The sequence below is a fragment of the Anser brachyrhynchus genome, assembly GCF_964034855.1.
Source record: "Anser brachyrhynchus genome assembly, chromosome: 23".
Classification (NCBI taxonomy): Eukaryota; Metazoa; Chordata; class Aves; order Anseriformes; family Anatidae; genus Anser; species Anser brachyrhynchus.
In genome coordinates, this window is record NC_137716.1 from 6,140,327 (window position 1) to 6,412,582 (window position 272,256).

At 52.6% G+C, this 272,256-nt stretch overlaps 21 protein-coding genes and 2 long non-coding RNA genes across 32 annotated transcripts in view; 11 read left to right on the top strand and 12 right to left on the bottom strand.

Annotated features, from left to right (window-relative positions):
- The first annotated feature begins 209 nt into the window (after window positions 1–209).
- On the top strand, window positions 210–53,496 carry RANBP3 (RAN binding protein 3). Of its 2 annotated transcripts, XM_080566234.1 has the most exons (18): window positions 229–355; window positions 10,982–11,014; window positions 12,054–12,109; window positions 31,707–31,743; window positions 31,832–31,918; window positions 35,913–35,984; window positions 37,217–37,282; window positions 38,681–38,773; window positions 39,926–40,029; window positions 42,055–42,174; window positions 43,228–43,331; window positions 44,583–44,661; window positions 45,572–45,674; window positions 46,592–46,716; window positions 48,023–48,143; window positions 48,825–48,967; window positions 50,905–51,085; window positions 52,088–53,496. In XM_080566234.1, the coding sequence occupies exons 1-18, from the start codon at window positions 334–336 to the stop codon at window positions 52,129–52,131; spliced, it is 1,590 nt and encodes a 529-aa protein (XP_080422360.1). In that variant the 5' UTR covers window positions 229–333; the 3' UTR covers window positions 52,132–53,496. The 2 variants fall into 2 exon arrangements, with proteins under 2 accessions (XP_080422361.1, XP_080422360.1); XM_080566235.1 differs by lacking the exon at window positions 10,982–11,014 and having other exon boundaries at window positions 210–355.
- On the bottom strand, window positions 49,449–60,496 carry LOC308182170. Its single transcript, XR_013941707.1, has 2 exons — window positions 60,359–60,496; window positions 49,449–51,189 (listed from the first exon to the last, which is right to left on the bottom strand). It is a non-coding gene; the product is annotated as an uncharacterized lncRNA (long non-coding RNA).
- On the top strand, window positions 60,012–64,130 carry NDUFA11 (NADH:ubiquinone oxidoreductase subunit A11). Its single transcript, XM_080566289.1, has 4 exons — window positions 60,012–60,172; window positions 60,427–60,519; window positions 62,918–63,040; window positions 63,925–64,130. Exons 1-4 carry the CDS (start codon window positions 60,091–60,093, stop codon window positions 64,035–64,037), a joined length of 411 nt encoding a protein of 136 aa, XP_080422415.1. The 5' UTR covers window positions 60,012–60,090; the 3' UTR covers window positions 64,038–64,130.
- A 1,614-nt stretch (window positions 64,131–65,744) lies between these two features.
- Window positions 65,745–70,188, top strand: KLHL33 (kelch like family member 33). Its single transcript, XM_080566201.1, has 5 exons — window positions 65,745–65,775; window positions 66,492–67,019; window positions 67,340–68,273; window positions 68,657–68,827; window positions 69,372–70,188. Exons 2-5 carry the CDS (start codon window positions 66,497–66,499, stop codon window positions 69,946–69,948), a joined length of 2,205 nt encoding a protein of 734 aa, XP_080422327.1. The 5' UTR covers window positions 65,745–65,775; window positions 66,492–66,496; the 3' UTR covers window positions 69,949–70,188.
- Window positions 70,189–75,361: 5,173 nt separating this feature from the next.
- On the bottom strand, window positions 75,362–80,606 carry GP1BA (glycoprotein Ib platelet subunit alpha). The gene is made up of 2 exons (XM_080566202.1): window positions 79,995–80,606; window positions 75,362–77,921 (listed from the first exon to the last, which is right to left on the bottom strand). Exons 1-2 carry the CDS (start codon window positions 80,046–80,048, stop codon window positions 75,774–75,776), a joined length of 2,202 nt encoding a protein of 733 aa, XP_080422328.1. The 5' UTR covers window positions 80,049–80,606; the 3' UTR covers window positions 75,362–75,773.
- Window positions 80,607–82,126: 1,520 nt separating this feature from the next.
- Window positions 82,127–101,931, bottom strand: LOC308181899 (uncharacterized protein). Its single transcript, XM_080565694.1, has 17 exons — window positions 101,537–101,931; window positions 99,399–99,494; window positions 98,957–99,184; window positions 98,766–98,788; window positions 98,090–98,205; window positions 97,070–97,129; window positions 96,321–96,828; window positions 89,455–89,594; window positions 87,700–88,047; window positions 86,809–87,090; window positions 86,167–86,271; window positions 85,788–85,808; window positions 85,121–85,141; window positions 84,479–84,499; window positions 84,014–84,034; window positions 83,495–83,527; window positions 82,127–83,043 (listed from the first exon to the last, which is right to left on the bottom strand). The coding sequence occupies exons 1-17, from the start codon at window positions 101,804–101,806 to the stop codon at window positions 82,526–82,528; spliced, it is 2,811 nt and encodes a 936-aa protein (XP_080421820.1). The 5' UTR covers window positions 101,807–101,931; the 3' UTR covers window positions 82,127–82,525.
- Window positions 89,610–93,772, top strand: LOC308182151 (E3 ubiquitin-protein ligase TRIM7-like). The gene is made up of 4 exons (XM_080566287.1): window positions 89,610–89,754; window positions 90,601–90,889; window positions 91,022–91,096; window positions 91,756–93,772. The coding sequence occupies exons 3-4, from the start codon at window positions 91,024–91,026 to the stop codon at window positions 92,274–92,276; spliced, it is 594 nt and encodes a 197-aa protein (XP_080422413.1). The 5' UTR covers window positions 89,610–89,754; window positions 90,601–90,889; window positions 91,022–91,023; the 3' UTR covers window positions 92,277–93,772.
- On the top strand, window positions 99,502–108,963 carry LOC308182134 (butyrophilin subfamily 1 member A1-like). Of its 2 annotated transcripts, XM_080566243.1 has the most exons (9): window positions 99,502–101,071; window positions 102,335–102,397; window positions 102,492–102,581; window positions 103,423–103,770; window positions 103,978–104,256; window positions 104,685–104,783; window positions 105,833–105,865; window positions 107,216–107,697; window positions 108,214–108,963. In XM_080566243.1, the coding sequence occupies exons 3-9, from the start codon at window positions 102,509–102,511 to the stop codon at window positions 108,268–108,270; spliced, it is 1,371 nt and encodes a 456-aa protein (XP_080422369.1). In that variant the 5' UTR covers window positions 99,502–101,071; window positions 102,335–102,397; window positions 102,492–102,508; the 3' UTR covers window positions 108,271–108,963. The 2 variants fall into 2 exon arrangements, with proteins under 2 accessions (XP_080422369.1, XP_080422370.1); XM_080566244.1 differs by lacking the exon at window positions 99,502–101,071 and having other exon boundaries at window positions 102,012–102,397; window positions 103,435–103,770.
- Window positions 108,964–110,130: 1,167 nt separating this feature from the next.
- On the bottom strand, window positions 110,131–147,106 carry MARCHF2 (membrane associated ring-CH-type finger 2). The gene is made up of 5 exons (XM_080566285.1): window positions 147,009–147,106; window positions 134,463–134,668; window positions 129,924–130,119; window positions 115,982–116,191; window positions 110,131–113,318 (listed from the first exon to the last, which is right to left on the bottom strand). The coding sequence occupies exons 2-5, from the start codon at window positions 134,636–134,638 to the stop codon at window positions 113,160–113,162; spliced, it is 741 nt and encodes a 246-aa protein (XP_080422411.1). The 5' UTR covers window positions 134,639–134,668; window positions 147,009–147,106; the 3' UTR covers window positions 110,131–113,159.
- A 2,135-nt stretch (window positions 147,107–149,241) lies between these two features.
- Window positions 149,242–165,561, bottom strand: RAB11B (RAB11B, member RAS oncogene family). Its single transcript, XM_080566294.1, has 5 exons — window positions 165,507–165,561; window positions 159,083–159,278; window positions 157,019–157,212; window positions 155,434–155,514; window positions 149,242–151,056 (listed from the first exon to the last, which is right to left on the bottom strand). Exons 1-5 carry the CDS (start codon window positions 165,544–165,546, stop codon window positions 150,911–150,913), a joined length of 657 nt encoding a protein of 218 aa, XP_080422420.1. The 5' UTR covers window positions 165,547–165,561; the 3' UTR covers window positions 149,242–150,910.
- A 4,681-nt stretch (window positions 165,562–170,242) lies between these two features.
- Window positions 170,243–179,098, bottom strand: ANGPTL4 (angiopoietin like 4). Its single transcript, XM_080566242.1, has 7 exons — window positions 178,549–179,098; window positions 177,871–177,981; window positions 177,213–177,345; window positions 172,821–172,934; window positions 172,633–172,728; window positions 172,065–172,340; window positions 170,243–171,529 (listed from the first exon to the last, which is right to left on the bottom strand). Exons 1-7 carry the CDS (start codon window positions 179,074–179,076, stop codon window positions 171,348–171,350), a joined length of 1,440 nt encoding a protein of 479 aa, XP_080422368.1. The 5' UTR covers window positions 179,077–179,098; the 3' UTR covers window positions 170,243–171,347.
- A 14,490-nt stretch (window positions 179,099–193,588) lies between these two features.
- LOC308181900 (uncharacterized protein) lies at window positions 193,589–195,541 on the bottom strand (the record flags this gene model as incomplete). The annotated part of the gene is made up of 3 exons (XM_080565695.1): window positions 193,589–194,303; window positions 194,530–195,386; window positions 195,449–195,541. The coding sequence occupies 3 exons, from the start codon at window positions 195,539–195,541 to the stop codon at window positions 194,093–194,095; spliced, it is 1,161 nt and encodes a 386-aa protein (XP_080421821.1). The 3' UTR covers window positions 193,589–194,092.
- Window positions 195,542–203,390: 7,849 nt separating this feature from the next.
- LOC308182169 lies at window positions 203,391–212,263 on the bottom strand. The gene is made up of 3 exons (XR_013941706.1): window positions 207,125–212,263; window positions 204,516–204,603; window positions 203,391–204,418 (listed from the first exon to the last, which is right to left on the bottom strand). It is a non-coding gene; the product is annotated as an uncharacterized lncRNA (long non-coding RNA).
- A 151-nt stretch (window positions 212,264–212,414) lies between these two features.
- Window positions 212,415–224,622, top strand: KANK3 (KN motif and ankyrin repeat domains 3). Of its 5 annotated transcripts, none has more exons than XM_080566194.1 (12): window positions 212,415–212,560; window positions 218,072–218,146; window positions 218,465–220,002; window positions 220,123–220,390; window positions 220,476–220,575; window positions 220,706–220,921; window positions 221,417–221,504; window positions 221,713–221,932; window positions 222,061–222,203; window positions 222,468–222,668; window positions 222,747–222,845; window positions 223,131–224,622. In XM_080566194.1, exons 2-12 carry the CDS (start codon window positions 218,110–218,112, stop codon window positions 223,185–223,187), a joined length of 2,967 nt encoding a protein of 988 aa, XP_080422320.1. In that variant the 5' UTR covers window positions 212,415–212,560; window positions 218,072–218,109; the 3' UTR covers window positions 223,188–224,622. The 5 variants fall into 5 exon arrangements, with proteins under 5 accessions (XP_080422320.1, XP_080422318.1, XP_080422317.1 ...); XM_080566192.1 differs by lacking the exon at window positions 212,415–212,560 and adding an exon at window positions 213,181–213,378; XM_080566191.1 differs by lacking the exon at window positions 212,415–212,560 and adding an exon at window positions 213,181–213,368.
- A 1,765-nt stretch (window positions 224,623–226,387) lies between these two features.
- RPS28 (ribosomal protein S28) lies at window positions 226,388–227,093 on the bottom strand. The gene is made up of 4 exons (XM_080566301.1): window positions 226,984–227,093; window positions 226,856–226,903; window positions 226,654–226,780; window positions 226,388–226,512 (listed from the first exon to the last, which is right to left on the bottom strand). The coding sequence occupies exons 1-3, from the start codon at window positions 227,020–227,022 to the stop codon at window positions 226,658–226,660; spliced, it is 210 nt and encodes a 69-aa protein (XP_080422427.1). The 5' UTR covers window positions 227,023–227,093; the 3' UTR covers window positions 226,388–226,512; window positions 226,654–226,657.
- A 14-nt stretch (window positions 227,094–227,107) lies between these two features.
- NDUFA7 (NADH:ubiquinone oxidoreductase subunit A7) lies at window positions 227,108–228,405 on the top strand. The gene is made up of 4 exons (XM_080566292.1): window positions 227,108–227,217; window positions 227,319–227,368; window positions 227,718–227,867; window positions 228,148–228,405. The coding sequence occupies exons 1-4, from the start codon at window positions 227,167–227,169 to the stop codon at window positions 228,242–228,244; spliced, it is 348 nt and encodes a 115-aa protein (XP_080422418.1). The 5' UTR covers window positions 227,108–227,166; the 3' UTR covers window positions 228,245–228,405.
- A 2,172-nt stretch (window positions 228,406–230,577) lies between these two features.
- Window positions 230,578–234,490, top strand: CD320 (CD320 molecule). Of its 2 annotated transcripts, XM_080566283.1 has the most exons (4): window positions 230,621–231,112; window positions 232,213–232,290; window positions 232,645–232,796; window positions 233,208–234,490. In XM_080566283.1, exons 1-3 carry the CDS (start codon window positions 230,662–230,664, stop codon window positions 232,791–232,793), a joined length of 678 nt encoding a protein of 225 aa, XP_080422409.1. In that variant the 5' UTR covers window positions 230,621–230,661; the 3' UTR covers window positions 232,794–232,796; window positions 233,208–234,490. The 2 variants fall into 2 exon arrangements, with proteins under 2 accessions (XP_080422410.1, XP_080422409.1); XM_080566284.1 differs by lacking the exon at window positions 232,645–232,796 and having other exon boundaries at window positions 230,578–231,112.
- Window positions 234,491–236,878: 2,388 nt separating this feature from the next.
- LOC308182131 (potassium voltage-gated channel subfamily V member 2-like) lies at window positions 236,879–241,135 on the top strand. The gene is made up of 2 exons (XM_080566240.1): window positions 236,879–238,802; window positions 240,844–241,135. Exons 1-2 carry the CDS (start codon window positions 237,552–237,554, stop codon window positions 241,114–241,116), a joined length of 1,524 nt encoding a protein of 507 aa, XP_080422366.1. The 5' UTR covers window positions 236,879–237,551; the 3' UTR covers window positions 241,117–241,135.
- Window positions 241,136–242,181: 1,046 nt separating this feature from the next.
- LOC308182142 (bone morphogenetic protein 2-like) lies at window positions 242,182–245,420 on the bottom strand. Its single transcript, XM_080566264.1, has 5 exons — window positions 244,467–245,420; window positions 244,218–244,354; window positions 243,921–244,043; window positions 243,316–243,514; window positions 242,182–243,032 (listed from the first exon to the last, which is right to left on the bottom strand). Exons 1-5 carry the CDS (start codon window positions 244,780–244,782, stop codon window positions 242,626–242,628), a joined length of 1,182 nt encoding a protein of 393 aa, XP_080422390.1. The 5' UTR covers window positions 244,783–245,420; the 3' UTR covers window positions 242,182–242,625.
- A 40-nt stretch (window positions 245,421–245,460) lies between these two features.
- Window positions 245,461–255,327, bottom strand: LOC308182145 (uncharacterized protein). Of its 3 annotated transcripts, none has more exons than XM_080566276.1 (7): window positions 254,264–255,074; window positions 253,554–253,649; window positions 252,635–252,774; window positions 251,331–251,589; window positions 248,017–248,198; window positions 247,403–247,461; window positions 245,461–246,679 (listed from the first exon to the last, which is right to left on the bottom strand). In XM_080566276.1, the coding sequence occupies exons 1-7, from the start codon at window positions 254,322–254,324 to the stop codon at window positions 246,529–246,531; spliced, it is 948 nt and encodes a 315-aa protein (XP_080422402.1). In that variant the 5' UTR covers window positions 254,325–255,074; the 3' UTR covers window positions 245,461–246,528. The 3 variants fall into 3 exon arrangements, 2 of the variants coding, with proteins under 2 accessions (XP_080422402.1, XP_080422401.1); XM_080566275.1 differs by lacking the exon at window positions 254,264–255,074 and adding an exon at window positions 255,088–255,327 and having other exon boundaries at window positions 245,470–246,679; XR_013941681.1 differs by lacking the exons at window positions 245,461–246,679; window positions 254,264–255,074 and adding exons at window positions 249,152–249,544; window positions 255,088–255,327 and having other exon boundaries at window positions 246,686–247,461.
- Window positions 255,328–255,478: 151 nt separating this feature from the next.
- POLE4 (DNA polymerase epsilon 4, accessory subunit) lies at window positions 255,479–257,659 on the bottom strand. The gene is made up of 4 exons (XM_080566291.1): window positions 257,429–257,659; window positions 256,590–256,674; window positions 256,254–256,295; window positions 255,479–255,901 (listed from the first exon to the last, which is right to left on the bottom strand). Exons 1-4 carry the CDS (start codon window positions 257,642–257,644, stop codon window positions 255,888–255,890), a joined length of 357 nt encoding a protein of 118 aa, XP_080422417.1. The 5' UTR covers window positions 257,645–257,659; the 3' UTR covers window positions 255,479–255,887.
- Window positions 257,660–258,833: 1,174 nt separating this feature from the next.
- Window positions 258,834–267,918, top strand: PRAM1 (PML-RARA regulated adaptor molecule 1). Its single transcript, XM_080566249.1, has 10 exons — window positions 258,834–259,387; window positions 261,194–261,881; window positions 264,087–264,159; window positions 264,387–264,499; window positions 264,968–265,022; window positions 265,327–265,420; window positions 265,682–265,844; window positions 266,425–266,458; window positions 267,058–267,092; window positions 267,615–267,918. Exons 1-10 carry the CDS (start codon window positions 259,385–259,387, stop codon window positions 267,617–267,619), a joined length of 1,263 nt encoding a protein of 420 aa, XP_080422375.1. The 5' UTR covers window positions 258,834–259,384; the 3' UTR covers window positions 267,620–267,918.
- A 105-nt stretch (window positions 267,919–268,023) lies between these two features.
- LOC308182163 (excitatory amino acid transporter 5-like) overlaps window positions 268,024–272,256 on the top strand; it is a 19,557-nt gene continuing 15,324 nt past the window's right edge. The window contains exons 1-2 of the mRNA XM_080566303.1: window positions 268,024–268,936; window positions 270,824–270,903. Coding sequence (XP_080422429.1) covers window positions 268,760–268,936; window positions 270,824–270,903 — 257 coding nt within the window. The 5' untranslated portion in view covers window positions 268,024–268,759. The remainder of the gene's footprint in view (window positions 268,937–270,823; window positions 270,904–272,256) is intronic.

Below are 272,256 nucleotides of genomic sequence, written 5' to 3' on the forward strand. Positions count from 1 at the left end.
CGCACACCACAACCTCCCGCAGGCTCAGCCGGGGCTCGAGGGCAGCACCCCCGCCCTCCGCCACCAGCCCACGACTGGCGGCTCTGAGGCGGCCGCTGGGCTTGAAGCATCCGCCCCGCCCCGCCCCGCCGCTGCGCACGCGCGGCAGCGCCCAGCGCCCTGTAACCACCCCGCCGCCATCGCCCCCCCCCCCCCCCCCGTCCGCCCACTGGCGCACGCGCGGTGCCGCCTCGAGCCGGCCGTGAGGTGGCGCACGCGCCGCCAGGCGGGGCCGGCTGGCAGTGGAGGCCGTCCGGCTGCGCGATGCATCTTGGGCGTGACTGAGGAAGTAAAATGGCGGACCTAGCGAACGAAGGTAGGCGGGCGCTGGCGCTGCGCAGCGATGCCGGCCGCGGGCCCGTCACCGCTCCGCCGCCGGCTCGGCCGCGGGGCCGCCGCGCTCCCGGCTCCGAGCCCGGCTCCGGCTCCGCGTCCCGCTCCCGGGGGCGGGCGCGCCCGGCGGCGGGCCTGCCCTCGGAAGTGCCCCCTCCCCGCGGCCTCTCCGTGCCCCGGCCCCGGCGGGGCGAGCGGCCGGACAAAGGGAGCTCCCGGCCGGGCCGCCCGCCGCTCCCGCTGCGCCCCGTGAGGCGGCGCCGGCGGCTGCATCCCGCCGGGCGGTGGCACCGGCGGCCGCCGGGTCCCAGCTCCCGCACTTCCTGCGCGCAGGCAGCGGCCGTGCCCCGGGGCCCCCGCGCCGCTCCCCGCTGCTCCTCGGGGCCGCCGTCCGCAGCCTGCGGGTGTTAACAGCGCTCCCTTGGCTGCCGTGCTCGTTAATCCATCCCCCAGCAAAGGGGGTGATGGAGGCGGCTGGGTAGCGCTAGGCGAAGTGTAGTAGTTTTTTCTTCAGCTTAAAAAATCTCTGAAATAAAGAACTCATTTTTATTTTTTATTTTTTCTTTATAAAGTCTAGGGTAAGCTGGGCTGTGCTAGTGGAGGTTTTGAGGGTTCTGCTCCAAGGTGTGCAGGCTTGGTTAACTGACGGTGGGCACCGGCAGCTTGCGTTTGAGAATAACTCCCCTTGAAGTCTCAGTAAAACCAAGTTTGTTCTCAACCGTTCATTTCTCATTATTTGTCTTGGGCTAATAGAGGGGGTGAATCTCTGAAGGAGGCAAATGAAAATGTGCGTAGCCCCTTCTGTCAAGAGTTTTTCTGATAACTGAAATCTTGTTCCAGTTGCATTTACGCTTCTGATATTAACATTTAAACACCAGGAAGCAAGTATCTGTTGTAGGTGTAGCTTTTGAAGAGGAATCCTACCAGCAGCTAACCACATAATTACACTGAAGTTATTTGACAAATCCTCTGATGCAGCATGTCTTGAGCTGTTGGCTCCCAGGCTGAAGATGTGCTGTCAGTGCACACAGAGGCATGATAAATAGTTTTGAGGGCTGTAGTAAATAGTCAAATATGTACTGATTATTGGTGAGAAATTTGCTGACAGTATGTAAAACCTTGTAATGAATTTTGATGGCATGTTGTATTTTTTAGCACCCAAAGTTTGGGAGTGGCTGTCTTAATTCGTGTGAGTCCCTCACTTTACCTCCCTGTTCTAGTAGGAAATACTAAGCTGAAAAGTGAATTCTAAATTATCAGTGTTCATTACATCATTTGATGCTGACTTACCTTCTGTTTATATTCCTGTCTCTGTATTTCTGCAGAATCTTGTAGACTTTCTGTGGTGGAAAAAAAATCCTAATGTGGTATCATCTGTACTTTTTCATCTTTCTCTCTCTTTTTCCCCTTCAGACCCTTTCCTGACTCCAGTGATTTCCCTCACCTGCTAACCTCTTTAGTTTGCGCTCGCATCTCCTTCCAGAGTTGCCATCTTCATCCTTCCCTGTTGTGTTTCTTCTCTCAATAAGAATGGGATTTAAACTGCCTTAAAGTTAAGCAAGATCAGATCTCTTCTGAACTATTGGCTGTTCAGCTCATTCTGTTGTCAATGTATGGTGTTAGTTTTCTTTCCTTCAGTTCCACTTTTGACGTATCCGTTATTGCTATACCGGAGCAAACAAATGTACTTTCTGGAACTGGTGTCTCCTGGAAGTCAGTGGATTCTGTGATCTTTCTACTTGCATTATTTGCTCTCTCTGATACTGCAGTGATACTCTCAGGTGACTTTGACCGTTTCCTCCTCATTCTTACACGTATCAGTGTTTGATTTTTCCAGGACTGTAGGTGAATGTTTTCTTTCCCCATACTGTGTATTTTCATTGGATATAAATAATGACTGTTTCAATACTGATAATTCTTTGATCTACTTTGTATTAATCTTCTTTTGTTTTAAGTGTTTGATAGCTGAACGTTCATGTTCACAAACCAAGCTTGATTAAAACAAAGCTCTTAATATTCCTTAATCTTGATTGGTTTGTACAGCAGTGCTGTCTCAATCATACTTCATTATGAAGTGCGAAGATAATTATTCCTTGACGCATAATAGGCACAAGTACGTAGAAGGTGGTTTCTGTCATTTTTGCGGAATGTTTTTGCTTAGCATGCTTAAGCAATAGCTCTTCTTGTTGGTTCATGCAAGTGAAGCTCACTTGGGATCTTACCTGTCTGGTTACTGCAACAAACCTTCTGGCCTTGAGAAGTGCCATTTTGTTCTGCTTATGTCCTTGCAGCTCACTAATGCGTAGCATTTTTAACCTGTCACTTTTATCGTGGCACCCCTTTGTTTCAATTCATTCATTCTTTTCCAACAGTAAGTATAGTAGTTCCTTTTACCTTCTAGGTGCTGACTGCTCTTTTCTTACTCTGTTGTCTTTCTTAACCCACCACTGAGATGTCAGTAGTCTCCAAGTAACCATGCCATGTCCTCTAAGTCTTCAAACTATTCTCATGGACAGTCTTTCTGTGATGCATTTCTTCATAGCTCCAGTGTTCCCAGAACTACTTAATTGTTCTCAATCTAATTGTTTAATGTTTTTTTTTCCATTCACTTGTCTTTCCTTCTTTTTCTCGGGTGTGTTGGTGAAACTGCACCTGGTGAATCTGTTGGTGAAGCTGGTGAGCATGGAGCTAATGAGGAGGAAGAGGGAAGAGCTCTCCAGCTGTTTAAAGTTTGATTGACTTTATCACAAAGACTTAGTGAGATTGTGATGCAGGCTTTGGGGATTGGCATCGTCAGGAGCTTGACTGTTGATTTGATTTGTACCATCACTGAAAACCAGGATTTTGAAATAGTATTCACAATTGTTATTGTCACTATTGTATAAAATAGTTACCAAATGGTATTAGAAATTTCCTCTGAAGTCTTTGGTATGATCTTCTTTCTACATCAGTATTCTAGCCAGATCGCATCTTAAAATTGGCACTTCACATCCACGAATCTGTCAGTGTTGTACGACGGAGAACTAGAAAACTGTCAGGCATATATTCACATAAACCTGAATGCTCTTCTCGTTAACTTGCTGTTAATATACAACTAGTAATTGGTATATTACTTGTTTCTGAAGCTGCTCTTTAGGTGATAGGATCTCTTCATGTTGAGCATGAATTATTTTATTTCCTTTCAGTTATTGAAGAGGTACAGGTTTTTCTCATGGCTAACACTTGATGACTTCCTTTACATTTCCTGTTCAGTAGGTGCTTCTGTGTCAGTTTTTCCCTCCAGCTGTACATTTGGAGAAAGGAAAGTCTTCTGCTACTTTGAGGGCAAAACCCGGCATTTACTACTGTCTCTAAAACTTACAGACCCTTTGAGCAATATCTTCCCCTCCTTGGTAATTTTCTTCACTAACGGATACAGAGTGAGACTGAGTCATTTGTTTATTGTTGGGATTTTTTGGGGGGGGATGTGCTAATAATTCACATCCAAATGCCACAAACTAGCATTTAGTTTACAAGCCAGAACTGTCTACATACGTTAAAAATTTGTTAGCGCTTTTCAGAGTTCTTTGTAGATATCTACACTGCAGAGTAATTGGCTGCCTCATGGTTTTCTTCTTCCTCCCAGCTGAAATTAAGCTATTTTTTTTTTCCATTTCTGACTTGTAGCATTTGCTTTATGTGAAGTGCCTGTGCTGAAATAGTAAAATGACCTAATGCAGAGGGTAATTTATTAATGCGACAAGGGCTCAGGAAACAAAACAACACGTGCTGTAAAAACACAAAAGGTTTGTGCTTCAAATATGATGTAAAATTTTTTCTCATCTTAAATATATAAAAAACATTCTCTGTTCCCATGTCAGCTGTGGAAGTACTACCGAGAAGTAGCCTTGTTCATGTTATAGAAGACAAAATAAATGGTTTGAAGATGAACCAAGTCATCAGATGTTTTAATTCATAAAAAGCAATTTATTAGAGTTTTGAAAGTGAGGCAGAAGCATTTTTTTTTTCCCCCTCCCTCCTGTTGTCAGTTATATTCGCTATGACATCATTTGTGAAGTCTGGATGTAAGTGATCTAATGACATTAGGTATGATTGGACTTTTCTTGTGGGGTCATTTTCAGTGATCAGCTGCCGGCTTCGTAGCTTGCTCATTGCTTTCAGTCTATTCATAGCTATTGGGAGAGATGGGAGTCTTGTTTTGTTACCAGCCCCTTTTATAAAGCTACAAACGCCTGTTTGTCTCTTTTTTAATTTATATATTATCTTTCTGATGTGATTGCTCTGCTTTTCGTAACTTAAGTAGTATTCAGGTGAAAGAACGTTTTTTGCTGTCTGAGCTGCTCAAATAAGCATAATTAAATTTAACCTTGAGCTTAATTTTTTTTTTATCTTCCTTTCATTCAACCTTTAGTCAAAGGAACTTGTATTTCTACTTTGAGTTGGCACCCATCACAGTCAGAAGGTTACTTCTGAGTTCAGAGTGGTTGGAACTTCCTGCGTGAAGGCTGTAAATCAGCACCTACGGAAAAGCATTTTTTTTCTTAACGTGCAATTTCTTTTTTCTTTAAGACAGAAAGTCCCTAAACTTGAAACAAATTTAGTAGCCTCAGTGATTCGACATTTGATTCCATTCAGCTTAACCTTTTTTAAGCAAGGAACAAATGATTTTAGTGAGTACTGTTTTTTAAATATATATTTGTTTTATGAAACCGTATTATATCAGGGAATGTTGGAAGGACATTTGTCTTTGTAAAATTGCATGGCTGTGTTGTATCTGATTCCGCATACACGTTTGTTCCTTAAAGGAATTGAAACAGTCTGAGTGTGTGGTTGTGTTCTCAAATCAAATATTTTCTCTTTGCCTGCATGCTTCTTTCCATAACATTTTTTTTCCTTCTTCTTAATAAGCTATTGCCATCTAATATTCTTTGACTGGCACAGATTTTGTCGCTACCACTTCTTTTTTTCTCCCAGAATGTAGTATAAAGAAAACACATGCAGTTCTTTTCCAGGATTGATACCATGCAGGCTTGTATACATGTAGGATTCATTCGCTATTTCATAGCTGTGTTTTGACTGGTACCAAAGCAAAGAGGAAGAACAGCTTGTGTGGTAAGGAAGCAAAATATGCTGAGAAAATACTTATAATCCATATATCCAACATTTAATTCTGTTTATAACTAATAGGCTTTTTTATTGCCCATTGTTTTTATTTTTTGAATATTTGTATTGGTACTTACTTTACCAAAATCTTACAGAATGGTAAAGAAAACTTTCTGTAACATCTAAATAGTCCTTTTACCTTTTATCCTTAGCGGTATTGTAGCACTGCAGTTAGTGTGAAGGAACAAGCCGAGTTTTCCTTCAAATCCTATCAGGGTGTCAAAATGTTGGTGCTTCTCCCCTCCCTAGGTATTTTTTTCATTCTCCCTTCTTTTATGTCATTCTTTTTTTGACGACTATTTGTCACCCAGCTTTACTGTTCATTTCTGTCTTGGTTTTACCTCGTTCTGGTATGCTCCCACCAAGCTGAGCTGGAAAGGATAGGTTCTGCTTGGGAAGAGCTAAGTAGCTTTGCATGTACAGGCACTGTGTCAGCTGCTGTGAATGGAAGTTTTTGGAAGAGGTGCTACCAGTCGTATGAGTGTTGAAGTCCCTTATATTTTCCTTAAAAGATGAAAAGATTACGTACTAGTAGTGTTCTTGGTGACTGCTAGTATGTTTTGCAGTGGTGTAAGGATGTAAGTGAGGAATAGTTTGTGGGAAAGAAAATATCTCGTTAGGACAGTTGGTCTGCCTTGGAAAAAGCAGACCAGTTTTGGGACGTACATGCTTATCTTCAGATCTGAACTAAAGGTAGTTATCTTGAAAACTGCATAATTTGAGAACCAAGTGGGTCAGTGATTAACTTGGTTGTGTTAATCAGTTAAGCCATCCTGGAGAAAAGGCGGTTGGTAATTCTGAGTCTAGAAGAAAGCATAAGTAAGAGAGGAATTGGTAAGGCTATGCACTGCTGCCCAGAAGATTTAATTTAACTCTTCTTTACAACTCGGAGTGCCTTGAGGTGGAAACTGGAGAAATGGAAGTGAGTTGTAACGTGCCCTCGAAAATCAGTGTCCATGTTCCCTGGACTTTTGGAATGGTACTGCTGGGCTTTATAATAAGTGAGTTATGTCTTTCCCTCAAGGAACAGGTTTTAGGACATCAGAAGTGGAGTGGATATTTCCAGGGAAATGCTCTTTCACCACCCAGTGCATGCTTAACGTTTTAGACTTCAGGGGAAGTACGTTATGTTTTTTGATAACTCAGTTTTCTTCTTTCTGTTGGTTGTGTGTGTCTGTTGATCGGCTACCACATGTTCCTGGGGTCTGCAACCGCATTGTCAAAACATTAAGCAAGTAGAACATATACAGAAAAAAGATGATGCAGAAAGACACCCCCCAAGGAACCCTTCCCCTTTGTACCGCCATCAGTCTCAGTAACATTAGAAGAAGATGTACCAATGTTTTCTTGAGTGGAGCTAGCCTGTGCTTCAGGAATGGGCAGCAATTTCAAACAGTCCAGCAAATCCTCGCTTCGACAGAAATATCCAAAATTTCTAGATTTTCATAGGTGTACTGCCCAGACTGTAATGTACCCCAGAATCCTCTGGAGAGCTGGGTGTGGAAGTGAACTCTTACTGCGCAGCTGCTGAGGACGGACACCTAGATCCTGGTGAGGGGCTCTTTAAGACAGCTCTCAGGACGTATTCCTCAGTGTTGCCTCCTAGGAAATATCCTCTGGAGTATGTCCGGGAGCTAAAATTCAGAAATTGCCTTAAATATTAAGAATTGCAGGTACAACAAATAAAATTTTTATAGTGCATTGCAGTTCATTTGTTGGTCTACCCATAAGCCTTTAATAGATAACAGTTTACCACACTGAATCTGTTTCATGAATTGGCAACCTAATTGTCCTTATCCATTTAACACTTATTCATTGTTCATAGCTATTATCTACTTTTTGTCTCAGGTGATATATTATGAGTTAAAGTCAAGGCAGTTGTTCTCAACTCGTATGCATTTTTTTTTTTGCCTGTGTTACAAGTTTCTGTGTAGTCAGGCGCTGTTGCACTTTTAAATGGTAAATTTAAAAAAAGAAAAGGTTTGCAATGCCGTGGTTCTTAGCTTTAAAAAATAAAATCACCTTGTCATGAACTTGCTACAGCGGTGCTGCTGAGGAATTCAGAGTTGTTGCCGTGACTTAGGGTCTGGGCTTCTAACATTTCAAAGTTTCGTTTGGGTGACTGAGATGGGAAGGGGCTTGGGTTGCATGACGCTTTGTGGCAAGGCTGAAGGAACTGGGATTTTCCATCCTAGAGAAGGGAAAGCTTCAGAGAGCGACATTTAGAGCTTTCCACGGTCTACGTGGAGGTTATCAAAAAGAGGCAGGCTTTTCTCAGTGGCGTATGTTGAAAGGACAAGATGTAAGTCATCAAATGAAAGAGGTGTTCAGACTGGATATGTATATTTTTTTTTTAACTCTAAAACAGTAAAGCAATATAAGAGATCACCCTGGGAGGCTGTTCAGCCTCCATCTTTGGAAGTTAAAACCGTCCTGGATAACCTGATTAAATAACCTGTAGCAAAGGAGAAGAATGCTTTTGTTGCCTTTGTCACTGCTTTGCTCAGGGATTTACTACGTGGGCCTGATAACAATATGGAGAAATGGACATCTGCAGTATTCGATTTTCTTTTTGTGTGCAGTTTTAGCCTGGCTTTTTGCTTATGGGACCTTTAAAAATGGATTCAAAAGGGACATGTTTTTATATCCGTACACTTGAAATATCCATTGGGTTTTTAGTAATGGGTCACTTCATGCCGCAGTGAAGGCTTAAAACTTTGCATTTCACAGAATCTTAGAATGGCTGGGGTTGGAAGGGATGTTAAAGACCATCCAGGTCCAAGCCCCCTGCCATAGGCAGGGATGCCACCCACTAGATCAGGTTGCCCAAAGCCCCATCCAACCTGGCCTTGAACACCTCCAGGGATGGGGCAGCCACAATTCCTGTGGGCAGTATTTCAAAAATACTCTTGTGGCCCCTAGAGTTGCCACCAGCTTTAACGGTTGCATCGGTGTGAACTTTTGGTGAGGTAAAATGAGGCCATGTTTTGTCTAGCTCTAGGAAACTTGGTTGACAATTGTAGACTTTGCTACAGCTATAAAGGAGGAGGAGTAAAATGGGTCTTGAAGCTAATGTGTCAAAATAAGGTTGTTCTTGCAGCATGGGTTTGCTTTGATGGTGATACTGAAATACTGGATCATGTCCTACTGAGGATTGGTTTTGTCCTCTTTATTGAAAAACAATATGGAAGGGGACCTGGGTACAGGGAAAGCATTAAATGCTAGAGCTCATTAATACTGTACAGAAATGCATTCCAAAAACATACTTAGGAATCAGAGCAGAAAGTTAAAGCCAGACATTTGAATGGGAAATTAGACACTGGAGGGTTTTTTTTTCCTTTTTAACAAATGAGGTAACAAACGATCAATGGTAACAAAGCTTTTCTTGTAATGTCTTCAAGAATGAATGCCTCTGCTGAAAATGTTTCCTCAAAACTGTAAGGCTCAGAAAAATATGCAATGGCTTGGTATGAAGGTCAGATCAGACAACGTAGCAATCCTTGCTTGCTGTGGGCTAGAATTAGGCAAATGCTTCGCCAGCCTTGTGGTTGCGTTGCAGACTTCAGAAAGGACATGATGAACAAGTGAAAGGATGACCTTTGTACAGCTCCCCATAATTTTTTTTTTCCTATATAAAGAACAGATCTCTTGTTCTTCTCAAAGAAGTAAGTCTGTAAGAGAAATAATGATCATTTCTTTAAAGGCTTCGTATATATGCACCAGAAACTGACTTAAGATTGTGCGGTTGTCACTGAAGTGTGCGGTGCCAGTCAACCTCTAAAAAATTAATGCTGATTTAGTGGAAGTAATTTTCTGAAAGTATTCTCTGCTAAACAGTGTATCCATTGTGTAACGGTACAGCAGGACGTGCACACATCCTCAGCAGTGCTGTAAGTTTAGGATCCGCAGTAAGGAATGGGCCTGGTTAAGCAATGGGATGGTTGGTGGCAGCGACTACCCGCTGTAGTGCCCTTGGTCCTGCCGGCTGCCGGCTTGTCCAGTGTCTCACAAGCAGCGAGGAACAGGGAGCTTTCTAAACCTTGAGTTTGGAGGATGGTGTTCCTTCAGTACCTAGAAACTCCCTTATCTTGCACAAGTCTTATCTCTCCTTTCACCTTCACTAACGGATCTCACTGCAGTTTTTCAGTAGCCCCTTTCCCCAGCCTTATTTGCTGTAGCTGGGCACAACCTGCAATGCTTGATTTTCTTTTTTTCTTTGGTTCCTCCAGCCGGTTATTTTTGTTTCTGTGAGTTTTCTGATCTTGGCATCCCTGTGCCTTTCTTTGAGGCCTGTGTTCTGTCACCAGACCCTGTCTCCTGTTTTGTCCTGTTCCTTTGCATCGACTTCTTTGGCTCCCTGCTGTAGCCTTTTGCCAGGCAGCCAGTGTTTCCTCTGGCCTTTGCATCTCTGGGTCTGTTTTTGTTTGTTTCATTTTGTTTTTACTGTTTGCTTTCTTCTGCCTCAGGGCTTTGATCCTGTATTAAGTACTAAATAGACAAGTAGCTGTTTTCTGTTTGATCCTCTGTGGTATCTCTGGAACTCGGTACAAGAGTCTTGGGTATGTCTTGCACTACACAATCAAGTCCGGATTTCAGGCAGCTCTCCGAAAGGGAAGAACACTAATATGGAATTTTGTTGACTGGGTGGGTAGTCTTGGATAAAACTAGTTGGGTAGAGTGCGTGCTAGTCACTGCTGTAACTCCCTCATTAGTTAATATTAAACTAGACCAAGTGTGGTAGAAAAAATAAAATGAAAATCACTTTGAAGTAAAGTGTTAAAAGCTCAGCCCCCTGCACGAGGAACCTCCCCCAGGCAGGTTATAGGGAGGCCAGGGGAATCAAAGAGGAGCCCTGGCTTCTAGGGATGCAGGTGTTCCTTCAGAGTAAACTGAAGAACCCGTTCCCTTTCAGCAGACTCTGGTTTTCGGACAAGGATAGCAGTTAAAGTTTGTCTGACTGTAGATAACTTTTGATTTTTGAAATAGCTTGTCTGCATTGCTCTCATTAATAAGCGTTGCTCTCATTAATAAGCATTTTTAAGATTCAGCATTGTGCTGTGGGTAGAACTGCCAGAGAAGAACTTAGAAAACAAAGGGAAAAGAGCAGGACAAATGCTGTAATGGTCTTTATTTCATGGCTGTTTTTACCTTTTGTCAAACGTATTATACTAATCTTGCAAAGTCAGTCTTGCTGTGTTTTTGATTGGTTGTCCCTCTGGGTAAGACTCACAGGAGGGTGGAAAGTCCATCCTCCCAAATAAGTGTACAGAGTTCTTAGATTATTTTTTTTTTATGCTTGCCAGGTAAAGTTTCATTTTTTTAACCTAAACCGATGTAATAGCTAGCAGTTCCCAAATGGACAATCTCATCCCATTTTTCTTCTATTCTGTGTATTCCTACGCTGACCCAAATGCTTTACTGATCATTCTGCAACTGATGTATGAAGAATTTTGTGATCCTGTCCTTTTTTCGGAGCGAGGTAATTCTTGTTGGCTTCATATTTCTCTTTTGTGGTATCTTTTCAAGTTCAAAAAGATTTACAGTGTCAGTTTTTATTAAATGCCTAGTCTTGTTCATAGAACTAAATAATTGCAAAGATGGAACTTCTGCAAAGAAATGAGCCAAAGTACAGCCCTCCCTGAATTCTCTTGTTTCACAGCAGTCTCCCCCAGAAGGCGGATTTAAATGTTGTACTCACCTCTAGCCCTGCAAGCATAGAGGAGGGTTGCTGACTGCATACTGAATGTGCAGTTTGTCTTCAAACACAGCACATGCCCACGGTATGATTTTGTTGAACTCTGAGGAAAGCTCGCTTCCTGTGTATTTCACGCCACCCACCCCTTGTTTTGAGGTCATTAAGGACAAAGGAAAACGTGCACTCATTCCAGAAATTCAGTCTGGTCTCGACCAAAAGTTGGTATGTTTAGAAAAATGTCCTGCTAATGCTTGAATCTGAACTTCAAGTACATAGCGGACTTGCTTTTCAGTTACATGCATGAGGCTGGTGCCTCTGTGCTAATACACATGGGATGTTTGGTTTAAATTGTGTATCTGTAAACAGTTAGTTTCCTCTACGAAAGCAGTATGTTGGTGTGTGCAGCAGAGCTCCCTTTGCACTGGTGCGTTACTATGGGAAAGGAAAAGCCTTCGCTGACAAGACTGACACGTGTTCAAAAAGTAAACTGTCGTAGTAAAGGGCCTTTTCCTGCTGATGTACCCAAGGATGATGAAAGTACTGCTTTAACATAGAGAGATCTGCAGAGACAAGGAAACTGATGGAGCTTTCAGGTATCAGTTCTATCAGTTGTGTTGCTGTTCTTAAAACACTTCTTCCTATTGAAGATCAAGTGCTTAATAATAACTACACGTTACCGGGAACCAGTCAAACAATTCGTGTAACCGAGATTTAACTGGTCTAGAGATTCATTGTCTGTCAAAGCATCATAAAGCATAACATCTTAGTTAATAATCAATGTGGTTGGAAAAAAAAAAAAACACAACAATTTTTCTTTTTGCAGAAAAACCTGCCATTGCTCCACCTGTCTTTGTATTTCAGAAGGATAAAGCACAGAAGGTAAGGAGATGTTGATAATGTATATTAACGTTTTTGTTCTGTAGCCCTAAGTCATATAACTCATATTCTGTGGTGAGCAGCCACTTGGGTATATTTTTCTGAAGGTGAAGATGGACAATAGAGCATTAACACTATTACTGGGCATAGGGTGAAGAAGTACTAGACAGGTAGAAGTGGGAAGAGGTATTGTGTCATGAAGCAGGGAGCTCTTCAGACAGAAGACAGACCGAATTTGGGAGAAAGACTGTCTTCCAAGCTGTACCTTGAAAGGAACAGGTGGCAAAAGAGTGCTGATGGTTGAAGTTGCATGAAAAACATGTAATTTTTTTTTTCTCGTAATGGAGTCAAAACAAAGAAAAGACAAGACTAGTGGTCTAGGTTATTACTTTTTACCTCAGTCTGTTTTTGTATCTCATATCTTTGGTTAGTACACTATGAAGTGTTTAACTACTTTTGAAAATGGCCATCCTGTTGCTTCACCTTTCCCTCTGCCCCCTGCCCTGTGTTCCTGTCCCCTGCCTTTGGATCGGAGGTAGCAGCTGCACAGTGTTGAGGTAAGTTGGAGCCACGCCACAACCTGCCGTAAGGTGTTCTGGGGGTGAGCTTGTGAGGAGCCGTATCCCCCTCTGTTCAGCTCTGGTGGGGCCACACCTGGAGGGTGCTCCAGCTCTGGGACCCCAGTAGAAGAGAGACCTGGACGTGCTGGAGAGAGTCCAGCGAAGGCCCTGAAGCTGGTGAAGGGACAGGAGCCCCTGTGCTGTGAGGAGAGGCTGAAAGAACTGGGACTGCTCAGCCTGGAGAAGAGGAGGCTCAGGGAATCTTATATCAATATAGATAGCATATAATTATATCTTGTGTGTGTGTGTGTGTGTGTAGCATATAATATATGTACACTACCTGACTCAAGGGTTCAAGGAGAATGGAGCCAAGCTCTTGTCAGTGGTGCCCAGTGCCAGGCCAAAGGGCACTGGGCACAAACTGAAACACAGGAGGAGGATGGGGATGTTCCATCTGAACACCAGGAATCGTTTCTGTACTGTGTGGTGACAGAGCACTGGCACAGGTTACCCAGAGAGGCTGTAGGGTCTCCTTGGAGATCTTCAGAAGCCGCCTGGATGTGGTCCTGGGCCCCCTGCTCTGGGGGGCCCTGCTGGAGCAGGGGTCGGACCAGCTGAGCTCCAGGTCTCCCTCCCAACCCCAGGCATTTTATGGTGTTGTGAAGAGGCTGGTACAGCTCATCTTGTGGCTGTAGGAGGAGCAGACCTTGGGAGAATAATGGCAACATTGAAGGAAGGAGCAGGATCTGCCATTTATTGGAAATTGCTATTAAATTGAAATAGATGTAATAGAAAATAATGCCCATGCAAGCTGAGTACAGTGTAGTTTGCATGCCTTTTCTCTTTGACACACGAAATGTTGTAGATGAGCCCTAGGGTGTAGTTTTCCTTGCATCTTTTTGTTCAAATGTTAAGCCTTCTAGTTTCTTATATTGTGAAAAACAAATAAAAAATGGAGAAAAAAATATATAAAAATTGCTTTATTTGACTTATGCCTCAATATGGGTAAAAGCTGTTAACGTTGAAAAAAAATTAATATCAAGGTTACCTTTGTTTAAGCTGAAACTGGTAGGGACCAATAGATCTCTAGTCATGTTCTCTTGTCCTGAAGGGAAGTTGGTGTAGTTGTCTAACTGCTCCAGTGGTAGTTAGATGTGGATATTCCCCCATTGTAGCCAGTCTTTCACAATAAACTTTCTCAAAACTGCAAATGCGCCTTTGAGAGAGACCCTTTTGGGATCACTGGATTGTTACATTTATCTGCACAATCAGAAAATCTTCTCCAGTGTTTCAGTAGAAATATCAAACTGTTTTGTGGTTCGTAGCTTTTATTTGGAACAAGACTTGAGTTTTCTCATGGGTTTTGTAGGCATATTCATCAGCAGGTGCTTGAAATCTTTTGTCAGATTAGAAAGGATTAAATCTGCTGTTTTTTTCTAGTATTAGCTCATCCAGTTAAATGTATCTTACTGTAAATACTAGTTTTGAGATACTCTTTCCAATGAGTCTTTACAGTGACAATTTACGTGCAGTTTGGAACACAGGGAGTAGTAGAGTTAGCACTATCGAGGAGACAGCTCTCAGTCACCCACTGTTGCTTGGACAGTTCCTGAAGTCCCTTCTGCGCTGGTGATTTTTCTCCCTGGATGCTTTTTAAGCTGGCAGTGCTTCCACAGCCGGATTGAAAATGGTGAGCAGAGCGTGCAACCCAAGCAGGGCAGTGTGGGGCTGTGTCCTTTCTTCACTGGCCTTCCTCAGCTGTAAGCTACCAGGTCTTGCAAGCTCGTGTTTCTGCGTGTGCTATCTGCACAGGGTGCAGACCTGCACGCAGCGCATCCCTTCGGTGCCGCACTGTACGAGCTCGTGTCGGGCTGTGGGATGGATCTGTTGCTCTTGGTGTGTTTCAAGAAAATACTCGTAAAGAAGCTGAAAGAACTAACAGTTTAACGTCTCTTTGGGCTGGTGGATTGCAGGGGGGGAGATCTATGATTTCTTCTCCCTAGCTGCCTACGGGGATGCTGCAGACGGTCGCGGTGCTGGGTAGGTGGCTGCCTGCAGGACTGCCTCTGCTAGGGCTTGGCCAGAAAGCCTGCCTGGGGGGCTGAGCGGAGGGCCTGCGTGGAGACCTGCGGTGGAGCCAAGCAACTTGACCGCACGCTTAAGTTAGATAGTTAGATAGTTAAGAACTGATCTAAACGCTGTGTGGTGTTGATATAATCGGACCCCTTGAGAAGGGGCAAGCCATGGTCCACGTGGCTGTGGAGTACCCCTGGCCTGCTGGGGAACTGGGCTCGTTCCTTGGAGGAGATCATTCAGACCCCACCAGTGGCATCTGTCATGTGGTGGCTGATTTCCAAAGTGTAAATGCATCTAGTAACAAATCTAAGCATTTATGTTAAACTGTGTAAATGTGTGGAGATGTACAATTTTCTTAAGGAGAGTTAACGATCATTTTAGTAGCTTACGCTATGTGTAACCGAGACTGGAGAAGAGCAACAGAAGCATCGGTGCTGTGCTGCCTGCCGCTTTTGTAAGTGAAGGGCCAAAGCCTGCTTGGTGCTTGTGCCAGTGGCTGTTCTTTGTGGAGCTGGTATGTTAGTAATACAGTCAGGCTGTGGTGCTGTCAGCCAAAAGCAACAGCCGCGTAATACGTGCTGAATTTATCAGAACCCAACATTCAGTCCAGCTGAGTGTCTCTGAGTTAATCAAGAAGTGGTGTTCGGCCTACATGCTGGTTGAGACCTTTCACTGTATTTTTGAAAGGATTAATAGCCCTGTAAGTGTTACAGTTAACAGCAGACTACCTTACTGTTTCCATGTGAGGAGTTTGGGTAAGTGAATTGCCTTCCACAGGAGCTGATTGTTAGTAAAGCTAACAAGAAAATCTGTTAAGAGGAGTTTTTCCTAGGATAACATTTAGAAAAGAATAAGATAGTGAAACAACATATTTTACAAGTGTGTTGTTTGTCAGCTATCTAAATCATAATTTTCATTTAGCAAGATATCTGTGTGGTCAAGTTGGCTTTCATCCAGAGCTGTAAACAAAGTCTTCATGGAGGCTTTTCAGTGCCAATACAGCAATCTGACGGGGAGCCGAGAGCGAGGAGGAGGCACTGCGTTGTATATTCAAGTTGAATTTTTGCTGTCCATGATGAATGTTGAGATGTTTGTCTAGTGCTCTCCTCCATCAAACAGGACAGCCTGAGCAGATTTTTTTTTTTGTTGCAGTGTCTACAAGCTGTGTTGATATTGTTCAGTGGTTTTCCGGAGCTAACATTGTCTATTATTAAGTAAAGGAATATTTTTTTCTCTACCTAAGTTTGTTTTTTGAAGGTGTCAGACGTCTCTTTCTTTGTTAGCAGTTGCAAAAGATTCAGCATGCTGCAGAACAAAATGCATGCTAGTCTGTAAAGTGATTTTGGAATTGTTTTTCCAAATAAATGTGTATACAGTTTAGCGAAACATCAGGATGTGCAGTTTGTCGTGTTTATTTAGAGGGGATACAAAGTGGTGGTTCAGAGTAATGTCTCTAACTTTCAATAAGGAGATTCTGGTTGTTTCAAAGTTAAAAATGGAGGATTTGTGTATTTGTTCTGATTTTTATTATAATAACTCAACTAATGGTGGATGTAAAGCTGGGTGCCCATGACTAGTCCATAATTATCTCGAAGTCTTCTTGCTTCATAAGACAGTTACCCACGTTTCCCAGGGCCTTATCTAACCTGGTCTTGGAACACCTCCATATATGTTTGTTTGAAAATATATTTGAGTGTAGTGGTGGTATATCTACTTACCGATATGTGGCCTTGCATCTTACTACTCCTCTGGTGTCATGTTCTGAATTCCCACCTTGTTGTTTTTCTTAATTGTCTTGTTCAGGCATGCTATTCCCCCCCTGCCCCCTCTTGTTAAAGTGCTGTAACTGCTGAGCTGCATTTTCAGATCCACGTTTTCAGTTCCTTTCAGAGTTTGAGTTTTTTTCACACACTGCTGTTTCCTCAGTTTCCACACTTGTTGAGTGAGTCTGCATTTTAATTATTCTTACCTCTTTATCTCCTCATAATTTTTTTTACAGTGTTCCCTCAGCTTCATATCTGAACGATGGTGACCATATACATAGCTTGTTTCTTTTTACGCTGCTAGTCATTTCTGAGAAGCAGAGCTGCTAGTGCTGGCACTAGTTGGAAAATTGCCTCAGCTTATGAAGACTTAAAAGACTCTGGACTTACTAAGACCAGAAAGCACCATAAAATCCTAACCTCATTATGCTGATCATAGAATATTACTGTTCTCCATTATCTGTACCAACAACTTGTAGAATCCTAGAATCTTTAAGGTTGGAAAAGACCTCCAAGATCATCTGGTCCAACCATCCCCCTAGTATCAATGTCACCCACTAAGCCACGTCCCTAAGCACCACGTCCAGCCTCTCCTTGAACACCCCAGGGACGGTGACTCCACCACCTCCCTGGGCAAACCCGTCCCAATGCCTGACTGCTCTTTCTGAGAAGAAATGTCTCCTCATTTCCGTGCTAAGAAACAGTTTCCAAGAAACAGTTTGTCCAAAAATGCTTTTAAAGTATTGTCCCTTGTTCTGCAAGTACGTGCTGCAAACATGTCAAAGACATTGGTTGTGAATGCTACAAAAGGCAGATACTCCGTTCAGATTTTCAAAATATTTTTGCACTTTAAAAGACACCAGTATTGCATACAGCCTGTAGCTTGTTTTTTTCCCCCCACCAGTCTGGGTTGGGTAAAGTGGTAGAAGATAGAAAAGAACATTGCTTCTAGCTTGTTATGTGCCTGGTGTTGCTCAGTGTGTTCTGTGGGTGAAATGGTAGTGGTGAGCTTTTAAGGATGGCTCTGAAGGAAGGTAAGTTGCGTGATGTTTGCTTGGATCATGTACCGTACCTGAATGGTACTGCAAAATGATGCAGTGTTTAAGGGGTAAATGACACCTTGGCCATAAAGGTAGAGGGTTAGTTGTGCAGTGAATAAGGATTTTCATCCCTAAGTTGTTAAATCAAGGTCTTAGCTGTGGAACATTAGAAGATGTGGTGTCGAAAAGGTGACTTAGGCTGGTGGCATTCCCATGTAGTCTGAAGAGCAAGGTCATGCGTCTGAGTTTAAAAAAGAGAGGGTTGTGTTAGTGCACAAGGTAGTAAGGGATTGGTTGAAGTCCTGATTTGATTTAGTGTGACTTGGAAATGTCTGGGTTTTGGTGGTTTGAGAAACTGGGTGATTAGAAAATGTTTGCGTGCTGTGGATATGATTGGTATGATTTGGATGGTGGCAGAGAAAGAAATGTGGAGGAAATAACTTTTATTGGGGAGAGGCAACAATACCGTTTTACAGACAGTCTTGGCAGTGTCAGGATAGCTAGTTAGAGGTTTTGTTGGAGAGAGTTAGTTGAACCATGCTGTAAGTCAACAGCATTTTTAAAATTAAAGGCTCATTGTGAATATATTGCTACGCTGCTGCACTTAAAAGAATAATTGCAAATATGTTAGGACAGTTGTACGTGGCAGAGCTTAGAGGGATATTGAGAGGCTGGTAATGCCAAAGGCTTTTGAGAATACCAGCAAGAGTTGTGCAACTCCTGGGCTCTAAGCAGGTAAAGATTGTGAAACTGGAAGCTGTACCATTGGGCCACTGAGTATGGATGCTAGGCTGGGGAAAAAGAGTAAAGGAACCATAAATAGCACATGAACATAACTGCGAGTAAAAACAAGCTTAGAGGGGTTGTACCAGTCTTTATTTAAAAGTGGTATTACTTCCTTGCCTGTATTTGATATTCCAGCATCATGTTAGTCTGTCTATTTCTTCGTGTCTCATTTATTTCCTGTAATACAGAGGAGGCCAAACCTCCAAGTAGACTTCTACATATTTGGCCTAGATATGTTATTTTTGTTTATTTTAATAAAATAGATTTTGTTTCATCTGGCTGAGCAAGGTGAGTTGGTCTAAGTGGCTTCCTAACATCATTAGTCTAGTTGATAATCCAAAGATGGTCTTAGTATTTAATAAACAGGAACAGGTTTCTGCCAAGGTCTCCATAGGGCTGTGCTTGTAAGGAATCTCTAGAGAAAAGAAGGCTCAAGGAGACCCAAGTTGTCACTGATATAAAACATTATGGCGAGGAGGAAGAGAAGGAACTGTTCCTTATGAGTGCCAAGGAACTTAGAGCAAGAACTCAGATCAGAATTTCTGAAGAGATTAGGAATTACTTTAAATAGCAAGCGTGACTGAAATCTAAAATGAATTCTGGGGGAGTTTGCAGTTCCCTTTGGATGTGCTTTTTTGAGAACAGCTGTACAAATGTCTGTCTCACAGTTTTGGTTGGACAATGCAATTGCAAAATTCTAACAATTGCAGCAGTTTTTGTTCCATTTAATATATTAATTTTAAAAAATACATTTTATGAATTGACCTGGCCAAGAAACTCTCACCTCGACATCTGATTTTTCTGTGTAAGTGGTAATTGACATTAATGGCTAGTTTTGCTTAATTTCTCTCTCTCTCTTTTTGAGTCCTAGAGCACGTATTACAGTTTTGCTTAGGAAAGAAATCAGATTTATACCAGAAGGCTGCCTTGCTTCACTTTTTCAATTACTGACCCTTGCCAAATATTACAAGAATTACTTAAGTTACTTAAATCTGTTGCGTGTTTAACTTTGAAATGTTCTAAACTGTATTGATATGAATGGTTTGCAGAATAATTTGTCATTTTTCCCTGTTAACAATATAGCAGAAGGGTGCCTTGAATGTTCTTGCCTCTTCTGCATTGTTGACAATTTTATGATCTATGGCTGGAGGTGAATGTGAACTGGTAGTAGGACTCCACTTTTTTTTTTTTCCTTTAATTTTTCCAATTGCTTGCTGAACCCAAGCATATGAGCTACAGACATCTGCATGATCCTCAACAAGGGGCTCAGTATGCTAAGCTTTTCATCTTGTTTGGGTTTTTGGGGTTAGAGTTTGGAACCTCTTATAGCCTAATTTAATTGATTACTTCTAGCTCTTGTATTGAGTCACTACATTGTCGTTCTGTATACAATTCCTGATTTGTATTTCTCCTCCTTCTCCCCCCAAATTCTGTGCATTATGGCTGAAGAATCCCAAGCTATTTATCTATTTTTCATATGTAAACACTTCTGTACCCTTTCCTCTGCATTATTTTGCTTCTTACGGGCGCTGAATCTTCCAGGTCAACATCAGTCCCAGTGTCTGTCCACAGCTTTGCAGTCATTCCCTGTTGCCTCCAGGTCCTCGGCGATAGTAAGCTCATCCTGAGATTCACGAGGTCCATTGACAGGGATGGTCTCCTCCATCCCCATTTCCTTGTAACGTTCTGGTTATATTTTTCAGCATTTTCCCCACTGTGGATGTTAGGGTTTCCCCCAGTTCTTCAAAGGCTCTGCGAATAACGGCAGGGTCATCTCCTCCCCCAGTACAGCTGTTGGACCAGGTCTGTGATCTGTTGGGTCGTACTGGTGTCATCTCTTTGGTGGCTGTCCGGGTGGGTCTGGGGAGCCTGCTTCTGAAGCAGGAAGCCAGGCTGATGAGGCTGTGCTACCTGTGCTCTTCTGATGAGCTCCCTGTAACCCTGAAAGCTTGCTGATTCTGCTCACGATTGGAAGGGGATAGAGCTTTAAATGCTAAAACAGATCCTCTCACTAGGGTGATTCCTCCATCGTGTTGCAACCTTGCATTGAAGGGACTTTGCCCTGCAGGGGACCGGGAGTAAAAAAGACAAAAAGGTTTGTTGGATTCAGGTGAGGACCCCCAGGGAGAGGTTGAGCCCCCCCACCATTGTCTGGGTCCCGAAGCCCCAGCCGGTGGACGCAGCTCTGAGCTTCCTGCTCCCGTTGTTGCCTCAGTCAGTGCTACCCTGAGCCCCCCTTCTGAAGCCCTCCTTGCTCCTATTCAACAGGAACTGGCACGGGTAAACGTGAACCTACCAAGAGCTTCTGCTGCCAATGGGATGAAAGAAAAGTGAGTGAGAAGGTGGCTGTATGAGAAGGATTTGCCTCAAAGCAGGTTACAGGAGGATTCTTTGTTCCTTCTGAGCAATAATGCTGCAGCCTGACAAAGCGGGCAGCTAATTCTCCGCTCCCACTGGATGTGACCTGGAGCTTGTCATGCCAATCAGTAGCGTACTTAACCGATTAAAAGCAGCAAGAAAGATGCTTAAGCAGATTTTTGAATTTAGGTACTTGAAAAAGCACAATTTCAGTATCATGAGGTATAGAAAGCTATCAGCAACGCCAGTTTAAGATTTTTCAACTGATGGTGCAGGCAAATACTTCTGGAAAGATTAGATGACTAAACGACGGCCACCACGCAGTCTTTCAGAGAAATTTTAAAATTGGTCCTAACCTTTCTGGTTGGTGAAGCATGGTTTCTGGGTGCAGGTGAGTCTTGTTCCTCATTGTGACCACACATTCTACCGCTCACAGGCATGGACTGTCTGATTTTTGTCTGTTAAGGCTGCCCCGCGCTTTATGCGCACGCTTTTCCTTGCGTTACTCTTATTTCCAGGAACGGGCCTTTTCAACCCAGGGCAGAATGGATTGTCATGACAGGGTATGAAGATCTGTAGGTTATGCACCTTCTGGAACCCAGACTGTCTGGGTCTGTTTGATGACCTGTTGTTTATTTATTTTATACAGTTCCTATGCAGTTTATGGGTACATGAAAGCTGGATAGGAGAGGAAACATCTCTCTGCCACTGGCATTTGACTTCTCACCGTAGGTTATTCTACATTGTCATCTCTGTAGGATCTATGGGAAATCAGGTTTCTTTAGACCAGCTTTATTTTCTGTAAAGCCTTTTTCCAGCAATGAAGGACAATGAATGTCCTTCACGGTAAGTGAATTGGTCACTGGTGAAGGCATTATAGTGAGAAAACTGGAGATTTATCCAAGGTTGAGGAGACTTGGCTGGTGAATGCCAAAGTAATGGGGAGTAAATATTGACTGCATTTTTTTTTTTTTAATAAAATCAAGGAAAAGGTATGGGGTGTGTGTTGTGGTTTAACCCGGCTGGCAGCTAAACACCACACAGCCGTTCGCTCACCCTCCCCCCTCCCTCTCTGGGATGGGGGGAGAGAAACGGGAAAGTGAAGCCGGTGAGTTGAGATAAAGACAGTTTATTAAGACAGGAAAATAATAATAACAATAATAATAATAATAGTGATAATGGTAATAGTATTAACAATAATAATGTGTAAGAAAACAAGTGATGCACAATGCAATTGCTCACCACCCGCTGACCGATGCCCAGCCTATCCCCGAGCAGCCGGCCCCCCCACCCCGGCCAGCCACCCCTATATATTGTTTAGCATGACGTCAGATGGTATGGAATACCCCTTTGGCCAGTTTGGGTCAGCTGTCCTGGGTCTGTCCCCTCCCAGCTCCTGCTGCACCCCCAGCCTGCTCGCTGGCAGGACAGAGCAAGAAGCCGAAAAGTCCTTGGCCTGGTGTAAACACTGCTCTGCAACAATTAAAACATCAGCATGTTATCAGCGCTCTTCTCATCCTAATCCAAAACATAGCACCCTACCAGCTACTATGAGCTACTTAACTCTGTCCTAACTGGAACCAGGACAGATATCCACCCCTTATTCCATACCATTTATGTCATGCTCAGGTTACACTCTGTCCAATACATTCTAATTAATCACCATTTTCATCTATGATATATAGCAATCATGGTAGTGATGACATACATTATTATATAATAATTAACATACTACAATTCAACTCATGGGCTATTCTCACCCAGTATCAAATCCCCTTGAGGTACACACCGGACCTCCCCATTCTTTTGCATTACCCACCAAGTGCATCCAGGTCCCTGAGCAAAAGCAATTCCACGAATGGGTTTGCCTTTTCCTGAGGCAGGAGTAGCCCAGACTGTTTTACCCAGCATGTTTCTTACGTGCACTACAGGAACTTTATCCCCTTCTACAGTGCGTAACAGGTTTGATTGGGCAGGTCCAGCTCGGTTGGCAGATCCCCTGGTATTGACTAACCAGGTGGCCTTTGCCAAATGTGTATCCCAATTTTTGAATGTCCCAGCACCCATTGCTTTCAGTGTAGTCTTCAACAGTCCATTGTATCGTTCAACTTTTCCAGAGGCTGGTGCATGATAGGGGATGTGATACACCCACTCAATACCATGTTCTTTGGCCCAAGTGTCTATAAGGTTGTTTCGGAAATGAGTCCCGTTGTCTGACTCAATTCTCTCTGGGGTGCCATGTCGCCATAAGACTTGCTTTTCAAGGCCCAGGATAGTGTTCCGGGCGGTGGCATGGGGCACAGGATATGTTTCCAGCCATCCGGTGGTTGCTTCCACCATTGTAAGTACGTGGCGCTTGCCGTTGCGGGTTTGAGGGAGTGTGATGTAATCAATCTGCCAGGCCTCTCCATATTTATATTTCAGCCATCGTCCTCCATACCAAAGAGGTTTTGACCGTTTGGCTTGCTTGATTGCAGCACATGTTTCACAGTCATGAATAACCTGTGCTATAGTGTCCATGGTCAGGTCCACCCCTCGATCACGAGCCCATCTGTAGGTTGCATCTCTACCTTGATGGCCTGAGGTGTCATGGGCCCATCGGGCTATAAATAATTCACCTTTATGTTGCCAGTCCAGGTCCACCTGAGCCACTTCAATCTTAGCAGCCTGATCCACCTGCTGGTTGTTTTGGTGTTCTTCAGTAGCCCGATTCTTGGGCACATGAGCATCTACATGGCGTACCTTTACAACCAGGTTCTCTACCCGGGCAGCAATATCTTGCCACAATGCCGCAGCCCAGATGGGCTTGCCCCTGCGCTGCCAGTTGTTCTGCTTCCATTGCTGTAACCACCCCCACAGGGCATTTGCTACCATCCATGAATCAGTATAGAGATAGAGAACTGGCCACTTTTCTCGTTCAGCAATATCTAAAGCCAGCTGAATGGCTTTTACTTCTGCAAACTGACTCGATTCACCTTCTCCCTCAGCAGCTTCTGCAACTCGTCGTGTAGGACTCCATACAGCAGCTTTCCATCTCCGATGCTTTCCCACAATACGACAGGACCCGTCAGTGAACAAGGCATATTTCTTCTCATTTTCCGGTAGCTTGTTGTACAGGGGGGCTTCTTCAGCACGAACCACCTCCTCCTCTGGTGATATCCCAAAGTATTTGCCTTCTGGCCAGTCCATAATCACCTCCAAGATTCCTGGGCGACTGGGGTTTCCTATTCGAGCCCGCTGAGTAATCAGTGCAACCCACTTGCTCCATGTAGCATCAGTTGCATGATGCGTAGAGGGGACCCTTCCTTTGAACATCCAGCCTAGTACCGGCAGTCGGGGTGCCAGGAGGAGCTGCGCTTCAGTACCGACCACTTCCGAAGCAGATCGAACTCCTTCATATGCTGCCAATATCTCCTTTTCAGTTGGAGTATAGCGGGCTTCAGATCCTCTGTATCCCCGACTCCAAAACCCCAGGGGTCGACCTCGAGTTTCCCCAGGTTCTTTCTGCCAGAGGCTCCAGGTGGGACCATTCTCTCCGGCTGCGGTGTAGAGCACATTCTTTACATCTGGTCCTGTTCGGACTGGCCCGAGGGCTACTGCATGAACTATTTCCTGCTTAATTTGTTCAAAGGCTTGTCGTTGCTCAGGGCCCCATTCAAAAGCATTCTTCTTACGGGTTACTTGGTAGAGCGGGTTTACAATCAGACTGTAATTTGGAATATGCATTCTCCAAAACCCCACGACACCTAGGAAAGTTTGTGTTTCTTTTTTGCTAGTTGGTGGAGACATAGCTGTTATTTTGTTGATCACATCCATTGGGATTTGACGGCGTCCATCTTGCCATTTTATTCCTAAAAACTGGATCTCTCGTGCAGGTCCTTTAACTTTATTCTGTTTTATGGCAAAACCGGCCTTCAGAAGGATTTGGACTATTTTCTTCCCTTTCTCGAAAACTTCTTCTGCAGTGTCACCCCACACAATGATGTCATCGATGTACTGCAGGTGTTCAGGAGCTTCCCCCTGCTCCAGCGCAGACTGGATCAGTCCATGGCAAATGGTAGGGCTGTGTTTCCACCCCTGGGGCAGCCGATTCCAAGTATATTGGACTCCCCTCCAAGTGAAAGCAAACTGTGGCCTGCACTGTGCTGCTAGAGGGATGGAGAAAAATGCATTAGCGATATCAATTGTGGCATACCACTTGGCTGCCTTTGATTCCAGTTCATACTGGAGTTCTAGCATGTCCGGCACTGCAGCACTCAGTGGTGGCGTGACTTCGTTCAGGCCACGATAGTCCACTGTTAGTCTCCACTCACCATTAGACTTTCGCACTGGCCATATGGGACTATTAAAAGGTGAATGAGTCTTGCTGATCACTCCTTGGCTCTCCAGTTGACGAATTAGCTTATGGATGGGACTCAGGGAGTCTCGGTTGGTGCGATATTGCCGCCGGTGCACAGTTGTGGTAGCGATCGGCACTTGCTGTTCTTCAACCCTCAGCAACCCCACAACAGAAGGGTCCTCTGAGAGACCAGGCAAGGTAGACAACTGTTTAATGTCCTCTGTCTCCAAAGCAGCTATGCCAAAAGCCCAGCGGAACCCTTTTGGGTCCTTGAAATATCCTCTTCTAAGATAGTCTATGCCAAGGATGCACGGAGCATCTGGGCCAGTCACAATACGGTGCTTTTGCCACTCATTACCGGTTAGACTCACTTCAGCCTCCAATACAGTTAACTGCTGGGATCCCCCCGTCACACCATAAATACAGATGGGCTCTGGCCCTTTATAGCTTGATGGCATTAGAGTACATTGTGCACCGGTGTCTACCAAAGCCTTATACTTCTGTGCGTCTGACGTGCCAGGCCATCGAATCCACACAGTCCAATAAACTCGATTGTCCCTTTCCTCCCCCTGGCTGGAGGCAGGGCCCCTCTAGTCCTGGTCAGAATCTTCATTTCTGTGTTTAAAGGACTGCCTGCTGGAAGTTGGAGCAGCAAACCTTTCAGAGAACTCCTTTTTCCCAATTGTTTTCCTTTGCAATTCACGTACCCGTGCCTCTAGGGTCGCAGTAGATTTTCCATCCCATTTTCTCATGTCCTCTCCATGGTCACGTAGGTAAAACCACAGGGTGGCGCGGTGTGTGTGCCCACCATATTGTCTTCCTTGCATAGATGAACGTTTACCCCTAATAGCTGAGACACTGGTTTGTACAGGTGGGGAGGAAAATAAACTCTCTTTAAGTTGGTGGATCTCTTCAGAAAGTTTCTCCAAGGTATTCTCTTTTAGCTGGTGAACACTAGTTCGTTCAGGTGAAGGGGAAGATAATCTTTCTTCAAGTTGGTGGATCTTTTCAGAAAGTTTCTCCAAAGCATTCTCTTTTAGCTGGTGGACACTGGTTCGTTCAGGTGAAGGGGAAGATAATCTTTCTTCAAGTTGGTGGATCTTTTCAGAAAGTTTCTCTAAAGCATTCTCTTTTAGCTGGTGGACACTGGTTCGTTCAGGTGGAGGGGAAGATAAATTCTCTTTAAGTTGGTGGACCTCTTCAGAGAGTTTCTCCACAGCTGAGACACAGGCCTTTAGGGAAGAGGAGAGATTTCCTTCGTACTGCCGGAGTATTTTAGTCACTTCATTCACTGTGGGATTCTCCTCCGTTTTCCAGGTTAGTATTGCCAATGAGTTGGCATATGATGATGGGGCACTCCGTACAAACTTCCGCCACATGGGTGGTGTACACTGGACTGCATCTGGATCTGTGGATGTTTGTGCGTCATCTAGGTCCTTATAAATTACTTCCCGTACGGCCAATTCCCTCAGGTACTGAATTCCCTTCTCCATGGTGGTCCATTTGCTTGGTAAACATACAAGTTCTTCCTTGAAGAGATACCTTTCCTTCACAGCTGACAGGAGACGCCTCCAGAGGCTGCGAGATTGTGCTCCATCTCCAATTGCTTTGTCAATGCATGCGTCCCTAGCAAGGGATCCCAGCCGCCTGGCTTCCTTGCCCTCCAATTCCACATAATTGGCTCCCGTGTCCCAGCACCGGAGCAGCCAGGTGACAAGCTGCTCGCCTATACAGCGACCAAAATCTTTTCGCACATCTCGTAGCTCACGCTGGTATAGAGTCCGGGTAATTACTGTTGATTTTCCGACATCCTCATCCTCATCTTCAGTCTCCTGCACCTTTGATGGCTGGTATGGAGTCCGGGTAGTTACTGTTGATTTTTCGCCATCCTCATCCTCATCTTCAGTCTCCTGCACCTTTGATGGCCCAGCCTCGTCTTCACTTCGCCCAGACTTAGCAGAAGACTGTCTGCGTTTTAAACGACCTGAGCCTCTATACCATTTTTTCACCTTGTCTACAGGGGCAACTTGCACTGCTACAGCTCGTTTCTCTGACCCAGCCACAGGGTCTGCCACAGGGGTTGGAATACCCTCTGCGGGGTCAACTTGCACTGCTACAGCTCGTTTCTCTGACCCAGACACAGGGTCTGCCACAGGGCTTGGAATACACTCTGCGGGGTCAACTTGCACTGCTACAGCTCGTTTCTCTGACCCAGACACAGGGTCTGCCACAGGGGTTGGGATACCCTCTGCGGGGTCAACTTGCACTGCTACAGCTCGTTTCTCTGACCCAGCCACAGGAGTGGGAGCGGCTGCAGGAGCTGGGGCAGCTGCAGGAGCTGGAGCGGCTGCAGGGGCTGGAGCTGGAGCGGCTGCAGGAGCTGGAGCTGGAGCGGCTGCAGGAGCTGGAGCTGGAGCGGCTGCAGGAGCCGGAACGGCTGCAGGAGCTGGAGCTGGAGCAGCTGCAGGAGCTGGAGCGGCTGCAGGAGCTGGAGCTGGAGTAGCTGCAGGAGCTGGAGCTGGAGCGGCTGCAGGAGCTGGAGCGGCTGCAGGAGCTGGAACTGGAACGGCTGCAGGAGCTGGAGCTGGAGTAGCTGCAGGAGCTGGAACTGGAGCGGCTGCAGGAGCTGGAGCGGCTGCAGGAGCTGGAGCTGGAGTAGCTGCAGGAGCTGGAACTGGAGCGGCTGCAGGAGCTGGAGCTGGAGCTGGAGTAGCTGCAGGAGCTGGAACTGGAGCGGCTGCAGGAGCTGCAGCTGGAGTAGCTGCAGGAGCTGGAACTGGAGCGGCTGCAGGAGCTGGAGCTAGGTTGCTAATAACATCAATTGCAGCTCGATAGGCACAAGCCAGACCCCAGCACGCTACAGTGATTTGTGTCACTTTGGAACTGCCAGAGTCATGACACCTTTTTTTCAAGCATTCTGCCAGCTTTTTAGGATTTTGCAGTTGTTCAGGGGTGAATGTCCAAAACACTGGAGGTGACCACTGCTCTAGAAACCTGCCCATATCCTCCCACACTCCCTGCCACTCGCAACTATCCCGCCTCAAGACAGATCTCCGGATGAGATTCCTAAGTAGTTGTTTAACCCTCCACAAAATCTGAAGCGCATTCAGGAGACATAACAACAAGAGCAGGCTGGTCTGAGTATCCCAAGGATATTCAACATCTCGGAGAACCACCGTAACTAACTCGGGGGATAAGAGGGTGGTGGTGAAGGAGAAAGGGAGAGTGAACAGGTAGGGAAACATGTCTTCCCCTGTCCCCTTCACAGATTGGCTCCCTAACGAAAACAGGCAATAGGTGTAATTGCTAATAGATTCCGAGATATGGGTTCCAAAGTATAGAGTCGACGTCAGTGCTGAGTACAAATACCAGGTTAAAGTCGTGACCAGATATTTCATCATTTCATAAGCCATTGTTACACCGCACAGTACCATAACAATCTTAAACCAGGGCCCGGAAAGGATAAACAGTGCAACAGGGAGCACATACAGAAAGTAACGCACCATAAAACTCAATTTGGAATACAGGTACAGCAGACTGGAGATTAAGGCAATCAACATCGTGACTAGCAACTATTAAGCAGGTCCAATACTTATACCAATTTTAGTTTAACACACTCTGGTCAGATTTGTCGATATCTCAACCCTTCGGGCCCCACGTTGGGCGCCAAAAAGACTGTTGTGGTTTAACCCGGCTGGCAGCTAAACACCACACAGCCGTTCGCTCACCCTCCCCCCTCCCTCTCTGGGATGGGGGGAGAGAAACGGGAAAGTGAAGCCGGTGAGTTGAGATAAAGACAGTTTATTAAGACAGGAAAATAATAATAACAATAATAATAATAATAGTGATAATGGTAATAGTATTAACAATAATAATGTGTAAGAAAACAAGTGATGCACAATGCAATTGCTCACCACCCGCTGACCGATGCCCAGCCTATCCCCGAGCAGCCGGCCCCCCCACCCCGGCCAGCCACCCCTATATATTGTTTAGCATGACGTCAGATGGTATGGAATACCCCTTTGGCCAGTTTGGGTCAGCTGTCCTGGGTCTGTCCCCTCCCAGCTCCTGCTGCACCCCCAGCCTGCTCGCTGGCAGGACAGAGCAAGAAGCCGAAAAGTCCTTGGCCTGGTGTAAACACTGCTCTGCAACAATTAAAACATCAGCATGTTATCAGCGCTCTTCTCATCCTAATCCAAAACATAGCACCCTACCAGCTACTATGAGCTACTTAACTCTGTCCTAACTGGAACCAGGACATGCTCTTTTGCTGGAAGCTAAATATAACAAAATTAAAAGCAGTTCTCAACAGTGTTGGTAACTCTGCAGTGGAATAATTTGCATATCCTCGTTCATTTAAAAGCAGAAAATCAAACCTGGATATCTTAAATGCGGGACTTTCAGTGAGGCAGACACAGATGAGGGTCTTCAGCCTGTCTGTGCATGGAGGCCAGTCTAAGAGATTAAGATGTTTTTTCTTCCACGGCCTTTAAATTCCTGAGCCTATGAAAGATTTGACTCTGTTGTTTGCTGTTTGTTTGCTTGTTTTTCTGGTAGGAGTTATTAGCAAACTCTGCCCCTACTTCTCCAAGCGGTAATAGACAGTTTTAACAGTGTATGAATGGGTAAGGATAGGAGGTAGCGTACCAAATAATCTACATATTTAGATGTTTAGGTAGGAAAAATATCTTTGAGACAAAGGAATGCCTTTTCTATTCTGTACAGCAGCTGCTTCTGCTAGGGCTGGCTGTGTCAGTAACCACTGTACCACTTGTCATGTGGCTCTTGTCCAGCTTTTAATCTCCTGAAACTCTTGGGCTCAAAAACAGGGAAATAATTCAGAGAGAGTAGGTACCAGCTCTGCTTTGCCCTCCGTAGGTTACAGACTTGGTTTTGGCTATTGATGCTCCTTGCATACTAAATACAGTGACAGTCATGCATCAGTTAATAAAAAGACAATGATGTGATAATTTGAAGCTTGTTCTGTACAGGTTTGACTGTTTTTTGGTCAGTGTTGCATACATCATTGCGGTGTTCTCAATGCCAGAGTACTATTTAACAGTTCCAGAAGTTTTTTAAGTTCTGGACTTGTTGATTTTAAAGAATTTTTGCACATATAGATCTGCAATTTAGTGCAACTTTCTGTTACCAAATAGTTTCCTCTTGCTTTTAGGATTTTTGCGAACAATTGAAACAAATTGCTGGAATACGTGACAGTGCTCTTTCTACAAAACAGAATTTTTTTCTTACTGCAGATAGTGATTGCTGAAATAGGCGATACCACGGGTTCCCACTTAGCCTTGTCTTTCAGGACACTGGTGTATACTGGCAACAGAGATGCCTAATAAGATCGTATTTCAGTGATCCACAGTAATGTGGATTACTCGGCAAATTATGTAGGAATAGCATGGATTATCAAACAGTTTTATTGAGGTTGGGCTGACAGATGTGTTGGGGTGGGGAAATTGCATTTCAAAACTGTAAGTAACTTTTCATTCTTTATGGTGAAGGTTTCAAAGGTACTTGACTGGGGTGCTAGTGAAATACCGACATTCTTCCATTAACCCTTAGACTTTATTGCATAGACAGAATTGCTTACCTTGAAGTAAACGTGCTTTTTATTAGCATTGGATAAAATACTTATTAACGTTGGATAAAACACCGACAGTACATTCGTATCTAGATTCTAAACACGTATAGTACCAGACAGAACATTTTGTGGTTTCTGCTGTTCATATATCCAGTCTCTGTCGTTTAGCTGGTGGTCCCGTGCAGCTCTAACCAGTCCCGGTTTGTGCTGCCCGATCCCTGTGTCTGCCCGTTCGCTCCCCGTGCTGGAGGACAGCAGCTGTGAGCCGCCGAGGGTTTGTGCTGCAGCAGGAGCAGGACGAAGGAGCAGTGCTGGGCTAGGGTGAAGTGCAGTATGTCAAGAGGTCTTGTAAGGAGAGGCTTAGGCTCCTCCAGGTGCCTTCTGTAGTGGAAGGAATCCCTCGTGGCGTTACATTTTGCGGGAACAAGGGAAATGATGTTAGCTGGGGAACTGACAGGGCGAGTAGGAGGGGTGTGACTTAGAAATCCTCAGAGAAGACGTGAAAACTTTGTTCAAAGACTTCTTAATGTTGTGGTAGACAGTAGCCTGTGATGCCTCCTTTTTTTTCCCCTGGTACTGTGGACAATGCTATGAAACTATCCATTGCTAATTCCTATGAAAACCTCATAGTTCTGGTCAATAGTGCTTTGAAAGGCATCCCTCCAACACTGGTGTTTTGTTGAAGGAACTGATGTCAGCGACATTAATTAGAAAAAGTGCTTCGGAATGAACTCCCAAACAACAGATGTCTTCATGATGAGCTTAGAACTTGTATGATTTTGTTTTTTTAAATCAAACGGAATTTGAGAATTACCATTTTCAGTGTAGAGAAAACTAATAATCATTGCTTGGATTTGAATTTTCAGTTATCTTACTTGTAAATGAAATGTTTTGAAATAATGTTATGTATAGTGTCCGGAGGAAATTTGATATGCATGTATGTAATTAATAAAGATGTTTTTCCTTAAGTGTATATCATTGGCAGTAAAGAAAAAGTCTCTGAACTGAGGATTAAAGCATTTCTGTGTACCCAAAAGACTGAAATGTTCAGTGTGTGATTTTGTTTTATCACTGTCATCTGATTTCAGAGATCAGCAGATGGATCAAGTCCAGAAGATGGAGATGGTAAGAAATTTGATCATAAGATTAAGAAACACTAGTAAATGTCTTTCCAGGATTTTATGTATTTTCTCTAATTGTTTTTTTTCTACAGAATCTGATCGAGAGGATGGGAACTACTGTCCGCCTGTAAAGCGTGAGAGAACTTCATCATTAACTCAGTTCCCTCCTTCTCAGTCAGGTAGATATTAATTTTTACCATATTAATATGTGAGAGAGGTGAGGTTTTTTGTTTGTTTGTTTGTTTTTTCACAGTCATGCTGTCAGTCTTACTATTGCCTGCTGTGCTTTGGTTTGAAAGACTGCATCAACCATGTACTCTGATTTCTGATTTTCTTCTGTGGTCCATGATAGTAAATTGAATCAAGCCTGGAGGAATCAAGATAGACAAGCTTATGTGCATGTATTTATACACACACACCCTTTCTAGTTTTATCTTTTAATCTTATGCTGTTCAATGGAAGAATTGAATTCCTTTAGTCTGTTCCTTTTCTCCTATTCCTTCTGAAATTGGGAGAATTCAGTGCATTTCAACAACATTCACACCTGGCATATGCGAGCGATACTGACCACTGTCTGACTGTATATGTAGTTAGTACAACAAAATCACTGGAAAGGGCCTGGATACATTTTTGCAGTTCATATACATTGGAATGGTCATGTTTGACACCTGTGTTCACGTACAGGAACTCTCTCTAAAATTTGTGCCTTCTCTCTTCACAAACAATACAAAGTTTTTAGTTTTCTTTGAGGATTGTTTTAATTAAGAGACTTCAGTGCTTGGAGACTTTGATCCTTCATTTCCGTCTTAGTTGGGAAAGTAGGTTGGGAAAACAGTCAAACAATAAAAAAATATTCCTCTAGCATACAGCACATTCAGGAAGTGTGATTAAAGGGTATAGAACTAATTATTTTGCTGCCTTTTAAAGGAATAGGTGACCGGAATTTTAAATGCAGTTGCTGTTATTTTATGGACAGAGTATTTCGTATCACCAGTGCTAGTCAGGGTGAGAATTCCTTCTCAAGCTCTAGATTTTCTGGTGCACAGCTTAGCCAGTTTCAAGGTGCAGTCCTGTTAATTGAGTAAGTTTCAGGGGGCGAGTGTTGCTGCTCTCTGCTTTCTCATCACTCTTAGTAGAAGAACACTTTGCACAAAAATAATGGATTTTTTTTTTGTCTGCAGATTTTCTTAGAGGAACACAGAATATGTATAGCCCCATAGGAGCTTCTTTATTTATTGGACCTTATATTTCTAGTTTTCTAATAAGCACTTCTCACTTGGCTAGGCTCACCTCTATTCCTGTAGTGTGTTTGTCCTTTCAGGTCTGTTCAAACAGCTCTTGCTGCCTCCTTGAACAGATCCAAGCTTTTAATCCAACAGATCTCTGTGGCATTTGATCCTATCTGCTGTTTCCTTCTGAGCATTGTGTTTTACACCAGCTTTTAATGATGAACTCTTTTTTGTCTTCATTTTCGCAACACTTGCTTATGCCACTTGGGAGGAATTCTCCCTCCTCTCTCATATAAGGACTATTTCCCAAATCACTTAAGACTCTTCATTCCCTCTGTTTTTCTACTCTTTTGTGAGTTGCTTTGTATAACACAGCTTAGCTGATGTTTCTGTTCTAACTGTAGAAATCTTCAAAGGTTGTATTTTCTTCTGCCTGGCTTCAAGAATTTGCTGTGTATGTTTTTTGCCCCAGACTCTTCTCTTGCTATGAAAACAACATAATTTCCCTATGTCTACTCAGAATACTGCTTAAAAGCTCATTTCTCTTTCTCTCTATCTCTAAAGATATTAATGAATTTTAGAATTATCATTTCCATCAGCTTCGTTTTTGTAATCTGCTAATATTGGTTTCTCCTGTATTGTCAGCTGAAGAGTCTTTCTTGGCTTGTGTTGACTAGTCAGGTGATAATTTGCCTCTTGCACGTCTCTTTTGAAAATACAAGGCTGCAGGGGAACTTCTGCTCCATGCATGGAGCACCTCCTGCCCTCCTTCACTGACCTTGGTGCCTGCAGGGTTATTTCTCACTCCTCACTCTCCCAGCTGCTCTTAGGCAGCAGGTTTTTTTTTCCCTTTCTTAAATCTGCTCTCACAGACCAATTATCATGTACTGGCTCAGCTCTGGCTAGCAGTGGGTCCCTTTTGGAGCCAGCTGAAACTGGCCCTTATCTGACATGGGGCTGCCTCTGGACTCTTCACACAGAGGCCACCCCTGCAGCCCCCCGCTACCAAAATCTTGTCACGTAAACCTAATACAATCACAAATTCAGCTGTGTTAATTTTGTGCTGATTTACCTGGGAGCACTGATTGACCAGCTTATGTGAAGTGTTCAGATTCTCTTTAAAAAGACCAAAAATTGGAAGATCTAGCAAATAAACAATTGGAAGTTCTTAAAGCCTGTGCTTTAAGGACTTACAACCTTACAAATAGTTTAAGAAATGGTGGAAAGTGTCCCAAGTTTAAAAATAATATGCCGCTATAAACATAAGCATGGAAATTTGTGGTACACTGCCTTGTGAAGGCATGTCCTTAAATAGCCAGGGACTTCTTTCTATAAATGCAATCCACCCAGCCTTTGGGACTGCTGTTTTGTAGCTCTGCTTAGGAGCAAATCTCATAGTAGGTGCGAGTTTGGTGGCTTCTGGTTCTGTTGGTGAGACAACGGTACTCCTTTGTCAGAAAACATTATCTGTAGATGGGCAATTCTGCATCTGGTACGTAGGGGCTCATTAAGAGCTTGCATACTTCTCACCTTATGTCTGAAGTGCGGATCCTGCAGCTTTATTGAAACTTCTACTATCTTGGCTTAGAGAATCCCTGCCTCTGGATTCCGTGACTTGGGTGGTTTGGCTCGAACACTTGCCAGTGAAGACTGAGGCAAAAAAAGTTGTGGAGTACCTGAGCTTTCTCCATATCCCGGGTAACTAGGTCTCCCGTTTCCTTCAGCAGAGGGCCCACGTGAGGGGACAGTTGAGCTTTGGAAGGCAGCTCTTGGGTTACCAGCTTGGATTCTGTTTCTAGGCTTATATGTTCCTTTATAGGACAGTTTCTGCAGTGGTAACAGATCTTTGAGCTCCACTTCTACAATGTTTCGATATTACTTCTTGAAGATCTCAAATTATCTCAGAAAGTACCATTGGAAGTGGATGACTTTGAGTGGACATGTCTGAGCAGTTATTTGCGGCTGGTATGACTGAGTGCATTTCTGACCTGACATGAAATTCTTCTCAGGATCCTTTGAACTGCCCACTAAGTAAGGACTCAAACCGGTTGGAGAAATGACAAGGCTTGTTAAAAAGTAGAAGTTAGTTTAGAGGTTATGTATTATATATATCTAGTTGTATTCTGGTCAATTTGCCCAGAAGGATACTGTGAGAGACAGTATCGAAAGCTATACTGAAATCCAGAAAGATTACATCAGCTGGCTTCCTTTGGTCAACTAGATGGGTGATCTTGTCATAAAAGTAAATTAAATTTGTTAAACATGTTGTGAAACCATGTTGGATTTTAACAATGACTGTGTTGTCCTTCAGGTGTTTTTCAGTAACTCCCCGAATAATCTTCTCCATAATTTTAACAGGCATTGAAGTGAGACTGACAGGTCTATAATTTTTTTTTTCTTGCCCTTCTTGAAAATTGGGACCGTATTTGCCAGCTTCCAGTCAACTGGGACCTCTCCGGCTTCCCAAGACTATTGAAAAATATTTGAGAGGGGTCCCATGATGATATCAGCCAGCTCTCTGAGTACCCTGGGATGAATCCCATCAGGCCCCATGGACTTAAAAATTTCAAACTTTTGAAATGTTTTATGTGTTTTGTAATTGTATTTCATATTCCATTATCTTTATTAATTCCTAATTCAAATAGAATTCAGACCAGGAATACTGTGTTTGTCTTCCCTTTACAACAGAAGTTTACTTTTTCTCTGTTTAAGGAGAAACTGAAGTGTTTTTTTTAATTAATATTACGTTGTTGTTTTTTTGACAACGAACTGTTTATTTCTGTGGTTGCAATACTGTCTTAGTTAAGAAAGACAGAAAAACCTAAAATAAAACAAATGACCAGAAAAACTGTGTTCAGTTTGCAGCCACGATATGCCTGGAAGGGAGTTTATCGTTAAGAACAACATACCCACCTTCTCTTTTTCTTTTTCCCCTTGACTACAGTAACAAAGAACAATGTCTTTATGCCATCAAGCTTCTGTGAACCTTCTACAGGCAATTCTGATTCAGAACAAGGTGAGATTTCTTATTTTTTTTCTCCTTTGTCTCAGCAAACTGTTGACGGTCTATCACAGTCCAAAATATTCTGACACTTCAGAAGTTAGACCCTTACTGGGAGAATGGAAATGGTAGTTCTGGTCTTACAGCTTCTATATTGCTTATTTCTTGTTCTCACTTACTGTTGTTCTCACTTGCTTACTTCTTGTTCTCTTGTTCTTACTTACTTTTTCTCATGCTTGCTGGAGGTAATTAAAATAACAAATACGAAAATTTATAAATGCTTTGGGAGTGCTGAAGTGCAACAAGACTATTCCCACCTGTTAACCTCAAGATAAAACTTAAGGGAAATGTCATTTGTCTACCCAAGATACTGTTTTCTTTGATATCACAATCAAATCATCCATAACCTATGGTCATGATCTTGTTGAACCATGACCTGCAAACCCTATGTTCACAGTAGTGCTGAGTTTGTTGAACACGCTTGTTCTGCAAGGCTGTTGTATTGGTGCCACTGTATAGCATGTTGTTATGCTTAACTGGCATGAGACTAATGAAGTACAGTAAGATGATAGGGTGCTGAGCCAGTCATCTTATTCTGAGCACAGCTGCTACAGCCCTTAAAAAAAACACTTCATAATTATATATCGTGTAAGTTCTGGGGGGAACTGATTTCGTAATAGTTGTGGATTTATGAATATTATTTTTTTGAAATTTAGGTATTATATCTAAAAGCCTTAACTTTAGTAAGTACAACCATGGGATTTTTTTGCCTTCATACTATGAAAGCATAAGGTAATAGCTAATGGAATTACAATAAATTAATATTAAGCAATTAATCTTGACTTAGCTAATGATAATTGGCAGTTGGTGCTTGTTAGCATTTGCCATGCTCAGTTATTGATGATTGCCATTTTTTTCTTGATTCTCACTTAAAGCCTCTGTTAAGTACTCACACAGAAAGAACTCCATTTCTCTTGTGAAAACACTGTTTCATTTTTCTCCTGAAAAATATCATTGAATACTTGCAACAGATTGTATCTGTGCGCTGTGATGATCACTGGGAATTTAGACTTCTGGTAGAAGGGATCTCATTCTTTGCAAATCTTATTAGGACTTTGCATTGGATATTTATAAAGCTTGTGGGTTGTTACAGTGGGGAAATTATGAGCAGTGTCATGACTGTCTGAAAGTAGGTTACATCTGTAGTATTTTACATCTATGTCCTTGTAATTTTGTTTTGCTTTTAGAGGAAAAGAGCAGTGGATTCCGGCTGAAGCCACCAATACTTATTCATGGTCAAGCACCTAGTGCAGGTAAGTTCAATGTTTTCTGCAGCAGTAGAATGAAACCAGGGTAGTTCAAGCATTTTTATGGATTTAGGAGTTTTCTCACACTCCTGTTGTTGGCAAAACCAGGTAGCAAAACCTTTGCTTAGACACATTACAATTTTGGCTTGGACCAGCCATGTGTTTCTGAAACGGGATTCCCAGTTGCCTCTGCTTAGCATGCTTTGGCTCACTTAAAGTAGTCCTGGGCTTCATGAGCTCAGTTCCTTTAGTATCAAATTGGGACAAAAGGCATGCACCAGGAGTGTGCTGAGAAAGTTCCTAGCTGTTAACGTGCACTAAGACTCTTAACCTTCACTTTCCCTGTCTCTGGCCTTTGAATAGAGCACAAGTGTGGTGTCCTTGATGACACCTGTTCTGCTGTATAGTTTTGTTTTGAGCTTCATATTTGCTAATGTAGACTTAGCCAGTACAGGAAGGACATTATTATTACAGTTTATAGGAGTTTAAGGAAAGAACATGTTTTGATAATGGAAGAAATATTATGTAATGTGTATAGAAATGGTTTCATTTTCAGGAGGCATAGCAAAATAAAAAAACAATAATCAAATTATGTTCTTACAAGAAGCTGACATATGAATGTTTGGACTTATGATATGAGGTATACAAAATATTGAAGTGAGTCGGTATGGGTAGCTTCCATTGCAATATCTTAATGGATCAAGAATTCAAGTTCAGTGGTGTTTGTTTTTTTTTAAGTGAAGACGTCTGAATCCTTTGGAATTGCCATAGTCATCTAGAGTTGATGTTAAGATTTTTTTTGAGTGGGTTGTTTTATGTCAGTTGGCTTTTTTGAATCAGAGCTGAAACAAAGAATTGTAGTGCCTTATGTCTTTCTACAGCAAACCAGAGAGACCAAGTTAACTCAAACCCAAAAAGTTGTTAAATAAAACATGTAAATTTATTATGCTGCCAATATATTTGATCATAGGAAGAACGAAAAAATTAATTTATCAGTATCCAAAAGTGATGTCATTAGAAGGAGAAAAAAATACTTGGAATGTGTAGTCGAGTAATACTTCAGTGAATAAATAGGATTGCTTATGTACTGTTCACTTCTTACATTTCTGACTTTTGTTTCTGAGTTACTGTCATAACCTCTCCTTGGGTGCTTTCCTGGATAAGGTAGAGAATATATTCAGAGGTGTCTTTTATGGCTAGAAAGCAAATGGTTGTCTCCTCTATGTGGGACTAATTTCTTTTTCAGGGTGGAATGAGGGATGGGAAAAAAGGGGGGTGGAAGCTTTTAAAATGACTCGTGTTCCATTACGTGTTCTATTGGAAGCACTTCTGGAGAAGATTAGATGAAGCTGAATTTTTCAACTTCAAAGCTTTATAGCTCTTGAAAAAATTTCCCACTTGCAGGTCTCCCAAGCCAGAAACCGAAGGAGCAGCAGCGAAGTGTGCTACGTCCTGCAGTATTACAGGCGCCACAGCCAAAAGCTTTCTCACAGATGGGTAAATAATGCTTTTGCTTTCTGGAATACCACAGAGGAAGAACAAAAATACTAAATCTGTTTCATGCAGCAGTGTGATTTTACTCAGCAGCTGCCTTTGTTTTTCTAGGTTTCTCCTTTCTGAAAGGAAACATCTTACATGTTAAGTGTATCTGTGTTACATAAAAAGTGACACAACCAAGCCTTCAGTTTTTGTGTGGATGACTATCTGATATTGCCAGGCCCTGAACTTTGTTGTAATCCTTGCTTGATTTTTGGAATAAAAAAACTTCAAAGTGTGTGAATTGGCAGTCTCAGATAACAACATTGACCATGGCATAATAAGCTACTGCCTGTGTGGTAGACTTCAGCTACCTGCAGAGTGATGTAAAATGTCTGAACCACTAGCAGGTGTTTCCAAGCCAGGGAACTTTCTGAAGCAGAGACTTTGAGTAAGGTTTTTCATCGTTAATTTAGTCATGTTGATTGTTTTATGTATTATTATGGAATCTAATATAGCAGTTAGAAACAGGCATTATTGGAAAATGAAAGTTAAAGCAAAAAGTTGTTCAGGGTTTCCACACCTCCTAAACTTTTATGCTTTCCTGGCCTTTCTGCCTTCTGTTTGGAAGTTTAATTGATGTGAAACAGAAGTAACTTCAGCTACTGCTGAATTTGACATTGTTCCAAACATTCCTAGCTTGACTTCTTGGTGTGCCTGTTGGCACAGATTGAATTTTACAGAGGACTTAAATATTGGGGTACAAATTTCCTGTTGGAGTTCATTATGTAGTTTCCTAGATCAGCCCAAAGAGGAGCCGTAAAGTATTAAATTGGGAGGGAGTTGCTTGAAGTTGTATGTGTTGAAGCCCATGCAATATTTATACAGACTGTGACATTTCCCTTACTTGGTTTTCTGCATTTGGAATTTTCATTCTGCAAAGAGTTGCTGAATCGCTGTCCTCATGCCTCTACGTCACAAAATTGTCCTGCAAAATACTGTGGGAACCCTGTAGTTTACATTGCCATGTTTCTTATATTTAAAAAAAAAAAAAAGAGAAAAAAAAAGAGGAGAGAGAGAACAGCATGTCATTTACTATAGAAAACTGCTGCTTCTTTTAGGATGCTCTAAATAGCTAGAGAATCAATGCCAGCTTGTTATTTCTTGTTGCAGTTCTGAGCAGTGGGACCAATGGCGTAAATATCCCACCAGATTCTGCAGCCACATCAGAATCACTAAGTAATGCAACACTGAAAAGTTCTGACTCTGAAGACAAGGTGAGTTGGAGAAGGATTTAAAGGGCACTCAATCTGAGAAAATTTAAAACAAGTATCTCGGAATGGAGTCCGTTTGTTCATCAATGTGAGCACAGTTTCATAAGCTGATGACTCCTTTATCTGTCCATACTATGCTAGCCCACTTGAGGAGTAATAGTAAATAGGTTTTATACTGTTCTAATAGTACACTGTGTTTATATTTACTAAATCAAGCAGCAAAGACTTGCTGAGTTGAAATATCATAGAGAATTTAGGATGGCTTTAGTCTGTATTTTTTTCCTTACAAAGTATGAAAAAGAATTGCTCAGTTCTGCTTCTACTTATTGTTTCCTTTTGTCCCTCTAACTTTGTTTCTAGTCCTATGGTAAAATCTTACTGCTGCATGGGTGATGCCGTTCCCATCATAGGCATTGAATTCCTGTAGTTCAGGTATCTTGGTTCTGTGGACTGATAGAATACTGCTTTTTCCGCTGATCAGATTGCATGAAGAAACACATCTTCCTCCTGCAGGTTCATCTCTTAATCTGTGTGCGGGGAGAATTTCAGGGAACTTTCTTCTTTGAGGGGAGAAAAGCTGTCTTAACATCCAGTAGCCATTGCCAGGTCTGCTGCTTCTGTCAGGCCAGAGTCTAGGAAGTATTTACAGAACTCCTGTTCCAGTCTGAAGAAGCTTTGGTTTTGAGCAAGGGGCACTGAGCAGTTTACACGGTGTGTTCAGTCTTTCTTCTCAGACTGCCTAGCAAAAAGCCATCACCTACCCATGGACAGCTTTACTGGTACCACCTTGATTTCTTACAATTGAATGTAGAATGGTGTTGGGAAAGGTGAAGATAGAAAGCATACAAGAAACTGAAGTGAATGAGTGACACTTAAAAGTTTAGAGCTGATAGAATTGGAGCTGATAATTAGTAAAATCCCAGAGGCAGCAAGTATCCATACGGGAAATGATGGAAGGAGAGCAGAGGTAATGAGGAGCTGAAAAATTTGAGCTAGGGGAAAAGGCATGTAAGTGCATAAAAAGTTATGTGGTATTTTGAAGGGAAAGCAGTGGAATAGTTCCTTTTGTGTTCTGTGCAAAGTGTCTAGTCCATTCTTTCCAGTAGGTGTGGAGCTAACTATTGGTATCTTATGATACAGTGACTGAGGGCATAAGGAGATGTTCAGTGATTTTGTGCAGTTTTTTTTTTTTTGTCTGGGGATTCGTTTTTGTGGATTCATTAGAGTAGATTGCTTTTTGATGCCACACTGAGCATAGCCGTAGCAGGGCACCTGCCCAGCTATGCCTCTGTCTTGGCAGCTGCAGTGAAAGGCTGCAGGTGGAAAGTTCAATGCAGAGGTACAGATAGAAGGCCCTTAGCACTACAAAAAGTTCAAGAGCCTTAATGTCCTATGAGACAGTGTTGAATGTGAATGAGAGGTGCATACTTTAAAACAAACAACATGCTGAGCTGTTTCCCTAAGACTGTAGCCAACAGGTTAAGAAAAGTGACCATTCCCCTTTTACTTGCCACTTGGTGGGCTGCATCAGGAATATCGTGTGTAGCTGGGGGCTTGCATCTAGTGTGAGCAAGATGGAATGGAACCTGGAAGTGCCTATCAAAAAAAAAAAAAAAAGTAAGCATGGGAAAGGGGGACTCCAGTTGGATAGTAGGGCAAAATTACTGAATTTAATCTGTTCAGACATTGAAACAGGCTACACAATGTAGGGCTGCCATCCTTAGACTTGTATTTAAACTTGACTGTACAATGTCCTAGGCAGCCAGCCTAGCGTAACTTTGAAGTTGATACTGCTTTGAGCACAGTTTGAACGAAATGGTGTTTAAAGATCCCTTAACTATTCTGTGTTTCTTTTAGAAAGATTCTCTGAACAACAACAGTTTTTTAAATGTAAAATTTGCCTTGTAGCTCTGAAGATTTTATTGGCTTGGCATTGTAAATGACTGTGACTCGCCATATCATAAGCTTCATTTTTTGCTTAAGGAAAATGATTTTAATTATCTAGACTAAGATTTTCAATTTCTTTAGGCAGGAGAATGTCAGAAAAAAGAGTCCAACAACACTTCAGATGACGACAGCTGCGAGAAGGCGGAGTTAAATGCACAGCAAGCATTTGTATTTGGGCAAAACTTAAGAGATAGAGTTAAGGTAAACACATGCTTGTTATCTTGACTAGGAGTTGATTTATTTAAGCGAGGATAAGAGACACTGGACTTGACTATTTGTTGGCATGAGTGTTGCACACTGTTTATAAAGTTATTCAAAACCATTATATAATGGGGTTAAAACTTCCTTGCATACTTGCCAAATCCAAAACTGTGTACACAGTTCAGCTGGCTGCTTAGTAAAATTGGTCTTCCAGTTATTTAGTAAACTCCTGTTACTGTTACAAATCACAGAATCATAGAACAGCTTGGGTTGGAAGGGATCTTAAAGACCATCCAGTTTCACCCCCCGTGCCCTGGGCAGGGTTGCCAACCACTAGAGCAGGCTGCCCAGAGCTGCATCCAACCTGGTCTTGAACACCTCCAGGGATTTGGCATCCTGGGCAACCTGTTCCAGTGCCTCACCACCCTCTGAGTGAAGAATTTCCTCCAAACCTCTACTGTAAATCTCCCCTCTTTTAGTTTATAGTCATTCCCCCTTGTCCAGTCACTGTCTGCCCTAGCAAAAGGTTGCTCTCCATCTTTTTTCTAAGTCCCCATTTAAGTACTGAAAAGCTGCACTAAGGTCACACCCGAGCCTTTTCTTCAGGCTCAACATCCCCAGCTCACTCACCCTTTTTTCATAGGAGAGGTGCTCCAGCCCTCTGATGATCTTCTAGGCCCTCCTCTGGACCTACTCTAACAGATCAGTGCAGCACAATATTTTCTCTCACTTTTTGGGTTAGAATTAAGTTGAAATGTGTTCCTAAGATGCTCCTATGCAACCAGGGTTTCACAGAAAAAATTAGAAAAACAGGGCAGCACGGGTTCAAATCTGTGCATGAAGTATTTGGGTTAGATTGTTTGTACCCCCTCATAATACAAGTTTGTACAGGTTTTCTAGCGTAACAAAAGAAAAAGTGCAGTACGGGGATATGGGGTTATCTTATTTTATTTTAGAAAGTGCTTGTGGATACAACTTTTACTTGAGGGAGAAAAGAGCTGAAATTCTTGTGATTCATAGTTAAAGCTGTTTTAATAAATACTGTTGTTGTAGTTAGGAGATGAAAGTGATGAAACTGCCGATGTGCAGAATGCTGGCCTTCCGACATCAGACACGCCTTCTGCAACAAATTATTTCCTACAGTACATCAGTTCCAGGTGAGACTACAGAGAAGCCTATATCCTTAACTTGTGCTCAAAGTTATTTGTGATTCTGCTCTTTTTTGGATGCAGGGATTATAACTGGGTCAGTGGGAACCCAGGCTTCTGAAGAAAGGAGGTAGCAAGCTTCAGATTTTTTTCTGAATTATTTTTGTCTTTAATTTCTGTCTGATCATGGTTACACAGAACAGCTCCTTCTGCAAAACAGGTGTATTCGTAACATGAGCTCAGCTGTGCACTTTGGATGTCTTTATTTCATGAGAGTCTCCAGGACGTTGTCTTCCTGTTCACGCCTACCTGTGGAAGGTCTAAGGAATTGGCTGTCCCAAAACAGTTTTGGTTTTTGGGCCATCTTTCCTGGTGATCGTACAGTGTAATGGCAGTTACAGAGCCTCTGGTTTATTGCCTTGCTCATTTGAAACACTTCTAACCTTCAGATTTGCTGATCAGTTGCATGAAGTTCCCTGCCTGTTGGTAGGCATGTAACATCTGTTCTGGAAGTGTATCAGTTCCCTTATCAGTCTTTGAATATTCCTTTTTGGACCTGAATATTAGAGCGGAACTTAACTTTTAGAGAGCTATGCATGCAGGGAAGGTGGATGAACAATGACTTGTTCAATTTTTGAGTCTGTAAAATGGTAGTAAAACTGTTGCCCTTCCTAAAAAGGGGTTTAAAATCTTCTAATAAAAATGTCACGTGTGGGAGGTTGCTCTTCTATAAGGAAAACGAGAGGGATGAGTCTTGATTGTGAGACTTCTTGGGAAGTCTGTAACGCTGCAGCTAGTCCAAGAAAAGGCATGGCTCATCCCTGCTACTGTTGCTTCAGTTTTGATATTGCAACTGTTATTGTTTCAGTTCTTTCCCTGACTTTTTGAGAAAATTGACCTAAGAATGTGTAGTGGTTTGAGTTTGCTGTGCATGTAGAATACCGTTTTTAAAAAAGTATGCTATGTGATTAAATAGTAAGCCCTTGCTTAGCATTCAGCATTGCTTAATAAGTAATTAGATATACAGAGGGAAAATATTTACAGTGACAAAATCATTTGCCATTATTCTGAGATAATTATTCTGTAAAAATGATACATGCTCTCATGTTACCAAGTTAAATTAATTTTTTATTTTGTTTCTATGGAAACCAATAGTTAATTTTTTAAAGTCAGTAATAGTTGCTCACTTTTTGAGGAATTTGATCTGTAGAGGTTAAACAGGTATTTTCTTGACTTACAGAAACATTTTTTCCCCTCTAGTATAGAGAACTCTACAAACAGTGCAGATGCATCTAGCAACAAGTTTGTTTTTGGACAGAACATGAGTGAGCGTGTCCTAGTGAGTATCCGCTTTTTATGAAGTGTTCTGATTTTCTGTGAAGTTTGTGTTATGGGTTCTCACTCAGGAAATGTGCAATATACAAGTATTACAAGCATTTAAACATGCTTGTCACTGGAGCACAGATTCCTTTCAGTGGTTTCCCATGTAGGTAACTGAGTGAAATCTGGGGGTTTCATTGTATGAACTATTGGGTGCTGCTGCAGTGCCCTCCAGGATTTCCCTGCCAAGCATTGCCAGTGGAAGGAGGTAGAATGCCTTCTCTGTGGTGCACATGGTTCTCAAATCCAAGCAGTTTAAATATGGCACAGCTTGCTTCCTTTCAATGGCTTCTTCACTAGAACTACATTGACAGAAAGTCAATTACATGGTGCTCCAAATGACGGGATTTCAAGTCCAGCAGTAAGATAACTACCTCAGTACTGAGGTACAACTCAGAAAATCCTGTGCTTAACTGTTTACCAACCCCCGGGTATAATTTCTAGTGCCTTAGTGTTTCCTACTTCTGTTTTATTGTTATGATGGTGCAAAAGGGAAGCACTTAATACTGTGCATTCATAATTATCTAACCATTGAGCGGGGTAGTCAGGCAAGTATGTCTCAAGTTGAACTGTAGCTGAAATTAGTTAGCTTTGTTTGGACATAACCTCAAATTAAGGGTTGAAATTTGGTTTCAGTTGAGGACAAAGTAATTTGAAGTGTTTTTTCTTAGGTCAGGATCCATTTAATTCCTTGGCTGGGGCAGTAAAACAGCTTTTACTGTGAAAGGATGTCATCTGTGGGATTCTTCTCTTGCCACATGGTTTATAAACACTAGGGGCCTCCCTCAGTGATTGATGACTAGTCTTCTGCAAAACTAAAATTAGCGTATGCTTTCTCTTCTGTTTACCTCATCTTCTATTTGTGATAGAGTCCACCAAAATCAAATGAAGGTAGCACAGAGAGTAATAAGGAGAATGCTGCTACAGAGTCTGGGTCCGAATCATCTTCTCAGGAAGCCACACCAGAGAAAGGTGAAATAGAAAACGTTTTTTTTAGGAATGGTAGTTAAGCCTTGTTTATGTGACTGAAGTTTTCAATATTCTGTTACTTTATAAAAACATCTAATGTTGCCTTTATTGTCTCTTCTAACCAAAGACAGAGCCTTTTGGGGCTTGGGGGGGGTTACATGTTGCATGCTGTAGATACTCTTGTGCTTCTGTCTCTACTATTAAACACATACAGGTTATGCTGTCTTTTTCATGTGTTTTTTTTTTTTCTGCAATATTAGGATTGTCTTCAGCAGTGAAAGCAGGTTTTAATAGAGAAGATACTTGGACCTCTAGAGTGTAGAAGAAATGTTGCAAACCATTTCTTAACAATTCTGTTATACTTCCAGTGATTGTATATTGTGTTGAGTGGGTGTACCAAATGTGTTGTTTCAACCAAAAATTGTTTGCTGGATTCTAGACCCCAGTGCCTCTTCAGATGTGCAAGATTTGCTGGAAATTTTGGGAGCAGTGGGTTTTCTCCAGCAAACTGCTTGCGGGCCAATGTAAAATTGGAAAATGAATCATGCCATACATATGTAGGCACAACAGTGTAGCTAGCTGGTAGCAGTATTAGTACTGCTGGAACACCTACAGATATGTAGGTGTATATGAGTTAGTAAAGGTTTTGCGTAGTTGTATGTAAAAAAACATTTTATGTGGGAACAAAATTTTCAATAACTTCTTTCTTCTGTGCTTTGCATCTTCTTGCGTTTATAAAACAAGACTTGAAAGGGGAGGCTTTAACTTCTGCTTTAAACTTAAAGCCTGTTTCTAATGTTCTGTTCCTGTCCCTCTTCTGTACTTTTTCTCTAAATTCTGGTTTACTTGTGAGAACTTCAGAAATCCTATATAATTATAAGCTAATCGTTCTCAAAATAAACTTTCAAAATTTTGTTCAGCTAATAATATTTCAGAGTCACTGGCAGAGTCTGCAGCAGCCTATACTAAAGCAACAGCAAGGAAGTGTTTATTAGCGAAGGTAGAAGTGATTACTGGGGAGGAAGCCGAAAGTAATGTTTTACAGGTAAGAAACTGATAATGTAGGGGAGCTTTGAGCTTGTGGGGATTAATATGGGTGTCCAGGGCACCACCTGTTCCTTCAGCTGAGCCATCTTCTTTATCTCTGATGTGCTTTCATGTGTTAGAATGCAGACTTTGGATATTTATTATCAGATCCTTACTCTGTTGTTTCTTAATTTCCTCTTTCCAGATAAATTTCAGCATTTGGACAACCCAGACAAATCTTAAGCATACTTCCTTGAATTAATCGCAAAACAATTATACTTACTGTATTGCTGAATATTTTTTTAAAACTCAGAATGGGCCATTATGCCTGGCAGAAACAATAAAAAACAGTACTCAAGAGTTTATTTTGAGGGTATTTGCTTGAATTAGTGACATTTTAAAAAGATGTTGTTATGACTCAGACTTCTGATTTCAGTGATTTATTTAACTTTGTAGTTACTCATTACCTTAAATTTACTTACTAACTTCAGTGTGTCTCTAAGAGAAACAAGCAGGGTTTTGGTGTGAATCTGAAAGGTATATACCTCTTTTCCTCCTCCCTTTGTAACTCTGTTTATGTTTTTTTTTTTCTTGATCTTTTATGTATCTTGGCACCCGAATTACATTGTGGGGTATCATTATTGAATAGTTTTTTGCCATGACTTTTTGGTCTCTTCTCACATCAAACAGATATACTTTTTCAGTAACTAATGCATATCAGTTGAAGTTGTATTATTGTACAAAATAATCATAATGTTCGTTTTCTCAGACCAAGCAAGATATAATCTATAATAATAGCAAGATGGGAGTGTCGTGTTTTGCTTAGGAAAACCACAATTTGAAAATTTTAGCAGTAATATACTTACTCATGCAAATCAGTCCTCTGCTATGTTGTAGCTTAATAGTCTTCTCACCCAACTTCTCTTCTTTTTCCCTGTGATACTTAATACACTGGAATACTGAATGGGACTTGTACAGACAGAACAACATTAATCTGGCACAAATTAAGTATACAGAGCTGGGTGTTCTGTGTCAGAGGAAGACAGAGAAACAGAGGGAAAGCAAATATATATACCACCTGGTGCATGCACACATGTGAGGAACATGGGATGTGAAGGTTTGAAGAGAGTAACTCTGAAAATCATTCTTGTTGTTTGATCTTGAACATAGATATTTAACTTCCATTAATAAAACCTTCTGATACCAGTTAACATATTTTGAGAGACTTATTGCAAAAGGGATGATGACACAGCTAAAACAGTTTAAAATTCAAATACAGAATTTGAAAATCAACCATTATGCTATAGAGATATTTTCTGTTACAGATTCAGTGCAAGCTGTTTGTATTTGATAAAAACTCTCAATCTTGGGTAGAAAGAGGTCGAGGACTTCTTAGACTCAATGATATGGCTTCAGCGGACGATGGAACATTACAGTCTCGGCTGGGTAAGAGGAACTGGGGAAATGAGTTACTGTATGATAGTCTGTGTAATTTTCATAGGATGTTTCCATGACACACAATAGCATCTGCTTTAGGTCATGTTAGTTACAGCAACTCAGAAGGAAATTTGGCCCTTTTCTCTTGCTTTATTTTATGACCATTTCCTCCAAAGACAGGATATTTTGCCTATATTCTCCTATTGTAGCAAATGTTCCATTTTTTTTTTAATTCCCCCTAAAAGCAAGCTGTATTTGCTGACTAGAAATGTATGGCAACCTTCTTCAGATCTGGGCTCTCTGCTCTTCAGGACTGGGCGCTTGGGGGAGGAAAGTCTCTTTGGATACTGCACAATTTTTCAGACCTTCAGGAAGGTGCATTAGCCTGAGATTATCAGCTCAGATCTGACCACTGAACTTTGATGTATTAAACATGTGAGACGTTGGGCTAAATATCTTTAGACGTGTCTTATCATCTTTAATAGCCTACTTTCTTCTGAACACTCATGACAAGACTTCTCTTTCAAAGGCTTTGCCTTGATATTTATTCATTGTAGAGGAGACTTAAGAATTTCTCTCTCCTCCCCCTGCTCCAGCCTCACAGCACACACACACAAAGAGCCATTTTGGCTATTCTCGTGTTCCTGTTGTGTCTTTTTCCACCTAATGGATCTTGTATGTTTGCTTTAGTGATGAGGACTCAGGGGAGTCTCAGGTTAATCTTAAACACCAAGCTCTGGGCTCAGATGCAGATCGATAAAGCCAGTGAGAAGAGTATCCGGATCACCGCCATGGATACAGAGGACCAGGGCGTTAAAGTTTTTCTTATATCAGTGAGTAGTTTTGGTTTACGCCTTAATCTCTCTACTGAAATTGGTGCTTGCTTAAATTGCAGTTGAGCTAACGTTCCCATTCTTCTCCACACCCTGTTCCCCCCTTCCCAAGACATGGGGCTTAACAGACTTTTCTTCTCTGAAAATCTTTACTAGTTTTGAAGAAGTGCCCCATAAAGGCTGCTCTAGGAAGCCTGATTTTTCCAAAGCATTTACCATGGAGTTGTGGAATCTGTTTCACGTCTATTCAGGCTATAACTGCAGCATAAGATTAATGCTAATCATTTTCTATTATCAAAGGAAAATAGGAATTTCATAGTTTTCTGTGTAACGAAACCTAAGTTTCAAATTCTTAAGCAATTTGTAGTACAGGAAAGTTATTGTTGTCTATCTACATTGAGGGTGGATGCACAGACACTCACTAAAAGTGAAACACTAAATATCTGTCAAGAACAGTAAGTTACTAATTAAGGGTAACATGTTTTATCTTCGATTTTCCTTTAATATTTTCCTTTAATACAGACTATACCAAGCAGTAGCAGGACAGTTAAAGTGATTTTGATGCTTGCTAAGTGGGTAACCAGGAATGACAATTAGAATTACTATAACACTTGAGAGATTATAATGCAGTCAGCAAGAAAGAGGGGTCATTCCCTAATGCCTGCCAAGAACACTTACAGATTTGAGAGGTCTGAACACATTATTTTGACTTATACTGGTTTTACAGAAGGGGTTGCTAAAGAATTAAAGTGGACCAGAAATTAAGAGAACAGCAACAAAAAGCTTCTCTTGTGACGTTAAGTTTGTAGGACTGGGATCTGGAATCCCAGAGTCTGGTATTAGGTACCAAATACCCAGTGATGAAGAAAAAGCACTGAAATGAGTGGTTAACTTTTCTCACCACTTTTCTCTAGACTTGACAAGTCATCAGGTTATTCAGTATTAACTTTTTTAATCAATTCTAAAAATACCTTGTATGGAATAATTGATTGCACTGCAGCTCTCTTCAGGGGAATTTTGCAAATACAGAGGTGACTGATTTAAGTGACAGGTTGGGCTGGATGTGGAAACAATTTTTTTTATGAAGTAATCTAAGAAGTGAAATTGTTTCCTTAAAGTTAACTTTGGGTAAAGGTAATAGTAGTTAATGTGAGGAATTCATTGACATGGTGCATACAGAGCTTCATAAGAGTTCTTTTAAATTGATTATAATGTTCACAGAATACTTAGTTTGACAGGCCTAAAAAAATTGCTCTTTTTGAAGCTGTAAATTGGACATAAACCACTTTTAGAGTAAGAGAAGAAATACTCTGGACAGATAGTCACAAGTGCTGTTCTATGGAACTGATGGCTCTCTTACGAGAGTTGTTTTTTTGTGTGTGTGTGCGTTTTTAACAAACAAACAAAAAAGCAACCACCAACCTACCACCTGCCCGATTGCATGCCCATTCAGTTTTCTCAGTATATCGTACGTTGAAATTTTATGTAGATGTATTATGAAACAATTGAATGACCTGATTATGATTAACAAATATGTGAAGCTGAATGATTGACAAACCTGGAAAATCTGTGCAAACCAAACTTTTTAATAAAAAGATCTTTTTATCTTAAGTTTTTTTGGGGGTGTTGGGAAAGCTGTATGACACCTGGGTGAAGAAGCTTATATAAAATCAGCGAGTACTAGTTATGTTATCCAGAGAAGGTTGGCGCTGAGCAGAGGGGAATATACTCTAAACATCAGAATTGAGTATATCTAACATCTTACTATGTATACCACAACCCATTGTGACTTAGGTTGAAAAATGCCTATATGAGAAAACTGAAAAGTAGCTTGTGAAACTTGGCCTCACTGTTGTAGATTAAGTAAATGCTTTATTCTGTTGTAATTCCTTGCACCTTTTCTTGTTTCTGAATATTAAAAAAAAAAAAAAATGTAGGCAAGCTCTAAAGATACAGGGCAGTTGTATGCTGCATTACACCACCGGATCTTGGCTTTGCGGAGTAGAGTGGAACAAGAACAAGAGGTCAAGAATGTAGCACCCGAGCCAGAAGTAACACAATCAAACGAGGAAGACAGTGATGATGATGTCCTTGCACCTTCAGGATCAGTCGGAAGTGGTAAGCAAGAAAGACATGGGATTTCTTCCTGTCCATACATTTTCTTTGTTGTTGTTTAAGGCAGACTGTTTGTCTTCTCTGTACACTGTAGATATACTTCTGACCTGGAGGTGTACAAGACCAGGTTAGATGAGGCCCTGAGCAACTTGATCTAGTGGGTGGCATCCCTGCCTGCGGCAGGGGGGGGTTGGAACTGGATGATCTATGAGGTCCCTTCCAACCCAGGCCATTCTATGATTCTAGTTACTTCTCCAGACTGGTAAAAAGGCTGCTGCTTCTGTCTGCCGAGTTACATGTCACAGATTAGCAGAAGTGATCTATGCTTCAATTGGTTCTAGCTTTGTTTATAGGACCTTTAAAGGTGGTTTTGAGTTTCAGTTTTGCCTTCCACGTGGCCAAGGTTTGCACTTTAAAAAAGCAAAGCAGCAGCAACAGCAACAACAAAACCAACAAGACCATCAGTCTTCCAGGCTGACCTTTGAGTAGAATGCTATTTGGAAAGCAGAAAGTTTACAAAAAGAAGTGGAAAGAGTGTAATTGCTTTCATTGTATGCAGAGAGGCCATAGTTGAAAAAAACACTAATCATTAGTGTGAGGAAGGTTTCCTTATGACCTCAAGCTGTCTGTGCTTTGCCTTCCCACAGCTTAATACATCCCATCTTTTACTGAGATCAGTGCTCCAACCTGACTCACTGCTGGGGAAAAATACTAATAATACCAATACTTAAAACAAAAAACACAGTGTGTGGACTTAGGCTGGAAACTGAGCTCTGGGATGCTACTGGGATCCCAAAACCAGACTAGTCAAGAATATAAAATTTTGCAGTGGACAGGACTTAATCTGTAGAGGGAATATGTCAGTTGGAGGGAGGGGGGAGAGAAGCAACTATCATTCTAATCTGTCATTGAAATCCTAAATGTGAGACATCTGTAGGCTTCTCAAGTGAGATCTCTTAGTGTAAGGCAAGAAAAAAGATATAACAAAACTATTGTCTGTTTCAGGTCCTAATGACGAAGGTGACGGGCAGAATGTTGGCAGCACATAGCAGATGTGAGCCGATCTGCTTGCAAGGCTGCTATGAACACCATCTTGCAGGCATCTCTCTGGATACCCCAGGCCAGCTATTGTTTCAGGCAGTGTTGAAGGCTCCAGGACTTAAGAACTGTGCATCCCTGTTCTGTTTGTTTGGTTTTTTGGTCTGGATCAGTAGATTCCATACAAAAAAAAAAAAGCAGACTTGGAAACTACCTGAATGTGGTTTGGGACGTGAAAGCTCATCATATTGATGAGCCAAAAAAAAACAACAACCAAACATTTCCCCTCTTCCTTGTAATTAAAATGGCACATTACAGCTTGTCACAGCTTTTCATTGGGACCTTTTGACTGTTTCTTCAGTAGTTCATGTCTTGCAGGCCTCCGAGATAGAACTTTCCGACACGGTTCCAACATGAATTCTGCTTTGGTAACCCCCTACTCCCCCTTATGAGTTTCTGCCACCTGCAGGGAAACCGGGTCCTCACCAGTTCCTACGCTCACTGACTGCCCTTTTGGGTTCATTCTCTTTTTGGACTGCAGATGGGGCAGCTTGCATTTTTACCTTTTAATCCCAACGTAGGTTGTGGACACCGTTGTTCCCTGTCTAGTGGGTTTGTAAACAGAAAGAAACAAAACATTGTGATTCACCAGAGAAGCTTTTTTAATGCGTTAATAAGAGACTTTAAAGTCCACAGGACATTTTGCTAACTCCTTTTCTTTCTTCCCATTTCATTATTATTATTTGGGGATTTATATTGTGGTGATACTTTTTTATTTTAGTTTTTCAATAAGATGCTCTTGTGTGTTGAAAAAGTGAAACTATTGTTTTGTACTGTTCTTTTCTGTTACTATTTAAGGGAGAGCTAAGCCACTATATATAATAGATGTTGCATACAATTTTTCTTAGAAAATTATATGTTTCTGTGGCTACAGTAAAGTGTAGGGAGGCATACAGGTTACACCTTCAGAAAAGTTGATGAGGAAGCAGCTGTTAGCCCTTGGAAGAATAAAATAGGCTCATGTAATGAGCTTGGTCAGCCATTAAAATAAATCTGTATAATAAAGCAGCTCTCATTTAATGGCTTGATTCAACAAGCCATTTAAGCACTTGCCTGACTTAACTACATGTGAATAATCTTACTGAAGTCAATGCAACTATTCATGCTTAAAGTTGAGTACATTTTTAAATATCTTGCTGAATTAACGGCCTTAAATAGAAAATTAACTTTTAACCCTTCCTGTCCTTATTCTGTTTCCTGAAGTCTTGCAGCATGAAGAAAAAAGGTAATATTGCCAGCTTTGAATAGTTTGGGCTGAAGGATATTGTATTCTGTTCCACCAAAATAAAAGCAAGAATGTGTTTTCCTGTGTGTAATTCTGAAGTACTCCTACTGTAACCGTAGCTCACTTTTTTACTTTGGACGTTTTCTGATCATTTGGGCCTTTTGTGTGAAAGTCGAGTTTTATTTTGTTATTAAAACATCTGGTGTTATGGAGCACAGTTGGAATTTGGTAGTCACCTAAGACCAGTGACTGCATCATTTTTCTGTAAATTCCCCAAAATGTTCTATGTTCTTTATAAGTAGTTTACTGCTAGATAATTTCTCATTTGCTTGCCCTTTCTCCTTTAGATTAAGGAGGTCTAAATGCACCATTTAAATGCTTCTTCCCCTTCCAATTTATTTTAATGTGGCATGAATTGAAAATGAAAACCTAGGTTGCAGCACAAAAGCAACTTTTAACTTATTCAAAGATCAAAACAGCCCTTATTGCCTTTATTTTATGAAAACACACTTTTCTTCATTGGGGGTTGAGAACGTTTAATTTAATTGTTGGCCAATTTTAGCCACTGTTGGAGACTTCACGTGGCGGGGCGGGGGGGTAGAAAGGTTGTTTTTCCTGTGATAGCCTTCTGAAGGAGCATCTTGGGAGTAAAAAGGGGCTAATGATTAGCTGTGCCATTGCATTCATGATTTCCCTGGACTGTCTGCTCATTCCTTTTACATTTTTTATTCCTCCCTACAGTTGTGGGTTTTTGTTCTGTTTTGTTTTTCTTTAACCACGCACAAACCTGTGATGCACCCTTTCCCTTGCAACTCGCTAACAGAAAACGAGCGTGTTTCTTACTACCCACCCACACAATTGTTTCTTCATCACATGTCCTGGGGAACTTCTGTATTTTCAAATGAGTGATCTGCATTTTGGATCTTTGATCTTTTTACACTGATACTCAGATTTTAAACTACTCTTTTTAAACAACCTTGCAGCATAAAGTTTATTGTTGTCAGCATAAGAAAATTAATAAGGTGTCTTTGTCAGCAGAGCCTAATTGTGGAGAAACAGGTGTTATTTCCTGGTCCCAAAATCCATTCATTTTGGGGTCTATGCAGAGTCTCACTTTGAGGTGCTTTACCTAAACATGAAATTGATGGTGCATGAAGATTAATAATAATGGAATAAGCATGCCAGCTTTGATGGGATTTAGAGGTGGTACACAGGCACCTACAGCATTCCAAAAAAAAGTAAATCTGGCAGCTACTTACAGATACAAATTTTATTTCAGCTAGAAGCCTTGCATATGTTTACAATGAAGAGAAAAATAGTAGTGTGAATCACTAACAGAATTAGCTATAGATTTACTTCAAGCCCTGTCCAGCAAGGTATAGTTAGACCAAGCAAAAATTCTATTTCATTCTCTGCTTTAAGCCTTAGTAAATTACTGACAAGTAAAACCAGATAATGCCCATGTGTTTTGAAAGACTTATGCAAGACTGTCATATGAAAGTGTATTTGGGGATTGCATTAAATCTTCTAACAGAAAACAAGCAAACAAAACAACCCAAGCCCTGTGTTGTGTTTCCTGTGCTTGACCCTCCTGCTCTTAGGAGGCCGATGATGCCCAGTTGTGCCGTGTTACAACGATCGTCCCTTGCACCACCCTCCCCCTGCATCTTTGCTTCTAAGTCTGTTGTTGATGTATGGATGTTGTTAGCAATTACTGCATCTCTTGTTCTGGCTGCTGACTGATGTCACCATAGTTATTAACAATTTCTAGGAAAACAGGTTACTGAAGATTGATAACATTGAACACACTTGATGGGGAAATACTACAAGTATGGTGGTGTTAGTAAAACAAAAAATAAACCTATTTCAAAAAATATATATATATAAAATAAGATTAGACCTGCAGGAAATTTAAACATTGAGATAAGAAAATGTGTCATTTTGGCATCTTTCCACAGTCCGTTTCCCAGTGTGCAACGCACTGCTTCGGAGAAGACGGGGCAGGGAAAGATCTCAAACTAGTCCTTGGCAGTCTGCCACTAAAAGCGGGCTGAGCAGGTGTCCACATTGTTAGAAGCCTACAGGAATAAAAACCAAATAAAATAATAAAAGACCCACAACGTTTTGATGGCTCTCCCCCTTGTCTCGTCGTCGAGGTACCAATCAATTCCATTGCTTAGGTATTGCTGCCGTTAAATAGACTCTTCCTAATGCATCCCATTTTCTGCAGTTTGACTGGCCTCTTGTTCTCCCAGTGAGTATAGAAAATGGTTTATTTCCTTTCTAGAAACATGTTACAGATTTGAAAAGTTACCATGTTTCTCCGTAATCTCTAGTCTTAGCAATTCCAGTTATGATAATTGCCATAATTTGTCATGCAAGATTTCATTAAACTGACTTTTCACTGTGCGCTTTTTCTCCCCTTGTTCTTTGGTCTTTTGGTGCACTGACTTTCTTATAATGGACTTGAGTTCACAGCTTGTGGATAGCAGATAATTCAGAAATGACATTACAAAATAGTATTTTAATTTTCTGGGATAACCATTTTTTTCCACCTTGTAAAGACAAGGACAGAGCAACAAAGGTGCCAAGGTACAATTGCTAAACGAGACTCTTCAAGTCAATTGTAATTCCTAATGCATAGGTTTTGGTTACAGCTCTCTTATACAGAAATGCTCAAAGATTTTTCTTTATTTTTTTTTTAAGATAGTATTCAAAGTTCCCTTTTGAGTGACTACATTTTTTCAAGGGTTTAAAGAACTACAGCTGAATTTGTCAGCAGGAACCCCAGGAATTCTGTTGCTGGGGGCAGTGAATGTATCTGTGCGTTGAGTGGGGGGTGCGTTTTAAAGGAGATGCTGATTGAATTTTGGTAGGTTACTCTCAGCTTCTAATGAAACCTAGGAAAAAAAGTAATAATGTTGTATTTGTCCTCCTCTCACTCTTGAAGAGACCTGGAGGTATCAATCAAACCAATTTGAGGACATGGCTGCTGATGGCAGTTATCTGAATAGTCCCGAAAAATCATTAGACTCTACCAATTGTGCACATGGGATGAGGAGCTTGCTTCTTACACCGAGCACTGGAAAGCAGCTTACTGATTGTTGACATTGGATTTGATTAGCCCATTTTGCAGACGAGGTAAAATTCCTTTTCTGACAAGTTCGGATTACAAGCTTAGGCCGCTGAACTATGTGGAGAGCAAGCCCATGCAAAAAGCTCCCAAAAGAGGGGAGAATGGGGAATTCTTTTCGGATATGATTTACAGGGCAGTGTTTCTGCCCTTATTTCTACAACAGTTTCAGAGGAAGAAGGGAAATGAGGTGCTTGTAGCACAACGGCAAGTCATTTTACCCCCCACCTTCAGCAGTTCAGGGAGGTAACACAAATCCTGTCCCTGGATTACCTAACTCTGGCATATAGCCGCAGCTTACGGTAAACCCTCTGCAACCAAATTATTTTGACTCAAGATAGATGGTCTAAGTGTAATGTTAATTAATTAGATTGACTTGCTTGTTGCTTTACCTGGAACTCGATTATTTATAGTAAGTTGCAAGCTCCTGTCTCCTAACGGTTCTGTGATGAGCATTAGTAGCCTAGGAGGTGTCTTGAGCACAAACCTGAAGAGCGTGCAGGAGATGCAGTATGAATCTACTACAGGTAATAACTACATGTAATATGCACTCAGGACAGAAGGGCTTTCAATAGCTGCTCAAACTAGAGCACCATTTGTTACCCAGTGTAGAACCTTACTCCGTGCAAGGCTTACTGGCTCCAATATGTTTACATTGGGGCAAATGCATCATGACACTGTGACTGCTGTCGTGGGTTTTCTAGTCCTGCTGTCTGTAATAGTGATTCTACCCTTCATTAGATGTGCTTAGCAGGAGGAATAAAACTGCCCTATGACCTGCTTCCTTTAATAAGTTGCGAGTACTTGATTGTTGGGTTTGGTTTCTATTTTTAAGAACAGGCAAATTTTTGGAGCGCAGGGGAAGTAGTAGAGTGGCCCTGCTGCTGTTGCTGGATACAACAGTCACCATAAGCAGACACTTTAAGACTAGGCTGAGACTCGTTAATATACCCAAATACCAACCCTAAAACTGACAGTTGGGACAGCTCTGGAATGGAGATGAGCCTGCCATCCCCAACTTGCATGCCACTCAGCAGCTCCAGTTTAATCTTTAAGGTACAGTAAAGCTACATGCTTTATATTTTTGCTACACGCTTTAGCGTACCTTAAAGATGCTTAAAGAGGAGATAAAGCTTGAACCAAGATTCCAGCCAGGTATGGACTTTATCCAGTCAGCTACTGAAGTTATTTTAACAGTGGCAAAATATAAATGGAAGAGCCTGATTTGAAGGCATACCACTGAGAAAGTTTGATAGTGAGTTAAACGTTTTTATTAGCAAACTGACAACCACTGAAAAATACATACAGTGTAACCTACACTAGTGTGGCATAAATGTGTCGATGCATCTTTATTATTTCAGAAGAAAAAGATAAAACAGTATACAGAGGACAGAGAATTAGAATAGAGCCCTTGAAAATCCAAAGGAAATAGCTCAAGTCCTAACTAGTTATATCTGTAGCCCTTAACCACACACACAAATGAACAAAAACAAAACCAAAAATAAATGCACAACCACAAAACCATCCACTGCTGAAAAATTAAAGGATTGGAGCTATCAGAAGGGCATGTTGTTAGTACAGAGCTGTACTATCTGAAATCAAGTCATATTTTAAGAGCCAAGAATTGACTGTGTGTGGAAAACGTGAAATACAATTACTTTTCTAAAGAATTTCAGGTATAATCAAGTCCTTGTGTAGGCATTATATCTGATCCATCAGTGAAAGCCAATGCAAAGACAGCAGGAAACATTAGAATATAAGGCTGATGTGATGATGTTTTCCAACACCAGCTCAGTTTAGGGTAACTTCATAGCATGTGGACGATGAGCCTATTCACAGCAGGAGGAGGTGAAGCAGCCACAAATCTTCCAGAATTTGTCCTACTAAAGAATTTCAGGAAACAGGAGCACATTCAGGAAGCCATTCGCTTTAGAAAACATTTGGGCATACAGAGGCCATGCAATGAATTCAACAGGTCTTGGAGGTTTCACAGACAAGATCACAAGCTCAGCGTAACATCTGCTTTCTGCTAGAGCACCCTGCATTGGATGAAAATGAGCTAGTTCTGCATCAAGGGTACCCCTGGCCTAAACATACATCCAGGCTGAACCTGTGGAAATCAGTTCTGGGGAGTGGGACGAAGAAGGAGTCAGACCAGTACTTGTACCTACAGACAGGTCTGTCCCGAACCTAGCTGCGTCTCCACTTCAGGTCAGGTCGGGACAGTGAGACTCCTTGTGCCAGCTACACAGAAAAAACCTTAGAAAGAGAACCTGTGTGTTGGCCCACGGCCGACCAGCAACAGAAAAAAAGGTGAATTAGGGAACTTCCCAGCTGTTTCTTCAAACTGCAGTAATCTCAGAAAGCATTCCATCAGGTAACCAAATGCCAACAGAAGGCGTTTCTCCCACATGCCTCTGCTGCTGTGAGCAAAAAGCAATCGCTCCTCGGGACGTTAAGAGTTTTAGCCGGCTAGTGGTGCAGAGCACGCACCTCAAAACTAGTTGTATAAATATACATTTGTTCAAAACAGTTTCTCAAAATTAATTTTCTACTGGAAGCATTTTATCTATTCTCGTTGCTCATTTGTGACAGAGGAATTAACACAGCGCATCCCACATGAAAGGTATTTGTGATGGGCAGCACATCACCAGCTCCATCAAACTGCAGGTACAGTGACCGTCAGCCAGGTTTCCGGGATTCTGCTTTACCTAAAGATGAACTTAGAAAAATGTCAGGAATTTGGTAAATCCTGAGCGTCACAAAGCAGACAGAGGCAGAGCTTGGTGCAGCAGCACCTTCCAACCACCGCTGGGGAGTCGGAAGGAGCGTGATTTTAATTAAAACCCCGAAAAGCAGCAGAAGCACCGATCCTGCAGTTTCTTCATGAGGGGCCTGCGAGCTGCACAGCACCCACCTGCCTCACCCCGTGGCTTAAAACCACGACAGAATCCAACCTTGTGAGGGGATTTCGGGGACGAATGCTTCTCCTTGTAGAATCACAGAATGGCTTAAAAATGGTGCTGGGTTAAAAAGGACCTTAAAGATCATCCAGTTCCAAGCCCCCTGCTCTGGGCAGGGTTGCCACCCACTAGAGTGGGCTGCCCAGAGCTGCGTTCAGCCTGGCCTTCAATGCCTCCAGGGATGGGGCATCCACAACCTCCCTGGGCAACCCGTTCCAGTGGCTCACCACCCTCTGAGTGAAAAAACTTCCTCCTAATTTCCAACCTAAATCTCCCCTGTCTTGGTTTAAAACCATTCCCCCTTGTCCTATCACTACCAACACATGTACACAGGCGTTCCCCCTCCTCTTTACACGCTCCCTTCAAGTACTGCAAGTACTTCAAGCACTGGAGATCCCCCCTCCCTTCCCCAGCCCTGAATCCCCTCACAGCCACCGAGGAACCCCCTCGGGGCTCCGCCGGGGCCGCTTCCACCACCCCCGGCTCCACCGGGGCCCCGCAGCCGCCCTCAGCCGCCGACCCGGGGCGGAGCGAGGCGAGGCCCCCGCGCCGCCATCTCGCGAGAGCGCGGCCGTGCCCTTGCGGCGCCATGGCGGGCTACTGGGACGGCCCCGAGGGCGAGGAGTGCCCGCGCCGCACCTGGCTCACCACCCGCGTCGGCGCCGCCGCCGGTAAGGAGCGGGGCGGCCGCGTCCGTGATGCCGGGGAGAGGGGCGAGCTCCGGCGGGGGTGGGCGGCGGAGCGGGGCAGGGCGGCCCCGGACCGGTCGCGGCCTCGGTACGCCGCCGGGGAGCTGCGGGGCCGGTCCCGGTGCTCGGGGTGGGGGGTGGGGGGGCAGCGCCGGGCTCCGGTCCTACCGCGCCGCTGCAGGGGGGGCTCCCGGCGGGCCTGGTCCCGCGGCTCACCGGCCCGTTCCGTCTTGCAGGCCTGGTCGGGTCGGCGTACCGCATCATCCTGCTCCGGCCCAGCTCTGCCCTCGGCGCCTTGCAGATGGCAGCCGCCGACAGCGTCACGATGGGTAAGGGGCTGTGCCCTCCAGCAGCGCCGCGTCCCCCCGAGGCGGCGGTGGCGGTGCCGAGGGGATGCGGCTCCTGCCGTGCCCCGTCCCCCGGGGCCCTTCGGCTCTGTGCTTCCACCGCTCACCTACCTCAAAGGCGTAGAGCGGTTTAAGGACAGAAGCCGGGAGCCAAAGTGCTAAAGTGACTCAAAGCAAAGTGCAAAGTGCTGCAGCTGGTGGCTTCCTTTTGCCTTATCCCAACTTGGTACTTATTTATACGTGCAAGTGTTACTTGCGTGTGGGTCACGTTTTCTGCTGGATAATGGAATACCAGGAATTGCGTGGGGGATGGCAGGAGAAACTCCTGGTTAAATGCTTGATATGCAAGAACTGCCGTCACAGCTCAGGCTGAAGGTGCATCCTGTGGGGAATGCCCCCAAAACTGGATAAGAACAAGTACCATATTCTTTATTTAAAGCTTAAAAGATGCATTTCTTACAATCTAGAGTGAAAGGTACATATTTTTAATACTTAATATATTTACATATGGGTGTGTGTGTGTATTCAGTTCTAAGACAAAAGTATAAGGGAAGGAAAAGTTATTTTTAAGCAAACTTAAAAGCAAAATTATTTTACTTCTCTACTTCATATAAGTTAGGCGCTACCCTTAATAAATGACTTTCTGTTTCTGAAAAGCTAAAAGGAAAATCAGTGGGTTTTTTTTCCAATCATGCCGTATAGCCAAGAAGAAACCATTTAGTTGTCTTGAATTGTCTGTGGTCTGCAAGAGGGAGCGGATGCTGAAGAAGTAAGCAGGGAACTGAGGGTCTGTTCCAGATGCAGGTACATATCCACAAGGGTGTTCCCCCCCCCCCCCAAACCCTTGGCAAATGCAGTTTCTTTTCACTAAGCTCACCTCGTTTTTCAGTGTAATTTAATGGCTTGTGCCACCTCTATCTCTTCACCAGCACTGGTGTTCTGAACTAGAAACTGATTCAGAAGTGATCCACATCTGCAGTTTTGAGTTGTTCAGCTCTAAAACAGGACCTACCATCTCACGTAATGACTTGAGCCATAACAGGTCATTGTAATGGGCCAGATAATGTCACTAGTTAGTACTTGGATAAATCTTGTAATCCTAAACTAGCACAGAATCCTCTTGCTACTTTTCACACCTGAGGAAGAATTTTATCATGTTCACTGCTAAGGAGGCCAAGCCTGATGGGCTGGAGCCCTGCGTTTTGCCTGCAGAGTCCTTGGTCCGAAGCAGTGAAAGTGGGGGGAACTGAAGTACAGCGCTTGGTCTATGGGTTTTGTTTCTTCAGTGCTCTTTTAAGTTGACTTTAGGATCAGCGTAATTGCATTTTCTGCAGGAAAAAGTGATGAGCTTTATAATGTGAGCTTCCAGTTTATTAGTTACCATACGGGCTGGAAACTTCATCTTGGGGATTTTTGAGTCTGTGTGTTGTTCCCAGAAGGATGAATTAGAACCTGGAGACAGTGCCTGGTAGCCAGTTTTACATTTCTGATCTAGAACCTATATTATAAACCAAAGAAGCTTTTTATATGTTTGCGTGACACAGCTGTTTGCCAAAGTTTTCAGTTACACAGATGGAACGGGATATGTAATTCGGCAGACAAGAAAATGCTACGTTGCATTGTCTTAATTCAGTTTATGGAATCAATTTACAGTATCAAAATCAATTTTTAAAAAATCAGTAACTTACGAATTCAGTCAATTTTTCTGTTTTCTAAAAATCATTAGAAGCCCCAGGCAGGCAAAAGGGGGGTGTAAAGTGCAAGGGCAAACAGACCTTTAAAGAGAGCAGAGCCACCTGCGTTTCTCTACCTGATTCCCTGCGAGGCTGGGTACGGAGGGGCTCAGGAGCTGAGTTTCAGCAAAGAGCACAAACACTGCTCTGCTATCTCCTGCATCCTGAGGGAGAGTGCTCCAGAGAAACCTGCTCCTCTCTTCTCTTACCCTCTGACTGCTTGGGGGCTGCCCCATTGCCTCGTCTGCGAGAGGTCTTATGAATTCCAAGCTAGTAAGCAAGCTGGACGTGGTGGCCTTTGTCTGTAGCCATGCGGACGTGGCGGCCTTGTGGCACACAGCCCCTTCCAGCCACGACCGAGCTGGACCTGCTCATGCAGGATCTGCACCGCACAGGGGTGGCCGCGCTGCTTCTGAACCAGAGGAGGTACCAGAAGGAATCCCATGGGCCTTGCACAGTGCGTGAGTCTAATCATGTGTCTGGGTTATGATGGCCCCAGGTAATCACAAGCAGATGTTAATGCTTCATTGTCCTCTTTCCTCCCAGAGGAACTGCTGAATGGCACCATGCTTCTGCAAAATACGCTTTGTATTTTATTCTCAGTTCCTCGAGGGGGTTTATTTCGTTTCTTTGCCTTTTGTTTACAGCTACGCTAGGAGCCGTGTTTGGCTTGACTACCTGCCTCAGTGCCCAAATCCGAGAGAAGCCAGAGGATCCGTTGAACTACTTCATAGGAGGCTGTGCAACAGGAGTCCTCTTAGGTGCAAGAGGTAATGCCCGCAATGAAATGAGCCCTCTCTGTTTTCAGCAACCTTTGTGTTATGGAAAATAGTTAAATAATCTTGATGTCAGGCTTATTTGATAAAGATTCATCTCTATATGTGTATTCCCTTTTATGCCAGTTTCAGTGATGCTTCATTGCATAGGTCTGCTAAAACAAATACTACAAATACAGAAGGAGACCGGAGATGATAGCAAGATGATTTACAGCTTGAAAACAGAGCTGACCCAGCTCTGACGATTATAACTACAAGTTGTAACTTGAAACTGCAGGATATGAAAAACGTAGTTGTGGAAATCTGTGTTCTTAACAGCAAATGTAATTTATTTTACATTGAAAATGCAGTCTATCATCCGCTTTGTGAATTCATCATGCAGTCTGAGGGATGAGCTTTATCTTTCGGCTCTTGCTCACATGATGTTGTCAGGCTAGATTAATTCCTGCAGATTTTTACGCAGTACTGTTTTCTGCAGGCATTTGCTAAAGATCTGAGTGATTTTTTTTTTCTTAAGTTGCTATTCTGGTGAAGTAGGATTTCTCTTTACTTCTCCTGGTTGCTAAACTGATGAGAATTTGAAGTAACAATTGTTGTTTTAGTCATTGAAATAAGCAATTTAAGATTCATTGTGTGAGGAGACAGGGCAGTGGATTATAGATATTTATAGTTGAAACTGTAGGCAAAAAGCATGAGAAAACTTAATTGAAAAAATACATTTTTCTGATTTCTATTGACCACACTCGTGGTCGAGGGACCACGAACTGCTGATGAAAAATTGCAGATATGTCAAGATCTACTGCGTAGTACTTGTGTCCTGATAGATCTTTTTTGGTTTAATCGGTTGTTTTTTCTTTTTTTCTTTTTTTTTTTTCCAGCTCGCAGTTACATGACAGGTGCCATTGCGTGTTTGGGTTTTGGAGCTACCGCTGCTTTAGTGAAGATAGGTAAACAGGAGGGCTGGAGGCTGACAGGACCTCCCAGGCTGTAAATGTCGCCATTCCTCCCTGCAAGCTGTCCTTTGAGTGCTGTATGTAATAAGACATTGTATAATAAAGATACTGTCAAATGAGTTGTCACTAAATTTTGACATTGTCCGGCTGTTTACAGGGTTGGGGCTGAGATGTGGAAAAAGCTGAAGGCATTGGAACACAAAGTTTTGATCTCGTGCTCCTGCTGAGAATTTTTTCGTGCATGAGCCGCTTTGCCTCCATTTCTCTGTATTGTGCGTACAGACTTGAGGGGTAGAGTTAAAGTTTTCAGTCAGGCTTTTTAGCTGTGTAGTTTCTGTTGAGTCCTGCAAGATTTCGTGGCGGGAATCGAGATCGCACCTCACTGTGTCCATCAGTTAGGGTCTGGAGTCACAGCTGATACATTTGGCTTTAGGTTGAGGTTGAAGAATTTGGGGGGTGGAGGGGTTATGGATTGCCCATAGCTAAGTGTCTGGGAGCTTGGGTGCTTTCTCCTGTAAGCATTTAAGGAAGACTAGAGCCCACAACTAAAGAACTGGGAAATACCCGAGGCTGGAAGGGACCTCCAGAGGTCTTCCAGCTCAGAGGTGGAGCAGGTGTGGTCGAATGTCCTGTGTGCAGACTGCAGCGCATCCAGCAAAGGCCACCAAGCAGCTTTAGGGTGTTGAGGGATGGGATGCATGAGGAGAGGCTAATAGAACTGGATTGCTCAGCCCAGAGAAAAGAAGGTGAAGGGGTGATCAAAGAGGATTTTTCACAGGTTGATGGTTACAGAAAAGATGGATTCAGGTGCACAGTGAAAGGATGAAAATAGTAAGCGCAAGTTGCAGAAAGGGAAATTGTGCCTGGCTAGAACAAGAAAGTATAATCTTACAGTTGGGGTAGGTAAGCACTGGAAAATGGACCCAGAGGGGCTGTGAAACCTTCGTCTTCGGGGACATGGAAAATTGAGCCAGACATATGGGAATATGAGGGTACAGGGACAGGAAATTGGGGGCTGGGGATATGAGTTCATGGAGAGGGAACATGCACTAGGGGAAACAGGGTTGGAGAGGGGAGTGCTGAAAGATGGGAGGTTGTCAGGACAGGAAACATGGAGATTTGGGGATCCAAGGACAGAAGAGGTGGGGATGGAGCAGCATGGGGTGGGGACATGGTCATGGCCATGGTAGGCTGTGCTGCTCTCGGTGCACATGGGGGCCCCAAGGGTCATGTCCTTGGTGTCCCTGTGTGCCCCCTGGTGTGGGCTGGGGAACCCTGCCTCTTCTTTGGGGGGGGTGGCAGGGCTGGGCAGCAGCTTGGGAGAACAGCGGGGGTGTCTCCCTGCCATACAGCTGGGGGTGCAGGGGGGGTGGTTGCTCTGACACAAGGACTTTTTTGGGGCGGGGGGTGCTGGTGGGGGCTGTGGAGGGGGCTCCAGAAGCATGAGCAAGGTTTGGGGGGGAATCTGATGGGCCAGAGGCTGGCACTGCCTGCTGGGGATAAGCCCAGGGTTTACGGCCCTGCCTGCACCCTCCTGCCTGAGAAGGGGGGGGGTGGAAATCCCAGCGGTGTCCTCCTGCCCTGCCATCCTCCTGCCCTGCCGTCCTCAGGGAACCCCAGTGTCTGACCGCCCCATCCCAGGGACAGGGGCCACGGCCCTCCCTCTGCCCGGGCCCATCCCAGCTCCGTTGCTGGGGCCACGTGTCCAGGCTGGGCTATAATTACCCAGACACATTCCTGGGGGGTCACAGGAGCGTCCTGGAGCTGCGGCAGGCGGTAAGGGGGGACGGGCGCGCGGTTGCCGCACACCGTGCAGTATGGCAGCGCAGGATGCAGCGCGCGGCACGTGCCACGCGACAGGCAGCGCTGCAAAGGACACTTGACACCCTGCGACAACGCGATCGATGCGCGGGGTGCCACGGGGCGACGGGGCATGCAGTGTGATGTGCCATGCCAGGGTCGGCACGATGCAGCACGGCAAACGGTGTGAGAGGACGCACGATGCATGGCGTCACGCACGGTTTACGGGGCAACGCGTGCCCGCATGCGGTGGGCACCAAAGGGGTGGGCATCGTGTCTTCAAGGAGAGGCAGGCCAGGGGTCAGCAGCTTGGGTGGTGGTGGAGCTCCGGTAGTTTTGAATGTGGGGCAGCGGCTGGGCCAGAACTTCATAGCTTCTACTACGGGGCAGAAATTTGATGGGGGACACAGCCATGGGGCTGTGGCTTTCACTTGGTTGAGTGGTGAGGCAGATAGGGGGCATCACGTTCATCTATGGGGCTGCAGTTTCGGCAAGGGGCATCAAATTCAGCTATGGGGCAGTAGCAGAGCCTGGTGGTGGTCTCTAGAGCCTTTGGCAATGGATCCAGTGGCTTTCACTATGGGGCAGTGCCAGCAGCAGCACCCCATATCCCCACCCAGGACTCCTGCCGTTGGCCAGAGGCTCTGGTTGTGGGAATGGCACCCTGACCCCTGCTCCCTATGTTCCCACAGGCAAGATGTGGGTTGCAGAGGGGCCAGCCCCATCCCAGTGGCAACTGCGGGATGGGACCCACGCCGGACAGTTCCTGGCTGTCGCCAATGACCTCCGCTCCGCAGGACAGCTGGTGGACGTGGCTGTGGGTCCAGAGGGCGATGTGGCCCATGCCGTGGTCCTAGCATCCGTCAGCTCCTTCTTCCTACGCTTTCTGGAGGGCAGGACCAGAGAGCTGCGCCAGGGACCCCCTTCCCACGTCCCCCTTCCACCCGGGGTCACACTATGGGGCTGGCGAGCCGTGCTGGCCTTTGCCTATGAGGGAACCATGCCCCGTGGCAAAGAGAGGGAGGTAGAGGAGGCTGCAAGGGCTCTGGGGGCCCCCCGGGTGGTGGCTGCCTGTGCCTCCCGGCTGGAGAATGACCGCCGGGAGGGGGGTCCTGAGGCCCTGGAGGAGCAGTGGGAGACTCTCAGAGCCATGGAGAAGCTCCATGCCTGCGGCTTGGGTTGCGACCTCCAGCTGCAGGCAGGGGATGAGGTTATCCCAGGTGAGCCGGGGGGCGGGTGGGCTCACGGGGTGGGGGTGGGGGGGCAGGGGAAGGGAGGGAATTGAGGAGGCGGCAGGGCACGCTGGGACCCCTAGGTCCCCGGGAAGGGAGAGTGGGTGCACAGGGTCAGTGCCAGGGTCTCCAGTGCCTGTCTTGAAGTGTGTGGGGGGAGCAGGAGGTGCCCCATGGCTGGTCCTCTCGGGTCGGCAGGAGGACCAGCAGGGGATGTCCGAGCTTCTGGGGGGCTGCGAGGTGCAAAGGGCAGTACCCAGACACTGGGTCCCCCTCCTGCCCCCATCGTTTTCCCTCCTTTCACCTAGTTCAGCGCCTGGCCCTGAGCTGTTCCTGTGACTTCTTCCGGGCCCTCTTCACTTGCCCCATGCGGGAGGCAACCCACGACCCTGCTGCCCCACTGGCCACGGGACTGTCCCCAGAGGAGCTGCGCCTCCTCCTCTCCTTCGCCTACACAGGGGCTGTGGCGGGACCATGGCCTGTAGTCTTGGAGGCAGCCGAGACCTCCCTGCGCTACCAGGCCTGGGGGCTCCTCACCCTCTGCCTGGATGTTTTCACCCATGGCCTGACCCCAGAAACTGGTCTGGATGTGCTGTCCTTTGCAGTGGCCTATGGGCTGGCCCAGGTGAGCCGCATAGCAGAGGACTACATCTTGGCCACCTTCCCCACTGTGGTGGCCACACCAGCCTTCCTGGATCTTCCTGCACACCTCCTGATCCGCCTCCTCCGCTCTGATGGTCTCAATGTCCTCCACGAACTGGAGGCTTTGGAAGCAGCATCCCGATGGCTCGTGGCCAATGGAGATGGCCAAGAGGACCTAGCCAAGGAAGTCTTGTCATCTGTTCGCTTTGCCCTCATGTCTGGTCAGGAGCTGAAGAAGGTCCAGTCAGTGGCCGCAGGGGCAGCTGACCCAGGGCTCCTCCGCCAGCTCATGATAGCAAGTTTGGACCCTGTGGCCCAGCTGCCGTGCCGGGTGCGTTCCTTGCAAGAGGTGCTGGTGGTCTGTGGTGGAGACAAACTGACAACCAACATGGCTGCCCGGAAGCCCAGCAGGCACCTCTGGTTTGCCCACCGCTACCTCAGTGCTGTGGGGCTGGTGAAGCGTGTGGAGTGGAGGGCGCTGGGGCACTTTCCTGACGGTCCACGCTTCCGCCATGCTGTAGCTGTGGTAGGCAACATCCTCTACGTCCTGGGTGGAAAGCGCTACTATGGGGTCCATGACACCCTGGCCAGTGTTTACAGGTGAGGGCTACAGGGGACCGAGAGGTAGCCTGTGGGATTGGATCTACTGGGGGAGCGAGAGCTACCACACGGATCCAAGGCTGTGTGGTATTTTGGTTGTCTGTTGGACTGGGAGCTTCCTGTCCCTGCGGAGCTATCCTGCCTGGGGATGTTACAGGATTTGTAGGGGACAGGGAGGGAGGCCCCCCCACCCAGAGATGTAGCCTTACAGCCTTATGGGATCAGTATTGCTGGAGGGGGGAGGATGTTTCCATGCAAGGGTCTCCAGGGCATTACGGGGTTGGTTGCCTGTGGGTGGTTTGCTGCCCTCAGCAGTGCCAACACCACCTCATGCCGCTGTGGGTGATGGCTAGTCTCTTGCCCCCATGTCCTCTCAACACCAGGTATCGGCCCATGGATGATTCCTGGGAGCGCCTGGCAAGCATGACCTGCGGGCGGAGCTACTTCGCTGCTGTGGCACTTGGGGGCTTCATCTATGCCCTGGGGGGCAGCTCAGGTGACCTCTACTGCACAGACACCGTGGAGTGCTATGACCTGTCCGCTGACACCTGGAGGTGAGACCTCTCCTCCCAGACACCTGCTTTCCTCTGCCCTCGTAGCCCCTTGCATTAGCCAGTGGTGCCCACTGAGTGGTCTTGGGGTCACTGACGCTCCCATGGAGGAGTCACTGGCCTGCAGTTGGCATGTGTGGAAGAAGTGTCCCTTGGGACACTGGGTGCTGGCCAGTGATGCCTATTGGTAGTGAATGGGTTGGCCAGTAGTGTTCACTGAGGTTCTGTTGGCCATCTGCCAATGACGGGAATCATTTAAATGCCTTCCAGCTATGTTCCTTGGGTGCTCCACCAGGTGTTGACCAACACTGCCTACTGGGGGAGTCCCTTGTGGGTCGACTAAGGGTGTCGTTTGTTGAACAGCGATGCCCCTTGTGCATCCATTACATGCAGCTAATGCTGCCCGCTGGGGCTCGGCCAGCAGTGCCTGCTGAGTGATCAAAGGATCCGTGGCCAGCAGTGCTCAGCAGGGACCTGCTGGCCAGGCAGCCACCGAGGGGCAGCCCTGCTTTACCTGCCCTTCACTGTTCCCTCTCTCCTTGCCCAGGACGTGCCAGCCCCTGCCGATGGCTCTGTGTGGGCATGCGGCATGTGCCCTGGATGGTGCCCTCTACGTTTCAGGGGGCTGTGATGAGGCATACCAGTGCCAGACGGCCCTTCTGCGCTACGTCCCGGGTGCACCTGCCACGTTCCTGGCCCCCATGAATGGCCAGCGAGCTGGCCACGTCATGGAGGAGGCAGGCGGGCAGCTCTATGTGGCTGGGGGACTTTGCCAGCGGGATGGGCAGAGTGGCTACAAGGACCAGCTGGCCTTTGAGGTCTACAGCCCCAAGCTAAATATCTGGGTCCTGCTCAGCCCCCTGCCCCAAGCCCATGTAGTGGGGGGTGCGGCTGTGCTGGGAGGGGAGCTGCTCGTACTAGGTGGGTACAGTCATGAAACCTACCGGGATACTCATTTGATCCATGCCTACCAGCCAGGCACACGGCGCTGGATCACCCGGGGCACCTTGCCCCATGCCTATACTGACCTCCAGGTGTGTGTCCTCACTGTGCCCTCGGCCTTACGTGGCCCCAGCTGCCTTGAGGCTTCCTCTAGATCATCTGACACCCACCGTAACAGTTAGTGGACCTTAAAAGCTCTGTACCCCTTATTGGTCTCCCAGCGGGCATCTCTACAGGGCATAATTGACCCCAGATCCCTCCTCAGCCCCCATGGTACTTTGCCCTAGATTGTGGGGACCCCATGGGACACAAAGACCCCCACACTGCAAAACTGTGCCTCCAGGAATGCTCAGGAGGTTGCTCCACCACCTCAATTCCCCCCACACGCTTGGATTGAATAAACATGGTTCCTGAACAGCTCATCTGGGTCTTATTTGTTCTGCTGGGGAACCCAGGCATCCAGAGGCTTCTCACAAGGAACAGGAGGACAGCAGGTGACTGCAGGCTGAGTGTCCTGGATGGGTGATGGTGGGGACCAGGCTTGTCTGTATTCTGGGGTCTGCTGGGGAATGGTTATGGAGGGCACTGGGGCTCTGAATGTCTGTGTTCATTGGGCATAAAGCAGGGGTCTTGGGATTTACAGGCATCTTGGAGTTCATGTGGGATTCTGAGGGAATAAGGGAGTCCTGGGGTGCCAGGGTTTTGGGGTAGATTCTACAATCATAGAATGATTAAGGTTGGAAAAAGCCTCCGAGGTCATCTGGTCCAACTATCCCCCTACCACCACCATCACCCACTAAACCATGTCCCCGAGCACCATGTCCAACCTTTCCTTAAACACCCCCAGGGATGGCGACTCCACCTACACAGGGCTGTTGGAGGGTTTGAGGTTCCTGGGAGGTCTTGGCTTCTTGGAGTTACCTGGAGGGTTACCTGGAGGTGGGGGACATCCTAGGGAAGTCTTGCAGGGAGAGGCTGAGGTAGTGGGGTTTCTGGGATTAATTGGGGTACTGGTGATAGCCTGAGGGAGGGAATTGAGGGTCCTGGGTGAAGAAGGCAGGGGGAGCGGGATTACAAAAAACAGAAAACGACAACAACAAAAAAAGCGCCTGAGCTTTTTGGGAGCTCTTGTGAAAGGAAATATTCCAGCTTCAGGAACAAAGATAACTGTAATCCTTATAAGCCTCACCAATTCATGACATAAGCAATCTTGACATTTCACTGAGTGTTATTCCTGGCTGGGAATGGCAGACTGGGAAACCAAACTCCTGCCTGGAGGAAACGTACTGCTCTTCACCCCACTGGCTGCCTGCTGGCCCCTTGGCTTGGTGCCTTGTTAGAACAGCAGACTATGCGAGAAATGTGTGTCTCTAGGACTTCAGCTGGCACAAGTGCTGTGGCAGAGACAAAGATATGCTTCCCCGTTTTGTCCAACCGCTACAGACAGACCAGTGAGTTAGTTATGGGTCACGGGAAACAATGGTGGAGGAAATGCTTTGGAAGGGCAGGACCTTTCCACTTTCCAGCACATGGGGAAAAACTTATACCTGCTGCTCTCATCACCAATGATCACAAGGTATTCATAGCACATTAAAAAAAAAAAAAAGGGGGGGGCAATGGGGAGGAGGGAGAAGGAGTTTTGAAAGGTCATATTCATTACTATGCTAAGAAGATATTCTTAGCATATTAATAAACCTGCAGTTCCTGGGGACAATACCCAGAAGTGGTGATCAAAGATGTATAATATTTTGAGTGGACAGAACAATACAGCACACATACACTTCCGATTGAATACACTTTCATCAAATAGTCTTTTAGGATCAAGCAGTGGTCACAATGAGTTCATGACACACTTGGATTGGCCATTATGTGTTTCAGCAATTGTACAATAATTGTCCAGGTGACAACTACACTCCACCCCTTGATGGACATGGATGTGATCACCTGCATGCCAGTCTGGTACTCATATCTGCAGCTCGTCATAGTAGACGTAATTTTGATGCACAGCATGTTGCAGTGCTTACTAACGGCACAGTAGCCAGGAATCAGAGCTAGCTACTTGCCTTGCAGTCTGAACGATGTGTTGATTCTGATGTAAAACTTGTATTCCTACAACATATTGCTGTTTTTCAGTTCCATCAATGACTGCATGTCATTTAAAGCCCATGCTATCCAATTTCCAATGTGCCCTATCCCCTGCCACATGTTGACACTATTCAGCGTGACTTGTGGCAACCAAGATGAGAGAATTATCTTTTGGTATTGCTATTTTCACCTGTTCTACGGGTAATACTTTGCATATGGAACTCGTAGTCCGATCAATTGATTCATTTACCAGCTGAAATGTATTGCACAGTGCTCACATCTAGATTTAATGGTTTTACTTCTTATCTTTAACATTTTTGTAGAGCCTTTCCATCTGCCTGGTGCTTCTGTGTAAGCTTCAGTGTATGATATTCCACCATTTGGCTACACAGCAAAATCTTAAATTTCTTGTGAGGGCAGGGGCCAGCTCTGCAGATGCCCATCTCCTTGATCACCTGCAGCAATAGACCTGGCACTCAAGAGCCCACGCTGAGGCGATACCTGCAGGTGTCCTGCACATGCCCCAGACAGGACAGGACATGTTCCCTGACAGGACCTTATACCCTACATGCATCTACATGAAATTACACAATACTTAGTATTAAAAAAGTATATGCATTATAATCTGATATGTTTGCTTGTGTAACAGCCCTTGTGTCCAAGAGAGCACTATTCTGAGATTATTATTTTTTTAATGTACAACAGGCTTACAGTTAGAGGAATTTAGATTGTTCTGAACCTAGATGATCTCTTAAACCTTCTGTAGTTACCTTTTTCCCCGTTTGTTGACTGTTTTACTAATTCCCATGTTACTCTTGCTGGCTGTGGCACATTAACCTTGTCTGGCTGCCAGACACCCACCCAGCTGCTCTCCCACTTCCCCTCCTCAACAGGGCAGGGGGAAAAAATAAGATGAAAACATCTGTGGGTTGAGACAAATACAGGGAGATCACTCACCAACTACCCTCATGAGTAAAACAGACTCAACTTGGGGAAAATTGATTTATTTCCAATAAAAATAGTGTTGGGTGGTGAGAAACAAGGACCGAAACTAGACCGTCTTCTGCTGCGCCTTCTCTCCTGACACCTCCACCTCGCCTCGCCTTGAGCAGTGCAGGGCGATGGGTTGTGGGGGATGCGGCCAGTCTGTAACAGCTCCTCTCTGCCGCTCCTCAATAACAAAGCTCAGCAAGTCACCCCTAAACATAGAAATTGCAGCTGTCTTTATCACAAGGCCGTGACCCTCAGTGCTTTATCAGCAAAGCTTTCAGCAGCTGACAAGGGACCACAGTGCTTGTGAAGATGGAAATTGCTCCCTCCTGCTTGACCTTTCTCTAAGTGCTTGGGTAGGCAGCAAGGAGAAGAAGGAATCCTCCTGTCATTCATATCAATCTATATATTTTTATAAACATCTTTTTATTATTGCAGCGAACTGGTATTACCTGCGTGACCTGTTGCAGACTCCTGGTATAAAAGAGGAGGCCCAAATACAGCAGAAGCAAGACCAAACTTTGGAAAGAAACATGGAATGATGGAATTGCTGTAGAAGCAGAGAACATCACCTGTAAGTACAACCACTGGTGAATTTGCCAGCAGTGGTGTCTCAGGGTGTTTTCAAATGCTACAACCAACTGAAAGTTGCAAACACAGCCTAGCAGTATTAAGATTTTCTTAAACATTTTATTTTTTTTTTCTAATTGAAAAGTGCATAGTTACTTGCTTTCCTTGAGCACACAAACACTTTTCTCTGTAGTAGATACATACAGAAGTTCGGCCTGTATGCCTGATAGTTTCCCCTTATGTATGCTTGCATTTCCCTGCCCGTGCCAAAGCATGCTGGAATGGTCCATCAGTCCTGCATGGACTTCTGCTTTGGGGGCAGAAACAAAGTACAGAGTAGGTAAATGGACAATGAAGTGGATTGAAATGTCTTCTCAGTGGTGCCCGGACAGGATCAGATCACATGGAACTTCTTCTGAACCCAAGAAAAAACTGTTTTACTGTGAGGGCAGTCAAACACTGAAACAGGTTGTGGAGTCTCCATCTATGGAGATATTATAACCCAACTAGACGTGGTCCTGGGCAACCTGCTCTGGCTGTCCTGTTTGACTAGATGATCTCCAGAACTCCTCTCCAACCTAAGGCATTCTGTGATTGCTGATCCTCAGAAAACTCAGACAATTTTGCAGTCCTGGGGTTTTTACTCTGCTAGAAGTAGTAAGAAAGTGAAAAAGAAAATTTCCTTGGAATGTTGTCCTGTTGTTTGTGTAAGATGTGCAAGATTCATATCAATGAATGTTCTTTTCTGAGCCCTTTTTCTTATAATTGCAGAAGACAAGTAGCAGCTAATACTAATACAGCTTATCAAAAACAAGATGCAAACACCAAAGAAGGCAGAGCTAGTTCAGGTAGAGAAATAAGAATGCAAGAATGGCATAGAGACTGAGAACATCGGCAGCTACAGTCTACTACAGGTGAATTTACTCATAGAGTTGCCCATGTTATCTGACACTGTCAATAGAAATAGTTCACCCCAGCCTAGATGTAGCTGCAAATCACACCCTCTTGATGACTGTTTTTCTGGATGTGTGCTTTCGATTGGATTCATCAGAAAAATTGAATCAGTTGATAATATCTGAATCTGGTACATGAGTACTCAGTACCAACAGGGATTTTGCATTGTAGCTTCCTCTTCTGAATATATGGCAACTGAATGCACGGACTCTTATTGTGATCAAGTAAGAAACAGTCTTTACCCTGCTATGCTCCTTTTATACACTTTCCTTCCAGAGGCTTTCCCCGCAATTTAAACAATTGGCCTTTTGTGCCACCCCCACCGTGACATACGAGGTTAAAGCGTCAGCCAACAGCGACATCTTATGGCTTTCTGTTCCTCCATCCTGTCAGGCTTTGATCATACCGGTTATAGTAGGGTTAGCAGTTTTAATAGATCGCAAAATTTTCCTACAGTCTGCATTAGCGTTTTCAATTGCCAGTTGTTGCTACAGACTCTTCCGTGTGGCAGGATTCTCCACCTGACATTCTAAAACATTGTGCAACCGAGCCAGAAATTTTTTATAGGGCTCGGTGGCTCCTTGCTTTATAGTTGCAAATGAAGCATCTGAATGGACAGGATGGACATTTGGTCTCCAGTCAGGACCACCAGCTCATGACTTCAGGCAGCACTGGACACCACTAAGAGGTCTCCTCACTCCAGACATCAACAGTGTCGTGGTTAGAGTCCTCACGCATGAAAGGAAAAGTGACTTTTATTTCCCTGATGCAGTTCTCAAGGCCTTTTGGGTCATGCATGGGTGACACCAAAGACGGGGACTGGTGTCTATAGGGCCACATCACATTTTTTCTGCATCTATTCAGTCTCTTCTTGTATAGAGATTGCTCTTGTCCATTTACTTCGAGGATACAGGAAAGAATGGGTTAACATTGAAGCATCACTTAAACAAAGTTTAAGACTACCGGAGGTCCAGTGAAATGAAACTAGCACCCATATGAAAGTTAGGCAAAGAGAATATTTATTCTGTGATTAGCAACCTGACACTGAGTTGAAAGCATAGCGCATCTTTACGTGCACCATTCAGACAGAAGCGATTAGGACACAGCGTACAAAGCAAGCTCTTCTCAAAAGAAGAAAAAAAAAAAAAAACTCAAAAAGCTCTTCTCACCCCAAAATCAGGCAGTGTCAGCCCCACACTCTGCTCTAGGATGACTTCTACCCCTGCCAAGTACCAAAGTAATTATTGCAGATTCGGCAACCACAATGAGTGTGAGACTGGTGCTAGGGGAAGGAATGGGATGACTTCCCCTTCTGTAGCAAGCAGATCTTCCCCTCATGCAACAAGGGTATATGAGGCAGAACCATGAACCCCCCCCCCAATCCCTCGCTCTGAACATACCGGAGTATTTACAAGGTGTTGCCAGCATACTTCACCCTGACAGTGCCGATGGCCTTGACCCCCCTATCCAGGCTGTAAGCAGAAGGGGCCCTCAGGGAGCCAAGGTTTGTGGCTGTCAGCTTCCTGGAGAAAGACTTGAATGAAGCATTCGGGGGACGGTGGCAGACCCACAGCTCCTTTGTTGTGCAGAAGGAGGACTTTGCAGGAGGACTGCGCTGTATTCCCAGGTCTTTAATTGTGCAGTAGGTGTGGGATGTAGTGACTTCAGGCCACAGCTCTATTTCCTTGATGGTGCAGAATGTGGAGTGTTGGAGGGGGCTTTGAAAGCTGCTGAGATGCCTCACAGGACTTTCTGTTGACTCCCTCCACCTCAACAGTGGGTACTGCACCTCTTGGGTCTGCAGTGATTTGCGCGAGGAAGGCCATCCCACCAGACACATCCACAGCAGCCAGCAAGCTAAAGCCAGCATGGACAGGAGCAGAAGAACCAAGGAGGCCAGGTAGAGCATCCAGTGCAACAGGCAGCAGTGGCTCAGCATCCACTGCACCCACTGCGGACCCTCCCCACCTGCCCGCAAGAGCAGCATGGGCACAGTCTGTGCTGTGGTGGAGCAAGGACAGAGAGGGTGAGGTGGGGGCAGAGGGGATGGCTGGAGGAAGTGTGTGGTGTTCAGGGGAGCCAGCAACTTTGGGGCATGAGGAGAAAGCGTGGTGGTGGAGACCACCAGTGTGGTTGACATCAGAGGAGATGAAGATTTGATGACCGAAGAGGCCCCTGACGTGTTAGTGGAAGGCAATGCTGTGGGACTGCTGGTGGAAAACACGCCAGTGGACATTGGGAGAGTGCTGGTGGCAGTGCTGGTGGCAAGGCTGGTTTGGGGATGGTTGCTGGTGCTGGGGAGTCTGGTGCTCACAGCAGCTGTCAGTGAGGTGGTGGAGATGAAGGTGGTGGGGGGAGCAGAAGTTAGAAGAGGGGTAGTGCTGGGGGGCTGTACAGTGGATGTGATGGTGGAACTGACTGGTGCAGGAGTGGCGGTGCTGGGAGTGCTGGTGCTTGCAGGAACCGCATGGGAAGTGCTTGGGGCAAGGCTGGAGCTAGAAGGGGAGCTGATGGGAGGACTTGTAGTAGCGAGAGGAGGCTGGGTAAGAGCATGTGGGGTAGTAGTGTGCTCTTTGGGGACAGCTGGATGTGTCGTGGGGGAAGGGGACATGGTAGTTTTTTGGGGTGTTCCTTCCTCATCGTAGTCATACCCATCCCCATCTGTGTCCCCCACATTGCCGCAGTCAGCCTTGAAGCGGATGACAGGCTGATGCTGATGCTCGGGGGGGCTGTGGCACAGCACCTTCTCTGGGGCCACCTCCACCTTCGTCTTCTCCAGGCCCCGCTCTGGCTGGTAGACGCTCCCCTCATTGCTCAGGATCCACTTCCGCAGGTAGAACAGGTTGCAGTCACAGTGCCAGGGATTCTCGGTAAGAAAGACATAGGCGAAGAGGTGCCCCTCAACGAAGAAGTCGGTGGGCAAGGTGTGGAGGAGGTTCCCTGAGAGCCAGAGGGTCTCCAGTGCTTCCAAGTCCTGCAGCAGCTCCTTGGGGAGCTCCTCCAAAAGGTTGTCTGAGAGGTCCAATTCCTTGAGCGCCCGCAGCCCTGCAAAGGTGTCCTGGGGAAGTGTCTGCAGCCGGTTCCCTCGCAGGTCCAGGTCCTGCAGCAGCGGCACGGCGCGGAAAGCCTCCGGGGCCAGATTCTGCAGCGTGTTGTGAGCCAGGGTCAGGCGGGTGAGCGCAGGCAGGCCCTGCAGGTTGGGCAGGTCCACCAGCGCGTTGCGGGACAGCAGCAGCTCCCTGAGGGATGGCAGCGGGGACTCGGTGTGCAGGGCCACCATCCCGTTTTCAGACAGGTCGAGGTCCTGCAGTGCGGCCAGGGGCAGGAAGGCGGCAGTGGAGACAGACGTCAGGCGGTTGGCGTTGAGCAGCAGGATGCCCGTGTCCTCGGGCAGGCCAGAGGGCACTGCGCTGAGAGCCTGTCCCGTGCAGTTCACCTCCAGGATGTCCTTCACCTTGTTCATCTCCGATGGGCAGGGCAGCTGCAGGTCAGTGGCGCCGGCCAGGGGCAGCAGGGCCGGGAGTATCAACGTGAGCAGCGCAGGGAACCGCATGGCCTGCAGGGGAGAGCCCCAGGGCATGGAGACACACGGGTACAGCCCCAGCTTTGCTCCCCACCATTGGCAGCAGTGCCACCAGCCCACATGAAGCCATCTGGAAGCCCCCTGAGCCTGCCCAGGAGCCCCCTGAGCCCCACAGCTCCTCCCTGGCATGTGGGGAGAAGGAGCAGGCCCAAAGGAGGGTGCAGAGCTCGTGCATGTGCTGTGGCTGCACCCACTCCTCCAGCTGCCCTGGAGAGGCATGTGCCCCCCCCCGCCTCCCATCTCATGGCTTTGTGCCAAGGGGACAGAGGAGTCCTGCAGCCTTGGCCAGTGTCCACCCCGTCCTCCCGTCCTCATCCTCCCCTGAGGACAGCCGGCTCTTGCCCAGCGAAGCCCTCTGCAAGACTTGTGCTCCTGGGGCAGAAGCACAAATCACCAGAAGAGCTTCCTCTACACAGGTATAACTGTCCCAAGCACCCCCGAGGGCCACTGCCCCCCTGGCACTCACCGTGAACCCCTCAATGTCTGCTCTCCTGCTGCTTTGCCTCCCTCCTGCCCCAGCACTGGGAGCTGCCCTGGCAGCAACGCTCCCAGCAGGGCTGGCCAGGCCCTCTATCAGCACCCCCAGCTGCTGGGAAGGGAGCTGTGGTTTCCGGAGAAGCCAAACTCATCCGCTGTCCTTCAGTATAGCCCCTGCTTTAATTGCACTGCCACACCATGGCTCTTTGCAAACGCCTCCATCTCATGTTTCCGTAAGAAATTGTGGATCAGACTGGCTACATAATTTCTTGCTTAAGGTCCCTTGACCTGGGGACTGCAGCCTGGTTGGCGAACCAGAGAGGAGCAGCTTTTGCACATCACCTCAGCTGGTTAGTGGTGGTGACCAGGAGGGCTCCTTTCTTTCTGGCTTCCCAGAAGAGAGAGGGATGGCTCTTCTAGAGAGCTGCAAGGCAGCTTTAACGTTAGTGGGAGAAGCCACAGCACAGTGCAGGCAAGGAGATTAGGAACAGAGGAAGGAACTGGGTTTTGCAATTCTTCCTGCTCTCCATTCCCGTGGCCCAGCCCTCTCCACTTCCCCGGCCCATAGGTTACCACCAAGCATTTTGGGCACCAGGGCTGGGGGTCACCCAAAATCTACAAGGGCAGGTGTTTCAGAGGAGGGGAGATACTGATTTTGTACTGTTTCTACATTCTGTGGAACATGGCGGGTTAATGCCAGTCAGCAGATGAAGACCCAGCAGCCGCTTGCCCACTGCCCCCCCAAAGCAGGATGGGGGAGAGAACTGGAAGAGCAAAAGGGAGAAAAAAACACCTCGTGTTGAGATAATGAGAGATAATAAGAGAATAATAAGAGAATAATAAGAGAAAGGAAGGGAGAAAAAAAAACAAGTAATGCAAAGGCAATCATTCACTGCTTCCCACCAGCAGACCAATGCTCAGTCAGACCCTGACCCACAGTACCTAGGAAAGATACCCCAAAGTTTATTGCTGAGCATGCTGTTGTAGAACGATAGAATAGAAACACAGAATGATTTGGGTTAGAAGGGACCTTTAAAGATCATTCTGTTTAATCCCCTGCCATGGGCAGGGACACCTTCTGCTAAATCAGGTTGCTCAGCACAGGCTCATGTCTCAAGCCTGTCTAGGTCCCTCTGGATGGCATCCTGTCCTTCCACCGTGTCGACCACACAACACAGCTTGGTGTTGTCTGCACACATGCTGAGGATGCACTCAATCCCACTGTCCATGTCGCTGACAAAGATGTTAAATAGTGCTGGTCCCAGTAGAGACCCCTAAGGGACACCACTCATCCCTGCTCTCCACCTGGACCTGGAGCCACTAACTGCAACTCTTTGAGTGCAGCCATCCGGACAATTCCTTACCCACCGAGTGGTCCCTCTGTGTTCTAGTTAGATTCCGGGGGCTGAAGCTGATTAGTTCAGCCCAGCAAGGATCAGACAACAGTATATATATATATAAAGCAAGCGAGCTATTCAGGCATATCAAATACACTCGCACATACACACACACACCTGAGCAGCGATAGAAAAACAAAGAATTTATTAACGAGTTAGCTTGTTAACATACCGATCCCAGGGTGATGGCAAGGTTACCAACGAGCGTGATGCTTTTCCCAGCCATTGATGTCCGTTACCGAGATCCAATAGGTCGTAGATACTTAGCCAGGTTGTGGTTGGCACCCCATTGGTGTGGTAGTTATCAACATCTTGTGTTGCGTCCCCACAGAGGCAACGTTGACCTCGGTTGATGTTCCTGCCTCTCCGATGCAGAGCAACTTGCTCTGTTTATATGTTTTGCCCCTGCATGCTCCAAAACCCTATAGGTTGCTAGTTGATAGGCTGCTGCGGTCACGCACAGCTGCATGGCCAGCGCGTGCTGTGCGGACGGCAGCATTGTCTCGTGCCGGATGACTTGTGGCCTGGTGCCATATTGCTGAGCTAGCAATATGTGCTCTCACAGGGTCAGTGTTCTGCCTTGCTAGTTTCACAACAATGCCTGTTTCACATCGGACCTACCTAACGGTTTTTAGTCCTAACACGCTCTGTCAGATCCATGTCTCTCCAATTTATGAGACAAGGATATCATGGGGTACAGTGTCAAATGCTTTGCACAGTCCAGGTAGATGATGTCTGCTGCTCTTCCCCCATCCACCAAGGCTGCAACACCGTTGTAGAAGGCCACCAGATTTGTCAGGCACAAACTGCCCTTAGTGAGGCCATGTTGGCTGTCACCAATCACCTCCCTATTTTCCATGTCCCTTAGCAGAGTCTCCTGGAGGATCTGCTCCATGATCTTGCCAGGCACGGAGGTGAGACTGACTGGCCTGTCGTTCCCCAGCCTCGGGGTATGGGACATCCCTTTGGTCAGCTGGGGTCAGCTGTCCCTGCTGCGTCACCCTGTAGACTCTCACCCACTCTCAGCTTAAGTAGCACTTTATTTTGTCTGAAAAGAAGTCAGCTTCTTAAACCTAAAATTGTTTCTAAGGAAAACTTCCTAATGTCTACTTAATTTACAGTCCAGATGTTTTGATACTTACAATTGTCTTACTCCAGATACTCTTACAGACAAAATGATTATAATAAACCTGCTGGGATTATAAGCAGGGTTTTAAACTAGATGCAGCCGGGGAAGGGGATGTACATGTGAGTGATGGAAATGAACCTAGGAACACTGTCCCTTTACGAAATACTTGTGAACTGTCCCAAAGCAATTCGGAAGGGTTCCTCTGAAAAGGTGATGACACCAACAGCCCAGCTGAAGTGCCTCTACATCAATGCACACAGCATGAGAAACAAGCAGAAGGAGTTGGAAACCACGGTACAATTAAAGAGACTTGGGGAGACTGGTCAAGGGTTCGGGAGCACAAGTCGTGTTCTCCTCTATCCCTCCAGTTATAGGCAATAATGAGGGACTGGACATGATGAGCCAGAAGATTAATAATTGGCTCTGAGCCTGGTGTCACCGGCAGGTGACCAGCAGAAAAGGGTTTTAGGATGGGAGTTGGCAGGGTTCATTGACAGAGCTTTACACTAGGTATGAAGCGGGGTGGGGGTAGAACTGGGGTCACTAGAAAGGAGCCTGAATGTAACATGCCAGTTCTCGTGGGTGAGGAATGTGCTAGCAAGACCTTGCAGTCTTGTGTTTTGGCGAAGGATGAGGATGACATAGCAATTTGCAGGAAGGACACAAGGGTTGGTGAGAGGTTGGTAACTATGAAAACACCTGAGTATGGTCAAGAGGGTATCAGGTCTTCTCCGTCCCAAAAGGTGGCCCAGCTGAGGTGCATTTACACTAATGCACACAGTATGGGTAACAAACAGGAGGAGCTGGAGGCCACCGTGCTAGTAGGAAACTATGATATAGTTGCCATCATGGAAACCTGGTGGGATGATTCCCATGACTGGAGCGTGGCTGTTGATGGTTACAAACTGTTCAGAAGGGATAGGCGAGGAAGGAGGGGAGGTGGAGTTGCCTTCTATGTTAGGAAGTGGATAGATGAGCTAGTCACCTGGACTTGTGCTGTGGCCAGGGGACTGCACAAGCACGGCCTGGACAAGTTCTACTGGTGTGCTTTCGTAGCCTTCTGCAGGGTGAGGTGACTCGTGTCTCAGAAGTGTTTGCAACTTCCCCCTCCCTAAAGGATGTGGATGCAATAGCTGCAGGCACAGACATCTAGTGCTGACTCACACATAGACAAATCCCGCTAAAATAACTTTATTCTGTACTTTTTACAAACAGTCCCTGCTGAGGGAGTGTCTCTTTTCAGTGGAAGTGTTGCTCAACAGGTAGAGAAAGAGGATGAAAGGCCAGAGTTACAAGCTGCAATCAGGGAAAGTCATCTTGTATAAAGGATTCTGTCTTCCCCATGAGAGAGGTGCAGCCCTGGGTCCACAGAGGTAACACAATCTCCACCCTTGGAGACACTAAATTCGTCTGAACAAAGCCCAAAGCTACCTAAAGTACCTTTGAAGTTAGCTCTGCTGTGAGCAGGAGACTGCAGTGGAAACCTCTACAAGTTCCTTCCAACCTCCATCTTGCTATGAGTCTATGAACTATGGCAGTGCCATATGAAGCCTTCTCTTTCTCCCTTCCCTTCATCAGGGACACATTTTGAGCCACGTACCAGGACCCAGCCAGACCCAGGGGTGGACTCTGAACCCATCGAATGATGTCAGTGGAAATGTGAAGATAGGATTCTTCTCATCAACACTGAAAAATGCCACCCGGCCCACTTCATAATCCAGAGAGACCCGGACCCGTGTGGGAGCCTGGCTTTCATGAAGGAGAGTGTGCTCAGGGGACGTGAAAGCTTCGAACCGCCCTGCCCAGTTCCCCACTGCCCAGATGCCCTCCTCTGGGCTGAACTGAATCTCGCCCTTCCTCTTCACATCTTCTCGAGAGACCCCTACGGCCCATCCTCCTCCATCCTCCACCTCCACCTCCCAGTAGTATCTCCCCGAGGCGTAGCCCTCGCAGCCCAGCACGCAGCGCCACGGGTCAAATCTCTGAGGGAGGCTGGGGATGTTCTGCAGCTTGTCCGCTCGCTTCACGCTCTTGCAGTCATCAGACAGGACAAGGTCGCAGTGGGCTGTGTCTGAATCCAGAACCACCATCACTGTGGGACAGAGGGAGTCAACACGTCAGGGCAGAGCTCGCCCCGGGAGAGGCCTTTGCTGAGGCTGCCTCAGGAAGAAGAAAAAGGGTGCAGGCGACAGTTGGCTGGCTGTGGTATGGCAAGATGCACAAGCGATGGCATTAGGATGAGGAGCAGAAAATGAACCAGAGAGATGACCCTGAGCACACAGGGAAGAGGACCATCAGCACACCTCCAGGCTGAAGAAGTCCTTGCGTCTCTAAAGCATGGCCAGCGCTGCTCAGTAAGGACCAGGACCCTTCAGATTTGTCTGAGAGTGGGACATGCACCAAGTGAGTGAGGGGACTGAGTGCTGCACTGCAAAGTAAGCATCCCTGGTGCCACCAGCGTCACTGCAGGAGGGGAGCCATCAGGAAGAGAAAGAAAAGCAGGGAAGATGATTCAGCCCCCTGGAAGACAGAACTTCAATTACCATTTTCAATAGGCACTGAGTATCTTCTCCATTCTTAAAACAAAAACAAAAGACAAAAACAAAAACAAACAAAAGAAAAATACAAATGAGAAGTAATCTGAACACACTCGTGGTACTGGAATAGCTCAACATAATGATATGCCGGTGTAATTGCACATTTCCTGAATTGTAGCTGTATTTGTAAAAGTCATCTCAGTGTGTGTAATTTCAAAACTTCAATGTCTAGTTACGTGGAAGTGCTTCATACATTTTGATAAATATAATCCCTTTGCCCGGCCTCACACACATACTTGTGCTCTGTTTGTACTTTGTAAAATGAAAGCAATTTTTTCTTGGTATAGAAAAGTAACTTAAAAACACATACGGTGCAAAGGAAAATAATGTTTCTGAAATGAGTTCAGCATTTGCCACCTCTTCCTTTCCCAAAAGAAAAAAACAAAACCAGGCCATAAATGCAACACCCAAATGAGAAAATGACCCAAGAAAAGTCTCTTACTAAGGAAGGAGAATGATACTCACCAAGCTCCTCAGCTTGTCTCTCTGCAAAACAAAATAAATCAGCACAAACGGGTTGTGGGATGTCAGTTTGGATATCACCTCTTCTGCAACCACCTGCCTGTGCAGGAGGCTGTACTTCTGCCGACCCCAGCAATGCAAAGCCCTCGGCGGGTGACGGTGCAGGTCCTGCTTCAGCCCGGGGCAGGGAGAGGTCCCTGAGAGGTCCCTCTCCGGCCAGGGGATGCATCCCACAGCGCTGCCATCAGCTCATGGTGTGTGCAGGGAGCCCCTGGCACGCTCACCCTGCCACTGTTGTCAGCCACATCCCGACCCCACATACCGTTTTCAATCATCTTTCATTTTTGGGGTCTTAAATTCCCTCACTCTCTCTTTTCCCCACACTCTCAGTTGCTCTTAGGTTCACTTCACGTCTTAAAAATATACAGTCAGTAAGAAGTCCTTTTTAAGGAACAGAAAAAGACTCACCGATTTCAGCAGCACGGTCCCCTAAACAGCAAACAGAAGCACATCCCAGTTACTCTTTCCGATCACTTCCCTGGGATCCCAGCTAAGGGGCTGCATAGGTGAAGGGAGCTGTGCTGAAGAGGCGGGTGCATGGATTTGTTCTCTCCTCGCAAGGACTCCTAATTCCCCAGTGAGCTGAACTGTATTTCTTTTCCCTATCGAACTGCGATGGCACCACTTTAGCAACGAGCAAGAGCTCAGTTTTAATAGCCAAAGGACTATTTATTGGTAATGTGCTGAAAACAAACAAACATATATTTATATTCCCTCTTCAAATGTTTTCTTATTTTTTAATTCCTTGGTAATCAAACCATCCTCCTCTTGATAACAAAATTCTCAAGGGCTTATGTTTCCATAGTCTTCCCTTAAAAAGCACAAACTTTTCAGTGCTACTTTACTGCTTAAGTTAAAATGAGGGTGTTAAAAAGCACTGACAGTCGCTGAGGAAGAAAATTCCTACAATTTAATAGAATGAATATTCATATTATTGGGTGGTTGGGGAAGCAAAGTCTTTGCCTAAAAGGAACATTTGGACATAACGACAGGGTGAATAACAAGTTTTTGCAGAGGATTTCACCAGGGAAGACAGGGAGTGAGACTTACGCAGTGCTGCTGCTTGCATTGCTGCAAAGCAAAACCAGAAAAGTGCATTACCACCAAAGTCAATTCCTTTTTCACTGATACACCTGTTGGGGCAGGGAGGGGCCTAAAATTGTTTCATGGTGGAAAAGCTGCAGCCCAAGAACTCCTCCAGGTCCCTAGGGCAGAGGCCATTGCTGCATTGCTGGACACCAGCAGGTTTGCACGGGCAGGGGAGGAGCAGGGGTGAAATTTCACTCATTGCTGTGATGCTGTGCTATCATTCTGTTCCTACAAGTTTTTTTGTTTTTTGTTTCTTTTTTGTTTTGTTTTATTTTTTGTTTTAGTGCTGAGACAAAGCTGTGCTCCTACAACATGAAATGCATGATCCCCAAGAGCTTCCACTAGCATTGGGAAGAACCTGGAGAGCCCTTTGCAAAGCAAAGATCTCTGTTGATACAATATCTGTTCATGCTCTTTTTGGTTCCGCCATGATTTTTCTTAAAATTACAACACCATTTCACAGCTTTGTAGTTTCATCATTCCAGAAATTAGTTTCATAATTTTCTACAGCTGCTAGGCAACCCATTTGCCTCCACCACTACTACCCCTAAAATATGTCCCATCAAGTCTTCAATTGAAGGGAATTCTCCCATTTTCCAATTTCTGGAAAACAGAAAGTGAAGCTTACCTATTTTTTTCTCATGCTGTCCTATGAAAGAGAGGAAGAAAGAAATGTCAATCATTTAAAAAATCACCGCTTCCAACGAGCTCTGATTAACTACAGCTGCATTACAACCACACACAAGGCAGCAAGGCAGCGGGGTCTAAAAGTGCTGCAGTGCCTTCGGTGACCCACAGGCTCCCTGCCCCTTCTGCAAGACATCAGGACTTCCATGTCCTTTATCCCTCTGTATGATTTATGTGCTGGGGCACAGCCCAGAGGGGTCACTGAGCTCCAGGCTCAGGACCATCCTCATAGCCCAAACCTACCCATGAGCCAGGACCAGAGGGGCTGAATAAGACGGGTTACAGAGCTCCCAGCCCCAAACACTGTACCAAGACTATACCTTTCATTCTAAACAGATAAACGGCGATGATGACAAGAGTGAACACAGCAACCAGGACCACGCCCAGGCCAATTTTCCAAGGATGGGCATTTTGGAAAAAGGGATCTGAAAAATAAAAGCCTCAAAGGGCTTAGGTTACTCTGCAAGCAGCAAGAGAACACAGATTATTTCCATTTCATACAAACCTATTCCAAGCAGCTCTGAATCTTATCTATATGTATATTTAATCGGTCAATATAGGAGCAGAAAAAGCCTGGGCTAACATAGGTGTTAACAGAAACACTCCAGCAGAGAGCACTGCCATCAGGGGAAGGGTATTGGCCTGCCAGGGAAATAAATTCTCCCAAATTGTTCATCCCCAATATAAGAATGAACCAAAATACAGCTGAAAGCCACGTGATCTTGTGAAAATCTTACCAAATCAGCAGACCAGGATTTTACAGCAGGTGAGATGAAGGTTTCACAAATGCTGCCCAAAGCTACAGGGGGAAGGAAGCTGTTTGCACTGGCAGTATGCAAAATGCACTCGATGCACCTCACACCCGGTGCGCGAGTAATCCTCAAATTTTCTGCTTACAGCACCTCCAAGAGCACCGCTCCCCTGGAAACGTCACCAGGATGACGCTCCTGTCCTCTGCTTACCTGATATGTAGAAAGAGGACTCCTTCTCCTGGCTCTGCAGGGCAGGTCTGACCACACAGGCCAGCTCCTGGCTTGCACTCCTGGTGAGGATGAGGATGCTCTCTGTTGCAAAGAGGCCGCTCTCGTCCTGGGTAATGTTTTCTGAGAGGGAGGGCAGGTGCTGCCCGTGGGGGTCCTGCCACAGCACCTGGGGCTGCGGGAACCAGCCGGCCGAGCGGCACGCCACGCGGATGCCCCCGTCCTGGTAGCGCTCCAGCACGATGCGTGGAGCGGAGCCGCCGGCTGCAGGAAAACAGAGAACCCGGGTTATTGTGCGGATGGAGCTGTTCCACGGGATGCCAGGTCTGGGGGGAATAATGGGGTCTGCTTGATCCTCTACTGGCAAGAAGGGATGAGCCTCAACACAGGCAAATGCGTATTTTATTCAGGGCCATAGCAGCAGTTTAACCAGTATCACCAGCTGTCAGAGAGATGCACAGAGACCCCTCTTGCAGTCTTTTTCATATTACCCAAAACTCTGCCCTGGAAGCTGCCACTTCAACAAAACAACCCTTAGGCCTGAATATTAAAATATAAAAGCATTAAACAAGGCGTTCCTACTTTATTATCTGCTGACTTTTTTTTTTCTACACCCACTTATATTAAGAAAATAAGATCAAGAACACTTGGGACGTATCTCATGAGCTCTTTACAGCTGCTCAGTGGACAGTTTTACATCCCTGAGACAACTTGGTTAGCATTATCAACTGTAGCACTCGATGAAGCCCTAAAGCAAGCACCTGCAGTCGCTGCTGGGATGAAGGACAGGTAAGAAGAGCACTGGCTGCAAGGAAGCAAAGCAGAGGTACCGAGAAGAGCCCCGCAGTGCAGACAGGGACACAGACTACAGACCTGTCACCTTCAGCTCCACCACAGCCTCGTCGTACGCTGAACCACTGTGGACAAAGCAGGTGTAAAGCCCTTTGTCAGACAGCTGGACGCGGAAAATTCTCAAGTCCACGCTGCCATTGGTGAGGCCGTCTTTCAGCAGTTCTGTGCGGCCTTGGTACTGAACCATCTGGTCCCCGTACTGGTCCTGGCCCCCCTTGTAGCGATGCACGAAGGGCGTGAATTGCTCCCGAAACCAGGTCACCTCCATGTCCTGCACGTTCTGCTCCGGGGAGACGTGGCAGGGCAGCACCACGTCCTGGCCAACAGCCATGGCCACAGGGTTAGGGGGTCCCTTGACGCTGAACGAGGCTGGGAGAAAAAGAAGAAATGACCATGAGAGTTTGCTGTGGTGACAGCCTTGAAAACCAGCGGAGCTGCTCTGTGGCAGGGTAACCACAGCAGGTGAAGCAGGGCACTGGGCAGGAGGGCTGGGAGCAGGACCTGGCCACCACCCCCTGCTCTGCTCTGCCCAAGGTCTTCAAACTCCTGAAAGGATGAGTTGTTCTCAAGGGGACAAGATGCTGCCTGGGGGGAGACAGCAGTTTCGTCCTCTCTCTGTGCTTCTATGCGGCTTTTGCTTGTTTTTTTTTCTTTTTTTTTTTCCCCTCTTCCTTTTCCCTTTAATTAAATTATCCTTATCTCAACCCCTGAGTGTTTTTTTTTTTTTTTTTTTTTTTTTTCTTTCCAGCATACTTTCTTCTCCCTTTTTTTTTTCTAAGGAGGGGGAGTGAGGGAGCGGTTGTGGTGGAGTTCAGCTGCCCAGCGAGGTAAAGCCACCACAGCAGGAGAAAGGAGGTAGTGGCTGGAAGGTGGGTGACTGGAGAAAGCAGACAACTTGTGCACGTACAAAACTCAAACAGTTTTTAAATGATTTTTTGTTCGTGTTCTTTTTCCCTTTATTGAATTGGTTCTGAAAAGGGTTCTGCACAACCTGACCCTGCTCTGTGCTAAACCATTCACAGGGAGTGGCTCAGGAAAGTATTCAGGCTGGAAGCAAGTACCGCAAGGCTCAGCAGGAGCCAGGGGAATCCATACCTGATTGAAGCTCACAAACATGGAAAACCAAACTGTAGGGGATAAAAGCCAGCAGAGAGCACTGGAGGTGGCAGCCGAAGACCATCCTCTTTTCTGGAGCTCAGCCTGGGGATGGAGAAGAAGTTAAGGGAGAAAGGCAGAACAAAAGGGTTACGAGAACAGATTTGAAAGGCAGAATATTATAGGGAATAATTTACTTTTAAAGGGGTTTATTGCTGATTTCAGCACCTTTTTTATAATATCCAGGGAAAAATCTAAGATTAAAATGCCCAAGGTTGAAGTCAATTTTACATCATCAGTCTGACTTTGCCACTTTTTCATTGCATTAAAGGAGATGTTGTAACTTTTCCTATTTTCCCCATGTGGGAAATTTCTACAACTTTTCATACCACTTGGGTACTTTGTGCACAAAGCAGCATGCACCAAGCAGCTATTTGAATATGGAGTTCTTGTTTTTTGTGTTTTTTTTTTTGTTTGGTTTGTTTTTTGCTTTTTTTTAATCCAGCCATGAATAAGAGCTGGGAACATGCAGGATGCCAAGGAGAAATCCAGACTGAGTGCCCGTGAGGCTGGAGCTACGCTTCCCCAGCCCAAACTGGGGATGTGATGGGCAGGAGGTCTCAGACCGGAGGGGAACACGACAACAGCAGCCCGAAAAGCCCGCCCTGGCCCCGAGCTTACCTCTCCCTCGGTCCCGGCTTTGCTGGCAAGGGATGAAGCAGACGGGTGGTCTCGTCAGGGAGCAGGAAGCAATTTCTCTGTGCAATCGCAATGAGATGTCACTGCCGGCCTGCTGCCCGTTTCCTCTTGCGCCACCTCCGCTGGAAAATGAAAGTAACCGAGAGATGTGGTCATTTTTTGTCAATGCTTTTGCTCCGGAAACACTCCCTTCCAGACGTGCTCTTCGGCTGCATCCCCATGCCTCAGCTCGGCTTGGCTGGGTCCAGCCCCAGCGTCCCGGAGGCAAGAGCATCCGCGCAGGTGGGGCTGCTCCGGGACCTGCCAAGGGTGACAAGGGACAGGGGGAAGCAAAACACACAGAGGCACAAGCCATACTCACAAACTGCAACGGAGATGATAACATAAAATGAATCCATTCATGCCGATCGGCAGAGTGAGAACAGCTATTCCCAGGACTTTGTTGAAACAGGATGGCAAAGAAAAGGGGGAGGCAATAAACGAAGCATTCAGAGACATAGCCTGGCAGATGCGATAGCAGCAATAATTAAAGCAGCTCTGTAATTCACAATAATTGGGGGGCTAGTTGCAGGCCCTGGGGGGGTTCAGAGGAAGCATGTGAAGGGTGGAGGACTTTTTTTTTTATTATTATTATTATTTTTAATCCAGCCCTGAATAAGAGCTGGGAGCATGCAGGATGGCAAGGAGAAACCCGGACTGAGTGCCCGTGGGGCTGGGGCCACGCTTTTCACATTGCTTCTATGCATGTGAAAAGCTGCCTGGAGAAAGGGGAGGTGGGATGCAAAGCCCAGCGCCCGCTGTCCCCCACTCCCCTATTTAACAGTAGAGCAATTGAGGCAATGCATGCCCTGAAAACATCTCCCCCCATAACCCAAATCTGGGCAAGCCCGTACGGAGCCAAACCTCTTCCCTCACCAAGCATGCAGCCTGAGCCAGCCATTGATCTGTAGCTGGTGTCCCCAGGACACCCCCAGCACACCAGAGATGAGCGCAGGGCACTGGGCTCAGGAGGGCTCAGAGCAGCCTCTGCCAGCAGCACAGGGGACTCTTATCGCCAACCCGCAGCTGGCCGAAGGGAGGGGAGATATGGCAATTCCTGTGATGCGGTAACTGCGTCTCCACAAACAGGACAGGGGCACTGCAGGAGCGCCGGGAGGGAACTCCTGAAGGCAGAAGAGCAAAACGAGTGTTAGATGAGGTCACGTAACCACTGGCAGCTCCTGCAGGCTGCAGGGAGCAGACGGTGCCGGACGCCCAGCGGTGCTCTCCCGGCCATCCAGCTCCTCCGGGGTTCGACCCACTCAGTCGAACGAGGTGGAAACGCTGCAAGTCCAGTCCAGCCAAGATCTGCTGGGGTCAAGGGAGTGGAGAGCAGACTGAAGATGTTCAGACCCATCTGAAACCTACCTTCCCACAGGTGAGTGCCAGCTGTGACTTCTTCATCACTCCCTCTGCATCTAGGGAACAGATCATCTTCACATGGTCTCTGTGTCTTGCAATTTCCCCTTTCGGCAAGGAATACATCTCTCTTTCTGCTACTTTTCTGCAGGAATGCTGGTGTCCAGTATGGAGGTAGAAGAGATGGAGACCCTGGCCAATGAGGTGGAGGAGAGGAGTGGAAGAGGTGAGTTTTTAGAGGGTAACTGCCGTGTTTGGGAGAAAATTGTACCCTGCTTCTTCTGTGGAGGAGCCAGTTAGGGTCGAAGCACCTGGGGCTTGTCCCAGCCAGGACTTGTCATGGGGTTGAGACGTGGTGGCTGCACTGTCCCCAGCTGGATCCCTCTAGCTTATCTGCAGACCCACCACCACCACCAGAGACACCTGAGCTGCCATCCTTGGCTCTCTTCATTGCCCACAGAGACAAAGAGGAATCTGAGGTCAGGGACGATTGGTTCTTGGGGTCAATATCTGTCACAGTGCGTGCTGGTTTGTGCCCCCACATGCCCGTTTCTCTCTTGCATCACCACAGAAACCTGCGCGCAGGCCCAGGTGTCTGCACAGCAGATGTGCACCCCAACACTCAGGTGCATGGTCCTTCAGGAAACCGGGGTCCCCTTGGCCAGGGACCATACAGAAAGTCCAGGAGAGGGCAGGATCAGGGCAGAACTGAGTCTGGGGCAGTCCAGCACAAGGAGAGGGTTCCCACCCCATGCTGGATATCTCCGGGCAGGGGGAAGATACCTTTCCAGTTCTTTCCCCATCCCTCCTCTTGCCGCGGTGGGCACAGCCCTGATGCACCCCCGGGGGCTGCCCATCCTGAGCGGCTTCTCCTCTCGTCCCCAGCGGATGTGACCCTGGACCCAAACACTGCCAACCCCTTCCTCATCCTGGCTGATGATGGGCGAGACGTGAGGCGCGGGGACACGTGGACGCCACTGCCCGACAACCCCGAGCGGTTCGACACGGAGCCCTGCGTGCTGGGGGGCCGGGGTTTCACTGCGGGGCAGCACTGCTGGGAGGTGGAGGTGGCCGAGGGGGGCGACTGGTGGGCTGCGGGGGTCGCCCGGGAGTCTGTCAGGAGGAAGGGGGTCCTCAGTTTTACCCCCGAGGAGGGGATCTGGGCCGTGGGGCAGTGGTTTGGACAGTACCACGCTTTTACTGACCCTGACTGGACACCCCTGCACCTTGCCCAGGTGCCCAGGGCCATCCAGGTCTCTTTGGACTTGGTGGGCAGGCAGGTGGCGTTTGCTGATGCTGAAAACGAAGCCCCGATCTTTGCTTTCTGCCTGGCTTCATGTCCTGAGGAGAGGCTACACCCGTGGCTCTGGGTGGGAATGGACTCACGCCTCAGGCTGTGCCCCTGACGTGGAGGATGACCAGAACTGGAAAGATGAATGCCATGGCCTTGGATCACGGTGCCGGGAGCTGGGAGCGTCGTGTGTCCTTGCTGTTTTTTCCTCACACGGTCCCTCTGGCCACTGAATGGGAGAACTGGAAGGTCTTGGAGATGGACACCACCAAAGAAGCTCCTTTGTCCCACTTGACCCCACAGGAGGACTGCAGCGACAATGGGGGCACGGGGATTTGGGGCACAGAGGAGCTTGGTGCAAGGTGGCCCCAGGGCCAAGATGTGGTGTTGAGTGCCGGGACACCGCAGAGCAGGTCCATGCCAGGCCATGAGAAATGCATCAGGTCCAAACGCCTTAAAAGTTGCCAAGTACCGTGTCTGGCTTTCTTTAATTAAGCTTAATGATTAAGTCAAAAAATAAAAACATATTTGGGTGCTGGGCCTCATGATAACACTTATCTTCTCCATACATCCCAAACTTCTCCCTGCCTTATTTCCAGCTCTCACCGGCATCTGCGTTAGGCATATGTGTTTTCCTTCACATTTCTTACAGCAGAAGACTAGGAAGAGCTGTAGGGACAAGTGAAGGGAAGTGAGCAAGAAACCGTTCAAGGTGTCTGAATCCCATGAGCCAGATAATTCCCATAGATCTGCCAGGCTTGGATCTTCTTCCTCCTCTCAGTCTCCTTTTCCTCATCTCCTGTAGAATCTTTCAGGTGGTCAAAAACACACAGGCCACTTGTGGACAAAATAGAAAGGATAAGGGAAAGGGAAGGCGGTTCGAAGTGGAAGCATTTTATCTTCCACTCTGCTCCCCTAAAATTTATCTACAAAAACATTTACCAGCTAACGGAGCCTTCGGCCTCCTTGGGACTTTAGCTGCAGTATGTTTCTTTGCAGAAGTTTTGCCATAAAAATAACCTGTTTTCAAGGATGTGAAACTAGGGCTAGACTGAGAAAAAAAAAATCCTAATTCTATAACAATAGGGTCAATATTTTTCATCTGAGAAAGATCAGAAAAAGATTTTCTGGGTGCAGAAAAATTTCAGCCTCTCCCAGGAATAACTCAGGAGCAATCTGTTCAGGGAAATCCTACTGCTAGAAACCGATCTATTACACAGTTTCGTTAACAGGAGCAGTCAAGGCTGAGATGTAACAGGAAATTCAACTTTCTTCCTTGTTTGCCAAGAATCTGCTGCTGGGAGCCAAGAAAACGCATGAATGTCGGGAAAGGATTGTTAAAGATGCACACACATCCTCTCCAGCTGCAGCAGCTGCAGCGAGCCCACCTGGCCTTTCCAGAACTTTTATTTTCCTGGAGAATGCAGGAAAATCAGAAAGTTGTTTCCTCTAATCTTTGAAAACTGCTTTTCATTTCCACCCCACCTAAGTTTGCCATGAAATGGTTAATGTTCAGAATCACACCCCTCCCTCCCCCCTTTGCTAGGAGCCGTTTTATTTCTTTTATTTCTATGTCCATACAAGATGACTATTAAATATTAGCCAAGAAAATCTGTGGAGGTTGTCTGACAAGTGCTGACTTAAAGCAGTCCGTATCAGCACTCAGCTGAATCCCACCTGAGGGCTGCAAAAGTGATGGGACATGGGACTAATTTTAAAAGACTAATTAGCTGCAGGTGTACAGCAACCAACACTGCGATGTGGGGTCCGGTCTGTGATTACATCTCACCCAAAAGGATCGTGGCTGGGAAAGAATTACTGATAACTGTCTTGATGATGCATGGCACTAGGGTGGGATTCATGAGCCACAGACCTGTAGGAAAGGGCAGGCGACTCTTCCACAGGATGGGAAATCAAATCCCGGCGAGCTGAGACAGAGGCTCCCAACTTTGAAACATCCAGCTGTGACTTTAGTTGAATGTACCTTCTGCCTTCAATCTCTTTTGAGAGCGTGGAAATTGTTTGAGCCTTGGTCTACCAGCCTGTTGTGCAGACAGCAGCTACATAAGCTTATGTTACCACTGGTAAAGCTGGAAAAGGGGACCTCTGGGCACAGATGCTAAAGCAGACAAGTCTCTCCCCATCACCTGCAGGGTCTGGAGGAGCTTAAGTCCTGCTCTGCTTCATGGGCAGAGTTTGAGCTGCCCTCTCCTGCCCTGTGGGACACTGCAGCCTGCACGTGCATGTACTTGGTAGGGAAGGGTGGGAGGGGATGAAGGTAGGGATGAGGGAAGGAACAGCAGAGCCCAGAGTGATGTCAATCCATTCCAGCATCTTCTCCCTTTTCGAGATCTTTTTGGGGCATGGTGTTCAAAGGACATTCTTGTCCCCACAATCAGGGACCTTGTTTTGTCCTCTCTTGCTATCTCCTCCTCTTAGGAGAAGAGGAGGCTGCGGTGGCAGCAAGGCAGGGGCAGCAGTGTTGGTCTCCCTAAGCTACTCCAGTAGCTGGGAAGACTCGCAGCACGGGGTCAGACGGAGTTATCCTGCCTCAGAGCTAGGGGATGGGCTCACCGACCTCCGGCACTGCACAGGGAGAGGTGACACCCCATTGCACCCAGGCATCTTTGGAACAGAAGTCCAGCAAAGCAACCATCCAAGGAGCTTACCCCAAAAGCAGGGGCAACTCATGCTCCTGGCAGGGCACAGAAGAGGAGCCAATCCTGGGAGGAAAGGACAGGGTCTCCCTGCAGCCTCCCAGCACATCCTCAGCTCCTGCTGCCAAAGATGATGATGATGTGCCCACGTGGGAAGGAGAGCTCACCTCTGCCAGGGACCATGGCTCTGCGTTTCCACAAGCACATCACGGGGAAAGTGAGAGCCCCCAGCTAGTGAGAAGGCAGCCCGGTGTGAGCGTGGGGAGAGCTGGAAGCAAAGCCCACAGCAGCAGTGCTGCCAAATCCAGGTCACCGTGGGCATCTGCAAGCCAGCAGGGCCTCTGACCACACGGCAGGTACAAGGGGGGGCTTCACCAGCAAAGCCTCCAGAGCAAGCCATGACTTTCACAAGCGCTTTTTTCACAAACTGTATTAAAAGTCCATGGCTGTTTTTGTTTGTAGCATTGCTCCCTTTTGCCTTTCTTTGAATCTTGTCCCTCCTGCAGGCTCCAGCACCCAACCTCCCTTTCGCATGTCAGCTTTTTGAACAGGAACTGATGGAGCTAAAGCATTTAAAGCCCTTTGAATCTGCCAGCAAGGTTTTCTGGGATGTGATTTAGCTGCGTGTTTGTTTGACCAGCATTTGAACTTTGATTATTTATTGGTTATTTGTATAACTTTGTTTTATTCGTGATTATTTATATTTTTAGCTTCTACCATGCAACACCATAAATCCCAGCACTGCTACAAATCTGCAAGTCTCTAAACAGCAATTCCTCTAGTTTCTTCCTATACTTCAGCAAATTCCTGGTAGTAGTTCCATGGTTTGGAGAAGATCTAAACCTCTAAATTTTCTTTCCAAAAGCCCCATCACAACCAGGGAAACGAATCAAGTAGTCAAACACACTGAAGAATTATCCGGTACATTAATATGTTGAAAAGCAGTGATTATAATTCAACTGATGAAATTATTTTGAAATGTAAATCCTCTAGCACCTCCCAAAAAAATGAATGTTGACTTGTGGTTTCGTGAGCTAAATCACAAATCAAATCAGGCCCACCACAGGAACCACGCATGGAGGCTGGCTGGGCTTCAGAGCTAAAGAGCGAGCATCTCCCCATGGCTAGGTGGGCTGCTGAGCAAGTTTTTATCCTCCTTGCCCATCTACCTATCTCCTCAAGTAAAAATATACTATCAATAGCTACTCCAATGCCACTGCTATGCCCCTCATCCCCCCTCGAGGCCTCCATAAATGAAATCTCCCCAGAAATTGCCATTCTTCACCAAGAGCCCTTCTCTACTGGAGAAGCCCACGGACCTCTGCTCCAGAGAGGCAATTCCTGCTCTCCACGGGCAGGCAGATGAGTTCAACTGCCTTTGAGGATCACGGTAGGAGGTTTGCTAGTGGGCAGGAGTCCCAAGGGCTAGCGAGATGGGGGTGCAGGAGGCCAGCGTGGCCACAGTACAGCCTCCTCAGAGGACCGCACTTCCTCAGCCTCACAGTTTCAGCTGGAACCCCTTCCCCACCCAGAGCCAGGGGTAGATTCGCTTTCCTGAAAACGTGGCTTGCAGGAAAGTGAAAATTGCAGCCTCGTTGTCTGCATTGACAAATGTCACCCGCCCCTCCGCATGGTTCACACAGACCCGCACCCTGCGGGGGATCATGCTGGGGAGGAAAGGGGTGGGAGTGGGGGAAGTGAGAGCCTGGAACTTCTCCTTGTACCGCCCCACTGCCCAGATCCCCCCCACGGGGTTCACGTCAATCGGTCCCTTCCTCCTCACAGACTCCAGAGCCACCCCCACAGCCCAGCAGGACCCACAGCCCACCTCCACCTCCCAGCACGGTCGCCCTGAATCAAATCCCTCGCAGCCCAGCACGCATGGCCATGGGTCAAACCGCTCCGGGTTGTCAGGCCGGTGTTGCTGTGTGGCTCCCTGCATCACACTCTTCCGATCTTCTGATAAGATGAGCCATGACTGAGCAGTGTCTGGATCCAGAGTCACGTTCACTGCAGAAGAGAGGTCAGGTCAAAGAACTGGGGGTAGAGACCAGTCCTGGGAGGAGTTTCACCATGCTGGGGACAAGTTTGGTCCTGGCTTGGGAGGAAAACAGGCAATACCTTTCTTCCAGAACATGCTGATCTCAAAGTGGAGAGCAGCTCTGCACCCCAAGCCAAGCTACGCAAAGATTCACTGCTCCCCCCCTTTGCAACCAGGGTTAATGTAAAGAGGCTCCCCAGCACAACTCACCTTTTGTGTACAGTCCCTGTGACTCTTCCACTTCCTCCCCCAGAGCAGACGTTGAAGCATCTGAAAGGGAGATGGAGCCCAGAGGTCAACTCTGACATCTGGATAATAATGCCAGTACTGGGAGGTGCTCTGGGGAGACCAGCTCCAGGAAGCAAGCAAGCAGAGATGCTACACCCCTCTTTCCCCAGCACGTGCACTACTTGCTGTGCTCACCTGCTTCTCCAGTTGGAGTAGGAAAGGAGAACCTGAAGCAGCAGGACCAAAAAAGAGTTTGGGGCTACCTAGTATGAAGTGGACACTGACATACCGCAGTACATCCAGGGGGTCACCAGGACGGTTTGGGCTGGACAATATGATGTATGGGGAACCACTGAGAACTGGGTTTGTTCAGCCTTAAGAAAAGTAAAGGCAAGATCTTTTTGATGTCTATAGCTATTTAATGGGACAGCAGGAGCAGGCTCTTCTTGGTGCTGCACAGTGATAAGGACAAGAGGCAGCAAACACAACTTGGAATGTGAAATTCTTGCTAGATGCACTAAAAAAAAATGTCACTGATAGTGGCCATACACTGGAACAGGGGTACAGAGGAGTTGTGGGATCTTCAGCTTTGGAGATATTCAAAACTCCACTGGAGAAGACACAGATCAGTCCCACCTAGTTGCACCTGCTTTGATCAGGGTGTCAGACTAGATGACCTCCATGGTCCTCTAAGAGACGTCCTCTGCAGCCTAAATTACTCTGCACAATGCCAGAGTCTGCCTGACAGTCTTCCCAATAGTTTCTTTGGGGAAGAGCCTCCCCACTAGGAGAGCATGAGCTGAGACTCACTTGGACATACTGGGACATCTGGGACTTGTTCACATTCTTGACCCACTTCCAACCATGCAGGTCTGGAGTACAGGTCTAGAGCAGGAGGCATAGCAGCACCCAAGCTAGATCTCCCTTCTGCATGGCGTTGCCTACCCCCTCTTTCCACCCCGGGACACTTCTCTGATCTTCCCTGGGGTCCCTTCCTTGTACCTTGGAGTTTTCTTGCCGTCTCTTCTAGCTCAGGAGGTTTTTCTGAGCAGACACCAGGTGCCTTTTCCAGATCATGGCTCACCCACTCCTTTTCCTGGAATTTTCCCTTCTCGCACCTGGAGATGTACAAGCCACAGCATTTATCTTCCTCCTTCAACTCAATCTCCTGTTAATGCCAGTGGCTAGAGACCTTTTTCTAGCTGAACGGCTCTGATGCTGGATCCGTTACCTCCAGAAAGTTCATTCCAATTCAGCTCTACACAATACAGCAAGAAAAGAGACAGCAGGTCTCATTGGCTAGGCCACTGCTCCGTCCTGATGCTCTAACCGCTGATTTGGTTCCTATTATGAGTGATGGTGTCCTCAGTCACCCTGCCCCTTCAGAGCAAAGCTGCATTTGCTCTGGTCTCTGTGCCTTAGTGTTACCGAACACTGGTCATGGAGAAGACAGCCAGGCTTGCAGCCAGAGACGTTAGAAATGAAATGTCCTCTGCAAGTGCTTCCTCAAGAATTGACCTTGTTGGCAGAGCCATACCCCTTCATCAACTTCTGGAAAACTGAAATATGAACATTTATGGGGCATCCCTGGCATGTGAGGAATCCAGCTTTGTTCTGGGGCAGGAATCTTTGCACCCCCAAAGTCGTATGGTAATATACAGGAGAAAAAGGTACGTACCTGCTCAGAATGTTGCCAGTATCCTAGATGGGAGAAAGACAGAAGCAGCTTAATGCTATTTATCCTGTACACAATCCTCACATTCCTGTCACACCAGCATCTACATAAAATTAGCCTGCTGTGTGTTTCCAGCCTGCTGGTACCTCAGATGCTGTTTGTTAAGACAGTGCTGGTGTTTCAGTAGACCTCACCTGTGGGAACTCGCATCCTGAGAGCTGAGACTCCTCCTTCTCCCTGATCAGGCCATCCAGATGAAAAATCCTCTTGGACAATTGATCAGCATTTTCCTTCACTCTCGTTTCAATCTGCCTCTCCAGCTCTCCCAACCGAGCCATCACCAGGCACTCTTGTTCCTCCAGGTATTGCTGCAGCTGCTTGAATTCAGATGCAATCTTCTGCCTCTCTGCTTTTACTTTGTCCTTTATAAGCAGAAACACTCCTCTTAAAGTAGGGTGGGACCACAAAGAGTAATTAAAAGGTGGGACGGGCAGTAGTTAAAAGTATCTTTTACTTTCCTGATGTGCATATTGTGCACCAACAGCTGGACACAGTGATTCCATCTCCAAGGGCCAAGAATCAATTTTTCCCCACCCTTCCCAAATAAACTTCCCTCAGGTAGCCCCGTGCACCTACCAGATAGCCCTGGCAGATCCATCGCTCCTTCTCTTGCTGTTCCTCCAGCTTTCCTCTCTCTCTCCTGAGACTCTCTAGCTCGGACTGGTTTTGCTCCTGGAGGGAGAGAAATCCTTTAGGTGCTCCCCATCACACACGCGTATGCCTTGTGTCCAGAAAACAGCTTATTCCCTGGGGTGAACATAAGCAGCCTCTGGCATTGAGTCAGCCTCATTGCCTGCTTGAACAACCAAGAGCATGGCTCTCAAAGCAAAACAGGGCAGCAAAAGGCAATGTCATGTCCCTGCCACCCCACAAGGCAACTCCCCCGGAGTTTAGGGTTCGACATGCATGTTGGGGGCAGGCTAAGTGCAGGCATGGTGCTGTCACGTACCATTTTGCAAGTGTATGGAACTGGGGACTGTAAGGGTATGTGGTAGGAGAGCACCTGCTCCGTTATGGGTATCTGGTCAAGGACCTTTTCAATGCAAAAAGGGGACAATAAGAAAAGCAGGAAGCCATAAGCAAGAACACCCAGAGACACAAACCAGACAGACACACCTAAGAGACAAGGACTGGGAACAAACCTTGTCAGTCACAAAGGTATGGGCTGCCCAGAAAGGGCAGGTAAACCGCAAATTAGCAGCTAATGAGGGTGCTGCCCTGAGGGCACAGGGTGCTCACAGGTGTGGGAATGTGCAAACCGATGAGGGAAACTGCAGGGAGAAGGTGAGGAGCAGGCAGAAAAGGATATAAAAGGGGCCAGCTGCATGTACCACTGGGCTGGTTGGTGCACCAGCCTGAGTGGGCCCTGTATGTGATCACTGCAGTCTGTCCTGTCTTCTAATTAAATCCTTTAATTTATTAAATCTGCATAACCACACTGTCTGTCCTGGGTGCATGAGTGCTAAGGACTAAGTGCCAGTTATTGGGGCAACTGGCATGGGTGGGTTTGGTGCCAGCTGCTGCAGTTAGATGGGGTGTAGGTGCTCCAGGGCTGTGGTGGCAGCTGCTGGAGTGTGTGTGTGTATGTGTTGGGGGGGGGTCTCAGCCACCAGCACCGGTGTGGGAACAGCGTGTGTCCCCCCAAACCAGCTCACAGGGGGATCAGCATGAGTCCCCAGGCTGGGCGCCAGCTGCTGGGCAGGCAGGGTGCTGGGCCAGTGCTGTGCAGGCGGTGGTGGCCACATCCCTTAGCAGGGACCGTAAGGAAGGGAGAGGCTGTGCGTGGGATTCCTGCCTCTTACCGTGGGAACGGGGGGAAGGATGTGCTGGCTGCTACGCATTTTGCTCCTCCTTTAAAGAAAATAAGCAACTTCTGTGCAGTCCTAGTCTCCCACTAGAGGAAGTTTGGACTCACAGTGAAGCTGTGCTTCTGCACAAATCCTGGATGTCTAAGGAACACTACAGAGGAAAGAGATATCTAAACTTAAATAATCATATAGATTTAGTAATTGCAGCAACAGCTTTGTGGGAGGAAGACAGCCAAATGCAAAGCACAGAGCGATAAAAAATTCCCTTGGAGTGAGAAGCCGTAAATCAATAGAATATTAAAGGCTTGTTAAAACCACTGTTACCATCCTGGTCTGGGAGACAGCAACACGCCGAGGGGCACCCGAGAGCCCACTGGGACAGCAAATCGTAACATCGTATGTGCCAGAGTCCTGAGGACAGGCTCCCATTATGAAAGCTTGGTAAGTGTTTAGAGAAGGTCGAAAGAAGTGAAAAGAGAAGGTGCAGTCACAGGGTGAACTCCTTGCAGGGAGCGTGGCCTTTTGCCGACAGACCGCAAAGCTCGGAGGCGCGCAGATGCACAATCGTAATTTGCAAGCGATGCGTGAGAAAGCTGTGAGCAGAACCCCGCAATGGCCGAGGTTGGAGGGGAGGACCTCTGGAGATTACCCGGCCCAACCCTTGTGCCGAGCAGGACCACCTAGCTCGGGAGGGCGTCCAGGCGGGTTTTGGGCATCTCCCGAGGAGGCTCCCCAGCCTCCCTGGGCGAGAACCACGAAGCCCACGGACCGACCCCCGGCCGCACGGGCTCTGACAGAGCCCGGGCCCCAAAGCGGTTACCGGAGGGCTCGGGGCGCTCTCCCCGGAGGCGGAAGGCGGCCAGGCAGCAGCCCCCGGAGGCAGCCCCGGCCCCCCCCCCCCCTCACCTGGCGGGGCGCCGCGGGCCGGCCGAGCCGCCTCAGCCCGGCCGCGATGTTGCCCAGCTGCCGGTTGGGCCGCAGGCTCCGGCCGGGCAGAGCCCGCCGGCACTGGGGGCAGGAGGGGGCCTCGGCCGCCCGCGCCCAGCACAGGCCGATGCAGGCCCGGCAGAAGTTGTGCCCGCAGTCCAACATCACCGGGCTGCGGAACAGATCCAAGCAGATGGCGCAGGTCGCCTCCTCCCGGAGCTCCGCCGCCGCCTCGCCGCCGGCAGCCATGGCCGCGGGGCCGGGGGGGCGGCTCCCGCCCGCGGCTCTGGGGCTCTTTCGCTTTCGGAACCGGGCCGGGAGCCCGGGGCGGCGGCGGCGCCTCACGGCTGCGAGATCCCGACGGCTGTGGGACCCCCCCGTGCCTTCGGGACCCCCCCCCCCCCGTGCCTTTGGGACCCCCCCGTGCCTTCGGGACCCCCCCGTGCCTTCGGGACCCCCCCCCCCCCGGTGACTTCGGGACCCCCCCGTGCCTTCGGGACCCTCCTGTTGCTTCGCGACCCCCCTCGCGGCTTCGGGACCCGGGGCAGCAGTGGGCAGGTGCAGGGCCCCCCCCGGCCTGTGGGGTCCCCCCCCCCGGAGCTGCAGGTGCCCCCGTGGCCGTGGGACTCCTCGGGGGGCTCTGGGGCACCACCGGCACCAGCCCAGGCTGCTGGACCCCAAGTGGCTGCGAAGCCAGGAGGGGGAACGCAGCCCCCAGCTCTCCTTCCAGCCTGCCCTGATTTGAACTGAAGATTAAAGGAAAGTGTTTTGATCTAGCTCGCTGTAACCCAGAAGCAGCCCAGCTGTCCTGAGCAAGATTTTCCTCCGTCGGTCACCCAGGTAACACTTTTCAACACCCTTTCCTACAGACTGTCTCCCGTTTTTTGTGTTCCTTCTACACCTGAGTTACTCCTGCCCTTTTCCTCCTTTGTAGGTCATACGTTTGCAGAGATGCATTTTCTTTCGTTTTTCCATTACTTTGTTACGTGCGTCACGATGCTCCTCATTCACAAGCCAGAGGCAGGTAGGACTCTCTGCCCATTTCGGATCAGCTTTGTGCTTCCCCCACTGGGTCCTGCTTCCCACCCGATGCGGTGGCTCAGGCTCCTATGGAAAGATTGCTCTCAGCCCAGATTAACTCCAGGACTAAATCTTTGGCTCGCTTTTTGATGTGCCTCCCCATTTATTTTGAGCTCAGGCAGGTGGCTGGATATATTCAAGTGTCAGAAGTGCCAAGAGTATTTGCATGAGTCTGCATGCGTGTCAGGGATGTTTTGTAAGGGATTAAAGTTATTAAAACTGGTTTCCTTGCCTCTTCAATCAGCTCCTTCTTCCACCAACCAGATGTTTGCACCACTTGTCTATATGCAGTGGTCAGGCCAGGTGGGAGAGTGAGTTACTGAGCCAAAAGCCTTTCACTGAAACAGCTTATCACCTCCCCAGTAAAACCAGGGCAGGCATACAAGCAAAACTGCCCCAGTGTCTTCCAAATATCTTCCATGCCAGGGGTCAATCTCTTTGTTTTAATCCACAAGAGTGTGGAGGTCAGGACAGTGTTGTGTTCCTGGACGGTCACAAAAGAGCAAAACCCTGCTGAGATGCTGGGTGAGGTGGCACAGGTTTCCTCAGCGGGGGACTTAACCACAGGCCCCTCCTGAATCCATGAATCTCAGGTGGTCAGTGAGTCCATAGCGGCTAACGTAGAGGTCCAGCCCTGCATTCTGTAACATCTCCCCCCGTACCTCCTCTTAGCTCATGGTTTGCATCTGCATAAAGAAAGCCGCATGCACCTGCACCCAGCCTCCTTGGAGGTTTGCTCCTAATTAAACTTTTCTCTCCCCCTCCGCCCCGGTGCCGTTCCCCAGATGGGTTTGCAGTGCCAGCATCCAGTCACCCTGTCCTTGCTGCTGTGGGGGGGGCTGCTGTGCTGCCCTGCTGCCTTCACCTGGGGGCGAGCGCTCGGCCCTCAGAGGTGAGCTGGCTCCGGATGCCGCGCTCGTCACTTGTGCATCACTACTGCGAGCAGAAGGGCCAGGACAAGGAGCAGACTCCAGAGTACCGAGGCAGGACAGAACTGCTGATGCACCGCATCCGCCAGGGCTGCATGGATTTGAGACTTTCTGCTGTCCGACCCTCTGATGAGGGGCAGTACACCTGCGTGGTTCGTAGTGGCATCAGCGACAAAGAAGCTCGGCTGGAACTGAAGGTGACAGGTTCGTCAGGCACATGTGCTTCTGAAATGTAAAGGCTATCCGTAGGTTAATACTGGCTTGGAATAAGATGGAAAAGCTTATTCTTCTAGTCTGCCCTGCACAAAATAGTTGCAACTCCCCATTGATGGTTTCTGGAATCTAAAAGTAGATCTTAGATTTTGAAAACATGCATAGCTTAACCCAATTTTTCTTTTAATGTCATCCTAGCCATGGGGTCTGCTCCTCATATCTCCATGGAGAATATCCAAGGAGGCATCAGAATTGTGTGTCGATCATCAGGTTGGTACCCAGAGCCCCAGGTCCTGTGGAGAGATTCCAGCCATCAGCACATACCTTCAGAGACTGAAAACCGATCCCGGGACGCAAGGGGCCTTTTTGAAGCACAGAGCACCCTCCTTGTCATGGGAAGTACTCCAAAGGACTTGTCCTGTGTGGTGAGGAACACGTACCTCAATGAAGAAAAGGAAACTGCTTTTCAAATGTCAGGTTAGTTGCCCCAGTGCAGGCATGGTGAGACTGGAGGAAAGCTGGGTTTCTGAATGGGTTGATGCCCTGGATCCTGTTGTCTGGAATTTCATGTTTTGGAAGGGGAGAAAGGTTTAATTGGTTCCTTTTTGCTGTGCAAAGCAAAAATATCAACGCTTTGGCACCTGAATAATTCCAGCATTTTGGTGAGAAATATAACAATTTAAATTTAAATTCAGCTCTCTTCTGGTGCAAGACGTGTCTTTGCATTGTGGGGCCATTGCAAGTTAAAAAGTGGAACAGTTTTTGTACGTTTACCGTGGTGTACCGTAAACAGGATCTCCTGTTTGCTTTGATATGTACTACGATCTGCTAGCGATAGGCTTGTAGCCATCCCTCTTACTGTTTCCAGAAAAAAAATGTAAACTTGGGATTTTTTTTGTTCCTAGACTTTTTACAAGGAGCCTATCCAGGCGTGGTTGTTCCAGGTGTGATCCTGACAGTGTTTGGTGTCATTGGCTTCATTGCTTATCTGTTGAAGATCAAAGGTAAAAGTTTCCCCAAGTTGCAAGAGAGGAGAATTTGGGTTATTGCAAAGAAACTGCCCTTTAGCAAACACGTCCAGGTAGGGTGAGCAGGATCACGGGCTGCTCATTGTCAAGTGGAGGAAAATGCTGAATGGAGGAGACAGGAAGTGAGCTTTCTTTTCTTGGATGCGTGAAACTCGTGGAGTGGAAAGAGTGAAAGGGAAAAATAGGGACGAGAACAAGGAAAACAGGAGATGTACAGATAAATTTTATCTGATAGTCCTCTGCTAGTCTCTGCAGTATCTCCCTCCATTTCATGGAATCACAGAATCATTCATGTTGGAAAAGACCTCCAAGATCCTCTAGTCCAACCTTTAACCTAGTATTAAAGTCCACCACTAGACCATGCTACGAAGTTCTGCATCTACACATTTCTTGAAAACTTCAGGGATGGTGACTCAGCCACTTCCCTGGGCAGCCTGTTCCAGTGCTACACAGCCTTTTTGGTAAAGAAATGTCTCCTAATATAGAACCAAAACCTCCCCTGACACAACTTGAAGCCATTTCTCTTCACCTTATCACTTGGTGCTTGGGAGAAGAGCCCGATCCCCACCTTGCTATAGCCTCTTTTAAGGCAATTGTAGAGCGTCTCACCAGGTTTACACGCGCTCTGGAGGAAATACTACTAATTTAGTGACTCAGAGAAGAGATGAATGCAGAAGCTAGGCTCTCCTCTCTTCTCGTGCATATATTTTACTATTTTTTAGTGGAGTTTGATCACAGATGCCCATTGTAAGAAACAGGAACTATAATTAGCTCTGTGTGTTTGTTTTTGCTGCAGTGTAACTTGTTTTTCTGGAGAGACAAAGTCTGGTCAGGGTAATTCAAGAGGCAAGGAGGAAATGCATATGGATAGAGAGGTAAATTCAGTGTGTAGCCCAAGACAATCTGAATCCACCTGTTGCCTTATAGTTGCCCACTGATTTGGTGACATAGCTATAAACTAGTCCAGAGGAAACCAAGTTGTGTTTGTGTCACTTCTCATTTGAATCTTTTTTTTTAATTTTTAGGGTGGAGGAGATTTGCAGACAAACTAGGAAAAGGTAATTCAAGAGCATCTTCAAGAGCAGCCCCTGTTACACTGGTTCAAAAACCACAATCCCAATTTCCCTGCCCAACTCTCCTCATCTTTTGCTTTACTCCTCCCCACCAGCTGCAGAGGGAAGACTCATGGCTCAAAGAATAGGATGGCTGAACTCTATCTAATTTCCAAGTGCCCATGAGAAGGGAATCAAAAAAAAAGTCAAGAGAATAAGAGTTTGGGAGACAGTGGGATGAAAACATAGCCTTGAGAGTTCTGCACAGGCAAAGAGAGATGGTTGGGAGCCAGAATAGGAAATGGTGGATGCAGATACAAGCAGTTTTACCTACTGCAAGGTATCACAGAGGGGAAAAAGGGGAAGAAAGTAGACCCAAAGTGCGAATGGGTAGACAGGTGTGATTGTACTTTGGTTTATGTAAAAGAGCCAGGGGTGGTTCAGTTATGGGGTTCTAAGATCCATTTGCAGCGCTAAAATGCAGCGTTGAGCCAAGCCCTCAAAGTCCATCCTCGAGTTCCTCTTTTTCTAGCAGAGATGATTATACATTGATTATGGGATGGCCCTTCTTCCCCCAAGTAATCTGCCCAACCAGAAGCCCAACCGGGGAGGGAGGCTTTTGTTCGTCTCTCCTCTCAGTGGGTCAACATTTTCTTGCCCCCTCTTCTTCTTGCTGTGCACTTTTCCTTTATCTTCCTCTCTTTGTCTTTTCTTGCTTGTTCTTGCTTCTAGCTTGTCATTCAGGAGGTGCTCAGTGTTGGACATCCTTCCTGGCCAAGGCAGCTGGATTGTGAGTTTCTCACCTGTTTCTCACCCAGCTAAATGACTGTCACAGCGATACTCATGTTGCTCACACTCTTCTCTTTGCTCTTCTGTCTCACAGAGAAACAGAAACTTGACCACAGAATTGAGCAATCTTAACCTTCTGAATAAATGGTATCTCCTGCGCCTCTCCCAGCTTTAATTGCATTCCTTCTTTCCACTTTTCACCATTTACCCTCTTTCTTTCAGCATCCACTGGGTCAAGTGTACAACCTCCTGGTCTCCTTTCTGTTCTTCTATCATGACCAGCAATGCTGTTTATGTTGTCAAACTTCAGTTTTCTGGGAAAACGCGAGGTGGAGGAGAAATGACCTCTCTGATACCCAGTCCCCTGAGTGCTGTTCAGCACAGACAGTGCAGTGACAGAAAGAGAATGACCTCACTGGCATTTTGCTACGGGTCAGAGTCTTCTTCCCGGACTGGGTGCATCCTAGCAGCAGGGTTCATTCCCTGGTGGGGTTCATCCCCACCACTGCCACCACCCCCAACCCAATCTCCACCCTAAGCCACTGATCAGGTCTCTCTCTCTCCTAGCAAACCTGACTCTGGATCCAGACACAGCTCACCCCTGGCTGCTCCTCTCAAAGGATGGTAAAGGTGTGAGATGGGGAGCAGAGTGGCAAAAGCGGCCTGAAGGACCTGAGAGGTTTGATACATGGTGTTGTGTGCTGGGCTACGAGGGCTTCACTTCTGGGCAGCACACCTGGGAGGTCACCGTGGACAGTGCAAAGAGCTGGGGCGTGGGACTCGCCAGGGCCTCTCTGCAGAGGAAGGGACGGATCCCACTCAGCCCCCAGGAGGGGCTCTGGGCTGTGGTGAAGCTGGACAAAGTTTTTCGGGCTCTGACGTCCCCTGAATGCACCCCACTGCCACTGACCTGCATCCCAAGAAGGATTCGCATTTCTCTGGATTATGAAAAGGGTCAAGTAGCCTTTTCAAATGCTGATACGGATGTCCCCATCTTCACTTTCCTGCCAGCCTCGTTCAAGGGAGAGAGAATCCACCTTTGGCTCTGGGTATGGGATAAAAAATCCTGGCTCAGGTTGTCTCCCTGAAGCACGGCCCTTAGAGAACCTGTATTAGTTTAGCCTTGCCTCTACATTTCTGAAGACTTCCTACTGAATTAATTTGTGAACTGGAGGGTCAATGTTTTAGGATGGCTTTGTCAAACAGCAGGCTAACAGGCGAGCGGGGGTTGAAAGGTGATGGACAGCTTAGAGAAAGGGTTTCCCTCTTGGGAGGGCAGTAGTCCATGCTGAGCCTTGCTTGCAGTGCTATTCGTTGTGTGACAGCTGGGTGGTCCCAAAGCAATTCCTACTGGCTGGAGCTTGCTTTTTGGAGGTGCACAGACTATGTGTTTCTATGAATGGAAAGAGATGATGAGAAAGCTTGAGCTTCATTCACAGCTGTACACCTCCATGACATTTTAGGCCAGGCTCTCATCTTTCGGCACACAACAGCAAGATTACGATTTATGGTCTGTCCCTTCCAAGGCTCAGATGGCTCTCAGGTGTTCCTTTCCGTATTTCCAGCTAGGTGTATGGTGCAATGCAAGAGTGACATCTCGACTCCTGAGTGAAGAGTGCTGAACTAAAACTCCAGGCAGCCCCAGAGAGACCAGAACTCAGAGTTCCACGACCACCACTCGGCAACTTTGCCTTGGTTTTGCAGCTTGTTGGAAATATCCTATGCCAGAATAACCAGCAACCTCAGGACGTGGTGGCTCCACGCATCCCTTTTTTCCAGCAGTTTAGCTGTTGTCTGAGGTCAACCCGCCACAGTCCTTTTTGGCACCACTCAACATGGAGCTTGAAGAAGTCTTGTGAGAAACAAAGTTGTGTTTTTGCAATAGAAGGTGTTTTTGCAGTGGAAAATTCCACTAACCTTGCATACTCAGAAATGATTGTGTGGCATAGCACTGGGGAGTATGTTAAGCAGATAAGGGGAAGGTCCCACTGTCCTAAAATAAGGAGGATAGCTAAGGAAAACAGGATGAGCAGTACGAAGTCAGTAAATACAAAAATCATGGACCCTCTAGTCACAAGAGAAGAAGGAAAAAAAAGGAAAAGGAGAAATTAACAGTTGGTCAAATCAAATTGTACATATACGGTATAGAAGTGTGTCGAGTAGGTTGTGAACATGTGGTACTCAGCCACTGAGGAAATAGGGGAGAAATCAGGTGTCGGGTAATAGGGAATATAAGGTTTTGATAAAATTTTACTGTGTGCTCCTGCTTGCAGGACTCCTGCCACTGCAATCGCGAATAAAATGGCTTCACAGAAGATCCTGTCTGAAGAAAATTATTGAGATTTTTCTCACATTATTTTGCCTCTAGGGTTCAAGAGGAGGCTCGTAGGGCACCCTAGAGTGTCCTTGAAGGCCTCTAGGGCATCCTAAAGGACACTGGGAGTCATTCCGAAGGAGCTAGAGGGCACTGGGTGGGCCTGGTAGACCTGCAGAGGATCTAGAGTGCAAGGGAGGACCACAGGAGGCCTCGAGTGTGCACGAGAGTGCACTAGAGAGCCCTATGAGGCCTCCAGAGGCCTCTAGCTTCCAGGAAGTGTCCGTATTTTGCCTCTAGGGTTCAAGAGAAGGCTTGTAGGGCACCCTGTAGTACCCTGGGAGGCCTCTAGGGCATCCTAGAGGACACTGGGAGGCATTCAGAAGGAGGAGGTAGAGGGCACTGGGTGGCCCTGGTAGACCTGCGGAGGATCTAGAGTGCAGGAGAAGACTACAGGTTGCATAAAGGCTCCCCAAGGGAGTTCAGGTGTACCCAAAGCCCTCCATTGGGAGCACTTTTTGATAGGAGAAATTGGAGACATACATGTTTTTTTGGTCATAATTAGGGTTAGGGTTAGGGTTATTGTTAGGGTTGTTTGGAAAGAGAGAAAGCGCAGAGTCCTGCTGTGTTGGGTTGCGTAAAGGCTCCCAAAGGGAGTTCAGGTCTACCCAAAGGCTTCCGGTGGGAGCACTTTTTGATGGGAGAACTTGGCAACGTACGTGTTTTTTTGGGTCATAATTAGGGTTAGGGTTACGGATCAGTTTGTTTGGAAAGACAGAAAGCGCAGAGCCCTGTTGTGTGTTGGGTTTCGTACAGCAGCACATACACTTCACTGGGGCAGCACCCGCAGCAGAGGTCAGAGCCTCCCTGGGGCTGCATTGCAGGGTCACCAGGACCAATCTGTGCAGCCCCATGCCCATCCTGGTGAGGCCCTAAGGAGCCTCTTGTCCCAAAACTCACCTTAGTTGGCTCACACTAGGCAAGTTTCTGTGCACAGACAAGAAAAAAGCCCTGGGATTTGTCCAGCTTCGGCTCCAACACAAAACCTTCTGCAAGCTCTCCTGGAGGCAGTTAAGGAAAGCTGCCCTGGGAAGGCAGCATACATGGCTCATTATCACAGAGATAGCCCGGGCCCTCCCGTCTCCTCCAGTAACAACACAACAGCCCAAAGTTTGTCTCACTTTTATTTACATAATTGCACAGCCCGTTTCCCCATGACACTGGAATGTGGCGGGTCAGAGACACTGATTTCCCACATTCACAAGCTGAACATCTCCTCTGGGAAGGAGGAGAAGAACTCAAAGAGTCACTATTGGGTTTTGCAGGGGCACATGCAACAACTCCAATTATTGGCAACTACAATAAAGACAATGAAGCAGAGAGTGAAGCCATGGCCGTGCAGCAGCACGGGGCCAGGCCCCATCTGCCCCAGCCAGGGACTTCTGGCTTTCACAGTTGCGTATTTGGATCAACAGTGGGTTTCCTAGCTGAAACACTGGCTCCTTGAAGTCCTTACCATGGGAACGTGGTGTGGGAGTGCACATCCTTACATACCTGCCAGAACTAGATGCGTTGGAAGACAAAGCTCCTGGGAGGCAGCCAGGGCTGGGAAGGTTAAACCAAATCCCCAAATTTTTGTTGCAGCCGGAATGTCTTGGTGACGCAGGTTTTGTTAGGACAGGCTGAGCGCAGGGGTACCTAGGACAAGGCAGAGTGGTGCTGCGGTGCCCACTGCCAAGGGAAGGGAGGCAGCACCCGCAGTGGATCTGCAGCTCCCTTCCCGCAGTGCAGCCAGCTCAGCCGGGGGCAGAGGGCCCAGGGCAGGGCCTTGGTGCACAGACAAACCTTCACGCGGGGGGAGCAGCGGGAACAGTTCCTCTGCACAAGCTGATTTGAAGTGAGCACTCGTAGGATGCTGAGGCTGTGCAGGGACCGCCGCTGCAGCAGGACTGAAGAGGCCTCCTCATTGCAAGCCTCCAAGAGCGCTAGGGGCCAAGCCCCCCTCTTCGTGACAGCTGAAAGGCAGGGAAGGTGCCCGGGGTAAGTAGCAGAAGGGAACAGGCCAGACAGGGCCTAGCAGAGAGAGGGGAGCAGAGACACACAGCCCGGCTGTGCCACAACATTCACCCCGTGATCCAACGAGACCCTCGTGCTCAGAGCAGAGACCTGCCCAGAGCAGTACACTGGGGCACACAGCTGCACAGGCGTTGCTGCAGGATGTGCTGGGATATCACTGAGCTGCATGAACAACCATGGGACAGGAGATAAATGGAGGAAAGCAGACACAGAGCCAGCCCTGGGGCTGGAGCAATCCTATTCAGAGAGAGAGGATACTGGCCACTGCTGCTCATGTCCACCAGGGACTTCCAGCCTAGGGTCAGGCAGAAAAAAAAAAGAAAAAAAAAGAAAAACAACAACAACCAGGGAACAGGAGCACGCAAGAAAAAATACCCAGCTTTGCAGCTAGAAGGAAGCAGGAATAGCACGTGGTGCTGCAAATTCAAGAAATTACAGGCCTCGGTCTTGCAGGGCATCAACTGATCCACTTGGAACTGAGCAAAGGAACTGAGGGACATGCTCTGTGACCACCCCCTGCAAAGACACCCTTGGAGCCTGCCTCCTCCCTGCTTTCTACCCTCACTACTGCGGGACCAGGAGCCGTCTCATGCTTGAGCAGCTGCACACACCTCCGGAGCACTCAGCAGAGCAGCGCCAACGCTGGCATCCTTACGGTCCGTTCTGCAAGCAGGGCTCGGGAGAGCACAGCACCAAACACAGGCAATGCCTGGCACAGCAGCGAGGAGCTGGAGAGGCAAGGACTAACACCAAGCTCAGGAAGAGGGAGAGACTCTCTGCTATGTGCTAGAGACCCGCAGCAGATCGGCCACTCCGGGGCAGAGGGGTTTGGTAGCTGGGCACGCTGGAAATGCAGGAGGATGAAGGAGGAGGAGGAAAGCCAGCCCTGCAAGGAAAGGGACCCGGAGCCTGTACTCCTCTGGGAACCAGTGAACTTGGGGTGTTTCGCTAGAGGACACATAATGGGCAGGCAGCGATTTCAGGGATGAACCAAATGACAGCAGCTCCTCTGCTGCCAAGGAATGTGCAAATAAAACGCACAGAGACAGCCGAGATGTCCTGCCGAGAGCTGCAGAGCACGGCCTGTCCCTGGAAGGTATGTGTATAACTGACACTACAAGAGGTCCAGCCTCAAGATTGTGTAAGGACATCAGCAAAAACAGAGACTCCTATTCTCAGCTTTTGGGGTTGGGAAAGAGCCTTTCTGAACCTTTTAAAAGCAAAAGGCAATGCTGGGTTTACCTAGTACGGGCCATCACTTCCCACCCTCAGATCCTCCATCTATCTACCTTTGTCAGACAAGCCAAGAGCTGAGCGCATCTGAGTCCTGGGGATGAGCCAGGATCTGCAGGGAAAGCATTTTGTGAGATCACGTCTGCACAGGAAAAGATTTTCCGATTTTGAAACTTATTTTGAAATTCTCAAAATTACAGTACTTTACAATACAAAATGTCTCCATTCAGTATTATGTCATTTTACTCCTTCTGGGATTATAATAATTATTAAAAACACATAACTTTCTAGAAAGCACAGAAACACCACGAAAGAGACCAAAGAGTAACGGGAAAGGCTGCTGCAATATTATCAAAACCAATTTAGTGCAAAGGAGAAGGGACTTTCAAGAACGGTCAATGAAAAGTGTTCTTTATACGCTCATTTAGAGAAAAGGCATAGATTTAACCTCTGAATGAGATCAGGCTGCCAGCTTCTATACTGAAGCTTAGAACATCAACACAAAAGGACCGAAACACAATATTCATGGCCATTAAAAAATAATATTATATATAGATATATATATATATATATGTGAGAGATTTTCCACGTATGGTATTTAGTTATAGGAAAGTGTCCCTGCAGACAGGCATATTCCGCCATCTGGCTCTTTTGGGCCGTTTCACATGACAGACCTTTATTATCTGTGTTTGCCATCGTATAAAGTACATGCTGACTGCGAAGCCCCTTCGGGTGGGGTGATTGCTCTCTAGGGCTTCCACGGCTGCTGCGCTCCCTGCACGCGTGGGGAGACCCGGCCCTGTCTGCTTCTGCTGGCCCCGGAGGGCCGCCCTCACCCTGGCCGCGGGCGCAGCCACGCGGCGCGGCGCGAGGTGGCCGCGGCACAGCTCAGACGGTGGTCTCGTCCGCGGTCTTCTTCAGGAGCTTGGCGGAGAGCAGGGAGTGGGGCACGGGGTGAGGGCTCCGTGAGGCCGGGATCATCAGGCGGACTTTCTGGTTGGTCCTTCGCCACTCCGAGTACAGCTGGCAGTGGTAGCGGAACGAGACCTGGCGGGCAACAAGGCAGCAGTCAGGTTACGGGCGGAGGGCCGGGGAGACACAGAGAGCACCCGCCCCGCGCAGGCTCTGCCCTCGTCTTGTTCCACCAGCACCCCGCTGCCGAGGGACGCAGCACTGACCCCCAAACGCTTTGGGGTACTCCATCTCCCAAGCCTCTGACGAGGAATAAATTGATTCGTGCTAACAGCAGGATAAGCATAAGCATGGCACGGCCAAAAGGGGCTTTTTGGGCAGCACCAGGATGGGACTGGAGGTGCCTGCACCGGCCTGGCCCAGGGGCAGGAGCTGGCCCTGCAGTTTCAGAGCAGCCCTGCAAGGGGGAGCTTCGAGCTGCGCTTTCCCCGCGGGCTGCGCTTCTTGCTGTGCCCTTTTGCAATCACAAACCCCACTACAGACTTTCTCACAGCTCCTGCCAATTCCTTAGCTTTGAAATTAAACGTTTCTAGATTATTATTTTTTTTGAGGAAGGAATAAAAACAGCATATATTTCCCTGCTATTTTCCTAGAAATTGTGGTAAAGAAAATTAAATACTGAAGCCAGTCAGCCACTCATCAGAGCTTTCTCATTTTGTACAAGAAATATCGTCTCATTTCGCTGACAAGTAGGAAGAACCAGGAAGCAGGTCGGGCAAGGGAACATCAGTACTCCCACTGCTTTTGTATAAGACTGAGACATCTGCTACGAGAGGCAGAGCTGCGCCACAGCATTGGGGTAATCCAGCCTACTGATCTGTGCTCCCCTTCTTCCTGCAGTAGAGGTACAACTGTGGGAATAAGGTTGTTTGCTTATAAACGAGAAGCGAATGGATCTTGCAGTCTTCAGAGAGCATGCAAACGAGGAGCTAAGTAATGCAAACCTCACGGAAAGATCCTGCTCCACAGGAAGGAGCTGCAAGCTCGGCCGTGGCACCTCTTGCAATCCTCACGCTGATTACAGCACATCACCACCGACCGCGTAACAGCCCTCTGTGCCACACAGCCCGCAGTGGCACAGGGGAACTGCAGCTGAATACAGTGAAGCTGAATAAAGGGGCTCCACTTAACGCCCCTCCCTGTTTAAGGAAGTGGGAAGCACAGCAGAAGTAGAGCGATTTGAGTCATGACGCATTATATCACAGAAAACATTCTTCCGTTTCCTCCAGATTTGGGGCAGCACCAGCCTAGTCCTGGGACAGAGAAGACGGAAGCACTTCCTCTTAAGGTTTCCAATTTTAGTTTGGCTTTCTACAGAAGTGAACCTTATGCAGCCGTGTGTCAGAGCCTTTCTTTCACAGCTCCCTGCGCATTGCCATCTCTGTGTGTTTCGGCAGCAGCATGTGTCCCACCAACGGGAAGCCTGAAGCCCCAGCTCACCCTTCCTTGGCACCAGGATCTGCACGGGATTAGTTGCAAGGAATGTCCTAACCCCAGAGAAAGCTCTGTTTTGGAGAGATCAGAGCATCAGATGGCAGGCAGGCGGGCTGTGGCATTTTTACTGACTGCAGAACTGCCATCTTTTAGGGTCCCACCGCTTCTCCCCCAGTGACTGCACCCCTTCCCTTCCCAAAATGGTGCAAGTGGCCAGAGAAGGGTACTGACAGGACTCGAGCACGTGTAGGGCTGAGAGGAGGAGAGCTGAAATGAGATTCAAACCCAGAAACCCACCTGATAACAGAATGTGAAAGAACTGAACTGGAAACAGAGGGAGGAGCCCAGCTCCTCCGGGGTCTCAGCTGGGAGCGCTCGCGGGTACGTGCTGCACCACAAATTTGTGTTTGCTTTCCTGCTATTCTGGCCCTGCTCCAAGCTGCAAGCTCCTGGCTGCCTAGCTCAGCATGTCCAGAAGTACAGCGAGGCATCTGCGGGAAGCCCTTTCCCAGCATGGAGCAGTTAAACATCCAGACAGCATCAAGTGCAGGTTCCCACTGGTCCCCAGCGCCTCCAGCCCCGCAGTGCAGCTGTAACGCAGTGGTGCTGGGCCAGGGCAGGCTGGCCTCGGCTCAGGGTTCGATTCTGAAAACCTGGTATGAGAAGTCAGAGGTCTCCCTGGGCTGGAGCATTCCTTGCACACACCCTTCCATGCTAACAATGCTTTACAAATATTTTTGCAAGGATTTGTTCAGTTGTGGGCCACAGAGACCCCCAACAGCCAGTCCGCAGGCAGCTCCTTCAGGCACAAAGCTGCACGGCACAAAGCATGGAGGGATGTGATGACAGATTCTTAAGGGATCAAACATTTTCCAGATTTTACTTTTCTCTAAACCACATGGATGCCAAGATTGTGTTTCTGCTCTTTCTTGAAAATAGGAACAGGCACAGCAGCCCCAGCACCAGGCCTCCCCACCCAGCCTCAGCCGCGCTTGGGCCCCCCTGGGCCCGGGTACACTACACCCTGGGGAACGTGACTGCCATGTCAGTCTGGAAAGGAGATCACCAGGAAGTGGTTTCTCATTCCCAGACAGACCCAGCAGCTCATTTTTAAGAGACAACTTTAACAGCTTCCATTTAAAGACAATTAAATGGACGTTCAAGAGAAAGAGCCCAAGGTTTTCTCACGAGGGGAGTCGCGTTGGCCAGCTGCACCGCAGCAGCGTGAGCCAAGACTTCAGCCTCCCTTTTGAACAGGAACAAGGCCCCAGGGAGCAGCGAGCAGAGCCCTCTTCCACACTTACCAGCGTCCAAAGGACGTAGATTGTAAAAAGTGCTATAGTTAGTGCTATGAGTCCAATGGCCTCCAGTCGGCTGTTGAACTGCAAATGATCCTGGGCTCCACGAAGACACAGCCAGCCGGAGATTGCTGCCAGAGGAGTAATGAACAGGAAACACACCATGTCACAGAAGAGGGTCCTCTTCTCATTGCGGGGACCAGGATCCTTCAGCCACTGCAAGAAGGAAGGTGAAAAGGGCATTAGCAGCACGCAGGGCACACAGCGGGCTAGTGAACAGGACTGCTGCACCAGGAAGCTCTCACATGCTCCCTGCAGCCCATACGTACCCGCTGCATCCACGTAACTCACGTAAACCATCATAAAAATAGGGCTAGAGCACATCAAGTACATTTTTAATAACCATCAAGGGAAAGGCAAGAGACAACTGAAGAATACGTGGGAGGGAGGATGGCAGAAAACACAGGAGCAGCCTGGGCTCTGCACTGGAAGAGAAGCAGCAGGTAGCAGACAGAGGGAGGTTGGCTCGGTAAAGTCTGGCTTAGTAAAGGTGAGACAGGTCTTGAGCTGAGCTTCAGCAAGAACACACCCAGGTCCCGGCAACTGGATGGGGAGCTGCCAGAGAGCTGATGGGTCAGGGAGGGCAGGGACAGGGGACATTATAGAGGGAGCGTGCTACAGGCCATCGGTAGAGACAGGTGAGAGAGCAGACTTTCCCTTTTCAGGGACCTGCTTGGTAGAGTACCATGGAACAAAGCCCTGGAGGGAGGAGGGGCCCAAGAAAGCTGGTTAATATTCAAGGATCACCTCCTTCAAACTTGGGAGCGATGCAATCCAGCAAAGAAGAAGTTGGGTAAAAATACCGGGACGCCTGCATGGATGGACAAGGAGCTCCTGGCCAAACTCAGACAGAAATAGGAGACCTACAGAGAGCGGAAGCAGGGACAGAGAGCCTGGGAGGGATACAGAGACACTGTCCAATGCAGCCAGGGATCAGGTTAGGAAAGCCAAAGCCCTTTTACAATTAAATTTGGCCAGGGACATCAAGGGTAACAAGAAAGGATTCTATGGGTACATGGGTGATAAAAGGAAGACTGGGAAAATTGTGGGCCCTATCCAGAAGGAAGTGGGAGACCTGGTCACCCGGAATATGGGGAAGGCCGAGGTACTCAATGACTTTTTTGCCTCAGTCTTCACCGACGAGATCTCCAGCCACATGGCCCGGGCCCCAGAAAACAAAGGCAGGGACTGGGAGAATGATGAACCGCACAGTGTAGGAGATAGGTGTGAGGCCATCTAAGGAACCTGAAGGTGCAAAACTCCATAGGACCCGATGAGATACATCTGTGGGTCCTGAGGGAAGTGGCAGATGTAGTTGCTAAGCCAGGATCCATCGCATTTGAGAAGCTGTGGCAGTCCAGTGAAGTTCCCACCGACTGGAAGAGGGGAAATAAAACCCCCGTTTTTAAAAAGGGGAAAAAGGCAGACCTGGGGAACTACAGTCTCACCTCTGTGCCTGGCAAGATTATGGGGCAGATCCTCCTGGAAACTCTGCTAAGGGACATGGAAAATAGGGAGGTGATTGGTGACAGCCAACATGGCCTCCCTAAGGGCAGACCGTGCCTGACAAATCTGGTGGCCTTCTACAAGGGGGTTGCAGCTTTGGTGGATGGATACAGCAGACATCATCTACCTGGGCTTGTGCAAAGCATTTGACACTGTCCCCCATGATATCCTTGTCTCATAAATTGGAGAGACATGGATTTGACAGAGGGACTTGGTGGGTAAGGAATTAGCTGGATGAGGCCCTGGCACAGGCTGCCCAGAGAAGCTGTGGCTGCCCCAGCCCTGGAGGTGTTCAAGGCCAGGCTGGATGGGGCTTTGGGCAACATGGGCTGGTGGGAGGCGTCCCTGCCCATGGCAGGGGGTTGGAACAAGGTGATCTTCACGGTCTCTTCCAACCCAAACCATTCTGCGAACTGGTGCAGGGGCTATGGGAAACCAGAGCTTCAGGGTCTGTGCCCTCAGGGGCACAGTGCTGTCCCTGGGGCCTGAGCAAGCTGCAGCAACGCTGCTCATGGGGAGCCCAGCGCCCACCCGATGCCATCGGTGGGGAACACAAACACCCACGCACCTGGTATGTCCACTGAGACGACGACAGAAGGGAAAAAGCATCTCTCTTCAGCAAATAAGAAACCAGGAGTTGAGAAAAGAAAAAAAAAAGGCAAAAAGGAAGTGAATAGCTACCAGCAAGCTTTGCACCTGAGCAGGCAAAGTGGGACAGCAACCAAGGGGCTGCAGAGTCAGGCTGGCCTTTGAAGAAGAAGGTAATGTAAACTCATTTTCTTTTATGGAATGATCTGTGCCCAAACCCATGTCTTCAAGTGTAAAAAAATTCCAATTCCCAGAGAAAGGCATCGGTTATTTCTAAAGAAAAATCAGCATGCCTGTCAGGTCAGGAGGGAGGCAGAACTTGGCGTGCAGGGGGGAAGGTCCCCCATCGCTCTCTCCCAGGTCTCAGGATCACTTTCACAGCTGCTGAAAATTCCACAACTGCAAAATCCCCCAAACCTTTCCATTCCTGGTGGTCATCCACTGGCCACCACACGACGGGCAGGCAGAAGAGACCTGCCAGGACTACGGCAGAGCCGATTCTGCTGTGTTCCCTCCCGGCTGCAGGCTTGCTGTCTTGCCTCCCACGCGTTAAATGATCCATCACGGGGACTGCACCTTGCTCTCAGTTATCAAGACACTTTGCAAGTTTTGCAAGTGCTTCTTTCTTGCAGCACTCGAAAATTAGCAGGTAGCAGAAAGAGCACAGCTCTGTTGCAGGCAGGTTTCCCTCTACAGACAACCTCTAAACTGTCACTACTTTGAAGAGCCCTGACTTGCTTCCAAGTGTGGATTCTTTTTAGACAGTTGACTTTTACAACAGCAATTGTTCTAGTTTTCCTGGGATTATGTTATTTTCAGCCTTTCCTTTCCTTTTTTTAGAACAGCAAGTGACTGCCGTTTCTACCAATACCCAGAGTTGTTGCAGTGCATTTTACCACGGGTTTGGTATAGCTGGGCTGCTGGATCCTTCCCTGTTTCCTGCACCAGAACTACTTGGCTTGTTTAGGATTTTTTGCTCAAAAACAAAACAAAACAGAACTGGAGAACATGACCAAAAAGGCAGTCAGAGCAGGGAAAGGAATATCCCCAAGAGATCCAGGGACAGGCAAGCAACATTGACCCGCAAGGGGAGCACGGAAGGATGCCCACAGGTCGGTGCAGAGTTAATCAAGGAGAAAATCTAGCAGGAGGGATGTGCAGTAAGATGTGGCAGAGCAGCAAGGGCAGGCTGAGAAGAACTGCAGACGCCTCTCATTGAGACGGGAAAGAGAAGGGAGAGATGGCAGATCCGGGCAAGAAGCAGCAGCACAGCGGCAGCGCTCAGGGCTGCGGTAGCAGCACGCTCTGCAGATGCCCGCAGTGGGACACCAAGCTGGATGAGGCCAGAGGAGAGGACGACATGTAGGAGTCTGGCTAGGAATTTCAGCTGGCAGGACTGACGGAAGCACGGTGCTATTTCAGAGATGTGACCTGAAGCATCTGAGAGACCAAAGAGAGCAAAAATGAGGGGAGCTAGAGGGTGAACTGAAGAGCACAGACAAGGCAAGGACCAAGCGATGCTGCAATAGGAAAGGTCAAGTGAAAAGCATTTTTAAAGCCATTCTGAGCAGGACTGGATGGCCTGACAGCCAGAAGGAAATTCAAGAGCAGCCACAACTGTGGTTTGGACAGGAGGAGCTGGAAGAAGGGAGGCAGCCCTGCGAGTCACCCTCTGCGTGTCTCTGCAGAGGAGATTAGTGGTGATGAGCTGTGAGGGGAAGATAAGGACCACACACACGGTCCTGAGCAGCCCTCGGAGGAAGCGAGGGCGGATGGCAGCTCAGCTGCACGGCAAAGCTGCTCCTACACACAGCGCACGGGCAGCCCCAACGCCCGCGCCCCCAGCCTTGCACCCACCCGTCCTGGCTACGCGGCGCTAGGGTGAATGCTGAATTACCCAGACCTGGACTGAGAGCCCTCTAGCAGCAGTCCCAGAGCATCCTGTCCCTGTAAACAAGGACATCTCGGGTCACTTTTGACCCCTGTACAATGAGAATAACAATAGGGCAAATCGGTATTTTATTGAATCTTATTCTGTTTATATTCTTTGTAACCTTTGAAGCTCCCCCTTTCTCCCCAAGACAGGAGCCAAACATGTAAAGGCAGGAAGCAAATTAATTTCCTTTTGAAGTAGTTGATTTACTCAGCCAATATGCACTGACACAATAAAAAAAGAATACAATAAGCCACCCTAAGGGCGCAGGGTTTCTGGCACAGCAGCAGCTTAATGCACACGGGACTTAAAATAAACCTTGTAAACAATCCAAAAAGTGGTCAGATTAAACAATTTTTGTAGGGAAAACTGTCAAGTAAACATGGGAAAGCAACAAAAGCACAACTTGATCTTCTTCCAGGCCAAGTCCAAAACCAATTGCTTCCGTGCTGCAAACAAGCGTGAGCCTGAAGGCAGAGAGCCTGATCTGGCCGCTCTGCCCGCTTCGGCTCTGCCCTGGCTCCCAGAACACCCCGCTGGGAACATCCACTCCGCTTGCACGACAAGAGGTCCTTCCTGCTGCAAACATACTTTTGTCCTCCAGCACAACCCTGGGGCTTTCTCAGCCCTTCTTCCTACTGGGATCAGCAGGGATTGTGGAGTGGAGCGTGTTTCTCGGCCTCACAGCAGGGCTGTGCAATGATGAGTCTCTGATTTTTGGGTGCTCCAGTGCCCACAAAACTAGGCTAAGCACCGGGTGATGGAAGGCAGGAGGAGGAGGGCACATAGAAAGAGGCACCAGCATATCACCAGCTCCTCTGGAAGCCAACGGCAGAGCTCACGGTGTATCAGAGCAGCCTTCCAGACAGTCCATCCCAGCACAGAGCGCTGGGCGACGTCCTGCCACCTGGGAGCAGGGGCATGGACCGATTAGGGAGCGTCCCAGCAGCGCTCAGCACCACGCAGTCTTTCCGGTGGGGTTATAAATGGGTGCTTTACAATCAGCTGTTATTGACTTTCACAGCTTCCTTATCTTGTGTTGCAAAACGTGCACGGCTGAGAGCTGCGAGCCCGTTTCATGACACACGTTACCTGCGGCGCTCAACCAGCGGCTGACAGCAGCCCCGTGGCAAGCAGGAGCGGCGGGTGCTCGGGTCTCTCCCTGCCCTGCAGCTGGGCTACCTGCTCTGGGGAGCACTGGTCACAACCACAGCAACCCGCTGACTGTTCCAGCCATCGCCGCCACCACAAACAGGAAACATTTGGCCGCACGGAGCCACCTGTGTACAAAACATCCTGCGTCCTTCCCGTCCACCACATCGTTAACCTGGGGCTGCTCGGGTGCCTGTTCCTTTCATCGCTGACCTGCTGCATGCCTACGTAAGGCAGGAAAGAAAAGCGTGACCTGGATTCCCAGAAGCAGGACCAGCGCTGCCCTGCCCCGAGAATCGCGCTGACTCAAACACCACAGCTCCAGCAGAGGGACGGTCCCATCCCTTCCCTGCGGGTCCGCGGTGTAACAACTGAAACCTCCTCACAGGCCGCCGAGCCACCCGTGCAGCCCAGCAGGACGGTCCTGCTCCTGCTCCCGTTCCCAAGGCGAGGAACCTTTTCCCATGGAGTACCCGAAGGTCAGGGAGCTGAGGCCAGAAATGCCCCCGGCCCCGTACACAGGGCAGTCAAGTGCCACGGAACAGCTGACCCTCCTCATCCTCCTTTCCCTACCGCACAGCCGGCTACTGTCGATGCTCCGCAAACCTCCAAAAGCTGAATCTCTCCTCAGAGGGGCCTGAGAGCCCCTTCTCCACACCCTCAGCCCAGCTCCAGCTGCAGGGAAGCACGGGGCATGGCGAACAGGAGTGGCACGCACCCCGCTGCAGGAGCGCACGGGACAGGAACCGACTCCAGGCCTCAGCGCTCCTCGAGGAAAGGGCCACACAACCACTTGGCAGAGCTGCAGGTCTCCGGGACTCCTCCTTACGTACCAGTGCGCGCTTCTGTGGTTTGCCACCACGGGAAACGCCACGCCACGAAATGCACGGGTATGGGATCACGGCACCGCCAGCAGCTGCACCCCAGAGGAGCCCCACTCCTAGAGGTCCTCAGAGCACAAACAGGGCTGGACAACGCAGTGCAGCCAGAGGTGTAAGAAAGATGCTGGTGCCGGTAACTGCCAAGAGAGCAGGGATGAGAATTCCTAGTTTTGGCCTCAAAGAGGCCACTGTGGGTCTGCAGAGCAATGCCAGGGAGTGCACTGGGAAACACCAAGAGGATCGAGGGTGGGAGCTGGGAAAGAACATCTCCAGACAGCACATGCAAGCAAAGAGATGAAGGAAAACATGAGAGGAACAAGACTCAGCTGAAGCCAAGTGATTTTTGTTTTTTTCACTAGGTGCTGGGGTCTAACATAAGTTTGCACTGAGAAAGGAGAGAGACCACAGCAACAAGCTGGGGAAGGGGACAGAGGAACACGGAGGAGATGGAGAACAGTGCAGCGAGTTCAGCAGAAAAGTTCAAGGAAAGCAAAGAAAAAAGCCTGTCTGTGAAGAAGATAAGGCTGGAGGAAGGGTGGGGAGAGCCTACGTCACATCTCACTTCTCTGAACTGGAGGGGGGGTAGCGAGCGCTGCGCTGGGCACTGCGCCCTAAAGCAAAATTGCTTTTCCTAGTTATACAAGCAGGGCTAATAGGGACATCACTACTGCTCCCTGCAAACCTCATCTTGCTTGTAACGGAGATATCGCATCGGCAGCCCTCACAGCTACAGGAGACTTGTGAGAAGGAGCAGGAAGACCGCATGTGGCAGACCCATGGAGGTGTCCTGGGCTACAGCACGACCCCAACAGCCCAACAAACGTCTCCGAGAACATGTAACAAGCTTTGCTGCAGACAACGGTTGTGTAAGGAAAGTAAACTTCCAAACAAGACAAAACAAAATTCACTGACCTATATAAAACATCCAGCTTAAGCAAGCCAAAAGCATTAGCAATCAGTGAAAAACAAACATCTTTAATCAAAATTGCATAATAGAACACAAACCGTAGGAACAAGAACGAAAAAAAACTTGTCAAGTCTCCCGTAGTGGATAATACAATTGAAGGAACTGCTCTGCAGAAGCATAGGGACAGACAGATATTACCAAAGCCGGCGTTTTGAAATAAAGCATGTTAACACACATATTGCAGGAGAACACCAGCTCTGAAGACATGGATGCAGAATTCTCTTGAGGCTCCATCACGAGACCTGCCTGCATGGACAGAAATACGGGGAGTGGTTAAGCTGCTCAGTGGTGACAATATGAAACGGTCCTCGGCTGATTCACCAGAGAGGCGTTTTTTGTAATTAGCGAGCTGTCTCATATAAGTTTTGCTTTAGCAATGGTATTAAAGGCTTAGAGAGGCATTATGAAGAAGTCATGCATAACACTCATTAGCTTTTGCTACCAGGATACGTTGGCTTTCAACATCCTGGTAATTTTAGCAAAGCCAGAGCTTTGGCCTCAGCACCAAAAACACACATCCACTCACAACCGAGCCCTGTCATCCTGTTCCTCTCCCTGGGACTTAAATGATGTGTGGACAGAAATGCATCCTTCCTCTTTAACATGGGCTGACGTGTCGCTGGGATTAAACGGCTGCTGCTCTGACACCTCTCCGAGCTGCCAGCCCTGGACATTTCCGTGCAGAGACCTCGCCGTGCACACAGGGGTTGTCCAGCAGAAGGGATGAGGCTGAGGAGGCAGCACGGGGAGACGAGAGATGGGACCCAACCCGCAGCACGAGTGGGCAGCAACGGTTGTTCTGGCACAGCCTGCAGTGGGGCAGAGCAGCCCGTAACAGGCTGGGGATCGGAGGTGGTGTTTCCCTTGTGGCCACAGAAACAAAGCCACAGCATCACCTTTGATAATGCTTTCTAGAAATGCATGACGCATCAGATCCAGTACCAAATATCCCAATCCATGCAGTTCTGCCCAAAATCCTAGAGGACGAACAATCTTCAGCAGAGAGAGCACCTTGCAAGAGAGAACTGGTTAGTGATGGACTGAACCGCAAACCAAAGGAAGGAGTTTATGTGAAAAGGAGAATGCTACGAGGTGGGATATATACACTTGTACAACTAGCTGCCTAAAACAGCACTTACCTTGGCTCTGTCTAGAGCCAGAAAAAGGCAGGCACCTCCAGACAAGGTGACCCACCCGTACCTAGGTTTCTAAAGAGGCAGGAATGAACTGGTCACAAGAGGCATTTCCTTCTCTCCAGAGACTGTAGGATTCTAAAGAATAAAATGCGGATGAGGCAAATTTAAGGTGGACAAAGCTAGGGCAAATAAACCCAACCTTGCCTGGAGAATTGTGTGACCGTCCATGGCCTGGGAGAAAGCTGTTTAGAATGAAGCAGTGCTACATTTCCAGAGGGCCGTGCTCCTCCTTCCAAAATGCTCTGGCCAACAGAGATATGGATATCTTCAGAAGATGACTCCTGAACACAGGACTCCTAACTACACATTTTCTGCGTCTAACCTCTGAAAAAAAGCAGAAACGATCTGTTCCAGGAAAGCTGCATGCACTGCAACTTGCAGTTTGAATGCTTCACCGGAACCCCTCCTGCTGAAGCTTTCCAAGAAACACAGCAACCTGCTCCGGACTTTATGACCATGTCAGCCACGCTCGCTAGTCTCACAGATTTAGGTCACTTCCCTGTAGACATACAGATGCACATGAAATCAACATTAACGTAGGGATGTTAAGTACTGGAAAGCCATCTCTCTCCAAGGCTCTGCAGTCTCATTGCGTGCTGGGGACACGCTCCTCATACGACAACCCTGGTCTGCAACCCTCTTGTGCCAGGGGGCATTTCGAAGAGCCAAGCAGAAGCTGCTCCATCCTCGTGCAGCACAGGCACCAGCTCGCAGCACCCCGCACTGCTGGCTGCAGACCCTTCCTGCGCACCCAGGGCTGCTGTTCGACTCCCCACCTTCACCCACAGCGCTTCATACACGCCCCCAGAAAAGCATTCAGCCCATTAGTCTCACAGCATAACAGTCAACAAAAGCCGTCTTGGGTTTTTTCAGCTTTCAACTAGCTTCTTAGTTAAAAAATAACTGAATTAGGCTGAACCGCAGGAGGTATCCTCCCCGCACCCACGGGGCAGCCCATGGCTGCCAGAGCTGGCTCAGGGCTCCGACAAGTCCCCCACTCCTGGGAGAGAGATCAGGCATGCTGGCAGCAAACACTGTTGCTATTTTAAAATTGAACAGACCACAACATAAATAAATGGCTAGTTAAAGAAAATAAAAATCCAATTCTATTAAAAAAATATCTTTACTCCATGCTGAGCAAGGTTGCCGTCTTTCCTCTCAAAAGGAGGCTGCAAAATTAAATTACTGTTTGTGAAGTGCTCAGATTATCACAGCAACAAGTGCCCCAAAGAAGCCCACGGGGAAATAAATAATTGTCTTGAGAGCAGGGATAGAAGAGCACACGGCCACACAACACAGCAGGATGAACAAACTTGGCTCGTGTGCACCTTCTGCCTGTGCGCTGATCCTGGAAAACGCAGCCTGTGACCACACGGAGCCTACACTGTAATGCAGGCTTACGAGAGGACTGAATTAAAAGCTGAGGCGATTTTGATTGCGGCTTTTCCTAACTTCCAAGAACTTCCTGCAGCTGCTGCAGAAGCACTTCAGCTCAGCCGTGCAGCCTCCCCACAGCTTTTGCTAAGACGCTTCCTCCAGTCCCCAGTCAGCAGCTTCGGCCTCCCTCCTCGGAGCTCTTCAGACCGGCTCTTCTCCCGGCCCCGGTCCGCATCCCACTTATCCTCTGCTCAGCAATTCCTACAGTTTGACTTCCCAGCTCTTTAGCAGGTGAAGGAGAGGCTTCACTTGCTCGGCCATCCGGGACCGTCCCTTTCCCCACACCGCCGGCTCCTCGCCCGAGCACGCAGCCGCTTTCCCAGCAGCCAGGGCCCAGCTCAGGCCCGAGGCGGCCCCGCGAGCTGCCCACGGCCGGGCCCAGAGCCCTGAGAGCCACGGCGGGGGCTTGGCGAGCGGCAGGGACGGGGCAGGCTCCGGGGGAAGCTTTGCTCCGCGGCTGCGGGCTCAGAGCTCTCCGACCGTCCCAGGGCCGAGGCGCTCACGGCGCGACAGAGGTGCTCCTTAGCACGTGCCGGCCAGTTTTACTCGGGGAACGGCAGGTTGTCAGCGCAGCCGCTTACCAGCACGCTCACGTGCCAGCATCACTTCCCCGAAAGTTTCAAAACGCTCCCTACCCCCCGCACCGTCAGCCGGGAGGGGAGAATTGCTCAGATAAGGCGACTGAGGGAAGCGCGTCATTTTTGAATGACTAAGCGGCCTCTTTCCCTGGCCCTCTTCTGAGAAACAGACGAACAATTTGGGGCTGAAACTTCCCAAAAATATTTGGTGAAGAGTTTCAGCCCGATCTGCCATGGGGATGAGGTCACACCAGGCTGCAGACAGAGGGTATTAGTGGGAAGTGCCGGCGAACTGGCAGAGCAGTTGTGGGCTGTTTCAGAAGGGCTCTGCGCGAAGAGGAAAAAGAAAAAAAACAAAAAAAAAAGAAAAAAAAAAAACAGAAACTGAACTGCAGGGCAATTTCTCTAGGCTCCAGGGGCAGGGATCGGTGCATTTGCGTCGTACAGCGTGGTGCAGGCCGTGCAGCCAACATACGTGGTCTTGCCAGCCAGGTGAGCAATTTTGGGAAGTTCTGGAGCAGGCTGCCACCTCCAGATTAATTAAAGCGGGCTACAGCTGCTCCTTGAGTCAGAGACAAAGCTCGGTGCCAACAAACCACAGGCAAGGGACTTGCTCGGGGGCCGTACGATGACAAGCTGCAGTTAGGCTCTGCTCTGGGGCAGGGATCGCCCTCAGCCAGGTAACGGGCGACTTCTCAGCCAGGCTCCGAGCCCCCGAGGCGCTAAGGGCACCCAACGCAACCTGCTCCCCAGCAGAGCAGGGCACATCATCCCCTCCTCCTCCGCCCTCCCAGACTCTCCCCAGCTACGAGAAGTAACAAATAATCGGCTTCTCAAACCCTTTGGCAGCTATCGATCGGTCAGCAGTGGCTGGAGGCTCTGTTCCTGTCTGTAACCGGCGGCATTTCTCTTGCATTTGAGGATCGTGAAATGCTGCCTCACCGTGCCCTCGGCGCTCACTGCCCCGTGCTCCTCGCACAGAGTGCTTGCCGGTCACAGTTTGCTGGCAAGCTCCAGCCTGGAGGGACTCAGCACAGGTTTCAAGGGGAATTAAAACCTCCTTCACCCAGCCTGGGGCCCGGTGGACCCGCGGGCGCTGCCGGCACCGTCGCAGCTCACTCCTCTGCCTGCCGGGGGCACAAGGGTCAGTGGCAGAGGAGAAACTCCTCCAGCACACGCCTGTCTTTCGCCTTTTATTCAAGTGTGCAGTTTTCTAAGCCTGTACTAGTTACGAGGTGCTGCAACATCTGTGAACTATGTCTAAATGCACTTCCACATGTTTGTTTCCGGGCCTGAATGCTTTACTAGCTCTTAAGCTAAAACATCTGAAACCCGCACTCAAAATTTTGGCCCGTGTAAGCCCTAAGCAGCTCACCGTTACTGGGCTTGCCTGCAGCACGTCCTCAAGGCCGAGATATGGCCCTTCCCAAGTGTTTTGGCCCTTCCCCAGTGCTTTAAAGCATTGGCTTTCAACCTCTGAAACAGTCATTTCAAAGGTTTTGGTCAAAGAGCCGTTTTATGTGTTTCAGCAGCTGGGAGCAAAGTGATAAGGCTCAGACAGTACTAACCACTGATGTAATGCTCTTTCACAAATTGCTTTTCTAAAGACATGGTTCAGTTTAGCACCACGGTCTAAAGCCACCTCCTGTATGGGGCTGCCCTGTCAATGACAGTCAGCGGGACACTAAGCAGTCATCGTTAAAACTGAGCGTCAGTTTTGCAAAATGAAGACTGAATGCTTCTCCAGCCAGGGGGCCCTTTTGCCCTGCCAGCTCTCCGGGCACCCAGAGGAGATAAAAACGTGGGAAGGAGAGCACGGCTGCAGAGAGGAGTGGGCAGCGCTGCTTCCAGAGCGAGGTGGGATGGGAACGAAGTAACCTCTGGAATTAATGGGAATGGGAACAGATACAGGAAAAGCAATTTACCATCGCAATTGTGACTCAGTTTTAATCTGGATGACGGAACAGGGGGAAAGACAGAGTGGGCTACGAGCAGTCACAGTTAGAAACCAGAATTAACCTCACACACACTTCTGGCGGCAGGCACCGACAAATCTCCGGTAGCTGGCAGGTAACGAGCCTGTCGTTGGCACTCCGCTCGCAGACCTCCTCCTGCAGCCTCACTGACGACAGAGTAGCAGCACGGCTTCGCCACGGTTTGAAATAATAAACAGGAAAAGCAACTTTTGAAACAAAACCCAGAGCTATGTCCAAACCCCACCAGAGAGGCACCTGCAGGGGCAGGGTGCACACAGCGAAGGGGAGCATCCGTAGCGGCAGCTCCAGGTGACGTTTTCCCATTTTCCTCGTTGCTGACGGCTGCAGTACTTGGGGGGCTTCTAACTGCAAATCCTCTCCCTCGGGCCAACGCCTCCCTGCAGTGCACGTGGCCTCTAGTGAGCACCCACGCCCAGCCCAGCAGCACGCAGACACAGGCAGTGAACAGGACCCGAACAGCGAGGCACACAGGACCTTGCTTTGCTCTTCCAGGCTGCACCTCAGTCATGCCTACGTCACCTTCTACCCGGTCCTGCAGCACCCTTAGAAACACCAGCCGTATCTACATCAACTGCTCACCTGCCAGCACCACTCGAGCTTATTTAGACAGAATAAACTGCCTTCTGAAACAAACCCCAGTACAGCCTCTGGTACTGTCAGGCACTCATTTACTTATTCCTCTCTGGGGACCTGCGCCTGAATTCTGTGGACAGAGGATGGCCTGGCCCAGCTGCCCTTGTTCCTCACGTGTAAGGGGCCTCATTGCAGGCAGCTACTATAATCCCTGGGGGAGAAAGGAAGTCTTAAAGGGGAGCACAGCAGACCACCTAAATGGGGGGAAGAGAGCACTGGGATTAAAAAAAAAGAAAAAAAAAAAAACACAAGAAAACACACACACAAAAACACCACAAAGCACATATAAACACAACAAAACACCAGCTGCAGCCTGGACTGTGCCATCCATCTCCATGAGGCTGATGGACCCATCCGAAGCCTGGCCCCCCGAGGGCAATGCGGAGAGGAGTGTAAGGGCTGGCTGGGCCACGTCCTGCCTTCTCTGGCTTTGGGGAGCACGGGACAGCGACAGAGCTACTCAGGACACCTCAGCTCAGCAGGAAGGAGCCAGACAAATGCTTTCAAGCACACATCGGTATTACTCAAGGAGTGTGGGTCCTTCATGAACAGTGCCAGCAATCGCCACATCTCACTTTTCAGAGCAGACCATGACAAGGAAGTCACATGCAAGAGGGCTGCACTCATGTAACACTGAGATAAGATTAAAGCCAACAGGAAAAAAGACTCATATTTCTGAAAGCTTCATATTTCAGAGGGTTGAGTGGTGACCTCTGCGTTTGGATGCTCAGGCATCGAAGTATCTCTACCAGCGCGGTGCTTTCTGCAGCTCAACAGCCCGCTGTCGGTCGGTAGCACATGGGGGGCTTCACAGGTAAGGGCTGCCCCAAACATTGCTACTGCATTTTCACAGCTATGTCACTTGTCTGATAAAAGACTTGATCTCTCCGCGCAAATAGTTCTTTGTGAGTAGTAAAGTACTGCAAGGAGGAGGAGACAGAACCACAGGGGCAGTAGGGCAAATCAGTCATTTTTCATCAAATGGTAAGGAAATAAAGTGAAGCAGGAAGAAAGCAGTACCTCTGTCAAAGGTCTCGGTCTTCTCTCTACAACAAATTCTGTGTGGCAGAGCTCACAGTAACTTGTGTTGGAGGAGGATAACCATTTTTCCAGGCAGCTCTTGTGCACGGTGCCCAGTGTTCCTGTGCAGTCACATGGGGAAAGCAGTCCCTCCCCATTTCCACCTTCGTGACAGATTCGACAGATGGGACCGTCACTAAAGAGGCAGACAAACAGAATGAAATCACGGTCAGAGCAGACACAACGACACGGCCACATCCGGAGATCAGGGTGAGACCCCACCGGGCCCCAGAAGGGCGCACACGCAGCACCCCTGGGTGGCAGCACGCACGGCCCAGGCTGCAGCTCCACTCGCGCTGGGCAGGGGCTGACACCGGCCCCAAGACCGGTCCCGAAGTGCTGACCCAAGTCCAGAGGCCCAAAGCAAAGCCTGACGACCCCCAGTCAGAGTGCATTGCATGCCCCCAACCACCTGGACCCCCTCAAGAGGTTTGCAGTCACATTCGTGTTTATCAGACCACCTGCCCGCTCTCAAGCGGAGCCTCTGCCCTCCGTCCTGGGTTTGGCAGTACCTGAGAATAAGGGATATCTAACATCAAAACCGTGCTGATCTTGAGAGCTCATCTCTCTAAGGACGCTTAATGGCAAGAAGGCACCCAGACCAAGCACAGAAACCCTCTGCTTGTCCCAGCGCAGTACCCACTGAGCATCCTGGCCGGTCGCTGCCACGCAGAACCCGCCGCAGCCTTTGGGACTCCCGGCGGCTGCAGAAACACCTCAGTGCTTCAACAGCCACCACTTCCCACCCCTCTTGGCTGGAGGCCTCAACCCACAGACCCAAATCCCTTGGTGGTGCTCACGATCTGCTCTCTTGGGACCTCACAGAACCAGAAATGCTTTACAAGCTAAGTTGTGTACTACTCTCCCGTTCTTGTCCTGTAAAAAACAAGGTTTTCCACGCCCCTCAGATTCACAGACCTGTGCCATATCCTGCCCAGTCATGTCTTTCACGAGCAGAGGAGTCCTAGCCTATTCAATCACACCTCAGGAACACATCCACCTCTCGGATTGCCTTCGCTACCCTTCCCTGTACCTTTTGCATTCATCCTTTTAAAGCTGCAGGGACCAGAGCTACACGGTTTTCAGGATAAGTACACACCATGGATTTTTGCAGCGACTATGTTCTGTCCTTTGTTGATTCCTAAATCCTAGCAGTTTATTTGCTTTTTGGTCTCTGCTGGAGCTTGCACATCGCTGCCATGTGCCTAAGATCTCCTTCCCCTGAACCCACGAGCACACATGCAAATCCAGGATGGTTGTCCTTCAGCTGCGTCATTTCACACTGAACTGCACCTATTGTTCTTAGCCTGCAGTCACTTCCAGTAAGGTTTGGTTGCCTTAAATTAGGCAGCTAGAGCCATTTTAGGTGCAAGGACATCCTGGCTGGCCTCCAAAAGCACAGTTTTCCTGGAAGCCCTGTGCCACATCTGCCAGCCCCACGATGAAGTCCTGGACTCCCTGGAAAACCTGCAGTGGCTCTAGACTTCAAAGTCCACTAGTCTCCACAATTCCATACATCTCCTCCGCATTCAGGAATAAAACGCTGGACAACAGACGCCCAATCCAGCTCTACCCTTCCTGAACCATGAGAGCTAGTCACTCACTGGTGTCTCACTTTCCTGCCTTCCAACCATCTCTCACACAACAACCTCTCTCCTATATCCACAGCCACACAGGTTTGGGAGCGGGAGGCAGGGTGAGAAAGGAACATCTTTTGTTGGAAGGCCCTGTTAAACACCCTCCGGGAATGCAGGTGAGCTACATCAGCTCCCACCTTTGCCAACGCGCTGCTGACAGTACAAAGCCGCACCGATCTCACCTCCCAGCGCACACCCGTCTCCTACGCTGACTCGTGGGGGACTGCAACAGAGCAGAGTCAGGACAAGCGATCTGCAGTCTTCAAAAGCAGCAGCACCGTTTTCATCAGCCTGCACAACCAGAGGCAAGAACAAAGCCCCGTGGAACAGACCTGGGAACACAGCGCACGGGGAAGGAGCACACTGGGGAAGAACGTCGGTGGGACATGAAGGGCTGAGGAGGGCCAGCAAGGAAGTGCACTTCAGCTCAGCGAAGCAGAAGCAAGACTCCTCTCCTGGAGGTGCACCACAGGGGCGTACGCACACACCCTCCATGAGCCAGCAAGATCATTCCTCCGGTGACACAGCCCTGAGCCCTCCTCCTCGTGCACATCCACACACACACACACAAAACCCCTTCCCCTGAGAGGGAAGGGGCTTGTCCCCATCCCACAGCCAGCCAGCTACCAGATGCTTCCACAGCTAACGTGCATCTGAGCCGAGCAGGGCAGCCGAGCCCTCGATGCGGTGCATGGGCCAGGGGCCCAGCAAGCACCAGGGAGGCAGGAGACCTGGCACCCTCGCAGGCAGGGCAGCCAGGGGCTTCCCTTCACTCTTTGCCAGCTCGCCACCTGCGAGAAGACCCAAGCCTTGCAGGCGAGCACTTCTTTCTCAGACTTTCCCCACCTCACGTCACCCTCACCTGTGATGCTTTATCACGTTTAGGGCTCCGAAGTAACGTACACCCCTGTGCCACCCCCTTCCCTCTGCCGAACACCACCGACCCTAGTCTCCTAACTGTTACGTGCCTTTTCTTTAGGGGACTTCTTCAGCAGGAACAATCCCCACCACAGGGGTCTGGAGAGGTGCTGGAAACTCCATCCCCAGAGGCACGGGGAACTGCGCTGGACAAGGCTCTGAGCAGCCGGACCCCACTTTGAAGTCGGCCTTGCTCTGAGAGGAGGCTGGCCCAGACAACCTCCAAAGGGCCCTTCCAACCGGGTTTATTTGGAGATTCGCCGGCCACTATTGCCGTAAAGCTCAGTGCTGTACCAGAGCAACAAAGCCGCGGTGCACCCGCACGGCCTTAGTGACAGACCGAAAAAACCCCCGGGCCTCGAGTGCTCTCACGCATCTGTTATTTCCTAAGAAAAGCATCTGTAAGACATTTTATCCGTTCTCTTCCTGTTTGAGAAGTTTCATATTTCCAGAGCATTAATATAACCTTGGCTACCAACAAACAATCCAGACGGAAAAAATTCGCTGACGGTGCGAGAAAAAAAAAATTCTTATCAGGCTCCATTTTCCTTCCTCCCTATCTGGAGGGGGAAGGGGCCTGGCCCCACTCCTGCACAATTCACCCTCAGAGGCGGCTTCCCAGCAGCCTGGAGAGACCTTGTCACCAATTCTGCCTTCCCGTGCAGCCACACTGCTCCCGGCATCGTTTCACACGCAAGATTTTGATGTCTGCCGCTGTGGAGGTTTTATATTCTCCGAGCGCGGTGCCTTCTGCCTTCCCGTTTGGATTGCGACTTCTCTTTCACCTCACGTCCTTCCGATAACCGTCAGGGCAAAGGCTTGCGCTCGGGCGTTTCAGGCAGGTTCGGTCTCACGTGCTCTCACCTCGGACACGTCGCAGACAAGCCAAGTCCTGCGGCTCCTTCGGGCTCGGCTAAGTACTTGTGACAGGGAAGAGATTGGAAACAACCACTGCCAAACCGCATGGACCGCTGGGCCATGTGGACGCCTGCACGACAAATCTTGTTTTTTTTAAACCTGTAATCTCAGGCAGCTTCCCCCACCTGATTTCCCCACCTCTACATGTTTTAAGGGCACGCACAGCTGCCCACCCAGCCTGTCCGTTGTCAGAGAGCAACGCGACCTCCCCTTGCGTTTCTAATGCCCTGCCTCAGGTTTGCGAGACAGAGCAACTGCTTTTGCCTCAGCTCGCATCCAGCCTTCCCACCTCCCTCTCCCACGTTTGCAGTCACCACTTTCACACCTCATCAACGTTTGGCTGACTCCACTGAAAAAAAATAACAGCTGTTCAGATAGGATTTAAACACAAAATGTGACCAATGTTACTAGCTGGACTTAATAATGCTGCCAAACGTCCTCCGTTCCGGAAGCTGCTCAAAATACATGATGAGAAGTCAGGGCGAGAAGAATCTGAGCAACTGAAGGTGCCACGCAGCCCCTCTAGCAATAGCTGGGTGCTGCAGTTCCTGCAACACAAACACCCTCCTCTCCCCAGGGCTGCAAAACCAACCCCGTGCCTTTATTCTAAGCCCACGTTGGGAAAGGGGCTTTGCTCCGTTTTCAGCCCTCAAATCGTCTCCACGAGCGGCGGGCTGCCCCCGCTAGCACCATGTCCCACCTTCACTGCTGCTCAGCGAGGACGTGGCAAAAGGCAGCCGGTGTCATCTCACACCAGAGTGAGGGTTTTGGCAAACATGTGGGTCCCGACCCCCAACACTGCCGACCTGCGTGGGTCCCACACAGAGAGCAGGGGCCTGGGAAGCGTCCAGCTAACGGGGAGTCACACTCAGCACCGCTGGCGAAGCCCTTCACAAAGAACTTTGCAAGACTTTGTTGCCCCCCTCCACCCTTAGAGCCGTGAAAAACGGGGAAAACAAAACACAGATGCGATCAGCACGAGCCCCGTCTACCGAAACAGCCTTACCTCTGCGCGCCCAGCGCCTTGATCACGGTGGAGAGGAGGCGGCCATCCTTGGCGGTGACCTGCGTGACGTACTGCGGGCGCCCGATGTCGGAGTCCTCCACCGACTTGGAGAGGGCGGCGCTGCCCGGGCAGTCGCAGAGGGAGCCGGGGAGGTGGCAGCAGTCGCCCGTCGTCATCGCAGCTCCGGGCCCCTCTGCCCCGGGGACCTGCGGGAACAGCAGCGCCGTGAGCGCCCGGCACCCCAGTGCCCGCTGCAGGCCCCCCACCCCAGCCCCCCGCCATCACGGGCGCCGCTGGGCCCCGTCAACTGCAGGCTTCGCTCAGCCTCCGTCCCCTCTGATGCGTCGTGCGAGGCCGTGTGGACGTTAAATTGAGGCTCCGAGCGTCCTGCTTCGCCTCAGAATTGCAAATCCGCCCTTCCCAGTGAGAACTGCGGGCGCACAGCCTTGAACCTGGTGAGGCCTTTCAGATGGAACTGGCCGATGGAGGGCAGGCACCAGAAGCCCCACGGGGCCAGGTTGGGTTGACCACAGCCAGACCAAAAACGGAGGCCCAGGCCCCGTGAAGCTGTCGTGTTTCGCTGCCCCGCGGCACCGAACAGCCCCGCGCGGCTCAGCTCCGCGGGGCCCTTCTCTCCAGCTGCGCCCAGGTGCTTTCTGAGCTCATTGAAGCCACTGAATCCAAGAAACTTCTCCCCGCCCCGTCTCTGCTTTTCCATTTTTTATTCCTTTACAGAAACACAGGCGCCTCCATTTCCGCGTCCCCGCAGCGAATGTGCAGGCGTGAACCACCCGAAAGCGCTGCAAATCTTCGCCGAGGGCAGCAGGGCGCAGCTTTGCTCCTTTCCCTCTCAAAGCTTCGGGCCAAGCGCGACTGTTCTAACAGCCTTTACGACAGCCTGTGCGAACAGCAAGGCACCCAGCCACACTTCTGGCACCTCAGGGACTTACCCAGCAGAGAGCACGAGGAACAAGCAGCAAACGCAAGAATCGGGGAGGAGGTGCAGAGAAAGAGCCCAAGGTGACAAAGCAGGAGCTGGCTCAGATAAGCACAGAGCCCCACGCACCCAGGAGAGCTTTCTGCCTTCGAGGGAGGGCAGCAGCTTGCTCAGGCTGCCAGGAACAGCCGTGTTCCTCCCCGGCAGGGTTATCTCAATCCCGAAGACAGATGTGCTTTGCAGCTTCAGAAAAAGAGATGACATTTTCCACCATCTCCCTTAGCCTGGTCCCGAAGAGGTGGTTGTACAGAAATAAAAAGCTGGGGTTACAGTTAGTCACAGGCTGGACGTTAGCCAACAACATCATACTGCTGGAAAAGACCAAAATCCTTGTGTCTGTAAACAGGACTGCCTTACGTAAGGCGTGCACAGTAATCCCTGTGCACCAGCACCACAAGGATCACTGCTGAGGAGTGTCTCATTCTGGTGGCTGGCTTTCAAGAGAGAAACAGACCCATAAACAAAGCTCAAACGAAAGCAACGAATAAAGGAAAAAAGGTCTCAAAAACCAACTTACCCAAGAAGAAATATTAAAAGAATTGGGTTCATTTAATTTAGGGAAGATGGGGGGATGCGAGAGGGAATCTTCAGTCTCTGTCTTGCAGAGGTGGAAGCACACGAACAAACCTTCGCCATCTCATCCGAGGAAATGCCTTTTTGTTTCAAGATCTCTGTGCACAACAGGAGGCAAACATTCCCACGAAACTGCAGTTTTGTCAGGTTCAGCTAAGCCTAAATCAAACTAAAATAGCTAAAGAAAATAAGGGCTTGTTCCTGGTTGGAGGCTTGGCCAGACTACAGAGGAAGAAAACAAAAAGCCAGTATGAGAACGTGATCGTTGGAGCCCTGAAAACACGGATTTGGGTAAGCACCGGTGTTTTTTCACCTCTTGTAAATTAAGCAATTCTTTCACAACCAAAAGCTTCACCTGTCCAAATGGCTCCCTTCATGGTGGACACGCTCAAGAGGGCAAGAGCACTTCTCTGGTGTGTCATCACCCAACGCTTCAGCAGCATCCACCCAAGTTACAGAACATTTTTCAGATTTGTAATAGAAAAGCTTCTAATTTCTTACAGCTGGTTTCGATAACCATCTGCAAGCCCTTCCTCTGCACTGGGACAGGAATAGGCTTGAGCTCATGGGCAGGTCAATCCCCACTGAAACGACCCAGCGATCTTTCCATCAGCTCTGAAATGAACTGAACGGATTCAGCGTTGCCTCAGCTCAGCACCTCTGTCCTTCTGCGCACGCAGAGCTAGGGCCACTTTTCTTATTGCTTTCCTTTCAAAAAAAAAAAAAGGGGGCAAAAATAAAAAGCTACTCCAACTCTAAAGAGCAAAAAGTAAGATGATAAATGCTATTGGAATGATTTAAGTCAGCTGTTTTGCAAGTTAAGGAGTTCTTTCAGCTTTAAAAGCCTCTGACTGAACCAGACATGAGAAGATATATGCTTTTAATAAAAAGGTTGGTTCCATTTGTTCAGCCAAAATCTTGTTTATTTTTAAGTCCAGAGGAAAAAGGCCCATTTTGTGTATTGGAATAAAACTGCTCTCCCTCCCTGCGTCCTGGGAGTATTTATACTGAGGCTCTTTGTGCTCCACATCTGACAGCTACAGGCAGCACCGCGGCCTTGCCCTGGCAGCCCTGCTCAGGGTGAAGGGGAATCGCCACCCTGCAGTCTATCAGGAAACGCGTGGTTTTCGATTACAAGTTATTTGGCATTTCCTTGTCGGGGTCCATCCCAGGGTGGAGCCTGCACTCACCGCTTTAATATGTAACTGACTCATGTCATTCAGCAAGCACAAAGGAAAAGCAGCAAGATTTTCATGGATACAGTTAGTGGGGAAGTAACTGAAATCCAAAGATAACATCTGCGGTGCACTCCATTTCCAATTTCATACCCAGCTGAACATGAACCACGGTGTACAGCCAAGCCAGTCCCTTTCCTGGCTCCCTGAAGGCTTCAGCTCATCAACACGCAGCCTTCTCTCACAACTGTCAACAGCTCACCGAATCCAAACCCAACCTTCGAGCAGAAACCCCAAAAACACAGTCGGGATGAAGTACCAAACAGCTGGTTTGAACCACACACTGCTTTTTCTGGGCAGCTGTGATTTCTGAGCCTACTCCTTGGAGATGTATTTCTTATTCGCATTACTAAAAATCAAAAAAAAAACAAAACAAAACAATGAAGATCTCTGAGACATCAAGTTTATTACCAATGTCTCCTCTGCTGCTCGGTTAGACAAGAGCAAATAAATCACAGGTCTCTTCTCTGCAACATTTTGTAGCCTAAGCTTCTAAGCAGATCCAGGATACAAACGGTCGAGTTTGCAGAGCTTATTCAAGTTGAAGGCAAACAAACCCTGTTTGTGGAAAGTTGGCTCAGAAGAGCGACTTGTGCACTAGGGCTCCAAAACCCAAACACGTGCAGCGAGAGGGGCCGCTCCCTCGAAGAGCAGTTCGCACCCTGCTGCAACACAGGGGCTGTGGTGCTCGTGCGGGATCCTGCCTGCTGCACGGCTCGTGCAAAACCTGCCTGTAAAACGTCCTCCTCAGCAGCCTTCCAGCATTGCAGTGAGAAACGCAATCCGGTTTGTGTCATCCAGAGGGCAACAGGAGTTTCTCAACTCCCCAGAATGATCGAGCGGCTCGAGACTGCAGAGATCAGGCTGGACCGCCGCTCTCCATCCAGAAGGCATGCCCAGCAGGAAAAGCAAAAGACAAGGAGCTCAAGGGTCTGTTCTGCATATTTCGAGTCTGCAGCTTGATAAGACAGCTATTTCTCCCAGACAGGGGAACCACAGCAGGCCAGATAAATATATGGAACAAAGCCACACAGCGAAAAGCCAGAATCAAGATCAAAAAGACAGCAGGAACGACTAAGGAAGAGAGAAAGATCACGACGGTAGTGGGCAATTGTTAGGTTCAGGTTGTGGCTCCTCTAGGCTGCTCGTGGCTTGTCTACATGATGAATATCTCAACCGGTGTAAAGCCTTGGAGCAGTTTTGAAGCTCTGATGGGATCCAGAGCAAACTGGAACTAGAACCAGCTCCACCTCCTTCGGGTGCTGCTCACACGCACCAGCTTTTGTAGTGATCTTACAAGCTGATCGCTTCCCTGGAACGTCTCCACCAAGAAGAAAAGAAAGCCCACCTCCGGGCAATGCTGCCAGCAGCCAAGGCTGCTCCTCTCCCCGGGCAGTCCCTTTCGCTGATGACACTACCCAAGATCTGGCACCACGCTACAGCAACGTCAGGAGATAACCAAGTTGGAGGCAACATAACCCACTCATCTGTACACAAGTAATGTTTGTTGTTTTGTCTTCTTTTTTTTTAATTTAGCTAGAAACCCATTAGATTCTTTGTGTGCAGATGGCCACAGATCCAACCACTGCTCTTGCAAGCTTACTTTTAACCCCCAGGAGCAAGGCTTCCCAGCTTGCCTTTCCAGACCAGTTTTTATCTAACCTGGGATCGCAGACACTTGGTTTTCTAATCATATGATCTTACAAATGTCATTAGCGAAGTGAGAGGTTTTCACTTGCTGCAGGGCGTTTTCAAACACCAATGCTTTCCTTTTCACCACAAAAAAAACTGGATTTCCCAAATCCTGGGGCCCCATGACTGCCTAAACTCAAACTTGTCGTGGGAGTCAGTACAAAGGATTGCTTCCTTTGCCACCTCGAGGCACTGCCACCAAGTACATGCATGGACGGATGGGATGAGCGGTCTGAAGTACTCCCAGCTGCTTTTAAACAGCTGCAGAACTGGTTTAATCTGCAGAAGCAAACAAGCAGAAATCCAAATAAAACCAACAATCAGCCCCAAGCTGCTGCAGGGCTTTGTTTTTTATTTTTGCTTGTTTAAACATACTCTCTGCTGAGGGCTGAAGACAGCAGCATCGCTTTGTTCTTTAAAAAAGTACAAGTCCTGGTTCATCATCCATCTGACTCCCAAGAGTTACCCTGAAGGTCTGCTGAATAATGCTTTAAAGCGCCCGAAAAGCAAGATCTGCCCGCGCTTGATCCATCAGCTGAAGATCGCTCTAAAGCTTCACAAGACGTGCCCTCAGACACAGAGGAGGGGGCTCTGCAGTTTCAGCGCTACTCTTGCACAGCCCAGGACTTGGGAAGAAATCTCGGGAGCCAGAAGCTCTGAAGGCAACAGCCGGACGAGCGAGGGTGCGAGGAGCGCCCTCCTCGAGTGCGAAAAGTGGCACTGAGGACGTTTCATGCCATAAAACCCAACACAAAATAAAACCTGACGCCGCACACTACCTCCCGGAGTACCGTAGGATTTTGTAACACGGCACACAGGAAAGCATTTCGCTCCCCAGGCAGCTTCTCAATTTCCTGCCTTGCCTGCAACGTTTCGCTGAGAGTCGCAGTTAAAGGAGGTGCCGTAAGACCTTCAGCGTTAACTTTCTCTTCAGACGATGCCAGCGGGGCAGTGCTGGGAATCAGTCCGTCACGGGCCAAACCCGATCCTAGGCTCAAAAAAAAATAAACAAAAATATCAAGGGACAAAGTCCTGGGAACTTGTGAACCCTCTAATAAAGCTTCGCACCGGGCACAACCTCCTCCTGCACCTTTAACAGCAAAACACCCAGGCCGAGGCGCTGTGCGGTACCCGCTCACACAGCCCTCCGGGTTTAACGCTCACACAGCCCTCCGGGTTTAACGCTCACACAGCCCTCCGGGTTTCACCGTGTCACAGCCAGGGGGACGCTGGAAGCTTCTGGGAAGCAGCTGTTTGGGACTTGCGCTTCTGTCATATTTGCATTTTATCTGCCTCCGTAAGGGACTCGACTCAGCTGCCCTGCACCATTGACAACAACTCAGCTCACCAGAAATGAAACAGGAACGCAAGCCTTCACTCACCAGGCTCTTGCTGGGCACCAATGATCAAAACTTGCCCTCTCTGGGCCAGCTCCTATCCAGATATATTCTAGAAGCTCTCCGCAGTCTTGACCATTTATACCGTGGTTTGATGGTGAACACGTTTGTCTTCCAAACACAGATGACAACACAGCCTACCAAAGAATGTGATTCTATTTTATTTTTTTTTCCACAGAGAAAAACGATGTCACGAGCTGGAAGGGAGGGATGGGCCTCTGAGAACCTCATGAGGTTCAGCGAGGTCAAGTGCAGGGTTCTGCATCTGGGTCAGGGGCAATCCCGAGCACAGACACAGGCTGGGTGGAGAACGGATTGAGAGCAGCCCTGAGGAGAAGGACGTGGGGGTGCTGGTGGACGAGAAGCTCGACATGAGCCGGCAATGTGTGCTTGCAGCACAGAAAGCCAGCTGCATCCTGGGCTGCATCTAAAGCAGCGTGGCCAGCAGGGCAAGGGAGGGGATTGCCCCCCTCTGCTCTGCTCCCGTGAGACCCCACCGGGAGCCCTGCGTTCAGCTCTGGGGCCCCCAGCACAAGAAGGACAGGGACGTATTAGAACGAGTCCAGAGGAGGGTCACCAAGATGATCAAGGGGCTGGAGCAGCTCTGCAATGAGGACAGGCTGAGGGAGTTGGGGTTGTTCAGCCTGGAGAAGAGAAGGCTCCGGGGAGACCTTACAGCAGCCCGCCGGTACCTAAAGGGGCTGCAGGAAAGCTGGGGAGGGACTCTTTGTCAGGGGGTGTAGCGATAGGATAAGGGGTAATGGCTTTAAACTAAAATAGGGTAGGTTTAGATTAGATGTAAGGAAGAAATTCTTTACTCTGAGGCTGGTGAGGCACTGGCACAGGCTGCCCAGAGAAGCTGTGGCTGCCCCATCCCTGGAGGTGTTCAAGGCCAGGCTGGATGGCGCTTTGGGCAACATGGGCTGGTGGGAGGCGTCCCTGCCCATGGCGGGGGGGTAGAACAAGATGGCCTTTAAGGCCCCTTCCAACCCAAACCATTCTGTGATTCTGTGAGCTGACTTCTATTCCCTTCTGGTAAAAAAAAAAAAAAAGAAAGAAAAAAGATTACCTGCCTAGCAAACACGGGCAGGTCAGTGACCGGCGGTGATGAAACCCACACCGTGACTATCCCGTGGTACTCCCTGGGCTCCCCCTTAGGTGGGCCCTCATTTTCATGTAAGTCTGTAGGGATGGGTCTCCTGTAACACGGCAGGGCTCCTGCTAGCCCAGGGACTGGGGTATGCATCGTGTCTTTCACCTTCTGGTTCATTACCCAAACTATTTCAGCAGAGCGTTGCCTAATATACGTTATATTAGGCAATAATATATGTTACTCAGTATTCAAACCAAAGCAAAAGATTCAAGCTTAGATGCTGGAAAATAATCAGTATAAAAATGAGAAGCCTAAAGGATGACTTTTTTTCTTGCTACAAGCTGTACTTTGGAAAGATCAGGCCGTGCCTAACAGCTGGAGTGCCAAAACGAACAAAGTTATCTCCGATCTTCTGAGACTTGTTATCTGCCCCAAGACCGTATGAAAGGAAAGTTTACTGCTCTTTAATTACCAACATCTGGAAAAATGAATTGCAACATTCAGAGAAAATTCGTTGCAGAGGGTATCTCCAACCAAAAATCAGCCATTTTAATAGCAAGTTTCATAAGGAAACAATCGAAAACAAGCTGGGACATGAGAAACACCTGCTCCTCCTCGGAGTATTCAAAGGCCATCAGTTTTTAAGAGGTGAACAGCAGCATGATTCACTACATAATGCAACTGTACAGACTCTATTCCCACCTCCCCCTGCATCTTATTATTCCCTTTCTGTAGGGGAAGATGCTTTAGAAAGGCTTGAAAGTTTTATTTAAATCACAAACCAGGATGAAAAACACATGGGTTATCATGCCCACAAAGCAAGGCTTGCAGAAGCGTTACTTTTCAGGGGGGAAAACAAACCCCGGCTACCCGCCAGCACATCCCCGCTCCTGCCGAGCAGTGCTGCCTGTGAAGGCACCGGAGCTAGGTGGCCTCTCATTTCCCTTTGCACCTCGGACTTGTACCAAAATAACAGCAGTAACAATGCATGAATGCTCCTGCTTCCTATCCCGAGAGCTTCAGAGAGCTCCCCCGTTAAAGAGAGGCAGCATCTGCAGCGACGCCAAAGCTCAATGGCTCCCCTGTCCCGTGCAGTCACCTCCCAGGCAGTTTCAATTTTACTCAGAACAAATGGATTTTCCAGCTCTGGGCAATATACCAGAAAAAAAAAAAAAAGAAAAAAAAACACTTTACTGTAGCAGTAACGCATGCACCAGATCAACACGGAAGCGCCCACACAACGTTGGGTCGGTCAATCATTACTCAGAAGGATGCAAAACATTATTTTGGGACTGGGAATCCTGTGCCAGAACTTGCGTTCGCCTCAGCGTCCTCCTTCTTGGTTTATAAAGCACCATTTACACTGTTTTACAATTAATAATGCTTTGCCTGGAGACAAACTGGAGCTGGCAGAAGCCGCCTGCCAGCACGCAGCAGCCCTGCTCAGGAGAGATCGCGCCAACTGCTCACGCCAGCATGCAGCCACCGCTCGAAACCAGGCAGCACGCTGATCTGCGCGCAGATATCTGATCTGGAATTTAACTTGCCTATTTATATTTTTCGACCTTGCTATTTCACTGTGCAAATCTCTTTAGCACGCTCAGTCTCCAAAGAGCTTTCCAGCAAAGACAGCACCCAGCCCTCCGCACCTGAAGGGCCCCAGAGCAGGCACCAGCCGTGAGCATCCTCTGTCCCCACGGCCACCCAAGGAGGAGTAGCTGCTCTGTGCTGACTTCACCAGCGTCTCCCTTTCGCCTGCTCCTTCCTGCTACATCTTCCCTCCTCAATTCTGAAGGGAAACTTCACTGTTGATACCAGTGCTGCAAAATCCCAGTCTCTCTCTCCCCCACTTAAGTCTGCGATATTTTGCTTAGGTTGCATTTCTGGTTCTTCTGGAGACACAGGCCTTGACCGATTTGTCTGCAGGGAAGTACAAAAAAATTTGGAGGAAATAAAAGTTGAGAACAGTCCAGAACTCCGGTTTACCTTGCAAACTGCTGACAGCACCTTCCCCTCCCACCTCTCTCAAAGCTTTTGGTTGAAACAGGGCTAAAGACACCAAAGCTTCAAACAAAACCATAGGTGTTAAAGCGAGACTGCAAGAGCTTGTTTCATTCCCCTCCTTGAGGAGAAGTGCTTTAGAAAGCACGTTTCGTTTGTTTGTACTTGACACTTCGACCAAGGCAGCATTGCTCCTTGCTCCTCTGAAAAAACACCCTCTTTTGGGGAACAGCAGGAAAATGTTTCCTTCCGTCTATCACTGACTTCACGACAGCTGATTAACATTGCAAGAGCCTTTCCCGTGCCTGTCCTTGAGGTTAACCACACTTAATCACCCCATGTTTGATCGGAAACCGGCACGTTGAGAAATTGAAAATTGGAGTTGAGAGTTGAAAATCTGGAAGGGAAGACGTAGAGGTGCCTGTTCTGACTGCAGGTGGGGACAGATCACAGGTCGCTGCTCACCCCAGAGAGGCCCAGGCCAGCGCGGGCTGCTTGCTTACAAGAGGACACGAATGGCTCAGTCCCTCCCCCGAGATGCTTCATCAGTCCTTGCCTTCAGGATTTTGCCACCCTGCATTTTGCCACCGGCGCGCAGAGCCCTCGTAACACCTACCAGTTACATGACCGGAGCTGGCCCACCACGGAGAGTGGCCGAGGGGCTCTTGTTGGCGTTCGTAGCGCTGCCGTGCCAGAGACGAGAGCCGCTCCAACGATGGCAAGCACAGCACGAGCACGACGCAGCCAGCGGGACCACGTCCTCCGCGGGGAGCGGTGCTGCCGCTGTCACGGCCAGCACAGAGCAGGGAGAGACGAAGCTGGGGCTTGGGCCGGCGGAGAGCGCGCTGCTGGCCCAGCACGGGGCAACCCCGCGGGTCGGCACCAAGGAAAGCCGCTCGACACAAACCGCACGGGAGCTGCCTGCCCAGCCCTCGCATCAATCCTGTGCCACGCTCAGCTCTGCCTGTGACCCCCTTGATTTCTCACCTGGCTCCTCTCTCACCTCCCAGGCACCGCGGGGCTCTTCCTTACTAATCTGGAAGCAGTGAGCGTGTTTTCAGGGGGACAAACGCAGGTACATGGAGATCCCTTCTCGCCCGTGGGGAGAGTCTGAGCTAAGAGCACCCAAGCACAAGCTACCTAGAGCAAATAAAACTGGGGGGTGGAAAAAACACACCAGTTACAAACTCGACTCCAAGAGGAAAATGAGCGAACAGTTTATAAAACGGAAACTCTGAAATCTCCAAATATTCAAAACTGAGTCAAAGTCAAGTAGGGGAAAAACAAACTCATCCTGTAGTTTATAGTTCAGGACGCCTGATTCCTCCCTTCATCTTCTAAGGAAAGGTTCTGCGTTTTTTAGAGTAAGAAGCTAAGATATTTTAAACAACAGAGACAAAAGCCCCTAAATTTACATTATACTTTGTATCTCAGCTTGCAGAACTACTACAGGCAGTCACACGGTGAGGACTTGCAGCAGTCCCTCGTGGCTAACAGGCTCTCAGAGCCCATATCCAGCCTCTACTTCCCCAGTTCCCAGATCGTGCTAGAAGCATTTGGGGTTGATTTTGGCCATGCTGTCTGAAGGAATCTCTGCAGCTTCCTCCCGGGGAAACATCGCGTCCTCTCTTGCTTGATCCAGGCCAGCATCAATAACCTAGAACGAGAAAGCCCCTCTTCCAGCATCTATTAAGGCAAGAGCTCTGTCAGAAGCTGTTTACGATTAGTACATTTGTAACACTGCTCCTCTGCTCGGTCTCCTTGGTGTCCAGCACGGGGTGACCTCAGTCTGCAGCCTCAGTGCAATTCCACAGCAAAAAAAAAAAGAAAAAAAAAAAACGAACACAGCCAAGCACAACAGAAACAAGAAATCACCAGTTCTATCGCTTTTTTTCTGTTTCCACTTATTACTTCAATAATGCCAGTGGTGTTGATTAGAGAGCCCCACAGACAACCCAGATTTCACAGCTGGTACTCAACATCCACGGTACACACGTGAAGCACAGGTTTCCTGTGCCACCCGGCCCACTGGACGGCTGGCCTGTAACGCTCCAGCCCACGCCTGGGGGAAGCTGGACCTGGCATCCTCGGTTTGGGTTATTTAATTCACTGCTGCGCTGCATGTGACAAAGGGATTTTCCAGTCCCAGCTCCTCTCCTTACAATCCTCTCTTTCTGAAGGGCTCCTTACCATCAGGGTTTCAAGTGCACCTGGGAAACCAGGGCTTTTCTGGTCCTCCACTCTCCCCTGCAGCTGTCTCCATAATCCTTTGGAGACGTAAAAAATGTATTCAGACACTTAAGCTTTGGAAAGACAAGGCTAACATCCAGCTGCTAGACGGATTACTCCGTGCATGTGCAAGCTTGACAGCCACGCAGGGTTGTACGTCCCTGCGAGCAGGGCGAAGGGGACTGGCCACGGCCATCGGAGCTGACCTACCACGGCGGCATCACAAGGACTCTCGGCAAGAGTCTGGAAAAGGTCTGGAAGACGGAGAAAGTGCTGGAAACCACATCGGAAGGGAAAGGTGCACAGAAACGCTTGGTGGAAGAAGGGAGGAGCAGAAGATTTAGAGCCCTAAAGAAAATACGGGCCGGCCGGCACCGCTGACCCGCGACACCCCAGCCGCCTCCTCGCACGGCCTCCTCCGGGACGGCAAGGGGCGAAACAGCCCAAGCCCCCCGTCAGGGGCGGCGGCAGCAGCGTCCAGCCCGGGGCCGTCACCCCGCGTTTCGGGGCGCGACGTTTCCACGGGTTGCCCAGATGAAAGCAGCCTCAGCCACAGACGGCCCCGCGGCTCTTTTTTTTTTTTTTTTCGGTCTCCCCAGCAGGCAGAGAACGCGCTCGGCTTGACGGGAGCGAAGGTTTTCCAGGCCGCTGAGAGCACCCCCGATGTCACGGCCGCCTTCCCCCGGGCAAGCCGCCGGCTCGCCCCTCGGACGCACGCCGTGAAGCAGCAGTTTTGGCCTCCGTCGCCAGCGGTTGAGAGGCCAAGGCAAAAAATAAAAAAATAAAAAAATAAAAAATGGAACGGTTGAAACGAGACGGAGAAACTTCGGGGCTCCGGCTCCGGGGGAGTCGGCGCCGAGCTCCAGCCTCACGCCGCCGCGGGAGAAGCCCCGGCCCCGCGGCACGGCCGCGGCGAGCCCCGCAGCTCCGCCGGGCCTCCGAGCTCGGCCCGCGGGGAGGCCTCTGCCGGGAGCTCCCCGGGGCCGCGCAGGCCCCGCCGGGCTCGGCAGCTCAAGGCGGCTCCGCAGCGAGAACCGGGGCAGGAGGAAACCCGGCCCCAGGGCCCCATTTCGAGCCCCCCCCCCTTCCGCGACAGCCGCTCGCAGCCCCGGGACCGGCCCCCGACGCAGCCCCGCGGGTGCGGGACCCCCCGGGCCGGGCTCGCCCGGAGCCTCCGCCCCCCCCGGTGCGGGGCTCAGCGCCGGGCCCGGAGCCAGCCCCGAACCCGGTGCGGCCGCCTCGGCCCGGGGGCGGCCGGCAGCCACCGACGGGGCCGCCCCGAGGCCGCCCGCAGCCCCCGGCCGCCCCCCGCCCCCCCCCGCCCCGTACCTGCGGTCCCGGCGCCCGCGGCCCCTCAGCGCGGCGCGCGCCGCCCCATCGCCGGCTCCTGCGGCCGCCGGGCCCCGCCCACCCGGGCCCCGCCCTCACGGCAGGCGGCGGCGGCGCCGCCCGCCCCCCCCCCCCCGGCCCGCCAATCCCCGCGCCGCGCCGCGCTGACGCCGGGTCCCCGCCCCCACCAATGGGCCGCGCGGAGCGGGCGCCGGCGCCGCGACGCGACCACGCTGGCAACAGGCGGCGGCCAATAGCGGCACGGCTCGGGGGGGGGGGGGGGGGGGGCGGGGCCACGCCCCTGCCGGCCGAGGGCGCGCGCGGCACCGCCCCGCGGGATAGCCCCGCCCAAGGCGCCTCGCCACGCCCCCAGGGGGCGGGGTCAGGGTGCGATGCCACGCCCCCAGGGGCGGGGTCAATGGGCGAGGCCACGCCCCTAGGGGCGGGGTCAACGGGCGAGGCCACGCCCCCCGCTCGGGCTCCGAGCGAGCCCCGGGCAGGCGGGGCCCGGCCCCGGTCCCCCCGCGGCCCCGGCCCCGGCCCCCCGAGGCCGCAGCGCCGGAGCCAGGCGAGGCGGCTTCTCGCTCCTTTGCTCTCCCAGCAGGAAAGCCTGGCTGAAGGGTGGCGCCTCCGGGAGAGCTCCTTCGGCAGCTCCGCCTTCCCCAGGAGCGCTCCCCCCTGCCCCCGCGGTCCCAGGGCCACCACCAGGGTTCGGTGCCACCAGGGCAAAGCGGGACGGCAGCGTGCCGAGCTCAGGAGCAGCTGCCTCCCGTGTGCAGGGCAAGGGGGCTTTACCAGGCCCGCGCTCCTTTTCCCCTCGGCACTAACAGCCCCGTGCCCAGGCCAGGCGGACCCACCCCAACCCCCCAGCAGCCTGGGGAGCAGGGAAGGATCTGGGAGCCGGCCCCTGCTCCAGGGGTGACTGCAGCTGATGGAACCACTGAAGCAGCTGGGTTGGAAGAGGCCTCCAAGATCACTGAGTCCAACCTCTGACCTAACCCTAACAAGTCCTCCACTAAACCGTATCCCTAAGCTCTACATCTAAACGTCTTTTAAAGACCTCCAGGGATGGTGACCCAACCACTTCCCTGGGCAGCCCATTCTAGCACCTAACAACCCTTTCGGTAAAGTAGTTTTTCCTAATATCCAACCTAAACCTCCCCTGGCACAACTTTAGCCCGCTCCCCCTCATCCTGTCACCAGGCACGTGGGAGAATAGACCAACCCCCACCTCACTTCCAGTGCTCGCAAAGGCGATGGGTGTGCACGCGTGTACACGTACCCACGCACACGTGCATCCCACACCTTGGATACACCAGTTCCCGACACGACAAACCACCAGTCCCTGACACAACACAGTCCTGCAGCAGGAGGCAGCAGTTGGAGACAGCCCTCACCTCCCGGCATGAGCGGCACGGGTCCAAGATCCACGCCTCCACAGCCCCTCCCGCAATCCAAGGGCTTTGGTCAACACACAAAGTTGTGCGGGGTCTCTTCAGTACCCACACAATTTAACAGAACTTAACTTTTTTGTTGGGGCTCTGAGACACAGTTTAGAACCTCCCATAAAGTCAAAGACCAAAGGAAATTTCTTTGAAGAGGCCCGGAAGCAGCCAACCTGCTTCTCAACCTCTTACATCAGTCGGATCAACTCTATAAACTCCATGTCAAGAACAGGATTTGCAAAGTAAACACATAAACAAGTCACCCTGGACTAGACGTCTCCTCAACTGCATGATTATTCACACTATTCAACTCATTTATGAGAAGTTTTGTTCAACAATTGAGGAGCCCAGCTCCTCACACGGCCACCTGCTCTAAAAAGGAAAGATTTTCAGTATCTCCGCATTCCCTCTCCCTGATGCTGCGCTCACCCTTCTAAATACGGACTGCATGGTCTAGGACCACCAAAAAAAAAGTTTCCAGCTCCCACTTGCTGCAGTTTATCCCAAGAGGATGTTATTAAAGTAAATACCAAGTGCTCAAAAGTGCTTCCTGTACTGGGACACCCTTAGGACAGATTCCTGTGATGTCGAAAGAGGAATTCATGCCATCATTCAACGGGATTAGGCTGCAAGCATGCAGCCCTTCGTCTTGAGTGTATCCTCTGAACAAAGCTGAGAAGTGGAAATGGTGGGCACCGCCTTCGCTTTGAACCACAGCCCTCTAGGTGCATACACTACACAATTGAAGGCATTGGTCTGGAAATCTTATAAAAGAAAAGCCATCAGAGTTAACTGCCCTTAATTTTATTACATAACCAGACAGAACAGTTGAGACTGGAATGTCAGATTTCCCCTTCAAGCACAATTTACAGTTTCATATTTGCTTTGTATCAGAAAATACTTCAACTCACTAACATGCAGGTAGGATTCATCAAGTGAGGCACATTCTCCAAATCTGGAAGAATACAGAGCAAAAATTCACTGCAAATTGCTTCACTAGCCTTCAGAGAGCAGCAGATCGCCTCCAACGCTTCCTTTACGTCATTTCACCCAGTATTGCCTCACCGTAACATTCAGTGGTTACTGGAGGGATGCAAGTGTAAGAGCTAGTGAATGATGAAAAGCCATCATCATAGAGAATTTTCACAAGCTAGCAAGAGACTGACTACATGAAGTTGTGATAACATTCTTCCCATTCAGCAAAACAAAATATTATAGTAGTTAACCCCGCTGATGACAGGTCTGTTACATCAGGTGAAGTACAATCATTTGAGAATTACAGTTCGCAATTCAGTAAAACAGAATAAGAGGGAAACAACAGGTTAGTAGTTAAGTGAAATATTAATATTATGCTTTTTAGTAAAGGTCAAGAAGATTATGCACAAGGTCAATAGTGAAAGATCATGAAAAGAAAGTTCAAGATGCTATGGTTCTGCGGAAGTTTTACAAAATGTATAAAGTATTGTGTTTCTCTAACAACAACCAAACCCTTACAAGTGCAGGTATATACATGACATGAAAATATTGCTTCACTCACTCAAAACAGGGTAGGGGAGATCTAGAGAAAAAGCAGCATGCAAAAAAATTCTGGAACTAGAGAAGATCCTGCTTTCAGACACTGATCTACAGTACAAAATAAGCCTACTTGTACAGGTTGCAAACATTTTTTTTTCAAAGGAATATGCTGGCACTTACTGTACAATAATGTTAACTGATTAACATAAGCCATGAATAAATATTAAACCACTTCATAAAGCCTGCATAAGCAGCACAGGCATTCATGGTGGCAGAAAAAGCAATGCAGACATACTTCATTGTTCCCAAATAAAACAAGGATAAGAGAAAGATTTCCCAAGCAGGAAACGGTAAACTACACAGCCAGACTAACTGTATTAGGGGTAATTACATATTAAGTAATGTTATTTTCAACACCTTTCTTATGCGTGTGCAGCCACTAAAACCTCACTGTGAGACCTTATCAGGACAGAAAACAGACCGTTTGGTAGGATAGCTATTTTCTTTTAATTTCTCCCCTATGTTTACAGAAACGTGAGAGAAAAATCTGACTATGGGAGGAAAAAAAACCTTGTAACCTAAATGTAGTTATTTCTTCAACTGTTACAGTCAAGTCCCCATGGCTTCTCTCCCAGAAAGAAAACCCAGAACCATTTGAGGAGAGCGTTTCATGGGATAATATCCAGCAGCAGATGTTCCAACACAAACATGTCTATCAGATCAGTGCCAACATTTCAAGCCCAAAAGTCATCACATTCAAGGGGATTTCAGAGGCAAGGGAATGTTAGCCCTACAATTAAAGCTCTAAGATGAAAGGAGGAGCTTGGGATGGGGTAAAGAAGGGAAGAGGGAGTCACTGAATCACAGGAGATAAAGAAGTGCACACAAGTTTCTAAATGAAGCACAGACGAAGTGAGGGGCACAAGAGTCATCTACAGGAGGTCACAGGTTCTGACAGCACTGGAGTTTGTTGGATTTCTGTCCATCGGTGGTTGGTGGGACACTGATATCGACTACGTTGTTGCCAGGAGACTCATCATGTGCAGACCGATCTGCAATCTGCTTCTGCGAAACAATGCGGTAGATTTCTGAAATGAGAACAGACTTGTTAGAGCCTAGGAGGAGACTCTCTTCAACAGAGCACGTGCACGTCTCACAGCAAGCTGTCAGTGAAGATGGTTGAACCCAGGAACGAGAAGATTTTAACTTGGGAACCGTGAAAAGGAATCGGGTCTGACCAGCTGTGCAGTGTAACATCTGGCCGACTTTCCAGCTCGGTAACGGATACTCCAGCTCTGTCTGGAAAAATTATCAACACAAGATTCCTTACTGTCTTCCACGACAGCTACTTCCTATGTTCTTTTCAATGATTCCATGAACATGGATATTATTAAAATGCTTGTTAAATGAGAAAGGAGCAGGAATGCTCCTTTCTAAAACAGGAGATTTTTTTTTTGGATAAAAATTGGCAACGTTACCTAAAACATTATTCAACAGGATGCTTGCAAAACATCACCATGCAGCGGCAATGACAGTATCTATTTCACCCTTTAGCTTCTGGCAAGCCGTCCCCACCAAATGACAGAAACGCTTGCTCCTCTCTGTAACAATTCGTTTTTCCCACCTATGGCAGTAACAAAGACACAAGGTTCCATAAGGCCCCATACTGATCTGAAAAGGCCTTTCCTGAAAGAATTGATTTCTTTGACTCAGATTATGCCCAAAAGCACAGAGATTCACGAAGCCATAACTACTGAAGAGAGACTGCCAGGTTAGCTTTCCGAAACAAACCATTTCAACTGCGGAGTCAGTAAAAATAATTCGAGTTGAAATATTTTTAAATCATTTATTTCGCTGGCTAAGTCCTCGTTCCAACTTCCCTCCATTGTAACACAGGAAAAGGGCAAGCACCTCCCTGGAAGTCTGCGGTAAATATTATGGTCACATTCACAGAGCCACAGCCTCAAAACAGCAACAGCCAAGTCTTTATCAAAGATTAAAAATCACGGGGGATTGTGGAGCTTTGTTTGGGTGGTTTTTTTTTTGTTTGCATTTTAAAGAATCTGCACGTATTTACCCTGTTTAAAATGGAATCTTTTAACCCAAGACTGATCCCGTTGCCACCAGCTCCCTTCAGCCCCTTTTTGCTGTCAGGGAAAAGGAGAGACTATGACATCCACTCTCTTCTGTGCTCAGTGGTGTATTTTAATAATAGCTGTTCAGAGTTATTACCAAAACCTCCTTCAAACCGGTGGCCAGTATGGAAACTCCTGTCCTGCTGCTCCTTTCCCTCCAAGTTCACCATGGTCTCTCCCAGCTCACTGCTCTGCACAGCACATTTTCTTTTGTTACTTTTCCTCCCTCAGGGGGATGATTCCCCCCCAGGTAGGAACAGCCTTTTTGGGACTGCTCAGCCACACTAGCTACATCCCCACTGTACCTCAGCTGGCCAATTTCAGCACCCTTGGGAGCCCAGGATGCTGCCAAGAGGCCGTGTCTTGAGTTCAGTTTGCCCAGGCCTGAGCTCAGCTCAAGTTCTGGCTCCTGAAGCATCTTATCTGTTACAGAAGACAGTACTGGACAGCTCTTTCCTAGAAGAACCTTTGGCCATCTTCTCTACCCAGGGTCAGTCTTGGGACAACACTGCAAGAAAAGCACAGGATGGATGGTGACGGCTGAACCGTGCTCAGAGCACCGACCCCACCGATAGCTTCTCAGCACCAGGCAGGCTGCCTCAGGTCCAGCCAAGCGTCACAGATAAGCAATGCGGCTGCTCTCAGGGCTGCCCTGCACAAGAGCTCAGGCCCTAGGTGGTCTTCCCTTCTCTACAGCTTTGTCTCAACAGCAATATCCTCCAGTTACTTCACCAGCAGCTCTGATAACATCCAAATCTTGCTGGGCAGCAAAATGTAACCAATTTTAAGTCTGCTATGCCTTTTTTTTTTTTTTTTAAACTTCTAGAAGCAGCTTAGCTATCCTTTTTTTCTCCTGCCTGCCTCTTCTTGGTCATCTTCCTCTCACTGCAACACACTTTTGGTATCAGCAGAGCTGGCCAGCACCAGACCCAGCACCAGCACCGATCCCCTTCTCCCTGCTTACCCCTGCACCTCTGCAAAACCAAGCCTGAGAGAGAATTCAGGTTTCACCTACAGAATTCAGTGTTGAAACTCAGCTGTTTTCCCGGTAACAGGTCCTCATTTGTCTATAATCAAGGACCAGTAATAAAAAGCCCATTCTTTGGTCAGCATCCAACAATCAACATATACCAGACACTTCCTGATACCCAAGCAGCACCAGAACAAAGGCTCCTTCTCATGTACCTGAAACCAGTATCTCATCACAATAAAGCTCAGCAAATGTTCACCTTGAGATGCAGTATGACGTGTAAATGAGGCACAACCTCACCAAACAGCATATAGGGGTGAGAACACAGAAATAGTTTATCCTCCCAGAACTCAGCTATGGTAAGCAAAAGCCAGGAACTGGACCTCGCCCAGTGTCCATGCCACGGATCTTAACGAGCTTTTGAAGAGAGAGTACAAACAAGCTGACAAATTGTATGGAATTTTCTCCCGTCTAAGAAAAGATTCAGACTGCATGAGGCAGACAGAGGTAGAACAGTAATCCAATGCCTCTTTGACAGCTCTCTTCCTACTTAAGTCAAACTGAAATTTAAAGATTGTCTGCTAATTACCCATTACTTCCAATTCTACTTTTAGGAGTGGAAGGCTATGCTTTCAAACATCAACAGGTAACTTCCCTGTCACATCAAATAGCATTTTGAGACTGGACTAACAGAAAGTGGAGCTATAGAATAAATTCCTCCTTATCCGTTAAAAAAAAGGTGCCAGACTATCCCTCAGCACAGAATTCCTCATAATACGACTACTGCAGAACACAGTGGAAGGGAGAGTCTCTGACAGCAGAGATGCTCGAGGTTATTGGGGTTTGTTAGCTCCAGCTCAGCAGTCCTCCTGCAGGCCCATGCTGGCTTCCTTCAAACATGCTCGGATGTACCTGCACCATGGTTCCCAGGACTCTGCTTCCAAGGATTAGCTCGGGCACTGAGCTATCCAAATGCAGAGAGTCACTTCAGAGCGGTGCCAAAATCATACGTCCCCTGGAAGACAGAGCGCTCGAGCACGCAGTGCTGACACGCTCCAGCGCCTCATGCAAACTAACGGCTAACTGAAGTGAGAGCAGGATCAGGCCAGACCCATTGCAGAAGGTACCCACGCAACTACACCCCAAGAAGTCACCCCAAGTAAGCACTGCTTATCTCAGCGCAGTTATCTTAAGCATCTCTCTTGCTCTGTGTGCTTCCCACTTTCACAGCCTGCAGCCTACACACCTCCCAGTATACATCCTTCTTCCTTCTGCTACCCGTTGACCATACAATTCATACTTCTGGGCCCACCTCACTGTCAAGAAAACAGCAAGTTCCCCACGTGTTGTATTTAGCATAAAACTGAGCTGCACTCTTCCAGAGGCCAAATAAGTGCTCAGCTTAAGTTTGCAAAACACCAGCTGGAAACCCCTGTGAGCTAATCAGCGGAAGTGCTTTCACCATGCCTTTCATCATTCCTTCCCCCCCCCACTTTTTTTTTTGCCTAGTACAGCACGGAGGACTTGGTGTATCTACAGTAATAAAGCTTTACTGGTGACTCCTAGGTCTCATGCAATAGGGCACTCCCTTATTCCAGGAGCAAGAAAATACACGCAGGCAACAAGTCCCACCTAAAGGGATGGAAATGCTTCTGTCCTCTTTCAGACTGGGGCTTGGCAAGTAGAATAATACTACTACCTGGAGTACCTCTGATACTACGCACGGTGGACCCACTGCATAAGCCATGTGGTATTCCCACAGCAAGTCCTGAAATTGCAACCGGACACCATGCACTCATCTACACCAGTAACACATGCCAAGGAACATTCCTGGGCAGAGGAAATCGGGATCCTTGGCCTCATTTTGGCCTGTGACCGCTATCACATTCGCAGACAGTTCCTGAGACTGTTAGGGGACATTCCCAGAAGGCAGCCTGAGTACCACTACGCTGTTGGCGCATGGCTGCATGCAACCCTTGCCATCAGCTAAGAACAAAAGCTCAGAAGTCAGGACAAAAATACCAGTCCGCTGCAGTGCGGAAGGACACTCCGGAACATTTAACTTCTTAGCATGGCTGGGGCTTTACCGGCTAGGTTTTGTGCTGGCACAGAACTACTCGTGTCCTTACAACAAACCAACTGCAATGACAAGATCAGGAGCCTAGAACATCTCCAGATTCTTTGGCAGAAAGACACGTGGGGTTTGAGAGCAAGAACACGAGGTAAGATTAGGTGGTTTGCAAACAAATCATCATTCCCAGCATTCCTAACATTCATTTTCAAAACAGTCTTGATAACTGCAAACAGTGCCCATGAAAAAGGTTCACTACCTCAGCAGGTCTTCTCAATCCAAACCATACCTGTAAGGATGTTCTTGAAGGCTTCTTCTACATTTGTTGAATCCAGAGCAGAAGTTTCAATAAAAGATAAGTTATTTTTTTCTGTAATAAACAACAAGTGGTTCGGTTAAGAACTTTAAAAGCACTTTATTTAACTCTTATTTGGGGTTTTCACCTTTATTTTTTTTAGGTCAAGTCAGCCAAGACCTAGGTGTGTCCGTCCCCCCCCCCCAGTTACAAGGGGAACAATTAGGTGCACCACTTAATCAGCTGCAAGCCCTTCAGCAGCAGCACCTCTGACCACTGCCTCTCCATAGCATGAGAATATTTTCCTCACTGCACTCCTTGTTTAGTCAAGCAGTACGTTTTCTCCAGCCTCGCACAATATTATTCCCATCTGGCTACAGATCACTCCTAGAAGTACCTTCAGCAAGAGCACAGGCTAACACGTTAGCTGAAAGGGGAGTCAAAATACTCCTCTGCATCCCAAACCAGATAAATACATCTACGCTTTCTTAAACAGACCCTGCCTCCAAACTACACTAAACCTCTTGGTGATACAATCTATTTTTTTTCTTGCCTTTTAGAATGCAAAAAGATGCATCTACACAGTTAACAATTGTGATTAGCAACCAAACATCCAGCCTGGAGTGGCACAGTACTGCCCAGACACAGGCATACAGGCAGAGCAACTGCAACACCTGTATCATCATCAAATATTTAAAACAGCCTTAGTAGGAAGTTAGGGGCAAAAAGTAAGTTGCTGAACCAAATAATCACAGCATTGCTCTATTCAGAGCGTCTACCAATTTGTTATGACTGATATAGGCTCTTTTGTTCATTTGAAAATTCAAAGCAGCTTCACTAAACACAGGGTACTCGCTTACTAGCAGATTTCAGAAAAATGCTTATACTCCTGGAAGGAATTTGAAAGCTGTATATTTAAATTCCAGCTCAAACTTGACAGCCACACAACAGTAAATTGAATGTCCATTGGCCTAGACGGGCAAAAAGAATATTTGACCGATCCTCTGTAAGGTAAGGAAGAGAGAGAGAAGTAATGCAGAGGGAGCAGCTCACATCACCGACTAGACTTTTCCCAACAATTGGTAATCTCCAAGTCTGATTATCATGGCGTTTCAATGAAACTAGATGACACTACTACACACATTAGTGCTCTGGAGCAGAAACTACACCATCTACAAGAAGGTTCAGAATTCGTCTGCAGTTCTCCATAGAACCAGGCCTCTAGGAAGGAGGGAAAGACATTTTGTATTGTGATATTTTATATTTATATTGTGATATTTTCTCCTCTAAACATTGCTTACAGCTTCTAGCCTTGCTAGAGGACATGTTTATGCTTCAGATACCAGGCAGCTCAAGGACAGCGCTTCACAAACATGTACTACCAACAGATTTTAAAGAAATCCACCATACACTATTTAATAAGCCAAGGTATTTTCATTTACAAAATGCTAAATACCTTTTTTTTAAGGCCAAAATAAAACTTAAAGTAAAAGTTCAGTCCTGGACAACAATAGCGTGATTCCAGTGTGCACCAACACACAAGTTCAGAAAGCACCAGCCCAGAACACAGTTTACAAACCTGCAAAAGCCCGGGCCTCATCGGTGGGCACAGCTCTCAGATGGCGGAGGTCGCTCTTATTACCCACCAGCATGATGACAATATTGTTGTCTGCGTGATCTCTGAGCTCCTTTAGCCAGCGCTCCACGTTCTCATAGGTGAGATGTTTGGCAATGTCATAGACGAGAAGGGCCCCCACGGCACCACGGTAATACCTGGAACCACGGAAGGCACACGTCTTTAGAGAAATCTGTCCGCGTTGCACCAACCCTGATATCTGGTTCTTCTGTACTGTTCACTACTAAAAGAGTTAAAAACATTCCCTCCCATTTAGAAAGCTGTGCTGATGCAAATACTGTTTTATGTTTTCTCCTTTAAAAACCATCTCCTAAAAACAAGTTCCAAATGCTGTTTTTAATGGCATTTCTAGAAAATTTAAATGCATTTAATGAAATGAAGAAGAGACTGCAGAAGCTATGATGCTTTTAGTCTACCAAAACAGTGCAAGAAAACTCACGGTGCATTCCAAAAATCAGCACTACGAGAAGGTTTTTGTGAAGTTATAGTTTATCTTCCAACTAGGAAAGATAATCCTTAGTAAAACGTACTTGTTGCTGATCTTCCAAATATCTCCTGCCCCTCTACAAAATTGAGAGGGAGACCTGAGGCTATACTAACACATCCACAAGCCTGTAACCTAAAATCAGTTTGCTCCCTCAGGGCAAACTGAGGCAGGTCTTAGCCCATTTCAACTCAAGCCAAGAGCCCAAGACAGCATCATCAACCTAGATCAGATTCCTATGATGTCCGTACCTGTTGTCCACACAATCCCACCATTACTCCTCTGCTCTGCCAGCACCTGCCCAGCACATCACTGAACCGATTCACAGCACCAAGTCAGCAGGAAACACTCACTTTTTCCTGCTGGTTGGCCTTCTGCTGGCTTAGCAAGCTGAACTGGCCTAGCACTGCGTCAGGCAAGAGCCTGTGCCAGCAAAAGGAGAGGCAGCATCGCAGGACTTAGTTTCTGCTAAACTTTTCCAGCAGCAAGAACACAAAAACACTGGAGAAAAAACACACTAGCAATTATAAAAAAAATGCAAGTTGAACTCACCACTTATCTCCTCCTGCATTAATTTGCTTTTGCATTCCTTCTCTACAGATTATTCCCTTGGGTCTGTGCTCTTCTATTTTTCTCCTATTTTGCCTTACCCTATTCACCTCACCAAGAGCAACTCCCCTCATCTTAAGTTTAACATAAGCGGCTCAATCTGTGCATTATTCAGGAAGAAGCTTGAACCTTTAAACAGTGACATACATCTGTAACACTAACATTTCAACCCCATGATCAGAATATGTTCTGGATAAGCAGGCCTGCCAATAGTTTTCTTCCTCTAAAAGACACTTCTGCCTACTATCTGCGTAGAAACAAATTCAGTCAGAGGTTACATATTAAGGCACCGTCTGGACTAACAAAGCGCACTGAAAGCTTCTCAGCAACGCTGTTTTACACAGGGACGTGCCCATTGCTGCAGTCAGCGTTACCACAGGTGACTTGCTATTTACTGGGTGTTCAGCGTGCACTCCTGGACCTAATTTTCAGGGCTGTGACTAATTCCAGCTCACTGAGATTTCAAGGGAGTCTGTGGCTGCAGACTGTCCTAAAAATGCCTTCAATTGCAAGATTGAGGGGGCAAAGACCACCAGAAGGCACCTGCATTACAGTAAGTTACCGCGCCTAGACCCAAACTTCATGCAAAACAGTACCCAGCTTCGATCAGAAACGACACTCCACGTGATGAAGACAGCACATTGAGGGCAGGTAAAAAAAACCAAACCACAAGACTCAAACAGAATTTCCCAGACTTAAGCTGTCATTTATCTATAAAAATATCACTAGAATCTAAAACTGATTTTCGTTATATTAATCATATGTCATTATTTGCTAGCTTATGACTTGGATCTACAATGAGGTCTGACTCTGTCAGGTCCCAAGTGTGTCTTATTCATTCTCCACCTGGAGGTTTACCTGTACCACCTCTGCCAGAACTCTGCTGTTGGCCTGAGGAAAGCCATAGTACTCACGCTGAAGTGATGGCGCGGTATCGTTCCTGTCCTGCAGTGTCCCAGATCTGTGCTTTTATCGTCTTCCCATCCACCTGGATGCTCCTGGTGGCAAATTCCACCCCAATGGTGCTCTTGCTTTCCAGATTGAACTCATTGCGCGTGAAGCGTGACAGAAGATTACTCTTCCCAACTCCGGAGTCTCCAATCAACACAACTGAAAGAAAAGACATTGTTTTCAAAATTAATTCTTCACACCAGCATTTTCACAGAGCAATAGTGCTACCTGGCTGCTATGCTGCCTCGCAGGCAAGCCCCAGAGGAGGTGTACAGCCAGATAAACGTAGGAGAAAGCTATGTTGACAACATCTCACATTTCACTACTCACAGCTTGCTTCCCCGGCCCCAAAACAGCCCCAGACCTTTTCGTTGCTCGCAGCTGCTCAGTTCCTCAGAGATGGAAATGAGAAATAGCAACAGCAATAGGCATCAACAGCTCAACGGTGCCTGGGAGGAACCACACCACCACCAGTAATTAGGGGCAACAAGATGTCCCCATCACAACCAACCTTTTGCAGAGGAAGGCTGCAACCCCCCTTCCGAGAAACACTTGTCAAGAGCACAGCGCCCGGCTACCTGCCTGCCAAGAGCCTCTGCACTCTATAGGCTACTCTGTTTTTACTAAAAAAAAAAAAACCACTAAGTAAACAATTACTTGCAGTCCCTACTGGGGTCAAATGTGTGCTTTATTTTAATAATTTAATCCATCAACATGTTCCCCACAAAAAGGGGATAGCAGAAGACATCTGATACTACAAACAAGACAAAACGAAACTTCATCCAGCAGGACGAGTTCTGGATGGCACGAGAAGTAAAAGAGGAGCTCAAAAATCCCTGCCTCCGCACAAGGTGTTGCCATGTTAACAGGAAAATATTAGCGCAGAGAGATTTTTAGCACATGAAAGGCAGCTTTACCAAAAAGAATTATGAAAACAAAAGGTACATCTCGCAGGAGAAGCTCCCCCTGCTTTGGGGCTGAAGCTCCCTGCTGACCCCGCCGTACCCCTTCCCCACCTCTGCTCCAGCAGGCTGCTTCCTCACCGGGCTCCCGCGGGGATCTCCTCCTCAACAGCCCCAACATCCGTCACAGCAGGGGCTTCTCCGTGCTGCTAAAGCAACTACACACACGTTCCTAAATCCCTGCGTTCATTAGTGCTTGCTCTGGTCAGCGAAGGGGAATCAGGCTAAAACCAATGAAGCCATCCTCCCTCAGTCCCGGCAAGTCCCCCACAATGTATGGCTTTGGGCATTCAAGCTAACAGCTCGAGCAGAAGAAAGGCACTCTCAGTCAGACTTCTTTAACCTTGGGAACATTTCCTCCTTCTGCTTAAACTGCAGATTTGTTGTTCTTTCTCATTTTTATTTTTTTTTCCCCTACAGAAAAGCAGGCACAGGCAGAGGACCCTCCTGCTCCATCCACCGCAAACCACAGAATACTTCTCATTACAACTTCGGCTGCAAACTGATCTCATCTCAGTGTTATTTCAGATTTGGTTTTTGTTTTCAAATGCTCAGGCCATTGTTTCAGGCTACACATTTGGCAGCACACTACTCTCCAGCTCCCATACCCCCACCCCCAACACAACAGCGCGCTCCCTAACTTTTGCTGCAGCCCCCCCCTCGCTGCGCTGCACCAGCTCCTGAGCTGCACCAGGAGACCGCTGAAACGCTCCGGATTCAGCCACCGGCCTTTCACGCAGCCGACAGCACGGACAGACGGACAATTGTACCAGCACAGCTGAAAATCCAAACACAAGCAAGGCAGGACCGGGCAGCCAGCAGATCGGGTGGTGGCAGGGAGCCACGGCTCCCCACCCGGGACGGCTCGAACCAGCTCCACGCAGCTCTGGCTTCACTCGCAAGCAGCCTCCGGCATTTTTTATATACATATATCTATTCTCATGCCTGAAAAAAAAATAAATCTCAAAGAGTTCTAACTCCTAGGACCGTTAGTTTATTTTCCAGACAAACGGTTTTCACCCCTACCCAAACTAATTCCACTGGGTGCTGCGGGAATGGGCCGCAGGTCACCTGTTTTGTACAGCGATTGCTGGCTTGGGGCGGGCTGCACCCTACAGCAGGGCCCTGGCCACAAGCGGACGAGTAAGAGCGAGAGCATCAATCACACAGGCTAGACCAGCTTGGCAAAAACTTGAAGCTTTCAATTGCTTCCAAAGGGAGATACCTTCTGATGAAACTGCAGCTCAGGAAGGCACAGCCAGCTCTCTAGGTGACATCCATCTTCCATCCTCTGGCGTTTTAAAACCACCAGTTCCACGCCTAAACTCTGCAAACGGCTCTTGGGTCATTAACTCCGTTTGCTACAGGAAGAAAATTCAGGGCGTCTCGTGCCGCTTTAGCTAGTTACCTGCCCCTGCCGCAACCTGGCTACCTTCGGAGCACCAGATTCCCTTCACCAGGCTGTTCCACACTCCAACAGAGCTCGGCAGAGCAGCTTTGAGATGTTACCGAACGCAGAAGTAACAAAGAAAGGCAATCAGGTGCAAGCTCAGCGACAAAAGCAATGTTCTCTCTGCCTTACAGTCTGCAAGCGCCGCTTGCTAATTCTTGATCTTGACCATTAATCTAAGCATTTTCTCTTTCAGTTGAAGGACACAAAGAAGCCCACATCTCTATTTTCTACGGGAATTGAGCAGGAAGACACCTTTAAACTTCTGGACAAAAGCAATTTGAACTTGGGGAAGTTCCTCTTCTTGGAAACAGCTCACGAGACAGAAGTGCCTGTTCAAACGCACAAGTCTGAGCAGAGCTGAAGTCCCAAATCAAATGCAAGAGTATGAACTCGCTACACCTACCAGACTGTATGAAATCACTCTCCTTAAACAGCCTTTGGGCCACACTGGTAAGGGAAAGGTACGCTGGTTTTGACGTGGACATGACCTGAAACAGTAAGTCCTCATGAGACGGGTAAAAGCAAGCCATTTGCAGTGCCCAGTGTACATCCCGAACTGCAGTGCCCCTCCTTTGGCCTCTCCTGATTTTATTTCTCCTCCCCTGCCCCGTGCCAGTTTGCTGCTTACCCTTCCCCACATCACCCACCCATCAACTGCAAAGCATTTGAGGTCTCTCTTAACACCTCCGCGTCAGCAACACGGGAACCGTGCCTTGTTCGGCCTTCGGAAAGAGAGACCTACGCTGGCCCGAGCAGAGCACAGCGCCTCTGCGCTCATCACGCCGCCACACCTTGGAATCCTGGTATGAAGCGAACGAAAGTCAGAATTAAAAACCTGGCGCAAGCCTTCAATGGTAAGGGAAATGAAAAGGTCAGGTTTATTACAGAATCGTAAATAGGAGAGTTAATTCAGCTGGCAAAGGGAGCACATTGCCTTGCACAACGCAGAGGATTAAGACTCGAGCAGAGCCTACATAAGCAGAGTTCATTATAAATATTAAGTACGTAGGATTGTCAGATATTGATGAATAATATGACACACATTTGATTTTCATAGGCAAAGCCCTTGTTAGACTTATGCTCTAATCAGAGCAGCGTAATCTTCCACAAAGGTAAAAGCAAGCTTTTCCCTACGGGTGCTTTTTTCCTTCCTTTTCCACGAGCCAGCATATCTGCGCGATCTCAAATTTAATTTTTTAAAGAAGCACCGATAGCATCTATCTTCTTGAGAGGACAACTAATGCAGAGATCACGCTTTAAAAGGTCCAAGGCTTCCGATATTTTGACAAATATTAAAATGTCAAACTCTACTCCAGACCCAAACCACTCGCAACCCAACATGAGGAGATCACCCTTTTTAGCCACCCCAGCTACAAAACTAACTGCGAACGGCGCCCTAAACCGCGGGCTTCGCTTGGGTTACCTCACCGACACCCACCCACAATACGACCCTCGCGGCCTCGCCGTTCCGCGCAGAATCCAGCTTGTTCTCCCAAAGGTTTTGTTCACAAACAGCATTTTGTTTCAATCAATAAAATAAGCGGTTCTGACTGTAGGGGTGCGTGCAGAAGGAAGGGAAATTGCGAATAAAGATAAAGGGGAGCAAGTTTGGCAGAGCAGCTTTGACTATAACCACATTCGCAACCCCAGAGTACCACCAAGCCTTAAATTAGTTTTGACCTCTGCGTGCTGGACCTGATAAGCCAATAACGTGTGTCTTTCCTACAGCCCTCTTGAAGCGGCCAGTCCTAAAGCACAAAGCGGCTGACGACACGAGTCGTCATTCTTTTGCATGAGGGACCCTGAAAGCAGGGAGCCGGCTGCGCGGGGAAATTATTGCTACCAACTCCTGCGCTGTTTTCATCCCTGAACAGTTGTTTCGCATGCAGTGTTTCTTACAAAGGACGCTAACAACAAGTGGGACTCCTTGCCTTTTAAACTCTTCATGAAGCTGCTTAATATATTCTGCCATGTAGCCTAGAAGTCAGGCTCCTACACAAGCAGTTCCAGATCTTCCACTACATAAAAAGCTAAAAACTGGATTCAACAGCAGTCATCCCTAAGTAACATTGCAATGTAAGGATGATAATTTCTTAAACAAGTGCAACTGCGAAGACTGAAGTCAGATTTCCTTTGAGAACAGGAGGCTGAAGAAATGGTCAAAAATCAAAGTCAACCTCAGAGGTAAGAGAACAAAATGAATCCTTCCCAGCCAGCAACCCCCCCCCCCCCTCCACCGCTACTCCCATCTCTGACCACTACGTGCCTGATAGAGAAGAGTTCAAACACCATCTGTGGAGCTAAGAAGGGGCTAGACCAGAAGTCAATCAACCCCCTGGACATTGATTTTCTCATTACGTCAATTCCCCTTGATATTTAATTCCATTACGGGAGGGGCAGGGAGGGAAAAGAAGGGGAGTTGATCCTCTTCGCTTTCTTATTACAGTGGAGATCGCATCCCACTTGATCTTGTTTATGTTCACCATTTCTTGTCCGGTCCTAAAAAGCCCAGAAGGAAGGAAGGAAGGAAAGACAACTAGATAGGGAAGGGTTTTGTTTTCTTTTTTTTTTTAACCACTAACACAACTACCCCTACCCAAGACACACAGAAAAGCACAATCCTCTCCCCCATGTTTCATTAAATTAAGTGCTACAAAGTATGCCAAGTTAATTTGCTGTATCAACACAACAGCATGGTCCCTGCCCAAATAGCTTTAGGTTGTGTCACACCCGATAAAATTAAAATCACATTTCAAAGCAGCAGAAGTATTCCTCAGGATGAATACAGTTCTGCCTACCTAATTGCCTAGTCACAGAAAGAAAAAAGAAACTAAATTTTTAGGCTTTCGAGTTCCCAGCTATTAAACCACCTGGGAAATAGACGATGGAATGACTTCAGAAAGAAACTAGTTTCAGACCCAGACAGTTTAGCATATTTTCTGAGGCTAGACCTCTGCTTTATATTCTCCTCTAACTCTACCTATAAGGGCTCTTCTCTCCCGCTGTCCCGAAGCCTGTCAAACAAAGGCACCAAAGATGCAAAGACACCCGGAAAACGTTTCCAACGTGCGAGGAACCGCTCTTTCCTTTCATCAACCAGCGAATGGAGACTTGCTGTTGCCCTTGCCAGGGGTCACGTACACACGGCAAGCGCCAGCGTCCAGCTCCTGGGGGATTTTTCGGCGAGCGCCCACGGAGAAACCCCCAGCTCCAGAACCGCCTGCACGCCCAGCGACGGCAACCTCAGCTCGCCTTGGAGGGGGACGGCTCTGCGGATCGACCTGCGGACGTCAGCCACGGGAGGCCAAGCGCACAACAGGTCGGGGAGCACCAGGACGACCATTTAGCCCAGCCGCTCTGCTCCCGCCCGGCCGGCCGGCGCAGCGCTGGGATGCTCCAGGGTTCGGGTCAGCCTCAGCACCTCGGCACGGGCACCGCGCCCGGCCCGAAGCGCGCGTGGAGCCAACACCTGAGGCGGCCCAACGCGAGGAGCGCTCGGGGCAGCCGGGGGCTGCCCACACACGACGCCGAACCCCCGGGAATTCCGCAGGCAACCGGCTCCGAGGGCTGGGAGCCGGCCCGGGGCCGGCCGAATTGCGCCCGCCGAGGCCCCCGGGCGCAGTTAGCCGTCAGCGGCCGGTGCCCGAGTTCCCCATTTCGGCCCGAGCTCCCCCGGCACCGGGGCACGGTTTGGGTGGGGGGGGCAGCCCCGCTCCAGCGGCAGCCCCAGAGCCGGGGCCCCGACCCCGCGGGCCTCCCCCGGGCCGCCCTCAGCGCCTGGGCCCGGGGACCTCGGGGTGGGCCCGGAGACCTCGGGGTGGGCCCGGGCCCGGCGGCGGGCGCTGCCCGCGGCCCGGCCCCGCTCACAAAGGCGGCGACGGCGGCGGCGCAGGGCCGCGGGCAGGGCTCGGAGCGGGGCCGGGCCGGGGCTGGCGGCGCTGCGGGCCCGCTGAGGCGCGGGGCGGGCGGTACCTTTGAAGAGGTAGTCGTACTCGTCGTCGCGGGTGCCCATGGCGATGGCGGCGCCGACCCCTCTGGCTGCCAGGCACCGACCGCGGCCCAGCCGGGTGGGGAGGGGGGGGGGCCGCTCCCGCCTATCAGCGGCCGCCAGAGCCCGCAGGGGGCGGGCGTCGCGCCTGCCCAATCGGTTCCGCCCAATAGGCGACGGGCGCGCCGCTGACTGGCGGGTACAACCGTCCAATGGGGAGAGGGCAGCTGGGGGAAGGGAGGCGCTTGGGCTGGCTGAGCCGGGACCCTGCGAAGAGAGGAGGGGGCAAGGAGGGGCCGGGGAGGCGAGGGGGCGGGGGCGGGCGGGGGGCGGGGCCTGTCCGGGGTGGGCGGGGCTTGGTGGGGCGGGGCTTTGGTGGGGGCGGGGCTTGGTGGGGCGGGGCTTGGTGGGGGGCGGGGCTTGGTGGGGCGGGGCTTGGTGGGGGCGGGGCGGAGTCTGACGGGGCGGGGCTTAAAGGGGCGGGGCCGCGCAGCGCCGAGCGCAGTCCGCACGGCGGCGGCCCGGGGACAGGAGGGGAGGCCCGGGGCGGGGAGAGGGGGGGGCCCGGCGGCCCCGGTGGCCCCGGCCCGGCCGGCAGGGGCTGTCCGTGCCCGCGGCCACCCCCCGCCTGGGGCCCCCCTCACCTCTCCCAACGCCTCAGCACCAACTGGACGTTTTGCCGCCCGGGGAGCTGCGGCGCCGCTGTGGCAAAACCAATCCATCCCCAGCACCCCGAGGGGAGCGCTGCGGCGGGCAGGGCCCAGGCCTCGGGGGCAGCCCCAAATCTCTGCCCCGAAACCGCCGGGACGCCCCCCGGGATCTCTTCTTACCTCGCCTTAACGCGGGCGCCCACCGAACGCCCGAGCGTCGCGCCCGCTGCCTCGACGCTTTCGGCTCGTGGCTGAGACGCCCAAACCCGGACCCTCGCGGGGAAGGTGACAGCCCCGTCCCTCCTCCCCCTGCCACGTGCCAGAAAATTCGCTCTGCTCATTCATTAAAGCATTCCTCGGCTTCCCTGTGCCGCGCTCACCAGGCCTCGCCTGCCCTGCTGTTCCCCGGAGGAGCTGCCTGAAGGATTAGCGGGTCTCCGGCACCACACGGGAGCGAGGCTGAGAGAGAGGGAAAAGGCTTCTCTGGACGCGTTTTTGTCGGCCCTGGGAGGTGCTCGGTGCGGGACGGGGGGACGTGGGGGTGCCAGTTCATCCCCCCCAAGGCCGTGTGGCTCTCGGGTAGCCCTGACTTCTCCCAGACCTCAGAGCCCCGCAGGAGCAAGGCTGCCGGGGGGTCCCGGTGCCCCGACGTACGTGCTGATAACGTGGGGCAGCGTGTGCCCAGGCAGCACCCGGACTAACAGCTTATCAGCGGTGGCACCCAGCTCCTGCTCAGCGAAAATTATTCTTTTTATGAACGATAGCCTGAAAACGGGGTGAGAAACAGAGCGTGTCGCAAGCACACATTGCGGTCCCAGTGCTGCGCTGGGAAATCGTGTGGGCATCTCCATTGCATAGAAGGCAACGGGAGCAGCTGGGGAGGAAAGCCATAAACGCATGGATGTGGGGCTCTGGGGAAGGTGCTGTCTCCTGACCCGGCACAGGTTCAGGCAAATTGCTCCTCTCTGACAGACAGGGATTTCTGAGGAAGCGGGGGGGAAGTCTCTTTTCACCTTTTCTTTGCAATCTCAGTGCTCACGAAACATGCAGTGTAGGGCATCAGGCTTTTAATCTGTGCAGAAGGGAGTTTTAACAACCAGGGCTGCAGGAACGCATTATCACCTTCTCCCGTTTATGATATTCATACTCCCGCGGGACCGCAGCGAATGACCCTGTTGTGCAACGACTCGAGCACTCCCAGGATATCGAGCATCCAACCGCTGAATAGCTGAATGCCATCGGGAGACGTGGGGCTGTGATATGGCAGCTGCAGAAGCCCCTGGGGAAGGGAATTACCCTGGGATTCCCTAAGGCAAACGTCCCCCACACCTCCCTTACCCCTGGCAAGCAGAAGTAAAACATCTCGTTTTCATGATCACAAGCAGCTTAATTAGTTCTGAATTAAACTAATTTAAATTTAAACTAAAAATGTTTTAATTTTTAAATTTAAACTAAATTAGAACTGAATATTGGGGGGGATTTAGCAGGAAAAAGCAAAGCTATTTCCTACTGGTTGGGATCGAAATCCCTTTCTTCTCCCCCTGCCTGGGAAATGCTGCCTTCAGTTTTGAAGAGCAATACGCGACAGCCACTGGAGCGTCCTAGGACATGCGCGTGCGGAGCTTTAATGCTGGCTGCAGGCAGTGAGATGATGTCTGGGCTGGAGGAGGATCACTGCCCTGAGGTCCAGGGCGATGCCGAGCTATGCGTGAGCCCCAAGCCCCCACTGTTAGCCCTCGGGAGTCCCCCAGGCTCGTGGTGGGTTTTGCGCTGGGGAATTGGTATCGTGTCACCAAAACCAGCCCCGTGCCACCAGCTGCTGCTGGAGCAACGTGTCTGCAGACGCTTTCTGAAAATCCCACTTCTAGAATTGGTTGTAGGCCACTGAGCCTCTGGCCGCAGATGTCCTACAAACCCCAAGCATTTTTACTGCAATATACCGGGGTGCAAACCCTTGAGAGCAGACAGGCCAATGGCACCGGCGTCTTGGTTTTTTCCGTGGGTGACGGAGAGCCTGTCTGGGGGTGCCTGGGCTGTGCCAGGAGGGGAGAGCCACGAACAACTCGGGCCGTGTTATTCACCAGCTGTTTCTTGGGCTTGCCCCAGGTTTTGGCCTCGAGTACCGTTTAGCCCGTTTGCCTTTTTCATTTTGCTGTGCTGCTCGGTGAGAACGCGCCCCACGGCCCGCTCGGTCGGCGAGGGCTCGGTGTGCTGCCCCCATCTGCCCTCCTCCCAGTTCTCGCTGCCTCTTGGCGAAAAGAGGCGCTGGCCGTGCGTCACCTCGGCGTCACCGCTGGGCACGAAGCATCCCCCGGGCACCGCCGAGACGGGCGGAAGGCTGCGGGGCGAGGATGGGGCGAGGCTGCCCTTGCCGATGCAGGCTGGGTAACAAAAAAATAATCAAGTGGCGGCCTGTATTTCCAGCTGCAGGGCGAGGCTTTGCTCAGAGGGCTCGAGGAGGACGGCAGATGGAAGGGGTTTTTTGGCACCTGGTGCCAGGAGGTGCTGCGGGCGCCGCAGCCTCGCCCTGGGTTCGGGGCGCAGCGGCCTTGCCAGCCGGGGTGCGCAGCGCCCGGTGCCGTTTCTGTGGCTGGCACTGGAGGGAGCCTCCACACGCCGCATTTTAGGCGTTTGTTCAACACGAAGGCGCTGGAGGATCCGAGGGAGGTTTCGGAGGAAAACGGAGGCCCAGGACGCGTTTTGCGTGCGCAGAGCCCGGCCGCAGAAGCTGGCGGCAGCCGGCGCCCAGGGTGCGGTGCCGGGGGGACACGGGGTCGGGGGGCGCAGGGCAGCGGGGGTGTGCCGGGTGTGGGCAGGATTTGGGGTTTTCGGCCATCCCCCATCTGCGGTACCCCCACGTTGTCCTGCAGCTTCTTCTTCTCAGGGCTGAAGATCAAATAAATGCGCTTCTGGGGGGCAACCCCGTGGCCTGCCAAAAAACGGCAGTGGCTGGGCACGGTGTAGCTGCCGCGCTGGTTTGTATTTTGTGCACAAAGCCCACCTTAGGCCGATCACTTCAGCATCCGGGCTAAAACATGGCCCTCTGGTGCCTGCTGCTGCACCCAGGGACTAAACAAGCTTTGGATTAAGCAAATGGAACATTAAAAATGTATTTCTGAAGGCGAGAGAGAGGGAGCGGATAGATAGCAGAGGGCAGCGTAATGGGCTCTTTGTGCAATTGTGCTTGGGGCTATCATTGACCCCAGGATTTTCCCCGGGGAAGGGGGGTGGACACAGGAGCTGGGGAAGACGTAGAGGTGCCTCAGGTATTTGTGCAGCTGCTCCACGGGACTTCCCAAGCCGTGTTTGTTCTTGTCTTTCCCTTGTTGAGTGAGCAATTCTTTTTTTTATTTTTTTTTCCTCTTTTTTTTTTTTTTAATCTTTTGTGCTTTATAGTAGAATACCTATAATCAGCTAAAGACGTGTTGCTGTTCTCTCTAGCTCTGACATCGCTCCGGATGGGCCATGTGGCTGGGACCACGTGCCCCGCTACTTTACCTGAGGAGCAGAGCATGAAGGCTTCCGCCGGATTCCCAGATTCCTTTACACGTAGTAACTGCCCCAAACCTGCAATAAATACTTACGGAGATTACTATGCACGCACGTTATGAACAGGTAAGAAGTTATTTATTGGGGCTTCTCCTGGTCAGATCTGACTTTAATCCGCGCAGGTAACTCAGACCTCAGCCTCGGCTCTTGTTCAAGGCGTTGGCGAGTGCTCGCACAGCGGAGTTTCCCTGCTGACTACAAGGAATCTCCGCAGTGCGAAGCTCTGCCTTCAGGGAGTAAGAGCCTGCTCGTTGTCACTGCTGTCCCAGGGCTTGATTTCCAGTGAAAAAATGTAGAAATTCATAAGCTTCAAGCAGACTGAAAACTATGGCTGGGGCTACAGCAGGCACTGCTGTCTCAGAGGTCCACAAGCCTATTGCAAATTGTTCAAGTCCAGAAGGAAATGTTGTGTTGACATCAAGCACCCATAAAAGCAAAGTTTATGAATGCAGCGTGCTCACAGAGCTCCCACGCAACTTTACTGGTAAACCATCAGGCAAATAATCCAGCCAGGACAGTTACGGGCTTGTTTTTATTAAAAGACATCTTCAGAAAAGATATTTTAGTACAAAAAAAAAAGTTTAAAATACACGAACTACGGTTGTTGTTTTCCAGCGCCAACATTTATAAATTACACCACATTGTTTTTAACACTGCATTTAAATACAGAAACAAAATTAAAACAGGAAATTCATCAAAAAGATCCAACATCCTACAAATGACTATGTACAATATTTAGCAGCTAGGAGCTCTAGCACAGTAGTCAATATGACTTCAATAGGGCAGGATGCTTGGGAAGTCCCAAGACGGCAGCTTGGCCCGTAACAGTTTTCGGGGACCTGTTTCGCCCCCCTCTCCTGACACCCACCCCAAAGGCAAGAGCTCCTTTCCTGGAGCTGTGAGTGTTTTCTCCAGCTCCCAGCAAATGCCAGCACAGCCAGAAATCGTGGTGACTTCAAAGCTTTGGGGCCAGGGGAGGCGAGGGAGCCCAAAGTCCCCTTCTCCAAAAGGAGCCCTGCATCCGCCCAGTGACACCCGTATTCCCAGCGGGTTGAAGTCACGGGAGCGGGGCTGCATGGCAGAAGCAAGATCAAGCTGTCAGAGGCTCCTGCCCCACGGGGCCAGGGGGGAAATAGGGGGAAACTCACAGGGGGTGCGCACAACTGGTTTGGGAACAACGGTGAGAGGTGGGATGCAGCAAGGCTCAGTACCCAACGGCTTGGGGCAGGGTAGCAAAACCCTTCCCGTGCCTCCCTTTTACCCCAGCTCATCAAAACCAGCATGGAAGTGTTGAGGCGGGACAGAAAGCACCAGATGACTTGAACCCGCTGCAGCAGCACGAGGCGGACTGGAAGACCCCCGGGCATGCTCTGGAGGTTGACCTCCCTGCCAGCAGCTCTCCTCCTGCTTTGGGAGCTCCCATCCAGGGGCTTTGGCGACACGGAGCTGTTTTAGTTGCAGTGAGGAGCTGCGCTGTGCCACAGCCCCTGCCCGCTAAAGGGCTGCTAGCAAAGAGAAACGGTCCTTGGGGGCTTCCTGGGGAGGGTGGGTGGATTTTCTGTAAACACCAAGTGATGGAGCTCACATCTGTGCTCCACGGAGAAGATCAAGTCTGAAATGCCAGCTTCAGGGCTCTGCTTCCAGTGCTGTGGGTTGGATTTTCATGGTGGTGGACTTCAGAGGGTAGTACCTGCCTTTCCATGTCTTCCAGAAGATGCCCTGCTTGCGCTCGTGCCTCTGGCGAGGGATGGAGCGGAAATACTTCCCGTTGAGGTTGGCATGGCCACAGGTGCTGAACCACCAGCCACCTACCAGGGCAATGCAGAGGAGGGTTAAATCCATGGCACTTCCAGCCAGAACACAAACCCAGCTTCAAGACAGCTGCTGCCCCTGTTTTCCCCATACTCCAGGGCTTTGGGAACTTACAAGACCTTGTACACATTTGAGGAGTCCCATGCACTGGAAATACTTGCACGGACCCAGTAGGAGTTCAGGACATGTCTGCATGTCCCTGCTGCTCTTTTCTTGCATGCAATAAAACTTCACCAAACCCTGCAGCAGCCCCATCTCAGGCCTGGGTCTGGCCCCTGCTTTACTCGAGGGTGGCAGCCAGCAAAGCCCTTCCAAAGGCAGCTGCTCGGGGCAAGACCTGGACCACGGCTTCAGCTCCCCTCCCCGTCCCTCACACGGCTCTTCCCATGGATCCCTCCTCCCCCAGCTCTCAGGTGCAGGGAACAAAGCAGCTCAGCACCAGAGGGAGCGTCCAGCCCCAACCCACTCCTGGCCACCACCGGGGGTGGAAGGGAAAGCACACGTCCCTGGGAAGGAAGAGCCCATACTGACCTGAGAGGTGCTTGGCACAGTTTGTGTCAGCTTTGAGGTCGTGGTCACGATCCCGAGTGGAGAAGGGTAGCTGCCTGAAGTCCCCAATGGCATTTTCCAGTTCTCCAGACAGAGGCCCCAGCAGGTTGAGAGTGTAGGCTGTGCTCTCTCCACCGAGGCTGAACTCAAACTGAACCGCCTGGGAATTTCCCTCCCAGTCCTCCAGCTCGATCAGGAGGTTGTACCTTCCCTCCTGGACAAGGTGATGGATCTTCTCCAGACCCAGCCAGAAGTCACCTGAAACAAGAAACTTTACCTTGGTCACAGGAACAGGAACAGGACAGGCTGCAGAGGCAAACAGGGCCCCGGACAGGACAAGCCAGGACACTGCAGTATCTGAGTTGCTGTGTGCCACGTTGTGGGACAAGTCAGAAAGACCGGACACAACAGCGGCGTCCCCCTTCTCCTCACCCCAACACTGTGCTCCAGCACGTGGAGATCTCTAGGGGCCAGCAAGGGGGAATAACGCGTCCTTGGTTAAGCTGTCGCTTATCCTGTGAGAAGAAGATTGATGCCATCATCCACCTACCACGAAGGTCTCCAAAGCCATTCTTGTAGGCATCCCAAAGCTGGTCAAAGTCTACAGAGCCATCTGCACGCCTCTGGATCACTGTCCAGCCACCTTCTGCAGGGATTAAAGACAGTCATTTCAGGGCTACCGTCGGCAAGGCCGCCGTGCAGAGTGCCGCGGGGCGCACGGCATCTCCAGCACGTTACCTGCAGTCATGTCGCAGTAGACTTTGAAGGGCTGAGACCCCGAGGGCTGCACCTGGAAGATGCCACTGCTTTGCTGCCCAGCCAGGAAGAGCTGCTGGCAGTCCTCTGGGAGCTCTGCAGGAAGAAGGAGAAGGTGTCTGAGAAGACGTCCCCGTGTCCCATGTCCCCTGTCCCACGTCCCCTGCAGGTGCAGCCCTCGCTGGGAGCCCGCCAGCTGCACGCACCTACAGCTGCGGCGTTGGACGTGTGCTGGAGCCGACGGCCCCTGGGTCCCCAGCATTTCAACGCCAGTGACCCAATATCTTCCCATTTATCCTAACGCAGCTATTTGGGCTCCTGTCCAAGGCAGAAGCTGGGCATCGGGCCAGGCAGCAGCAGCCCAGGGCTGGGGAGCACGGCTCCCCGGTGAGGGCAGAGACCGAGGCACTTCCAGCTCCCTCCAGGGTTTGGGACGGGGCAACGACAAGGCAACCACCTGGGAGGGGAAAGCTTCCCCATCTCAGCACTGTACTGGAGCCCTCCAAGGGCTATAGGGTGGAAAGAAAGTCCAGAAGGCACCCAGCACACATCCAAGCCAAGCCTGATGCTGGTGCTGGCAGGCAGGGAGCCAGCCCGGGGCGCCCCCGGTGCCCTGAGACTCACTGACCGGGGTGGGTGGGCGCGGGGAGCCCCGGCTGAGCGCGCACAGGGTGAGGCCACCCCCGGCACGGGGCTCCCACCTCTCCTTCCACCCCTTGGGGACTTTGCCCCTGGCTGCCAGCAACGCACCGTTTCAACAGTGCTGATAAAAGTCCAGCCAGGAACCGCCACCCGCAGCACCCGACAAGGAAAAAAACCTGTTACAAAACCCGGAGTCGAAAGGCCGCCGGAGGATGTGTAGAGGCTTCAGCCGCGGGGTGCCGGCACGCTCAAGGGGCTCTTTGTGTGCCGGGACAGGTGCCCCCGGCCCCCCGGCCCCGTCACCCCCAGACAAAGGCGCTCTGTTCCCCTGCTGCGGGGGCAGCTCCCGGGGGAATGTGGGGTGGATTCGGGTGGCTCGCAGCTGCTGCCAGCGCGACCCCAACGCAGGCGGCTGGGGAGACCCAAACACCGGCATCCCCCTCCCCGGGTAGTGCCGGCCATCCCTGCAGCCCCTCTTGGGACCCCCCCCCCCCCGCAGCAGCAGCCCCCGGGGGTCCGGGCGGGGAGAGCAGGCTCCCCTCACAGCCGCAGCGCTTCGTCTGGGGCCAAAGGGTGGACGTGGGGCCTTGGGGCTGCTGAGGGGGAGGGCGGCCCCGCAGGGCGTCGCACAGGCCCCATCCCCGGCCCCATCCCCGTTGGGGCAACGGAGCCAGAACTGGAGGAAAGGTCAGCGGGGGGGGGGGGGGGGGGGGCGGGGGACGGCAATGTGACACCCACCGCCACCTTTCACCCACTTCCAGCCCCTTATCCCACCCCTCGCCCCCCCTGCAATGAACTTTCCCCGCCTTGGCGGCCCCCCTCCCGCGCCCAGCGCTGCCCTTAGCATCCCTCGCTCCTGGCTGATGCCAAGGCAGGACCAGGAGCCACCACGGCCACCGGCGCAAGCACAGGACAAGGCCCCGGCCCGCGCACACGCGGACACAGGGCGAGCCTTTTTGCACAAAGGATCAAAGCACAAAGCACCGGGCGCGCCGGGGACACCAAGCGCATCACCAACCTGCACGCTTCCAGGCAAAAGCAGCCAGGGAAGGCGAAGGGGGCTTAAAGGGAAGGAACCTGCCAGGGTGGTCCCTGGCCCCGCAGTGAGCCCAGCTCACACAGAGGCAGCGGGGATGTCCCGGAGGCTCCCAGCAGCAGCCAGCCCGCAGCAAGCCCTCGGTGCTCTCCTCGCCTCCTCTCCCACGTTATCGCCAGCCCTGGCAGGATGGTGCCCAGGCGGATGCTCAGCTCCGCCACGTGGCTCCCGCGTGCTGAAGTCAGCCCTGTCCCAGCTGGTTTTTTCACTGGGCTCTGACCAAGCTCATTGCACTCTTATCTCTTCTGTTTTCCTGGGGCAATGGGGACTTCCAAGCAGCTCAATGAGATGCAGCTGCTTGAACAGCCTCAGCTCAATCTTTGTTTGAGGAACATGCTCGTTAGTTCCAGCTTGTGTCGCACATCCGTATGGCACCAGCAGAACAACAAGCCCTCCTGGCTGCACTGGATGTTTTCCTTTCCCTCCCCCTTTATTTAGCCAAACAAGACTTCAAATCAACAAGGCTCACTGGAGCAGCCCCAGGCATGGCACCATGTTTACCCAGCAGGATCTCCAGGCACGATGGAGGTCACCAACCCGCGACAAACATGGTCCTGGCGGAGGGCAGGGCGTGCCTGGCCGCGCTTGCGCCCCACCGGGGCTGTTTGCATCGCCTGCCCCTCACCCTCCCCAGCCCGATTATTTTGGAGTCCCAGCACCACGGGGAGAGCGGGGCTTTACCTTTCGCCTACTCGGCCAGCTGCCAGGGAGCGCAGGCTCTGCCTAAAGACGTGATCCTCTTTCTGCAAGTGATTAAACCTTTCACTCTCGAGGCTGCTCCAAGCCTTCAACTTTCACATGCTTGGCACGCCGCCATCCCTGGCCTGAAAACTTGTGTTCACTGGATGCAAATAAAAGGGTCTTTCTGAAAAGGCTGCTGGTGGAGTTCGTTGCTGCTCCCCTGGGCTGTGCCAGCATCGTGGGGCTGCCTGACAATAGGCGGGGAGCAGCCACGGGCACGAGGCTGAGCCGCGACTGCCTGCTCCGAGAGCTGCCAGCAAGCCGCCCAGGCAGGGGGCGCAGGGCCAGCTTTGCCAGGTATTGTCTGCTTTAAGATTTGCCAGAAAACTCACTCCACTTGGTAATGAAAGGAAGCCAATTTGTTTTCTGTCAGTGATATCAGCAACAGGGATTAGGCAAGAGAAGGGGGGAGCTCGCGGCTCAGTCAGCCCGTCGGTGCGGCTGGGATGCCCAGCACGCTGAGGGCGCGCAGGGTCCACGGTGTGCGGATGGGAGCCAGGAAACTTGCTGTGCTGAGCTCACACACACCCCCTTGCTGCATCCCCACAGGTGGTGGGGTCCTCGCTGCGCCCCGAGGTGTTTCACAAGGGCTGTAGCACCCAGCACCCACCAGCCGGCGCAGCCCACATCCGACACCAGGAAATAGCACGGACCTCGCCCACCTCCTTGCACCCCACTTTCGGCATAGCCCGGAGGCGAGAGAAGAGCAGGAGATGCTGCTGGAGACAAGTCACAAAGCAAAAAGCTGGGAGGAAACTGGAAAAAAGAGACAGTCCTCCAGCTTGATAGGACCTCTCTGAGCAGGGGAGACCTTGCAGAGCCCCGCCGCGGGCTGGCTGGCCCCGCCGAGCCAGGTGCCAGGAGTTTGGAGCACCGCGTCCCATCTCTCCTTATCTGCACGGATTCTTTGTTCAGCTCACCCAGTGTTCAAGCACAGCGGTGACAGCTCTGGGCTCCACATACAAACTCCCATGTGCTTTCCCATAGCTGTCCCTGCGTTAAGCCCTAAGCAGGATTTCCCCGTGGATCCTCGCCCTGCTCAGTTTCTATTTGGCTCGGACTGGACATCCCCAGACAGCTGCACAGACGCTTCCCTGGCCAGCGGAGCCAGCGCTGTGGTTTAGCTGACACGACACGAGAGCAGCTGCTCCCGGCCAGTGAACCCTGCGGGATCGCAGGTTTCTGTCTGGGCGGGAGGTTGCAAGGCACAGCGTGGCGGGGATAGCCACCGGGACCCCCGCTCCGGGCTGCTCCGCTGCCCTGCGGGAGCTCCTCCGTCCCTACTAACCCGGGGGATGCTCCAGGCAGAAACAGGGGCTTTGGACACGACATCCGCTCGCCTGCTCTAGCACATGTTTCCCAGGGCTGCGGCTCTCCAGTGCAGCTCCCAGACATTTGCTGCAGCTCAGCACCGTCCTCTAAGGATAGTACAAGCTGAGGCACTCGTCTTTCATTTTTGGGACCCAAATACAAGCAGAGGGAGGTGGTTGTACAAAGATGTAGCTGTCTTCTCATGGTCCAGGACACCCTAACACTCCCTTCCACCCAAGAGGCAGATTCTGCTTGGCAAAAGTGAGAGCAGGTGAACAAGAGCCAACTCCAGGGAGCAGAGAAAAATACCTGCTAGCAGTTTCTTTGCTTCCCACTGCATTCTTAACATCAGGCAGAAAAATTCCTCCTAAACCCTTAAATTCCTGCTGGACTAATACTGATCCCGAAGGCTGGGTCCTGCCCATGCTCCAGATCTTATCCAGCCTGGCCGAGCTCCCAAGCCCCAGTTTTGCGAGCAAATCTCACATCCTGAGTCAGGACAACTGAACCTTTTGTTTCCGAATGACTGCAACTGCTGCTGGTTCGCCCCAGCAAGAATCAGGGCGGCACGTGCAGATACTCACTCTGCGTCAGCACAGACTCCACGCTCGCGTTCTGGCTTTGGTTGGTGTGGCTGAGGCTTTTCTTCAGGTTTATCTTCCACTTCGGAGACTGCGTTTTGTTGTCCTTCAGGTGTAAGGGGATCAGTAGGTTGACCTGCAAAGAACAGAAGATGCAAGTCAGGAGAGTTTTATCTCAGCTCATTTTCAACACTGCTGCCCAGCAGAGCTGATGGGTCACAGCATCGGCTGCCCCCCCACGACCAGGGTGATGCTACTGGGGTCAGACCAGAGCTGGGGGCTGAACTTGCCCAGAAAGCTCAAGGAGCAGGAGGCATCCAAGGCTGGCACAGCCAGGAATTATTGTGTGTTTTGTTTTTTTCACACCCACGCTAATGATTTTATTCTACGGCTAAACTAAACAGAACAGCACAGAGCTGCTCGTTTCCCACACAGCAATACCTCACATTTCACTATGCAGACACGCTGGAAGCTCCCAGCTCTGCTTTTTTGCTGCCCGTGCACCAACACCACAGCACAGGGACTTGAAGCCAGGGGACAGCAACACTGCTGCTCCTGCCACCAGCGTGCCATGCCAGCGGGGCTGCGAGGGATGGCTTCAGGACCCAGCTGTGGTCCCCAGCCGCACGGCTGCTGCATGCAGAGCTGGACGGGTGCTCACCTTGCTCTGCAGGCTTTTAATCTGCAGATTCTGCTTGTCCAGCTTGTACTGCTGCTGCTTGATCTTCTGCAAGAGCTCCTCGATTCGGGAGTTCTGGGCATCCATCAGGGTCTGCGGGGGGAAGAGCTAGGTGAACCCCGCAGCAGCACGTACGGCACGGGGCTGGGCAGGATGGTGCTCCCGGTGCCCTGGGGCAAGGTCCCCTCTGGCAGCTCCGGTGTCCCCAGGCCGGTCGGGTCCCCCCCAAACCGCTGTCACAGCGCTCCGGGTGGCTCGGGTCCCTCCGTGCTGATCCCCGTGTCCTGGGAGGGTTGGTCCCCCCGAGTGCCCCCAGGTCGGTCCCCCCCCAGCTATCCCCGGGGCACCGAGAGGGTCGGGTCTCCCGGTGCTCTCCCGGTGGCCAACCCCCACGAGTGGCTCCCGGGAGGGCGGGGACCCCCCGCTTCTGCCAGCCGGTCCCGGTGCCCCCGGGTCGGGTCGGGTCCCCCCGGGTCCCCCCGGGGCCGCTCCCCCCGCTCGCTCCCGGTGTCCCCGCTCGGGTCGGTCCCCACGGGGTCTGGCGCTCCCGGTCGGGTCGGGTTCCCCCGGCTCCCGCGGGGCCGCTCCCCCTCCCCGGTGTCTCCCGGTGCCCCCGGTCGGGTCGGGTCCCCCCCCGGCTCCCCAAGGCCCCGCGCTCACCTGCAGCGCTCCCAGGTCCTTGGCGCTCTGGTTCTCGGCCGGCCGCGCCTGCAGCGCCTGCCGGACTCGGCTCTCCAGCTGCTCCAGCCGGCCCTGGATCTCGGCTTTGTCGGCCTCCACCTCCTCCAGGCGCTGCCGCAGCGCCTCGGAGAGGTTGAAGAGCTGCCGCCCGCGGCCCTCCAGCTCCCGCACGCTGGCCCGCAGCAGCTCGCCCTGCTCCTGCGTCTCCCGGGCTTGGCGCAGCAGCCGCCCCATGGAGCTGTTGTGGGCGCTCAGGCGGCTGCCGAGCTCCCGCATCTGCCCCTTGGTCCTGTCCGCATGCTCCTTCAGGCCGTGGCCGAGCTGCAGCAGCCCGTGGGCGATCACGTTCACCTCGTCCCAGGAGGCGAACTGAGCCCGCCGCTCCTTGCCCCCCGCCGCCGCCGCCCGCCGCTCGCTCCCGGCTCGCCCCGGTGCCGGTGCCGGTGCCACCGCCATGCCCGCCGCCGCCGCGGCGCACAGCACCAGCGCCGCCCCCGCGAGCTGCATGGCCGGTCCCGGTGCGCGCCCCGCCGCCGCGCCGCCGCTTTTATCGGCGCCCGGGCGGAGACCGGCCGCATCACGGCGGGGAGTGCCCGCCGCCGGCCCGCCCCGCGCCGCCCGGCCCCGCCGCTTTGTTCGCTTTCCCCCCGCTGCCGGCCCGGCTTCCGCACCGCCGGGCCCGGCCCCAGCCCTCCCCGCAGCCCCGGCCCCGGGAAGAGCCGTTCCTTCCCTGCCGAGCCCTGTGCCTGCCTGGTGTTACACCCTGCCATGTCCCCATCCCCATCCCCACCCTCATCCCATCCCCATCCCCACTCCATCCCCACCCCCATCCCATCCCATCCCATCCCATCCCCACCCCCATCCCATCCCCACCCCCACCCCCACCCCATCCCCATCCCCATCCCCATCCCATCCCCATCCCATCCCCATCCCCATCCCCATCCCATCCCCACCCCCACCCCCACCCCATCCCCATCCCCATCCCCATCCCCATCCCCATCCCCATCCCCATCCCATCCCATCCCCATCCCATCCCCATCCCCATCCCCATCCCATCTCCACCCCCACCCCCACCCCACCCCCACCCCCACCCCCACCCCACCCCCACCCCCACCCCCACCCCATCCCCATCCCCATCCCCATCCCCATCCCCATCCCCATCCCATCCCCATCCCATCCCATCCCATCCCCATCCCATCCCATCCCCATCCCCATCCCCATCCCCATCCCATCCCCATCCCATCCCATCCCATCCCCATCCCATCCCATCCCCATCCCCATCCCCATCCCCATCCCATCCCCATCCCATCCCATCCCATCCCCATCCCATCCCCATCCCCATCCCCATCCCCATCCCATCTCCACCCCCACCCCCACCCCATCCCCATCCCCATCCCCATCCCCATCCCCATCCCCATCCCATCCCCATCCCATCCCATCCCATCCCCATCCCATCCCATCCCCATCCCATCCCCACCCCCATCCCCATCCCATCCCCATCCCATCCCATCCCATCCCCATCCCATCCCATCCCATCCCCATCCCATCCCATCCCATCCCCATCCCATCCCCATTCCCATCCCCATCCCCATCCCCATCCCCATCCCCATTCCCATCTCCACCCCCACCCCCACCCCCACCCCATCCCCATCCCCATCCCCATCCCCATCTCCATCCCCATCTCATTCCCCGTCTCGTTCCCATCCCCATCCCTATCCCCATTCCCATCCCATCCGTGCTGATGGCCCTACCCCACATCCTAACCTGGGCGCCCTCATTGCCACCCTGTTGCCTCACCCCCCTCAGAGCAAACCCCATGGATCTCCCAGCCACGGGTGCTGCCACACCGGGTGCCTGCACCCGCAGCCTCTCCCCGGCAGCCCTTGGCACAGAGACCCCCGTGGGTGGCGAGCTGGGCCCTGCTGGGAGCAGCTGGCCTTGGGGTGGACGTGTGCTGCAGGCACCGGGCTCCCAGGCCATGCCCTAATGGGTGCTGGGGCCCTGCTGTGGGTGCAGGGCTCTGCTGGGTGCCCCAGAGTGTGGCACTGATGCCCACTGCAGGCACAGGGTTTGTGGGTGATGCTCCTCGGTGCACCTGGGGGGAGCAGGGCATTCATTCATCTCAACACTCCCTATCCCTAAGACAGCCAAGGATGAATTCCTCCCCCAGCTAAAGGCTCATTCATCCCCTTGTGAAAAATGTGCGTCTTATTTCATTTCTGGGGTCTTTGACTCCAGTTACCAGGTCTTCCCTCTTGCTCTGCCTTTTTCCACTAGCTTAGAGCGATTTTCTGTCTCTGTTTTTTTTTTTCCTCCCCACGAAGGAATTCACACTCTGCGACCGAGCCGCTCTCGGCTCTGCTCAGCTGAGAGCAGATGGAGCCCTTCTGCTCCCTCCCTGCCGGGTGCTTCCTCCTGCCGCCGCAGTGCTCAGCACGGTAAAGCACATCCTGGAGCCGGAGCTGCCTTCCCGGCCATGCCGTCCTTAAGGGGTGAGCCCCCCCCTTCGCACCGCTTGCTGAGCCCATGGGGGACAAAGGCTGCAGCGGGGGCTTGTGCCGAGCTCCCCCCGCTCAGCCCTGACAGCTGGGTAAACCCACAGCAGCTCTGCCTCCACCCCACCGCCGCTCCCAGCCCTGCAGCTCGGGGTAGGGCCCATCCGTCCCTTTTTCCTCTCGTCCAAAAGCGCTCGGCAGTGGCGCTCCCCATCCGAAGAGTCCCCGTTTCATTGCGAGTTTGCGGAGCTGATTTCCGAGCCCAGCCTCTCCCAGCTTCAGCCTGGCAGGAGCTGTGACGCACACTTCCCACTTCTTTTCCTATGCCCCAGTAAGCGACAGATATTTGGGTTTCCCGTGCTTTTTCCTTTGTGAGGACAAACTCCCTGTTCCTGGGGGCGAAGCTCCTGGGTGTATGTGAGTTTATGCACAGGGGTGTGGGAGGTTCCCGCAGGAGCCAGCTGATGGCTCCTTGCTCTTCTGGCCCTGCGCCTCTCCCTGCCATGCTCACAAGCATTTCACAAGCATTTCCTGGGCTGCTTCTCACAGGAAGGGTGAGCAAGAGGCCTCCCAGCCAGCACCTGCAGCTGAGAGCGCAGGGAGGAGTTACCGAGGTAGGGGCTGGGAAGGAGGAATTCGGGAAATTTTGGCAGGCGGAGTAGCCTGGGAGCCCCCAGCCGCACTGCTGGCATTGCTTCTGCGTTTATTACAAAGCCAGAAAGAATTTTCCGAATGAGGAAAATAGAAAAAGAACGGGAAAAAGACCGGATAGGAAAAACCTAAGGGGAAAAAGAAACAAACAAAAAAATGCCGCTTGCGGTCATCGCCGTTTCCAAACCTCTGAGGTTCGTGGGGTCCCTCTGCACACACCCTGCTGTGCCACTGCGGTCACTTGGGGGGGAGCTGGGGACACGCTGGGGGGGGGGGGGTGATGGAGAATTGCCCCCCGGCAGGGTGAGAGCATCACCTGGGGTCACCGCTCAGTGCCTCAGGGCAGCAGGCTGGCCCCTGCCCCCTGGCTTGGGGCAGATACGGCACATCTGCCCCCCGCTAGGGGCCACCCACTGTGTGCCGCGGTGCTGGAGGGGCAGCCACAGCCCTGCCAAAAAGGATCGCCCCCAAACAAACCATGAAATTTCTGCTTTTCACCCTGTGCCTGCCCTCCTTTGGCACCCCAGCAGCAGAAGAGCTGTCGGGGGCCGCGCTGCAGAGCGGAGGGCAGAGCGCCCGCACGCTCGGCAGCACCTCGAGAGCCCTCCGGGTCGGGAAACACAAACACCCGTGTCACTGGGACAAACAGGGGAGCTCGATTTCAAGTGTGGACTGTTACTGCAGGTTAGTGACGTCAGGCGAAATGAATCCTGCGAGTAACTCAGCTCCCTGCCCTGCCGTTACCCAACATAAGAGTTTGTCCCACATGGCAGCCTGGGAGATGGCGGGGTTACGCAGGGTCCTGAAGCAAACGTGTTCCCACTGGTTATTTTCTGCATTTACAATGTTTGTGCTGAGGCGGGAGTGAGGTAATGCAAGAAGCTGAGGCCCCTCCAGAAGCCACGTGATTTATGCATTTTACTTCGGATACGTTTTCCTACCGGGACATCTCCAGTTTGCCCTGAGAAATATGAATTTTTAACATGCAAAAATGAAAAGTCCCCCCCAAGGACCTGAGCTACCTGTGTATGACTGCAGGGTGATGGGAAGGCGCTCCCTGCAGTCAGATGAGTTTAAATAGAGCTTAAAATGGACTGTCCAGTGGCTCGTGGATCTCAGCGCATTTCTCTGTGCTGATGGAGCCCTACACAGGAAGAGGCTGCAGCGGTGATCCCTGTGGGGCTCCAACCATCCAGCTCGCTCCAGGCTGGTTTGAGGCTGGAGAGAGCTCAGGTTTGGTCCCGGGGGTGGTGCTGGCATGATGGAAGTGAAGCCGTCCCCTTCCCTGGGCCAGGGGATGGAGGACCAGCACAGCCCATGCTCAGGAAGGACCCCACAGGGATCAGCACCAGCACAGCAGACCCTGCGAGGGGACTGCAGCAGCCCAGGGAGCAGCAGGGCACCGTGGTCCTTGGGGTATCCCCCAGGTCTCTGCACGCTCCATAGGGGTCAGCCCCTGTCCCCAGCAGGGTCTCAACAAGTTCATTTTTGTGGAGGTCTCTCTGAAGTAACAGGGGATTTCCCACCCCCCTTTTCTATCTTTATCCCCATCCCCATCCCCTTTCCATCCCCATTGCGATCACCATCACCAGCCCCAGCTTCATCCCCCTCCCCATCCATCCCCATCTCCATCCCTATCCCCATCCCCATCCCCATCACCTCCCCATCTCCATGCTCACCCCCATCCCCATCCTCATCTCCTTCCTCCCCCCCATCCCCATCGCCCCCCCGTGTGGGTTCTGGGGGCAGAGGACCACCCCTCCTGCACCAGGAGCTCACATCAGGGCAGGACCAGGGCTGTGCCCAAACCTCTGACGCTGTGTGACCTCCCCTGACCCTCCCCTTTCCCCCATCACTTTCCTCTGCGGTCCTTCATCCCCCAGATTTCTCCTTTCAGCGAGTGGTTTGCATTTTATTTCTTGCACCCTCCCTTCCCCGCAGTGCCCCCGGCCCAAGCAGCCCGGAGAGGCAGTGCCCGGCGTGCACCAGGCTGGGTGGCAGCACAGCAGCCCTGGGCACGCCACCCTGCCAGGCGGGCGGGCTGCGATGAGCATCTTTGTTCTCTGCCATTCTCCATCCCGCCCCTTCCCACGCTGACCCGCGGGTCACTGTGCGAAAGTTCAGCCCCGTCTGAACTCGGATTGCATTCCTGCAGCTGCTCGGCCCTGCGCTCACGTCACCGGGAGGGATGGGAGGGATGCTTGTTGGTGGGAAGGTTGCTCACAGCGTCGCTTTATTGTTAGAAAGAGCAGATGTAAGGGAGACTCCAATGGAAGGGGAATGGGGCATGTGTGAGTTACGCCGTCACCGCCGCAGGGATAAATTTAGATTTTCCAGAGGAACAATTGCCGTGTTCCAGTGGAGGTCAGGAGGCATCCAGCAGGGATTTCCCACCGACCCCAGCTGAGCGCAGCCTGCACATCTCACCCAGACAGGCGCTGGCAGCCGTCCCAGCCGGAGCCGCGCTCCCGACCCGCCTTGGTCTCTGCTCCGACCAGGTCACGGCAGCAATTTTTGTGTCACACATCCACAGACACAGCCCTGCCAGTGAGATGGTTCTGCCAGCTGAAGAAGCCGCGTGCTGGGGCACTTGTCCGCACTCTTCCCAAGCGTGGCTTTGCTGGACGTAGACCTGGGCTGCAGCGGGGCTGCGTGGTTCCCAGCCTCGGTGCAAGGCAGCGAGGGACTGGGCGGCTCCCGCAGCCTGCCCAGAGCCACAGCACCTCCAGCCGGGCTGGGCTGGACCCAGCACCCTGAGCTGGCAGCGGGGGCTCAGAGCCACCGACCGCTCTGCATCGCTCGACCACGACGTTTGCTCGGCAGCTGGGTTTGCTGTGCCCCCAGCCCCACCGCCCCGCCGGCACCGAGGATGGTGCAGAAGGCTCCCAGCAAGGCGAAGCGCTGCAACGGGGGCGTCCCGGGCTGCTGAGCACCAACCTGGTCCAGCCCCAGCGCCAGGGACGCCTCCGTCACTGAGTTTGCAAAGGTTTCTGCTTTTGATGGAATTTCCTCTAGAGCGGAGACAAATTTCCAAGCAGAGTGAGTCAGAAACACGGAAAACGGCTGCAGCGAGATCCAGATGCACCGCGAGAGTGGCCACGTGCCTGGGCTCCGTTCCCATCCTCGCTCCCCGGCCAGCACAGAGCCCCCGTGGGCAAACCGTCGGCAGCCCCGGCGCACCCAAGCCCGTGTGGGACGGAGGCCAGCACCCGGCTGCGGTGTCACCTGTGGGGTCGCAGCTTGGCCGGGTTGCCCCCCTTACACCCTGGAGGTTTTTTTCCCAGCCAGGGGAGGCTCCGAGCACCCTCAGCCAGGAGCAGGGGAGCCAGTTTCCACTGTCACACACACAAAAAAGCCAACATAAAAGGCCCGCGACTCTCATCCCAACCAGCCCCCTGTTTTCCTGGCGGGCTGGATGGGAGTTATGCAAGTTCTCGCTACCCTTTATTCTTCCTGCTGTGCCCCAGGCTCCTTGGGGAGCGCTGGGTCACTGTGTGGAAGGTCACCCTTGCCATCAGGCAGGAAACTGGAGCACTTTGGTTAATGTGGGAGGCTCGGCAGCCAGAGAAATTGGACCCGTATTTTTACAGTCATCACTGAATTCAAACAACATGTGTTTTGGATTACTGGCTTTCGCTGGTTGGGCTCGCGGCTCGTCCACGCAGGGAGCTGCGGGTTCCCAGGGAGGACGATGCCTGTCGGAGCGCCCGGGGTGCTCCCAGCCCTATGCCAGAGGGGCCGGATCCTGTGCACTGCCCAGCCCCGGGCTTCGCCACCCTTTGGATGGAAACAGTGGACAACAGGGTCAGTGCGTGTGTGCACCTCGGTGCCTTTGCCACCAGGCCACTTGGTGCCGTGAAAGACTCCCCATTAATCAGTATATTTGGGTATTAAAAAAAAAAAAAAAAAAAAAAACAACTCATTTTGGGGTGTCTAACTGATCCCAGGAGGCTGCTCTGCTCGGACGAGGCTGCTCCGGGAAGCAGCAGCCTGGAGGGGTTTGGGCTCAGCCCGAGCACTGTGCACCGTGGGCTCTGTGACCTCCCCGTGGCCAGGCTTGGGGGAGAGAATCGCTGGGGGTCGGTGGTGGGTCCTGCCCTGTTGGACATCTCCATCAACCCTCTGGGTGATGGGGAGGGGCGCACCCTCGGTAACTCCGCAGGTGGCACAAAGCTGGGCGCAGTGGCCGACTCTCCAGAGGGGGCAGGACAGTCTGGAGAGCTGGGCTGCCAAAAATCTCGTGTAGTTCGCCAAGGAGAAGTGCAGCCCCAGGCACCGGGACACGCTGGGGGCACCCAGCTTGGCAGAAAGGACCTAGGAGTTCTGGTGGACACCAGGTTGAACAAGAACCAGCAATGTGCCCCCGCTGCTAAGAAGGCTAACGGTGATCCAGGTGTTTTCTGCACACCTTTCACTTCCTTTGCCTATTCTGGAAGGAGATACCCAAAAGGGAGGAGAGCGCAGCTGTGGCAAGCATCGATGACACCCCCAGGGTGCAAGGAGGGTCCCCCCGTCACCCCCTCCTCTGCCACAGGGACGCAGGCGGACCTGGCACCGCTCAGCACCCGCCTGCCAGCACCTGCCGGTGGCCGTGACCCCTCCGCCCTGCTGGCACAGCCCTCATCGGCCGGATCTGCTGTCGCAGCACAAAAAGCTTTTTTTGGCAGTGTGATAAACCCCAGGGTCACTTCTGCTGCCCAGGAAGGCTTTTAGGACACGTAGGACGGGTGTCCACATGGGTCCCGGGCACCTCCACGCCTGGCCGACACCTCGTAGGGTGCCTGGAGGGTGAGTGCTGCTCGGCCTCCTGAGCACGGGGCACCCGCAGATCACAGCGGGGACCCCGCACCTCTGCCTGCCCCTGCGCCCCCACGGGGCCACGGCTGCTTGTCCCGTGGGGAGGGAGCTGCTGGCTCAGGACACCCGTGGGAGGGGGCTGCGGAGACCCAGAGGTGGGAACTCCAGGCGGAGGGGATGTTCTTCATCCAGCCAGCAAAGGGGAAAAACACACAGCCTTCTTGGCTCGGTGCTGGAAGTCCCAGCTGGGACCCAAACTTCTCCCAGCACCTTCCTGCCCAGGTCGTGACTCACAGCCGTGACGGCCGGGCTCCCCACCCGGCTCCAGTGGGCAAAGGATGGGAACAGCCACGGCCGAGTCTCAAGGGAGGAGGTGAGGAGGCGGTGATGCTTCTCAGCATACCCCAAATGTGCACTTGGGTACCCACGTCCGGGAAAACCCGCGTCGTGCTGCAGCTGGGAACAGGGATATTGCCTGCAGGTGGTCACATTGAGAAGGTGGTGGGAAGGGAAGGGAAGGCAAGGCAAGGCAAGGCAAGGCAAGGCAAGGCAAGGCAGATTTTCTTGTCATGGGTGTTTTCCAGGAGGGTCTACAAGTGTATTTTAATATTTATCTAAGCTATTTCTCAATTTTCACACCTCAGAAGATATGCAGGCATTAAATGACGTAAAAAAAAAAATGATTAATGCAGTGAAAACTTGAAAATAAGTGGGTGAAAATGCCCCAAAGCACAAAGGGTTTGAGCTGTCCCCTTCCCAGCAGCTGTGCTGGTGCAATGGCTCCGGGGCTGGCACCTGCGGGCTGCCCAGGCAGCAGCCTCCGTCCGCCCAGCTCCCACAGGGACCCCACAGGCACTCGGCACAGGCAGGAACCAGCACCCACGGACACACGGACCTGTCCGTCTGTCCTGCACTTTGCCAGTATCACGGCGACCTTTGCCTCGTGTCCTCTTGCGCAGCCAAGAGAAGGGGTTAGCAGGAGGGAAGTCACGCTGCTCGGGCATGGCTGGGACAGAGCAGCCCTTGTTTAGTTTTCATTTCTTAGAAAAACAGATGCTGGGGGGGGTTCACCCTGCATGGACGGATGTCTCAGTCCGCAGGACTTGGCTCAGCAGAGGGAAACAAACCTGAAGTGGGTCCGAGGCTGCGTCCAAGCTTTGAGCTCCGATGCTCTCCGGCCACCACCACACCTGAGCACGTGCCCTGGGAGCTGCATGGGTCTGGCATTTGTCAATCTCCCTGCAACAAGGAAAGCCGTGGAGGCAAAATGCAGATGCCGAGAACCTGCCTACATGGGTCAGGGTGCCTGGGAATGGCTTCCTTACTGCAAAATGAAGGGAAAAAAAACCAAACTCCTGAGCGTGATCCAGGAACATCTTCCCCCAAGAAGTGGTCCAGGAGGGGAGGTTTCCCATCAAACGAAGCAGCTCAGGGTGTCAGAGTCATCGTGGCTGGCGGTGACACCGTCAGGGTGGGCAGCCCAGGCACTGCCCCATTTCGGTGCAGTTTGTGAAGTGTCACTTCAATATTGCAGCCTGGGGATTTGCTTCCGCTAAGTGGATGACGTTTCTGAAATCACCACATCGACATCCTTGGCCAGGCAACATCTTGCTTTGGGAGAAACCCCACAGTGTGCATCTGTCACACACCGAGTCCTCTCGGAGCCCTGTGGCAGGGACAGGATTTGTATTAGAGAGAGAGAGAGAGAGCAGAAGAGCAGAAGAAATCTGCTGCTATAAGCCTGCCCCCACAGCCTGGGGTGGGCTTCGCACCCAGCGCGTGAGCCGGGCGCTAACGCCCTGAGGGTCACGCTGCTTTCTGGGGCCACGGCAGGTTTGGGGGGTGCTGCTATCAGCAAGGGAAGCGGTGCAAAAAGTAAATAGAAAGAGGCTTAAAATAATGCAAAAGGGGGAAATCAGGCGGCGGGCGCGCTGGGTGCCCTGCGAGGCTGGGTGCTCCAGTGTTCACCGGTGGTGTCCTGGGGATGGCCGGAGCTGGGAGGTGAGGCTGGGTGCAGAGGAGGGGCGAGGGCAGAGCTGGGGATGCCCAGGGCAGGTCGGCAGCCTCCCAGTGCCTTCATGCGGGTTTAATATTCGGGAGGATTTTCTCTAACGTGCAGGAATTAACGGCAGGCGGCACAGATGGTCACAGCAGGGAAAACCGTGTCATCAGACCTCGCAGGGGAGCTCTGCTGTCATCGGGATTTTCTCTGGAGCAACTGGAGAAAGTCCACCGGCGGTTTCTGGTAAATGTTCTTCCTCCGGCGTGTGGCTCCCTGGGGACATGCCGTCACCAGCCTTGGCTGGGGCTCTGCAGGAAAGCTGCATTCCAGGTGGCTTTTCAGGGATGCAGGAGCACCAGGAGAGCGTTCGCAGCAGGAAGCTCTTTGCTCAGCCGAGGAGCCCGCTGGCAGCTGGACCCCAGCGAGAGCTGCTCCCAGCCTGGATTTACCGCCAGGAATGTGGTTTCGCAGGACGGTTTTCCTGTAACTCGGGCGTGAGTCAGGCACCCTTGCGAGAAGGGAGTGGGCTCGGCGTGGCGCCGGGTGGCTCGGGGCTGTGCCGTGCTGCAGGGCCGGGGCAGAGCTGGGGCAGGCTCGCTGCCTTCATTGCTGCCTGCGGCTGGGCAGAGCTGCTCACACAGAGGCGAAACAGCGGCCAGGACGGGGGCAAGGCTCATGGTTGTGTCCCGTGAGGACCCAGCCACATCTGCCTCCTTGCGATGTGCGGGGACGCGGGGCCAGGCTGGGGCTCACCGGCTCAGGGAGCACAAGGTGTTTGGGGTCTGCAGATCCCCGCACTGCTGCCAGCACCTCCCGGCTCCAAAGGGGGCTGGCATTGCCTTCCCACCATGTGTCCCCCCCCCCCCCCCCCAGCACTGCGCCATGCCCAGCGGACACCCCTGCACTGAACAGGTCCCAGCAGCAGGTCCAGACCCGGGAGGTCCTTCCCAGGAGGATCTTCAGGTGCTGGCTGTGACCCAGTGCCACCACGGTGCCGCTTTCTGGGCGCTGCTGAGATGCTCACGGCTGCTCTGTGCAGGCGGGGACGCTGGGCTGTGACCGTTCCCACAGCCTCGGGGTGCTGGTGAAAGCCAGCCGCACAGCCAGCACCTCGCAGGGAGCCCAGCTGCCCGTTTGCGCACCCCCTGAGTGAACGAATGCATCCTGCAAATATTCACAAACGTCCTCTTGGAGCTCGTTGGGTTGCTCTGGGGGGGATGTCGGTGCCGGAGGCTGGCCGAGGGGTACTTGGGTATGGAAGGGGCAGGTCCCTGCTGATGGCACGTGGTGCGTGGGGATGAGGCCATCGGGCTCTCATGGGGCTGCCCTGGCCTCCCTGCTCTGGGAAAAGCAGGTCGGATGAGCCCTTCCTCCCAGCTCCTGCCCGGGATGGCTGCTTAGGCTCATTTTCTCTTTCCTGAATCTCTCCAACACACTGACGTGAGGGTTGGAGCCTCATCCTTAGCATGCCATGCCTGCCTCTGCAGTTCCTTTACCCTTGGACTTTAGCAAAATAGACAAAAATAGCTGTCAAAAAAAGGAAGGGGTGACCTTTGTCATTTGAATAAATGTTTGCTTTGTCAGCGCAAGCGTGGCGCATTCGGGGGATTTTGTGGAAGGTGCCGGGGCGCTGAGCCAGGACCAGGCAATTTGCACTCTCTCCGACGGCAGCCGCGAGCTGCCCTGGGAATGCAGGTTCCTAATCCCTGCTCAGCAGGGCAGGGAGATGCTGGGCAGAGGAGATGCCTCCCAGGGCACGTAAGCAGAGAATTTGGGCTTCCCTGCATGTCTCCATGCCAGAAACGCTCCCCTGATGCCCAGCCATGGGATGGGAAGGGGGAGGCAGGAATGGACCCAGGAACGCCAGGAGGTATTTAGGATTTAATGGCAATTTCTAACACCACGTGGGTCATTTGAATGCGCTAAAGCAACAGCTGAAAAACTGCAAGTCCCTGGCTTCAGGGGCTCCATCAAGATGCCGAATTGCATCAGCTGGAGGCATGGAGAGGGGGTCCCAGGGCCACTGAGAGCCATGGGGAGCAGGGGCCGAACCGGGAACCCACACAACCGTAGTGGGGACAGGCAGACAACTGCAGGGCACTGGTCCTGTCTCCTGCCAGAGCTGACGAGTCCAAGCCCTCATGGGGCTGCAGACCGCCGGTGTGCCGTCCGGCCGGAGCATTGCCCGTGGGTAACCCAGCCCCGCACCTGCCACCCGACCTTTCTGCCGGGCTGGGCTCGCCAAGCCCAGCAGAGTGAAATTAGAAGCAATTAAAAATTAATCTTGGCAAGGGCTCAGATCAAACTTTCTACCCATTTTTAGCTGCAAGTTGCTTTGGAGACGGCATGCACCCGCGTTCAACTGGTGATGCAACGCAGCAGGGCGTGAATGGACACGAGGGCATCCAGTGGCTGGGGCCGGAGTGGGACGAGCCGGGGTCAGGAACTCTGCGCGCCTGCAGCAGAGAGTGGTGGGCAGGTCCTGCCGTACTTCACGTCTCACTTGCAAATATACAGCTTTGTTTTCTGCTTCTCAATTAATCCTTGCTCAATTCATCCATTCAATTAGCTCATTTCCTCTTCCAGAGGGAAAAGGAGCTCTGGGAGGCGAGGAGTGAGTGAGTGCCGCTTGCAAGTGCTGCTGCATTTCCCAGCCAAGGCCTCTGAGACCCCCGGGGAGGGTCTCTCAGGGCTCCGACTCCAGCCCGTGGCAGGGCTGGTGGCCGTGCCCCGGCTCACGCATCCCCGGGGAGCTGCCGTGACACCGCGCTGGGGAGGCAGGGGGGCTGGGGGCCAGGCAGCGGGACGGCTTCGCTGGCTGGGCTTTCACCCCAGCAGCACCCGCGGGGCTTTGCAGGGCTTTTTTGGCCGCCCCGAGACGCTGACTCACGGGCGGCGGGGTGAGGACACAGCTTGATGCGAAGCAAACAGGCCCAAGGCCGGGAGCAAGGACGGCGGGCAGCGGTGCTGAGCCATGGCCCAGCCAGAGCTCTCCGGCAGGAAATCCGGCAGCAGAGGCAACACCCATGGGTGCTGGCTGGCTGCGGCCACGGAGGGATCGTCACCACCTTCGCTGTGATGCATCCCAGGGGCAGGGATGCACGCCCGGGGATGCTGCAGCCGTGGGATCTTCCCCTATTTTTGTCACCCTTTTCCCCCCCACTGCCACCGCCGGGCTGTCCCCACACAGCTCAGGGGGGCCATGAGGGCCCTGCTGGCTGCTCGCCCACCAGTGCCAGGGCTCCCGGGGGCCCTGAGCCTTCTACCCACAGCCGTGGGAGGTGTGAGAGCAAGAGGTGCAAGGAGAGACGGCCAGCAGCATCTCCCACCACCCACAGCCAAGGGAAAGGGCGTGTGGCTAATTGCAAGAGTGAAATATTTCAGCAAAAATATTTCCTTCCCACCAAAATAGCTCTTTTTTTTTTTTTTTCCTTCTCCCCAGTGTGGTTATTTTTTTCTGGTTTCAACAAGCAAACTGGAAACCAAAAGCCTTGCCGCCCACACTGGGGACCGCAGCGGCTCGCCTGCCCCGCGCGTGCCTCGGCTCCCTCGGCGCCGGCAGCCTCGCTGCACCCAAACCGCAGCCCCAGCAGCTTTTGGTGATGCTTCATGGTGCAGGTGAGACCAGCCCACCACAGCTCCCACAGCCGAAGAGCACAAACAAGTTACTCGAGCATGCTGGAAAGCTGCAGCCACCACCACCCCTCCTGCCCGGGGCTGTTTTCCTTCATTCGAATCCCACGGTTAGGAGGGCACGGTCCGTGCTGGGATTTTGTAAGCGTCTAGGGCTGGGGACGGGGCTGACCGCAGCCCACGACACGATCACCAGCGGGGACTCCCTCTGCAAATGGTGCAAAACCACGGGAGGCTGGAGCAGGGCTGGTGGGTTCAGTCCCACCTCGCAGCGTCACGAGTGCAAGGGGCGTAAAGCGCCACTGCCGCCTCCTGCCACTGTCCCCAGCCATTTCGCCACAGCCATGAACCCGACTGCGGGAAGGAAACCTCCCTGTGAAGGCACGCATAGCCCTGGGGACCCAGCACGCTGGTCTGGTGCTGGGGCAGGAGCCAGCGAGCCCCTGGGGCATCTGTCACCGAAACGAAGTCCCCAAACGCCCACTGCCAGCAGAGCTTTGACCGGGAAAAGCGGAGAAATCCAAGCTGTGCAAATGGTTTCGCTGTCCTCTCTGCTTTCACGGGGCAGGGGCTCGGGAAGGGCAGATCCCACGGCGATGGGGGGTTTGGGACAGGCTGTCTGGCTGCGCCCCAGCCTGTCCCCTTCGGGGGCTGGCGCTGGAGGTGCTCGGTGCACTTGGAGGGCGTCTGCGCCGCGAGTCCTGGGGCCGTGCGTCGGCGCTGGGCTGAGCCGCGGTGCCCTTGGGTATCAGACACGGCTCCGTGCTCCAGACGGCGGCCAGGGAGGCAAACGCCAGCCCTCGTTGGCGTGCCTGTGACAGCGAGCCACGGAGCTGACCAAACGAATCAGGCAGAGCTGCGCAATTAACGCGGTTATTATTAGTGGTGTCAGGACAGGTTTGCAGCAAGGCAGGTTCGGGGTTTGCGTGCCCGAGTGTGAGAGCAGCAGTGGGAGCACGGCCCCACATGCCGCAGTGCCGGGGTGCTCTCAGGAGTCCCGGCACCGTGGGGAACGGGGACATCCCCGGGGACCAAGGGAGCCCGGCGGACGGGATGGCGCCGGTGCTGGCATGGGAGCCCTTGCGTGGAGGGAGCGGCGATGTGCCACCGCAGGGCCAATTCATGCCCCGTCCAGAAGCCACCCCTGGCTCACACCCAGGCACATCCCAAGGAAACCAGTGCTCCCAGTAATCCAGCCGAGACTCCCAGTGACACCAGCACCGGGGAGAAAGGCGCTGCTGCGCGGGGCAGCCCGTGTCAGCCTCCCTGCCGTCCGGGCCTGATCCCCTGCCTCCTCCCAGGCTGCCAAATTGCTCTGGCCTCTGCCCTGCCGCCTCCTTGCCGTATGTAGGGCATCCCCAGGGAGCTTGCGCATCGCCAGGGCTCCCGCCGCTTCTGCTCCCCATTGAGCGCTTGGAGAGGCACCGAGTTCATCCTTTCAGAGAGGAGATAAGATGGATTAAGGCTTGCTGAACGCGTGCCAAAAGAATTGCCATTAGGCCCCCAGGGAGCTTAATCTCCACCAGACTAAAAGCAGGCTGGCTGTGCGGGGGCTAGCCCTGTCTGCAGGGGGATCAGCACCCGGGGTGGGATTTCAGGGGCTTTGGAAACCTTCGGAGGCTGCTGGCGTGCCCCGACACGCACGTGCTGTCCACAGCATCCAAGGCCGGGTGCCGAGCACGGCTCCAGCCCACGCTGCCCCCAGCACCCACGGGTGACGCAGCCAGGCATGATGCACAGCCCCATGATGGGCGCTGGGGTTTTGAAAGCCTTGGTTCTCCCTTCCGACGAGCTCATGTCTGATCTCCCCCACCCCGGCAGCGTTATCTTCTTGCAGATTAGCTTCCCCAAGCTGCCCTTGTGTGCGTGCTTCTCTTCTGACTCACGTTTGTTATTTCCCGCCCGTATCTCTGATTTCCTTTGCTGTCCTCACACCACCTCTCCCTCAGGGTCCAGCACCTCTCGGGGTGTCCCTGACCCTCTGGGACGAGCTTGCTCCCAGCCTCCAGGCTGATTTCGGGGGAACGTGATGTCCTCTCACGCTAGGGTGGCCCACGTTGCTGATGGAGATCCCCAAAGTCACCCCAGCACCTGTGCTCCCAGGGATCCATCCTCGTGCAGGAGGCGGTGCTGAGGCTGGCCTGGGGTCAGGAGCTCTGTAAAAAGACAGGTTTTTAGTAAAAAAAAAATTGCATTCGAGGCAAATCCTGCTGGCGAGCAGCTGGGTGTGTGCCCAGGTGCTGGTCACCACAGGTTTTCATCGCTGCCTCCACCTCTCAGGAAGGAGGGAGGAAGCGGTCCCCATCGCCCCCGTCCCGCTGGACATGTCTGTCTGTCTGTCCATCCAGCTGCCCGTCCCGCTGAGGGGCTTTTGGGGCTCACTTTGCTGCCAGTGATTTCAAGCCCAGACTGGGGCAGCCCAGGGGTGGCGGCTCATCACCCCGCTGCCCTGGGAAGTGCTGAAACCCCCGACGCAATCTCCTGCAGGGCTTTATGGCCAGGGTGTGGGGGGGGGGGGGAGGCTCCTGCACCCCATCTCCCGGCCTCGTGGACGGAGGCTGGGCACCGCTCTCCCGTCCCCGTCGGGATGATGCAACCGAGGCTTGGCCGGCGGTGACACGTTGTTCCAGCAAAGCAAACACAGCTCCCAGCCTCGTGGCTCGTTGCAACAGCCTGGGCGGCAGCACGCTGCCGGCGCGGTGGCGGGGACACCCCCATGCCCACAGCTGGCACTGGGGGCTCTGCTGGGACACCCCCCACACACCCCCCCAGGGGCTGCTCTCAGGCAGGGATGGAACCGAGCGCTGCCCGCGTGGCCGAGGAAGCGGCAGGGACGTGTGTCCCACGCGGGGCACAAGGAGCCGAGGGCACCAGTGGCACAGGGGCTGGCAGGCGGAGAGCCGCTGCCACCAAGCCGAGCGCAGCGGGAGCCCGGCCGGGTCCCTCGCTGGGGTCGGGGCGGTGAGCGGCGATGCGCGGATCTGGGTGAGAGGGAGGCCGTGCTGGCGAAGCCAAGCCTTCTCCTCGTCCCCTTGATGTAATATTTGCAGGAGCAGCGTGTTCCAGCAGAGCCATAAACAGGGGGAAGGAATAAACTTGCCTTTATCTGCCCGCGGGGCCTTGGGGCTGTCTAAATTAGGAAAGGAACTAAAGAAAACAAAGGGGTTGTTTTCGAGCTGAGCTGAAAGCAGAGCAGGAGCCAGGAGGGGGAGGCTCAGCCCGGGCCCAGCAGGTGGGGACTGGGAACCTCACCTGGCCCCGCTGCCGGCCCCAGGGCCAGCCTCTGCCTGGGGACACCCACCCAGGCACCGTCCCTGGGGGCGGTGACGAGGGCAGCATCAGCGTCACCTCCTGCCAGGCGGGGTAGCAAAGGATGCGGTGGGCTGTGCACCATCACCGGGCTGTGCACTGACACCAACCCGTGCACCAACACCAACCTGTGCACCAACACCCGGCTCTGCACTGACACCCAGCTGTGCACCATCACCGGGCTGTGCACTGACACCAACCCGTGCACCAACACCAACCTGTGCACCACCACCTGGCTGTGCACGGACAGCCAGCTGTGTACCAACACCAACCTGTGCACCACCACCCAGCTGTGCACCGACACCCATCTGTACCCCACAGCTCCACACCCTGCCTTTTGGGGCATCCTACCCAGCTTGAGTCTCCTCTGCGAGACCTTCTCAGCCTCTCTCTGTCCCCGTCCTCCAGCAAGGGCTGGATCCACCTTGGCTCCAGGAGCGACCTCCCCCGCTGAGCTCTGCCTGCCCAGGCTGGGCTGGGGGCTCCTTTGCTTTCAAGCATCACTGGATGAAGGTTGTTCCTCTCCCCACCACCCACAGCCCCAGCTACCCGTGTTTCCCAACAGGACTTTAAAGCCTTGCCTTGCAACATCATCGTTTTGAACAGAAGGCATCATGTGCCAGCCATGCCCATGGTGCCTGCATGCTGTTGCTTCAGGAGTCATGCTCCTATCACAGCCCTGTCCCGTCACTGCTCTGGCCCTGGCACAGCTCAGCATTGACCTCCACGTGGGCACAAGCTGGTCCCTTCCCCCCTGAACCTTGGCCCAGCAGCTCCTGGACACAGACTCAGTGTCAGCTAACCCAAAATGAACTCTTCTGGGTCATCTTCCCTGCAAGAAGATGTGGGTGTTACAGAAAGTGAGGCTTTCACCCGGCGATGGTTGAGAAAAGAAGTTTTCATGCAGATGTACCCACCCCCCAGCAGGCCATCACCCTTCTCACCCTTTCTGCCCCATATCTGGGAAGTTTTATGGTGCCAATGCCACTCGTCACCCACCCATCACCACCCAACACCAACCCATTGCCACCAGTCCCCACCCATCACATACCCGTTGCTAACTCATCCCCACCAGTTGGCACCCACCCCCACCCACCCCCACCCACCCCCACCCACCCCCACCCACCCCCACCCACCCCCACCCACCCCCACCCACCCCCACCCATCCTTGCCGGGGACCAGGCCCAGCACCCCGTGACGGTGCCGAGCCTTGGACAGATCCTGCCCAGCGGTGGTAGGGGCCTTGCCTGTCAGTGCGGGTGAAGCACTGGGGACAGGGTGCTGGGGGGAGCCCTGCCAGCACCCGGGGTGCTCAGTGCTCTCAGACCACAGCCCTCGTTAGGGAGGCCATACATTATTAACCACAGCTGCGATAGGAAAGGCTGCGTGCGCAGACCCTCTGTTCCTCTCCAAGCTCTCACATTTATATTTCATGAACGCGTCCCTCGGAAGCGCAGTTTTACAGCAAAAATGAGAAATAATTCACAGTCCGTGCACAGAGCCCCCAGGGGTGGTGCATGGCCCCGAGCATCCCCCTCCATCCCAGCGCGGGTGGTCAGCAACCAGACCCCCCCCAGCCACGGTCCGAATCCCCCTGTCCAGGTGCCGGATCCCGCCCGCCTCAGGGCTTGTCCCGCATTTGGAGCAGGCATGAAAGCAGCTTGTTGGCACAAGCCGGCAGTGTCGAGGCAGGTGCTGGGAGCCCGGCACGTTGGAGGTGCCCCCGTGGGGTCTGCCCACAGCAGAGATGCCCTGCACCCTGTCCGAGTGCACCCACATCGTGCCTCGTTAAAACCCCGAACCCAAACCCCCAACCTCCTGCCGCCAGGCGAGCAGGCACAAGGTCTCGGGGAGGTGCCGGGTCGGTGTGTGGGTGCACAGGGTCTCGGAGGGGTGCGGGTTGTCTTGGTGCCCCACGCAGCCGCAGCATTTCCAACTGCAGCACCCAAACACCGGCCGTCACCCGCAGGCGGTTGTCAGCTTGGGTTCGGCTCTCGCATTGCCTGCTTTGGGGAGACTGTCTGCTTGTTTGTTCCTGCCCCAGCCCTTTCATTAACCTGAATTAAAACGTCACGCGAACTGACAGCGCCTGGCTCCCTCGCGGCAAGGATGTTGGTGACGATCACCAGCCACGCACGGAGGCAGCACCGACCCCCTGCACCGCCAAGGGCCGGGGATGCTCCGGCAGAGACCCACGGCCCCACGCGGGCTGGGACAGCAGCTTGTGCCGTGGCTTTTTCCCTGTGATCCTTGTCGGCGAGTCTCGGTGTAAGGGAACAACCACATTCAATATTTGCAGTCCACAGACACACATGTAACTGGGTATATTTGCCCATATCTGCACAGGGAGAAAAAAAAAAATCAATTTACTTCTGCAGCTCTTTTCCAATGCTCACGTTTTAGTGCTGCGTGTTCTCACTCATTCAGCAAATTATCGATTTAACTGCCATATGCTCTGCTCATCGAGAAAGGAACTGCCCCTTCTTAAAGGTGTGAAAGCAAGTCATGTGTAAAATTAGCTTAGCCCTTTGCTAAGTCAGATGGGAGTTACTTTCAAAGCAAAACAACCCACACAGCTTCACAAAGGGTGCCTGCTCGGCTGCTTCCCAAACCATGCTCTTGCGTCACAGAAGTGGGAAATATTTTCCCAAATATCTGGGAGTAGGATGCTGAGGAGCCACTGACGGCCGGCTCAGAGAGGGAAGAGCAGTCAGTGGGGTGAGGTCCTGTGTCCCCAGGCTTTACAACAGCCAGCTCGGAAGAGAAATGTCCCAGCGTGGAGAGGAAATTAGGCTGCCTCTGCCCAGCTCACGGGCTGCCAGCCCCGCACGCTTGCAGCTTGTGTTTCTTTCTGGTTTTAAGAAAAAAATGAACTTCTGGGGCGGGATTTTCCACCACTCCAGGGATTTGGACATCAATTTCTAATGGGGATTAAGAATTCAAATCCCTTAAGCAGCTTTTGCAACCCCATTCTCGTCTCCCCTCGCTGCTGAGACCCCCGGCCAGCCCCCACTCCAGCATCTGGGAACCCCCTGCTCGGGCGTGCTCCTGGGCACGGTGGCATCGCCACCAACATTGCCCTGCTCCCCGGGGGCCAGTGGGGACCTGCCCTCCCCGAGGTGGTGGCAGGGGGCACACACCAAAACCTCCCAGCCCCAGGGGCTCGCTGCCCAGCTCCTGCCGCGCTCCGAGCACAAAGCTGGGGCTGGGGCCAGAGCAGTGCGGGGGGGGGGGGGGGGCTTTTACCATCCGAGGGCAACACAGTTTTTGGTGAAAGCCCTGACGCCCCTTCAAATGCCCTGGGTTCAGCTGTGAGCGGTGCCTTTTGCCAAACCACAGGGCTCAGCCTTCGTCCCCGCTGCAGCACGGGTGGCCCACCAGGAGCTTCACGGCTGCTCCCCCCCAGCAGCAGGCTCTTCCCCAGGCTGAGGAGCGAGTACAATGCCTCGGCTGCGAGGAGCTCCTATAAATAGCCTGACACAATTTCCTTGCTGAATTACCAAGGACTTTTAGGCTGTTCCCAGCGATGTTTGGGGCTCCGCATGTTGCTTGGTTTCCATTGCTGCAGCATCACGGTGCCAACCCGCGGTGCAGGCAGAGGCAGCGTGGTGTGAGCGGGCGGCGGGGGGCAGCTTCATGAGCCCAGCTTCGGGACCAGTGGCCCCGAGAGGAAAAGCTGCCCTTCTGGTCGGGATGGAGGGACATTTGCGGGTGCTGTGTCCTCCTGGGGGCTGGCAGTGCACACAGGATGCTTCGCAGCTACCCTCCACGCTTGGCACCCCCGGGATGAGGGATGCTGGGCCCCCCGGGACATCTTCACTCCCCTGTTGTGACATCGGTCCTTGTGCCATCCGTGCCACCCACCAGCTCCATCGCTGAAGGCAGAGAGGTTGAAGACGGTCCCAGCTTGTGCAAACTCAGTCTGTCCTCACCCTGCTAGGTGCCAAGGGCCACCAGGGGCTCCTGTCCCCGGGGGTTTGGGGACATGGGGAAAGCTGGGGCAGTCCCGAGCCTGCTGATGGCTGTGATGAGCCACAGCAAGAGGAGGGCAAGCAAATGACCAGGAACCTCGTTAACAGCCCAGCCTCATTAGTAGCCATCTCCATGGCGACAGAGCTCAGCAAGCAGGTGGGTTATGAGCCACAGCGCAGAGCTTCTCTGGTGCTCAGCAGCCCGCTGGGTTTGGGCACGGCGGGGCTGCAAGGCTGAAGGCTGCTCCTCGGGGTTCAGCGAGCCTGGCCAGGCAGCGTGGCTCACATCCCAGCCTTGGGTCTGCTGCTGGTCCCAGAGAAACCCCAAGAGACCGCAGTAGCTTGGTCCTGCTCGCGTGTCCTTGCCCCACGCCGCTGCTCCCTGCAGCACAAGGGAGGCTCCCGCTGCTGGCACCCACCCGCCAGCATGGGCAAAGCAAAGCCTGGCTTGGGGAGGGACAGCAAAATGTCTCTTCCCGTGACAGCTTGCGGCTAGAGGGCTTGATGGAGCTGGACCCCACGGGACGTGCCTGCGGTGCATGGCAAGCGTCAGGGGCTGCAGGCTGGGAAAGGGGCAGATTTGGGGGTCCTGAGGCCATGGCAGGGGCGCCCCCTCCCTTGCCACCAGCCTGGGTCTCTGCAGGGCCACAGGTCAGCCTCGGGTCCCCTCCCCACAGCATTTACCCGAGGCTCGGGGGCTCGCCGAGCCCTGCACTGCGACGCTGGTGTCTGCAGCGTGTCTGCGGCTGCCGTTCCTCATCCCCATCACCGCCAGCCGTCCGCAGGGCTCTGCCGTGCTCCTTCTGCAGGAGCTCCGTGGGATTTCATAGCCACGGCCGCAACCAAAGGATTTGGCAGGTCTCTTGCATGGTGCCAGGTGGCGGTGACCGAGCAAGATGTGGGGCTGGTGCAGAGCAGAGTCCCGAGAGCGGAGCTCAAGCACGCAGCCCCAGGGCAGGGGGGGATTTTCTGTGCCAGCAGCCATGATGAGGCATGCCAGACTTCACATTAACGCAGCAATAAATGTCTGCAGGCACATCAAACCAGGCAAAAACCTTCCCCTGCCTACTGGAAAGAAAAGGCAGTAGCTTGCTTGTTTTTTTCCTCTGAAAAAACACAGCTCCAGACAAGCAGGCATTTGGAAAGCACACATTTCCCAAAGGTGTTTATCGAGCATAAAGGGCTCAGCGCAGCACAGTTAATGCCACGCACAGGCTTTGGAGAGCAGCAGTTGCTCATTTAAGAGCAAGCACATGCGTGAACGCGCCGTGAGACCGGGGCCTGCCACGGCGTGCTTGGGGCATTGCTGCTGAGCCAGCGCTGGGAACAGAAACACCTCGGGGGCCAAATCTTGGGGTCGCCATTGCCCTAGCAGCCAAAAAAGCCCAGGCCCATTGGGTTCTGCCTTCCAGATGTTCGTGGCTCTGCTTCGTGCTGTCCTGGGCCAACCAAGCCCCCTGAAAACGGGGAACATACGGAGAGAAGAAATGCAAGAGAGATCAGCTGTCTGCAGCTTGTTCAAGCTGCCAGCCCTGTTTCTGAGCAAGGGAAGCGGCAGCTTGGGGAGTTTTGGCAACGCTGCCCATGGCACAGCAGGGACCCATGCGGGAAGTTCTTGGCTTGGCTGAGGGCGATGAAAGTCAGGGCAAAACTGCACATAGCTGGGGTGGCAGCAAGGGGCTGTGCTCAGAGCAGCCTGAGCTGCCTGGGACCTTCCAGGGGGCAGCCCCCCTCCCTCTGGCTCCAGCACCTTTCACCTTCCTTGCAGCGCTGTTTGTGGACCAATTCTTTCGGTTCTGAGAGAGACCCATCTCTGGCAGGCGGCAGGAAAGGGGGGCAAACAGGGGCACGGCCGGGGGGCCCTCTTCCCCACTTCTTTGGGACAAGCAGCCTAAAGCAGGACACCTGGGATACAGCGGAGGTGGCAAACAGCCCGATATATTAATGGACCATTCGGGAACCAGGCCCTGGGTGAGAAGTCGTGCGGGGGGCTGCGCTCCCACCTGGTGCAGCAACGCCTGGCTCCGGCGGAGCAGGGGATGTTGCCGAGGTTTTGCAAGCTCAAGGAAAAAAGCAGGGCTGGGTACAGCCCCAGCAAACTGGGCTGGCTGCAGGCTGCTGTGGGGTCAGCAGGCAGGGCAGGAGGCTGCTGTTCCACAGGACAGCTGGATAATTCGCTCGTTATCAGTTATTATCTCAGGCTCAGCTGGGGTGTTCTGGCCCTGCAGAGCGGCTGCTGCTCCTTGTCCTGGTGCAGCCGCTGGCACCAGGCTCACGTGCGACCTCTTTGATGGGCTGGGAAAGGGGAGAGGTTTGGGGCTTTTAGCTGGAGGGTCTCCGGGTCTCCAACAGAGCAGGCAAGAGCACTGCTGGGGCCTCAGGGAGCGAGTCCCAACGGTGGGAGGGGACAGGGACACGTGTGGCTGGGTCTGTGGCCGGGGCCATCCCTCTCCATGCAAACACACATCGATCGTGCTCTGCCCAGCGCCAAACCTGCACTAACCCCAAGGCCCAGGCTCCTGTACCAGTGCCCAGCACCAGTACCCAGCACTGAGAGCAGTGTGAGTCACCAGGAGCCGGACCAGAACCCAGTACCAACACCCCGTGCCCAGTACCAGGACCTGCACCCAAAGCTGATTCCCAGTACCGCTACCCATACTTAGTACCAATCCCCAGTACCAAATCCACGTAACGCTATCAATGCCCAGTATGCGTATCCCACGCCCAGTGCCAGTGTGAATACCCCATACCCAGTACCAGTGCCCATCCCCAGTATCCAGCACCCATAACTCATACCCAGCACCAGTGTCCATGTCCCATACCCAGGGCCAGTACCAATACCACTTACCCAGTACCAGGACCAAGGCCAAATGCTAATCCCCAGTACCAGCCCCAGTACAGGATCAATGCCCAATACCATTCCCAGTACCCCCCAGTACTTTCCCAGCTCCTCATCCCTGGCCAGGGAAGAGGGGTTGCTAAAATCTGTGGTGCAGGACAAGGGGCTGGGGGTGGCACGAGCCCCCAGTGGGCTGGGGCTGGGCTGCAGCGTCCTCCTGGACGTGGCATTGTCAGCAAAGAGCCACGAGGCATGCGGCTGCCCCCAAGCCCCCTCTGCGTCCTGGGAGCACCCTGGGCCCCAGCAGTGCCAGAGGAGAGAAGCTCACGCAGTAACCCTTCTTGCAGGCACTTGTACCGTTGCCTTTCGAGCTTTATGAATATTGTAGCAAAGCCATTCCTTCCATCTCTGCTCCCTTCCAGGGAGCCCCAAACCTTCTGTGCATTCGTTTCCACCTCGCTATTCCTCTTAATTATTTAAGCTCGCCTTCCCGAAAGCAGAGTCCTTCCATTATCGCTCCTTCCTGTGGCGTGTCTGGAATTTGGGGACTTGCAAATCTGCTTGATTTTGTCACGCTCGTGCAGCACGGCGAGGCTTCCTGCTGCCCCCCCGCACCGCTCCCCTCCAGCCTGACCATGGGCCACTTGTCAGAAGCTTTGCCCACCAGAAAAAAAAGCTCCCTTTAGAGTTTTGCATCAAGGTGCAGCTCAGAGGCGAGGTACCTGTAACTGCACGCAGCCGCTCCGTCCGTCCAGAGTGAGTCACGGTGACGAAGATACGGAGAGAGGTTTTGTGACCAGAAGATAAGTGACGTTCAAGTCACAAAGACCTCACAGCTCAAGCAGCCGTTTGGTGCTTTTGACTCACGTATTTCCTAAAAAAGCTTTCATTGCATGTCCTGTTCTTCTGCAAAGTCCCGCGCAGGGCCGGCTGGCCCCGTGCCGTGGTTGTAGGGACTCAGTTCTTACTCCCAGAGTAAGACAAGAGGCGCGTGGGCAGGGGTGGCTGCAGGCAGCAGAACGGTGCCTTGGAGCACTCAGCTGAACCAGAGAAATCGCACATTGCTGTGCCGGCCAACACTGACAGCATCTGTTAGGGGTCACTGGGGGTAGATCCCACGTCCCTCCCAAAATAGCACACCCCCAACTGCCTTTTAACTAGAAGGCAAGAATGGTAAACAGAGCTCCTCAAATACTTAAAATTTTAAATTTTAAAACCCTGGGACTAGAGGCTCAACAGTCCCAGGGTTTTCATTAACACCTTCTCCATCTACTTCCGAAATGGCAGCTGTTTTAGCAGGGGCACGCGTGCCCCCCTGCTGGCACAGCTCCTCGTAGCCAGTTTCAGCCCTGCCCTTGCACTGCGCAGCTCTGGGCTGTGAGCAGCACAGCTGGGCCATTCGCCGGAACAAAAAAACATCCAGTGCTTTTTTCCCCATCCCGGTGCTGTTTATAGGTTATTCCCTGGGTAACTCATACCCACTACCGGCCTCTCGATTTGGCTCACCCTCTCCAAAACCCCACGGGAGGTTTGAGTGGGAGGAAGGGCTGAGGGTGACCCCGCTCTGAGCAGCTCCCACTGCAGCCAGTGCCGGGGCGGACACCACAAAGTGCCACCGCAGCACCGCTTATCTGTGACCCAGCTGGGGCTGTGACAGCGATGTGTGACACCGGCCACGGCAGCTCTGTCCCCTCCCAGCCGCCCCGTTTGCTCCGTGGCCGGTCCCCAGCAGCGGGACCCCGCGCAGTGCAAGCTGCAGCCCCTGGCGCGTCACTGCCTGAATTAATCATCAGCCTCGCTCCACGCCGGGCTCCTTACTTAGAGAGATTTTTGCACATTAAAAATTAACGGCAGTAAATGATTGATGGCCGAGAAGCCCCACGCGCTGCGGCAGAGCTCGGTCTGCTCTGGTTTGCTTTCCCGAAGGGCCGTCACGCAGCCCTATCCCCAGCCATCCCCTCCACTGCTTCAGGCACCATCTGGGGGAAGCAAACTGGCATGGCGGCAGCCCCCCCCAGAAAGTGAGCACTGGATATATAAAGACGCCATCCATCTGCCGGAGATGCTGTTTTAGTGTTGTAGTTGGCGGGAGGTAGCTGAGCATCTTCAGGGCCCATGCAGGACGATGGCTCTGCCAAGGGAGGCTCTGCGCCTGCACAGGTATCAGAGGTGTTGGCTTGCCCTGTGTGTGCAGGGCGAAGCGTGCAGCGCCGAGCAGTGCAGCAGGGCTGGGAGATGCAATTTGGGACCTTCTGCTCGCCCTCTCCCTTGCCTCCACCTCTCCACGTTGCCCCCCTGCTGTGGACAGGCAGCTGGGAGCAGCCATTGAGGGGATGCCTAGGTCAGGGTGGGGGACAAAGCTTCTTTGCACCAGCCCAGGCTGCGTGGCCCCTTGTCCCTCCTGTCACTGTCCCACAACCCGTGAAGAGGTCCTGCCCTCACCTCCCAGCGGGGCCTGACTGCCTCCCACAGCCCCCCCGGCACCCACCCCACCCACTGAACACACCCCTGCCCCCACCCCGGGCACCCACCTCAATACCCATCACTAGCACCTGCTTCAGGCACCCATCCCGCACCCCCCTCCCCACTCACCCACCCCATCCCCGCCATCCCTCAGCCCACCCACCCCAAACACCCACCCTGTGCACCCCACTTCCTTCACCCAAACCCACTCACCCACCCCAGACACCCACTCTCAACTCCCCATGCACTTCCAGCACCCATCCAAGGCACCCCTGGACCCAGCTGCAGCACCCACCCCACCCGGACACACCGTACTCACCCACCTCCTGCACCCACCCCACCCCCAGCTCCCACCCCATGTATACCCCAGCTTCAGGCTCTCACTTCCAGCTCCCAACCCTCTCACCCACTCCCAGCACCCGTCCCAGGCTCCCATCCTGCACACCCACCCCTTCACCACCTCCAGCACCCACTCCCGATACTCCCCGAACACATCCCCAGCACTCACCCCTTGCACTCCCTTCCCATATCCACCCCATACCTGCACACCCAACATCCATCTCATGCACCCACCTGCAGCACCCACTCCATGCCCGCACCCCAGGCACTCCCTTCCAGCACCCAACCCTCTCACCCACCCTCAACACCCATTCCAGGCACCCCCCGAAACCATCCCCAGCGCTCACCCCTTGCACTCCCTTCCAGCACCCACCCCACGCACCCACCCCATACACGGATACCCAGCACCCGCCCCATGCATGCACCCACCCACCCCCAGCACCCCCCCATGCACCCACCCCAGCACCCACCCACCCCATGTATGCACCCCCAGCACCCCCCCACGCACCCCCAGCACCCACCCCATGCACCCACCCACCCCATGCACCCACCCCAGCACCCACCCACCCCATGTATGTACCCCATGCACCCCTCCCATGCACCCACCCACCCCATGCACCCACCCCAGCACCCACCCCATGCACCCACCCACCCCATGTATGCACCCCCAGCACCCCCCACGCACCCCCAGCACCCACCCCATGCACCCACCCACCCCATGCACCCACCCCAGCACCCACCCACCCCATGTATGTACCCTCAGCACCCACCCCATGCACCCACCCACCCTATGTATGCACCCTCAGCACCCCCCCCGCACCCCCAGCACCCACCCCATGCACTCACCCACCCCAGCACCCACCCCAGCGCCCACCCACCCCATGTATGCACCCCCAGCACCCCCCACGCACCCCCAGCACCCACCCCATGCACCCACCCACCCCATGCACCCACCCCAGCACCCACCCCAGCACCCACCCACCCCAGCACCCACCCCAGCACCCACCCACCCCATGTATGCACCCCCAGCACCCCCCCCACGCACCCCCCCCCAGCACCCACCCCACGCCCCCCCCCCCCGCGCCCCCCCCAGCGCCCGCCCCGCTCCCCGCAGCCGCTCCCCGGCCCGGCGCTGCCCCCTCCCGGCCGCTCCCGGCCCTGCCCAGAGCCCCGCGGGGCCGGAGCCGCAGGTTCGTGGAAATGAAAAGGCTGGAAAAGGCCTCCGAGGTCACCCGGTCCAGCCGCCCCCCTGCCACCGATATCACCCACGAAACCGCGTCCCTAAGCACCCCGTCCGACCTTTAACGCAGTTTCGCGGCTGCATCCCCGGAGCAGCGGGTGCAGGGTCACAGGCACCCTGCAGCCCCAGCACCCCACAGCCCTGGCACCCTGCAGCCCTGGCACCCTGCAGCCCTGGTACCCCACAGCCCCAGCACCCCACAGCCCTGGCACCCTGCAGCCCTGGCACCCTGCAGCCCCAGCACCCCACAGCCCCGGCACCCCCCAGCCCCAGCACCCCACAGCCCTGGTACACCCCAGCCCCAGCACCCCCCCGGTCCCAGCACCCCGCAGCCCCAGCACCCCCCAGCCCTGGCACCCCTCAGCCCCAGCACCCCGCAGCCCCAGCACCCCACAGTCCCAGCACCCCGCAGCCCCAGCACCCCCCAGCCCCAGCACCCCCCAGCCCCAGCACCCCCCAGCCCCAGCACCCCCCAGCCCCAGCACCCCACAGCCCCGGCACCCCCCAGCCCCAGCACCCCCCAGCCCCAGCACCCCGCAGCCCCGGTACCCCACAGCCCTGGCACCCCACAGCCCCAGCACCCCCCAGCCCACGCTCACCAGCCCGGCCCGATGTGTCCCACCCTGGCCAGCTCCTCGCAAAGCCCCCGACCCCAGCAACACCCTTGCAGCCCAAGCCCTGCGGGACCCTGCTCTCAAACCTCCCCTTCCCCTTTTTTTTTCTTTCCCCACCATCCAGTGAGACCAACGCCTCCTGCCCCGGCCCCGAGCCCGGCTCCGCTGCCACGTCCCCTTCCCTGATGCCTCCTGCTCCCACCTCTGCTCCCCTCCAGCGAGGTGGAGGTGACAGGGTGGGACCTACGGCCCTGGGGCCGTGCCCGTGCCCTGTGAGGCTCCTGGAGCCTCGAAGTGACATCGATTTTGGGGACCGTTTCTCAGCTTTGGGCTCCTCCGGCTCGTGGATGCCCACCCGCTCCCAGCCGTGTGCCCGCGCCCAGAGCCCCCCACAGCCCGGCCGGCTGGCAGGGCACTAGCAAGTAATCAAACGTCCCTCGTGTCAGGTGTCTGCACTCCTGGGGGGCAGCACTGGTGGGGAAGCTGCATCTGGAGGGCAGCTCCTCCCACAGCACCCATGGGTGCTGGCTGAGGACAGCTTGGTGTGCCTGAGCCTCCCTGTCCGCACCCCACAGGGTTTGGGGTTAAGACATCCCAGCAGATGGGTCCGAGCCACCCAGAGCAGCACAGGGAGGGCCAGGGCAGCACCCTGGTGCTGTAGGACCAAGCCACGCTGTCCCTCCCGTCCTGCTCCACAAGGGAGGAGGGACGTGGGTCCTGCACACCCAGCTGTCCCCTCGTTCCTGCGGGGCTGTCCCGTCCCTGCACTGCTCAGGAGGTCCCAACCCCACCAAGAATCACCTGCAGGAAAAGCTGTGGTGGCTTGGCTGCTGCCGGTGCCTCTGCACATGTTGGCAAAAAAAAAAAAAAAAAAAAAAAAGCAGCTGGGTGCCAGCACTGGGGCTGATTCCCAGGAGCAGCATCCCAGCCACCTGCATTCCTCCCGGTGTCACCCATTTTTCCTGTTTGTCCAACGGGAGACTCCCGGAGATGGTGGCGATGGTGATGGGGGACCTGCTTCTGTCCGGCAGATGGGTGGGAAGGTGGGGATTTCGCAGCCGAGGTCAGAGAGCAGAAAGCAAGTGGCTGAGGTGCTGCCGGGAGGAGGACGCGGGCCCCAGCACGGCCCACGGAGGGGAAGCAGTGGGAAGCCTCATATTGTTGGCTCCGCTCCGCCGCTGCGGACTCAATGGCCCGATTGTGCGCCGGGAACAGATGCACCGCTTCAGGCGGCCGCACAGAAAGGCTTTCTGCTGCCGTCAATGGCAGAGCTATGTGGTCCCGCAGGGAAGGTCCCGCTCGCTGCCCCGGCCCTCGCCAGATGCCCGGCAGCCGGGGACCCGCCAGCGGCGGGGCGCGGGGCGGAGAAGGGCGCTCTGTGTGTGAGCGCCGCTGGAAATGTCAAAAGCAAGGCGGGTGCTGCGAGCCCGAGGGCTCCTCTAAGGCCACGGCGTGCGGGGGGGTTGCAGCAGGGAAGTGGGGCTGGGACAGGGGTGATGGGGAGCTGGAAAGGGCTGGAAATAATTCCCAGCGCAGACTGAGAGATGTCTTTGTCGGTGGCGGCGGTGGAGCAGAAGGGCATCCGCTGGGAAGGATGTTCCCTTTGTCCTCAGGACGCTTTCCTGGGTGCTAAAGGCCAGAGAGCCGAGAAGAAGCAGCATTTGGGGGCTGTTTTGTCCCCGCGGTGCACACCCATCCGGATCCTGCTCTGCAGGGTGAAGGGAAACATGCGGGTACGGCTGAGCCCACGTCACCTGCCAGGGCTGAGGTGGGGACACCAGTGTCCCCCCGCAGGGCAGCGTCTTCCCTTCTTGCTCGCCACATGCACGAGCCACGCGAGCGAGACACAAGCCACGCACAAGCGAGACAGGAGGGCAGCAAGCCGACAGCTTGTCCCTCCCCGTGTGGGTGCTGCTGCTCCGAGCACCCTGGGGCTCCCACTCCTTCGTGGCAGCACCCACCTGCTGCCGGCCCTGCCGAGACGGGGAACCGGCTGCCACGGGGTGGGGGCAAGCACGGCCGCTGTCCCCAGGCTGCAGACAAGGAGCTGCCACGGGGAGGTCAGCAGGAAAGCCAGGAGACAGAGCAGACAGATATGGAGGTACAACCTAGAGGCTCCAGAAGCAAAAACAAATAAACAAAATAAACATTTAAAAATCAATTTTTAAGGAGTGCTGAGTTTAAGCGACCGGCACAACTTTTCAAAGCAGCTCAGGCGGCAGATCCTGCATGCACAGCCTGACCTGAGTGCCTGGGAAGCCCTGGCCCGGGAAGCACCCCGCTCCCCCCGACTGCTGGGGTACATTTAGGGCCGTGCAGTGTCAGGAAAGTGCCGGCCACTGGGGCCAGTCCCTCCGGTGCTGCCAGCGGAGCTGGCCTCTGGCCAAAGCAAATCCCGGCCGCGGAAAATCTACACGGCACTTTCCTCGGCCCTGATAAGGCTGGGCTGGAAACAGCCACAAAAAAAGCCACCCCGACCGTCCCCCCACACCGAGAGTGCTAAATATTGCCTGAGATAAAAGCCTGCAGCCGCCGTGCCGCACAGGCAAGGAACGTCACCTGCAGCCGGCTAGATCAGAGGGGACACGGGAGAGGGGGCGGAGGGACAAGGGTGCCCTGCACCTGGGGACGAGAGGGCGCACAGGGTAACGGGGTGCTGCACATTGGTGGGACGTGGGAGGGGGTGACATGGAGCAGGAGGTCCACAGACAGTGGGTGACACTGCACGTGGTCCGTCCCTCGAGCATCTGCCACAGTGGCACTAAATCAGGCTGGAGGGTGTCCCCGAGGAGGTGACAGGGAAGGGGAGACGTCGGTGTGTGAGGTGATAAATGGGGACTGACGCCGCGTTTGGGTGCGGCTTCCCTGCAGTGGCTTCGGCCTCCACCATCAGCCCCCTCCCTGCCAGCGGTGGGCCCGGGGTGGGCGTCCTGCAGCCCCCAGCCAAACCGCCCCCCCCCCAGGTGTCCCCAGCCAGCCCCCGGTAGCTGGGGAGGCTGCTCCGGCTCCGCTCTTGGGCTGTTTGTTTTGCTCTGCTGCTGCTACAACGTCCCGGGGAGGAAGGATCCGAGCGGAGATGCAAGGAGAGGAAACCAGCTTCCTGCCCGCTCGCAGACCTGCGGGCAGAAAACAAGGACATCCTGCCACGGCCAGCGGGGACGGCCGAGCCTCCTGGCGGGGAAGCGTGCTGGGCTGGTTTATTTACGCAGCGCCGGGGCGTTCACGTCGCTTTCCGACAGAGAAAGCAGCAGCCAGCCCTGCCCCAGGGGTCCCCGAGGGTCCCACTCCGGGTGCGGCTGGGCGAGCCCGTTCGGGGGGCCACAGAAGGGGCAACGGAGCTGGGAACGGGGCTCAGGCAGGCGCAGCGGAGCTGGAGCAAGCAGAGATTAACTCAGTCTGCCAGGAAATGGCTCAAACACACCCGAGTGGCTGCTTTTCCAGGTGCTCCCTGAGCATGCACGGCTCTCCCTGCCCTGCGCCAGCACTAGCAGCAGCCCTCAGGATGGCCAGGAGGGCTTTGGGACCTGCTGCCCCGGAGGGGACGGAGCAGTGGAAGCCTGGCCAAGCTCTGCAAGTTTTCTGTTACGCCGACCCCGCTTGGTTTCTGCGATAAGTTCTAAGGACGTGCACTCAGCCTGTTCTGGCAGTTCACAGCGATTTCCAGGTCCTGGTTCTGGTCTGCTGCAGAGAAACGCCCCGTCACGCTGGTGCGCATCGCAACACACGCACACGTGCGTGCGTGCGTTCCCCTTCCAGCTGTCCCCAGGGACTGGGAGCATCGTGGTTGTCCTGATAGGGAAACTGAGGCATGGGCACACGGACAGCCACAGCCAGGGCTGGCAGGGAGCAGAGGATGGGGGTTCACAAGGAAAAGCCGTTTTCTGAGGCCCTCTTTTGGAACAATTCTTTTTTTTACTGTTTTTGTTGAACTGAAGGCTCATCGGGTCGTGGAGCTGCTTGCTCAGATGGCTGCTCCTGGGAGGCCCGGGGCTGCTCTCCCTGGCCAGTGCAAGGCTCGGGACTGGAAGAGCCGTGCAGGACCCTGCCACGATGCCATGAAACTCTGCAGAGCCTCAGACAGCTCAGCTGCAACATTCCGGTCTCATAACAAAGTTTTTTTTGTTGTTGTTTTTTTTTGCAAAACTGCCCCTGTAACAGCAACAAGAGCCCGGCTAGCCCTCGTCGCAAGTCCATGCAGGGAGATGGGGACAAGAAGAGCTCAGTCACAGGCTGTGGCAATCCCGGATCCTTGTCTGTCCCTTAGTGGGGCTGAGCATCCCACAGGGGCACGGACCTGCTCCCCGCGTGCCAGCAGCGGCGTGGCTGCGGCTTTACCCACGCGAGGCCCAGCCAGGGAAGCCAGCAGCGCCCTTTGCCCCCGAGCATGGGTTCGGATGCAGCTGCGGGGGGCCAGCAGTCCAGCCGGGCGGGTGCCACCGCTCGGACCGGTCCTGGCTCAGGCTACCACAGCCCCGGGGGGAAGCCTGCAGGCAAACCTCCTCCGTCTGACCGCCCAGACCCAGCACTTTCCCCCACGCCGCCTCCCAAAAGCATTTGTGATTTGTGGTTAAAGCCCCGGCCGGCCCCTGGGACGTCTCTGTCTGCGTTCTTGCATTGGAGCTCTGCAGTTTCAGCATAAAACCACGGATGTTAGAAATAAGCACCATCCCTCGGGGCTGACTGTTCTTGGACACCCGAGCTCAAAGCCAGGGGCTCGCACCGACAGCGGAGGGAGCATCTCAGCGCATCTTGGTCAAAGGCTGCTATTGAGTTTTGTCCTCAAAATATCTTCGAGCTACCACAGCTCTGCGCTCCAGCGCCAAATTTAGGCAGCCCAGGTCTTCATGCCCTCTGAGACCACGGGCTGTGAGAGGCCTTCCCACTCTTCTCACAGCTCTGCTGGGGTGGCACCAGCTCACAAGGGCCGGAGAGGCAGGAAGACCTCGCTTCCCCACTCTCATTTTTCCACAACTTTCCCTTTTTTTTTTTTTTCTTCTCATATTCGCAAGGAGGAAACAAGAAAAGTTTAGCGATGGGTGAAATTCTTGACAGATGTCCAAGAGCAGGAGCAAGGGACCTGGACGCGGAGCCGTGCAGCCGGGGGTTGGGCGCTGGCGGGTTTTGACTCATCGCTGGATTTCACCTTTCCAGATCTTGCTGGAGAAGGAAAGCCGCGGGGGGACGGAGGACCCAACCGATTTCTTTGTTGAGCAGTCACTGAATCATCAGGAGCGGTGCTATTTTAGACCTGCTTTGGGTACAGAATGAGGGCATGAAATCACGCAGCTCATTACCACAGGATGCCAGAGAGGCCAAGTATGTAAATGGGCTGGAGGGGGCTGATGTCTGTCGGGAGAGGTAGAGCCATTAGGGCTATTAAGGTATTTCCGTCCGGATGCAAACCTTTTGTCAGGAAGTCCCCAAGCTGCCAGCTGGGAGGGATGTCGGGAAGCACGTCTTGTTTCTCCTGCTCTTCCCGTGAGCAGCGTGACGGAAGAGCCGGCCGTGGAAAAATACCCAGGGGTTCAGCAGCTGGGGATGGATCCTGCCGGAAAGGAAAGAGAAAGAAACAAAATTGGTGCTGAGGGATTCGGCAGGCAAATCCACACTGTAGCAGATAGCGAGGGCAAGCTTTAAGGTGCGAAACTGCCGAGGGTCCCTGCGGGATGGGGAACGGCCCAGACCTCGCCGGCGTGCAAAGCAGGCGGGGAAGAAATCTGGCAGGAAAAGGAGACGAACAGCCAGCTGCTGGGCCGGGGGAAGGCTGCCAGACACCCGGCAGGGCCGGGCCTGGGGAGCCTGGCCAGGGCAAGCGGCACAGGGCCACGGGCCACGGGCACAGCGCGCGAGGCGGCGGGGACCGGGCAGGGCTGTGGGGCACAGGCGGCAGGACCCCAGCCCCCTGGGCCAGCAGCGGTGTCCCTCTGGGGGTCCCCAGTTCTGTGGGGCGAGCCGGGCAGGGCCCCCCCCAGCCCAGGCTGCCTTCGCTCGGGGCACCCCTTGTCCCCCGGGGTGCGAATGGCGGGGGTCCCCCAGCCCGGTGGACTGAGATAAAGCCAGTGGACTTTCGGGGAAGGGGGGGGGAGCACCCTGACCCCACCGGGACCGGGGGAAGGGGGGGGCACCATGGAGGGCCCCGCTCCCGTCGATGCGGGGAGCGCGATCCCGCCGGGGCGGTGCCGGGGGCGGCGGCGGCAGCAGCCGGTGCCAGTCCCGGGTCGGGCCGGGGGCGATCCCCGCCCGCCGCCGCCCCGCCCCGGCCCCGCCGCCGGCACCGCCCTCGGCCCTCGGCCCGCGGCTGCGGCGGGGCAGCGCTGCCCAGAGCCGCCGGGCCCGGGAGCGCGGCCCCGCGGAGGGGCCCGGCTGCAGCCCAGACGTCCGGCACGGCCCGGTACGGCCCGGTACGGCCCGGTACGGCCCGGTACGGCACGGCTCGGCCCGCCGAGGTGAGGGGCGGTGGGCCCGGGAGCGGCTCCGGCGGCGGGACGGGGCCCAACGAAGGGTCGCTGCCGCCCCGCCGGAGCCGCCGGGGGCGCGGAGGGGCTCCGGGCATCCCGGCAGGGACAGACCCGGAGCGGGGGGAGCGGCACCGGGGCGGGGGCCGCGCTCCGTCGGGGCCGGGCCGGCGAACGGCGGCTGGCGGGGAGGGGGGGGGGGGGGTCCCGAGGGGATCCGGGGGGGTCCCGGGCTGGGGGGCTGCGGGCACCCCGTGGTGCCGGGGACCCAGGGCCCCGTGGGTGCCGTGGGGTTCCTGAGGGGCTGCAAGCACGCGGGGCACGGGGTGCTCCCAGCTGGGGAGGGCGAGGCCAGGGCTCAGCCTGCGGGGAACCCCCCGTCCCCCGCCGGTGCCTGAGCGCCCACCCGGCGTGGATTCAGCCTCCCTGCCACAGGCCGGCCGCAGGCTGTCGGGGCTCGTTGCCCGCTCCGTGCTTCGTCGCCAGCCCCGAAAGGATTGGAAGGTGTTGGTGGAAAACGCTGGCGGGCTGCGGTGCGGGTGCAGGACCGGCAGTAGGTGTTTCCTAGCAGAGCAGCGCGCAGAGCTGTTGGAGCCCCGTAGGTGCGACGGGGTACCCAGAGCCATTCCCCAGGCGAGCGCGTCTGCGTGCCAACCACGCGCCCGCTGTTCGGGCGCTGCGTGAGCTCGGGGAGGTCCGAGCATCGCTGTAGCGGGTGGGAGCCCGAGTAGCTCCCTGGCCTCCCGACCGGCTGACCCAGGCAACGGTGACAACAACTCCAGAAAGAAGAGCCCAGCCCTCAAATCAGGCTGTGGGGAAGACCGAACCTTTCCCCCCTCCCTCCGTCCCCGTGTCAGTGCAGGCACACCCACCCCGTGCGTGGCCAAGGACCTGCGGCAGCCCTGGGTGGCCCAGGCACGGGCTGACCCGTCCGTCCCATCCAGCTAGGGCAGAGGCACTGAGGGGAAGGGGCGGTGAGCACCCAAACCCCCCTGGCTGTGCCCAGCCCGCCACACCGGCGGTGGCATCGCAGGTGATGTGCCCCAGTGACAGCCGGCTCAGGGCTGTGACGGCTCCGTGCGAGGATCCCAAATCCCAGCAGGTCGCTGGCAGCTCCTGCCCTCTTGCTGCGGAGGAAGCCGCCTGCTTGCTCAGTGGTTTCCCTTTAACTTTGGAACAGCCTCAGCCCGGGGCTTCAGGGCTTATCGCCCGTGCGCAGCTTCAAGGGAAACGTGCCTCGCGAAGATAAATCAAGTCGCACTGGCCGGGGCCGCTCTGGACTCTGTTCTTCTCACATTCCTCATGACCTCAGTGTTTTGGCTCGGAGGACGGCCAGGGAGCGCCGTCAGCATGTCCGGCCCTGGGCGGTCGCCTCGCTCCAGCCCCGTGGATCGTGCGGCTGGGGCAGGGAGCAGCCCCGCTGCGCCCCTCGCCAGGGGATGCGGTGCAGAGGTGGCCAAAAATCGCTCGCCCACTGGCCCTGGGCTTTGGGACTGGAGGAGCATCGCCCCATGGACCATGAGGCCAGCGGCTTGCAGTGGGTTGGGCTCAGCCTGGGGTGCGGTGCTGGGTGGTCCTGAGCCAGGGTTCCTCTCCAGGCCTGGCCGGCAGATTCATCTCCGGTGGCTGTCGTCGGCTTGCTCGGCTGTGTGGGCGCAGCTCCGCATCCAGCTTGGCTCCTGGGGCCTCTCACCTGCTGTGGATTTTTATTGTACTCGAGCTGAGCAGCTCCGCTTTGGCCCAAAGTTTCCTATGTGGGCATCAGTACGACAGCGAGGAGATAAAACAAGTGTGGGACCAGGGCAGAGCACAGCCCCAGCTCTGCAGGGACAATTCGGTCCCTGCACGTCCCCGTCTTGCTTATGAGCCTCCCCGGCAGCACTGCAGCTTGCGCCAACCAGCTTTTGTGCGGAAATGCCAGGGCCAGAAATGATGCTTTAACTTCTTCTGAAGGGAGCTGGGATGGCACAGGGTCCTCCCATCTCTGGGACCGGTGCTTTGAGCAGAGCGCCGGGTCCTGGCACGTCTTCCCCTGGGCACAGGGGTGCCCGCTGGCTCGGCAGGGGTGCGGAGGCACCCGGCAGCACCCAGCCCTGTGTCCAGGGGAGCGGCCGAGGCTGCCAAAACCCAGCCTTCTGCAACAAAGCCGCCGACACGGTCCTCCCCACCAGGGCCTGAGCTGAGATGGAGAGCGGCTGCTCTTTGAACCGGTGCCGCGGTGCTGGCGGCCGCGGGGACAAGGCTGGCTTTGTGTGGCCGAGCCCAGCAGGTGACGGCTGGGACGTGGGGACTTAACCCTCTCGCCGCTGCTGCGTGTCAGCTCCTCTTCTCAAGCCTCAAGAGCTCAACTTCGGCCTGATGCTCTCCTCTCCTCCCCTCCCAGCCCAGTGGCAGTCGTGGGCTGGGTTGCAGTTGGCCGAGCAGGCACGAGGAGGGGAAAGCACGTCCCTGGGTCACTGGCGTGGAGGGGACGGCTAAAAGAAAGCGAGTGCAACGCTGGAGCAGGGGCACCATTGCCACAAGCTTTATGGGAGGCGTCGCGGTGCCCAGCCCTTGCAGCCCCCTGCAGTGCGGTGCTGAGCACGGCGGTGCTGAGCACGGTGGCTTTTCCTGGCGCGGCCCCAGGCAGGACAATTCCCGGTCGCGCGGCGGAAGGGAGCTGCCGGGCCGCTTCCCCGAGGAAATGCGCCCGTGCTCGGGGCCGCACGGCCGCTCCTGTTGCTCTCCCTTTTCCTCCCGCTTGATCCACGGTGAGTGCGAAGCCCGGTGGGGACTCGATCCTGGCCTCGGCGCTGTTTACTTGCACCGAGGGCACCAGGCCCCGTGCAGGAGGACGCCGGCCGCTTCCCCAGTTCAGCGAGGAGGAGGAGGATGCGTGAGCCTGCTGGGCATGAGGCCGGCGGTGGGGTGGCGGCACGGGGGTGGCTCTCAGCCGAGAAGATCCCGAGGGAGGCGGAGGCGGTTGTCTCAGGATGCTCGTCGGCTGGGGTGGGTTGGTGGAGTCGGGGAGCCCAGGGTCCGATCCTGCCCGGCTGGACCCAGCCCCTTATCCCTGCGTGCCAGGGCCAGCAGCGTGGGGCCGCGGGCTCCCGGCTGCTGGGTGAGACAGGTGGAAGCGTGGAGCATCCCCGCGTGGGGAGAGGCTCGCGCGGTCCCAGCTGCGCCCGGGGCCAGCCGAGCGATTTGCAGTGAGTCGCTCGCTACAACTCGTTAAAAGGAGGTGGCGGGCTTGGGGGCAGGGTGGGGCCGGGGAGAGGAACGAAATGCCCAACGCTCGGTCCCAAAGGTTCGGTTATGGATGCCGGTGGTCCCTGTGCCCTTTTCCAGGCAATGCTGATCCCCAGCTTCCCTTAGGCAGATCAGACCTGGTCCTTTTCTGTGGCATTGATGCCTCTGGGCCTCTCTGGCCGCTCACACCATCGCCGAGCCGCTCTCCGAATAGGCCTCGACGTGCCAGCAGCTTCCGCCGACTCGCCCACAGTGGCACTTGTCCTGTGCCTTCTTCCTGACGGTGCCGAAAATAGCCCAGGGCCAAATGCTCTGCCCACTGACAGCTGCACAGCGCCCTGTGGGGAGGGTCCCCACGTCCCCCACGGCACAGGGACCCCCAGGCAGTGTGGGGATGGGCACGGGGAGCCCTGGGGACACGGGGACCAGCACTGGAGCTCCTGGGACAGACGTTGCTTGAGTGACGGCTGCTTCCTGCAAGGGATCAACGAAGCTGGGAACAGGAATGTTCCCAGCACCGGGCTCGATTTGGCTCAAATCAACATTGTTCCCGCAGCCCCAGTGCCCAGATGCAGCAGGTTGGAGCTGAACAATTGCAGCTGCCAGCCCCTCGGCGGTGAGCTCACCCCTGGACCGTGGCCCGCGCTGCCATTTCCCTCCCCTCGCCTTTTGTTGGGTTTTCAGGAACGTTGCAGCCCCTTTTTGCACCTTTTTTCCCCGCGGGGAAGGGAAATGCCGGTGCTCGCCGCGGTGCCTGCCTCCCTGCACTGAGTGCCAGGCTTGCAGGCGGGCATCCCGCTGGCTCCCCTCCAGCCTGCGCGTGCCTGGCTCCTGGGAAAACCAGGCTCTCGTTTCACACCCCCCGCACCCCCCCAACCATGCCTTATCCCATGTTATCCTTGGGGCCACCAAGCAGCCCCCAAGGGTGGGCGGGAGCCAGGGCTGGGGGTCAGCAGCGGAGGGGGTTTGGCAACGCAGGGTGCCCTGCGGCGAGGGTGGACGTGGTGCGGAGCAACTGCTGGGTGCTGGGAGACGCCTGCGGTCGCGTGGCTTTGCAGGAGCGTCTGGTTTCATTATCCTAGGCAAACTTCTTGCTCCCGTAAAGGCTCAGTGCCCCGCTCCAACAGCCTCCTTCTCGCAGCCTGCTCCCCCGGCGCAGCCGAGCTCTGACTCATGGCTTTGCGCCCTCGGAGCTGGCAGCGTGGCCGCCCCAGCCCAGGCTGCGAAGCATTCCTTAAATGTACAAACAATCCCCAGCCCCGCCAGCAGCGCAGGGCTCGCCCGCCTGGGAGCAGCCCCAGCCCGGTGCCGGCACCCGGAGGGGACCCAGCTGGTGTCGGGGCATGGCCGCGGGGATGTGCCCCGGGTTCGGGGCTGGGGCACCCGCGCCAGGGGAGCGGTTTGGGCTTGCTGGGGACGGTCCGGTTTGCAGGGTGTCGCAGGACAGGGCCCCGCTGTTGTTACAGGTTGATGGTCCCATGGTTGGCGGCATCCCGGGGAGAAGATGGCTCAGCCCGCACACCTGAACCAGAACCTTCCAGGTAAAGGCACCGGAGCTGTGTGTGGGGACCTGGCAGGGCCGTTGTGGGCAGGGGACAGGGGAAGGAGCAAAGGGGAGGGGCAGGGCTCAGCCATCCCGTCCCGATGGGTGTCATCACCTGCAGCAACTTGAAAGCAGAGCAGGTGCCCTGCAACACCTGATGGCACCACAGGTGCCAGGGATGGGCCGTCCACCACGTCCTTGTCCAGCAGCATCACGGGGGGGGGGGCTGCAGGCTGTGAATCCCGGCAAAGCCTGGTTGGAAAAGCCTTCCTGTCTCTGCCAGCTCCCTCCCTAAGCGTCTCTGCCTGTCTTGCAGATCTCGGGGGCCCCTTCCTGTACAGGGACCAAGACGATGGGGAGAAGAGCTCGTATTCGGTGGAAACCCCCTACGGCTTCCTCTTGGACCTGGATTTCCTGAAATACGTCGATGACATCGAAAGCGGCCAGACGCTCAAGAAAGTGCCGCTGCCGCGCAGGGCGAAAGGGACCAGGCAGCAGCTCGGCACGCTGCGCAGCCCCAGCAGCCACACCAGCGGCTGGACCTCCACCGAGTCCCTCACCTCCACGGCCAGCGAGGACGGCAGGACCGCGCTGCTGCTGTCCCCGCACGGCCGGGCACCCCCGGAGCCCCTGAGCAAGCAAACCTCCCACCCCACGTCTCCCCCGCCGGCCGTGCGGCTGCTCCCGCCTCCTGCCCGCAAGTGCTTGGCACGAAACCTGCAGGTGGAGAAGACCTTGCTGGAGACGAGCAGGAGGCTAGAGCAGGAGCAGAGCCATTCGCAGCCGGGCGCCCCGAGCCAGGTGCACCCATGGGTGCCGGCGGGCACCGAGGGCCAGCCGGGCTCCGCACGGATGAGCCCTGGCAGCTCGGGGCGCAGCACGCCGGCTGCAGGGCTCGGCGCTGCCCCGCTGCAGCACGTGCGGGAGCAGATGGCCGCGGCCTTGCGGCAGCTGCGGGACCTGGAGGAGCAGGTGAAAACCATCCCCTTCCTGGAGATGCAGATCTGTGAGCTGCAGCAGGAGAAGGCGAAGCTGATGGAGAAGCTGTCGGTGGAGCCCGGCGAGGCTCTCAGCCGCCCCGGCGGGAGCGAGGAGCAGCCCCGAGCGGGGCTGGAGTGCGAAGCAGAGCCAGCAAAGGGTCGAGCAAGCAAGATCGCGGAGCTGAGGAAGCTGACGGAGAAGCTGGCCGTGTCAGAGCGGGGCAGCCGTGGCTGGCCGGGCAAGGGCACGGCCGCCCGCCCCAGGGGTGACGAGAGGCTGTGCCGCTCTGTGGCCGTGGGCGAGGACCAGCCCATGACCGACGCCGTCTTCTACTACCAGTCACAGCAGGCGGGCAGCGGCGAGCCGGGCAGCGGGGCCCCAGAGCGCCGGGACGCAGCCGTGTGGGTGCTCGAGTCCTCACTGGGGCTCGCCCCTGAGGTGGAGCGGGAGCTGGAGCTGCTGCAGCAGACGGTGGGGCACCAGAAGGAGGTGATTGCCCTGATGGAGGGGCACCTGCAGGAGGCCACGCGGGAGCTGGAGGAGCTGCGGCTGGAGGTGTGCGCCCGCCGGCCCTGCGGGCGCACGGACAAGGAGGTGACGGCCAAGCCACAGGTGGCCGAGGTGCTGGTGGAGGCAGCGGTGGTGACGCAGAGCCAGGCAGTTGGCGACCCCGTGGAGACGGCGGATGTGGCCGTGGGGTGCTCCCCGCCGACGGCCTGCATCGGGGTGGGCTGCTGCCCCGACAGGCGGGATGTGGCAGTCGGGCCTGATGTGGCCACGGGGCACGAAGACAAAGGCAGCCAGGCCGACATGGCCAGCACCGACATGGCCAGCTCCAGCAGAGCCAGCACCAACATGACCAGCACCAACAGGGCCAGCGCCGACAGGGCCAGCGCCGACAGGGCCAGCGCCGACAGGGCCAACGCCGACATGGCCAGCACCAACAGGGCCAGCACCGACATGGCCAGCTCCAGCAGAGCCAGCACCAACAGAGCCAGCGCCGACAGGGCCAACGCCGACACGGGCGCTGCTGATGCAGGCACCGCTGTCCCAGCACGCAAGGAGCTGGAGCCCAGCGCTGGCGGTGCGGGATGCCAACGCACCCCAAGCAGCCCCCAGGGTGCGGCGGCGGTGTTGGAAGTGACAGGGGACACGTGCCTGGGCAGCCCGGCCCCTGGGGCCGCAGCTTTGGAGGTGGTGGCCGGTGGCCGGGATCCGTCCCCAGCACGGGACGGCAGAGCAGCCGCCAGCCCTGCAGCCGGTGAGTTGGGGAGGGGGTTTGGGGTGCCCGGGAGCCCTGGGGGGGTCTGGCTCACTGACCCCTGCTGCCCATCTCTCTGCTCCAGGAGCCCTGAAGTCCATCATGAAGAAGCGGGACGGTGCCCCCCGGAGCGAGGCCGAGGGCAGCAAGAAGAGCCTGCAGTTCGTGGGCGTGCTGAACGGGGAGTACGTGCCTGGGGCTCCCGCCTGCGCCCCGTGTGCCCTCGGTGCTGGGGGCAGTGGGGAGCTCCGGGGGGACCGGCGGGTACGGCAGCTCCCACCGCAGGGCATCACTGAGCCCCCTCCCTCTGCACAGGTATGAGAGCACATCCAGCGAGGAGGAGGAGGAGGATGGAGACAGCTCCTCTGAGAAGGCTTCAGCCGACAGCTCCGACAGTGAGGAGCAGGGTGGCACCGACACGTCGGAGGAGGAGGAAGAGGATGCCGGGGGTGGCCAGAGCGAGGCGGGCGAGCAGCAGGAGCACGAGGGAGCCAACGTGGCCCCGCCAGAGCCCACCGAGGTGAAGGAGAAGTAAGTGCCGGAGGGAAGGTGCCAGGCATGGCTCAGGGCTTCTGCGCCGCGTTTCGGTGCAGCTGATGGGAAAAACACACTCGCCTCCTGCGGAAACCATTCGGCAGAAAAAAAATCATTCCAGCATCTCGGGTCTGCTAAGGAAACCACGAGACCGAGGCTGCAGCTGCCTCTTTTCTACGGGAGATAATTCGGAAAAAAGAAAACAACAAAAAAAAACCTCAGTAGCATTTTTCAACAAAGGGAAAAAATTCGGCCTAAAAATGGGCAGATCGTGTCTGAGCACGTCCGTATAAGGCTGCATTTGGGAGGCTGGACACCCCAGGGGCATGGCTGCAGGCCTGGGGAGGAAGGCTCAGGGTGGGGGGGGACATTCACCGGGGGGAGCGCAAGGAATTGGGGAGAGGATCAAAACCTTGGGGCCTTGCTTGGGGGGCAGAGGGGTCAGGGATTCCTCGCCGTGTGGTGCTGCAGCCGCCCTCGTGCTCCCCCCAGGTTTGAGCTGAGCCCCAGGATGCGGGAGGCCTGCCTCATCGTCAAGACGCACCTGGGCCATCCCGGGGCCACCAAGAGCAAGGAGGCGGTGAGTTGGGTGCTGCGGGTGGCACGGCACGGGGCTGGGGGCACCCCCGGGCCAGCGAAGGCCGGATCAACGCTTTTCTCCCCCAAACAAGTCCCAGATTAACCCCCAAATCCGCGTGGACTCAGCCAGGGCCGTCCCAGCACTGGGCTGGGCTTTGGGGTCCTGCCTTTGCGCCACGCGGAGGCTCAGCCCCGCTCGCTGCCCGCAGCTCGCCAGCAGCAGCCTGGTCCTGCAGGAGTGGTTCCGTCTGTCCAGCCAGAAGTCGTCCGTCCCCGACACGGTTGCCAACCACCTCCTGGCCTTCGCCGAGCTCTCGCCAGCCCTCCTGGCCCACGTGGTCAACCTGGCCGACGGGAACGGCAACACAGCCCTGCACTACAGCGTCTCCCACTCCAACTTCCACATCGTGCAGCTGCTGCTGGACACGGGTGGGTGACCTCAGGTCTGCCACAGCTCCAGAAATGTCCCCCCTGCCAGGATGCCGCCCTCCCTTCCCCCCCCCACCCCCGCCGGGAGCAGCACCCTGAGCCTCCCCCGGCTCTGCCCGTCCCCACAGGGGTCTGTAACGTGGACCACCAGAACAAAGCCGGCTACACGGCACTCATGCTGGCAGCGCTGGCAGCCGTCGAGCAGGAGGACGACATGAACGTGGTCAGGAGGCTCTTCAGCATGGGCAACGTCAATGCCAAGGCCAGCCAGGTTGGTGTGGGATGGGGGCCGCGGCGTCCTGACCCCCTAGCGGGCAGCTCCCGGGGCCGCACTCGCCTCCTGAGCCCACCCCGAGGGCAGGACCCCAAACCTGGCGGGGGCGGTACGTGGGGAGGGCGTCATGCATCTTCATCCCTCTGGCATCGGGGCTCCAGCTCTGGGCAAGCAGGTGCTCAGAGCCCCTGCGGGCACTGGGGCAGCAGGGGGACGAGCGGGTGGCACGACCGTCCCGGCAGCGTCCCTTACATCACGCAGGCTGGCCAGACGGCGCTGATGCTGGCCGTCAGCCACGGACGGCAGGAGATGGTGGAAGCCCTGCTCGCCTGCGGAGCTGACGTGAACCTGCAGGACGAGGAGGGCTCGACTGCGCTGATGTGCGCCTGCGAGCACGGCCGCGTGGAGACCGTGAAGCTGCTGCTGGCTCAGCCCACCTGCAACATCTCCATCGTGGACAGCGTAAGCCGCCGGGGCCCAGGCGTGCTCACCCGCCCCTGGACCCAAACCTCTTCCCAACTGTTCTCCTGCCCTCCTTAGGATGGGAACAACGCTGTCGCCATCGCGCTGGAGGCCGGCCACAGCAACATCGCGGTGCTCCTGTACGCCCACCTCAATGGGACAAAGGCGCAGCCCCACGTGAGTACTGCAGCCCCCCAGCCCCTGCCGCCCGCTCTGTCCCGTGCAAGGGACGCAGAGGTGGCACGGTGCCCTGCACGGTGGGCAGGGGGCAGCGCGGGAGGGGAACGGGACCGTGACAGATGAGAGCAGCTGATGGTCCCCGAGGAAGGGGTTGTGGAGGCGAGAGCAGAGCATCCCAGGTGCTCGGCGCATCCTCGGTGGCAAGGGCCCAGCCTGGCTGGCCATCACCAGGAGCCACTGGATGGTCTCCGGTGACATTTGGTGACTCCTCCCTCTCTACAGCAGGGGACATCAACAGCAGGCACCAAGAGCCCCGGGAACCCAAAGAAACTAAATTAGAATGACCTTTGGATCCAGCCGTGTGCCAGCTGGCCATCCTCAGTGCTGGGCTGTAATTTATGTCCCCCCCCTCCTGCTGCTCCTTCGTGTGCTGAGTTGCTCCCTGAGGCTGAAGAAGTTTTCATCCTCCTGTCAATAGAGCAGGCGCCGTCCCTGGGCCTCGCTCGCCCTGCCTGCTGCAGGAAGCGTCCCACGGTGCCCCCCTCGCTCCAAGTGACAGAGGAGCCAAGCATCAAGCGACCTCCACTCCCGGCCACGATCACTGGAGCTGTGCCACCTTGGAGCCCTCTGCAAGGCCCCAGCTCACCAGAACAGCAAAAAAGAAAGCCAACAGAAATAGCAGCTGGTTTCTGCTCCTACAGCCAGCTCCCAGCAACTGCAGGAGGGCAGCAGAGCCAGTGATGGGGAGCAGGGCTGCAGGAGGGCGAGCATCAGCAGCGACAGGAGAGGGGACACAGAGCAGCTGGCTCACGCTGCCACAGGAGCATTTCCAGACTGAAATGTGCGCTTATCTTCTCCGGCGTTTCATTTCCCAGCAGAAACCTGAATCTTCTCTAGCACATGCACACAAAGGAAAAAAAAACACATTGCTTTGTCAAAAAAGCTGGAGTTCAACATGAAATCACTCAACGATTTGATTTGCTCGATGGCAGCAAAACTTGCGGATGCTTGGGGCTACAGCCAAGCTGAGAGAAGGGGACTGAGAGCCACAACTGTTTAGGGGCTGGGCCTGCCCAGCTGATGCCCCACACAGGATCCAGAAGGAAAGATAAAAATCACCTTGTGAACACTTCCCCTTTTAACTGTCTCACAGCCACTAGCAGCTCAGGGGCTCGAGTTGCCTTCACGAGTCCCTTTCTGCCCACTTCCCCAAGGGAAGGGTGGCTGAGGATAGCTCCAGGAAAAGAGATCAGCAAGAAGAGCTCAGAGGGAGAGAGCCTAGGGCCTGCGGAGATGGACGCGTATGTCAGAGCACGTGTGTGCGTCTGTGTGAGTGTGTGCGCACCAGGCGGGGTGGGAACAGACAAGGTAAGCTTTAAGGACTGGGAGCAAAAAAAAAAGGCTTTTGCATGTGAAGCAGGCTGCGCTCTCTGACTCCTTCACAAAGGTGACCCATGTCGCAGCTCCTCTTACTCCTCAGCTCATCTTCCTCCCTCACTCTCACACCCCACAGGCCTCGTCTGAGCCATTCTGTCTGCTGGGAAATGCTCCCCAAGAAACCCGTTTGGGCAACGTGCCGCTGTCCTCGCCCTTTTTCAGCTTTGCACTGAAGTTAATATAAGATGCTCACAGCCACTCTCTTTACGCTGCTCTGTATGTACTCCATACTCACTGCTTTGGTTTCACAGGTTTGTTTACTGACATTTTAATATTGATGTTTATTTTTAAGATAAATAAAACTTCAAGTAAAATTATTTTGAAATATTACAACGACCATCAGCAGTCTCCTGCCTCCTTGTTTGAGTCAAGCTAAAAGCCCCAGAACAGCTTTGGCAGAGGGACAGCCCGGGCACAGCCCTGGCCCTGAGCAGTCACCAGCATTTCAACCCATTCCCTACAAGTTTACGAACTGGTTAAATCCATCAGTCTTGGTTTCTTCCAGCTGAACTGCTCCAGAGCTAGGACTTGGATTCGGGTACCACAGGGTGGCATCTTCTGGCCTGCTTCACTTCATGGGACCAAGCAAGACACTGGACCCCCTTCACTCTCCTTGGGTTGCCCCAGTGTTGGTGCTGTTCAGCTGCTTTGTTGTAGGGCAATCATCCGACAGCGGGGATGCGAGGTGACCTCACTCCTCATACAGGGCTGAGGGTACACCGACCACACGGGGACAGCTGGGAAGGGCAACAGCTGCTCCAAGCCACCTCCCCACAAACTCACCCCCAGCTGCCACTAATTCACAGCTGACGCCTCACACCTTGCTCACATCTGGCAGCCCCGCACTGCCTCCTGTCCAGAGTGCAGAGGCTCCCAGGTCACTGCCAAAGCTGTGCTGGGAGAAAAGAGCAGCCAGAGAAGTAAGCTCCAAGGTGTGCTCCCCTCCTTGCACTCCGAACTAGCCCCTGAGAGCTCTGTCACCAGAAGCAGGGTAAGAGATGCACCCTATGCTCTGAAACTAAAGTGACACCACAGAGGAATCAAAGAGCTAGGTCAAGCAACAACACAGGCATGTCCCCAACAACTGCTTTCTCCAGACCGTAAAAGTCACAGGCCCCACCAGGGCACAGCTGCCACTTGCAGGAAGGAAAAAAAGAATTACAGATGCTCCTTCAATGCCAGCCTTGAACAACAGCCCTCGCTAACTGCCTACGTTCAGCAATTTGAACATTCAATTCCTTCAGTGCTCTCCTGAGCTTTGGGATTCTCAAGCCTTCATTCCCCCCTGTTACTGAAGTGCCTTAATAAGGTTCAGAACATCAAAGGAGGAACACCCCCCATGAGACAGACACTGCGTGACAGTGAGCACAGCATTAGGAGCCACAGACCTGACTTAGTTCAAACACATCACAAAACAGCATCGCTCCCCACTTGGTAGAAAATGCTAGTTTGCCACAGGGGCAAAGTGCTTAGAAACCACCTCCTAAACTGTGACATTTCTCAGACTGGTTCCTAACCCTTTCAGTCTTACCTCTACATTTATATAGTAGCCTAAAATAATAAACTCTTCTAGCTGATACTGTGGTGGAAGGGAAAGCTGAGAAGAAAGTGAGATTGATTTACCAACTCCTCTAAGGGGAGAGCGATGAGTGCTCTTTGTGGGCGACTGCCAGGAAAGACAGCAAGCAGTTATATTTATAGTGGCATTTATAGAATAGCTTACTGAGGACAGAGAAACAGAAGCAGCAGGCAGCCACTTTTCAAACTGGTACAAAGTTTGACTTTTGACTTGTTATCAGATTCTACAGACGTCCATCAGGTATACCAGTGGCACTCTGCTGGTGACGCACAGAGAAACACTTATCAGAGTGGTTGGAATTAACATTGCTGTAATCAAAAAAATAAGTTATTTTTGTTGCAAACGACACATTAACAAAAACACAAGAACACAGATATGTCAAGATGAAGACCTAACGTGTAGCCCCAGTCACAAGCAGGGTGTGCTTTTGTCTGACTGAACCCAACAACAAAAGGAAGGTGGGTGCACACCAAGGCAAGCCAGAACATTCACACGCTCAGTGAGTGAGTCCTGGACAAAGGAGAATTGGAAAAAAAACCTTTATTGTGTGAACAACACAAACGCCACGCTCCTCTCCATCTGTGACCCACGTCCAGCTGAGATGATGCATGCTGGTGGCTCCGAGTACACGGGACAAGTCTTCATCACCTGAAAGGGAACAGCAGAGACTGTGTCTGCCCAGGGGCACGGCGCCAGCCCCCTCATCGCCCCTCGGGGGGCGGCGGGGCCGGGCAGTGCCGGGGGGAGCGGGGCACCCACCGGCTCAGGACCGGGCAGCGGGGCACCCACCGGCTCAGCGCAGCCGCCGGGCTTCGCGCTCGGACTCGAGCAGGGTGAGGACATCGCCCTCGCGCACCGGGCCCTTCACGTTGCGGATGATGGAGCGGCTCGTGTCGTCCATGAACTCCACGCGCACCTGCGGCACGGAGCGGCGTCAGCTCGGCCCGGCCCGGCCTAGCGGCGGCCCCGCGGCCCGGCCCGGCCCACTCACCTGCGTGCACTGCCCCTGGGAGCCGGTCCGGCCCAGCACCTTGGTCACCTGCGGGCAGAGAGCACGGCGTCAGCCCGCGGCCCCGGCCCTCTGCCCGGCCCCGGCCCCATCCCGCTCCCGCCCCGCACCCTGGCCAGCTTGATGGGCTGCACGCGGCTCGTGTCCATGGCGGCTCGGCGGCGCAGGAAGGGAGGGGGCGGGCCCCCCGCTCCGCCTTATATAGCGCCAAGTCTCGCGAGACCCGGCGAGCCCCGCGCGCCGCTCCGCGCCCCGCCCCGCCCCGCCCCGCCCTGCCCTTCACAGCGGCCAAGATGGCGACGGCCACCCGCATCGTGCAGCGGCTCCGCAACTTCGCCGCGGGGGTGAGGGCGGCCGCGGGGCGCCGCTGGGGTACGGGGGTGGGCGGGGCGGCCGCCGCCGCCCCCATCCTCGTCCCCTGAGACGCTCTCGCCTTGCCTTGCAGCGGGACCTCCAGGCCAAGCTGCAGCTGCGCTACACGGAGATCTCCAAGAGGTACCGGGGGCGCTGCGGTCCCGTCCCCCGAGGGCAGGGGGCTGTCCGCGGGGCACCGGGGAGCCGAGGGGGCTGCTGCCGCCCCGCTCCGTGCGGCCACAGCCGCGGTGTGGGCAGGGCCCTCAGGCCGCTGCGGCAGGGATGCTGCCCACCCGGTCAGGGTGCCCAGGGCCGTGCCTCGTAACGCGTTATGTGATAATACCGTGTTCGGTTCGGGCCTCCCGGCTGCCCTGGGCACCTCACAGCCCCTGCCTGACCCGTAGGAAGTACCGCAGCGCTTGTGTGGCGTGGCGCTGAGCCTCCCTGATACCCACCGGCGCGTTGAAGTCCTTAAACTTTTCCCATCCAGAACCCAGCCGCCGCCTCGGCTCCCGGTGGGTCCCAGCCACAAGTTTGCCAACAACTATTACTGCACGCGGGACGGACGCCGAGAGGCTTTCCCTCCTCTTGTGGTTGCGTCGACACAGAAAACCCTCGCTGCAGGGGCTCAGGCCAGCAGGTAGGTCTGACCTGGTCTGTCCTGCGGCTCTGCCGCTCTCACTGCTCAACGTGAGCAGGTTCGAGCCCTGCGTGGTTTGTACCGAAAATACGGAGTTCTTTCAGTAAGTAGCATTGACTTACAGGTTAAAAGAAGGCTGAGCTAATTCTTTGTACTTGTCTCCTCTTGAACAAATAAAGGAGTTGGCTGGAAATTGACTTTTGGCGTTAATAAAACCAACACTTAATTTAGGCTGAGCACTATTAAAACCTCTTCTTCTCTTTTCCTTTTTCTACCCCAGTTCAGGTTCTGCAGTGACAACAGCTGAGAAAAAGCCAGTGACACCAGGGCCAGCAATTAGGAAGTGGGAAATTTCAAAAGACCAGCCCTATTTGTGAGAAATTAATAAGGCTGGATGTACAGATGTCAGCTCATGAAAAAGCAGTACTCTAACGGGTAAGCCTGCAGTGGATTTAGCTACAATGCTGCTGTATGGAACTTATCCTAGTTTTGCTGATGTATGACTAATAAATACATTTAAAGTTGTAGTTATCCTCCCATTTTATCTGTCCTGTTTGAATTGTTCAAATTATTTTAATGGTGTTTTGGATGTAAAGTTTTCTTGAGGGAATAGTAAGATAGTATACGAACTGGAGCTGGGGCTTAGTGGATATATATGCCGTCTGTGGCCTTCTCTGCTCCAGCTGGAATATCACTGAAGGTCAGAGCAGAACAAAGCATGCCTGTAGCTGCAAAGGACCTGATGATTTTATTTGCTGGTAAGAAACGTTGACTAGTCTATGGCACTGTTTGGTTCCCGTCTGCCTCAGTCATGCTCAGGATGGATTTAGCCTTCGTCAGTTCATCCTGCCGCTACTCCCTTAAGGCTGTGATCTGTGAGAAATGGTTGATACAGATTTTGGGCTAAAGCTTCGCCTTGTAGCATGCCAGGCTCTTTGTGATACTTCGTGTGCGTTGGTTCAAAGGAATCCAGCTGCTTCCTTTCACTTCCCAGGCCAGTTGTTAACAGTCAGTCAGCAGCGAAGATCATTTCTGGCTCACGCAGCAAGCACCTTGTCCCCTGCTCAGCCTGCCCTGCTGCAATGACACGCATTTCAGCCACAGCACCCACCTGGGGGTGGTCCTGCCCATCCCCAGGGACAGCTGATTTGGCAGGCTTGTGCCGTGATGTTGCCACGGGCTCTGCAGATTATTCTTCAGCAAGTTTATCTATTTTCCTGCAGCTGCTCAAAGATGCTGGAAGATTGCTGACAGGGTTATGCTGGGTCTTCGAAAAGTCAGTTGTCTGAACGCATTAGTTGTATCCCACTGTCTTGACAGGACCAGCCAACAGAGCTTAAAAAATCGTACACACAGTTGACAAGGGAAGACTGACCGATGTCATCTCCCTGGACTTCTGTAAGGCCTTTGACACCGTCCCACATGACATTCTGATCTCCAGATTGGAGAGAGATGGATTTGATGGGTGGACCATTCAGTGGATAAGGAGCTGGCTTGAAGGTCGCACCCAGAGAGGGGTGGTCAATGGCTCTATGTCCAGGTGGAGGCCGGGGACGAGCGGTGTCCCTCAGGGGTCTGTCCTGGGACTGGTGCTGTTTACTATCTTTAACAGTGACACAGATAAAGGGATCAAGTGCACCCTCAGCAAGTTTGCAGATGGCACCAAGCCGAGTGGTGCAGTTGATAGAACAGAAGGAAGGGATGCCGTCCAGAGGGACCTGGAAAACTTTATGAAAAGCCTATGAAGTCTTTACATAAGGTGCTGCACCTGGGTTGGGGCAATCCCAGGCATGAGCACAGACTGGGAGAAGAGCTCATTGAGAGCAGCCCTGCAGAGAAGGACCTGGGGGCTCTGGTGGACGAAAAGCTTGGTATGAGCCAGCAGTGTGAGCTTGCGGCCCCGAAAGCCAACTGCATCCTGGGCTGCATCAACACAGGAGTGACCAGCAGGGGAGGGAGGTGATTGTGCCCCCGTGCTCTGCCCTTGTGAGGCCCCACCTGGAGTGCTGCATCCAGGTCTGGGCCCCCAGCACACGAAGGACGTGGGGCTGTCAGAGCGGGTCCCGAGGAGGGCCGTGAAGATGATCAAGGGGCTGGAGCACCTCTCCTGTGAAGGAAGGCTGAGAGAGCTGGGGCTGTTCAGCCTGGAGAAGAGAAGCCCCTGGGGTGACCTCACTGCAGCTTTTCAGTACTTGAAGGGGGCTTATGAAAAGACGGAGAGCGACTTTTTGCTTGGGCAGATAGCGACAGGACAAGCTGGAAGGGCTTTAGACTAAAAGAGGGGAGATTCAGATGAGACGTTTGGAGGAAATCCATCCCTCGGAGGGTGGTGAGGCGCTGTCACAGGCTGCCCACGGAAGCTGTGGGTGCCCCGTGGCGGTGCTCGAGGCCGGGCTCGGTGCGGCCCCGGGCGCCCCGTGCCGGTGGGAGGTGCCCGTGCCCGCGGCGGGGGGGTTGGGCCTGGCCGGTCCGTCCCTGAGGCCCCTTCCGACCCGAGCCGTTCGCAGAGAAGCAGCGCCCAGCACCGCCGCAGACCAACGCCGCGGCGCCTGCCGGGCAGGGACCGGCGGCCCGGGCGGAGCTCGCCGCCCCCGGGCGCTGACGGGCTGCGGCCGCCCCCGGTGCCCCCCCCCCGGCCGCTGAGGGGGCGCTGAGGGGCGGGGCCGCCTGAAGGTCGCGCGCCAGTGCCGCTGGGGAGGGGGCGGAGGCTGCGCGCATGCGCCGTGCCAGCGCACGCGGCCCGCTTTATAGGCGCGCGGCGGCGGCGGCGGGCTCTGTGCGCGCGTGCGGCGGCATGGCGCGGCGCCTCCTGCTGCTGCTGCTGCTGCTGCTGCTGCTGCTCGTGGTGCTGCCGCCCGGGAGCGGCGAGAGCGGGCGGGCGGGGCCCAGCCGCGCCGCGCTCCCCTCGCTCCCCTCCTCCCCATTGGCTCCCGCCGCGCGCTCCCCGCGCACGCCCTCGGCTCTCATTGGCTGGCGCCGCCGGCGCCTCAGGTGCGCGCCACGGGCGGGCTGCGGGGGCCTCGCCTCAGGGGAGGACGGGGACGGGGCCGGGCGGGCTCTGGCGGCGCCCCTCAGCCCCGGCCCCGCGGGCTGCCCCCCCGGGCTGTTCCGCTGCGAGGAGCCGCGCGGCGAGTGCTTCCCCCGCGAGTGGATCTGCGACGGCCACCCCGACTGCCTGGACGAGCGCGACGAGCGGGGCTGCGAGGCCAGCGGGAGCCCGGCGGGGCCGGGCGCCGGCAGCACAGGTGCGGGGCGGGGGGGGGGGGGGCGAGGGGCTGCGGGCCCTGCTGGGGCGGGGGGGGGGGCGAGGCGGCCCCGGTCCGAGGGGGTGTTAGCCCCTCTGGGGCCGTCCCGGTCATCGCAGCGGGCCTCGGGCGGTGTTTGGGGTTCGGGCGGTGGAGCCCCACCTGAACTTCCTTCCGGGCAGCCAGCGCACAGCACCCCAGGGCCCCCTCGGGAAGTGCCTCTGAAGAGGTTTCTTCCCCAGGACGTGGCTCTGGCTGCCGTGGAACCAGCCACTGCCACGAGGCTCTGCTGAGGGAAGTCAGCGAATCACCGAATGGTTTGGGTTGGAAGGGACCTTACAGACCACCTGGTTCCAACCCCCGCCATGGGCAGGGACGCCTCCCGCTAAATTTGGTTGCTCAAAGCCCCATCCAGCCTGGCCTTGAGCACTTCAATTGGTGGGGCACCCACAGCTTAGGTACTGGGGGTACCTAAAGGTGGGGCATCCACCTTTAGGTACTGGCAGGCCACTGTAAGTTCTCTCCAGAGCTTTATTTTCTCCAGGCTGAATAACTCCAACTCCCTCAGCGTGTCCTCAGAGGAGAGCTGCTCCAGCCCCTTGATTATCTTGGTGACCCTCCTCTGGACTCATGCTAATACGTCCCTGTCCTTCTTGTGCTGGGGGCCTCAGTGCTGAAAACAAGGCTCCAGGTGGGGTCTCACAGGAGCAGAGCAGAGGGGGGGCAATCCCCTCCCTTGCCCTGCTGGCCATGCCGCTTTTAATACAGCCCAGGATACGGCTGGCTTTCTGTGCTGCAAGCACACATTGCTGGCTCATGTTGAACTTCTCGTCCACCAGCACTGGTTGCTTTATTGGCTTTGTCTTCTCTTACCCTAACAGTCTTCCCTGCCTAAGAGGGGTGAGGAAAATTTCCTAGCTTTCTCCTATTGTGCGGACTAACAGTAACAGGAGATAAGGCTTTGCTTCAAGCAATACGAACCTGTTGGCACACTTAGGGTGAACTGGGAACTCGGTCAGGTTTGGACTGGAGGCTGTTTTGAATGCTGATCTTAAGGTGACTGGGAGACCTGATGGACTTCTTGTTTTTCCTCATCACAGAGGCTTCAGCTACCCCAGTGCCTGGGCACACTCTGCCATCGAGGAGTCAAGGCTGCACGTGGGTGTTGATTATTGCAGGTATGTGAGGCTTGGAGTGCTGCACGTGGTTTTGGCTCAGGGTTAGGCCATAACTGACTTTTCTAATGACATTTATTCCAGACCAGCATCAGTAGCTGTGTTCTGTGGGCTTGGAGGCTTAGGGGAGGCTGTACGCCATGGCTTGAGCACTTCTGGAGCTCTGACTTGGACAAATTGTGCCTTCCCCTTGGAAAGGCATCTTGTTCCCTGCGGTCTGACACTAACACTTCCGTGCTGTCTGTGCGTTATCCTTCAGGAAGATGCTGATCTCTGATTGTTGAGCATCAGAGCCTGGTGCTGATGTCCAGACCAGGTGCAGTGAGTGGTTCTCTGCTTGTGCACTCTTCTCTTTAGCGCTCCTGAGCTGCCTGGTAGCTGTGGGTGGTATCGTTGCATGGGTCCAGTCCAAAGCAAAAAGCAGGTCTGACATCTTCAGTCTTGAAGAAGCATCAACTGAAGAACAGTTGATATCTGACAAGAGCCAGGCAGGCTTATTTTCCTGAAAGGTATGTTCCTTGCACCCCACGTGCTCTGTGTGCGAGAGGGAGAAATGCCACCTTGCCCTGTTCCTGGCCTCTAGAGCTTCCCCCTCCGAGGTAGCTCTTCCCAGTTCTTCCTGCCGCTGGTCAGCCACGTGCTCGGGCTTTCGGTTTGCCCTGAAGCAGCAGACCTCTCCCCTTCCCTTCTTTCCTCGCAACCAGGCATGAGGACTCCTGTTTGACTGCAGGGATCGTTATTGCACAACCTAATCTGAGAAAATGCTGGCTTCTTTCAGTAGTCTCGTGACCTGAGCACTCGTGGAAAGATTTTAATTTTCTGGTGTGGATTTTCTTCTTCCACTCCATACAAACTGAAGTAACACCAGATTTCTGGGCTAAAGGACTGTCAATAACCAGGTGTTTCTTTTCCTGTAACAGGGATCTTTTGCTGCGAAGCGATAAGGTGGGACTAAGTTCACTTCCCTCTCACTCATCACAGAAGCTGACTGAATTTGCACATTAAGCTCTCCAACCTGGTTTGTTATTACACAAGAACGCTCTCCTTGGAAATGGGTCTTAGGTTGTGCAACTACTTTTGCACTGGAAATCGAACAGGACCTTCCGTGGCGCTGTGAAATCACCCCTCATAAAGGTGACAAATTCCCTCATTGTTCTTGCCCGCAAGGATTGTTAACACGGCTTCTCATCAGCGTGGCCTTGGACCCAAAGACTTTATTCTCCGTGAGACTAGAGGTGCAGTGCCAGGTGCTCCTGTTTTCTTCCCCTTCCAAACAAGAGCCTTTTGTTGCCTGCCCCGTTCTGCCTGGATTTTGTCAGGTGTCGGGGAGTGGAAGCTTTCTCACCCCTTTCAGTAGGAGCTCACTGAATCCGCACAGATCAGACATACGCTCTGTGTTCACGCTGGTGTTTCGATGCTGCTCCATCCAACGCGCCGTCTGACAGGCCAGCCACAGGGATGAAAGCTGAAAATCTCCCTGTCCACCTGAGCTCTGCGTGCTGCGCTGTCACCCCCAGACAGCGCGGGGCAGGCAGCACCTCAGCACACTCCTTGCCAGCAAGGATCCCGCCCCCTGCAGAGCAGCACCTTCCCCCTGGTGCTGGATTCTGGATGTCGTTTCTCTAATGTTAGAGGTGTCATCCGTGGGCCTCTTTTGCTGGAGGTTCTGAGTGTCTGGTGTCTTTTGTTTTCAGCTTGAAACAACTGGTGTCTTGGCTCAAATGCCGTTGCCTCTGCTTTGTGGCGTGCGTAACTGTTTGTGCCTGGCTCAGGGTTGTGCACTTTGAGAAGAACTGACAGCATCAGAGGAGATTACCGAGCAGTGCCTCTAATTCAGCGCTGACCTCTCTTCCACGTATTCCTTGCACAAGTGTTTAATGTGTGTAAAAGACAAAAAGCTGCTGCCTTGTCTGTTGCGCTCTGTGCCTTGAGGTGAGAACCTGGCTTGCCATGCAAACTCTTGCCATCAGCCTTAGAGCTCTTGCTCTTGGATAGCGTGCAAGGGTGCAGCTGTAACTCACGTGAGAAACTTCTCTGTGAGGTATTGGAGTACTGGGCTATGCCAGAATAGTTATTTTTAGTACCGAGAGGTCGTTTGCAAGGGTACACACAACCTTGTCTCTGTTCCGTAGGGACAATTGGAGATAGCTGTCGGTGAATGACACAGGAAAATAAAGAACTTGAAACTGTAATGACATCTCAATTTGTGTTGTGTTTTTTTTTTTTTTCTTGGGTTTGTGCATTTGGCCAAATTCTGTAATTGGGAGACTGGGACCTGGGTCAGTTTTGAATTGTCACGTCCTGGGCAAGAGGACTTGGGGAGGGTGGATTGGCATGGACAGACAGGGAAAGCAGGTGCCGCCGTGTCTGCGTGGCCCTGAGGAGACTCCAACACACACCGCCTGTACTGGGAAAATGAAATAAAATGAAATACAGGCCTGGAAAAGAGAGAATGGAGCGGGTGGACGCGGGAAACACAGCTGGCACTTGCACTGGGGTGCTACTGCGGAGCAGGTGACAAAGGAGAGGCTTGGACAAGAACAAGATGGGAAAGCAAGACTGCGTGAGCTCGTTCCTTTTCCGTTAGAGCAAATGCAAGCCGGGGCGCCCAGCAGAGTGGGAAGGTGCTTCAGAAATCCCAGCAGGACAGCGAGGGCTGTTACTGCGATAGCTCAGTGGCTGGTGGTGGCAGGGCCATGTGGCAGAGGTCAGCTGTCACCAGCCTGTCCCCGATCATCCTCTTAGCTTGAGCTCCTGAGCTGAGCCTTGCTGTCCTGTTACGCCGGCAGAGCCGCTTGCTGGGTGCAAGGGGAGCAAGGCTGGTGTGTGAACTCCAGAGGGGCAGCCTCTTCCCACCGCAGGGTCTCGCCGGCTCTGCGTACTGAACTTTGAGTGTTTCAAGCTTGGAAAAAAGCCTGTGTTTGTGGGCCTTGTACAAAAGCTTGGAGCATGTCTGAGACAGTAACTTCCCTTCTTCTGTCCCATGCCAGAAGCATTTTTATTGTCCTAATCTCCAGGCTCAAAGACTTCAATTGTTGTGCAGTCCGAGCTGCCTTTCAGCCTGATAGCAGCTTTGTGCTTCGGGTCTCTGCGTTTTGAAGTCACAGAGTGGTTTGGGTTGGAAGGGACCTCAAAGCCCACCCTGTCCCACCCCTGTCGTGGGCACAACCCCACCAGCCCAGGCTGCCCCCAGCCCCTTTCCTCCTGGTTTCCATCTGTCACGTTGTGCATGGAGCTCCGCTGCTTTACCAGGCTGTCCTGTGCAAAGGGGATGCGGACTTCCTCCTCCTCCAGTGTCTGGCAGCAGCCGTGGTGATCCTCACAGCTGGGGGGCACTGCCAGGGATGGGGCACCCACAGCTCCTTGGGGCAGCCTGTGCCAGGGCTTCACCGGCCTCGGGGAAGAATTTCTTCCCAACAGCTCATCTAAACCTACCCTCTTTTAATTTAAATCCGTCGCCCCTTGTCCTGGCACTACACCCCCTGACAAAGAGCTTTCCTGCAGCCCCTTTAGGCACTGGCAGGCTGCTGTAAGGTCTCCCCGGAGCCTTCTCCAGGCTGAGCACCCCCTGCTCTCCCAGCGTGTCCTCATGGCAGAGCTGCTTCAGCCCCTTGATTATCTTGGTGGTCCTCCTCTGGACTCATGCTAATACGTCCCTGTCCTTCTTGTGCTGGGGGCCCCAGAGCTGAACGCAGGGCTCCCGGTGGGGTCTCATGAGAGCAGAGCAGAGGGGGACAATCCCCTCCCTCGCCCTGCTGGCCACGCTGCTTTAGATGCAGCCCAGGATACGGCTGGCTTTCTGGGCTGCAAGCACGCACTGCTGGCTCATGTTGCGTTTTTCATCCACCAGTCCCCTCAAGCCCTTCTCCACGGGGCTGCTCGCCGTCCGTTTGTCAGCCGCGATGTTTGGGATGATGTTTTTTGCTGATGTTTGGGATTGTCCTGACCCAGGTGCAGCACCTTGCACTCGGCCCCCTTGAGGTTCCTGGAGTTCAGGAAGCATTTGGACAACGCTCTCAGCAATAGGGTTTGATTTTTGGGTGGTCCTGTGTGAAGGCAGGAGGGGGATTAGACGATCCTTGTGAGTCCCTTCCAACCCAGGGTATTCTCTGTGGGCCCACTGCTCCAGCCCCTCCAGGTCCCTCGGCGGCATCCCTCCCTCCTGGGTCAGCTGCACCGCTCGGCTGGGTGTCACCCGCAGACACGCTGGTCTGTCACTGACAGAGATATTGACCAGCACCGGTCCCCGTGCAGACCCCCGAGGGACACTGCTCATCACTGATCGACACCTGGACGTCGAGCTGTCGACCGCACCTCCTGGGTGCGGCGTGTTTCATGGGCTGACGTAGGGTCGTGTGCCAGGCTAAGACAGAAGGATGGACCTACTGCTGTTAACTTTGCCGCCCGTTTACCCTAAAATCCGAAGGATTAATTCCTTCTCTTTGGTTCCTAAAGGTTAGGGGGACCTTTCGCTGCATACTTTGTTTTCCAGTGTCTCATTCCATGTTCACCCTCCTGCTGATGGAATAACGGGGCTGAAGGCAGGTGTGATGGGCAAGTGGCACAGGGCAGCAGCGCAGGAGGAGCTTGCCACACTGGGGGCCACGTGGGCACTGCCTGGAGGGCGGATGGTGCCTTCACCTCGAAATCTGCACAGGGAGGGTTGAGGAATGAGCTGGGAGGTAGCGACCGTTCCGCTTCTATGACAGCTGACGGGGCAGGGGTAGCTGCATTAACGCTCGTGCTTAATGAAGGACTGATGCCAAGAGCAGCATCTGCTGTGGGGATACAAAGCTGATACAAATCTCATGCGTCTGCACCGTTGCGCCCCTGGCAAGGGAGGCGTTCGGTGTCAAATCAAGGCAAGCTCACGCTCTCACTTCAGCTCGCTGTAGTGGATGCAGTGCTTGGAAATGGGGCAACGTGCCAAACACAAACGACTAACGAGGAGAATAAGGAAAAAGAGAAGAGCAGAGCTGGAAATAGTTCCTTATGTAAAGGGTTAATGCTTCAATCTCATTATTGTCTTAAGGAGCGGACACTTCGCTGCCTCCAGCTCCTACGGTGCAAACCGCAATCTGATAAGCAATCGGCTTTGGGAACCTGGCAGGTGCCACGTGGCGCCGTGACCCGGCCGGTGCCCCTCAGGCAGCAACTCCCCGCTGCTCCTCTGAGCTCCAAGCCCGGTGGGAGCGGTCCCGTGAAGCCGAAGCTGCTGTCCCACAGCCCGCAACGGGAATCGCTGCTTCAGAGGGGCAGGCACGATGAGGCAGCTGGAGAGGAGGCGTGCGAGTCTCTCTGCTGGGCTGAAGATTGGGGATCGCCGCGGCTGCTGCCGGACACTGGAGGAGGAGGAAGTCCACATCCCTTTTGCGCAGGACAGCCTGGTAAAGCAGTGGAGCTCCATGCAGAACGTGACAGACGGAAACCAGGAGAAAAGCGAGATGCCCGTTCAAAGGAACAAGTACTTCCTCAACATCAACGTGGGCGGCACGTTGTTCCACATAGCGTGCAAAGTGGCAGCCCGATATCCCGTCACCAGGCTCGGGAAGCTGGCCATTTACACAGACCCTACGAAGAAGCTGCGGCTCTGTGACGACTACTCAGTGCAGAAGAACGAGTACTTCTTTGACAGAGATCCTTCAATCTTCCACTATATCTTCCACTTCTACCGCAGCGGGGTCCTGTGGATAATGGACGAGATGTGCCCCAGTAACTTCGTGGAGGAAATCGAGTACTGGGGAATCCATCTGAAATACTCCCAGCGCTGCTGCCGGATCCTGTTTGAGGAAAAGCAAGATGAACTCAGCGAGAACCTGAAAATACAGAAGGAGCTGGAGGCAGAACTGGAGCCTCTGGAATCAGCAGAGCAGTTTGAGGGCAAATGCTTGGGGCAGTTTCGGAAGATGATCTGGAACCTCATTGAGAACCCTTACTCTTCTGTCCCAGCCAAGATCATTGCTGTCATGTCAAGCTTCTTTGTGCTCATCTCCATTGTGGGCATGACACTGAGCACGGTGGAGGAGATGAAACACAAGACAGGGAAGAAGTGGATGGAGCTGCTGGAGATGATCTGTGCCATCTTCTTCACTTCCGAGTACCTCATGCGGCTCATATCCTCCTCCAGCTTCAAGAAGTTTTTGCGGGCGGCGCTCAATGCCGTAGACCTGGTGGCCATTCTGCCATTCTACATCCAGATCCTCTTCGAAAATCTGGACGAAGGAGACACCCTTTACCATGAGGAGCTGCACCAGATGGAGAATGTGAGCAAGCTGGGCAAGGTCCTCAAGCTCATCAAGCTCATGAGGATCTTCCGCATCCTCAAGCTGGCACGCCACTCCACCGGCCTCCGGGCTTTCGGCTTCACCATTCGCCAGTGCTACCAGCAGGTTTGCTGCCTCCTCCTCTTCATCGCCATGGGGGTCTTCACCTTCTCCGCCCTCATGCACTCGGTGGAACACGACGTGCCAGGCACCAACTTCACCAGTATCCCCTACGCGTGGTGGTGGGCAGCGGTAAGGTGTGAGCGCCTCTCCTCCGGAGAGGTGCGCGGTGTGGCTCTGTGGGAAGGGGCTGCCTGGGTGCTCCAGGGATTCGGCACCACCGCTGGCCAGGATGCAGGAAAGGGCCCCGCTTTCCCAACTGCTTTGTAGTGATGGGCAAGACAGAGCCCTGCATGCTTTGAGGAAAAGAATCAGAGATTTGGACTAATCTCAGAGGCTCAAAAGTCAGCGCTAGAGCGGGTTGTTGGGACGGAGCCTGCACTAACGTAGCCTGCATTAGTGACAAGGGGGACATGGCTCGGTCTGGGCTTTCCCCGCAGTGGCAGCTGGAACCCAAGCATCTGGGTGGCTGCGGTTCGTGCTCTGCGGGCACAGGGAGAACCGCTCATCCCCGCAGCTCGTGCAGCAAAGCAGCTCACAGGACACAAGGGGACGCGCAGGGTCAGAGCTGGTGGCGCTGAGGAGGGGGACCCAGGGCTGCACGTGAGAACCCGGGGAACATGGGGAACGTGGTGGCACATCCTCAGCCTGTGTCCAGAGAGGGGACACAGACCGGAGCGTGCTGCCGCTGGGGACAGGAGCCTTTGTTCGCTGCCTGCAGAGCCAGCAGCTCTGCTGAGCCGAGCACTAAAATAAACCGGGATTAATTCAGGGGTGAGGAGCAGCTAAAGCGCTGGAGAGCCAGGGGTTGTGAGGAGATTTTGCTATACAGAGGAAATGATCCCTCCGATCACTTCTGCTATTTTAATTCCCCTTGGCCACCATAGGCTGCCTCCTTCAAATTCTTTCCTCCTGGAGGAAGTGCCTCTTAACAAAATCAGCCCATCTGGGTTTTTTAATGCTGGGAGGTTCCTGAATGGCTGCTCCCAACCCTGGGCTGCGTCTCTCCATGCAAAGTCCAAACCCTTCTGCCTCAGCTCTCGATGTGGCCCATGGCTCTGCTCCCCTCACCCCAATGCGGCTCCTTGGGGTGTGTCTCTGGGCAGTGCCTGCATTTCCCTTGAAAGGAGCATCCGGGAAGCTTCGTCCCTGTGGGACTGGGCAGGTTACAGCCAGGAAGGGCCGGGGCCGCTGCTCCCTGGGGGCAGGAAGCTCCGACAGACAGTCTGGCTGCTGAGAAAGTTCAGCTCAGTGATGTCCTGCTGCTTTTGAAGAGATGCACAGCAAGGGGAGGAGGGAGCAGGAGAGCTTGCCTCCGGTCTCTGCAGCTGGGGCCTCGTCCAGCACCTTCCTCAGGATCATGGGGCCCACCTGGCTGGCAGGCTGCAGCCCGTGGGGCTGGGCTCAGAACCTCAGCAAGTGTCACTGACAGCGGGGTGAGGGTCCCAGGGTGCAGCCCCCCACCCTGCTGCTTGCCTGGCCGGGGCACCCTGCTCTGCTGCCTCGCATGAAGCATCCCCGCGCCCGTGTGGCTCCCTCCCGTCTGGGCCAGGGCTGCATTTGCCCCAGTGCGGGAGAAGGCAACAGGTTTCTGAACCAGGCACCGGTTTATGGACACTTGGGGCTGTTTCCCTGCCCTGGTCTGCAGCTGTCCCCAAGGAGCTTGGGGGAAGGGAATCCCCCAGATCCTTGCTGCACCTAGTTGTCAGCACGGAGCAGGGCCAGCAGGGTGTCATCCCTTCCCTCGTCCCCGCAGCCCAAGCCCTGCTTCATAGGCTCCTTTTCCCAAGCAAACCCAAGCTCAAATACCAGCTCCTGCCCCAGCCCACGGCAGCCTGCACCAAAGCATCCCCAGCCGCAGGGAGAGGGCCCTGGGTGGGTCGGGGAGAGGTGAAGGAGCAGGGCAGGGGAAGAGCCCAGCTGGCTTTGCCATGAGGGTGCAGCAGTCCGGGGGTGCAGCAGTCCGTGCTGGAGCTGGTGCACGGGGGGCTCGTGGCCCCAGGCCATGGCCATGCAGGCTGCTGGAGCGGGGACAGCTGAGCTGGCTGCAAACGTGGTGCAGAGCAGTTCTGGGTGATTCCCAGATCCTGCACAGGGGAAGAGCAAGGTGGGTCCCCACATTGCCAGGTGGAGCCTGCACGGCACGTAGCGGTCCTTTCTATTCCTCTCCCAGGTCAGCCTCTCCACCGTGGGCTATGGAGACACCGTGCCTGACACGGTGCTTGGCAGGATGGTGGCGTTTGGCTGCATCTCCTTTGGCATCATCCTCAACGGCATGCCCATCTCCATCCTCTACAACAAGTTTTCTGACTACTATGCCAAGCTGAAGGCCCACGAGAACGAGACCAGCCTCTCCCTCAAGCTCTCCAGGAGGCTCCGCATCAAGGAGCGAGTTCTGCGGAAGCTGTCGGAGTGCTGCAGAGCTGGCCCCCGCTGCCACCACTGACCACCAGCCCCGCACTTCCCAGTGTCCTTCCCACCGAGCCCGCTTCCCTTTCTAGCGCCCAGCGGTGCCGCAGGGGCACAGGAAGGGCTCCGGGTGCTGCTGGGCTGGGAGCCGCGGGCGCTGGCCACGCTGGGGTGCGGAGCTGGCAACCGGAGCATCCCCGGGAACAGACCTTTAATAAACCAGGCCAGAATGGTTCATCGGCCAGCCACTTCGTGTTAAGTGAGTGAGCTGCTCGTGCTCAGGGGTGAGCAGTGAGCTGAATTACCCCCACTTTTCAGCACGCCAGTATGTCTGAGGAGGTGCTTTGCTCTTCCCTTGAAGTACGGCACAGATTTATGACCATACAGAAACTGCCTTGTGCTGCTCGGAGTGCACGGCCGGGGCAGCAGGACTTAGCCTTGTCCCGCTGGGGCAATTGGCTGGGCAGGGGGCAAGGAGTGGACATCTCCCTGGGGGCTCATGACCCCCTCTCCTGCCCACGGGTAGGAGGAGGTGAGCCTGGCTGCAGGTTGGTTTCGGGTGTGTGACCACGTCCTGATGGGCTCGTGGGGGAGGACACCCCCCCCCCGCCCCCCCTTCCCAAGAGGGATGGGGAGAGGGGCCCCAGGCGGGTGCTGGGAGCAGGTGGTGGCAGGGAAAGGCCGCCAGCCATGGGTGCTGCTTTTGGGCAAGCAGCGGGGAGGAAACTGGTGCCTACCTGCTGGGGTGGGACTTGGTCACTGGCAAGCTGAGCTTGGAGGTGCTGGGGGTGGGGGTGCCGGTGTCTGGGGCCCTGGTTAAGCTCATGCTGCAGTGAAACGGTTGGGAGGAGGCAAGATGGGCACGCCTGCAGCTGCCCTGAGCCCCAGCACCCACCCCTGCTCCGCAGGGATCCCCCCACCACGGCATCTGGCTGACAGATCCTGAAGGCATTGGGCTGGGAAACATGTCCAAGGAACAGAAATCAGCAACCAAAACTGCCCCAGAGGCTGAACTGCAGCCGAATCGTCATTTCTCTGCTCCTGCTGCCCCACGGAGTGTTTGCTGTCCCTCGGCCAGCATTGTCACAAGCAGTGGTCACAGAAGAAACCCCGCTGAGAACAGCACGTTTAATAGCTCCTCTGAATTCATTTTACAAAATGCAGCAATGTACAGACATTTACAGGACACTGTACAGGCAGTTTCTGTCATATATTAGTGCTCTTGCTATTTACATATAGTACAGCCTGCAGGAAGCCTTTGCAGGCAAGGAAACCTGCACACCCTGCGTGGGGCACCCAGAAACAGAGCCGCTCCCCCGGGGCTGCCAGCTCTGTAGGCTCATTTGGGTCTATTCAGTTCAGCCCTGAGCCTTCCTGGGCAGAGCCAGGCACCTCCTTGCTCTGCTCTGCCCGGTCTCTTTGGTACCGCTGTGGGTTTTTGCAGGACAGACCCCTGCAGAGAGATTCCTCCGCCTGAGGAAATCTCCACATCGCCTCCCGGTGCTCCCAGAGGGAGCAGCAGCAGCCTCCATTTGCTCCTCCTGCCTCAGTGGCAGCCACAGCTCCCAGCCACCATGTCGTCGTACTGCTTGAGGACCACGTTCTCATCGTCGTCGAAGTAGAGGAGGTTGATGGAATGGAGTTTGTCCGGCACGCAGCAGGGGCTGCTGACACCCTCACTCAGCTTGAGGGCGTTGATGATGGACTGCACGGTGGCGTGGTTGGTTGGCCGCATGTTCTCGCCCAGCGGGAAGGGGCAGGAGCCTTTGCAGTGGTAGGCGTTGTAGCCCCGCGGCGAGATGATCCACCCGGACCAGCCGATCTCCTCGAAGTCCACGGACAAGGGGTGCCTCTGGCAGGGCTGGAGCCGGTCCAGCGAGCGTGTGCTGCGTGGCCCGTTCAGCTTGGGCACTGTCATCTTGGCAGGAAGAACAGGATCCTGAGGCTGTAAATCTACCCAAAACGAGAAAACGATTCCATTAGCATGATCGCATGAGCCTGAGCTGAAGGAGGAAGCAGAGCAGCAGCCCTGGCCACCCCTCCGTGCCCGCTGTCTGCAGCTGCCCTTTGGTCAGACTGCCACCACGATGGAGCTGATTAGCGCGAACAAAACCCAAATTTACATCTGTAAGCCTGCACCCGTGTTCAGGCTAACCCGATGAGAACAGGAGCAGTCCGAGCACCCTGCAGGCGAGGTATCATGGCACCGAGCTGTGCTGGGGTGTGCAGGACCTACCTGGGAAGTCCGCCGTGGGCAGGGATGCTCCCCGGCGCCCGTCATCGGTGAACAGGACCAGCATGGGCTTCTTGCTCTCGTGGTGGTCCCTGCTGGACGCAAACTGTATAGCAGGGGAGTCGAGTGGGCTCCCGCCCAGGCCATGGACTGTCACCAGCAAACCCCGATTGCTACTCTCATCTTCGGTCCAGTCGCGAACCTGGAGAAGCAAAACCAGCGTCACTGCTGTGGGATGGGGCAGGTGTTGCTCCAGCGTCCCCACAGCAGGTGACAGGTGCCCCCGCCACACCAGGACACCCGGCGCCCCACCAGCGGTGCAGCTGCAGCCATGGGAAGGGGCTGTGCTGCTCCCGGGCCGTGGCACAGGGAACGCAGCAGGGGCCAGCAGTGGAACACCAGCCTGGGACAGGGCATCCGTCCACCCAGAGCTCATCCCTCCCCACAGGCTACGTGCCTCGGCGTTGCTGGAAAGAGGGTGGACAGCAACTTGCATTGCAAGCCCAGATGGGACTGCAATAGCTTTAAGAAGCTGCAGCATGCAGAACACTTGTTTTTGTGGTTTTTTTTTTCCTCTGTGCCACCCAACTCAGCGTAAAAGTACTCACAGCCTCTGTGATGGCAAAGACCTCCCAGCCAGAGCCCTGCAGTGAGAGGAGCCTGGACGCCAGCAGCTTCTGCCCCTGGGGGGAGTCCGGTTCAGTCTTGTCCAGAATTTGGTAGATGCTGACCTGGGGAAGGAGGCAAAGGGCAATCAGCACCCGTGGGTCTGAAGGGGAAACACCCTTGGCACGGGTACTGGGGAAAAGGGAGGGAGATGGAGAGAAAGCACCTGTGGCATCCCTGAGCACAGGCTGAGTGTCCCCATATCCCTCTCCCCATCCTGTCCCCGTCCCCCTCCTCACCTGGCAGAAGTGGTGCCGTTTGGGCCCGTCGGTGGCTTTTGGCCAGAGGCGGAAGAGATGCAGCTCCGCGGTCAAGATCTTTTCATTCTTGGCCACGCTGGAGAGGACGAAAAGGAACCGCATCTTCTCGCCATGAGCTACAGGGAGGAACAGGTTGGGAAGCGGAGCCAGGTGGGAGGGTGGGGGAATAGCGCTCAGCCCCCTCCCGCAGCCCCCTCTCCCCAGCACCCTGGGGGCCTCCCCCCTTACTTTTATCCAAGAAGCTGCGGACCGTGTTGCCCTCCAGGATGTCGGGGTTCTTGGTAACGCCGTCAGCGTTGGCCACGGTGTTGAACAGATCCACCATGTACTGGGGCGGCTGCTTGAAGTGAGCTGGGGGGGGCGGAGGGTCTTCGATGCCAAAGACTTCCAGCAGCCTCTTGAGCGCCTCAGCTCGCCGGCTTGCTGCGCTGGCCGGGCTCGGGCACGCCGGCCGTGCCAGCACCAGCAGCAGCAGGACGGTCCCCAGCATGGCTCTGCCGTCCCAGCCCCAGCTCGACTCCCCCCTGCCTCCCCTGCACCGCATTTATAACTCGCTGGAAAGATGGATTGGAGTCAAATATGCACATGAGCAATCAGGAAGGCAAAGAGAGCTAATTGCCATGCTAACAAGGTGCAAAGCTGGGCTCCTGGGCACCCTACACCAATTAGCTCCAGTACACAAGCAGGAGGGGAGCGCTGCACCACAGCGCCAGGGAGACACAGGTCCCGGCTGCACGGCCCCTCAGCAGGGCTGGCCAAGCTGCGTTTGCTCTCCGTAGGAGACTAACTGGTTTTTAATGATGGCACTAATGGGACAAACAGGAGAACCTTTGTGTGGGGAAGCAAAGAGGGAGAGGAACAGCCAGGGCTGTTGCACGTGTCCCCTCCTGTCCCCAAGCTGCTCCTGCCGCCCTGCATGGCAGGGGGGGCTCGGTGTCATGCAGGTGTCCCTATCCCTCATCCCTGCTAAACGGGCGGGGTGGGGTCCCCCAGTTTGCAGGACGCCGTGCAGCCCAGCCTGCTCGTGCCCCCGCCGCTGCCCGCTGCCTCTACGAGCAGGGAGGATGCCGCAAAGCGGCTGCCAGCAGGGAACCACCCGGCCTGGGGGCAGCGGCTTCCTGCAGCAGCGTGGGGCCTGTGCTCAGCAGTAACTCAACCGCAGGATCCAAACTGAAATTAAGCTTTGCGTGTGTGTATATATATATACACATATTGTGTGTGTGTGTGTGTGTATCTCCAATTGCCTTCCCAAGGATTAAAAGGCATTTGCTGGTAATTCTTGAGTGCCCAGTATTATTGAAATACCATGAGAACCCTACAGGTTCAGGATGATGGGATAAAAGCCAATTCCTTGCTTGCGTTCCCTAACCAGAGGGAAACCAGGTTGGTGAAGGTGACCGTGTTGACACAGGACACTTGGATTCTTTACATTTGCTGTTTGTTTTAATGCCACATGACTTAACAGAAAAATTAGCACTATACAATACCATCCAGCCAGACGAAAGGAGCAGGATTAGAAAAGCCTGTTAGGTTTTATAGTGACCCGTGAATCCCACAGGAAATCCCTGTGAAGGAGGCCCGCAGGTGCTTGTTCTGTGAGCAGCTTGGTGCAGAGTGGAAGGTGCAGGAGCAGAGCTGGACCTGTCCGTGTGTCTGTCCATCAGCTGGCAGGGCTGAAGCACTTCCAGACCAATGCCGCCAGAAGAAGAACCAAAGGCTGCTTGGCCAGCTGGCAACTGTAATTTATCCTAACCCCACATTTTGATGGTGAAAGGGCTGTTAATTATCCAGAATACACGGGGAGGCAATGACAGGCTTGGGTTAATCAACAAAGGAAACTATTCACATCCTGTGGATCCTTTCCTTTCCCTTCCCTGCTCGCTAGCTGCAGCGGCGGGGCTTCCTGCCAAGGGGACACCTCCACCCCAACATGCCCACCTTCCCGATTCCCTCTCCCACCCAATTCCTGCTCCACATTTCGCGGATGGGAGCAGCCGGCCCTGTGTGGTCCCAGTGCCAGACAGCCACATCCATCCCTCCGCACACCGCATCGTCCCGGGATGTTTGGGCAGACCGAGGGGCTGGGGAGCTGCACAACGGAGCCCCAAGGAGCTGCAAATTGCCCATGATGTTTATTTTACAAGCTGCAAAACATTTTGTGGAGGGTTCATTTATGCAAACGCTGTTTAAAATAGCTTTCATTGATAAAATAGCCTTCTCTCATTTACATATACTACAGACAGTCTGGCAGGGGTCCTGCAGGAACCCCACCTGCAGGTCCCCAGCCCAGCTACCCCCTGCACTTGCACTGCTGGATGGCCACGACGGTGCGAATGCGGTCTCGATGGCTCCTGAACATGTGTACGTCATAGCGGTGAGGGGCACAGCGGCTAGAGGCAGCTTCTGCCCAGACCAGACATTTCTCTCCACCTTGTGACTCCCTGCAGTTAGAGACAAACCAAGTACATTCCCTGCCCGCCCCTCAGGCCCCAGGTTCCTGCCTTCCATCACCTGGAAAAGGGGAGATGCCCAGACCAGGGAGGCTCTGCCTCTGTTCCTTACTTCTGGCGTAACTCAGCAGGCTGCCTCCTCCCTCTCTGCCCGTGCAAAGCAAGGATTTTTTTTCTTTGTGGGTTGATTTGTTTCCCTATGCATTTGACACATTTTGTCTCTGAAAGCAACACAAAGTGCTGCCCTCCTGGCCTGAAACAACCGTCTGAGCCTCCCCATCCTCTCCTTCTCCTCCTCCTCCTTCCTCCACCCTGCAGGAATCACAGGCAGGGAACGGCAATGGCACATTCCAGGCCAGAGAAGGCCTTTGTCAGGATCTTCTCCCCATCTTCCTCTGCTGTTGTGGGGGACCACAAGCTCTACAACCAGCTGCCTGATGGCTGAATTCAGCGTTGTCATCAGCAGGTTATTCTTTCTCCCTCAAAGCAACAGAGCTGCTGTAGCATCACTGCAAACACTGCTCTGTTTCAGCTTTGTCCCTACATGATTAGACACGGGTGAGCTGCAGGTGCGACCCCAAATCTGCTCCGGTGTTACCCCTAGGCCCTGCCCTGGGACCCTTTGGAGGGCAGTGGGAACAGAGGCAGCTCGAACCTGCCCCTGGATGTGTGCGGTGTGCCCATGAGGGGCCAGACCCTGGCAGCTGTGCTTACCTAAGCAAGCAGGGATCCCCCGAGGAGCAGCTGCCCAAGCACCTTCCCACATCAATTTCCTGCAAAGATTTGCAAAACAAAGGCATGAAAATCCCCCACCGCACCTCGCAGGGGACACTCCGGGGGACTGGCCGTGCATCCCTGTGCCCGCCCTCCACCCCCAAGCTGAATACACACCCCTGTGCAAAAGGGCAGCAGGGAGGCAAAGCTCACAGGGAGAAGTATTTTGGGGGCACATTATTATTATTGCATCGTGGTTACCTATGCACAAAAGCTATGCTGAAGTCGAGTCTGTTGAACTGAGCTTAAGACATACTTAACAATTTCACATAATTTTCACATAAATAACTCACTATTCCCTTAATTAGTGTTTAAAGAAATCCTCACCCCCCCCAAAAAAAAACCTGTTTGTTACTTTATGGCACCGATGTATAAATGAATTAGTGGCAAAGGATAAAGGAAGTGTCAGATTTTTACCACTACAGCTTGTGGCCAGGCTGTGCTTAACTCTCCTGGGAGAAGCTGCCCACGGCAGAGCAGCCTGGGGTTATTTAAACCCCACAGAGCAGCAGCGCTGAGCCCATGGCAGGGGAGACCGAGCTGCAGGGACCAACCTTGAGCCGTTTCTCCCTGTGTCCTGTGGAGCTGTGCACAATTTCATAATAATATTCCACTTGGGAAACACGATAGCATTTCTCCTTCATTTCGCAGCTCTCCAGCGTCTGAACCACCTCCCCACCACGTGGATTTTTGACCAGAGCAGTGCTGAACTTTGTGGGCATGCAGAAAAGGCTACCTGCAAGGAAACAAGAAGGCAATTTAATCTGGGGCTGTCTGAGGCCATCACAACTGCAGCATCCTTGCTGTGCGTCTGCTGTGTGGTTCTGGCATCCAGCCCCTAGCACGGGAAGTGCTGGTTTTCCATGTGAGGGGCCCCAGCCAGGATTTTAGGGCTCGTTCTTTCACCAGCTCGGGGCTTCAGCTACAGATTTTGTTCCTCCCTCTCAGCTTCAGAGCACAGGGCAAAGACAGTTCATTCTGGGTAGAAGTTGTGAATCCTGCGAAAGCCACATCCCTGGGGAGGCAGCATGAGCTATTACTTTTTATCTTCAGGAAAGAAGGACTTTGAACATAAAATATTCATGGCAGAGCTTTTTCCAGAGACATCCTCTCACGCCAGGGAGCTGGGGAGCATTATTTGAATTTACTCATTCAGCTTCCTCTGGATTTGGCTGGGCTGCTGTGCCCAGCACAAGCCCCTGACCCCACCAGCCCCTGGCCAGCCCAGTGCCACCGTCTCTCTTGCAGACACCTGTGCTGCAAAGTCCTCCTGTTCCCGAGGAAATACACAACAGCACATCAGCTCATCTCCTGCTGTTGCCCACCCCCACGACAGACGTGCTCACGGACGCCCACCCAGCCAGCACTCAAAGCCACTCCACGAGCCACCTGGCTGCTTCGGTAACTCCCTGCTCCGTGCAAGCCTGCTGCCACCGCCGCCTCCCTCACGCATTGCCCTGGAGCGATCCCTGCATCCCGCCGCCTTCCTCCTAGCACGGCCCAGGATGGGGTTTTGCTGTGAGGCTGACGGCTGGTTCGTATCCCCCCCGGTGCCCACCTCCCCCAGAGCCTTTCAGACAGACCAGTTGCTTCCCAGCTCCCTGAAACAAAAATACTCAGCTTCCCCCCAAAATATTTGCAGCTGCTCTCGGCCTGCTTGGCCACAGGAGGGGAAGGGGCCAAACTCACCCCCTGCAGATGCAGGTTGAGTCCTGCTTCGCCTTTTCTTTCCGTATTCAAGCCCTAATTCAATGGAAAATGCCCAGTGCAAAAAAAAAAAAAAAAAAAAAAAAAAGATTGTTTCAGTTTGATATGCCTAGTGTGATTTTTAAGGATGCCCACAGCGCTCATGTTGCAGAGAGCAGGCAAAGAGGGGTTCGGGCAGACAGGCTGCAAGCCTGCGTCTTCACTGCTGTTTCCCCCGTGGGTCCCCCATGGGACGCAGCATCCCCGTCCCTCTGTCCCTGCAGCATGGGCCCTGCAGCTTGAGAGGAGGGAGAGGCTCCTCCAGGAAACAACAAACGTCCGGCTTAAAGGACACCGGCACAGACTGTCCCATGGAGCTCAGTTTGAATGTATCTTCTGAGAAAAAAAAAAAAAAGGAGTTTATTTGCTGAACATCCCAGCTTTTCTCTCCCTCACCAAGTAAATTAGAATTAAAATTTCCATTTCATGAGCTACAGGCAGTGAAGGATGGCTAACTTGACACAGGGGTCATTCTTGGGCTTTTGTCTCTAAGCAGCTGTCTTGCCCCGTACCCTGTGGGTGCAGGTTCTGCAGGGTTTGCATCTGGTTCCAAGCTCTAAAATGGCTGTAAGAGTTTCCTACCCCCTCCCAGCTACTTCTCCATCAGCTGCTGGAGGACATTTCTTTGTCCAGGATGCAACTGTGTTTTTGGGGGAGCGAACAGCAGTTTCTGACCGCAGGTCTCTGGGATGCTTTGAGGGGAACACAAGATCACAACTGATTTCTGGGAACCAGCGTTTTTGGGTGAGATTTTAACACCCTTCTCCAGGACCCCCCTCCTCTGCTGCTGCCAGTCTGTAACACAACGCTGAAAACCTCAGCCTGTCTTTACAGGGGGAAATCGAGAAGGAAAGTGCCGAGACCTGCCCTGGGGCAGAGGCAAAGCTGAGGGCGAGTCCACATTTCCCAGTCCTGGGCCGTTATCACTGAATGAGCCACCATCCATTAGCAACCCTGGGGACAACTGCCACTGTCCAGCACCTTCCAGTCACACATTTAGGAAGTAAATGTCTGTGCTCATTCTCCCACCCCTGGAAAAAAGCACTTCACGCTGCCTAATGATCCACTTGCTGTGTCTTGTTGCCAGATTACACAAGGCTGTGGGACCACAGTGCCCCTCTTCACAGATCCCTCCTTTAGGAAGGATGACAAAGGACGGAAGAATAATTATCGTCTTCATCCACAAGCAGAGCCCTTCTGGATTTCGGCTTCTTGGCCACCCACCTGGCTTCCCCACCCCCTCTGGATCAGGCCCCTTGGCTGCCTTCCTAGCTGACATTAGGACTCGCATCAATCTCTATCCCTCTCTAGTGGCTGCTGTGCAGCCCTGCCACAAGAGCTGCCTGGAAGGTTTTAATTGGATGGTTTTACATGCCAAAATGGCAATTAAACAACTTCAACAAATTCAGAGAGAACTGATTTTTATCAAGGAGTTGTGGAAGCATTTCAGTATGACTTTTCATCCTGATAAAAAAGGACCAGTTCATCTCCACTGACGTGACGCTCTTTTATGTGTGAACTTGCGAGACAGCCCACTAGTTCAAAATGGACTGACTCACCTTTATCCCAGTGGAAGGTTTTGACTTGTTTGGAATGATTTAGTTTGGAATTTCCATTTCCAAATGATTTTTGAAACATGAGCGTAGTTCACTGGTGCCAAGATGAAAGTGCATTTCAGAATGTCAAAAAGGAAACTCCATTTCTAAGTGTTCAGTATTACAGTTTTTAATCATCACACTGTTTTTCTTGCTTTGAAGCAAGCTTTTGAAGCTTCCTTTGGAGCAGAGACTCCCAAGGTCCCTTCAAGTCTACAGTCCATCATTAGAGCGCACTTCTTTGGACCATAAAGTAGTTGTACTCCCACCCTCACAGCATGCATAGGGGAAGGGATTCTCACTGCACTTTCGGACCTGCGCTGTAAGGGCACAGCAACAGAATGGAAAGGAAAAACCAAGCTCAAAATACAGTCCCCTCCCCCTGTAAATCAGAGGCTCTGCGTGGCAGACTTGGGTGCTGATGGACCTTGCTGTAAGCTCTGACATTGCGGAAAAGCATGCTGACCACACAGCAGGGCTCGTCCCTGTTTTCCTGGTGGAAGAGGGGCCCTCCACCATCCCCATACCTGCACTGTAGGTCGGCTCAGAGCATCTCCCCACGTCAACCGTGACCTCCCAGGGAGAGTCCGGAAAGAACGTTTTCAGAGCTGGGAGACGGAGACACTCCTCGGGCCATGCGCTGCAGTGACAGCCGTCGACCACCTCCACCTCCCGATCGCCTTCCAGGAGCAGGAGCCGCTCCACGTGGATGCGGGCTGGCTCGCAGCGGGACCCTGGCGGGCAGGAACGTGGTGCTCCTGGAACCTCGGGGTGCCCGACCTGTAGCTGCACAGAATGGAGTAAGGGGCAGATTCACTTTTAAGAGCAGCTCGCACCAGCTCCCTGATAAAAACCTCCCCTGACCTGGAACTGACTCAGCTTTTACCCCTTTATCCCAGCACGGCAGCACTGTGTTGCTGTGCTGCTGCCCTTTGCAATGACATTCAGAGCAAAGTTGTTTCTTCCCCAAAGCTCTGCTACAACCAGCTGAGCGGCAATGGCTGAAGCAGCCCCACTTTCCCTCCAGGCTCCTGATGCGGAGGATGAGCATGACGGCAGCTCTGGGGAGCGAATGTGGACCTGCTGGGCTGGAAGGTGCTGAGGCAGCAGAGCCACAGTGGTGACAGGCAGTGACAAAACTTTTCACAGTTACAGACCCCAAGGTGAACACGCACAGTACAGGCAGGTGCAGTGCCTGCTGATCTTGTTCCCATTCCCTCTGCAGGGTTAGCTATCCTGCTGCCAGACAGGATGGAGATGGGACATTAAGCAACTTCAGTCTCCTGGGATAAAGAAAGCACCGCAGCCTGTGTGTTTGGGGATGCTCCTTCTAGTCCCTTCTAGGAGTGACACATGGCACAAGGTAAGGCAGTGGCATAAGCAGCTCAAAGGCCAATTTTGCTCACCCAGGCAGCAAAGGGCCTCCGACCGCTCTGAGCAGACACCAGCTCTTGTGCCGAGCAGATGTGGCTGAAAGAGTTGGTCTTGCTGCTGGTCTCAGGGAGGTCAGAAATACACTTGGACACTGCCTGGAGCACCCAAGCAGGTACTGTGATGGCCCTGCTCTGCACCCAGCCGAACTCCAGCCCATCCTCTGCCATAGGGTATCTCATAGAGTTTCTGTTTGTCTGCCCTGCATATTCCACTGCTTGGTGGCTGAGGAGGACAAGAGGCTCAGTAACTAGTTTACTGCAATGCAGAAGACAGTAACTTAGAGCGTGTGCCAGGTATTTGAAAACATGTACGAAATCAGAGCCCCAGGCACCAGTGCGTGACCTTCATGCAGAACCAACTGCTCCCGCCATTGGGGTCACAAAGACACATTTCTCACCTTCTTACTTCTAAGAAAATCAAGCATGGAAGTGTGTCTGGAGAGCCCCAGGAGGCCAGGGTGGTGGGAGCTGATAGGCTGGGATGGGCAGGTAGACCTGCACTTCCCAACATCCACGCTTACAGGGCTGCCAGAGACATCTGTGAAACAAGAGTGATAAAAGGATTATTCCTTACTATTTGGCTACGATCATTTTATAATTTCTACTGTTCACATAACAACCTCAGATGTTTTGCAAACACTAAAGGTTAAATCTGTATGACTACTGCTCTTACACATTGAAAAAAAAAAAAGACCAAACAAATCTGATTAAAGAAACCTCAGACTTTTGGACATACAGTTTAAATCCATTTTCACGCATCTGTGCTAATATTGACTGAAGCATATTTTATGTAGCCTTAGGGGCTGCAAGGGGAACTGAGACTAACAGCCACTCTTGAAGGCCACAGACTTTCCTCTGGTGAACTAATGGACCTCCTTCCTACTTTCTCTGCACATTAAAGCCAGGACACCCCATTGCCTCACCGATTCCCCTGCCAATATTAAACCTGAGAACCAAAAGTCTGCAGTAGTCCTGAACTTACACAGTACCCAAATGTTTCAAACACAGAATTCACCCATACTTCCTGACACAGATCTCGGTCATGGTGCAGCACATTTGTACAGAATATGAAACCTATTGCGTGCAGATGAACAGACCTAGTGGCCAGGCTACTCTCCAGTTCCTATTCCACAAAACTTGTTTTAGGTGTTGGGTTATCTGGGTGTGGAGTCCCCTGAATATTTCTGTCCTTAACCCCCTGAGGGAAAAGTCACTAGGATAATTTCAACATAAAGAAACACCCCAGGGAAGACAGGTGGGACTTGAGCGGGGATGCTTGAAGGGTACACATGTCCTGTGGGTGAAGAGGGAACTCACCACGCCCCACGTGGAGGAAATGGTGTTGCCTCTGGCAGCAGCCCCTCTCTTCAAACAGGTTCCCTTGCTCGCCCTCTCTGCTGATGGCTCCGGCACCTGTAATCACAAACCACCAAGCTCAGCATTGCGCCAGTCATAATTCACCTGCCTAAGCCAGGAGGAAGCACTGAGCTCCAAGCACACGGCTCCAGCCACCTGCTGCCTTGAAGCAAATGGCTTCAGTGTAAGGAAGAGTTTTAGAGTAGTTATAAATGGACATGACCCATCTGACCTCTAAGAGTTGGCTAGTTGGACTAAATGCCCTATCTAATTAATTAATCAAAAAAAAAAGGCTGTGTTTAGCAGTTTTACCTTCGTATACCCATTCCCTGCTCTCTTCTACTTCTGCGTTACTGCAATGTGAGCTAGGATCAGAGGAACAATTTCACCTGAAAGACAGCACAAAGCAGCTCCTGGGCTCTAAACTCCCCAAACACTTATGCACAGCAGCTTCCTCAGAGGCAACTCCTGTATTATTTGTTGAGTGGAGACAATCCCTGATGGTGTTCAGACAGTGAAGCGTAGTAGAAAACACACTCCATGCCCACACAGAAACATCACGTACAAAGCCCGCACGTGGCTTCGCACCACACACCAGTACAAGCCCTTTTCTCTCCTACACAAGAGCCCAAATCCGCACCAAAGAAAACGAGAAGGAAAAAGGAACTTACTGGCAAAGATGGGACCATGTGAAAGTCCCGCCAAGAACACTACAGCTAGCAGGTCCTGCATACTGCACTTTAGGAAACACAAGAAGGGCTCAGCATCCCAGATACTTATACCAGCCCTCCCTCAGCAGGCGAGAAGGTGAACAGCTTGGGGACAAATGGGTTTGCATACTGCTGGCAAACATTGCCAGATTGTGATCTGAACAAACATGCAGGCAGCCCGGACAGTGATGGCATCTCTCCCACAAAGCCGACCGGGATCGGGCTTCAAGCAAACTTCAAAGTGTTTCTTGAGAGCAACTGGGCTTGCCCACTGCCTAGGGAAGCTCCCTTGGGGGTCTTTGTTCTTACTATTGCTTTCAAACTAATTAAGTTTGTGGTAACTCAGAGTCACTTTTAAGTCCCCTCATTCGAAAAAGATGTGTATCCTTCATCCTCATTCATCGTATTCAATGGGCTTTTTATCTAGAGATAACCCACCTTTGTCACTCTGCAACACCAAAATTGAGACCAAAACTGGTCTTTGATAACAGACAGCGACACACTAGGACACTAGCAAGGACAGTGTGTCTCCCATGACCACAAGGAGAGATCCATGACTATTTTTGCCTCCCTTCAGTGTGACTGACCCCTGGAGCATCTTCTTTCTAACTTGTTAAACACAAAGGAAAGTAACAGTCTCCTGAGTCCTGGAAACATGAGAAGCACCAACAGTGCTTGCATGCTGCAAGAGACTCTCACAGACACACGGCGCAAAGGCAGCGATGCATCCTGAACACTTGCTGCATGCGGTTCTCAATTACAGAGGTTAGGATCTCTGCACCTACTTGCCAAGTCCAGTTGGCAGGGACGAGATCCAATTCCCAGGGTAATTCTTTTGCCAGATTCAGGAATGAGAGCAAAGGAGAAGAGCAGTGGCAGCATAACATGGCAGATGTCATTCATGCATTCAAAATTGGATTTTTTTTTTTTTTTGACTCAGATCACTTGCAGGTGCAGGGATCACAGTTTATGGAAGCTTCCATGAACAAACCAAAGAGTTTCCCTGGAGCTCATACGTAGTTCCTGGAGGAGAGCTGGGCTTAACTGTAACAGATGCATTGAGGAAATGATGAGCAAAAGCAGAACACCATTAGAAGGCATCCTTTCCAGACTACGCTAGTGCTATAGAAACAAGACCTTCATCACAGCAGCACAGAGGAGGAATCAGGACAGCTATTCAACAACAACAAAAAATTTAATGTTGGCCAAGAAACAAACATATACAAAGAAAAATATGTTTCCATTAAAAAAATCACCATGCCTTGGCATCTAAGCTAATCCACTCTCCATTCACAGCTTCGTGGTGCTGCAGAGTACCTGGAGCAGCTGCTGTGTGCCACAACCGAACTGGAGAGCAGTCTGCATTGCAGCAACAGGGCACGGTTGAGTGACGTACAAAATATTTATGAAAAAATACATATTTTAAATAAAGAACTTACAACAACTTAAACTTTATACAAAACATTATGGTTGCCATTTCAGTGTCTCAATTCTAGGAACTACTTTCGAACTCTCAGTGTCCTGTTTTCCACCCCACATCCATCTCTGCAGTCTGTTTCTCCAGAGAGCTCCATCTCTGGCCAGCTCAGTCCAAAGTACCTAAAAATGAAAACAAAAAAACAGTCTTGGAAATCAGAAAGGAAACAGAAAGGCAGTTATATGAACAACTGAAACTTGTTTAGAAACTGCCAATGGAATATGCAGTAACTTAGTTTAATAAATGAATCACATAGAAGTAAGACCAAATTTAACTAAAAAGTATTGTACGTATCTCCAGGACAACTTGATTTGCGTTTCACCTCTCTGAGGGGGGAGAGGGACATAGATGAGTTACACTACTAACTATTAAAGATGGGCCCCAGAGGGGCTCTGCAAATTATTACGTTCTTTCTCTCTCAAGAAGGGGACTCCAGAAAATATTGAAACCAACTGAAACCAAGCAGAAACTCACCTTCCAAAAAAGCAAATTCATCAATAGCTTCAATAGCATTATCTGCAAAGCAAAGTGAAAACAATTAACATAGATAAAGCTGACTCCGTATTTGTGTTTACTTCAAATAGCAGCATTTGAATTTGCATCACAGTACAGTGACCAATTTCAAAGAGGTTTATTTGTTTTGGAGGTGGTGTGTGAAATTACTAGCATATAATATTTGGTAGGAGATTTCTCTTTCATCTTTGGAGAAATAAGTTGTTCCTACAACTGTTTCATCACACCAGGACAGGTAGAAAAATCCTCCCTCTTACCAACCCTTTGCTAATGACAGTACTAAACGTGGCCTCATACCCAGATCTTTTCTCTGCAGAGTTTTTCTTTTTCCTTGCTGAGCGTACACATAAGCATCTTTGGCTATGGTTTCAACAAACAACTCCTGCAAAGCAAAAACACGAGAGTTTCACACGGAGAATGGGAAAGGGAAGAAAGAACATCTGTGCAACAAGGAAAATGTGAAAGGTCCTACAGAATTTTAGAAGAAACCAAAATTGCCATCCTAAAACATCCCCTTTCCAATAAATAGCTCTGAAAACCACAAATTAAATTATTGGGTAGTGATGCGCATGAGAAGTAACAGAGGAAAGAAGGCTGTGCAGGGCAGAGACAGAACCACAGAATCATCTAGGTTGGAAGAGACCTCCGAGAGCACCTAGCCCAACCTCTGTCTCCTCTGAACATGTCTGAGACCAGACGTGCGTCAGCTGCTCCCAGGGCACCTTCTGGGACACAGCCCTCGCGTGCCATGCCGAGGATGCCTCAGCTGTCGGAGGCGGATACCCAGCAGCAGCCCTAGGAGTTACTGCAAGGGAGCGTGATGCCAAAGCTATCCGACCATCAACCCTCGCCTGTGTAAAGGGAGACACCTTACAAAGGTGATGGGAACAACCCTGTCACACATTGCTCCCACCTGCACACCACAAGCCCTCAACCTGCAGCCACGGCCAACTGGACGCCGAGCCCGAACAGGCTCAGAACTGCCTCGGGGAAGCAAAACGCCGGCTAGGAGAGCAAACTGCCGCTCCACCGGCAACCTCGGGCCCACGGGGGGCCCCGGCGGGCCGGGCCGGGCCGGGCCGGGCCTCCCGGCCGAGGCTCCCCGCCGAGGGACCCGCGCCGCCGCCGCGCCTCACCGTGGCCCGCGCCAGGACGAAGACGGCCTCCTGGCTGGCCAGGGTGACGTCCGGGTCCGCCTTCACCAGCGCCTTCACCCGCGCCAGCGGCAGGCGGGCCAGGCGGGCCGGCCCCGGGCACTGCGGCCCCGCGCCCGCCTCCTCCCCCGGCCCCGCCGGCTCCGAGCCCGCCGCTGCCGCCGCCGCCGCCGCCACCGGCACGGCCGCCGCCGCCATCCCGCGCCCAGGGGCCGCGCCTGCGCAGCGCCGCCGGGCGGAGCGGGGCCGCCGCGGGGGGGGCCCGGCGGAGCTGAGGGGGTTGAGGGGGCGGCGGGGCTGGGGGGCTGAGGGACCGCGGAGCGGCCGCGGTTGCCTCGGTGCTGTCGGGCAGTCGGCTTCCAGCCAGCCCCTGCCCCCTGACGCGGGCCTTGAGCCGCCCGGTCGCTACCGAACGCAGCCCTTGAGCCTCCTCCTGTCACCCGCCTCCCCCTGACACAGCGCTGCAGCCTCCCCGCCTTCCCCGAACGTGGCCCCTGAGCCTCTCTGTTTCTCCCAAACACAGCTTTTCATCCTCCTGTCACCCCCAAACACAGCCCTTCATCCCTCTCATCCCCCAAGTTCTCCCAAATAAGTCCCTCGAGCCTCCTCTGTCACCCCAGGACACAACCCTTCCTCCTCCCCGTCACCCTCGTCCCCCAGACATGTCCCTGGAGCCTCCCTGTGTCCCTGTCCCCCAAACATGGCCCTGTCCCCCCCACCCTGCTGGAGCCGCGGGCAGGTGGTCATGGGGACCCCAGGGAGGTGGCTGTCCCAGCCAGATGCCCACCTTGTTGGCACCCAGAGGGTTGGGCACAGGACCCCCCAGCATGCTGCCTCCATCCGGTGGGATCCCACCCTCCAGTGTCCCCTCCACAGGATGCCGCTGAGGACCACCACCATTTACCACCATGTGTCCCTCCCAGCCTTCCCCACATCCTTGACCCACCAGCTTATCCTTAAAACGGTCACCCTGACAGCCATCCTCAGGCACAAAACAGCCATGGGTGCTGCTGGTGGGACATCTTCCCAAAGGGACAGAGGGACATGCCACCCCGGGGCAGGGACATCATCACCAGTCTGCAGCTGGCCAGAGCATCTCTGCAGGCCTCAGCCAGTGCCCCAAGCAGGGGTTGGGTTCTCCTCTGCAGGGCGGGGTTTTGCCCCATGCTGATGGGACTTGACTCAACCTCTCAGCTTTCCTGTCTCTGAGGCAACAAACAGCAGGACATTTCAACACAAAGATGACCCAACTAGGTGCCGTGCTGTGCAGAACACTTCTGCTTCCCTTTATGGAGCAAACAACCTCCAGTTCTGGATGTGTCTAAAACCTGGAGCCCTTGCCCCACCCTCCCATGCACATGCAGAGCTTGGCTGAGGCTGGGCTGCACAGGCCATGCTGGTTGTGCCGTGCTACCCAAAAAGAGCAGATCACGAATCTCCTCCACTCTGCAGGTCCCATGGGGCTGTGAAAACCCAGCCTGCAGCATGTTCACGTTGGCTGTCATGAGATGAGAACCTAACTTGCCCTCTCGTTCCTCGCAGGAACCCTTCCCTCTTGTCAAGAGTCTGGGCTCTTTTCTGGATGAGACAGCAGGGCCCGGCGGGCCTCACACTGCCCGGCAGCAGCAGAGTCCAGTGTCCAAGCCAGAAGTGCACAAAAAGATGCTGCTCCTCCTCCTCCTCCACCTTCTCCTCCTCCTCTTCCTCCTCCTCCTCCTCCTCCTCCTCCTCTTTCTGCTCATGCTGCTTCACAGTCAGCTACTTCCTGGCATTGCACACAGCTTCTCACCAACCATTAGGAAAGAGCTTCTGGTTTCAGAGGAGAGGGACCCTGCTGCCATCTGAAGAGGCTTGCCTTACACAAGTCCTCCTGCCTGGATGCCTCTGATGGTCTTTGGAAAAGAGGAGAACTTGTAGGAAAGTGTCCACTGATGGAAAATGGTGAGTAAGAACTTGACCTGGGCTGCTGTGGACCTGAGGATGGGGTGTGGGGAGCAGAGCCATATCTCCTGCTCAGGAAGCTGGAGAGTTTCTGTGGCTGTGTCCTTGTGAGGGGCCAGGTCCTGCTGAGACCCTCGCCCCCCTTAGGGAGTAATAACAGGCAAAGTCCTGTGGTCCATCTGCGCTGGTCGGAGCTTCAAAGGTCTCTGACCAGTTCCTGGGCTCAGAGCAAGAATTGCCAGGTGACATTGGGCTGAATATAAAATATGTGAAAGAGGAGAAGCTTACATTGTGCTGCTGAACCCAGGAGGGCACCCAGCAACGCAAAAAGCTGGACTTTATTACTGTGACAGCAGTGCTGTATCCCACAGGTAGACTCAGGTACTCTGTCTGTCCCACCCCATTGAACAGCACTAGAACTTACGGTTAGAAACATCTGAATTGTGTTCACATCTAAAATCCCTGAGGCATGTTTGAGAGTTGCTTTTTTCATTAGTTTCTGTGAAATCTCCACTGCCTGGTGTGCAGGAAACAGCAAATTCACGCTGTTCTACCACAGGCTCTGCTCAGAGTGCTGTGTTTGCAGTGTTTACTGGGGAAACTGCGGTGACTGCCCAGGGATGAGAGGGGAACTTGAACCTATTTAGGTGTCTAAATTTGAGCATTTATGTCTGAAAATATTGCGTAGCTTCTTTGTGCTCTAGCCCTTCTGTTGTGAAATAAAAAAAAAATTACGCAAGTGCAAACCCAGACTGAGATCCCAGAGGGAGGAAGGCTTCAAAACCAAAGCCTATGGCAGGGCAAATGGAGCAGCCAGCTCTGACGCAAACGGATGCTGTGGTCTGAGGACAAGAAGGCAGGAGAAAGATACAGGAGGAAGAGGATCCTTCCCCGTCCATATGGTCTATCTGGGATGGTTATGAAAATGTAACCCTATCATCCCCGAGCTTTGTGCTGTATCTCAGACTTGGCATTCTTCTTCTGAAAGTCATCCAGGCACCTCCTGACTGCCTTTCTCCAGAGACTTCAGAAAAAGGTGCTGCTGGGACGTTCAGGAAGCCCGGGCAGCTCTGCGCTGGGGCTGGTGTGGCCCAGTTTGCCTGTGCGCTCATCACGGTGTGAGCAGCACAGGAAGCACCTCATCAGAAAAGTAGGGCAGATCTGCTGTTTCTTGGCCTTTTTTTTGCATACAGCCTTCAGCAGGATGGGTTTTCCTCCAAGGAAAGATGCCGACAGCTCTGCATGGTCTCCTCCATGCAGGTGCCGTGGCCTCCTGTCTCTGAGCAGCCAGACCCCTTCTCCTTATGGAGAGGCCGTCACAGAGCAGGACACATCCCCATGGTTTTGGGCTCCTCAAGGCTTTTCCTGGAGCTCACAAGGGAGCTGCCACACTTCTGATTACCATGGTCTTCATGGGGGACAGGGCCAGGGCAAAGTAGGTTGCTCCCCTCCGAGCCTTGGGCAATATCAAGGTCTCAAATTCTGCCCTCAGGAGCTTTGTTACCAGTAGGGCATAATTCCCTTCCCTGTCCCACTGTTTGGAAGGTTCCTGGTAGTGGGCAGAGGATGGATCAGGCCAAAAGACTCCATGATACAGCTTCTGGGTGCCCTCACGGTGGTGGACCTGTTCCCAGTCTGGTTCAGCCCTGAGCTCTTTTCTCAGACACCCATGCAGTGAGCAAAGGCCACTTTTCATGGAGGAGGCTCAGTGTCAGGCCATGCCGAAGCAATAGTGCTTTCTGCAGAGGGGCTTTGACTCATTTTCCTCCATAATGTTTTAACTGGAGCTTTTCTTAATGGTTGCAGAGGCACCCGGAGGGGAAAGGGGCCATGGTGCGACACCTCCAAGCAAAGTTCAAAGGCAACAGGGAAGATCTCCCTGAAGCGGGCAGCTGGCTGGAGAGTCGCTCGGCGGCATCCCCTGCAACGGAGCCAGGACAGATGCCTGTGCTGGGCTCCAAGGGTGAGCCGCCCCCTGAGTCCCCTCGGACCAGGAGGGTGGACTTCAGCAGGGCTCCTCCACCCCACAGCAAAGGTCAGAGTGTGGGACAGAGCTCGCTTCCTCATCCCGTTTCTGAGACCCCGGAGTGGATGGCACGACTGAAGAAGGGTATTGCTCAGGACACCAGCTCCCAGCCAGCCCCTGCAAAGCCAGGAGGAAGAGATGTGTTGAACAAGGAAGTTGGAGCCACCTCTGATCCTCCCCAGAGAAACCAAGCCCAGCAGAAATGGCCGCCCATCAAAGACAAGGGTGCTCCAGCAGTTCCAGCCAAAGGTGCAGCCGTTGCAGCCTCCCCAGATGCTGTGGGAAGCACCCAGGAGACAGGGCACCCCACTCTGCCTCGGAGGAAGCCTCTGCCACATGTCATGACACTGGGAGCGAGGCCGGCCAAGCCCAGGCGCCCTCCTGCCGTGGATCTGGAGAAGTTCCGTGCAGCTGCACGTCCTGGGATGCCCGGCCGTCCTGCCGTGGAGCCAAGGAGCGCTAAGCTGGGTATGGCCAGGCACCTGCTGGCACCTCAAAGCCCCCCACTGAAGGCAACCGCTTCAGGATGCAAAATTTTCCAATTTAGAGCCTGGAGATCCTGGGAGACAGAAATTTTGGGTGGGCTGAGAGAGAAGTGGGGGCTGGTTAGTGACGAAGGGGCTTTATGAACATAGCACATGCAGGGGACGTAGGACAGCAGCTGGAGAAACAAGGAGAGATCAAGTGCCATGTCCCTGGCTGGGGACAGGTATCAGACTCTGGGGTGCTTGCAGGGAGTGGGGCTGGAGCGAGTACTTGAGGGATCTTGGCAAACGGGGGCGAGTCCAGTGCTGGGCACTAGGATGGCTGGGGGCTGGAGCACATGGGGAAGGAGAGGCTGAGACCCAGGCTTGGTTGGCTGGGAGGAGGGAAGGCAAAGGTGACATCGCACTGCCACAGCTGCCTAATGGGAGGAGAAGGTGGAGCCAGACATTTCAGAGGTGCCAGGAGCAGGACCAATGGGCACGAGCTGTAGCAGGGGAAACTCCAGTTAGATGCAAGGGGAAATTCGTTCCTGTCGGAGTGGTGCAGCCCTGTGGCAGGGACCAGAGAAATGGGTATCTCTGTCCTTGGAGATACCCAGGTGTCAGCTGGACGAGGCCCTGAATGACCTGCTCTAGCTCTGAGGCTCTCTCAGCCCTGCTCTGAGAAGGAGGTTGGATGAGAGGCTCCTCAGGCCCTTTCCGACCAGCCCACCCTTCCGTGACTGTAAGAGCAGTCAAGCATTACTGGTGGGAAGCAGAGCTGGCCTCCTCCGTCCCACGACAGAGAAGCACTTACACACCCTTTGGGCAGAGGCTTTCTGAAGCTGGCAGCACATTGCCTGCAACACCATCTGCCTCCAAGCCTGAGGGAGCTGCCAAGGCTGCAGGGGCACAGACAGGACCATGGGGGCACCATTGGGACCCGGGTGCCGCCTGGTATGTCCTTACTGGCTGCCGGCTGCCTGCGGGACGCAGGGCTTGGTGCCTCTTGACGTGGTGGTTCTCCATTCGGCACGAACTCTGCCACAGTCCTACCAGATGGTGTCCTTCCAAATCTAGGCAGATTTGTTGCTTTCTAACAGCCACCACTCTGCTAAGACATGCTCTCAGCTTTGAAATTTGTTTCAAATCTTGCTTCTTCCTCAACTTTTCTAATTTCTTCTTTACCACCTTGTTATAAGGACATTTCCCTTTTACCCAGCTCATGCCATAACTGTGGGGCAGAGTGCAACTCTAAGAGTAGAGCCGTTCCCTTTCCCTATGAGAACTGCAAAGCCAAACTCTTTTATATTATTGTATTAGCCCACCATTTTGTGGGATCATTCAGAGGCCTTTATCAGTCCTGGCTGTGCTGTTGTGCTGGGAGATGCTCACCCAAAGAGGGGCCCCAGCCTAGACGGTTAGAGTCGCCCTGGCAGAGGAGTGAGTGATCCTCCCTCCATATGTCATAAAATCTGGCAGTTTTCAAGTATTTTATTGTCTTCTGGAAACTGAGGCAAGTTGGAAAACCTAGAGTGACTCCCCTAGATTTACTTATTTTTGTTAATCACAGGTTTTAAGGTAATCTTACAATTTTTTTAAGGCTTGACATGTGATTGCTCATCACTTGGTACAGTAACCCCATCAGAGCCCCAGTGTTGGATACTCGTGTTGGTTACTGACTGCTCTAGCTGACCAGGCTGGTGATAGCTATGAGTCTGGCAATAAAACTAATGGCATCTTGGTGCGGCTGTACGAATGCTGGGGATTGTAGCAGGTGCAGCAGCACTTTCTGGCTGATGATGTCCCTGAGCACTTGGAGATGCCCAGGACTTGCCCTGATACCAAGCTGACGGAGATCTGGAGTTTAGCATTTTCAACATATTCAAGATACTCATATTTGGCTTCTTCCCCTTGCCTTTCATCATTGGTCCAGGGAGAAAAAACATTAGGGACACAAGGGCAGGAATACATCCATTAAAGCTCCCTGTGGAGCTCCCCAGTGAGCCGTGCCCCAGAGTGTAGGGAAGGAAGAAAATTCCCAGATGGGCCATGGAGAAAAACTCCTCGCTGGATCCAGATGGGCAGCCAGCTTTATCACCCCACATCCCCCTGTACAAATCTAGCCTGAGGAGGCTCTGATCCTCTGAGTTGAGGTGAAAACTTGAAATAATCCCTTGTTGCTTTCCGGTTCCTCTTTTTACCACAGGTTACCCAAAACCAGGTTGTGTGGCATCGGGCCCGGCGCGGTTCTCACCGCGGGACGCTCCAAGTGCAGCAGGGTAAGTACTGATGAGGTGCTTTAATTTTAGGTGGCCTCCAGGCTGTCCTGACCAGGTGGGAAGGGCACCAGTTCCATCGGGCACCAAGGCATGGGTCCGTCGGTTTTCCTGCCTGTTCCTAGAGCCCAGCTTGGGATGGCTCCTCGTGCAGGCAGCTCCAGTGGTACAAAGCATTGTTCTTCACAGGCTGCTGCATGGCTTCCTAATCACACTCTGCTCTGTCCCAGGGATGAAGATGAGATATACGATGATGTAGAGACCGTTGGGCCGGTCAAGAGAGACCAAAGTGTTCCACTGCCACCCACGTCCCGACCACCAGCGTATCTCCATCCTGGAGGAGGTGGGTGCAGGCTGGGTGCTGGATGTGGTGCCTCAGGGAGCACTGAGGACCCAGTGAATTCTGCAGCCAGCAGCAACTACACTGGGCTGGCTGCGCCCATGCATGGGAGGACAGTGGGTTTCTCTGCCACCTTGTAAACAAGCATGGGTGACTGATCCCCTGAAATTATCAGATGTGCTTTCCAGCCATCTGGATGAGTCCATTAACATCAACTGAGCTTGGCCCTAGGGACACACATGGCCCAGCGAGGCAAGGACCATGGAGAGCAGCTGCCCCAGAACTGCCAGCCTTGTTCCCTGACCTGCCCGGCTCATTTCAAGGCTCATTTCTCTGAATTCAGCAGCTGGTGGTCCCAGTGGTCCCTCTCTCACTGTAGTTTCAGTCTCTTTCCCTGTGTTGTGTCTCAGTGGGTGCCTGCAGCTTACACCAGCCTCATGTCAGCATCTCTCTCTGGGTTTGGTTTTACAGGAAGAGATGCCGGTCGAGCCTCTGGCAGGTTTGCCCTGCTGGCAGCTGTGCAAAGGTAACGAGGGGGTTTCGTGCTTTCCGTGGGGCCTCAAACTGCCAAGAATCCTTGATGCTTTTGCAAAGCTGGTTGTTCGGTTGTCTTTGCTGGGGTTGCAATAGAAATGTTGGTGGTGAAGGGCACAAGTGGAGGGTTTAAACCTGGCTCAAGAGTACCAGCATCCCTGGAGAGAGGCACCTCTGGGTGCTGGGGGAGACCCAGAGCAGGGGAAATGTGACAGCATTGGCCAGGAAGAAAAAGTGTAAGGGGGGGTGGGAGTGGGGTTACCCAGGCTTTCCCTTGACTCACAATGACTCTGCAGAGAAGCCCAGGCCTCCCGAAAGATGAAGCCAATGACACTCAAAGAATGCAAGAAGGAAGAGAAGGCAGACAGGGAGTTTCAGAAGAAATTCAAGGTGAGTAGCACTGAGCGGTTTCGTATCCCTCTAACCTCCCTCTTGCTCCCCAGGAAGGGTGCTGTGCACCGCAGAGACCTGGCAATACCCGGTCAGACCTGCCCCATGCCCCACCAAGGCACCCCCAGATCAGACTGGTCCCGCAGACCTTTTTGCTTAAGAGGAGCCTGCTTTTTCCTTGAAGGGAAGGAGATTGGAGCTGCATGGCCAGCATTCCTCGGAACAGCTGCTTGAGCTGCAGCACTGCTGTTTGTGTTTCAGTTTGAAGGGAGCATCAACGTCCTGACCCAGATGATGGTTGACCCTGCAGTGACGGAGAAGAGGGGCGGAGGGAAGAATCTGCCACTCAGACGGGGAGAAATTCTTGATGTGATTGAGTTTACAAATAAGGAGCAAATCCTCTGCCGAAACAGCCAGAGGAGGTGTAAGTCCATGGGGACTGAGGCTCTGCTTGGAGCAGGGATCACAGCACACAGCTTCCAGGCAGTCATTGCTGGTAACAACTTTCTTTGCACATGCACCATTAGACTGTGGGAGACATCCCCTTGCTGTTGGAGATAGTCAGCATATCCTGGGTCTCCAGTGTTCCTGCTTCTCTTTGTAAAAATGCCGTGCTCTTCCTCCCACTCGGAACGAACATTTCTGCCTTTAGCTGGGCTTGTCATCTTCTGCTAAAAGCCTCTGCATTTCCCAGGGCTTTGCTCTGGTCACAGACTCCACGAGCTATGCTTGCACTGAAGGGTGCTCGGGTGAAATGGGCTGCAGACCCCCCCCAGGCAGAGATGGGGATCAGGGCTGTGACCCAGCCCGGCAGGCTGGTTCCCTGCGTTGTCAGCAGGTTCCTCCCAAGGGTCCCGCTTGGCTTCCCGGAGCCAGGCTGCTCCTCTCCCCCAGCTCTCCTGGGGATGTGGGGTGCTTCTAAGCCCTGCCTGTGCTGGGGTGCGACCCCGCTTATGGCCCTGCTCCCCGCACAACCTGATGTGCTTCTCCTTGCTCTCTTGCAGATGGCTATGTGCCCCGGGCTGTGATGCTACACCTGTGAGTATCTGTTTCCTGGCCCCTTCCTCCCCACTTCATGAGCTGTGGTGATTGCCCAGCGATTGCCCAGCACTGAACCAGCCCTGGCCATCGAGTGCTGGCTCTAAACCATCCAACCCAGGCAGTGGCCATAAGCATAATGCCTGCTAGTTGGCCTAGGGGGGCAATCTGCCCTTTCCATTGATTTTTGGTGTCAGGAGAGGTTCTGGCACTGGGAGAAACTTCTCAGGATGCTGTGAGCCCTCCCCAAGCTGTGGTCCCAGCACATGGGACTTGCCCGGGCACTGCTCAGCTGCTGCTGCTGGCACAGCACAAGGGGCTCCCAGCGTCCTGGGATGGGGCCTCCGTCAATGTGCAATGCCAGAGGGGCCAGATCCATTCTCCCCTCATGCTGGAGGATCCCATCTCTCGGGAGGAGCAGCCCAGAGGGGCAAGCATGAGCCTGGCAGGAGGTGAAAGGGGTGACACGGAGCACACCAGAGCTGAGAGGCATGTTAGGAGGTGGGACAGACACAGCAGCAGGAGCTGGCCCTTGCCTCAGTGGTGGGAGGTCATGGGGGACCAGACTGCTCACAGCATCCCGTTTTTTTCCCCCACAGGGACACTGACATCTATGACGACGTTGAGATTTATGGTAGGTTCAAGTGGACTGCTGTCAGTTCATGAGCAGGCAGCAGCTGTGTTTCAGGTCCTGTGTCCCTCAGCAGGCAGCAGTCGGCATGGTCCCAGGGCCCCTTCCCCAGGCCTTGTACCCAGACACTGGTACCAGGGCCTCCCCTCCCACCCCCTGCTATTTCCCTACTTTCCATCTCATAGGAGCTGGGATCTCCCCTCCCTCTTTGATTTCTTTCTTCCCTGGGACATGTCTTTCTTTCTCACAGGTCCCCAGTGTTCTTCCACTCCCAGTTATGTGGATCTCTCCACACCCTTTCCCTTCTCAGCTTGCTCCCTCCACTTGCTGCTAGCCCCATGGACCCCCCTTTAAGGTGTCCCTGACCCCCAAACAACTCGGGATGCCTTTCCCAAGCTGTTACTGACTCGCGGCTTACAAACACCATCCCTCTGCCTGCAGAGGGCTTTTCAGATGGAACTCAGTGGAGACAGCTGTATTTTAGCTATGCTGATGAACAAATATTTTATCTATTCCACCTGTCAGGTTGAACAATCCGTGCTAAAGCCGAAGTCATGATGCACACCAACAGTGACCTCTCCAAAGGCCAAAACATGGAAAGTACTATACGCCACGCTCTTGCTTTGGAAGGAGGTCTGCTTCCTCTGAGATAGCTTGCAAAAGCCACCACATCCCTGCTGGAACAGCAGCGAAGCTGTTCAGCACACTGGGGGGCTGCAATGATCCTGTCCCACAGAGGCAGGGACAATGGATATCTCCATACCAAATCTCCATATCAAGCCCTGTCTGTGGCCTAGTTTTGTATGTGTAAAATACAGCAGTGATTTGAGAGGGTTTGGTGTTCTTAATTTTTTGTTTGTTTGTTTAATCTGTGCAAGAAAGGTTTTAATTCAGAGAGGTTTTAGTATTTCGTCGGTCCCAGAGCATCTTCAGCTCCCTGGGAACAGCACTGTATCCCTGAACCAATCCAGCACAAAGAAATATCCCAAAATATTGTGAGCAGCAATGATTATTGTACATGTGCCCTGTGAGCAGCCCATGGCCTGTGGGGCAGCTTCCTTGCACAGCTGGGGCGGGGGAGTTGCATCTGTTGGGACAGATATTCCTTTGGGTCCCTTTAGCACCATCCATCAATATGCTGGGGTGCCGAACTGTTCAGACCAGCACAGGAAATTCTTGGATGAACTTATTAATGACTCTGGGAAAGTCCTTGGCAAGCTCTGCTCTAACGAAGCCCTAGCACCGACGCAGACGTGGGGTGGGATGGGGATGCACTCACAGCCGGTGGGAGCCCAAACACTGCAGCAGCCTCTGATGGGCACGGCGGGACCCAGGACCCAGGTCCTCCTGGATCATGAGCTGCTATGGAAGGGAGCTCCCATGTTGTGTCCCTGCTCCCAGCCCACAGCGCGTGGCCCCGATCCATTGGGGTGGCAGCGGCAGGAAGGGTTAACTCGGCTGGGATCGGCACCCGGCGCTCGCAGAAAGCCAAGTCCAGATTACCCAGTTGAAGACGTCACTTTCCATTATGGGAAGGGCTCCCAAGGAGCAGCACGGCTCTTGGCCCTGGGGATTAACCACCCGGCACAGCCGGCAAAGGGCAGGGTTCCGATGCCCGGAGCGATGCACGGTGCCGGGAGCTGCTCCCAGGGGCACGGCTGAGCGGGACCATGTGGGAGCGTGTCCGGAAAGCTCTGCTGGCCTCTCTTTCCGTGAGCTCCATGCGCCTCTGGAAGTGGGTGAGGGCTTTCTGGAGCAAAAACGGCCTCCTGACCCTGTCAATGCTGTCGGTCGCCACCGGCTGCCTCCTGGGCTTCCTGCTGCGGGCGCTGGAGCTGACGGAGCTGGTAAGATGCTGGGGACAGGACGGGAGCGAGGGAGACGGAGCGGGACCGGCAGTCGGGGCAGCCACAGAGGGGCACGGCCACAAAAGCAAAGGTTTCTGCCCAAGAAAGGGCCTTCTCATGGATGGTTTCTGTCTGTGGCCTTTCTTTTTTTTTTTTTTTTTCCCCAAAAACTGCAGGACAAATCTTGGCTCCCTCTGCTGGGAGTGGGGGCTCTGGGCCAGACCCTGTCAGGCTGCAGGAGCCTGCAGGAGGGATGGGGATGGGAAGAGGGGGCTCCTGCCCCACTGCCCCCAGGGGTTGCAAACAGCCTAAAGCACAAAGCAGCAGTGCTGGCATCCCGGGGCCGAGCTTCTGCTGCCTCTCCCTGCAGGTGCTCAAAGCAAAGCCCAGGTCCACGCTCTGGAGAAGATCCAGCAAAAACCACTCGGGGTTTGCTGAGAGCCTGGGGGCTTCCAGCAATCGCCATTGCTCAGCGCTTTCTAGGAGTGCTGCGCTGTTAAATGTCACCGCGGTAAAATCCCAGTGGTTTTAAGGGCATCGAGCGTCTCAGCCGTAGCTCGGCCCAGCGTGTGCCGGGCTGGCTGAGCCACGGGAGGCAGGATGCTCAGCGGGATCAGGCAGGATGCTCAGCGGGATCCCAGCTTCAGTGAGCTCGGCTGACGCTGGACCATCCCCGCGTAACCTGCAAGGATTTAGCAGAGGCTTGTCACTTCAATTACGGACTGCAGCATCACTGCCCCGAGAGAGGATGATCTCGTTACTTAATTGAAGTGGGGTGTAATCCCGCTGCATCCCAGTGCACATGGCCACAAGCACCCCACGGCCTCCCAAGGGTCCCTGCACCCACCCGGGGTCCTGCCCCTCGTCCTGCCCTGCCCCAGCCCCATTGCCACTGCCCAGTTCTCCCCGTTAGGGACTTTTGGCCCAGCCTCCATGCCGCAGACGAAGCAGCCATTCCCTGCTTCCTTCCCCAGCGGGGAAGTGTCACAGGGCTGGAAAACCCAGTGAAAAAGGGGACGCTCCTCGGTTCTGTGTCTCCTTCCTGCACCCTTCTGTCTCCACGCTACGTGGAGCTCAGCCAAGGTTAGGCCACGCAGGGGGGGTAGCACAGGGGCGGCAGCACGGGGCTCTTGGTTCAATAGTTTGCCTTGGCATCCCTCAAAGCCCAGTGGTGCTCAGGCCTTTGGAGCAATGGAAGCACGCACTTGGCTTCGGCCACCTCAGACCTTTCCCTGACGTCTCCAGGGCGGTGCAGTGAAAAGCTGGGGGCCGGGGGGGGAAGGTTGGGTGGAGGATGGATGGTGAGCGGATGGGCTGATGGACGAGGGAGGGAGGCATGGAAGGAACTTGCTCAGTGTCCAGGAGGGTGGTGGATGGAGGGATGGTGGATGGACAGACAGATGGAGGGACAGACGGATGGGTGGAGGGACGGCTGGCTGGCAGATGGATGGAAGGAGGCAGGGCGGGTGGGCACCAGGTTGCACCTGGAGGCTTTGGGTCACTTCTGAGTCTCTGCTGCCCAACAAGGAGCACAGCAGCACCGGGGACAAGCCAGCAGCAGGGCCATGGGGGCCATTCCCCAGAGGGTGGTGGGTCCAGAGATGCTTTAGGGAGGGGAGCAGCTGCACACGCCCAGCTCCAGCTCACAGCCAGGTTTCCCACATGTAGCCCGTATTTCTTGGCCCCAGACCAGCTCTGGTAAGGGACAGCCAGGGAAACTGTGTCTCAGCAACCACAGGTTGGGAGCCAAGCTCAAAGCTTCAAAGCTGTGTCTCATTAGGAAAAAAAAAAAAAAAAAAGTGAATTTATCAGGTTTGAGCCCTTAACCTGAGGTCAGGATCCACTTCTCAGCTCCCAGCTGACACACCAGCTTTGCTCTCTGCACAGGAGAAGCAGTACTTTTCCTTTCCTGGAGAGCTCCTCATGAGGATGTTGAAGATGCTGATCCTACCCTTGATCACCTCCAGGTAAGGCATCATCTTCTGCTTCTGAAGTGCCATCTCTGTGTCACATTGAGGAGATCGCACCATGAGACAGGGCTCAAAACTGCCCAGGGTGAGAATAACCCCACACCAAACGGCCAGCACCCAGGCAGCATCCCTAGCTTGGTGTCCATCGAACCCCATAATCTCCTAGTGATGGACTAGGACAGGTCCTGAGCTCAGGGGAAGCAGGTTTTGATTTGGTTTGTTTGTTTTTTGCTTTTGCTTTCTTTACAGCGATCATCCTGGGTGCAGGGGTTACTTCCCTGCCAGGGCGAGCCCCGGGTACTCCAGCAATGACATTGTCACCAGAAAAAAATGCTGACAAGTTGGTTTGAATATGTTCCAGCAGAAAAACCTAAATCCCGTAAACTTTTCTGAAGTGGTAGTGCAACCACCCAAATCAGAGAGGGGGATAATGGTCTTGGCCAGCTTTGTGAGCGGCTCTGTGAAACGGAGGGGTTGTTATTTCTGCACTTGTGCCTGGGCTGCCTTTGATTAGAGATGCTCGTTAGAGAGCTGGAAAACACTACTGTGGTTGGGGGTGGGGTGGGGTGGATTTCCTTTGCTTTTCATGCAGAAAACCACCAGCAAAGCACACAACAGAATGAAGATCAAAATGTCCAGTCCAGGCTTCAGGGTCAAAGACAGTAAGAAGTGGCTGGAGAAGGTTTTATGGAGTCCTGAAGTGCTGATCTCGTGAACTTCCCAGCGGCTAGGACTGAGAGGGAGCACGCGGCGAGGCTCTCTGTGTGTCAGGCAGTCTGAAGGCACTGAATTTGCTGGAGGATAAGAATGAGGTGCATTGGTCCTGACCTGGATTTGGTACATACTGCACTGGTCTGGGGTTTTGCTTCCTTTTTGTGCCCATCCAGCTGGCAGTGCGGGACCATCCGCAGGCTGCTGCTGATGGGCAGAGGTTTAAACCGAAAGCAGATTTCCTTGCTTAGGGGATTTTGAGAAAGTTCAGGTAGGAACCACAAGCGTTGCTCAATGTTGCACTTCGTGTTTGCAAATCCCACTTTCATCAGCCCATCCGAATCTAGAAATAAGCAACAGAGCCACACTTAACCCTAAGCGAGGCCTTGAAAAGCTGATAGAGTCACATATTTCAAATGATCACTGGCACATGGTCACCAGAAATACCCAATTCACTTTCATCCCCTTGCCGGTGTCTCACTGCTCTGTTGTTTTTCAGTTTGCTTGCTGCCTGGTTTGCCTCTGGTTTATTTTTGGGAGCAGCGTGATCACCTTCCTTGCCAAGCTTGGTGTTTTTGCCATCAGCCCCCATAGGGCTGCTTTCTGTTTCGCCCCAGCATCCACCCCCTTCCCGACACA

Coding starts and splice junctions, on each gene's coding strand:
- RANBP3 (XM_080566234.1), top strand. CDS start 334: ATGGCGGACCTAGCGAACGAAG. Junction 31,744..31,831: donor AAGTCCAGAAGATGGAGATG/GTAAGAAATTTG, acceptor TTTTTTCTACAG/AATCTGATCGAGAGGATGGG. Junction 35,985..37,216: donor CAATTCTGATTCAGAACAAG/GTGAGATTTCTT, acceptor TTTTGCTTTTAG/AGGAAAAGAGCAGTGGATTC.
- NDUFA11 (XM_080566289.1), top strand. CDS start 60,091: ATGGCGGGCTACTGGGACGGCCCCGAGGGCGAGGAGTGCCCGCGCCGC. Junction 60,173..60,426: donor CCGCGTCGGCGCCGCCGCCG/GTAAGGAGCGGG, acceptor TCCGTCTTGCAG/GCCTGGTCGGGTCGGCGTAC. Junction 60,520..62,917: donor CGCCGACAGCGTCACGATGG/GTAAGGGGCTGT, acceptor TTTTGTTTACAG/CTACGCTAGGAGCCGTGTTT.
- KLHL33 (XM_080566201.1), top strand. CDS start 66,497: ATGTGGGTTGCAGAGGGGCCAGCCCCATCCCAGTGGCAACTGCGGGAT. Junction 68,274..68,656: donor ACCCTGGCCAGTGTTTACAG/GTGAGGGCTACA, acceptor TCTCAACACCAG/GTATCGGCCCATGGATGATT. Junction 68,828..69,371: donor CTGTCCGCTGACACCTGGAG/GTGAGACCTCTC, acceptor CTCCTTGCCCAG/GACGTGCCAGCCCCTGCCGA.
- GP1BA (XM_080566202.1), bottom strand. CDS start 80,048: ATGGCTGGGAAAAGCATCACGCTCGTTGGTAACCTTGCCATCACCCTG. Junction 77,922..79,994: donor TTGCCATCACCCTGGGATCG/GTATGTTAACAA, acceptor TCTCCCCTGCAG/GCCATGCGGTTCCCTGCGCT.
- LOC308182151 (XM_080566287.1), top strand. CDS start 91,024: ATGCTGGTGTCCAGTATGGAGGTAGAAGAGATGGAGACCCTGGCCAAT. Junction 91,097..91,755: donor GGAGGAGAGGAGTGGAAGAG/GTGAGTTTTTAG, acceptor TCTCGTCCCCAG/CGGATGTGACCCTGGACCCA.
- LOC308181899 (XM_080565694.1), bottom strand. CDS start 101,806: ATGGCTGCCGGCGGCGAGGCGGCGGCGGAGCTCCGGGAGGAGGCGACC. Junction 98,206..98,765: donor ACTGGCAACATTCTGAGCAG/GTACGTACCTTT, acceptor GTACATCTCCAG/GTGCGAGAAGGGAAAATTCC. Junction 83,044..83,494: donor CTCAGTGCCTATTGAAAATG/GTAATTGAAGTT, acceptor TCTGTCCCACAG/TGATGGTGGTTCTGGATTCA.
- LOC308182134 (XM_080566243.1), top strand. CDS start 102,509: ATGCATTTTCTTTCGTTTTTCCATTACTTTGTTACGTGCGTCACGATG. Junction 102,582..103,422: donor CATTCACAAGCCAGAGGCAG/GTAGGACTCTCT, acceptor GCCGTTCCCCAG/ATGGGTTTGCAGTGCCAGCA. Junction 104,257..104,684: donor AACTGCTTTTCAAATGTCAG/GTTAGTTGCCCC, acceptor TTTTGTTCCTAG/ACTTTTTACAAGGAGCCTAT.
- MARCHF2 (XM_080566285.1), bottom strand. CDS start 134,638: ATGACGACGGGCGACTGCTGCCACCTCCCCGGCTCCCTCTGCGACTGC. Junction 130,120..134,462: donor AAGGCGCTGGGCGCGCAGAG/GTAAGGCTGTTT, acceptor CTGCCTCTTTAG/TGACGGTCCCATCTGTCGAA. Junction 116,192..129,923: donor GACCGAGACCTTTGACAGAG/GTACTGCTTTCT, acceptor TCCTTCTTGCAG/TGGCTGAAGGATCCTGGTCC.
- RAB11B (XM_080566294.1), bottom strand. CDS start 165,546: ATGGGCACCCGCGACGACGAGTACGACTACCTCTTCAAAG. Junction 155,515..157,018: donor TGAGGCCCGGGCTTTTGCAG/GTTTGTAAACTG, acceptor TGTTTATTACAG/AAAAAAATAACTTATCTTTT. Junction 151,057..155,433: donor CTTCAAGAACATCCTTACAG/GTATGGTTTGGA, acceptor TTCTCATTTCAG/AAATCTACCGCATTGTTTCG.
- ANGPTL4 (XM_080566242.1), bottom strand. CDS start 179,076: ATGCAGCTCGCGGGGGCGGCGCTGGTGCTGTGCGCCGCGGCGGCGGCG. Junction 177,982..178,548: donor AGGACCTGGGAGCGCTGCAG/GTGAGCGCGGGG, acceptor TTCCCCCCGCAG/ACCCTGATGGATGCCCAGAA. Junction 172,341..172,632: donor TGGCTTTGGAGACCTTCGTG/GTAGGTGGATGA, acceptor TTCTTGTTTCAG/GTGACTTCTGGCTGGGTCTG.
- KANK3 (XM_080566194.1), top strand. CDS start 218,110: ATGGCTCAGCCCGCACACCTGAACCAGAACCTTCCAG. Junction 222,204..222,467: donor TCAATGCCAAGGCCAGCCAG/GTTGGTGTGGGA, acceptor TACATCACGCAG/GCTGGCCAGACGGCGCTGAT. Junction 222,846..223,130: donor GGACAAAGGCGCAGCCCCAC/GTGAGTACTGCA, acceptor CCCTCTCTACAG/CAGGGGACATCAACAGCAGG.
- RPS28 (XM_080566301.1), bottom strand. CDS start 227,022: ATGGACACGAGCCGCGTGCAGCCCATCAAGCTGGCCAGG. Junction 226,904..226,983: donor AGCCCATCAAGCTGGCCAGG/GTGCGGGGCGGG, acceptor CTCTGCCCGCAG/GTGACCAAGGTGCTGGGCCG. Junction 226,781..226,855: donor CCCAGGGGCAGTGCACGCAG/GTGAGTGGGCCG, acceptor TCCGTGCCGCAG/GTGCGCGTGGAGTTCATGGA.
- NDUFA7 (XM_080566292.1), top strand. CDS start 227,167: ATGGCGACGGCCACCCGCATCGTGCAGCGGCTCCGCAACTTCGCCGCG. Junction 227,369..227,717: donor TACACGGAGATCTCCAAGAG/GTACCGGGGGCG, acceptor TTTCCCATCCAG/AACCCAGCCGCCGCCTCGGC. Junction 227,868..228,147: donor GCAGGGGCTCAGGCCAGCAG/GTAGGTCTGACC, acceptor TTTCTACCCCAG/TTCAGGTTCTGCAGTGACAA.
- CD320 (XM_080566283.1), top strand. CDS start 230,662: ATGGCGCGGCGCCTCCTGCTGCTGCTGCTGCTGCTGCTGCTGCTGCTC. Junction 231,113..232,212: donor GCCGGGCGCCGGCAGCACAG/GTGCGGGGCGGG, acceptor TCCTCATCACAG/AGGCTTCAGCTACCCCAGTG. Junction 232,291..232,644: donor GTGGGTGTTGATTATTGCAG/GTATGTGAGGCT, acceptor TCTTCTCTTTAG/CGCTCCTGAGCTGCCTGGTA.
- LOC308182131 (XM_080566240.1), top strand. CDS start 237,552: ATGAGGCAGCTGGAGAGGAGGCGTGCGAGTCTCTCTGCTGGGCTGAAG. Junction 238,803..240,843: donor ACGCGTGGTGGTGGGCAGCG/GTAAGGTGTGAG, acceptor TTCCTCTCCCAG/GTCAGCCTCTCCACCGTGGG.
- LOC308182142 (XM_080566264.1), bottom strand. CDS start 244,782: ATGCGGTGCAGGGGAGGCAGGGGGGAGTCGAGCTGGGGCTGGGACGGC. Junction 244,355..244,466: donor CCGCAGCTTCTTGGATAAAA/GTAAGGGGGGAG, acceptor TCCTCCCTGTAG/CTCATGGCGAGAAGATGCGG. Junction 243,033..243,315: donor GCCCACGGCGGACTTCCCAG/GTAGGTCCTGCA, acceptor CGTTTTGGGTAG/ATTTACAGCCTCAGGATCCT.
- LOC308182145 (XM_080566275.1), bottom strand. CDS start 255,205: ATGAATGACATCTGCCATGTTATGCTGCCACTGCTCTTCTCCTTTGCT. Junction 253,650..255,087: donor CTGCCAACTGGACTTGGCAA/GTAGGTGCAGAG, acceptor TTGTGATTACAG/GTGCCGGAGCCATCAGCAGA. Junction 247,462..248,016: donor ACAGGGAGAAACGGCTCAAG/GTTGGTCCCTGC, acceptor AAATCTTTGCAG/GAAATTGATGTGGGAAGGTG.
- POLE4 (XM_080566291.1), bottom strand. CDS start 257,644: ATGGCGGCGGCGGCCGTGCCGGTGGCGGCGGCGGCGGCGGCAGCGGCG. Junction 256,675..257,428: donor TCGTCCTGGCGCGGGCCACG/GTGAGGCGCGGC, acceptor TTTGCTTTGCAG/GAGTTGTTTGTTGAAACCAT. Junction 256,296..256,589: donor TCTGCAGAGAAAAGATCTGG/GTATGAGGCCAC, acceptor TTTGCTTTGCAG/ATAATGCTATTGAAGCTATT.
- PRAM1 (XM_080566249.1), top strand. Junction 264,160..264,386: donor GACGCTCCAAGTGCAGCAGG/GTAAGTACTGAT, acceptor GCTCTGTCCCAG/GGATGAAGATGAGATATACG. Junction 265,845..266,424: donor CCGAAACAGCCAGAGGAGGT/GTAAGTCCATGG, acceptor GCTCTCTTGCAG/ATGGCTATGTGCCCCGGGCT.